Source organism: Canis lupus, chromosome 36, assembly GCF_003254725.2.
Source record: "Canis lupus dingo isolate Sandy chromosome 36, ASM325472v2, whole genome shotgun sequence".
Lineage (NCBI taxonomy): Eukaryota > Metazoa > Chordata > Mammalia > Carnivora > Canidae > Canis > Canis lupus.
The window spans coordinates 3,784,110-4,072,467 of record NC_064278.1 but is presented as its reverse complement, the minus strand read 5'-3'; the positions used below and the strand labels follow the sequence as shown (position 1 = coordinate 4,072,467).

Below are 288,358 nucleotides of genomic sequence, written 5' to 3'. Positions count from 1 at the left end.
GGAGCCTGATGTTAGACAGCTTGGAGGACTCTCTTTAAGACAGAGAACATAAAACTATGAACAAAATCACATTCAGGGTTTTGGAAAGAACTGAGGGGCTTCGTGATACATGATACATACACCCTCTGACCACAGAGTGTACTGGAAAAGCTGAGCCTTCAAAAGACTTGGGTGGGGACGCCTGGGTGGCTTAGTGGTTGAGTGCCTGCCTTCAGCCCAGGTGCGATCCTGGGGTCCCCAAATCGAATCCTGCATCACGCTCCCTGCAGGGAGCCTGCTTCTCCCTCTGCCTGTGTTTCTGCCTCTCTCTCTCTGTATCTCTCATGAATGAATAAATAAAATCGTTACAAAAAAAAAAAAAAAAAGCTTCGCTCACCCCCTAGAGCCTTAATTGGGCAATCTGTAAAACAGGACCCTCTAGTCCTTCTTAGAAATTCTATAAAGTAAAGATGCATGAAAGAAAGAAAGGACGTGTTACTTGATAGGAAGTGCTCAATAAAACTGTCACTCTGGAGACCTCCTCTTTAGGAAATTATAGATCCACTCTGGGTTACTTTCTTCTCCATTTCAGTATCTCCTTTAGCTTTATTGAAGTTTTTGCAGGTGTTGCTATCCTCCACCTGGAATAGATAGTAGTACTTGCAGACTTAATGGAAGGTCTCACACCGGTAGCTGAAATCAAGACATTTTGGGGGACACTCCAAGGATCCCTAATAAATCTAATTTGTATTACTTTTAAAAAGCCAGTCCAATTCTCAGTTTAATTTGATGTGTTGTTTAATCTGTGTGTTTGTGTGTGCAAAAGGTAATCCAAAAGTCAGTGTGGTGTGTGGTATGCGGTGTGTGTGTGTGCGCGTGCGCATGTGTGTGCGCCCCTGTAGGCTGAGAATCATATTGTTTCCCATCTCTAACATTTACTGCCCCTCACCAGTTCTACATTTATAATCCTGAAGGCATCTGAGTTTATAATAAATCAAGATCAGCTAGTAAACCATGGAGGAAGGGAATAGGAAGAAGCAAAATAAAAGGACAATGATGTGAACTCATAGCTAGCAAGTAGGTCAATAGTATTGGGGTTAGTGGGGGAGCCTCTGGCCTCGTACTACCTTGTTCAACTCCCAGCTCTACCACTTACCAGTTTTAACCTATAGCTATATTCATTTGAACTTTCTAAATCTCACTTTGCTCATCTCTAAAACTGGGATATTTATAGGACTTTCCTAAGAGGTTTGCTATGAGGATTAAATGAGAAAATCCTCTCACTGTGTTAAGAACAGTAACTGGAATAGGGTAAACCCTCCATAAATGTTAGTTATCATTAAGAGCAACTCCCGTGTAGCCTGTAGTGAGCTTTACATATATGTCACCTCTTTTTCACAACATCGGGGAGTCAAATGACCTTCCCAAGATGGGGAAATACCAGAATTTAGACAAGGATCTAGTTTCAGTGAGTCCCCATTTAGTGCTCTTTACTAAATCAAAGATTCATGGATTTGTAAGATGAATGCTTATTTCTAAGCACTAAGATGTGGGGAAAAATGTGTTTCTCAGAAATGAAATATACTAGTGCTCTTTCCCCTACACTACCTCCTGCATCTCTTCCCTTCACTACAACTGTTAACAGATAAACTCAGGCATATGAACAATTTTAAGAGTTTATTTGGGCAAAAAATAAATTCAAATCAAGCAACATCCAATCTAGCAGACAGGATGGCGCTCCATGGAGCTGTACAAAATGATAACCTTTTACAGGCTGAGGGAAGCAGGTGTTTTTTGCCAGTTTTTACTAGGCAAAAAAAGTGGGTTGGTTATTGCATGTTTACTTTTCTTTAGAGGATGGAGCTCTCTCCGGCACTATACCCTAACTAGTGCTGATCTGGTGACTCCTGATTGACTGGTTTAAGAGTCCATTTCTGGGGAAGCTGAAACTATAATTAAGTCTCAATTTGGTGATGTTGGACTTAGCATAAGTGACTCCACTCTGGGCCCATTGTCTTGTTTTGTTTTGTTCAATGGTGGATGTGCCCATTGCCAGAAATACTTCTGGCTAAAGCTGGATTACATACAGAAACATCAGGGATGCCTGGGTGGCTCAGCAGTTAAGCGTCTGCCTTTGGCTCAGGGCATGATCCCAGAGTCTGGGGATCAAGTCCCACATTGGGCTCCCTACATGGAGCCTGCTTCTCCCTCTGTCTGTGTCTCTCTGCTTCTCTCTCTGGGTCTCTCATAAATAAATAAATAAATAAATAAATAAATAAATAAATAAATAAATAAATAAATAAAATATTTTTAAAAAACCATATAGAAACATCCGTGCGGGGTCCTGTAGAGTTTTCATTGTCTGCTCCATTGTCATCACATCAAGATGTACTCCAAATCTTGGTAGATCAAACTTAGAAGGCCACTCTTTTTCTATCTAAGGAAAACTACTAAGCAACTACATGGTGATGTTCAAAATGATATCTATTTCAAGATTTGAGCTGACATACTCTGTAGGATATTTTAGCTGAGGCTGAGAAGACCTGGATTGGAAATCCCACTGTGGGGAACCGTGTAATGTAGGAAAGATACATGTTGTTTGGTAGGGAGGACCCAAGTCCAGTACAATTTCTTCAGCACAGGTAGCTTTGAGATTTTGCATAAATGACACCAATAATCCCACCCTCTCTATTTTTGCCACTCAGAGTAAGGATCAGAATATAACACTTGGGAAATGTAATGTGTGTGAGCATCCTGCAGAAGTGTAATCTTTATTAATGTAATTGTTGATTGTTATAGGTTGTTATTTTTAGGGGGAATGAGATGATAGAAGTTGGACAAGTCACATGCAGAAAAAGATATAGGTATATATGATTATGTATGTATTCAGAAAAGTCTATAAAGGTATAGGCCAACTTGCTTATTATGATGAGACTTTCATATTTACTTCTATATTTATGGCTAATTTGGATTATTTATTATTATTATTTGGATACAACAAGCATGTATTTTTACAATATTTTTATTTCAATAAATTCCTCTAAAAACAACAAAGAATGCCTGTGCTAAAGAAAGGTTCTTTCAAAAGCTGTAATTTGGTCAAATTGAATCCATTTTAACACATATTAGTCCAGCCCCCCCCCCCAATATGTTAGTAGATCGTGTGAAAACAGACCCTACTAACTCATTTCTCTTTAAATTCTATGGCCTGATCTTTGGTGGTTGTTTTCAGTTAGATACTCTCATGTAAGAATGTAATACCTCTTTTGAAAGGAAAATGACTAATTTTCAAAATTTGTAATCAAAAGGGACCCAATTGAGCAGAGAATTGGCAGTTTACTCAAATCACAAATAGAACATCTCAGATTGGAAGGTTCCCATAAAAGTTTAAAGACATAAAAAAATTTATGTTTTTAGTTTTAGGAAAACTAAAATATGTAAGTTCACCACAGTGGCCAGTCTTTGTCTGGCTCTTTTACTACACTGAATTCCTCCTCTCATCTTAGAAACGAGTAACGTGTGTGTGTGTGTGTGTGTGTGTGCGTTTTAATGTTCATAGCAACTTTATTTGTAACAGCCAAAAACTGGAAACAATTAACATGTCCATCGGTAGGTGTGTTAACATAAATGTATGGTCACACAATGGAATACAACTCAACAATAAAAATGGATGAACTATTTACGAACACCACAGCCTGCAGAAATCTCAAAATACTGAGTGAAAGAAGTCAGACAAAAACAAGAGCACATGCATACTGTATGATTCCATTTATATAAAATTCCAGAAAATGTAATCTAATTGACAATGACCAAAGCAGACTCAGTAGTCACCTGGAACCAAGTGGAGGGTGAAGAGGAATGAGAGGGAGGGAATCACAAAAGGCATGAAGTATTTGAGGGTGACACGGGTGTTCATTATTTCTCTTCTTTGCTCATAAACATTCTCTTTAATAGACAGCTTTACAGGGGATCCCTGGGTGGCTCAGCGGTTTAGTACCTGCCTTTGGCCCAGGGCACGATCCTGGAGTCCCATGATCAAGTCCCACATCAGGCTCCTGGCATGAAGCCTGCTTCTCCCTCCTCCTGTGTCTCTGCCCCTCTCTCTCTATGCCTATCATAAATAAATCTTAAAAAAAAAAAAAAGACAGCTTTACAACTGATGGCAATTTTTTATAGAGTACAAAGCTTTCACTATATATTGTCTATATTTTAAGCTTATCTTTCTGAAGAGAGAATTTCTAAGACTAATGTGTACTCAAACTAAGAAATGAGGTAAATTGCTAGTTATTAATATTGTTTAACTTGGTAGTGGTAGCTTATTAAGCTAAAGTTACATAACTTGGTTTGAGGGTGATTAGTAGTGATAAAGGTTATCCAAAATAATGAGTCATGTGATATTTGGGCTTTAAAATACCATACTCCTAAAAATACCAACTTTTATCTTTTAGGAATTGGTCAAACATAAATACATGTTATACTTTAGATGTTTGCCTATCTAGTTTATTTCTCACAATAGTTTTTGAAAACTATCAGCATAACAGAGTTTCACAGCAGGAATTACATAGTGAACCACAGCCATCAAGCACCCATTCATATAAGACATCGCCGTCGCCAGGGTTTGCTCACACACCTCCTCTCTGTCATCCTATCTGATCGCCATACTCTCCACCTTCAAGAAAACTGTTTTCCTAACCAATTCCCAGACTACCAGGTCTGTCAAACTTCAGCACTCTTCATACTCCACCATCACTCCACACCCCCACCATACATACACACACTTAATTATATATTGGCGCGCACATTCAGCGACCTTAAGGAATTTAAAATCTGTCATTCTAATATCAAGCAGCTCTTTAAAAACTTTAGTAAGCATAAGGTCACACAGAGGGCTTGTGGTTTAATGCTGATTTTGATGCCTACCCTCACAGGTTTTAATATCATACTTTTAAGCGTGGAGTTGGCATTTTTGTTTTGGATCTTTGACATTTTAATTATTATGTGTCATGGTGTGGACCTTGGGTTCATCTTGTTTGGAACTCCCTGTGCTCCCTGAACCTGGATGTCTACTTCCTTCCCCAGGTTAGAGAAGGTTTCAGGTATCATTTCTTCAAATAAGTTTTCTGCCTCCTTATCTTCTCCTTCTGGGATCCCTATAATGCAAGTATTTGTTCACTTGATGTTGTCCAAGATGTCCCTTAACCTATTCTCATTTTTAAAAATTCTTTTTCTTTTTGCTGTTCAGCTTGAGGGCTTTCCATTGCCCCATCCTCCAGATTGCTGGTCTGTTCTTCTGCATCCTCTAATCTACTGTTGATCCCTCTCGTGTAGTTTTCATTTCAGTTATTGCATTCTTCAACTCTCCTTGGTTCTTTTTCATGCTTTCTATCTCTTTATTGAAGTCCTCACTGAGTTCATCCACTTTTCTCTCCAGTCTGATGAGCATCTTCATGGTTTTTACTTTGAACTCCTTATCAGGTAGATTGCTTATTACTATCTCATTTAGTTCTATTTCTGAGGGTCTGTCTTGTTTTTTCATCTGGAGTATATATCTCTGTCTCATCTTGCTCAACTTTCTGTTTGTTTCTGTGAATGGAACAGCTACTTCTCCTAAGAACATGACCTTGTGTATGATCATCCCCTATGTAAACTATGTGTGCCAAATGACTTTGGCTGGCTGGCTGGTGCTGGGGCTGGCTGGCTCAGTATGCTGGGGCACTGTGAGGGGCCTGCCCTGGTGGGATGGCTGGAGCTCAAGTGGGTTCTCTGAGTTGAGGGTACCCTGGGATGACAGCTGAAGCTGAAGTGGGAGCAAGTGGGGACATCCCAGGGTGCTTCCTGCAGGGGTGGCCTGGTAGGGCAGCTGAATCTGAATTACCATTTGGCAGGGCTCTAGGCTTAGTTCTGTGTTCTAGTTGTTCTTTGAAACCACACCTTTTGGGAACCTGGGTGGCTCAGTGGTTGAGCATCTGCCTTTGGCTCAGGTTGTGGCTCCAGGGTCCTGGGATTGAGTCCTGCATCAGGCTCCCTGCCAGGGGCCTGCTTCCCCCTCTGCCTATGCCTCTGCCTCTCTCTGTGTCTCTCATAAATAAATAAATACAATCTTCTAAAAAATAAAAATAAACCACTTCTTTTTTTCCTGTGCCCTAGGGCATTTGAGGCTGATGTGGGTTAGGGGCCTGGGGCCCACTGAATTGGCAGGCTGGCTATGGTGCCTGGAACCTGTCTGCACTATTAATGTAGAGGCCAAATGTAAACCATGGCACTCACCAGCACCTCTGACCTGGAAAGAGTTCCAGCAGTTCTCTGGCTGTTTGGCAGATTTCTAGTGATGGTCCCTTTATATTCCAGTTGCCCTTTTAAACCATAGCTTTTTTTTTTTCTGTGCCCTAGCACAGATGAATCTGCTCACGGTTCTTCAGTACTATCTCTCCCGACTATAGGTCACCATGTGGGCAGGTGGGGTTTCCCTTTGTTTCGCTGTCTCTGTCTCTCTTGCCATTCATTCTCTATTTGTTCTCTTTTTTTCTCTATCTTCTTCTTCAGAAAGAATTGCCCTATAAACTGGTGTAGACTTGGTGTGTCCATGGAGGAAGTGAGTTCAGGGTCTTCCTAAGTCTCCATCTTGGCTGGAACTCTGGTAACATGTTTATAGCTCTAGCCTCAGACCAACATCTTCCCTAACAGACTCTTCTATTCCTTTATTCCCCCTCACATCTGGTATTATCTCTTTGCATATAAATTACAAATAGTTTTCTTTAGCCTCAACTACCCTTTTCATTTCTGTAAGGCTTGACTTGGGTTCATTGCTGGTTTCTCAACCCAAACATGCTCAAAGCCAAATTAACTTTCCTTCCTCCTTTCTTCTTTTATTTTCTTTTTTCTTTTTTTTCATGGTAATTCTCTCCAGCTATCCAGGTCTGGCCAAGACTGTCATTTCATCTTGAACTTCTCCCTTCTCTGTGTGCATCTATCCTTTGCTTAGACTTGTATTACATCGTTTGCTTCCTCCCATGTCAACTTCCACCTCCCTGGTTCAGGCTCTTGCTTTCCAAAAAAATAGCAACATGAGTGAAGTAAGACAAGCAACAGGAGGTCAGAGAAGCCCTCATAATGGGATTAGGATGGGACTCAGAACTTCAGAAATATTCTTCTTAAGTAGAGAAAATTATCCCAAAATAATGGAACATCATCAATAAAGGCACACCAGGCATAAAAATCCCTGACATCATTAAAGAAAGGCAAGGAAGCTGATGCGACTCTTAGGTTGGGTATGTATAGATATTCTCAGTGATTAGGCTGGACAGGTATGTTCATTCCTGGAAGACTGAATTTCATTCTGTAGCCAGTGGAAAAATACAGACTCACGTGACAAGAAAATTTGTTATAAACTGTGTGATTGTTAAGAAAATCACGTGAGCGTTAACTATGGCACTAGGAATTGACATACAACGTATTTTGCTCTTAGATACAATTGTTTTAGTGGCTAGTTGCTTGTGGGAGCTGGTGGGTGGGAAAGAAAGGTGCCAGAGATGACTCTGAGTTTGGCAGCCTGGGTGTTTAAAAGCATAATTAACCCGGAGGAGAAACACAAATTAAAATTTGTGTTTGTGAATGACAGTAGAGCTTAGTCTTAGGCATGCAGAGTGTGATGTATCAGTGGGATATACAGGTGGAGGTGTCCAAAACACATTATTACCTCTGTGAGGATGATCTTCTAGAAAATCTATTCCTAGTTCCCTGTTGGATATATGGTTTTTATTTATATATTCCATCGACACAAATACAACCTTTCTGGCCCTGAACCCATCATGACGCCCTTGCCACAAACCATCTTCACCTTCCCACTGCCACACTTTGGTACATTTTTCATTTCCCAAACTCCTTATCTACCATCCAGGGGTTGTTTTCCATTCTTCCCCCTCCCTCGATGCTCGTATTTACTTTGACATCAAATCTTATTGACTTTTCTTTTACAGGGTCTCTCATATCCACCTGTCTTCTGCCTCTTTTTTTTTTTTTTTTTTAATTTTATGATAGTCACAGAGAGAGAGAGGGAGAGAGAGACAGAGACACAGGCAGAGGGAGAAGCAGGCTCCATGCACCGGGAGACCGACGTGGGATTCGATCCCGGGTCTCCAGGATCGCGCCCTGGGCCAAAGGCAGGTGCTAAACCGCTGCACCACCCAGGGATCCCGTCTTCTGCCTCTTTTAACTCTACTGTCTAACTCTGGTCATTGTTTATTGCTTAATAACCACCTTCTAACATGACCCCTCCTCCAGCCTGTCCCCTAACAATCCATTCTGTCTGCCACATAGGTTTACTCTTCCTAAAACCCACATTGATCTTGTTAGTCCCTTTCTCACACACTTTCACTGAACTTTACTGACTTCCTGTCATCAGTAAGAGAAAGTTCAAATTCCTTAATATTATAATATTCATAATATATCTACTCTAGCATCTTTTCCAGCCAAACTGCCTTATTTTGTATCCGGAAACCTATTTTTCTCTCTCCCAGCCTTGTTCCATCACCTGCAATTTTATTGGAAGTGTTGGAGGTTGAAAGATAAGTTTATAGAAATATTTTGAAATGTTAAGAAAAGAAGGCTTAGTATCCTGGCCAAGTCTCAGATGGGACCCTATGGAATATACCTAACTAACCTGCCATGCTAGTGGGCTCCAATCACAGACCTAACATCTAGAGAAGGGAAGGAAAAGAAAAAGAAGAGGAAATGAAGGAAGGAAGAGGGAATCAAAAAAAAAAAAAAAGAAGAGAGAGAGAGATACATAGGAATTAGGCAGGAATGACACAAATATCAGAGTTTTAAATAACAGTCTTTATAAACTTAGGAGTGATTATCCTCCTGTCTCTGAGCTTCTCAAGGTCAAAAACCACATCTTGATTCTCTCTGTCTCCCAGCACCCAGCACAAAAGCTGGCACATAGATGCTGCTCAGTAAGCAATTTTTAAACGAATTGTCAGCAATGGACTTGCCTTCCTCAACTGAAAGATCTCAGTTTCTTCACTATGCCTTCAGGTTGTGTTTTGTAATTGCAAAGATTTCTTTTGTTTTTTTGTATGCCTTTTCCAAACTGTCCAGAACTATGTTGAGGGAAAAAATACAGAACTCAAAAGAGTGTTTAAAATATGGTATATAATGGTAAATCGATTTACTCCAACAATCTTATTTTTTCGCTGCATTTCCAGAATCATCCTTGACTTCCTCTGTCTCGTTTCCAGCTTGTGAGCTACTTTAACCATTAACTCTTTCCAGCAACAATTCTTCATTGTTAGTCACTGCCCTTGCTATGCCGATATAACGTTTTCCCTCTTAATAAATGTATTACTCTGTGCTAGTTGCTAATGAAGTTCATTCTTTTTGCCTCCACCTCTTCTCCATCTTGCCAGACCATTTGGAATTCTAATCCTGTCCTGGATGCTAGCCCTCCTAACTGACGATGGGTGTCATCTGCTAACAGCATGTATCATCTGTCAGCTTTAGGAGCTTATTTTCTGTTCTATCCATGTAAATCATTGATGAAATATTAAAGAATCAGTCCCAGAATGGAATCCTGTGGGACATGATTTCTAATATCTCTGAGTTTGACATGAATGCCATTGATAACGAACTTGTTGTAAGACTACCTACCACATAGCCTCATTTCTCCAGTGTGTTCGTTGAATGCATTCTTGGAGAAGATAATCAGAAGACTTTCTGGGGCCAAATAGCTATGGAAAAGTTGAGGGAGAAACTTAACATACCGATGGCCTGCTTTTCTGCTAGGCACTTTGGGTACGTTCAACTAACTAGTCCTTCCACAACGCTGCAAGGCAGTACCGTACAGTGGTTAACACCGTGGTTCCTAAGGTTAAACTGCCAGAGGTTGAATTTTTACTCCATCATTTAGAGCTGCCTCATCTTGGCAAGCCATGGAAATTCTCGGTGTTTTCATTTTATCATCTGAAAAATAGAGAATTCACCTCAGAGGACTTTATTGAGGATTCCATTGCATGTAAAGCACTTAACCAGTGTCTGGCACATAGTGAATCTTTTACAAATCTTAGCTATTATTATTATTATAATTTTTATCCCATATTAAAGTTGAGTAAATTAAGGCTGATATGTAGTGGAGTCAAAATTTGAGAACCAGAGGTATCTGATTCTAATTTGTAAGCTCTTTCTACTCTACCGTGTGGATTTTTAAATTTATATCCCATGTATTTTCAAAAGAGACTTCAGATGAAAATGGCCATAGCAATCAGAAATACATTCGATTATATCAAAAACTTTATGGTTTTAGCCAACATTTCTTTGGCGGGAGGGTGTTTATATTTGATTAAAATATTTTTTAAAAAATATTTTATTTATTTAATTGAGAGAGAGAGAGAGAGAGAGACAGAGATAGGGACAGGGATAGTGAGAGAGAGCACCAACTAGTAGATGGAGCATCAACTGGGAGGATCACCCACCGGGAGGAGAGCTCCCTGTTCAGCAGGGAGCCCAGAAGGGGCTCAGATCCCAGGACCCTGGGATCATGACCTGAGCCAAAGGCAGACACTCCTGAGCCATCTAGGGGCCCCCTGATTAAAATCTTTTAGAAAGATAAGTTATTTTATGAGGAAAAACAACCAACTTAAATTTAAAATAAAAATCATAGACTCAAAAAAAAATCATAGACTCTTGGTTTGAAAAACTATAGAGATCATCTAGTTGAAGCTACTAATTAATAAGACACTCTTTGGAGTTTTTTTCTTCTTACTTTTTTTTTTTTTCTAGTTACATAAGTAGTAAGTGCTCAACATAGAAAACCAGGAAAACCCTGAGAAGCCCAGAGGAGAAAAATCACCCATAATTCAAACACTAATGGTAATCACCATTAATGTTTTCACCTATGTACTTTTTAGTGTTATTTGTCCAAACACAAATATTTTTTACAAAATGGCATCACGATATATACGCTACAGTCGCCTGTTTTTTTTTTCCACCTAGTAATAGATTCTAAGCATTTCCCATGTCATCATTTTATTGATTTTTAACATCTGTAAAATCTGTAAAAAATAAAATAAAATAAATCAGATAAGAGTACCATAATAATCTAATCCCCTATTGTTGGACATTTAGGTTGATTCTATTTTCTTTCCTACTATTATAAATAAAACTGTCATGAAGAGCCTTGTATTATGTTGTTGCATAATTCTCTCATTATGTACAAATCCTTTTTATCCTTAACAGATGGTTAGCCAGCCTCTGTTTGATCACTTCCAGTAACAGGGAGCTCACTTCTTTGCCAGACAGCTCATTCCATTTATGGACAACTCTAATTGTTAGAAAGTTCTTTATTTTTAACCAAAATCTGTTCCCTTTAACTTACACTCATTGATTCTAGTTTTGTGGTTTGGAATTACCCAAAGCAATCTTTCCTTTTTGTACTTGGCAGCCCATCAAATACTTGAAAGAGGCCGTAGTGAAACTCCCTAAGTATTCTCTTCCTGAAGATAATTATCCATGCTTATGAATCTTATGATAAAAAAGGATGAGGAACTGGTAGCAGTAGGGGGTTCCTCATGAAAGATATACATTTGGTAACATAATATTTCCCTTTCTGCTTTGGCCTGCTGGAAGCTCGGGGCCTAATTGGTGGCCCCATCTCGGTCTCAGTATAACCTTATTATACGCGTTCATCTGCAGTCTCTTTGCCCTTAGGCCCAGGTCTTTGTTTTTCCGGCTGTCCCGTTGCCTTTAAAAACCCGTCCTGCCCCTGCCGTGTGTCTCGGTAAGCCCTGTACCTCGGTGGTGCAAGGTGCATCATAATGAAAATGTTTCTTTTAGGCATTCTTTGCATGAAATTAGTCCATGTTTTGGTCTCCTCTCAGCAGGTGGTCTGGCCTTTCACTCCCCAAGCTGCCGGAACCATGGGCTCGTTTTCATTCCCTGCCCCTTGTCTCTCGGAGAAGCTTAACGGGAGGGGACACTGGAGAGTCATCTCAGGCCTCCTGAACCCTCCGCTCCGTCGGCTCGTCTCTTCCGTCACCCGGCAGCACCGTTTTCTGCTCTTGAAAGAAATTAGAGAGCGGGTCTTGCCAAGCGCTCGGGTCACTGAGGAGCCCAGGGTGCCACCTGGGATGGGGCATCCTCCCCAGGTGCCTCCGAGGCCCGTGCCCCTGTCCCCTCGCAGCCTCGGGGCAGGGAGGCGCGAGGGGCGGCCTGAGCCCAGCTCCCCGGGGTGGGAGTCCAGGCCCCCGGTGCCCCCGCATGGGCCCTTCCATGCAGGAATCCGGCGCTGCTTCTCCTCTTCCCCCGGGGAGGAGCGTGGCGGCTGCCAGTTGCATATGGCTTGACGGAGACAGGAGAGGACACAAAGGCGGCCCCTCCCCTCGGGCTCCTGGAGGCGAACCAAGCAGATTGTTTCCTGTTTGGAGGAAGTAGATGTGAGAAACCTACGGCAGCAGGCAAACCCCGACGGGGGGGGGGGGGGGGGGGAGGCACGCCCCGACCCCTTGGGAGGCTCCGGGGCCAGGAGCCAGGTGTGAGGCCCGGGGGTTGAGCCGGAGTCCAAGGCCGCCTCCTGCCTCCGTGTCTCCCCAGGAGAGGAGGCCGCGCCCAGGGCTTCCCCCCCCCCCCGGCCACGTGTCCCCCCAGGGCTTCCCCCCGCGTGTCCCCCCAGCAGGCTCCGGGGCAGCTGGGCTGGAGCCCTCCGAGGCGTGCTCTGCCTCGCCCTTGAGAAGCTCTTCATCCCTCGCGGTGAACCGAGAGCAGCTTCCGTGGGAAGGGAGGAGCGGGGGGCGCTCAACAGGGCCCGGCAGTTGCTCCCGGGCGGGCCGCGGGGCCTCGGGGCGGCGCTGTCCCCCTCCACCCCCCCACCCCCGGCCCGGGCGCCCTCCAGGGCCGGCGGCCGAGGGACATTTGGAGCCCGTTAGCCGCGGGGGGAGCGCGGGCCCTGAGAGCAAGGCGGAAGCTCTCAGGCTCGGGCCCACACTCCGGGAGGGCAAGGGCCGGGAGGCGGGGGCGGAGGCCGGGAGGTCGGAGGGGGGAGGCCGCGGCAGAGGCCGGGGACAGAGGTGGAAGCCGGGGCGGAGGCCGGGGGGCCAGGGTGGAGGCCGGGAGGGCAGGGCGGGGTCAGAGGCCAGGAGGCTGGGGCGGAGGAGGCCGGGAGGTCGGAGGGGGGAGGCCGCGGCAGAGGCCAGGGACAGAGGTAGAGGCCGGGGGGCCAGGGTGGAGGAGGCTGGGAGGTCGTAGGGGGGAGGCCGGGGCAGAGGCCAGGGACAGAGGTGGAGGCCGGGGCAGAGGCCGGGGGGCCAGGGTGGAGGAGGCTGGGAGGTCGGAGCGGGGAGGCCGGGAAGTCGGAGGGGGGAGGCCGGGGCAGAGGCCAGGGGGGCCAGGGTGGAGGAGGCTGGGAGGTCGGAGCGGGGAGGCCGGGAGGTCGGAGGGGGGAGGCCGGGGCAGAAGCCAGGGACAGAGGTGGAGGCCGGGGTGGAGGCCGGGGCGGGGGCAGAGGCCAGGAGGCCGGGGCGGAGGCCGGGGCACCCCTGTGTGTCGGGAGGGCCAAGCGCCTGGTGCCCACCTCCTCCAGGACCCGACGGGGCTCCGATGCGGGGTCGGGACGAGAGGCTGAGCCCAGGACGTCGCGCCGTTGCAGGCAGCGCAGTTGGGGAAGCCAGGCGCCCCCGGCCACCGCGCCTCCCGCACCTCGTCCCTTCAGCTCCGAAGCCCGACGTGGCCATCGGGCCGGGAAGCCCGGGGCGGCTGGGCCCCCTCCCCCTCCCCCTCCCCTCCCCCCTCCCGGGCCCTCCCCCCCCCCCCCTCGGCTTCGCAGCCCCTCGCCTCCTGCCTGACTCAGGCGGCACCCAGAGGCGGCCGGGACACCTCGGCTCCGCTTGGCCGGCAGGACCCTGGCGGGGCCGGGGGTGGGCCCGGGTCCCCGGGAAGGAGAGGGCAAATAGACACCGACACAATTTAGCAACCTTTTCCAAAATATCTAATTTTCAGGCCACAGGATTCTGCTGTTCTCCCTGTTCAGTCCACATGGTCCGGCGGCAGCTGCTGGCTTCCAGAATCCACCCCACCCCGGGGGCCCTGCCGCTTCTCCGGGAGCCGGCCCCACGGACACATCAAATCCTACCCCTCCTCTGTCTGGGGACGGCCTCTGTCCTCTCTGACCTCTCTCTAGGACTCCTGGCGTAACCCTTTCAATGTGCTCAGCTTTGCCCAGAAGACAGGAAACAAAGTTATTCTGAAACAGCTTCTGATTCAGCCAACCAATGGCCCAACTACCCTCTTGAAATGAAAGAAGAAAAATACAGAGAGCACAACACAAATCAATATTTCAATAAACCATCATGCCACCAACGTACATGAGTTCACTGGCATTATGAGACATTTGATTCAAGACCATTATAAACTTTTAAACTCAAGAATGCAATCTTTTCTTTAGTTTTTTTTTTTTTTTTACTTCTATCCTAACAATAAGAAACCACTTTTTTAAAGCATCTTTTCCATAAAGACAGAGCAGTTGTAGTCACCACGATGAGTTAGAGCACGTACAGAACACACAGTTGAGATGGGGATGTTGGGCAGATGACTAGGCTGTCACCAGTAGGCAAACCGATGCCACTTACCATTATGAGAGTGGGCCAGAGCCAGATGGCCAGCAAAGTAACAAATTGTTACCGACCATGGATCTCTGAATGTCTCATAGACAGTTGACAACTTAGAGTGACAATTGCTATGGTTTGAATTTTCTCAAGAGACAAGATTTGGTAAGAGTTCATCTGTTTGGTTTTTATGAATTCAAGTCTCTGGACCTTGGGAATTACATTTCCTGGGACTGGAGGAGATCCAAGTGCCATTTGATAGCCACAGAAATCTTAGAGGAATTGTCGTTTATGGGGGTGGCTCCACAAGACAAGATATTTGATTCATACGAAGATAGAGAAGGAACGTCTATCTTTTTGAAGTTGACACTGAACTAGGAAGAATAGCTGACATGACAAATGATGAAACCACAATTAAAAATTATCTCAACTGAGCTGGAATCTCCTGGATATAATTGACGAGCAAGAAGTATCAAGGCCTTTATTTAGGTAAAAATGTTCCAAAGCAAACTCCATACACAATGCAATTGCTCAGATACAGGGTAGAGACGGACAGCTTTGACATCAATTCATATAAAAAATGTTCTAGAGCTTTTAGTTTATCTGAACTTAATATGACAACTATTATGTGTCTGCTGAAAATGTTGATGCAGTCTCCAGGTGCATTTGTTCAATAGGTGATTCCTTAGAGTACATTCTGTGGAAGGTACTGTGATGGGATCTGGGACTTGGCAGCAGCGCAGTGTCTGGAGTAATCTGTCCAGTGAAGGGCATATACTTTAAAAGCAGCATTAATGAATTAAAATAGAGCATTGGCGGGTGGAGACGCAGTCCTATTTCTCTAAGTTTCCGTGAGGCAATGTTCACTAGCTCATGGGAACAATATTTGCATATTTTATTGGGAAGAAACATTTTATCTGGAAATGACAGAAACACTGATATACCTAGCTTAAACAATACGGAAACTTGGGTTTGGGTTTTTTATAATTAAAAAAAAAACAAAAAACAAAAAACAAAGATAGAGCCAACATGCTATGATTGGAGCTGAAGATCTATTTCTCTGCTCTTTGAACTCCTCCAGCCTCCAGGTGGGGGCTTTTTTCTTCAGACTGAGTCTCCTTGTGGTTAGAAGAGACCTACCATTAGTCCTGGAACAAAATACTTCCTCATTAGAAAATCCCCTTTCTGGGACACCTGGGTGGCTCAGCAGTTGAGCGCCTCCCTTCAACTCAGGGCATGATCCTGGAAACCCGGGGTCGAGTCCCGCATGGGGCTCCCTGCCTGGAGCCTGCTTCTCCCTCGGCCTGTGTCGCTGCCTCTGTATGTGTGTGTGTGTGTGTTTCATGAATAAATAAATAAAATCTTAAAAAAAAAAAAGAATCTCTTTTCCAACCATTGCATGAAAGTTCTCGTTCATTCTCATTAGACTAGTTGGAGTCATGTGCCCATCCCTGGTCCTACAGCAGGCTCTAGAACAATGCCGTGAACCAACTGGCTGAAGCTTGAGCTGCGGAACCCATCACTTGCAAGGGGATTAGAGGTACTATGATTGGCTTGAGTTGAGAATGGAGTCAACTTCCAGAGACATTTGGGCACCATGGGAGAGGAGGGCTTTTATAAAGAACGTTGGGAATATGTTTGAAAGGGGGAAAGTAGCGGGAGTGGGTGGCCGATTGGCAACCAGGGAGGAAAGCTGTCTCCTTCGATGGGTGGGTTTGGGGCAAGAGAAGCGATGTAGTTTTCATTTCTCTTTTAGGAAAACCTGTCTTAAAAAAAAAAAGAAGGAAAACCTGTCTTCGAGTGGTGGAGCCTTTCTTCGTGTGGTAATAACTGCCACTCTTACCCTCAGAGCCTTGCAGAGTGGGGTGGGTTCAGTCGTCCCGCTTCTCCGGATCAGACCGTGTCAGATGAATCCCAGTAGGTGGGGGCTGTGAGGAAGGCTGACTGCAGTCGAGGTCCGAGGTCTACTCTCCAACATACATTTGCTGGAAATAAAGCTGACCTTTTGATCTTTATCTGTTCAATTCCAGTGTCTATTTCTAATTTATACTCAGTGGGAGGCGTGATCAGCACCCCTATGCGCCTTAGCAAGCGTGCCGTCGGGAGCAAGCCAGAACCTTGAGGCGCCTGAGAGTTCTGTCAAACGGAGGGAATGTAGACAGGGTAAGGGCTTGAGACATTCAGCTGCCATCAGATATCTAGATATATCTAGATATATCAGATATTTAGAAAGTTCAAAGGGTGTGAATTTTCACAGGAATAGCTGTGGAGAAGGCTGCTCTGCTGGTAATGAGAACCCTGTCATTGGAAGTATTCACACGCAGACTGGATGACGATCTTTCATGTATGCTTTAAAATAGAATCTTGAACACAGTTATTTCTATAGTATAATCCAATTTGTAGTCCCACGTAGTCCCATTTTGTAGATACTTTAGACCTCTGGTCTTCAAAGTGTGGTCCCTGGAGTGACATCAAGGTGACCAGGGAAGTTGTTACAAATGCCATTTATCAGGTCCCATCCCAGAACTCCTGGGATGGATTACATCGAGCACCCCCCCCGCCCCCCACGAAGCTATGTTGAAGTTTTAACCCCTAGGACACCAGAACGTGAAACAAGATCATTACAAATGAAATTAGTTACATAAGAGGACACCATAAGTAGAGTGGGCCCTTAATGCAATATGACTGGTGTCCTTTTAAGAAGAAGAGACAGACCCAGAGCCACAGATCCAAGAGGCAAGCACCATATGCTGGTGGAGGCAGAGGTTGGAGCTATGCAGCCTCAAGCCAAGAATCACCAAAGACTGCCAGCAAACCACCAGAAGCTAGGAAGAGGCAGGAAAGCATTCTTCTTTACCTAAGGAAGTTTTCAGAGGGGCTATGGCCTTGCCAACACCTTGATCTCAGACTTCTGGCCTCCAGAATTGAGAGAGATAATAGACTTTTTTTTTTTTTTTTTTTGTCTTAAGCCAGCCAGCTTGGGGTAATTTGTTACGGCAGGACTCTAGCATACCTACTGAATCAGAAACTCACATATCGATGCCCAGCAATCTGGCTTTAATAATCCCCCTAGACGATTCTGATGCATGCTAAAATCTGAGAGCCACCGATCTCTGTTTTAGCTCTAGACCAATGTGCCTCACTCTGATATGCACGTGAATGAACTAGGAATTTATTAAAATGTGGATTCTGCTGCAGCAGATCTGGGTTAGGGCCTGAGATTCATCACTTCCAATAAGCTCCCGCGTGATGCCATACTGCTGGCCCCAGGACCAGACTTTGAGTGGCAAAGTCTAGATCAGCACTGTCCAATACAACTGTCGGTGATCATAGAAATGGACTGTGTCTGCGCTGACCAACAAGAAAATCACTAGCCATGTGTAGCTATCGGACGCCCGAAACGTGGCTATTCTGAAAATGGAATTTTTCAGTTTTTATTTAATTTTAATTTTAATTAATTTGAATTTATGTAACCACATGTATTAGACTGTACAGGTCATCATTTCCTTGTTCCTAGATTTTTGTGCCACGTTTTATAAACAGGGCTCTCAACTTTTGTTCATCCGAATTATCCAGAATTTAGTAGTTAAGACTGTTGATGGTGTGCCTTGTGCAAGGCTGCGTGTGCTCAACAGTAAATTAGGAGCCACCAGAGACCATCAAGTAGATTAGAGGGTCTTTGCCCTTAAGGAACTTCCTGTTTATAACCAACACTCATTGTATTTCTACCAGTTTCTGCCAAGCCTGAAAGTGTTAGTTCAGTGCTAAGGGGTGGAGGGTGGGGGGAGAATTAAGAAATAATTAGAAGAGATGATGCTTGGCAGGGGCTTTTTTATCTCAAGGCTACCAGATTTTGTTCATGGAATTTGAGAACATGAGTGATTTGCATATGTTGCATAAATTTGCATCTTGTATTCAAGAGCCCTGACTCCAAGTCTATGAAGTACAATTTAATTAATTAGTGGAACCTACTAGCGTTGTATTCAGAACAGGATTCAGGGCATAACACACATGGAATAACTAGCTGTTGACAACGGTTCTGGAGATTCCAGACCAGGTTAACGAGGCACAAGAAAAGGAGGAGAAGGGGGTCACGGCTGAAGGGAAGGAAGAAGCACCAGGAGCTTGGTCAGCCCTGACCCCGCCTTCTCTGCACTTCCAGCCTTTGTGTATTTCTGGTTTATTTTCCACTAACTGCACAAAGTCAGCTGAAGTTTCACAAATGCATGGAGTCATGCCTTTTGTGCCCGCTAGTGTCTGTTTCCTTGTCTTTGGTACGCCCCACCGCCCTTGCCTGGCTTCCTTGCCTACAGCTGGATTCTGCAGGGGTGTTCATGTTCATAGATCATTTTAAAGAGAAAAGAGAGGATGCTAGGCCCTGACGGTAGAAAGTAAAATAACACAGAGTCCTTGCCATGAAGGTGCTCAGTGCTACAGCAGAGGAGGTGGGTAGATGAGCAGTGAGTACCACTCCGAGTGTACAGAGAATGCGGAAGCCGTGTCTTAGGAGGAGGGGTGCCCACAGGAGATAGAGAGAAATGCTGCTCCTGTGGAAGGTGGGGAGGAAAGTCTTCACGCAGGAGCTTAAAGAAAGAGAAGGACTGTGGGGGTGAGAGTGGGGTAGTAGATTCTAGGCAGAGAAAACAGCATGGTGTGTTTAGCAAACTGTTGAGTATGGCTAAATGTGAAGGGGAGGAAAGGAGGTCGGGTAGAGGTCCAAAATCCAGACCAGCCTATTGACTTGCTTGCAAGGGGAAGGGGGCTGTAACTAAAATAGAACACTATAGTCCACCTCACCTAGGAATGAAAATATGCCATAAATCCAAATAGAAAGGCTAAAAGGTCTTTCCCCTAGGAATGGCGTCATCCCCTCCTGGCATCTCCCAACCAGTTTGCTGTAAATCTGCCCTAACATCTCCAAGATATGCCCCTTTCTAGGAGAATCTGAATTCCCTTATGACCCAAGTTGACTAGGAACAAGCACCCATACCAAAAAAAAAAAAAAAATTCTGTTTGTGACACATAATGTGAATATGCTACCCTGTGTGTTAGGCGGCACGTAGGGGTCGGGTTAGCCAGAGTTGAAGGGGCGTCTATCTGGGAATGATCACGCTAGCCTGCTAACCACCTGAAGATTTCCCTCAGATTATCTCACCTCTTCTTGTGCTGGTATTTATTCCCTCTTCGTCTTGGGACTTCAGAATCAAATGTGGCACCTGTGTGCAGCCCCAGAGATACTACAGATTCATCTGGAGCCTCCCCCATGCCCCAGTGGCCAAATCTGAGAGCCACAGATGTCCCATCACTGCTGAACCAGCAGAATGGTGCAAAGACAGAGACCGAGTCTGGTGCCTCCCCCATCGTGCCCGTGTAACACTGCTGCATGAGAAGACTGGCTTCCATATCGCACTGACTTACTAAATGTTTCCAAAAAACCCAAAGTATAAAATATAAATTAACAAACACTCATACACCTGCTCCTCAGTTTAAGAAATAAAACATTTTAAGATCAGTTGAAAAAAAAAAAAGAAAAAGAAAAAAAAAAAGATCAGTTGAAGCCTTTGTGTATCACTCCCCTATCACATCCTGACCCTTCTTCTCAAGAAGTAATCGCTATCTTGAATGTGGTGCTTATCATACCAAATTCTGTCTTTATATGATTACCTTGATATACTGTGCTGTTTTAAATATTTTACTATTTATAAAAATGTTATTTCATTGGTATCCTGGTAAATGCTTAACAACTGGATCTCCAAGGAAGGAGAAAAATTTCAAAATAAATAAAAGACTTGATTAAAGCTCCTGCCAATTACAACAGTGTAAGTATTCCCACCGCAGCCAATTTCAAGCTACCACCTGATGTCAGTGAACAAGGAGTTGGGAAGAGATGAGCCCAATAGGTATGAGCAGGCTCCAACACGCCACTGATTTGTTACACTGCTCTATATGTTGGGCAACTTGATTTTTTTCCCTCATCACCATTATATTTGAGATTTATTCATGTTGATACACATATTTCTAGGATTTTTTACCTTTAGTGCCATATGTGGCTGAAGATTGTATAAATGCACTAAAATTTATTGTCCCTTTTGATGGACATTTAGGAGAGCGGCATGTAGGGGTCGGGTTAGCCAGAGTTTTTTGACCCTTAAAAACAATGCTATAAGAATCATTTCTGAATGTGTTTCATGGTACAAAAGACTCTAAATCTCAGAATAGATTTCTGGGTCTTGGTCATGCATGTTTTCAACATGACTAGATTTTACCTGATTTCTCTCCTTAGATTTACTCTGCCAATGACAGTGTATCAGAGTCTCATTAACCTCATCTTCTCCTAGTCTTAGTTTTGAAAGATGTTATGGACTGAATTCCCCTAAAAATCATATGTGAAGTCTCAACCCCCAATGTGACTGTATTTGGAGAGCGAGTCTGTAAGAAGGAAATCAAGGTCAAATGGGATCATGAGGGTGAGGCCCTGCTCTGATAAAACTGATGTTCTTATAAGAAGGGGAAGAGACACCAGAGTGCTCTCCTTCCAACCACGCCCAGAAGAAAAGCCCTGTGAAAACACAGCAAGAAGATGGCCATCTGCAAGCCAGACACCTCTCACCAGAAACCAGATTCGCTGACACCTTGGTCATGGACGTTGAGCTGACACAACTATGACAAAGGAAATGTCTGTAGTTGAAGCCACTCAGTCTGCATGCAGTAGTTTGTAGTGGCAGCCCAAGGAGACCAATAGAGCAGACTTTAATTTTTGCCTTAAAACAGATTGCAGGAGGGGCACCTGGGTGGCTCAGCGGTTAAGTGCCTGCCTTTGACTCAGGGTGTGATCCCGGGGTCCTGGGATTGATTCCCGCATCAGACTGCCTGCAGGGAGGCTGCTTCTCCCTCTGCCTGTGTCTCTGCCTCTCTCTCTCTCTCCCTGTGTCTCTCATGAATAAATAAATTAAATCTTAAAAAAAAAAAACAGATTGCAGGGTTTTTTGGTTTATTTTTAGGAACGATTTCCTCCCAATCAAACCTCAACTCTTATCTAATTTGCAAAAACTCACAAACTGGCCTCTCCCTTAATAATCCCCCTGTTTATACTCTAGACCCATTTCCTTTGCTCCACCTAGCCTGATTTTCTCAGATTCCCCAAACATACCATGCTCATTCCACATTCACGTGTGGACCTTGCCCAGAACACTCTGCCTCCTTCCCTGACAATATCCAAATCCTATCCATTTTTAAACACATAATTTAAACACAAATCCCACCCTATAAGAGCTGGGACTCTTGGTTCAAATGGAAGAAAATCCAAACCAAACTTCTGTGGGCGCAAGATTGAAGTCTGGCTTCAGAAGAATGGAAGAACTTGTCCCAAGGATGCCAGGAACCCAAGCATTGCTTTGAGGTTCCCTCTTCTCATGCCTGGTTTGCACTGCACTCTGCCTTGGACTTACTCTCTCCTTCTCACCCTATCCGTCTAGACTGAAGGAGCTGCAGAAAACTCCAAAGTTACATCATCCCCTCTTAAGCAAAACCCACAAGAAAGAACTTTCCCCCGTCTCTTTCATTTATAATACCTTGTGGGGGAGGGTAGATTTTTCATTGGCCTGATTTGAATCAAGTGGCATTCTAGCTAGAGGGATGGGATTGGGCAGTAGCCAAGCCTGGGGCATATGCCCATATTTAGCCGGATGGTTGCTCAGAGGGGGTTTGCGTTGCACTATAATCACGTCCTCTTGTGACTGGCAAACCCAGTCAAACCACATGGAGGGTGAAAGATCAAACCCCCTGAAGAAGGGATCTTGATAAAGACAAACAATAGGACCTACCACACCACCTGGGCCGGGAAACCACCTCTTTTTGTCTAGCCTTCGTTCCTTCTCTCCACTTCTAAACTGATCCTGTATTTAAAGTATTTATCACTTAATTATCAGATATTTTGCTTCCTGCTAAATTATATTCTTCTTAAAGTTTAGAATCGCGTCTTCTCTTTCTGTACATCCTTGCTAGCCTCTACAGAGAATTGAGCACCTAGGAGATATCTGATAAACACATATTCATTCTTTGAACTGTGCCCTGCTAGTCCTTTCTTTCTTTCTTTCTTTCTTTCTTTTTAAGATTTTATTTTTGAGTAATCTCTACACCCAACGTGGGGCTCGAACCCACAACTCCAAGATCAAGAGTCACATGCTCCACCAACTAAGCCAGCCAGGCGCCCCTGTGGCCCGCTATTTCTAATAGGAGCAGATCTTCTAAATCCATTCCTATTGGCTTCAACCACAGTTTTAACTCAGATTAGAATTCTGCAGCTATAATGAGATTCTGGAGATAATAACACTGCCAAAAATGTGTATAGTGCATTGCAATTTAGGAAACACTCTTGCATTCTATGATCCTTACAAGTGGATAGAAGGCAGGTGCCATCCCCATTTTATAGACGAAGGTACTGAGGCTAAGTGTAGTGAAGTGTCCTGCCCAAAGTAGACTGGCTGCCAAGTGGCCGAAACGGATTAACCGCATTCTGACCAGGCTTTTGGGGACAAAGCTCTCTCTCAGCCCCTAGAGAGGGCTGAGCGTTGCACGGAGTGTGATGAGGACCCTTCTAGAAACAGTACTCCGGGGGCCTGTCCTCAAGAAGCTCTAACCACCTCTCGTCATTTGAAGGGTCCATGAATGGACTGGCCTATGGAAACTCTACCTACATTTGGGCACCCGCCGCCTGGAACATGTGTTCGAAGCCTGGAACTAAAGCATCTTTGTGGCCCTGGACGTTACTGAGGAGAGATTCAGCCCACATTTAAATGCCAGATGATAGAAGCAAGTGGCCAAGCAGTGCAGGCATTTTTGCCAAGTTGGAATGGGAGCGAGTGTGACTAAGCCAATGGGACTAGAGGTGGCAAACAATTCGTGTCTGGTTGGAACCAAGCACTGTGTTGGCGATAACACTTCCAGAACAAGCAAGGGTGACCATAAACCCGTGTTCCAAGGAGCCCTGTAAAGGAATGAGCTGCACATACTTCTGTTCTTTAACAAAAATTCACCAACTGGACCCATCTTTTAACCTCCGCAAGAACAGAAATGTCGGCCATGTCATCGCCAGCCTCCCCTGCTTCCTGCTGGCCCAGCAGAAGCTTGTAAAGGCAGAACTTTAGGCCCAGACATCTTGTTTCTGTTGCTTTTGCCAGAGACTTGCTCCAGAGGAGGTTTGCATTGTGTTATAATCACATGGTTTGCAAAATGATAGTTAAGAGTCTGTTAGCATTTCCACCCCAAACCTCGTATTTTCAGCTGCTCACAGTGACTCAAATATAAGAATTCTCTTTAGGCTGAAATTTGGCACACAGGGTCTCAGGCCCAGCTGGGGAGCAATTTCAACCTTTTTTGGGACCGGATTTCAATAACATCCATTTGGCTGTTTTTGAATAACAGCAGAAGCACAACAGAAGAGAAGTTAGCATTTTTATAGCAAAATGTTGCCATTATGTGACTCAAAAACTGGTATTGGGGGTGGGGGGGAACCACCCTAGCAACTTTCAATAAACCCTGGCAAGTGATTAGCCTCTGAGTGGACTAAACATGTATACTATTTTCTTAAATATATATATATATATATATATATATATATATATATATATATATATATCTCCCCAACTGCTAGTCTGTTGTTCAGAGCAGAGGAAAGATTTTGTTTAATAACATATTGTGTTTTTGAAAAGCAAAGTTGACTCAGGAACATGACACATAGCAGTGGATATTGAATTTCTACTACACCCACTCCTTGGTACAACTGGGGCAGTGGCAAATTTTAGGAGGCAACTGAGTTTCCAATACGAAGGGAAAAATTGCAAGGGGGCAAGGGACCCGGAGGGAAAAGCAACCCGGTGACTTGCAAAGATGTGAGGAATATTGTGGACAATCTGAAATCAGGAACCCAAGGTCTTGTCCTTCTTTCTGGAAGGAAGAGGACTTCAGAACTCAGATTCTTTTCTCCACCCCTCTCACTAATGACAACTCATGAAATCTCAAATGGCAGATTCCCAAAAAAAACCAGAATGATACCAAATTTATTTTTTAATCTAATATTTCATGTTTTAAAATATTTTTTAATTTAATATTTCAGGGGTACCTGGGAGGCTCAGCGGTTGAGCGTCTGCCTTTGGTTCAGGATGCGATCCTGGGGTTCCAGGATCCAGTCCCGCATCGGGCTCCCCACAGGGAGCCTGCTTCTCCCTCTGCCTGGGTCTCTGTGTCTCTCATGAATAAATATTAAAAAATATTTTTTTCTCAGAAAAAAAGGGAAAGCATAGAGAATAATATAACATGTATCCATGTACCCACCTCTCAGTACCTAAAGTAAAATATTGCAAATACAATTGAACTCTGTTCTGTGTATTAATCAGCATTTCTGATTATTTCCTTATCTCAATAGAAGGCTTATTATTGTTTTCTTTCTATAGGATGTTACATCTCCAGTTTTTATTCATAGAAGTAATTATCTATGATTCCCCTTCCTTCTATATTATTGAAGTTTACCTAAATTCTGTTTAAATACTTGCTTTCCACCCCCCCACCCCCACCCCCCAGAATGCCCTCGTTTCCACCTACACCAATGTTGGGAACTTGAGATGCAGAAGCTCCTCTCTTGGGTAAAGTCAAGTGGTGATAGTTTTCATCAGCCTCTGCCAAAAGGATGCCCTACACACCTTAAGAACTTTCTGGCCATTCTATTGTAGAGACTGATGCCCAGAGCCTCTAAATTCCAGCGTTTGTATGCTTTCTGCCTGTCAAACTGACTATTCTGCAGTTGAGGAAAAGTGCTTGTTGACCAGCCCCCATCTTTCTGTGCTCATCACTGCCTTTGCAAATAGAAAGCTTGACCCACGGGCACCTTGATCCTGCGTGAGCTACCTCAGGTTCTCTCCCACCAACCTGCTAAACTTGACCTTGAGTAAACCTGACTAAAAGTAAAGTGGTCAATCCTGAGACTTAGAGAAGCGTTTGACCCAAGAAGTCTCAATGCAGCAGGCTGTAGAAATCACCCTAGCTCCCCCTCCTGAAGCCATCCACCATCTATTCCTGGAGGTTAGACCCCAATTTTGTACAGGAGTCAGGTAGCCCTGTGCTTCAGGGAGGCTGGGCTCCTCTCCAGGCCTTGGGCAAGGAGCAGCACCACAGGCGGGGTAAGCATCTGGGCTCATCACTCCTTCATTTAGTAGTTGTATGACTTCAGGTGAATTCCAAAAACTTTGTGTTCCTCAGTTTGATTCTTCTTGTCAGAAATGTTTATAGCTGACATGCTGGTTTGATAAGAGGTTTTTTTTTTTTTTTTTTTTTTTAAACAAAAACCCTTGGAAACTTGTCAATACTATTGAGTCACAAAACTAACCAATCGTAGAACATAAGCTCCCTGAAGACAGAGATTTTTGTCTACTTTATTCATTCAAATATCTCCAGCACCTAAAACAGTCCTGGCACATAGTAAGTACTCAAGGAAAACTGGTTGAGTTGAATTGTCTTGGATCTCAGATTCTCCAAATTTTAGACAAGACTTTTTGTAATATGAGATAAGAAATATCCGTTTCCTTATAGCCAAAGCATCTTGATACTCCAATACCTTGTGTCTAAACAGTACCATCCTTTTCTTTTAAAAAGAAAATATTTATTCATGAGAGACACAGAGAGAGAGGCAGAGACACAGGCTGAGGGAGAAGCAGGCTCCCTGCGGGGAGCCCCATGTGACCCTGGTGTCCCAGTACCATCCTTTTCTAGGCACTGTCTCCTTACACCTAAACAAGCATGGATATGAGGGGGGCAAAGTAATACAGTACAACTCTGTGGCCACAGTTATTCAGCAATAACTACCTGACCCAAAGTTAGCTTTTATTCAGGAATTTGGAATTAGACTAAAAGAGTCAAGCTCCATCTTCCTGCTTTTTGAAGTGGAAGAAACGTGAACTTGTGGCCTTTTGGCAGTGTATTTCCTGTGTGTACTCATGAGCACCGCAAACAGGTTAGCAGACAGCACGAAGAGAGAATGAAGCAGATGGATGGAGAAACAAAGACAAAAGATAGAGAATGATCACGGTATTGAAGTGTGGCTCCAGGGGTTTATGAGACCCACCTGGATTCCAGTTCTTGGATCTGGGAAACACATGAATTTTCTTATAATGAAGTCTCCTTTGTCCTTAGGCTATGTTGAATTGGGCTTCTGCTCATCGCAGGAAAAAGATCTTAAGGGTTTTTTTTGTTTGTTTAATTTTGAGCAAATTGTACCTTACTTCCTGTAACTTATATGCACCTATGAAAAGTAAAAATTTTATGTAAAGTAGAAACACCGTGGGAAAATTATGACTCAAAACATAATCATAAACCTTTGAAAACTTACGCCAAGAACAAGCTATGTGAGGCCAGTTGTCTCAAGTCTATTTTTAAGCCATCATTTACAACCCTTCCAATCCAATCCTTTTGTTTGTTCATACAAACATGGTGATCTGTCTGAGTCTCTTCCAGGTTTATAATGCCATGCTTCCTATCACCTCCTGGCTTTTCTGTGTTGCACACCCCTTAGCTAGAAACCCTTTCTATTCTATTTAGTGCTTCAACTGCAGTTCTCTATTTTTTATATTAGCTTCAAATAACTTTACGGTTTTGCTTTTATTTTCTTTGAGACTTCAATGTAAAATTCCAAGAACTGTCTCTACCAACTCAAAACCATTACTGGGTTCCATGTTGATTATTTTTTTTTACGGGACCATAAGGACCATCTGGTCTAAGGCCATGACTCTGCTTGCCATTTGTGCAGCTGCCTGTACATCTGTATGTTCCGATGCACCCTTTTACTATTGTCTGCTTTCCATTGCATGTTGTCAAAGACCTGGGGACTGCATCTGTTTGAATTGTTTGTAGGCTCTGAGCATAGAGCCGTGTGTGGCTTGGAACATAGAAAACATTACTCTAAGCAAACTGGATTCATGGAGTCATGATGAATGGAAATAATGAGAGAGATCTGAGCCCACGAATAGGGACTGGATTCATATTCAACTCCTAGGTTAGAATGCTTAATTTAAATGTTCCCACACTGAGCCACCTTTTCAAAGCATCGAACTGAGACCTACTCATGAGATTATTTCCTTTTAAGTACTTGTTATTTAGTTGTTTGCTGTCTAAGCATTAAGAGTTTTTATATTGGGCCTTTAGAATTGTTCTCCATACATTCTTACTCTTTAACGTGAATTCCCCATCCTCTGCCTCCTTCTACCTCTCTCTCTCTCTCTCTCTCTCTACACACACACACACACACACACACACACAGACGTGTTCATTTGAAAAATCAGGCCTTCGGGCTAGATCTATACTTGGCCAACATCTTCAAGGTCACTGATGTTACTTCTTGCTTCTGCTGTGTGGGAGCCAAAAAGAATGAGTCATCAGGGTGGATAATGCCTCTGTAATACTACCAGATTGTGTTTGTCTCCACTTCGAAGCTCTTAGTTTTAACAGAATAGTATTTCTCCATCCCGCCCACCCAAACAGCAGTCTGGATGGCTGCAAGGTATCAGTTAGATGAACAGAAGCCTGGGAACATAGGATGGACTACGCCCCCCATCCTCCCAAAAAACTTGCAGCATTCTTATGGAAGTTCTCAGGTCAAATGCTACTCAGGTTTTGCTGGCTAGAGATCATAATCCATCACCTGTTTTTCTCTCTTTCTTTTCCTTCCTTCCTTCCTTCCTTCCTTCCTTCCTTCCTTCCTTCCTTTCTCACCTGGGATTATAATTATGCTTTTCTTGATCCATCTTCAGTCACTACTTATCTCATTAGCCTTTTACTTGTTTTAAAAGATTTATTTATTCCAGAGGGGGAGAGAGAGAGAGAGAGAGAGCATGAGGGAAGGGAGGGGCAGAGGGAGAAGGTGAAAGAATCTTAAGCAGACTCCCTCTGAGCGTGAAGCCAGGCGTGGGTCTCGATGCAGGGCTCCATCCCATGACCCTGAGATCATGGTCTGAGAAGAAATCATGAATTGGTCACTTAACCAACTGAGCCACCCAGGTGCCCCTGGCCTTTGACTTTTTTTTTTCCATCCAAAAGAGTGTGACTTTGAGTTTGCCACAAAAAGGAAAGAAAGAAAAATAGAAAGAAGATAGAAAAAGTTTTTATACCCTGGAATCTATTCCCATTTCTACAGCACCTTCACGACTCCTCTTGAAAGGACTTGTTATTTTAGAAGTCCTGTGTCTTTGGTAGAACTGCAACGCCGTGGCCCTGATGGAAAGAATAATGGCAGAACCACTGTCATGGAGCACTACCCACTGAGCCAGTGGCTTTATACACATGTTTTATTAAATCCTCACAACTAAAGTAACCTTTATTATCTTTTTTACACGTGAGTAAAGTGAGGTTCAGGGATTTTGAATAACTTGCCCAGGGTCACAACCAGTAAACAGAAAGGTAGAGAATATCTAACTCTATATGGTGCCAAGATCCATTTCTTGCCCAGCCGCTTGGGTGAGAGGGGAGCTACTAACCAGTCTAGAATCCCTAGTTGCTGCGTACCCTTCTTTTCCCAACGCCAATTTTTGGAATAACTTGAAAAAGTACAGTTTTCTTTGATCCTCCCTAGGTCACTTCAGCCCGATGTACCTCCTCGTTGTTGCCGATGGTATTGAGGTGTGTCTCTCCTCTGCTAGTGAGTCGCATGTGTTACACATTTTGCCAGCCCTCATTCATGTCCTACATGTGCTAATCAAAGTTCCTCTAGACCTCAGGTAATGAATGATATAATTACTCGTACAAACTGGGACACTTTTGATAATGAAAAGAAGTGCTATTAATAACTATGCTGGGCTACTGAGGGCTGCCCCGGGCAAAGTGGGGTGCATGGCCATCCTCTTAGGACAAACTCTAACCAAGCTAATGTTTCCTGTGGATTAAGAGAACATGAAGAGATCAGGATTAACTAAATACTGTGCAAAACAAAAGAACAGAAGCTAGAACTACCCAAACCCCTGCCCCGTGAGCAGTTGCCGCATTTCTGGGCCTGGCTGTGTGTGGTGAGAGAGGGAAGGCAGGTGGAAACGACTCACAATGAGAATGATCATTGTCCCTATGTCTTCAGGAAGGGGGTTCTGGGTTTAAGGGTCCCCATCGTTTTTATTCAAAATGAGGATCCCTGAACTCCATACCTTAAAGATGTTGAAAATAGGGTGTGGGGTGGGCTCAGAGAACTGCATTCGAACACCCTCCCACAGGTACTTTGACCTAGGTAATGGCTGAGCCTCCCTGGGAAGGAAAAGTGTGTTCCATGACATAAAGTTCTTGTGTACTTACTCTGCAAAGACAGGCATGATTTCAGAGGAAATCTCTGCAGGACTTAACACAACTTTTTTACAACATGAAGATTTGTTCACTGATACCATCTGTATGACCCGAATCACCCTTTGAATAACATAATGTAAGCCATGATAATTACTTTCAACATGGATTCTCAGGGCTATGCATTTTCTATGCTAATTTTCTTGATTATCACAGCAGTAATAGTTGTTATATATTGAACAATGCTCCTGTACCAGGAATTTACATACATTACTTCGAACACTGAAACCCTCAAAAGTAAGTCAGGTGATCTCTGTTTCCCAGCTGCAGGCCCCCAGTCTCAGAGAAGCTAGGTGACTTGCCCAAGGTCTCACAGCTAGTCCCTGGCACACCTGCCCCTTGACACCAGACCAGCCGCCTGGCCCTTGAACTGTTCAGTGAACTCGTCAGCACTGTGCGAGTCCTGAAAAATCCTTGTCGGAAGCCACATCGTGCACGTGGGCTCATGTGACCTTTCCAGAAGGGTAATTCCTAGACAGAGAAGAGCTGAGTGGTGACTTTGAGAGCCTCTGAGGCAACTCTTGGCTACAAAAAGGCGGGGATCAAGCCAGTTATGGGTTAACATTCGAGAAACTCAGGGGTACAGCAACCCATTTTCCAGGCTGGCCTTTGGACTGATTTCTGTTTCACTGGCTGTGCCGCTGCTCTGCTCTTTATTCATATTTTCAAGGAAACACAAGTCAAGCGACTGTTCCCTAATTGCGCTCCCTTCCTGCAGCCTGCCTGCGCCTTCTGAGCGCCACGGGCTGGTTCCATACGCGGTGCATCGTGTGGAAGGACTGGTGGCAGCTGCAAGTTGGTGTGTGACACATTGAGTAGTCATATTTCCCTTCTCGGTGGCCCTCCAAAGCCCTTTCCAACATAACTTTTCCCCATCTGTTCTCGTTTGCACTGCATAATAGGGGACAGGTTTTGGAACTTGGGATTCAAAAAAACAACATTAAGAGAAATAAAAATGAGATGGAATTTCAGCAGAAAGAAACTCACTGGCTTTCCCCCCACCTCCTCAGTTACTGGGATCATTACCAGAGTATTAAATCGAGCAAGTTTGTACTCTAGCCTAGTTGGTCCCCTCATGTGGCAGTGGGGAAACGTGAGAGCATTTAAAAATCTCTCTAAACCGGCTGCATAGCAATAGGATAGACAACATGGCCAAGTCATTAGCAGATACAGTATTGCCCAGGACCTGACTTCAAGGTTTTCCACCTTTTGCTTGGAATCTCTAAGAAGGTACGTTAATTGCCTCACGCCTCAGCTTCCTTCTCTATAAAGTGGACTCTGTGTTGTGAATTTTAGAATACTTGGAGACAGGGGTTTCCGAAGTGCCACGAGCCCACCTCTGTGCATGTAGTGAATGCTTTTGGAAAGGATACAAACATTGTTGCATCAGTTTACATTTTAAATGTAATAGATTTCTTCTAATAGACTTTAGGAGAAAAAATCCTGCAAATGGCACAATATACCCACAATTTCCCAGAGTTTTTTTTTCCCCCCATAGGATGAGCCTAAACTAGGCTCTTAAGTTTAAAAGTGAACAAATTTAAGGAAGAATGTTCAGTAATAATACTAAAAGTGAATATGGCAAAACGGAAGCAGAAGTACAAGAATGGTGGCTTAGAAAGCAACGATAGCAGAGCAGTGGCTCTTTTATTCTTTCTTTCTGGTTTTTTTTTTTTTTGGAAAAGCCGTATTGTATGAGCCTCAGGTTACCCATGTTGGATGAATCATACTCCTTGGGTCACAGCACTCTGTCATCATCTGTCTAGTGGGGGCTTGTCATCATTTTGAGATCATAGCCCTCTTTGAGAATCTGGTGAAAGTTATGGATTTCACCAGAAAAATATATATTCTCATATACAAATCAACTCCTGTTTATAATTTGTGGGTTTTGGGGGCCACTTGGAGTTTATCCATGGACTTGGAGATTTCAAGTTCATAAATTCAAGGTTGGGTCCATTTGCTTGGCGACCTCCTTCTTTGCTTTCTGAACTTCTTTGGTCAGCATTTGAGCCTCTAAGCCTTACCTATATTTCTGAGAGGAACACCAGCTTCCATCACTGCCTGCCCAGGGCAAAACCACCCAGGCTGCTGCCTGAACTCACGGAGGTAGTACAGAAAATATCCACTCTCTTTCCTCTCCCTCCACCCCTGCCCCCACCTTTAAAATCAGAAACACTACAAAAACAGCTATCTTGAGAGTTCTTCCTCTTTCCTTGGGATCTGGCCCTTCTCAATCCAACAATGTGGTGGTACTTGGGAGAGCTGACATTTATGGTGTGGCCATCACTGCCTGGCCCAGAGAAAAGCACCTGCCCCAAGGCAGGCAAACAAGTTTATGATGGAACTTGGAAAGAGATGTGCATGGTGGGAAGCTCAGGAGAAGGCCTTTCTTTGTTAGTTGTGCAGAGAAGAATGCCAAATACAGAGAGGTGGTCTACAAATGATTCCTTCGACAGACTCCTTTGGAGCTGAAAATGTTCTGTGTTAGTAATCATTTCCATAATTCCCTTTTGCCCAAATACCCAGAGATTTGGGAGAAAGGTGGCAGTGATGTTAATAGTAGTAGTGGAAACACCTGGCACTTATGGAACATGTCCCGGGGAACTGTACCACCTCTACCCCTCGCTTTGTGTGTGTCCCTGTTTACTCTCTTCAGCTCCCTCCTGAGACAGGTAGTATTATTCTCTCTACTTTCTGCTAAGGAACCCGAGTTTATAGTTAGAAAGTGCTAGAACCCCTACGTGGAACTAGGACTGCCTCACTCTAGACCTAGCAATTTTTTCATCAAAACTTTCCACTTTTTCCTGTTCAAAGTAGTGAAATATCTTCCCCTGCCTTTCTGTTGTTTCCATTCTCACTCACCCCCCACTGTCTTCGAGAATCTTTGTCCAATTACATTAGCCAATTTAGATGTATATTTCTCCTTTTTAACTCAAATGATAGCTTATAATTCAATTTCCCCAACTTTGCTTTTTTCCCCTCACTTACCACCCTATTGAGGAGCTCAATCATATCAATATATGAAGAACTTTGTTATTTTGTTAAAGAAAAGCTGCTTAGTGTCGCATTGTACGAATATACCATAATTGAGGGACTCAGTATCCTACAGATGACATTTAGGTTGTTTTCAACCCTTTACTTTTGCTGCAATGAAAATTTTGTACATACATCATTTCACAGTTGGGTGAGGAAGTATTCCTAGATTGGAATTGCAAGGTCATAGGGTGTCCGCATTTGTAATTTTGCAATAAAAGGTCAAATGCCCTCCTTGTACCAACTTCCAATGTGACCCTAATATATGAGAGTAACGTGCAGCATTCTCCCTATTTTGAGGGTTTTTTCAATTTCCACACCTGTAAGTTTCATCTTCTCTAAAATGTCTCAAATTGTTTAATTAATAAAATGAAAAACGTAAAATTTACACTCAGTTTCTGCAACCTGGTCACATACATACACATAGGGAATTTTTTCTGTTGCCTACTTTCACCTACGTTGCTTAGAGCTCCCCCTAACTTCCAGGGAAAGCTCAGAGGATGCACGGTTAAAAGCTGGGCTCCTCTTCAGTCCGTTAGCGCCGTGTCACCACTCAACCAGCAGATGGTCCATCTCTAGGCCATTCGCCCCTGCAGCTTTCTGTAAGATTTCCAACAACAGCGTCCTCTTCCCTCTCCCCCAGCCCTCCCTCCCCTCAGTGGGCTGTCAGGAGGGCCCCCTACAGGGCGCCCTGCCTCCACCTTCCCAAGAGTTGGCACCATCCCATTCTATTTATTCTTCGCATTCTTCAGGAGGTTAATGACTTTGTGGAAATCTAAAACAGCCCCTCCTCAAGAAGTGGGAAGTCTCTTGGAATAACAGGAACAAGGTCTTGAAAGAGCCCTTGAATTCATCAGCATTTGCCATTGATTAAAAACCCCAAAGAAATAATGATACCCACAAAGATTCAAGAGGCTATAATGAGCAGTGACCAAAACTTGATAATATGGATACTGTTAAGTATGAGCAACTCAAAATATCTAAAGGGGGAACAGAAGTGCCCTCTTCATCGCTCTTTTTTGCGACTTCGGACCCCTTCCCCTTGTAAGTCATTTTTGGATAACCCATTATTTAGCAAAGAAGATGAACCAGAAGCATTATAGCCTCTTTGTAGTAAGAAGGCTTTGTCTTCACGGGAACCCAAGTTCAGTTCAGAAACTTTCAGACATGGTTTTAAAGGCTTTTATGAGTCAACTGTTAGTGAATCACACAAAAGGGGCCTTTATTAATACGCATATTCTGTTCATTATAGAGAAATGAAAGCCTCAGAATAATTCACCAAATGTTTAAAGAGAAAACAAAAAACAATGTGGTAAACATATCAGGACTTGATGAGCTGTCTAGGTAATTGGTTGTTTCTGTGCACCTGGTTCCAAAGACAATATTTAATGTGTAATCTGTTTCATTTTGCTTGGGGAAGTAAGTGTAACTCTACCCCCTGGATCACATCTGCATTAAAATTAGGGGAGGCAGAGTCTTGTTTCAGTGAGTGGAAATTTATGCACATGAGTTGTCTTTTACATGGAGACAGCAATTATACCCCTAGAAATGCAGTCTGTGGGAGAAAATGACATATTCAAGGCTGGGGAACAAAAGCCTAATGCTAAGGGGACATTAACAAGGTTGGGAACCCCCTCCCAACAATTAACATGATCATTTACAAAATCTGCAATCTATAAAATTATTTTAAAAACATGTTTTTTCAAAACAATGTGGTTTTTTCTCCTTTCTAAAAAAAAAAAAAAGGAAAGAAAAAGAAAAGAAAAGACTCAGCAGCAACCATGCAGAATCCGTTCCACTGTAACAAGTAATATTTTAAAATCTCTGTTCAGATACATTTAAGGGCTGAAATAAACAGATTTCAGAAAGTAGTAGGTGCCCCCTAGTTTTAGCAGGCTAAAAGGGACTGAGGAGAACATGTAGCCACGAGTTTTTCATTTTTATGTGAGGAAGTTGTGGTGTTGGAAGGCAACAATTCCTAATCAGAATTCTAGAACACAGAAGGAATGCATGGGGCATATGCAACTAAGTCTCTAATAGCTAAAACTGGTTTTAAAGAAATGATCTGTTGGTTGACTTGTTGAAAACGGTGGCGCAGTGGTTTGGCGCCTGCCTTTGGCCCAGGGCACGATCCTGGAGACCGGGGATCGAATCCCACATCAGGCTCCCGGTGCATGGAGCCTGCTTCTCCCTCTGCCTGTGTCTCTGCCTCTCTCTCTCTCTCTCTGTGACTATCATAAATAAAAAAAAAAAAAAAAAAAAAAATTTAAAGAAAACGACAAAGCCAGAGCCACTGAAATAGATTGAAGGTTTTGTTTCTTCTCTCCATCTTCTCTGGAGGCTCTAAGAAATGGATGAGGAAAGATGTGTTCTCTGCCCTGGATTCCCCAGCGTCCTCTCCACCTTCATGCTTCCTGGGAGCATACAAAGTACCAACGACTACACTTCATTCCATGAACTCATTTTATCACTGATAGAAAAATATAAGCCCTGCTTAACTAAAAGAGGTTATGGTAAGTCGGTTTGTCTTGGAGGTTTTCTAAGTTTTCAATGCCTGATTCTAATATCTGGTATATGTGTCTGTACAATCTTGTTGGAGTAGTTTTGCTTCCCATTCTCAGGGAAAGCAGTAGTACTCTTTATCAGTCTGCTAGGAGATGTTTTGTTTTTGGAAACTTGAGTTTCTGAATTCATTTTGGCATATTTTCAGAAAATACCATTTCTGAAGTAACTTTGACAGGCCAGGTATTAGGGAAAAGCAAGCTGCAGATTCTAAATCCTGACTAACTTTTAGAAAATAACTAGGAGTTTTAAATGTAAACAGACATGGAAGAGATTGAGTTTAAAATGTTCCCAATGTAGGGACACCTGGGTGGCTCAGCAGTTGAGCTGCTCCCTTTGGCCCAGAGCGGGATCCTGGGGCCTGGGATCGAGTCCTGCATCGGGCTCCTAGGGGGAACCCTGCTTCTCCCTCTGCCTGTGTCTCTGCTTCTCCCTCTCTCTGTGTCCCTCATTAATAAACAACAACAAAAAAATATTTTTAAAAATGTTCCTAATGTAAATAGAATTTAAAATTTTTTTTTTTTAATTTAAATTTTAAACTCTTCCTAACGTTTTCTGAATCACCAGAACCCTATTATCAGAGATGTTGTAAAACTATGGCACGGCAACAGGACATGGGAAAAGGTGTGATAGAATGGGATTAGGAGATTCTACTCCGTATTGGTTAACTACCTCTTCTGGGGGAATTCCCTCAAGTCATCCAAGCCTGTATTCTTCAACAGTTAGAAAGAAAAATGGAGGTGAAGCCCACTGAGCTGGTTTCACGAAATCAATGGCATCATCACCAGCACCGCCAACAACACTGAGTGGAGTTGGGGGAGGGGGAAGGACTAATATCAGAATTCAAGATTTCACAAAAGGCCAAAGGACCAAATGATCTACATAGTCATTGTCCGGGTTCTGATGTGATAAAAGACTTCTCTGAGAAAATCTATGCAATTAGAATCTGAACTGGGAATTGAATGTACTGAGTAATCATTGATTTTGTTAGGTTTGATAATGCCATTATGGCTGGGTAAGAAAATGTCCTTATGTTTTAGAGCTGCTTGCTGAAATCCGGAGGAATGGAAGGACACAATGGCTCAAGTTTACTTTTAAACAATTTCCAAAAGTCAGGCTGGGGGGCAGGGGGTGGGGTGGGATGGGGTGGGATGGCAACATGTCCAGACTTATCTTGGTCATTGCTCAACGAGCTCATAGGTATGTGGGGGTCCCTTATTCTGTTTCTTTCTCTTTTTGCTTATGTTTGAGACTTTTCATTAAAAAGAAACACAAATATGGGGCACCTGGGTGGCTCATTCGGTTAAACATCTGACTCTTGGATTCTGCTCTGGTCATATCAGGGTCATGAGATGGAGCCTCAAGTTGACTCACACTCCATGCAGAGTCTGCTTGGGTTTCTTTCCCTCTTCTTCTCCCTCCCCCTCTGCCCCTCTGCCAGCTGGTGCATGTGGGCAAGCATTGTCTCTCTCTCTCTCTCTCTCCTTAAAATAAATAAATAAATAAATAAATAAATAAATAAATAAATAAATAAATAAATAAATAAAATCGTCACAGAAAAAAAAGAAACACTAATATCATGAAATCCAAAAAAAAAAAAAAGAAAAAGAAAAAATGGAGGCTGTATTAAATTATTTCTAGATTTTCTTCCAAAAAGAAAACTCCATCATTCTATTTCAAAGGCTGAGTAGTGATGGCTGTAAAAATCTAAAGCCATTTTTGTTTTGATTTTTAAAATCAAATAATATTGAATTAAGGCTGTATTCTGGTTATTAAATTTTACAGATGCCTCATACATAACTGAAAAATCAAGTAGAAGCAGACAATTCACAGTAGAAGTTCTGATGAACAGAACAGATTTGTCAACAAATCTACACTTGATTTGTCAAGAGGGAACCCCAACCTTTAGCCGCAATAGAGTAAGCTTGTCTAAATCAAAAGCTCATCTCTGCTCCATATGAGGTTTCTGTGTGTTCACCAGGAACAATAAATTGCCTTTTTCAGGGCAGCCCTGGTGGCTCAGCGGTTTAGCGCCGCTTTCAGTCCAGGGCCTGACCCTGGAGACCCAAGATCGAGTCCCACGTTGGTCTCCCTGCATGGAGCCTGCTTCTCCCTCTGCCTCTATCTCTCTCTGTGTCTCTCGTGAATAAATAAATAAATAAAATCATTAAAAAAAAAGTTGCCTTTTTCCTCTTTTTAAATGTATTTTATTTTTTAAAACGATTTTATTATCTATCTGAGAGAAAAAGAGAGAGTGAGCACAAGCAGGGAGGAGGGGCACGGGGAGAGGCAGAAGCAGACTTCCCACTGAGCAAGGAGCCCCAGAGCTGGGCTCCATCCCATGACCCTTGGGAACACGACCTCAAAGGACTGAGCCACCCAGGTTCCCCGCCTCTTTTTTTTCTCCCACTTAAATCAAAATCTTAACTGGCTATTTTGTATCTAATAAGCACTGTCATCAACAGTTTTTCCTTGCTGTTTGCGTATTTCTTTTATTTTCCAAGGTCCTTTCCATTATGAAGAGATTCAAACTTTTTCAAAATTCACATTTTGAAATTCCAGTTTCTTAGATATGATCAGTAGAACACCTTTACCTGTTTAGAGAGGGATACATTTACTCCCTTTCTTCCAGATGGGATGTGTGTTAGAAACTCGGGGCTCTGACAACCCTTGGTGCTCTGTGGTGGAACACTAGGAGAACTGAGAGTTAAACTTCAGACTGTTCATGGGCATAAACACTCCTGCTCGTCAGAGAGAAAAGTGAAGAGAGACTTGGGTGCACCTTCCACACCCTGGCACTGTTTTCCCAGCATTGATGTCCTCCTGTATAGGGATGGATGAATTTGGTTGAACACAACCTGTCTGGCTACGTGGGAAAATCAAAGCTTATTAAGGCAGTTTTAATTTTATTGCTGGTAAGTATATTTTTAGGAGCTTTATTTTGTTTTTATTTTTACTTTTTAAAGATTTTAGGGCAGCCTGGATTGCTCAGCGGTTTAGCGCCGCCTTCAGTCCAGGGCGTGATCCTGGAGACCTGGGATCGAGTCCCACGTCGGGCAACCTGCGTGGAGCCTGCTTCTCCCTCTGCCTGTGTCTCTGCCTCTCTCTCTCTCTCTCCCTCTCTCTCTCTCTGTCTCTATGAATAAATAAATAAAATCTTAAAAAAAAAGATTTAAATATTTTACTTATCCATGGGGTGGGGGGGGGCAGCACCTGCACGCAAGTGTGAGAGCACAAGCATTAGCAGGGGGAGGGGCGAGGGTGAGGGAGAAGCAGACTCTCTGCTGATCAGGGAGCCTGATGCAGGGGTCAGGACCCAGACGAAATCAGACGCCCAACTGACTGAGCCAGTCAGATGCCCCTATTTTGGGGAACTTCAGACTGAAATTGGCAAACAACCATTTTATCGAAATATGAGGAACTTCACAGACTGGTCCCTACTGCATCCCCAGCACTTTCTTCAGTGCATGAAAAACGAAGAGTCCCCCTAAAGAAAGGCAGCCAGCTCCACTACAGAGATGTGGGAAACAATGACTAGAAACCAAGTTAATCTTTAAAAGTTGTTTGTAGATTGGAATTTCTACCTTCTTAGTGCTCAGCAGGAAAGAAAAAAAGAAAGCTCTTTATATTCTTATCAATAAATATAACACTAACATTCCAATGGAACAATGGGTAAAGGGCATTAACTGAAGAGAAGATTAGAAAAATACAAACAGTTGATATATTTATGAGCAAGGTACTAATTTAGCAGCAACCACACAAATGCAAATTAAAACAAAAATTTTAAAATTTCCACGTTGGCAAGGATGATAGGGAGGATCCTAACTGAAATGGTAAAGAGTGTGGGGAGCTGGACAAGCCACTGGAAACAGTTCAAAGCACCTAGCAGTTGGAAATATGACCTAGATTCTTACTCTTAGGAATCTATCCTAGGAAACAATGAGATGCTGTCAAAATTTGTGGTATATTCAGGGGTTTAAATCAGTCAAAAAATCATACTCTCAGAGAATATCTAATGACCTAGGAAAATGCTTGTAATATAGCAAGAAGAGTAAAAGAAAATGATGTGTACTTATATAAAATATATGAATATGCATAGAAAAGACCAAGAGAAAATTATCCAAAATATTTTATCTATTTATACTGGAAATAATAAATTAAGTGATTTTACCTTCTTTGAAATACTTTTCTGTATTTCCTCTGTAGGCTTTTATTGTGAATATTGCATTATTTTAATATTTTCTAATTGATTTTTTTATTATAAAAGTAACAGTCGCTGTAAAATGTTTTGGAAATACAACACAAGAATAAAAAGTATAAATATGGGGATGTGTACAGGGTTTCTTTTGGGGATGAGGAAAATGTTTTAAAATTAATTGTAGTGGGATCCCTGGGTGGCGCAGCGGTTTGGCGCCTGCCTTTGGCCCAGGGCGCGATCCTGGAGACCCAGGATCGAATCCCACATCGGGCTCCCGGTGCATGGAGCCTGCTTCTCCCTCTGACTGTGTCTCTGCCTCTCTCTCTCTCTCTCTCTCTCTCTCTCTGACTATCATAAATAAATAAAAAAAAAAATTTAAAAAAAAAAAAAAATAAAAAAATAAAATTAATTGTAGTGATGTTTGCATAGCTCTGTGAATACACTAAAAATCATTGAATTGTACACTTTAAATGGGTGAATTGTATGGTATGTGAATAATTTCTCAATAAAGCTGCTATAAAAACCAAAAAGAGGGACACCTGAGTGGGTCAGTGGTTGAGTGTCTGCCTTCTGCTCAGGGCGTGATCCTGGGCCAGGGATCGAGTCCCGCATCGGGCTCCCTGCGAGGAGCCTGCTTCTCCCTCTGCCTGTGTCCCTGCCTCTCTCTCTGGGTCTCTCATGAATAAATAAATAAATAAAATCTTTAAAACAAACAAAAAGATTACTTGCTACCATCCCAAGATTTCCACTGCCCGTATCTTGGTGCATAGCCTTATTAACTCATTTCTGTGCATCATACATACTTGCTTAAAGAATAAAACTCAGATCACGCCATGTATGTCATTTGAAACATATTGATTTTTTTTTTTTTTTAGAGAGAGAGAGATGGGGAGCAGATGGGAGGGGCACAGGAAGAGAGTGTGGGAGAGACACAATCTTAAGCAGGCTCTACATCCAGCACAGAGTCTGACATGGGGCTGGATCTAGACTTGAGCCAAGATCAAGAGTCGGACACTTAACTGACTGAGCCACCCAGGTGTCCCCATTTGAAAAATATTTTTAATTATAAATGTGTAACTTTGTAATCAGAAAGTATAATCAGGGGCACCTGGGTGGCTCAGTTGGTTAAAGCAGAAGGGAATATGGGTATAATTTCATATGTCTACTGCATTTCTGTAAGGGTACAGAGAAGTTGGCATCAAGGACAGAGAAGTTGGTGAATGGGAAGTGGGTAGTTCTGGAATTTACTTTTTTTTTTTTTTTTAAGATTTTATTTATTCATGAGAGACAAACAGATAGAGGCAGAGACACAGGCAGAGGGAGAAGCAGGCTCCATTCAGGGAGCCCAATGTGAGACTTGATCCCAGGAACCCCGGGATCACGACCTGAGCCAGAGGCCAACTCTCAACCACTGAGCCATCCAGGAGTCCCTGGAATGTATTTTTCATTATACAATATATCTTTTTGCACTTCCATATTTTGCATCTCTCTTTTTTAAACAAAATAATCATCGGGGGAAAGTCTTGTTGATGAAGGAATCTAGATATCTCGGTGTAATGATAGGTGGTGTTAGGCAAACTTGTCACTCACTCCCTTGCTAAACCCCTTTAATCTCCTCCCTTGCACAGTCCTTCTGAGACCTGCATGGTCGGGCCAGGCTCAGTCCTCTCTGTGACATTTCTCCACATGGTCCTTTGATTCCCCTCACCTTGATCATCATTTCCTAGAAGTCTTAAGCTCTCCACCTCCAGAAATGTCAAATGCAGCACCAGCAACTTCAGATAAGCTTCTTTAGGAATTCCAACTCAAGTCGTGGAGTTTCAAAACTAAGAGACCTCCAAAATGCAACCCGCCCCTTACCTTACTACACGTAAGGAGAAGCTAGGCTCTACAATCTGAAGGTACCTGCCTAAGGTCACACAGCTAGTTCTCTGCTATATGTAATTAACCTTAGCAGCTGATCTCTGGAGTTTCATTAAACAAAAGTAGGTTAATAAAAAGGAAGCCTTTAGATTTTAGATATTTGTAGAGTGGAGCTACACTAGGACTTGGAAAATTAATTTGATTTCTTATCCATGAAAATGTCTTCATGATGCCAATGCTCAGAGGGACCAATCAGGCAAAAGAATGTTCCCTAAAAATGAAAAGCCTCTGTGATGTTGGATTCTACCAAGAACTACACAATTATATTTGAAATATATTTGTTTAATTTGAGGAAGAAATTAATTTGATAGTCCTCAGGGCATTCATCCACAGGACCAGCTTTTAAAACCCACATCTCCACAACGCAGCGAAATTAACCATAGTTAAGTAAATTAGAAACTCAAGCAGCTTCAGAATGTGAGCAGGACCACGGACAGTCCTGATGAGCATCTAGCCCTCAAGGTTTCAAGGAAATGGGTCACAGACTGAGATGCAGGCAAAAAGATAAGGCTGTGAGCCCTCTGGGAAACGATTTTCTGAAAGAAATGGACCTACCTGCAAGAGCACAAAAATGATACATTTGAATCCCATTCTCTACACCCTACCTCCCACTTCACAAATATAAATTCATATGCAATCTTCACCGGTTAGGTTTTGTTCTATAATTGTCAGACCTTTTTCAAATATGTGCATTTCTACTTTTATATTAATTCATTAATTAATTTTTAAGTAATTTCTAGGCCCAAGTGGGGCTTGAACTGAGATCAAGAGTCACATGCTCTACTGGTTGAGCCAGGCAGGTGCCTTCTAGCTCTACTTTTATAATGTTTTTTAAAGTTTCTGCTTATAAGAGTAATATGGTATAGAGAAGTTGGAACACATAGACTGGTGTAAAGAAGGAAATATAAGTCAACCATATCCATGATCCAGAGATAATAATGACTGTACCTCTGGGAATATTTTCTTCTAGTTTTTTATCTTAGTGTACATGTGAACATGAGGGATTCATGTGTTTATAAGGGTTACTGAATTAGAATATTAGCTTTATATTCTTTTTTTCAGCTTATGCTTTATTGCTGCCATTTCCAAAATTACTAGATGATTATCATTTTATATACATCTTTGAGTGATTTTTTTTTACATCTTTGAGTGATTGATGATTATTTTCATAGCATAAATTCCTGAAGTGGGATTAAAGTGTCAAAAGGTATACATATTTTTAAGGGGTTTGATACATTGGCATCTAATTATCATCAAGTTGTTTTCCCATTTACACTCTCGACAGCAACGGAGTGTCCTTTATAGTCAGTCTTAACCAAGAATTTGTTCATTTGCTGACACATTACCTGAAATATTTTTTTTTTTAAGATTTTATTTACTTATTCATGAGAGACAGAGAGAGTGAGGCAGAGACACAGGCCAAGGGAGAAGCAGGCTCCTTGCGGGGAGCCCGATGTGGGACTCGATCGCGGATCCTGGGATCATGCCAAAGGCAGACACTCAACCGCTCAGCTACCCAGGTGTCCCTGAAATACTTTATCTGTTTTGTTTGCATGCCCTTTTTTTGAATTTTAAACTTTTTTCATAATGTTCATATATAATTTTATTTTTATTTTTGCCTATTCATAACATCTAACCAACTTTCTGTTAAACAGTACATTTTGTTGATTCATTCAAGTTTTTTATATATTAAAGATTTTAACCCTTTGCATATAGGTTGTAGGTAGCTGGATTCACTACTTTGCTTTTCCCCCCCTTTTTTTTTTTGTTTCCTAAAAAAAAAAAAAAAAAAAAATTAGGGAACAATTTTTATTTTTATTTTTTTTTAATTTTATTATTATTTTTTTTAATGATAGTCACATAGAGGAGAGAGAGGCAGAGACATAGGCAGAGGGAGAAGCAGGCTCCATGCACCGGGAGCCTGACGTGGGATTCGATCCCGGGTCTCCAGGATCGCGCCCTGGGCCAAAGGCAGGCGCCAAACCGCTGCGCCACCCAGGGATCCCCGGGAACAATTTTTACATAGTCAGGTCAGCCAATTGTATTTATTTTTTCCATAGCTTTTACTTAACAGAGTCCTTCTCCCATCCAAAGATAGGTATCTACCTATATTTGCTTCGAGTTAATTTATAATTAAAAAAATATTTAATGCTTGTTCCTTCTGAAAATATTTTCAGGAATGGTGTGAGAGGGAGCACTAACAGGATTTTTTCCCAAGTGCCTCAACACTGTTTAATGAATAATCTTTCCTTTCTGCAATGGTTTTGTAAAGCCTCTTTTATCATATGGTTGGCTGGGAGTCGCACACTGGTTTGCATGTAACCTGCTGTGCTAGGAGTGTCTGGATTAACTTTCCCAGTGGGAAGTAACTGTAGGCAGTTTGAGGACTCCCGGGGCAGCTCCCACAGTTCTCTGAATATGGTAGATGGCCAATAAGGTCTTGTATGAAATGAACAATTAATGAGTCATTCATACACCTGGGAAAGTTTAACTGGAAGATAAACAAATGTCTGTCCTGACTGGTTAAATGTTTACTTTTTGGGGCAAGTGTGCCAGGCCTGATAGGATTTTTAGTGACCCTTACAGGTTATGATTTTCTCTTCCACCTCCTACTATTCTGATCCAGTCACTTCCATCTTTGGAATATAATTATGGCTTCTTATGGCCTCAGGATTAGGAATAAATTCCAGATTATTATCATTCAATAAATTCATCATTCTCCAAGAATAGTTAATGATGCAGCTGGATCAGTATTTCTTACACTTGAGTAATATGTAGACACCTCTAAAGGGAAGACAATTCCCACACACCTTCAGTGATGACTTCAATTATTTTTATTAAGATACCATTTAGATAAACTGCATAGTCCTACAGGTACATAGCAAAACAGGGTAGTGGGATCATGGCTAGGTGATATTCATATGATCCAGAATATGCATCATATTAGTTTAACATGATACTAATTTCTTTTAAAAATATTGTAATTGAAGCAAAAACACAAATTTCATGGATTTCATAGAGAACCTGGGGATCCCTGGAGTATGTGTCCTATTTTCAGTCTAACAGAACAGAAAATTGCTTTCCCATAAACCACATCCAACCCTCAAACTTTGCCCTTTTTCTAAGCAGTTTGGATGCCTACCTCATCTTCAAGGCTCAACGTAAGTGTGAATAATCACTAAACTAGATGTAAACTAATCTCCATATGCTCATAACCATTACACAACTGTAAAGCCCAAACGAAATATGAATAAGACTATAAAAGCAATGTTTCAAATAACTTTATTTAATGAGACAGATGACATTGTCTTGCTGAACAAAAATGTCTGCTCACCTTACAAACACAGTCTTGTTGCCTGCTAGGAGGAGGGTTTGTTTTGGTTGCTTCTACATGCCTGTACTGAAGGAACGGACTTGTCAGAATTAGTTCATTCCTTCAACCATTAATCTTTATTTTTCTTCAAGAAACCTTAAACAATTGAACTGCAGCACATCAACCGTCAGGATTCTCATCAACACCAGCTCTAAAACATCCTAATATTCTTCTAGAACTTGCTTCTGGAAGTTGATACGTATAACTAAGCTGATTTTTGCTTTATAGGTTTTAATAAGCCATGTTCTCTATACTGCTAGGAAAGGGAAACTCTTTCTAAAACCAGAAAGAAATGGCTTCAAGATGAAAGAAAATCACTCAAAGTAGCTCCTTAAATATTTTAAATGCAATAATTTCTAAAAATCACAATTTATATTCTGTATTACTTACAATTTGAGTGCAGAGAGGCGGTGGTAGGTCTAAGAGCTTAATTACAAGTGGGAAGCTTTCTGCAAAATTTTATGGAATGAATTCTCCAAATTTTATAGGAAAATATTATACAGGACCCTTAGGTTGCTCAAGACTCTGTTTCCTAATAGTTGTTGAAAGCTGTTGACTTTTAGAAATGAACATGTTGATCTGGGTGTAAAGGAGGAGGATACGCAGAAAACAGAAGAGATGCCAATTCACAATGCAGCAGGCAATTAATTAACAAGAGTCGTGCTCCTGGAAACATATGATGGAAGAAATCTAAGAATCTTGGAATAACAGAAGATGTATTTCTTTCGAGTTACTTTACATGTATGATTTCTCCACCAGAGTTAAATCAGTGGATTAGACAGTGGGGTAAGGCACTGGTTCTCAGCAGGGGGAGATTTTGCTCCCACAGGACATTTAGCAACCTCTGGAGGCGTTTTTTTTTAAACCTCACAACTGTGGAGAGAAGGCATCCTATTAGCATCTAATGGACAGAGGTCAAGGGTGCTGCAACACACCTTACATTGCACAGGGCACATCTCACAGCAATTATCCAGCCAAAGATGCCAACAGTACCAAGGTTGAATGACCCTGGATCAAGGTGTCCAAGCCAAAGGACTGTATCTGGGCTGTATCCTTGTTTGGACAGGGCTTGTGTGACAGGCTGTATCCATGTGTATCCTCCTGCTTTACACATACATGCATGCATGTGCAATCATCAATTTATATTACAAGGCCACAAGAACTACCTAGAATCCTCCCAGATAGTCTCCTGGAATGCAAGGTAGTCCCAGGGAGGTTGGGTTAGGGGGTTTTGTGTTGACAAAGTCACACAAGGCCACTACTGAAGGTACGGATACAACAGTTAAAAGCATAACAGGATTCATTGGTTCATTTATCCACTTACTCAGCAAACGTCTATTGGGCACCCACGTGTTCCAGTCTGCTGGGCATGATGATACACGTGAACACAGCCAACCTGGTCCCTGCCCTCAGGGAGCTTACGGCCTAGGGAGGACTGGGAAGGTTACCAAGAAGAGGCTGGTAAAATGAGGACTCTGTAAATGTACGGGACTGAGGAACATTCACACAGCACCTTGACGGGCTTTCAAGTAAGGGTCATCTCGTTTGAACCCCACGACGAACCTGGAGACAGGCTTTATTCCCTCCCCAGAGGTTAGAGACATGCCCAAGGTCATACAGTTTCTAAGTGGCGGAGCTTCAGCCAAGTGACACGGAGATCCCCGTTGTACTGTTTTACAGAGCAGGGGTACACGTAGGCATTTTTGCTTGATTGACCTGGAGTTTCCTCTCCCGATTCTCGGCAAGCAAGCGTGCAGGTACGGAGTCCCCTTGCGAAAAAACGCCCCCCCCCCCCCCCCCCGACTTCTCCAACCTATTGCTTATGTAACACCTGGGGGTTATTTCCTAGCTGTCTCACGTATATGTGCCTTACGTTCCTAATTGGATTGTAAACTCCTGACCTGCAGGGACCAGATCTTCCATTTCCTTTGCAACCTTTTGCAGCACTGCAGTCACCCAATAAATGCCTGCTGCATGAATGAACCTGTAGAGATAAAAATACTTTATGGTATCCCCATTTATTGGTTTCAGGCTCTTACTCTGCTTTGTGATAGGACTGTACATTATAAGCTTCTAGAGGGCAGAGGAAATGGCTTGGTGCTTTCCTTGCACTCAGCAGGCACCATGCAAAATTTGATCCCCGCATGCCTTTTTGATGCTCTGGATAATATTAGCACACTGGAGTGTTTTCGCGTTTCCAAGGACCGAGGTTGTCAGCCTCCGTGCGGCGGGGAATGTTCCTTCCTTTCCGCAGTAAGCTGCCCTGGCGCCTAGGACGGGGCCAGATCGCCGCAGAAGCCCCCTCCCCCGTCCCCCGCTCATTTTTATCGCTAAGGAGGCCGACTGCGAGGATGGCAAGCTCTTGCATAACCCCGGACCTCGCGGGGAAGTGAGCAACGTGGAAGGGGATTCGGAGGCGCACGCCGAGCCCCGCCGCCCGCGCCCCCCGCGCCCCGGGAGCCGTCCCGCCGCCCCCCCGCGCCTACCTGCGCGCCCGCCCGCCCGCCCGCCTCTCCGCCCGGCCCCGCTCCGGCCTGGCCGCCGCCGCCCCGCCTCCCAGGACCCCGCGCCCGGCGCTCGCGGCGTCCTCGGCCCGGCGGGGGCGGCGGGGGCGGCGGGGCCGGCGGGGCGGGGGCGGCGGGGCGGGCTCGGCGGGGCGGCCGGGCGGCGGGGCGGGCTCGGCGGGCTCGCCCCCGGCCGGGCGCCTGCAGGGGGCGCGGGCCCGGCCCCGCCCCGCCGCCTCCCTCTCCCTCCCGGCTCCTGGATCCGCGCCGGGAGGAAATGATGTGTTGCTGCCTGGTTAATCACAGCTCCAGACACCCATTGGCCGAGCGCTCCGCAGCCACTTCCTCCTCCTCCTCCTCCCGCCGCTCCCGCTCCTCCCGCTCCGGCTCCTGCTCTTCGCAGCCGCCGCCGCCGCCGCCGCCGCCGCCGCCGCAGCCTCCCCTCCGCGCCCGGGAACTTTCCTACTCCGGGGCCGCCTCCCCGCCTCCCCGCCGCCCGCCGCCCGCCAGCTCCCCGGCCGCGCCCCGCCCGCGCCCCCGCGCCTCGGGAAGTTTATCCCGCCGCCCCCTCCCCTTCCTCCTCCTCCTCCTCCTCCTCCCCCGCCTCCCCTCCCTCCCTCCCCGGCTCTTCCCCGGTGGCCGCCGCCGCCGCCGCCAGGCTGCCCCCAGCCCCAGCCAGCGCGCCGGCCCGAGGGCAGGAGCGCCCCGGCCCCGCCGCCGCCGCCGCCGCCGAGTTCCGGGCTCGCCCGCCGCCCGCACGCCCCGCCCGCCCGCCCGCCCGCGCCGCCCGCCCGCCGCGCCGCCCCGCAGCGCCCGGAGGGCTCGCTCCCCGCCTCCCGGCTCAGCCCGGCCGCGGCGGGACCAGAGGTGAGGGCGGGCGGGGGGCGGGCGGGGCGGGGGCGGCGGGGCCGGGCCGGGGCGGCGGGCGGCGGGCGGCGGGCGGGCGGCGGGGGCCTCGCGGGCGCCCCCGGTGCCTCCTCCCCGCAGCCTCCCCGCCGGCGGGGCCAGCGCCTTGGAGCCCGGCCGTCCTGCCCGGGGCCGCTCCGTCGGGGCCGCGTCTCCGCTCCCGGCCGCGTCGGCCCCGCCGCCGAACGCCGGGCGCTTCCAGGAGGAATTTTCTGCGGAGACGCAGCCAGTAAACTCCGCTGAACTCCCGCCCGCCCCCCGGGCTTCCGAGCTGCAGTTTCAAAAAGCTTCAAAGCCAGGAATGTGGGATTCGTCTCCCGATCCCCAGAAGGCGAATGTGGTTACAGATGTTGCACGAGACTTTGCCAAGTTTAAAGCCCTTCGCTCACCGCCGTAACCCGGCAGCGAGGCTGGAGGCCGGGCGGGGGCGCCGCGCAGGGGCCGGGGCCGGGGCCGCACCGCTCGCCCCGGGCTCTAGGCCGCCGTCGGTCTGTCCGGCCCGCGCCAGACGTGGCTCCCCTCCCCCCGCGCCCGCAGCCCCCTTTCCCCGGAGTTTTGAACGCTCCCTGCCTGGGGGAGAAGCTGCAGAGGAAGCTACCGAGGGAGGAAAACACACTGCGGGAGGAAAGTCATGGTTAAAAAGTTGTGCTTAATTTGGCTTTTGGAAGGTGGTAGCAGAGTAATCAGTGGATTTGTTCGTTTTGTTGGGCTTTCTTTTGTGTGTGTGTGTCTGTTTCAGAGAGATGGAGAGAGAGGAGACTAGGAGTGATGGCAAGTAGGGGATGGGAAAGAGGACTGGCCTCATGCACAGTTTGTATTGTTTTTGAGAAGAGGCCGTCTAATTGAGACTTAGATATAACCCAGTGGTTTTAAAGAATCCTGTCCCAGAGATGCAGACTGCTCTGACAGCCCAAGGGAAGGCGGTGGCAAAAAATAGACACCACCTCCCTTTTCCCCCAAAAAAATTCTTCCTGGAAAGGTGGTGTTAAGAAATTTCAGAGATGGGCTGATCCAAGTGGCAGGCCTTAAATGGAAACACTATAGTATGTCTTGGCACTTGTCTCTGGAGGTGGGTGGCTGGCTGGGGGCCCGGGCTTGGGCAGCCAGCAGACACTAGACTTGTGCTGACCTCAGACACTGGCCTCGCCATCCAGCTTTACAGTATGCTTTGGTATGAAATAGGGGCCTCCCCTGTTTAGCTGGTGGGGACAGAGGGGTCAAGAGGTTGTCCTAGGCCTGGACGGGACTTGGATCACCTGGCTCCTAAGACCTAATCACTTTGTTTTGTGATGCAGTCGTTTCTGTTTTCTGGCCTGGAACTAAACACACAAAACAAAAACCAAAAAGGAAGTCTTTTGAAGCTGCAATGTGTGGGTCTTAAATCGACGGAATTGTGTGGTGGGTTAATAGCATTTCTGCTTCACCCCACATGCACGCAAACACTCAGAAGGTGGTGAATGATGTTGCAGTAAATTCTGGATAAATGGCAAAACTCAAGAGCTGGGAGGGGGACTAGAATGGGTTCATACCCTCCTTTTCTGGAGTTCGGGTGAATTTTTCTTGAAATGGAGAGAGCGGGTTTTAAGTAAAACTCGATTTAGGTAGTGGTGTTACAACTTTTGTACCTTGGAAGAGAGTGATCATTTGAATCCGAGTGAATTTCTTGTTATCTCTGAGTAATTTAAAAGAATATTAAGGATGCTGCTTTGAGATGGAGGAGTTTGCCTTCTTCAGGAATGTAATTAATTTCAGAAGTGGGGACCTTAATGCCATTAATAGCATTGTAATGATTTTTTTCACAGTAGTGATTTACCAAATTTTCTGCCTCTGTCCACCAAACAGCTAACAGTGATTGAAGCAGTGGAGACTATGACTTACCTTAGATTGCACTGAACCAATACTGTGAGAATCATGATAGACTTCTAGGTAGGGTTGTTGGATCAAGTAGTCCAGCCTTATGGGGGAGGAAGGGACAGGGCAGGAGATGCGCTTGAAAAATGATCCTGTTATTCAAGGTCATGAGGTGAAGATTGAATCAATGTGTGTGTGTGTGTGTGTGTGTGTGTGTGTGTGCGCGCGTGCGTGTGCGCAAAAAGTACTTTAGACAAAGAGGAGCTGGGACTGGGAACAGTCCTCTATGCTTGTTCTGCTATTGGATCTCTGCATCTTGATTTATCTTTATGTGAAGGGGTCTAATGTACAACTTGTTAGACACTGGGGAGAAGTACACTGTTAATGGTAGCAAAAACCCTTTGATATGTTTGAATGAATTTGGTGACAGATATGTTGGGGAGCACCGGATATGTGCTAGGCACAGTGCTCAGCTCTTCACATGCATTTTTCATTACATTTTCACAGCAACCACATGTTTTATTATTATTTCACTCTTATGATGAGGAATTGAGGCTTCCTGAAATTGAGTAGTTGCCCTAGTTGTATGTAGAGCTAGTCCTCAGTGGAGTCAGGATTTGAACCAGGAGTTTGTGGGACTCTGGAACGTGTGTCCTCAGCCCCTTTTGGCCAGTGTTTGACAAATTTCATTCACTCATACACTGTCTTCAGGAGTTTGTTATGGCTAAGTTTCAGTCTATTAATTATTTAGTGTTTTTCTTTAAAGTGGTGATTGCCCTTAGAAAAACTTAAAAGATGTCATCTTTTAAGAAGAACCAATATATCATTGCCTTATTTGGAAAGCCAACTCCCTTGTTAGTAATAGGATGTAATCATAAAGATGCATTTGTACTCATAATAAAACCCCAGATTCAGGACAATGATTAAATGATTACCGTGTGTGTGTGTGTGTGTGTGTGTGTGTGTGTGTGTATTTTGCAGGGACCTGGGGAGGTTCAGGGAGGAAGAAGTAGGTAGATGATAGAGCATTGATGACCTTCTGGGGTTTTGGGTTGGGTGGTGGGTTCAAGGGTGCTGATTTTATTTTTAGACTTTCTAACCTACATACATGATACATATTTTTTGGTAAAAAGATAAAGAAAATTAAACACATGACTATTAACATAATGACTACTTGGGGAATATTTCCCTGCACTATGATGACTGTAGACAGCTCGGTGCCTGTGCGAAGTAGGCACGCAAATGCTGTTGGCTGATTGATAAGACCCCAGGTGATAATTTTAAAGCAAGTTGATTGTTGTCATACCTGAAGGAGATTGAGGTATGTCCCCCTTTTCTGTATTCTCCTGCTTCCACTCTCGTTTCAATACTGTGACCAACATCAGAGCGTGGGCTGCAGTGGTTTCTCCTGACTGTGGTTAGGGGAGGCTAGGGCTGAGCGGAAGCTGGCACTTGTCAGCCTCACCTCGTCGCATACATCTAGTACTCAGGATGGGTCAGAAAACGCTGTCATGAAGTGTTACAGTGCTTTCATTTTTACCCAGTGGGCACGTGTGACCATTCAGGCTGGGAAGCTGGGATTTAAGTTAAAGCAAAGCCTGGGTAAGATGTTAACAGCGTTAAACTGGCGAGGCTGAGAAGTGAAGCCATCAGAGATTTTAGTTGGAGTCCACATGGTCTCCTGTTTTACTTTCCCAAGCAAATATTGGGCACTGTGGCTTTATTCCTGGAAATGAGAATTTGAATTCGGTTTCCTGGTACAAAATGCCTTCTTTGATCTCCGGGAGTGAGAACTTTGTGTTTCTTTCTGTGGCCAGTTGCAGCTCTCCGAAGAACCAAGTGGAAGGTTTACCTCTTCTTTTTTAGCAGTTGGTTGGCCCTAGACTGCTCTTGCTTGCCCTGCTAGTTTAAGCAGGATTTGTCTGTTGGGAAGGGCATTCAAATCAAAGACTCCTTTTGAAAGAGCTTCCCGAAGATGGTGTGGTTGGCAAACCGTGGCCTTTGGTTCAGATGGGAGGTGGTTCTGTTTGCATTCACGCTCCCCAAATTAACTAACGACCCCCAGCAGCTTCCTTTTTGAAGTTGAAACAGATACTTCCCTGTCCCCAATATTCAAACCAACTGCCCAGTTGAATAATATTCCTGTGCTCTCAAATGCATTTAGGGAAATCTGAGCTTGTTTATATGTCTAAAGACTCTTCTGTGATCCATGAGAGTTTGTTTTCCAGAGCCACCACTACTCATTTGTTTGATTTTTGGGTTTCAGTCTCTGACCAACATTCCACTTTGCCCATTCGGGTTGCTTCATTGTTTGCTCTGGGTACTTGGCCTTTATTTCTGCGATCAGGAAAGTGACTCTGAATTTTAGTTTTTCCAGATTTTGTGGAGGTTCATGCCATAGGTGGGGTTTGGTCTTTGGACAATGGGGCCAGCTCAGGGGGTCCCCTTCAGCATAGGTATCCTCATGGTTCTTCTCTCAGGTGTCCTCATAGTTTCAGCACTTTCTCATCATGGAGGCCAAGCCTTGGAGTCGGTCTTTTTGCGTTGCCCTTCCCCCCACTTTTGGGGACGGCCAAATCCTCAGGGCTCTGGGTAATCTCGGTGCAGGAATGCGTCCTGGATTTCGCCTTTTGGCATTTTCCTAGCATTTTATCATCTTTACTACTCATTCTGTACTGATTGATCTTTTTGAGGGCAGAGACTTCAAGTTATTCACCCCTCCGTCTATTTGTTTGACACCATTCATTCTCCTTCACCAACTTCAGACCTTTCAGAATTCTCTCACTGGGCTCTTTGAGGGCAAGGACTGTGTCTTATTCTTTGGTCTATGTTTTGTACCTAACCCAGTGCCTGGCCCCGACTACACAGTCAGTAGGTGGTTTTTTAATTGTCGAGAGAATGACTGTATGATTGCGTATTAGAGAAGCAGACAAGCCCAGTACTCTAGGGAGTCAGGGAGGCAGCCTGAAAACAGAGGATACCAGACACAGAAGTCCTTAAGCATAAGTTTGGGAAGAAGGGATGAAAGACCTAAGAGCTTGGTGTTGTAACATAGTGGATTCAACAAGCATTTATTGAATTCTTTTAAACTTAATGCTTCCTATTGTTTTTGGGTCTAAGGGCAAAACCTTTTTTGGGGAGGAATATCTCAACTCATATTTAATATCCTACAGAGCATGGAATCCTGTGATACTGAGTGCATGGCTGGGACTCTTGGTGAGTTGACTCCTTCACACTGACTTTGTCCTGTTGCATATGTTCACAAACAGTTGACAGTGAAAACAGTATGGTAGGCAACACTCCCGTGGAGGTGGAATATGGATGACCTCTTTGGAAAATGGAGAGATTCCAGAGTGAACTTCTCTTTTGATAGGTTTTTAAGGGCCGATTTGAGTGGGCATGCCATGTCGACCTTTTCTGCTTGAATGCTTGGTAGCTGGGTGCCTTGCTCGTCTGTGAAAGCTAGGATGGGTCCTCGCTAGCCTCCACTCAGCATGGATGACATTGAAAATAAGATCGCTCTGGGGTGCCTGGCTAGCTGAATTGGTAGAGCATGCTGCTCTTGATCCTTGGGGTCATGAGTTCAAGTCCCACATTGGATGTAGAGCTTACTTAAAAAAAATTGTAACACAGAGAAAACAAGATTGCTCCAGTTTTTCTTTTTTCTTTTTAAAGCAATCATGGAAGAATTATTGATTGAACTTCTAAAAATAACCTTGAGTTTGATGGGAAATGTACAGAGGAGATAAAGGAACATAGGAGTGGTCTGAGACAAAGCTGGATATTAGATGTGTGGGATGGTACTTGGAATTTGAAGAGACTGGATACTGAGAAAGATGTGCAATAAAAAGAACTTGAGAAAAGGCATTCTGGTGTAGAGGGGATGAGTTGAGATATTTTAAGCCAAACTTCCTCTATTGTAGCTACTGGTGAGTGGTGGGGTACTCTTCGTGAAAACATAATGTGCCTGATGGATCACTCTCCTTAAGTTATAGGTTAATACTTATAAGTTATACTTTAATACTCACTTATAAGTGAGTACCACTAAGGAAGCTGAAGCTTTTGGACTCGTAACTTGATGTCAGGGACTTAACACAAGATAGAAATATATACATAGGACAACCAGTAGGAGGGAAAAGTGTAGGTGGTTATCTGGAGTGACCTTTATCTTCCTTTTGAGAATAAGGAAAATGGTAAGGGACAAGTGTGCCAAGTGATATATTTTTTTTAGATGTTTTTGAACTTGAGGAACTGAACTGTTGTGCACAACAGGTGGCAAGAACAAATATTCTCTTACTTTATGAGTGTGGCCCTAGTAAAAAATGGAAAATCTCAGTCCCTGGAGATTATATAAACATAAATGTTCTATTTCAGTGTTTTAAAAACATTTTTTACTCGCAGCAATACATTTTACATCATGACTGAGTACACACACATACACACATGCATATTGAAAATAAAGCTGAATTACAATTTTTACAACACAATATAGCAATGCTTCCTAATTTCTAGTCTTTTTTTTTTTTTAATTCTGGTTTCTGTTTACTAAATTGATTTCACAACTTGCTAATAGGTTCTAACTAGCAGTTTGGAAAAAAAAAAAAAACCCACAACTATTCGAGATATTGTGGAAATCAGCCTTAATTTGTTTATTGGACATTTGCTAATCTGGATGAGAATTTTGTTTTTCTTTTTGTTGAGTCTCAATTATTCTACAGATGGTCCGTGCCCTTCTGCTCTCCCACCATTCCCCCACCCATTGTTTTTTCTTCTCTGTGTAGGGGGTCTTTGCTTGTTTCTGTATATCAGATTAAAGTGACTAATATGTGCTTTGGATCAGCTCCAAAAGTACATGCTCGTCTTGATCCTAATCGGCATCGGAGGTGGGCCTAATTAATTTAAACTGGGGGCAGGAGCCACTTAGATCCCTGTTTATTTAGATTATACTTGAAATGGGATGGTGGCCGTCAGTAATGAGGGGATAGCAGGAGTCCCTTTTTAGGTCACCTGCACCGAAAGGAGAATGGGCAAGAAGTAGGCGAGGTGACCCGATACAGTTATTGTTCCAAAACACAAAACAAGGCTAGTAGGGGCCAGCTCTTTGCATCCAAAGATGTAAGAGCTGAATTGGTGACTGCAGTCCTCGTAGCTGTCATTGTCCTTATCATTAAAATCCCTTCCTGCCTTGCTGCTGCTCCTCCATCGTTTCCCCTTTTCTTCTTCCTTCATTTGTTGAGCATTTATCAAGGCCTCCCGGACTTGGGGCTGGGCATGGAAAGGACAGCAAAATTAAGTTGATCTTAGGCTGCACTGGAGTAAGAGGCCACTAAGAGGAAGACTGAAGAATCGGACATCTAACTATAAATGGCAGGAGGCCGAGTATCTTGGTCGGGAGACACAGAGGGATAAGGAGCAAATAACACTTGTGGAAGTGACAGGCTGGCCTTGGAAGAAGGTACCACTTTGATGGTACCGTTTTGAGCATCGTACAGATGTGGACTAGGCACCCTGCCCAAGCAGGGAACGGGCGAGTGCCTATGAGGTGGCTGGCTTTCGTTTAAGGGCCAAGTTGTATAAACGCATTTGCACGTATTTGTTGCCCCTGGAATTGGGCTGCGTGCCTTGAGGTGCAGCTCCTCGGGGAGGCAGCGGGACCTGGGCCGGCTGGAAGGCAGAGCTGACTCAGGCTCTGGAGCGGAGCTGGGTAGGACGGTCGGTGCGGCGCCGCCTTCTGTTGCACACGCTGGCCCGTCCTGTCACGTTTTGCTGGGCTATGTGGCAGCGCCTGGAGCGACCAGCCGGGTGACATGGTGTGACCGTGTAGAGTACGGTGGGGTTTGCGCCGTGGAAGAACGTGGAAACGGAGGCTGAGAGCCAAATTTTGGTTTACTTTGAGTGCCGGGCTCAAAATTTTAGACTTGGTTCTAAAAGAGCGTCCGTGAGCCCGTGGCCGTGGGGAGGCCTGCTCGGGCGCCCTCCCTGTGTGCTCTCCCCTGAGGCTCACCCCTGCTGACCGACCTACTCTCCTACCCCCATTTTACAGCAGGAGAAACCGAGGCTTCAGAGGGGTGATGGAAGATGTCGGAGGTGACCCGACACAGTTATTGTTCCAAAACTTGCCTGAACTTGCACCCACGCTGTCCACCCCAAAGGCACTTGCTCGAACGCAGACTTTGAAAACCGGTGGCCCCAGGCCCAGCACCCCTCAGAGTTCTGTCCCGTGTGATCCCGAACGTAAGACAGTTTTTCCTTCTCATTGTTGAAGTAGTTGCTGTCGTTTAAACTTGGGGGTATTTCCCGTAAAATGTTCAACTCTGCACGTTCTTCTGCGAACCTGCAGGCCTGGCAGCTCGGGGCCCAGGCCTCTGCGGGGACCTGACCTCCCAGGCCCGAGGCCGGCATCGCGCTGTCCCTGTGGGCCTCTGGGTGGGTCCCCTGGTGGGTAGGCTTCTCTGTCGCCGCCCTGAGGGGTGAGGGTGGGTGCCCAGGAGCTGAGGGAAACGAGTGGATGGAATCCGGGTTTGGGCCTCTTGCCGGAGAAGCTGTAAGGTGCACAAATCATTTTTGTGAAGAAGGGAAGGAGCAAGTGAGAGGCAGAAGCATCTGACCTGGGGAACTTGGATGGCCCAGAGCATGGTGTTGATCTTAAAACGAAAGGTTAAGAGCTGGTCTGGAGCAGGGCATGGTATTGGGTTTCCGCTTCTGGAGTTAGCATAGAGAAGAGGGCTTCCTGGAGGCTTGTGAGGAGTTGGAAACACGGCCCTAGACCCAGCAGATAAGGGTTTGGAGCTCTGGGGATTCGATCTGTGTCACAGAATGCCATCTGAGGGCACTTGGATCTGGGGGAGAAAGGTCCCTTTTGGAACTAGGAAGAAATGGGCTGAGGTCTGAATGATAAAATGAACCAGCTACACAAACAGCTCAAAGTCTCTTATTGACTTTTTTGGGTCAAGCACCTTATCTTGCAAATAAATCAAATGTTTATCCTAATAAAGGAATACCGTTACAGTCTTCAACTTTTGACCATGGGGCCTGATAAACATCTGCTCATAGAATCAAAGGCACATATACTGTTTGATGGCTGACACCTGCAATTTAGGTTTATGCCCTATTGCACTGAGCCTAAATTAAGTGAAAGGAACCCTAACGATTTCTCTTTCTTTCTTTCTTTCTTTCTTTCTTTCTTTCTTTCTTTCTTTCTTTCTTTCTTTCTTTCTCTTTCTTCCTTTCTTTCCTTTCTTTCCTTTCTTTTTCTTTCTTTTCTCTCTCTTTCTCTCTCTTTCTCTCTTTTCTTTTCTTTTCTTTTCTTTTCTTTTCTTTTCTTTTCTTTTCTTTTCTTTTCTTTTCTTTTCTTTTTTCCCTTTTTTTCTTTCTTCTTTCATCACAGGTGACAGAAAAAGTGGTTACTCTAGCCCTGTGAGATGGGGAAAACAGTGCCAGGAGCGAATGATTTGTTTTGAGATTTATTCTTTTAGCCAGTTTAGAATGGAATGTCCTTTTTAAATTACAGATGAGTTTTTTTTTCTTCGTCTTATCTTGGCTTGTTTGTTTAGGATTCCCTCCAACACATTGTTACTTAATCAGCTAGCTGTTCTCCTTCTCCCACTTGGTTCCCCTTGTGATCCCTGAAGGTCTTATTGTTTTAGGACATTCTAGGCACAGGTGGAGTGAATCTTTCCCAGATGTGGCCTTTGAGCATGAAAATCTTCCAGGAGGGAATTTCTTTTGTTCTCATACTTTTTTTTTTTTTTTAATTAAGTTTTTGATTTTAATTCCAGTATAGTTAACTTACAGTGTTCTATCGTTTTCATGCTTTTGTCTCAGACATTACAGTCTCCTTTTTGGGCCACATGACTTAAACAAAAACAAACCCAAATTGGTGTTTTTATTTCTAATTCATAGCTTTATTTCATTACGTGAGTACATTGATGTGGATTCCCATAATTTTTTTCTTTTTTTCTTAATAACCAGATATTTTTATTTTTTACGATAGTTTATGTTTTAAAGACAATATGTGGTGTTACATGTGCTCAGTAGAAGATTTGAAGTATAGGAAGGGTGTATAGGGAAGGTAACTTTTGTCTTCCAGCTTTTTCTTTACCTTCCTAGAGAAAAACCATCATTAAAACTGATTGTGTATCCTTCCAGGGATCATTTTTATATTTACAAACACATACTAATGTGTTTTTCTTATAAATATAGTATATCGTACAATTTGGGTTCTTTACCTGACTTTTTTCACTGAATTTTTCTTGGAAATCTTTTCCTATTGGTATGAACAATTCTCTTATTCTTTTGAAAGGTAATTCCTTCGTGTAGGTGTATTATAATTTATGTAAGTAGTCTTTTACTTATTTTAGGTGACATTATGTGTTACAGTGTGGCAGTGACTCTTTACATATGCTACTATGTAGATCTGTCTGTCTCCTGTAGCTGGCTGTAAATATCAAGGACTGGAATTACTGAATCTAAGGATATTTACTTTTTTCTTTTTTTTTTTTTTTTTAAGATTTTACTTATTCATGAGAGAGAAAGAGAGAGAGAGGCAGAGACACAGGCAGAGGGAGAAGCAGGCGCCATGCAGGGAGCCCGATGTGGGAATCGATCCTGGGTCTCCAGGATCACACCCTGGGCTGAAGGTAGCGCTAAACCACTGAGCCACCCAGGCTGCCCTGGGTATTTACATTTAAAAAAAAAATTTTATTTATTTATTTATTTATGATAGTCACACAGAGAGAGAGAGAGAGAGAGAGAGAAAGAGAGAGGCAGAGACACAGGCAGAGGGAGAAGCAGGCTCCATGCACCAGGAGCCCAACGTGGGATTCGATCCCGGGTCTCCAGGATCACGCCCTGGGCCAAAGGCAGGCGCCAAACCACTGCGCCACCCAGGGATCCCGGTATTTACATTTTAAATTATAGTATAGGTTGTACCAAGAATTCGATTTTTGAGTTGTTGTAATGAAGCAAAGTGACGTGGTGGAAATGACAAAGCAATGCGTGAGACTCAAGCAGGAATCTGTTCTCTGGTGTAAATCAATTTTGTGGCCCAAGAAAGTCACTTTCTTGACTTTTTTCTTCATGGTACTTTCTTCATCTTTGGAAAGAGCATAGATTCAGCTATTTCTGAAGTTTAATAATTTGTTGATTATCTTTCAGTCTGCCTGCTTTTTAGTACTTCCAGTAAATGGAACCTGATGATTTTTTTTTTTTTTTCCTGTGTAAGTTTGAGACTGAAGAACCCTGGGCTTTGGAAGCCTTGCTAACCACAGCTTTACTTTGGTTGTTTTAAAGCACTGTGTCTGGTTTGTGCTTTATGTTAAAAGCAGAGCTTATATGGCTGATTATCTTTAGAAAAAATATGGTGAGTGGTAAGTAGGCATTTAGTGACCAAGAAACTTGTATAGTCAGCTTTTTATTATTGATCAAGAATAGAGGCAATGGATTTTTAGACTTAGGGAAAAAGTTTTATTTTTGTAATAGCTTTTTAAAAAAGCAATAAGCATATGATAGACAGTTTTTAAAAAACAGCAAAATTTTATTTATGATTTTGGAGCCTACCAGAGTGGGCTGCTTTTGATCGTTCAAAGTTTTTATAATATGAAGAAGATATGTTAGGGGATTGTTGCAAATTTTGAGGTATTTAGCTGGTGTAGCTTAATAAAATGGTTGGGTTTCCTGGCGTTACCAAATTAGATGTATTTAAAAATTCAAACTCAAGTAAATAAAATTTAATATAAAATTCATGTTTTTTCCCATGCTGCATTTTTTTCTTTAGAAATTGGCTCCCCCAGAATTAAGCAACATACTTAGATTTTTTATTTCAAAGACTTAAAAATTTTGGGCTGCCAATATAAATGTAATTTTCCTGGAAAAGATTTTGAGCCCTTGGTTACTCATAAAAAAAAAAAAAATTACTTACTAAAGCTCTTTAAATATACAAATGTATTCATCTAGCTGTAGAGTAGCAAAACAAAACAAAACACTTAAATGTTCTTTAATAACCTATACATATAACCTTTACATATGTTAGGTACATAAAAATACATTTTTATTCACGAAATGGAACATTATATAGTCATCAAAATTTTTTATCTCATGAGTCTTCAGGAACAGATCTCACCTTCAAAGTAACCTTCTCAAAAGAGGGTTTTGTTGGCTATTCCATCTAGTTAGATCCTTTCTTCTTTTCTGTATATATCTGTGGGGTAAGTACCAAGAGCCAAGACTGTTTGGTACTCTGAGTGTGCATGTGTGTCCTATGCTTGGTATGCTGCTTTATCCATAGTGGGCATGCAGAAATGTGGGGGATGAATAGGACAGGCTGTTGTATACAAAACAACATTAAGTAGAAAAAGCAGGACACAAAAACTATCCAGTTCCATACCCATAAATTCTATGTAATTCCATAAGTGTAAGTAAACAGAAAATAGTACAATTCCAGACATATATATGTATGTATATACGTATGTGTATATATATATATGTATATACGTGTGTGTGTGTGTATGTGTATATATACACACACACATATGGACATGGAGGGGAAAAAAAGGCTGGTAGGAAATGGGCCTGTTAACAGTTACTGTCTTTGAGCTGTGGGTCATGCATAATTTTGAAGAAAAAGATCTTTAAATACAAACGGGTGAAGTAAATATTGGAAGATTATGTCACCTCAGGAATGTATTTTACCCTTTCAGCATTAAAGGTGGTCACCTTACCTAAAATGATGTATTACAACACCGTGGCCTTTTCTCCTCTTGAGTAAAATGTACTGTATCTCTGTAGTGTGACAGGTTTTATATCTACTTTAGAATTAAATTATGATCTGAGAGTTGCACTTTTAAGAAACTGGTTTTAATTTTACATCAGATGAAGTTAAAGGGTAGTGAAAGTATATTAGATCTGGTACAAGTGTCTAATTATAATTATTGACACATTTTCAAATGCTCTCTTAAGTATGATACATTGCCCATGATTTTGACAGCTGTGACTACATTAAACCTGCTGGAGCACTCTGCACAAAGGTTTGTTTAAACTTAGAATTGTCAGAAGGAATCTTTGTGAAGTAGATGAACACAGATTTAGAGGTCAAATGGTGTTTTATTTCCCACTGTGCCTGGTGATTTTTGTCTGTTAAATGTTAATCAGAAGATTATCTGGATTTAGTTTTCATTTCAGGAAAACTGAGAATTTAATTTTTTTGTATAGTATAAAGAATAGGTGATGCTCTTCATTTATGATTTGATTCTCTGCAGCGTTAGCTTAGATTCTGCTTCTTTCTCTTGCCTAAGGTCTCCAACCACGAAACTCCGAACCGACAAACTTGATTCTGCATGACAACCTTACTTTCTAAAGGTCTCCCTAGACCAAGTTCATATATTATCTCCTCTGTTTGGCTATTCCTTCTCTCCCTATAGATTTGTTGAGTAGCTACTATGTGCCAGGCACTGAACGTATATAGACAGAATGGCTGTCAGAGGGCTCAGCTTGGGAGAGGCAGAAAAATAAATAGCCAGATTACAACAGAGCAAACACCAGAATGGGACTCTGAACCTGAAGACGGGGTGTGCAGTTTTATTCGAGGGGGCATCTGAAGTCCTCTTTTCAGAAGGATATTCTTGAGCATCTTGAAGGTTGAGGAAGAAGGTAGCAGGTGAGAAAGGGGCCTTTGAGGCACAGAGGCTTTTAGGAAAGACAGCATCCTTCAGAACCAAGTGTTACCAGAGCTCTGCTCCTCAAAAGTTTGGTGCTTGGTTCAGCAGGAGTGGCACCACTGGGGCACTGGCCTCTCCAGAAATGGGGAGTGTCAGGGCCACCCAGTTCTGAACTAGAATCAGTGTTGCAACAGGATCCCCAGGTGACTTGAATGCTTCTAGAAGTTAGAGAAACAAGCACGAGAGCTGGGGAAGGAGACTGCCTGCTAAGGAGCCTGGACTTTTGTTTTCAAACATGGGATTGATAATGAAAAATAACTTTAACAGATTTATCTTTTCCCCAAGTTATCTGGAAGTGAGGCAGGATGTTCGAAGAAGTTTCTTGAAACTGAAATCAAAAAGTGCACCACAAAAGAAGTCCTTAAGTAAGTTTGAAAAATGCAGGACATTACACTCTTCTCTCTGCCAGTATAAATTTTCATAGTAAATTGAAAGTTCTGAGAATTGGCTTTGAGGGACCCCTTATCACTTACCCTGGGATAGCCCGGATATCCCTAGTCTTTGAGGTTATTACACCGTGGACCCCTTTGTTAACACCCTGGGGAGGGTGGATAGCATTTTGCAGAACACATTTTGGGAAATGCTAGCACTTATTCCCACACTTGAGACATTGCCTTACTCAGGGTGACCAACTCTCTGGGGTTGCCAGAGAATGAGGGCCATTGTAGGGTTGCTAGACGTTCCGTGCTGAAGTTGTGGGCAGACAAGGTGAGTTGGGTACCCTTCCTATTCGTGTTCTGTGCCTGTGACTAATTACTTCATTTTCTTTAGATGGGCTCAATCTTTGACCTTAAATACCTATTTTAGGCTCATTCTAATGGGATAATACCCAAATTTACTTGCACATTTGAAGCACCAGAGGGATTTCCAAACCCAGCGCTCATTCCCACCCTACCGGGTTGTGATTTAATTGGTCTGGATATACCCTGGCGTGGGATTTTTTTATAGCCCCCTAGATTAGGGGCGTGAAAGCTCGTTCAAAACAACTATCACTGAAAATGCAGTATTGATATGCACCTTAAGAGTTGATTTTAATTTCATTGAATTAATTTAATTTCTATTCTAGAAGAGAAGCATTAATCATCAAAGAAAAAAAGGTTCTAGAACTTGATCTAGCATCATGTTGGGGGACCACCAGTAGTACGTGTTCCACACTTTGGGAAACACTTGTGTGGAGGCTGGGGATCCCAGACTGGCCAAGCAGTGGTGACAAATGTGGCTGGAGAAGATGGTGGAGGTTTCAGAGCCGTCGAGGGGAGTGAGGTGTTGAGATGTGGAAAACTGATCTGATCCTGATCGGTGTGGTTTGGTAGCAGGAGGAGAGTCTCTGGCTACATTGGTTATAGATGTGATCCCGTAACAGGATAGGGAGGGGTAAAGAATGCAGGAAGGTGAAGGGCTGAATTTACAAGCCCTGTTTGAAAGGCCTTGGGACATCCTGGGGGAGTTGACCAATGGCCTGTTAGAAGAAAAGAGCAGTTAGAAAGGGCTGGGCTGGAAACAAATGAGAGCCTGTCCAGGTCCTTATGGCAGTGAAGTCCCAGGTGGGGAATCAGCTTGCCTGGGGACAGGGTTGAGGGTGGTCTGCAGCCAGGGCCCAGGATGGGTGCGGGGAGAAGGCCCTGGGGTGGGGGGGAGAGTCTGGGAACGGCCCCAGGAGTAGGAGGGATGCTCGGGAGAGTGTGTCTTCCTGCACTCACCCTAAAGAAGGTAGTCCTGTGAACCAGATAGATAAGAGCTCCAGAGGGCAGTTTGTTTCAGTTATTCAGGACGTCATTAGTCATGTTTGTGTAAATTTGGCATGAGGGAGGACACAAGATTACAGCGGGTCCAGAGGGAAGAGACTTGCTAGAGCTAGTTTTAACTGAAGAAAAAGCCTGGGATCGTATGGGACCTTAGGGAATAAATCTGGGTTTGTTTGGGAAGTAGTCATCCTCTGGTTACTCATGGAAGTTATTTCAACAAGGCACAAAGATCATAACGAATATTCAGATATTCACAGACAAATTGCCAGAGCTCTCTGGGGTTCCATAAAATCGCTTTAACTTTCAAATCGTACCATTCACATTTTCTCTCCTTCTTTTACTATTCCCTGGACACAACAATGTCAAATTCTGAATTTATATGTTTATAAATGTCATTAGACTTTTTTTTTTTTTAATGTTGATGATACGGCCACATGTGATTGAGCATGCCACCTTTGTTCCTTTGTAGTTCACGTTTGTGGAGGGTTTGCAGTTTCCCAAAGCAACACCCCATCTTATGTGAGCTGCAGTAACCTTTGTACAGAAGGCAGGGCTGAGAAAAGAATTCTTCCATTTTACAGGGAAGAAGAATAAGAGCTCTGAGGTTTAATATATTGAGGAGGACTTGCCCACGATTGATGACTTAGTGATCGGGCGGGGTTGGAATCCTGGTGTCCTGGCACCATGCTTCTTCCATCACATTCTGGAATGAGTGGGGATGGAGAGTGTCACCCCCCCCCCCCTTTTCCTCCAATTAGTCTGTAAGTTCTTTGAGGGCAGAACTTGCTGCCCTCAGTGGCTCCTGCTGTTTATCGACTCCTTCACCCATTACTGTAAAGAGGGCTGGGAGGTGGTAGTGGGCAGGAGGCCTGTTGGCCCAAACTTCCCACTCACGAGGTACCTCACACTGGTCTTGACATTACTTTTGAATGACAGGGCCTCAGAAACATAACAACAGGATTGAACGAAGGCATCATGGGTCATGTTACTTTGAACTTGTGTCTCATTACTGAACCATGTAATTATCTTGAGACCAGCCCAATAATACTGCCTGGCATGGCTTGTAAACATTGAATACATACACGGTTTTTGTCACTCTGTTTTGGCATTTCTTCATATTTTAATACCAGAAGTCCTCTTAGTGGAAGAGGCCCAAAGCTTTCTGGACTTCAGAGAGGCTTTCCTTTATGTCTGAGGTTCCCTGATGGGCTGTGAAGAGTGGTGTGAAGGTGGGTCAGCCTCTCTAACCACGTTCGCAGTTCAGGAGAGCTGGTCTTGTTTTGTAGTCCTTACAGGGCACGTAGTGGGCACTCAATAAATACTGTTTTGAATAAGGGAGATGCTGTTTTGTATCACACTTTCTCCATTTTATCACAAGGGACCATTATCAATGTTTTTTTTTTTTTTTAAGATTTTATTTATTTATTCATGAGAGACACAGGGAGAGAGAGAGCGAGGCAGAGACACAGGCAGAGGGAGACGCAGGCTCCATGCAGGGAGCCCCATGTGGGACTGGATCCCGGGACTCCAGGATCACACGCTGGGCTGAAGGCGACGCTAAACCGCTGAGCCCCCCCACCCCGGGCTGCCCATCAATGTTTTTAAAATGACTTTTTTTTTTCCTTGTGAGTCGTTAAAGATACGATGTTAGGTTTTGGGGAAAGGGAATGATGAAAGAGAATGAAGAAATGGAATCAGCAAGTTTTAGGACAAGAGAGGAGAGGTTTTGAGTGAGCTGTGAAAAGTTGAAAGCAGGGAGTCGCTTGGGGGAACTGGAAGGATGTCAGACACTTTTGAAGGAGCCCATGGAGGCGAGGTGAGGACGAGACAGGAGTGATTCTAATCTGATGATGTCTTAGAGGAGAAACTGAAGAAGGTCTTTTTCAAGCTTAATTATAGCCACGGGCCAAAAGCACGTTATAGCACTTTGTTTCTACTTCTGCGAAGAGATGGTAGGGTGTAAGCTCTTTTGTAGGGTCCCGTCCAAGCAGTTGCACTTCAGACCACATTAAAATGTCTTCTATTTAATTTTTTGATTTTTTACTTTTTAAAAAAGATTTTATTTATTTCTTTGAGAGAGGGATAGAGAGAGAATGAATGATCTGGGGGAGGGGCAGTGGAAGAGGGAGAAGCAGACTCCCCGCTGAGCAGGGGGCCTGATGGGGGATGCGGGGCTCCATCCCAGCACCCTGCGATCATGGGCCAACGCCCAACCACTGAGCCACCGCGACGCCCCCAGATACATTATTTTTTAAGACTGCAGCGGATTGAGGAAGAGGCATAAAATTTTGAGTCCCTTTTTTGTATTTATGTTAAAATTTCAAGCTACCGGTTCAGCGTGAAGCGAGGGACTCTTTAGTCACTGAGGAAATTTAGGCAGATGAGTTGCTGTTTGGTCATCAGAAAATGCGCCGTTAGGAGCTTGTTTCTCTTGAGAGGAGAGAGAGGCCGACTGTGAGAGCGGAAGGTCGTGCCCGCCACTGGCTGTCGCCTCCCTCCTGCTGGAGCACAGACCCACAGGGCTCCTCCGTCAGACCGCAGGGCCTGCTGGCGCGGGCACCCGCCGTACTTGGGGCCGCCTCCCCAGGGCCGCCTGCGGGCTTGCGTGTGTGCGCGCGTGTGTGTGTGTGTGCGTGTGTGTGTGTCCCTGCTGCTCAGTGAGTGAGGTGCACGTGAGTTGTCCTCTTAGGGAAGGGGCTTTAGCCAGTTCAGCCCTGAGAGGGCCATGTGCCCGCCTGAATGGATGGGCCGGGCCTTGCTTTGGTGAGGGGCCTGTCAGTTGTGCGGCGGCTTTCACCGGAAGGACCAAAAGGCGGGAAACCCAAGGGAGGAGCGTCAAGTTTGTTTTACGGAGAAGCAGCCTCTGCTGTGCGTTGTGCGCCGCTCCTGTGCCAAGCGCCGTCGTTCTTTCCCGCTGGCTTTGCTCTTGGCCTTCCGGTGGTTTCTGTGCCGTGTTCCAGTTCGCTGGTGATCGAGATCATCACCGAAGCTTTGTGTGAGTTTCTGAGTAGAGCCATGTCTGTGGAAGGTGGATGCGAACTGTTAGGAATAACAACAAAAAGGGCTTCCGTCATCTTTCTTCTTTCAAACTTTTATGATCCATTGATGGTCTATTTTGATTCATGTTTTTATCTGTTCTTTTTAAAAAAAATATTTACTTACTCGGTACAGGTGCGTGGTAGGCCCCGTGCTGATCCCAGAGCGCTGCTCCCCGCCTCAGGAGTATTCGCGGCCTAGGAGCGCGACCCCTGCGTGGGCGGCCACAGTCCGGAGGGGCCCGCGCAGCCCGCACAGAAGCGTGCAGGAGCCGTAGCGGCGGGTCCGGAGGAGGAGCGCCCGACCCGCCGCGGGGGAAGGATGTGGGGAAGTCTCTGGCCCAAGGAGGTACTAAGTGCACACTTGAAAAATAAGTACAAATGGCCTGGCCGGCAGGGCAGCCTATCCTAACCTGGCGAACGGCCGCAGGCAGCTACGAGGCAGGAGCAGAGCGTGGTGCCCGCGCGACCCCAGCGCGTGTGGCTTATGGCGTAGGGTTCCTGAGGGGATTGATGTGGCCTGAGGCCCGAGAGGCGGCTGGAGGCCACGCTGTGAGGACTCCTTATTCTGTGCTGCACAAGTCAGAGCTACTCCCAAACCTGTTAGGGAACTTTGGGTAGGAAAGGGGTCCGAGGCCACTTAGATTTCGGAGCATTCACTGGCAGCAGTTTTGAAGATAATCTTTAATAATTTTATTTGTTCATTTAGGCAATGGACTGAAATGTGGGTGTCCCCCCAAATTCGTGTGTTGAAACTCTGACCCCCCAGTGTGATGGTACAGAGCTTCCTTTTTTTTTTTTTTTTTTTAAGATTTTATTTATTTATTCATGAGAGAGACGGACGGAGAGAGAGAGGCAGAGACACAGGCGGAGGGAGAAGCAGGCTCCGTGCAGGGAGCGCGAGGCGGGACTCGATCCCGGACCCCAGGACCAGGCCCGGGCCGAAGGCGGCGCTCAGCCGCTGGGCCCCCGGGGACCCCGGTACAGGCCCCCCGAGCTTAGGGTAGGGCAGGTCCTGAGGAACGCACTGTGAGTTGACAATGCCCTAAGTGGGGAAGTATCTACCACACCCGCCCCGCCTGCCCGGGGCTGCCACGACGCCGTGACCCAGAGCCCCGTGATGGTAAGTTGTCGGCGGTCGGTGCGTGCGGCCCGGAGAGGGGCCCCGGGCCGGGGGCAGGGTCTCCCCGACGCAATCTGAGGTCCGGTTGGCGCGCTCGCTCCGCCCTCACGGCAGGAGCTCGCAAGGTGCAAGGTCTGCGTGAGGCGGAGGCCGCCGGTACCTGACGTGGCGTCCGGGCCCCAGGGGAGTAGCGCGAGGCGGGGAGGGCGAGGCCCCGGGTGTTGGCCCCGTCCTGAGGCGCCGCCCGCCTGGCCCCGTGCCCCGCGAGGACGCGTGAGGGCGGCCGTGTGGCCCCGGGACGGGCCCTCAGGGACCGGGCGGCGGTGCTTGAGCCTCCAAGAGCGGCGCGGCCTGCGGCGCTTCGGTCCGGCCTCCTGAGGGGCCCCCAGGCTCTCCTGGTTATTTGGGCGATGAGGAAACTGGGCTCGCGGGGAACCACTGCGCTCAGAGGCTCAGGGTGCGCTGCGCCGGCCACGTGCGACGGTGACCTCAGGACAGTGTGTGTTCGTGTGAAGCGGCTTAGCCGTGCCCGCGGCGCCTCCGCTGCCCCAGAGGCTTCCCGGCCGGGCCTGGTCTCCCTCCCAAGGCCTTGCTTTGTGTCTTCTTCTGCCCTTTCCCTCCCTCCTCCGCTTCCTCCTCTGTTGGCATTTGCCTTGGGCTCAGACGTAGGCTGAGGCCGCCCCGGCCCGAGTGCGTTTTGAGCGCTGTAGCTTCCATGGGCTGCTTTCTGAGGAAGCGTTTCCAAAAAAGAGGAGTCTGCGTTCATTGCTGCCGCTTAAGCCCCTTGTCATGGTCTTTGAGACAGAACATTCCCTTTCTCCCCATTCCTCCGAGTTGCTCCCGCTCACTGCTTCTGAAGCGCCAGGCGGGCCCTCAGGGCCGACTGTGGCCTCCTCAGGGGCCCCTGCGTGGGGGAGGCGCGGGGGGCTCTGTCCAGCGCCCCGGGCCGCCCTGCCTTGTACCCTCTGCGAGCCCTCGGCCGCGGCGCCTCTGCAGGGTTAGGACCTCTGCAGGGTTAGGGATGCAGCGCCGGGAGGTGCCCATTCTACCTGTAGACACTGTGTCTTTTCACGGATTGTTTGTTTTCACCTATAATAAAGTGCAGCTTCTGTTGATCCTTCGGCCATAGTTCTCTTTTTAGCTATAAGAAATCGGGAAGAATACTGTAGTTACGTGATTAGAACTGTCCTTCCCCCCCATACTCTTAAATTTTTTTTTTTTTTTTTTTAATTTATGATAGGCACGCAGTGAGAGAGAGAGAGAGAGGCAGAGACACAGGCAGAGGGAGAAGCAGGCTCCACGCAGGGAGCCCGACGTGGGACTCGATCCCCGGTCCCCAGGATCGCGCCCTGGGCCAAGGCAGGCGCCAAACCGCTGCGCCACCCAGGGGCCGCCCCCCCCCCGCCCCCACTCTTATCTGAGCGCGATGTTTCTGGAGCTTCTGTGGTCTTGCCCGCCTGTTGCGCGTGTCTTTGCCTGCTTGAAAGTCTTTAAAGGTCGGTGTTTAGAGTGGATTGCATTGCGGTACATCTGACTGGATTTTCTGTCTTCCGATTTTTTTGACTTCCATGCTTGCGCGGTGCAGCCCAAACTGCCGTAATTCCGACAGCCACGTAGTCCTACTTAGGTGAGGTGACTACCAACAGGAATCTCAAAAAGTATCCTGTTCTGTCATAGCTGCCTCATATCTAGGTGCTGCTGCTACATCCTGGTTCCCTCCAATTCCACGTGTCCACTTGTGCTGTTTTTTTTTTTTTTTTTTTTTATTCCCTTCACTAAATAGAAGACCTTACCTTTACCTGGAGTAATTTTCAGTTTGTCATTTCTTACATGTGGCAATAACCTTGAACATTTTGGATTCCCTAATGCATCCTTTGAGTGCACTAACCTACAGATACATCTGCTTATCTTTTTGTCCATCTTGACCACAGGTATTTCGTAAGAGCCTTTGTCAGACAGATGCCTTGCCAAAATCTAGAAGTGTGTGTTTCCTTGAACTCACAGTTTCAGAGTCTTATTGAAACAGGAAATTAGGTTAATCTTATATGACCTGCTCTTAGTATTGGGGTCCCCAGGGATTATCATCTGCTAAATGTTTAAAATCCATTCTCAAATCTTGCCCAGGACTTTGGTCTGTGTCTCTATAGTCTGTTAACATTTTCCCCTTGTTTAAATTTTTTAGAGCTTTTATTGATTATTTAATCCTTTCTGACTTAGTTTTTTACTGGCTTCTTTGTACCTTTTCCACCAAATTCTGGAATTTTCTGAGATAGATTGTTTCTCTCTCTTTTAATTTCCATCCTCTTAAGATTCTTTTTTAAACAGTTTTTTCATTTTATTTATTTATTTATTTATTTATTTATTTATTTATAAAATAATTTTTATTGGTGTTCAATTTACCAACATACAGAATAACACCCAGTGCTCATCCCGTCAAGTGTCCCCCTCAGTGCCCATCCCCAACTCACTCCCACCCCCGCCCTCCTCCCCTTCCACCACCCCCAGTTCGTTTCCCAGAGTTAGGAGTCTTTATGTTCTGTCTCCCTTTCTGATATTTCCCACACATTTCTTCTCCCAGTTTTTTCATTTTAATTCCAGTTAGTTAACATACCATGTTACAGTGGTTTCAGGTGTACCATATAGTGATTCAGCACTTCTTTACATCACCCAGTGCTCATCACAAGTGTGCTCCTTACTCCCCATCACTTATTTCACCCATTCCCCGCCCCCCACCTCCGTTCTGGAAACCAGCAGGGTGTTCTCTATAATTAACCAATTTCTTGGTTTCTCTCTCTCTTTCCCTTTGCTCATTTGTTCTCTAAAGTTCTGAATACTTTCATTATCCAATAAGGTGGCCACTAGCCACAGTCTACAGAAGTTCTCGGGTGTATGGAATTGACTGACTTCAAGTTGAAAGCCAGAGCAGGAAACACTGACACATGGAGTAGAAGGTTAAGTTTGACTATTCTGGGAATCAGAAGAAGAGCACCAAGGAGAGAAGTAGCCAAGATTTAACCAGTCAGACTTGCCTGTTGCTATTGCCAGATTATCCATGTATGGTATATTCGTTGCCCTGTCTGTTGCTAACAATGAGTCATTTTGCAAATAAATATTAATAAATTTTTATGTAGAGTATTTTTTAAATAAAAACCCTGTGGGTAGTGATAATAAGTTTTGGAAGCAAAATAAATCCTTAAATTGGTAATTTTGACATGTGATTCTGCATAGTGCTACTAACCTATTCAAATGCTACATATTTGTTGTCATTTTCTAGTGTTTGCTTACTCTTATATGCTTCAGTTTTGTAAGTACTACCAAGCTTAACATTCCTTATTAAACATTTAAAAATATATTCGTAATAGTAAAGAGTGAAGAATATTGGGAATGTTTTAAAATAGCTTGTGATTTCAAGAATTCCCAGGAATCCCAATTGCTGCTTCTCAGATCCCAAAGGTTGATGTCCGTAGGGAATAATCCATAGTGCTTGTTCCCAAAACTACTTGATCCTGATCTAAAATGTGGTAGGTTCAGAAATTATGATTAAGAGTTTAGAAACTGTTAAGGCAATTTGATGTTGCCGCGATTGACATGTGATCAGTGGACTCAACTCACTGGACAGGATTTCTTACATCAGTTTTGATCCATTCTAGATGGTAAATTCAGTTGGATCAGCACTGGTCTAAATGAGAGAGTGATGGCTTCAACCAGGCTTGGAAGCATGAGAAGAGGTTGATTGGAATCAGGAAATGCTTTGAAGATTGAGCCAATGGGATTCATTACTGGATTAGATGCTGGAGTGTTCTAGATTATCTTTCCCTCAAGTACTTCATTTGTAAAATGGGGAATGTTATGAGAGCTACACTCAGGATTGTTATATCTACCTCAAGTGTTTCTCTGAGCTTGCTGGAAATCCCTTGCATGTGGTGCTGCTAATGTAATCTTCCTAATCCAGTTATATAATTTCCTTGACCCTTAACCCATCAACTACTCACTGTTGCATTTAGAAGAAGTTTTAAACTGTGTAGGTTGACTTTTAAGATGTGTGGCATCTTCCTTTAGACTCTTTCCCATGGTTGTCTTATACCACGACCTCTCATACTCTTGGCTGTGCTGTTTCATTCAGTCTGTTGCTGCACAATAAATCATCCCAAATGTGGTGGTATAAAATTCCAAGCATTTTGTTATGATCATAGTTTAGCGAATCTGGATTTGAACAGTGCACAGCAAGGACAGTGTGTCTCTATTTTACTGTGTCTGGTGTCTTAGTTGAGAATGTTTGAAGTTTGGGGGCTGTAATCACCTGAAGTCTCATTCACTCACATGTCTGGTGGGTGATGCTGTCTGTCAGCTAAAACGCCTACATGTGGTCTCTCTGAGCTTCCTCAGAGCATGGCGGCGGAGTTCCAAGAGCAGGTGTCACAGGAAACAGGAAATGGAAGCTTCTAGTTTCCTGAGGATTGTTCCTGGCAACTGTTACAGTGTCACTTCCACCATATTCTATCGCTCACACAGTCACATAGCCCAGATTCAAGGGGAGGGGATGTAGTGCCTGCGCCTTGGTGGGAAGAGGGCCAGTGAATCTTGGGGCCATGTTTTAAATCTACCACAGCCTACTGTTAGCCGCCTTCCTCTGTACTGTGTCTAATTTTCTCTGTCAGCTGCTGTCCCCCCATCTCTCCCTCCCCCCCTCCACTCTCTCTTCCCACCCCAGTTCAAATGCCATTTCTTTTACCATGCGCCTTTGCCATATCCCATTCTCTGGTGAAAATCAGTGTCTCCGTCCTTTAAGTGCTTCATTATTTTTTTTCTTTATTCGTAGATTATAAACTCTTTGAAGGTAAGGACCATATCTTGTTTACCTTTGCGTAATCTAAGCAGATACAGTCCTTGATTGTACATTCAGTATCGAACTGAGTCTCAAATTTGGGACCCAGATGGGTTGGGACTTGGCAGTGGTTAAGTAGAAAATTTTAATGAGAAAATTAAAAACTTTCCTTTTAATACAGATTGTTTCAAAGATTTTTTTTTAAACTGGCTTTCTGTTGAAAAGTAAGACTTATGAACTTTTCTCCCCATAGCATAACATTAGAGGAGAGTAGCTTTTTGATACTATCTTCTTCCTGTCCAGTTTAATCCCTGCTACCCATGCCTTACTGTTTTTACAAACTGTGAGTTTTAATCTATTACTAGATCAATTTAGTGAGTCACACCCAACATTAGAAATAAAAGGGAATAGAATTTCGAATAAAAACTCATGTATTGCAAGAGTAAGAATTGCCTCATGAGATTTTTGTTTTGGTTTTACATATGTATGTATGTAATGGGTTGAAATGTAAGATATTTTTTACTACATTTGGGGTCAAAAAGCTTGAAAGACTGTTCAACTGCCTTCTAAACTCTTGGTATTCTAATTCCATCCTTCCCTCCCTTCCTGCCTTCTTTCCTTCCCTTTTTAGATTTATTGCTTTTGATATTTTTAATAATCTTTTCTGAAAAAGATTATTTTAGAGGGAGAGAGAGTGAGCGTGTGCGTGTGTGCACATATGTGAGCACACATACTGGGGGAGGGGCAGAGGGAGAGAGAATATCAAGCAGACCCCCTGTTGGGTGCAGAGCCTGAGGCGGGGCTCTATCTCAGGACCCTGAGATCAAAACCTGAGCTGAAATCAAGAGTTGCTTAACTGACTGAGCCACTCAAGTGCCCCTGATGGTTTTTTTTCTAAAGGCTAATCTGCAGATCTCTTCTGAGGACCTTGTATACTCCATCGTTTATGCTCAAGCTTTTCTTCACTTATCTAGCCTCTTTTTATAATAAACCTCACTGTTCCAATGTGACCTATTGCTTTCTCTTCTCTTTTGGAGACTTTAAGCCTAGTCTTCTGTCCTCAAGAGGAGAAGAGGTGAAATTAGATAATTCCTTTTCCTCTTTTATGTTTTTATGGAGGTATAGCACACATATTGTAAAATGCACACATCCCTAGCAAACAGCTCAGTGAATGTTGACATCTGATTTCATCCATGTAAGGCATCATGCAGATGAAGATAGAAAACATTTCTATCATCCCAGAGCTTATTCTTTTTTTTTAAATAACGATTTATTTATTTATTCCAGAGAGAGAGAGAGAGAGAGAATGAGAAAGCATGTGCACGCACGGGGTCAGGGAGAGGCAAAGGGAGAGAATCTCAAGCGGACTCTGCGCTGAGCACAGAGCCCTAACTTGGGGCTCCATCCCACAATTTTGAGATCATGACCTGAGCCAAGATCAGCGTCAGATGGCCAACTGACTATGCTACCCAGATGTCCCAGAAAGAGATTTATTCTTAAATCCTTTCTGGAACAAGGTGGGTGAGTGGGTGAGTAAATTAGTAGATTCTATCTTCTGAATCCTATGGCATATATAGGTAATAATGTTGAATTTTAAAGTGTATGAAGGTCTAAAGCAATTGAGTTAGGAAGTGTTAAGATGGAGAATGTTGAATATGAATTTTTGAAGAATAAGACAGGACCAGCATAGGTGAGCCAAGGGGAAGAACAATGAAGAATCACTTCCAGAGGAATTCAGAAGTTTTATCTGAATTTCAGAGGAGAAAGCATAAAACTTAGTTTGGGATTGCCACTGTAAAAAGTCATGACAAACTTAGTATCTTGAAACAACACAAATGGTGTTCTCTTAGAGTTCTGGAGGCTCTGAGAGAAGAGTCTCTTTCCTTTGGCTTGTGTCTCCTTTCCTCTGTCTTCACAGCATATTCCTTCAGTCTTTCTGTTGTCACACCACTTTCTCACTGTAGTTGAGCCTCCCTCTGCCTTCCTCTTAACAGGACACTTGTGATTACATTTAAGGCCAGCCGGATAATCCAGGATGATCTCCCCATCTCAAGATCTTTAGTTTAATCACATCTGCTGAGTTCCTTTGTCATAGAAGGTAACGTCCACAGATTCTGGGGATTAGGACGTGGACACTTGGTTTCTGTTCCTCAAAGAATCCTTCTTCACAACAAGAAAGTCTGTTGGATAGTTGCTTTTAGTTCATTCTCCTTTTTCACATTAAGTTACTTTTCCTTGAACACTCCATTGCACATTTTATTCCCTGGCTCAGATGTCTTTGGTGACTCCCCTATTAACTAATAAAATTAACATGACCTAGATCGACATTCCACTTGCTTTCTCCAGCATGTTCTACATTCAGGCTTCTCTCTCTGGTCTCTAGTGCAGCAGCATGCATTTCCTCATTGTGCTTCCACTACCACTGGCTCTCTGCTTTCAGTGCCCATGGTGCCCTGGGCCATCCTCCTCCTCCTGCCCAGGGTGTCCTGTACCATTCCTGCAAGGCCTCTTCCCTGAGCAGCATTTTCCTCACCTTCTGTGTTCATTTCCTAGGCTTCCAGAACAAATTGCCACGGTCTTGATGGTTTCAAACTCCAGAATTTTATTCCTACACAGTTGAGGAGACCAGAAGTCTGAAATCAGGATGTCGGGCCTGGCTATGCTTCTCTGATGTCCCTATGTGGGGATCCTTCCCTGCTCTGCTTTCTGGTGCTCCAAGCGATTCTTAGTTTGTGGCTACATATCTCCAGCCTCTGCTCCATCTGCACATGGCCTTCCCTTCTCTCCATGACTCTCTGTGCCTCTTAGAAGGACACTTGTTGGAGTTAGGCCCCACCTGAGTAATCCAGGACATTCTCATCTCAAGATGCTTAATTTAATGATATCTGCAAAGACCCTTTTTCCAAATAAAGTCACATTCACAAGTTCTAGGAATTAGGATGTGGATACACCTTTTGGGAGGTGTATCTCCCCATTCAACCCATGACATATCTCAGCCAGCAGTTGTGGTTTATTTCCTTGACCTCTTGACATTAGTGACATAACTTTAGACTTGGAACCCCCCATCTTTGTCCTGTTATTTTGTGCTTTAATGGATAATTCCTGCCCTTGGAGGCAAGAAGGTTTCTTTTGCCAAGCAACCCTTAGCTCCTGGCAGGGAGCTTAAGAAATGATAAAGAGGAGTTTTTTTTGCTTTTTTTTTTTTTTGAATAAAACAGAAGCATGTAAGCATCCTGGCATGGTGATTGTCAGGGTGCTATTTTGAAATATAGCAAGTCATCTTTCTCAGTGTTTTTGGTTTATTAATTTCTGGTACGTTGTGTGGGGAGCTTTTTACATCTCAGAAATGTCCAGTGAGTAGTCGGGAGGGGGGCAGCTCTGAAACAACGGAGGAATCCGCGGGGCAGGGCAGGCCCGGTGGGGATGGTGCGTTCGGAGCCCTGCCAGGTGAAGCTCCGAGGCCACTTGGCTGGCAGATCCATCACTGTCTGGAATTTGTCTTACCTGGTCTCTTGGAAATCTTAGGCTTCACCGGAACCCTTTCCAGTGGATTCTTCCCAGACCGAGGTGCCGCCCCTCGGTCTCCCTGAGCACAGTGGAGTGCACCGACTCCGCCTGGCTGCCCCCAAAGGCCAGCCTCGCCATGTCATCCAGGCTACAGGCTCGGTCTCCTTGGCCTGCCCCACAAACACAGCTGCCTTCCCCACTATTTTCTTCATTGGGCGTAATTTCAAGGTTATCTGATAATACCTTTTTTTCTTCAGTCTCAGTCTTACTTTGAATGGATGCTGGCTGTACAACCCTATTAAACTTTAAGCTGATTTTTTTTTTGTCCTAAGCATTTGAAGGTGACTGATTTTCAGCCTTTTTTGGTGTTTTCAAGGTGGTTATATCTTCACTTGGAGTTTTATTATATCTGTGAATCCTGATATATCTGCTCGAGGCTGTGAAATGTAGCCATTGCTTGTGGTGGCCGTGTCTGTGGCAAGGGTGCTCCCTAAGGTGCTTGCTGATCCTCCCCTGTGATGCAGAGACTTTTTAAAAAAAACAGATTTTAGGAATCCCTGGGTGGCGCAGCAGTTTAGCGCCTGCCTTTGGCCCAGGGCGCGATCCTGGAGACCTGGGATCGAATCCCATGTCGGGCTCCCGGTGCATGGAGCCTGCTTCTCCCTCTGCCTGTGACTCTGCCTCTCACTTTCTCTCTCTCTGTGTGTGACTATCATAAATAAATAAAAATTAAAAAAAACAGATTTTATTTATTTATTTGAAAGAGAAACAGAGGCAGAGAGTGCATGCATGCATGGACAGTGGGGGTGGGAAGGGGATGGATGTGTAGAGGGAGAGCGACAAGCAGACTCTGCGCTAAACACGGAGCACAGATCCTGACCAGGTTCCATCTCCCAACCCTGAGATCGTGACCTGGCCAGAGATGAAGAGTCTGTTGCTTAACCGACTGAGCCACCCAGGTGCCCCCCCAATGACGCAGAGACTTTAATGGGATGGGTAAGAATGCCTGATGCTTTCAGGCAAGTGTGGATCTGAATTTCATTCTGTCACTTTCCAGCTGTGACATTACTTATAGCTTCCTTGAGTTTTGTCGTCTGTAAAATGGAGATCATAATTCCTGTTGCGTCTTTATCCATGTTGGGGGGATCAAGTGATAATGTACATGCAAATCTGGCACTATCTGGGTACCCTGAGAAATGTTCAAAAACTTGTGGCTGCTATTGTTATTCACCTTGCAGGGGAAAACCGGGATTCTAGTGGTATCGAGCAATGTTTCCAAGTCCCCTGCAGTAAGATCCTAACTTGCAGGATTTACGACACAGACCAGTGTGTGTTGGGTAATGCTGTGTTGAATATGTCAGTCCTTATAATCTGGCCGTATGGTTCTTTATTTGCCCAGGTTCTTTATTTGGTTTGTTTGTAGAAAGATAGAAAAATGGCAGGGATAAAAATACGCTTACTATTACTGAATGGAGGCATGTATCATGCTAGCTTTGTAAAGTTATACTTTTCTTTAGTCCAAGGCCTCTGCCTCCAAAGTCAGTGGGAGGGTAGACTACAGAATATGGTTCAATGAGTGTTAAATTCATATTTTTAGGAGTAATCTTGTGACTGTTAAAGTCTGAGAGCTTTATTCTGTATCACTTGGTTTATATAATAGAGATGTGATTAAATACGTTGTTTTTTGTACTAGGAAAGCTTCAGTTCATACACTGCCTCACTGATTTTCAGGGCGAAAAAAGAAACCATAGTAGATGAGCCTTGGAACAGACCCTTGCCGAGAGGCAACATTTTTGGATTAAAATGATTTTCCTTATAAGTCCCTCTGTGTATCAGATCATTTCAGGGAGAAAAAGAAGGAAGGGGCATAAAGTGGTAGAAATTGGGTAAATTGGGCCATCATCTGATGCTGAACTTTGTTTTTGTGAGTGGCTAAGACTTTTTCCAGAGTTATTTGGTTCATGAGATGAAGAATTCCTTATATAAAGGGGCATGTGTTCTTCTAATGGAGGGAAACTCTCAGATTTAGGTCCTTAAGCAGAAGACATGTGGTTAGATGCGTGAAGGTCCTTCCATGTGGAGTTTTCTGCCTGAATGGAAACTGCATGAGGGTAGGAACTTGGTCACATTTGCTCGTATGTGTCCAGAGTTGAACACAGTCCCTGGCTGCTTGTAGGCGCTCAGGACAGATTGGTCAAGTGCATGGGGCAAGGCAGTGAACTTGGTGTAGGGTTCAGAATACCCTCCGTACTTTGTGCTGGCTTTTTCCTGGACTGGCCTTTCCTTCGGGTCAAGAAGTTGTTTGGAAGAGAGAGCCATGCATCCTAGGGGCATGGCATGTTGAGATGCCAGCTCTATGGGTCGTGCCAGGTATGGACGATGAAATGGTACAAAAGATCTTATCCAGGGTCTTCCTCAGCATTTGGATCATTGTGGTTTCTGTGCTTCCATGGGGGCTGTAACAGAAGATATTTCCCTAGAATGATCCCTCGTAAAGTACAAGGGAGAGCTCTGATTTAGGTTTTGGGTGGATCTTCAACCATCAAGCCTAAATCAGTCTTGAGAATTTTGGATTTTTTTTTTTTTATTGTCCTTGAGAAACAGCAAGACAAGTGCGTCATTCATTTACATGATTTCCCTGTCTAAGCAGTTTTAGTGGGCTTCCTGTGCTGCGTTCTGCACCAGAGAGGGAAGAGTCAGGGCACCCTGCTCCTTCATATCTTCCAATAAAAGAATGACTCTTGGGGCCTGGGATTCAAACCTAATGATCATCATGATGCAAAGGGGATGAGAGTGGGCTGATCTTGTTCCTTCCTGCCTCTCTCCCATCTTTCGTGATTTTGACCCTTTTCCCACAGTATTTTCTAAGCGCCAAACTGAGATCTTAATCATATGAGTTTCAACTTTAAAGTCTCATTTTAATCTTTGGGGCCCAGGAGTCAGGTACAGATGAGAGGAGGGTGGGGAAACAAGGCTTGCCTGGGGATTGAGTAAGCTCATGCACACATTTCATAATTTTTGCTGCTGCTGGTTGTGCTGAATTTCTGGCGGGGGGTGGGGGGGGATGGAGGTGGAGAAGGCCTGCAGTGCTATTACCAACAAGGGAGCAGGAATTGTGGTTGCTGTCAGGCCGGCAGCCAGGAGGATATTTATAGTTGTAGTGAGTGGCTGTGAGCCCACCATGGTTCTGGATCTGCCTCCTGCCTTAAAGTTCCCGGTGTTCTTGAACCGAACCCTGCCCTTGTTGGCCAGACAGTAGTTAATGATAAAGCGGGTGGCTGCAGGATGTGGCGCGCGTGATGGCCTTGGCGGCTTGCAGCCTGCAGGTGCTTGTGCTTTGGCTGACCTGAACCCCTACGGAAGAGCAGGTGTCCCCCTCCATCCTCTGGTCAGGGCTCCGATGATTTCCTGGCCTTTCTCTGAGATGGCATCGTCGATACAGTGCTGGTGGACCCTTGCTAGCCAGGCTCCGCTTCCTCTGTGCCACATGGGCCAGGTCATGTTTAGATCTAAGACACCAAAAAGAAAGTGCAGGTCATGCATTTAGTTTTCTCCACTCTCCTTGAATTCAGGTTGCAGATTTATACTCACTGTGCCGAAGGGGCAAAATCAGGGTGATGCTTTGCATATTTTGGCTCCCGTTAGGGTATAAGAACTAGAAGGGAAAAGTGAAAGAGTAAGTTCTCACAGGAAACAACCAAAAATACAAAAACTTTTTCTTGCTTACATGGTAAGGTATAACATATGTGTTTGTGCTAACCGGTGGGTGTTCTTAGGATGGAATGATGGTTCATCTGTTAATTTGCATTTGCAAGTGACAGAAAGCCCAGACTGGCCTTAGTAAGATGAGAATACGAGGGTTGCCATCCTCAGGAGCCTAGAGTAGGGCAGGTTTTAGATCTGGGTTGACCCAGGATTCAAGCAGGTGTCCCTGGGACCCTGTTATTTTCCCTCTAATTCTTTCTTTGCCGCCTCCAATCTTAGTCAGATTCTCCATCCATGGTAGTAAAATGGCTGTGGCATATTCTCTCAGGTTCGAGTATAATGAGAAAATCAGACTTTCTCTTCTAGCAGTTCCGGCAGAATTCCAGGAGTCACTCTGACTGGACCAGCCAAGGTCACATCCCCCAATGGAATGCAGTGTGTCGATTGGTCTAGTCCCTCTACCCCCAGCACTCAGGAAAGAAAGGGGCGTAGCTCCAACCCAGGTCAAGGGGTTGTTGCTGGAAGTGGGGGTGGTGTTGGGGAGGCAGACAGTTCCTCCAAAAGAATTCCGTGCATCACTACGAGGAGCCTTTGTTACCATGAGAGAGTACTGTTACGGAACCTCCTGGGTTGTTGCTTGATGGTTACGACGTTGGTTTTCAGGAAGCCATAAGTTCTTGGTATGGTTTCTAGGTAAGTCTGACATCCCTTAGAAGCAGAGGGCCAGTGATTTTGCTGATGCCCCAGGGATGCTCACTGCAGGGTGTCAAATTACAGGAGGTCTTAATGGATGCCATGCTAGGTGGCTCTACAGTGTGACATTAGCTCAATTAGCTTTCACTGTATGCCATTAAATCGAAGATCGTAGCTGGACAGCTCTTCTTGACATATGTTTTGTTTGTCCCTGAAAGCACGTGTTCGGTTTCTCTCTGGCCATTCAGATTCATTTTGAGTGACTGTCTCGTCAGCTAGGGGCTGGGGAGATGGGAGGAAAGGCTGCATTTTGGCAGGACTTCAAGCCTGGAGCAGCATCCTGCAGCCAGCACCATAAGCTGTATAATTTGTCCACGGAGGCCTATGCATTATAGAAATGAAAATTCCTTCTCTGACAGCATTCATTGCTTAGCACGCAGCAATTTGGCTGTCAGAAACAGCTGGCCCTGCGGGGTGGGACAATGGAAAGGCGAGAGCAGAGAGAGGCCAGTGCTTACTCAAGTCTCCCACTGTGGGAGGATCAGGTTACTGAGACCGTCATTAACAACAGACTGCAAGGGGCTCTAAGGCAAAGCTTCCAGTGAGCAGGAGCCTGTGGCGCAGACAGCCAGTGATTTCCCCCTCTTTTTTGCTGAATGAAACAAAAAGATAAATTAAAAATAAACTATTAATCTTTGCTGACTCTCACATCTTGGCTTTTCCAAAACGTTCTGATTGTGCCTTCTGTTTGGTGATGGGCATTTCTGGGGAAGTAAATCCCTTCTAAGTATAGTTGTTATTGGTGCATTCTAGAAAACTTGGAAAGGACAGGGGCGCAGAGCAAGAGGGATTGCCTGACAACTGCGTTTTTGAGGTCTGTAACTTTTAGTTTCTACTTATGTAGAAGGAATTGGATGAAAAGATCAGCATTGGGGACCCCCTGAGGCATGTTGAGGCATGGAGTAGGGTGAACCCCTGGCCCCCGACCCCGCACCCCCACCGGTGCAGATGCCAGAGGCAGGACCGGGACAGCGGAGCCCTGTGGCTTGAACCTGCTCTGCCGCGTGAATCTGCAGTGTGGCTGGCTCTGTGCATTTTCCTGTATTGATTCCATGACTCACGGAGTGATCTAAGCAAAAAGCACATTTAAACTACAGAGGAGACAGCTGTCTGTTACAAGGGGACATATTTTCTGGGTTTAATGGCGCCAGTTTTTTCCTATTAGTTTGTACACTAGAGATGTACTTGCTTGGTATGTGTCATGAAGGGTCTTTTTTTTTTTTCATTTTTGAAAAAGAAATACAGTGTTCTAAAAATCCTCTTTTAAATATTATTCCTTTTTTTTTTTTTTTGAAGATTTTATTTATTTACTCATGAGAGACACAGAGAGAAAGAGAGGCAGAGACACAGGCAGAAGGAGAAGCAGGTTCCATGCGTCAGGAGCCCGACGTGGGACTCGATCCTGGGCCTCCAGGATCACGCCCTGGACTGAAGGCAGCCGTTCAACCGCTGAGCCACCCAGGCATTCCCTAAATATTATTCCTGACTTTGGTTTCACAATGGAACTTGCTCCCCAAGGAAGCAGCAATAAACTCCCCCTCACCCCCCCCCTTTTTTTTTTTTTTACAAAAGCTACATGTCAAAATGATATTATTTTCATGTAGCAAAGGTCCAGAGGGCGTTTAAAACAATGCAGTGGGAAATACCTTTGCCTTTTTGAAGTGAAGAGCACTTTGGAGATACTGAGTGGCTCCAGAGAAGTTTGGCTGTTGGAATTTGGTTGTTGTTCAGTGTGGATGCAACTGTCTCACCCCCCCACCCCCACCTCTAAATCTGTTTCCCTTTTATATGATAGAGGCTGAAGTTCCCAGATGTTGTTTGGATTAAAGATGTGTGTGGGGAGGGGGGGAGAAAAAAAGCTTTCTTAATGATAATAACAGAGTCAGACTGGCTGGTTCTGTACTGACAGGAAAATGGAGAGATAAAAACTCCATTAATGGTGTGTGCACTGCCTAAGTAGCCAATAAAACAATGCTGTCCTCACTGGAAGCCGGTCCCAGACTGGCAGCGCTTCATGCCAACTGCAGGAGACAACAGCTGCAGAGAGGGGCAGAAGTATTCAGTCAAGAGTCTGCCTTACATGACTGGCTTGGGGGGCGGTTCTTTTGTTCTCCTCCTTCCTCCTCCCGTCTGCTCCTTGTCCTCCTCCTCCTCCTCCTCCTCCTGGTCCTCATCCTCCTCCCTTTCCTCCTGCCTCCACTTTTGCCCATTTTCCTTGATGATCCCTTCTTCATGCTCGCTGTTCCAGAAATTGGACCACATCTGATTAAAACTTAATGGTTACTCACAGAACGAAGTTGGCTGGTAGTTTCCAAGCCTATTTGTCTGGCTTAGTTTGAGTTTTTGACAATAGAAATTGTTAATTTATATAAAGTGTATCCAAGGGTTACTAGCCTTAAAGTTTGATAGACCTGCTTAGGAAGCAGGAGAATAGTCACTTGTCACTGAGGTAATGCTGTAGTCCTCCCCCCCCCAAAAAATTCAAACATCTTTGAATTTCCATGTCCAAAATTAGTAGCAAAAAAAAAAAAAAATTGTTTTCCCCCAAGGTACCTTGTTTTGGAGAGTGGCGAAGGTTGGTTTAGTCCCAATCATGCTCTCTGTGCCTTCTGAGCCCATTCTCTGAGTAAAGCCTCTCCTCCGACCCTAGGCCATGCAGGCAAGGCTGTATGCAGGAGACCTCACTTTAGGAACTTACTGTTTCAGGACTCAAGACAAGGTGAGCTCTGACCGTCTCCAGAGAAGAGAAAGAAAAGAAATGCTATTTGAGTGGTGTAGAAAAGCAGTTCAGGGAATTCAAAAGAGAGGTGATCCAGTGCCCTAGTATGGTCTGTTTCCTGTAAGTTTATAATCTAAGTTACTTTGACTTTTTGATATCTGGTACGTGACGGGAAGAGAACAGATATTTGAGCGTGGGGAGCTCTGTATCTAGACCCAGCAGAATGCTGGTGGTGGGGCGTGGGGGCACCTGGAAGGCTCTGTGGCAGAGGAGAGACAGTCCCACTCCCTTGTGTGCAAGCCCTGTGTCAGGCACCATGCCAGGGTTAGGAGATGCAGATCTGATTTTAGGTGCAATCTGGTTTCCTTCCCTTTTGGAAGCTCCATGCGGATTATAGTGGTCTCACGGATTCTGGCTACAGACTTCTCCCTCCCAGGCCACTTCCAGGCCATGGCAAGGGGCCAGTGGCCATAGCATCTCAAGCATGGTCTCTTTTCTCTTGCGACTAAGGATGGCAAAATGAGGTTCATGGACAAACTGTGTCCTTTATGTAAAACTTCTATGATAGGCATTTTTTAAAAAAAGGTATGTGGCCTTTCCTAGTATAATTTTTATTTAGATGGCAAACTAGAGATACTGTTCTGAGGAAATAGGATTCCTCAATGATTAATATTCAATTAATATTGATTGAATGGCCCTTAAAATAGGACATTTACACTATTGTGCCACCTTGTCTTTTTCTAAATATCAGGCCACAACCATGTTAACTTTATATCTTTGAAGGACTTGAGTGGGGTGCCTGGATGGCTCAGTCCATTAAGTGTCTACTTTTGGCTCAGGTCATGATCTCAGAGTCTTGGAATCGAGCCCCGCCTTGGGCTCCCTGCTCAGCGGGGGGGCATGCTCTTTTTCTGTCAAATAAATACATGAAATCTTAAAAAAAAAAAAAAAAAAAAAGGACTTGGGTGAGTTCCAGATGTGAACTCTTTGGTTTTCATTTTTAGATATTATTGTATAAATGGCTCCATAGTGTTTTTGATAAACACTTTTTATTATTATTTTTTATTTGTTTTTATTTTATTTAAGATTTTTAATTTATTTATTCATGAGAGACAGAGAGAGAGAGAGAGAGAGGCAGAGACACAGGCAGAGGGAGAAGCAGGCTCCATGCAGGGAGCCCATGTGGGACTCGATCCCGGGATCCCAGGATCATGCCCTGAACGCTCAACGGCTGAACCACCCAGACATCCCTAGCACTGTATATTAAGTTAAAGGTGTCATTGGCTGGTTGGTTGGTGGTGATTTGCGTTCAGTTTTCTCCTCCCTAGATAACCCTTGAAGGATAGAATCTGCAAAGTCGTTATCAGTGTGAAGTTTTTTCTTGAGTCTGTCAATAAGCCCTACTGGTTAAGGGATCTTTGCATTTACCATTGATTTTCAGTTCTGCCGTGGGCAGAGCTAGATGGCAGTCCATTGTGAGTATCACAGGTCGTTTATTATTTATTTGAGGTAAAGGAGTTTTGACATACTTTAGAGCAGATTCAGCACCACACTCCCCTACGGCTTCTGTTATGTCTTCTAGAGTGAGAAAAGAAGGGAATTCAAAGACAAGCCAAAGTAACTATAGTTTTTAGTTGTTAAAAGGTAAGAACTATTAAGAAAAGGAAGGAGAGAAAAAAAAAAAAAAAGAAAAGAAAAGGAAGGAGACAGATTCGGTGGCGCAGCGGTTTAGCGCCGCCTGCGGCCCAGGGTGTGATCCTGGAGACCCTGGATCGAGTCCCACGTCGGGCTCTCTGCATGGAGCCTGCTTCTCCCTCTGCCTGTGTTTCTGCTACTCTCTCTCTCTCTGCATCTCTATGAATGAATAAATAAATAAAATCTTAAAAAAAAAAAAGAAAAGGAAGGAAATGAGTATCACAAAAGTTAAAATAATGGTTGTAGTAGTAACAACAGCATCAGCAATAGTGGCTTACTCTTTAATGGTACATGTATGTCAGGTTCTGTTCTCAGTGCTTTACATATTTTCACTCTTCTAGTCCTTCTAATAACTCTGAGGCAGGCACAACTTTTTTTTTTTTTTAATCTTAATTATATAGTTTGAGGAAATGTGGCCCACTAAATTAATGCCCCTAAGGCTATAAGATAGCGAATTGCCGGGCCTCGGTTCTAACGTAGGCCCCTTGTCTTAATTCTAAGTTTTAGCTACAAGTAGGGGAAGAAGAAGGTATGACTGGGGTAGGGTATGGAGTGCTGGTCATTTCCTATGAAACATAATAGGACCTGCATTAAAGGTTGCAGTCGCATTTTAAATCTGGATTAAATGTATGTTCATACAATATGTATCCATAAATCATACTGTATTTGAGAAATGACACATGTGGGTGTGAGATACTTACATTCTTGATGTTTGATGTACCAAAAAACCCTATAGTTGCAAACCACTCTCTCCCTTTAGAAAGAGAACATATTCATATACAGAAGTTTTGGAAGCTTTTTCCAAACCTGGCATACTACTTCTGTGGAATATTCATATTTATTTGCCTTTTTTTCCCCTTAATTACCTTACATATTGGATCTTGCCTTTGCCAAAGGCATTAGAAGTTGAGTATAACTCTGAAGTAGAAGTGAAAGCATTTTGTGTGTGTGCGCGCGTGCAAGCTAGAGAACTTCCTACAAAATTATATTTAAAAGAGTTTCTAAACATGTATTTGATCTATTCTTCCTACATCTGAAGTGAAAAATGATGGAAGGACATCTCAGTGTTTTGCTAAACAGTTTAAATTTTGGTCGTGAGTTCTCGGAGACTCTGTCGAGTTTATGCTAGAGCGTGTTGTCTTAAACCTGACTGCACCGCAATGCTGGTAGAACCAACAAAAACGCTGCTCATGAAACAACTAAAATTTTATTAAAAAAATGATTACCTAGGAGTTTCCTCCCTCAATACTTATTGCTTTCAGAATTAGAGCTAGCAGAAGCCAGCCTTTTCCTTCCTGCCGATTTTACAAAATAAGCCATCCTAAAACTTCTAGGACATTGTCATTTCCCTCTGGGATCTAAAAAAGTAAAAAAAAATCCAAATCAGGGAGACAAATATTTATAAAATGGATGAGGGTTTAGTGACCTGAAGCTCAAGCACGAGTTTTCTCAGAATTGTTGACAGTGCGGATGGTAAACAGGCGGTCGCTCGTGTTTTATTTCCTGTGAATCCCGGGTTGGGCTTTCCTGGTCCCATCGTCTTCCTGAAGGAATTCTCCACGCCGTGGTATTCAGCTCACTGTGCGGCGCCTGCAGACAGCAGTCGCCACTCAGTGCTTCTGTGCGTGGCGGGGAGACTACTTTGTGACCCTGTGGGTCCCTCCGGGGTCTTGGAGTGTGACAATTTAGTTTGCTCTGAAGCTTCTACTGCCTGGGTGAGGGCAGAGCTGACGACTGTCGCTAGTCCTCCTTAGCTCTTGTTTTTCCAGGGTAGAAACCTGTGCAGCATAATGTTGGTATGTTTTAAAATGTGTGTGTGTGTGTGTGTGTGCGCGCCCACGCGCGCACATGTGTACATACACATGTACCCAAATAGATACACAGTATATATGTTGAAGGGGTCAGTTACTTGATCACATAGAGCCCCTTTTAAGTGAGAATGGTGTTATTAAAACCACTATGAGGAATGAATTTCACATTACAAATTCTGGCCCAGTTGGGAATTTGGGTTATTGATGGTAAATATAGATTGTTTGTATTCATTGTCGGGTAAGTTGTTTCTTAAGAGTTGCGATATCACAAATGATCGAAAAGCTGATGTTTCAACTTGTGCTGATGTAAATTAAATCACAGGTGTGGAATCTTGAGGCTTGCGATGAAAAGTCTGCTGCTAACACAATCAACTTCAGGCATGTTTTATTATATAGAATTAATCTACAAAAAATGAATCCTGGTGCAAAACTATGTGTTCTAATTAATGGCAGTCCAAATAATTCCATTAGTGGACTGAATGCTTAATGACTCTTGAGGTGATTAAAAGTATAGAAAATCTGTTTTGTGGTTCCTCAAATAAAAATTACTTGGGTAAGGGATCCAGAAATTTAGGTGTCATACGTAATGTAGTCTGATAATAATAGCAGCACATGCTTCTGGGAGCAGACCTCTCTTACCCTCCTACCCCATATCGGTCTGACCCCAAAGCATCCTTGGAACCCAAAAGAGGAATCCAGAGGGATTTGCCTTAATCGAGGTAGGCTGGCCTCAGTCTCTACTCTTCGCTTGCCATATCTTTTCTGCTTCTGTGTCTTCCCTTTAGTTTTCTCTGTACAGCTGGCATGGCCTTTCTGAGAGCCCCTTCTGTTTTAATTTTCTGCCAGTTAGCATCAGTTTGAGCAGATTTGGTCTGCTCATCTGTTAGGTAGGTGAGGACTACGACTCAGACAGTAACATGCTCAAGATTCCGGAGCCTAGGAAATGACAGACTTAGGTTCAGTTCCCAAACTGAACGGTGGGATTCCAGAGCTTCAGCTCTGTCCATAAAAATGAGTTGGGAGACACAATATGTCTACATTGTAAATAGCACAGGATACACTTACTCAGGTTCTTAAGCTTTATAGAAAAGTCCTAAGAGTTTTCAGACTAATTTTTTTTTTTTTCAAAATGGTTTTGTTGAGTTAGTTCATATACTGTAACATCCCTCCCTTTCATGGTGTGCAATTCAGTGGCTTTGAATAAATCCACAGAGTGGTATACCTGTCACCTATCCAATGTTAGGCCATTTTCATCACCCCAAAAAGAAACCATCAGCATATAAGACTGATTTTACAGCTAAGATCATTGAGGTAGAAGCTGAAGGTCGGGCTCCCAGTCATCCAGTGCACTGGGTGAGGGTAGAAGCTGAGCTCTTGGACCAGCCCCCCAGTGGGCACCAGTGTTTGTTGACTGTGTCACAGAAGCCTTTGGAATAGTACATTCTAAACTTGTTATTTTTTTTAAAACCTGTGTTCAATTTTGATAAATTATCTCACCTTCTCGACAGGATTTAAATTTTTTCCAGGGGCACCTGGGTGGCTCAGTCAGTTCAGCATCTACCTTTATGTGTGGTCATCAGGTCCAGGGGTCCTGCTCAGTGGGGAGCCTGCTTCTTCCTCTCCCTCTGCTCTCCCATGCTCATGTTCTCACTCAGACTTTCTCTTTCTTTCTTTCTCTCATAAAGAAAAAAAAAATCTTAAAAAAAATTTTCTTTTCCAAACACATACTTTATTATGTCTTTGGTTTTTCTAGAATATATATGCCACACCCATTCTTTGGATTGGAGAATCATCTGCATCTCCCGACTTCTAGGTCTTCTACATTGCAGGTTTGCTTGAACATATTAAATGAATCAATACAGTCTTGATTTAAAATGACTCATGCATTAAGCAATTTCATGCGTAAACTTAAAGTAAGCCCAGCCAGTGAGTACTACTAATAGGCAAGTATTCCTTGGATCTTCCTTCTCTTTTCTTTAATATTCAACTTTGACCATTTCCTCCTTTCTGTTGCCTTCTTTCTGTCATTAAATTAAGCTCAGTTACATTATATAGCAGTTTATGTATGTTTTTTTCTTCCTGCTCTGTGGTATAAAAAGATTGGGGCTGAGGGGGTAGGGAATGAGCAGTGAGATGTGGAATAACCATTAAGAAGATAGCACTGTCATGGTAAGAAGAACTCCTCTTTTGCCAACTCTGGCCCCCAGCTCCTTGACTGGAGACATCTGAAAGGAGGCCAGGGAGTGAAAGGCTAGCTTTGGGAATTGTACAGGGGCTTGGCTCTAAGGGACCACCTTGGGAAGAATTTTCGGGGATAAAAAATGCATGTTTTTCTTATAAGATGAAGCGTCTTCTTACATTTTACTGACCGCATCTCAGTTTCTGATAGTATTACAGTGTTATCATAGTATTCAACTGCAATTTTCAAGTTACTTTTTTATATATATAATTTAGAAAATATGATGTTCTAAAGTGTTGGAGTAGGGAATAGTTCCCTGTGTATGTACATAAGTCAGTGGGAAACTATGGCTTGGTGTATATGTTTAGCTTACCCATTGTCTTTTTTTTTTTTTTCTTTTTTTAAAGATTTTATTTATTTATTCATGAGAGACACACAGAAAGGCAGCAACACAGGCAGAGGGAGAAGCAGGCTCCATGCAGGGAGCCTGACATGGGACTTGATCCCAGGACTCCAGGATCACACCCTGGGCCGAAGGCAGGCGTTAAACCACTACTGAGCCACCCAGGGATCGTCCCATTATCTTTTTGTATGAAATAAGAAACACTGTAGTTCTCTCTTAGTTTCTATAATTTAGAATTTGAGGAGGGTTTTTTTTTTTTTTTTTTTTTTTTTGCCTTGAATTAAAAGCCATGACAACACTAAAAGTGGATTCTGGTAGGCCTACCTCTTTTTTTCCATTAGCATAATTATTTCTCAATTTTTATTGTTCGTTTTTCCTTTGGAGAATCCATCTTATGCTTTGCATCCATTATCAGGGTTCACCCATTCATCCATCAACATTTATTAAGGACCTATTGTTTATAAGACTGTCCTTGATGTTTTAGAGATGAAAAAAAATGCTCCTTATCTTTAAGGAATCACAGACTCACTAAGCATTGAAATTAAAAAAAAAATGTACTTTTTAGGTGCCATGGAAATTAAGTTTTGGAACAACAGATGGTGCATTTACTCCAGACAGGGTGTAGGCATGGGGGCTTCAGGGAAGGCTTCTATCAGGGGTGATTGGTGACCTGATCCTGAACCATAGGGATTTGACAGATGGAAAAAAGACATTTCGTGGGGACAAGGGTAAAGGCAGGAGGTGAATAAGATTGTGGTGTCTTCAGGGTGCTATATGGCACAGTTAGGGTCAGAGTACTTGTAGGGTGATGACTGAATGAGGTTGGAGAGGACACAGGCCAGGTCATGGAAATCAAGAATCTGCTCATGCTTAGGAGAGCCATTGATGGTTAAGCAGAGGAAAGAGCTCAGTGGTATTGATTGAACTGTTGGCAGGTACCCAGAGGAGATCACCAAAGAAGCGGTTGGAAATATTGCTGGTTGGAGATCATCGGAGCTGAGACAAAGGCAATGGTGGGGTTTTTAAGGTGAACCTCTCAGTTTCCAACTGTGTCATCAGGGTTCATTGGTGGTTCGATTGCATGAGATACGACATAAAGGAAGACTGGCAGGTTTGGAGTGGTGGGTGAAGAGGACTTGATGACTTTAGTTTTGTTTATCTTGATTCCTTGTCCTGGGAACAGGGAATATTCTCATGCCTCTTGAGAAACTTCTTGATAGATACCCCCCCTACTGTTCTACTTCTTTTTGTGCATTTTCTTACTCAATTATCCTTCAGTTGGCAAACATATTATTGGTAAGCAAATTAAATTAAAAGCAAACGTGTATGAGTTAAGAACCAATTGGCTAAATTAAATGAAAAATGTTATTTTTACTTTTTTTTTTTTTTAATGAGTGGGTTGTGTGCCATCTCAGTACAGGGGTAGATTGGAAAACCATTTTTTTTTTTTTTTTTTTTATTTATTTGTGATAGTCACAGAGAGAGAGAGAGAATGAGGCAGAGACACAGGCAGAGGGAGAAGCAGGCTCCATGCACCGGGAGCCCGATGTGGGATTCGATCCCGGGTCTCCAGGATCGCGCCCCGGGCCAAAGGCAGGCGCCAAACCGCTGCGCCACCCAGGGATCCCTGGAAAACCATTTTTAATTAAAGACATAGCCTTTCTCTTTGGCATAATTCTTGAGGAATCCTGCTAGCGATTGTAAAAGAAATATCTAAACAGAATTTTTGAGCTGGAGGGAAACATAGCAACTTGGGCCACCATTCTCAATGTATTATTAGGGAGAATGGATGCTAGAGAGGATAAGTGACTTGCCAGTGCCACACAGCTGTGGCATAGGGATGTCTAGCTCCTCACTTCAGTGTTTTCTCCACCATACATTGATGACTGCAATAATCCCATCAGCATGATGGAACAGAGTTGGAAGAAGTATAATGTTCAAGGCTGCTCAGTCTCTGGTAGACCGAGGTACCTGGATTCTTGATTTTCATCTTCAAATTAATCTCACTGTTCATCAGTCAGCAAGTATTTGTTGACTAGTATGGAAGGGATGTTCCCAATTATTATAAAACTAGAAGATAATTAAGTGGCTGGCTGTGTTTCTCTTTAAGAAGTTGCAGGTTAGTTTTTCAGATGACTCATTATAGGACTGGCAACTGCTTATAAAGTGCATAGCTCGCCTGACGTAATTATGACTATGTGGTATACGTACACGTATGCATACAGTCACAACAAAAAAAGAAAGCCATAAAAATGTTGCTCACTTTAATTTTTTAAAACTTTACTGGGTCTTTTTTTTTTTTGTTACTTTGTTCTTTCTGCGCACGGGGCAAACATTTTCCCCCTCCTAGCCTCAGAAATGCCAGTATGCCTATGGGCAAATAATCTATTAAGCCAAACAGACAAAGAATGTTGGTTGCTTTTTATTCCGTTTATTCTTGGTAAACCTTAATTAGGGAGAGTGATCTGGTAAAAATTTTATTTAGGTTGGTAGTTGACATAAATATTTTCAAGAGGGCTTTGGAAGAATGGTTTTTAAAAGCTTTAGTTCTCTCTTCATTTATTTTGGTACCCTGGTTTTGTAGTCCTATCAGTGTTTCTGGAAATTTCTGTAGATACAATTTTGAAAAACTTAACCTTAAGTTTGGAGCTGTTTAGTTAATAAATGTATTAAGAAAACTTACTACCATTCTAAAGTTAAGACTGCTTTTATGAAACAGTAGTTTTTCTACAATATTTTATATGTTTATTTTGTGTGTGTGTGTTGGTCTGTCCCACTCAAGAGTATTTAGCGCATTTTGTACTGTTTTAAATTAAAGTCTAGGGTAGACACTTAACCATTTAGTGAGAGAGAAGTTTTCTTTAGTAAGTTTATGAGCTTGAAATTATCAATGCTTTAGATGTTTTCTAGTTTTAAGCTTCATTCATTCCACAAACATTTAAATCGGTCTGGTGTGATGCTAGACCAGGTTGTGGAGATCCAGCAGGATATTGGACACACAGAGTCCCTGCTTCCAAGAAGCTTCCCTGTTGAAGCTTTGCTAATGTCAATCTAGTGAGCATATAACACAGGAACTCCAGAGTGAAGTTCAGGAGAAACAAAATGCCAGACACCCCATTAGAAAACCAGAAAATCTGGTTCTGGCCCACGTGGGAGGCATCCCTGCGAACTCGAACTCTTGTAAAAGTGCTTTGAGATCATCAGCTGATGAAAGCCTCCATAGTTTTCTGTGTGAAGGTAATCATCAAGGATTGCCACATTGCTTTGAGACAACAGATGAAACATGGGGATGGGGATTGCCGATGTCCTGCAGGAATTGGATTTACCTTCATGAAAGCTGACCCAACAGACTTGAGAAAGGCAATCTAATTACCTGGGAAGTCTAATTCTGTTTTGGGAGGGTGGAAGAAATGACATGTTCCTCCATTCTTACCTCTTTCTGTTATTCATCCCTCTGTACACTAGGTGTTCTGATTTCTCACCTAGAACCCTTTGGAGATTTAGAGATAGCTGGAATAGAGCTACTTGGGTTTGGGCGAGTGGGGTGGCTTGAAACTCGGATCTCATCCAGGAACTGACATGATGACATTGATCAACCACAGACTCATTAGCTGGGTGAGGGTTAACAGGACTTGAAAAAATTAACACCTGTGGTTAATTAGGGAAGATATTAAAAATAACAGGGAAAATGCAACAGATCCATTGGATTTCTTTTTTCTTTCTTTCTTTTTTTTTTTTTTTTTTTGTAGGCTCCACATCCAGCATGGGCTCAATCTCTCGACTGTGAGATCAAGACCTGAGCTGAAATCAAGAGTCGGCTATTTAACTGACTGAGCCAGCCAGGCACCCCAAATCCATTGGATTTCTTTATTGAGCTACCAGCTGCCCTACAAGGCCTACCAAAGGCTTGCTGTGTAATTGGTAACATCAGCTGAGCAGAAATGCCATTTCCTTCCCAAACTAGTTAATAAGACACCACTGGGCTTTGCCTCGGGACAGCAGTAATGAAAGGAAAGGACAGGGCAGAAACGGCGAAGGAAAGAGAGAAGCAGAGAGTTACGTGGGCTACCTAGGAGTGAGGTGTGTGTGTTTGTCTGTCTTTTGTTGACTCTTCTCTTCCCTGAAGTCACACCTCCTCTCTAGTGAGGAGTTGACTAAGGGGTATTCTATTTTAGTCTGCAGCCTTCCCATCTGGTGTCTGGATTTCTTCTAAGCTGCCACCAGTTGGGGAATGAGGATGGGGTATTAGTCTTTCATGCTGTCTCCTTTCAGGCTTCCTTACAGAGCCCTTTATAATATTTATTTAAAAATTGCTATTTTTATGAGTAAAAATGGTCAAATTATAACATTTTCAAATGACTCGACATAATGTCAACCCGTGTGATTCTCTGTCTTCATCACTGTCTCCTCTTCTTATACCTGCTCCATTAATATTGTTTATGATAATAGCTACCATTTATTAGCACCCACCATATGCTGTGGACTTCACATGTGGCAACTCTGCAAGGAAGTCATGATGGCCATTTTGCCTGTGAGAGACTGAGGCTCAGACAGTTGGCCCAAGATTACATGATTGGCAGGGCTGGGATTCGACCCAGGACCCTTTGATTTAAGCCTGGAACCCTTTTGGTGCTGCTGCATACCACGGCTTTTGTTCCCTTGCGTTTTACCCTTGGTCCTTATGCTTTGTATTCGTGGCACAAATAAATGAATCTTTGGCTGGACAGATGGATAAATGGGATTTTGGTGGGCCATCCAGGCACTTCAGATGAGGGTGTTTGAGACTATAAACTATAAGCAGGTTATATTCAGGAATAGTTTGGTGCTTCATTACACTCACTCCTGTCATAATTCACAGTGAATATCTCTCATCTCAGCCAAATTAGCACTTAAATTCTGGAAGGAGAAAGGTGCTTTGATATTTGGGCCTTAAACCTATCACTGAGGCCATAGCATTAGGAATTTTCATCCTCATCTTATCTCCACTTTGGTTGCTTTTCTCTCCAGACTTTGAGACAGACCTTAATCTTTGCCTGAAAACATCCTGAAGACTTTGTTTTTCCCACTTTCTGCCTCCTGTCCTCAACTCTTTTTCTTCTGTTCCTTACAAGGCCAGGGGGGTTGATCTCTACTCAGTGTCTGTCTATACACTTGAAGAGAATAGTTATTTCCATGGCAGGGTTCCTGCCCAGGATTTCTTGGGAAATTTGTGTCTTTCCAGATCCCCAAAGCAATCGGTCAAGAAATCAGGTAAATGGGAAAATGTGTGGACTTCTCCTGTGAGAATGAAACCATGAACACTGGGTAGATAGAAGGAATCCGCGGATGTCAAGTTGCACCCTAGCCTGTGGAGTGGAGGCTAAGAATGACATTTCCCAGAGCCAGGACTGGGTCGGCGTACAGAGGAAAGAATTGGTTGTGATTGCGTGTAGCTGTTGCTATGTTATAAATATGTGTTTGTGGCCCTGTCTGCTGCTACTGGTGAGTCATCCTTGCAAATAAAATAAGTTTATATACATAGCATATTGTATACAAAGCCTGCGCGTGGTATTCCAAGAAATACGTTTCTGAAGCAGGAGAAGTCTATAAAATGGCAATTTCAACATGTGATTTTATGCAGTGCTGTTAAAACCCTCCTCATAAGATTCAAATGCAAGTTATTGCAAGGGTCAACAAACTTTTTCTCTGAAGGGCCAGATAGTAAATATTTTAGGCTTTGCAAGGCATATGGACTCTGACAAAGCCATCGGCTCTGCTGTTTTAGCGTGAAAGCAGCCATGGACTATACGTAAAATGAACAAGTGGGGCTGTGTTCCAATAAAACATTTATTTACCAAAACAGACTGCGGGCTGGATTTGGCCAGCTCTTGGCATACTACCCAATAATGTTCACTGGCATTTTCTAGCGTTTGAGTATTTGTTATAGGCTACAATTCTTTGTAAATACCATTATTTCTTACTTATGTGACATTTTAAAAAAGATATCCTCATAAGAGGGAGTAAAGAATATTTGGAAGTATTTTAAGAATAGCTATAATTGGGAGAATTCTGGAGAAATTCCTGGAAATTCACATCTCTCATCCCTAAATCCAAAGATTAATATCTGTTTGAGAACTTGGAAACCCCCCAGAGAAGGGGATCTGCTGTATCTCCATGCTCCTCCCTACTTCTCGGTTTTGTCACCATTTATCTTTTTCTCAGCTTTGTATGGCTTTCCCTGTTTTTTCTGCTCCACGGTGTCCCCCGAGTTTATCAGTTGTCTGGGGCGTGTGGCCTAGTTTTGTTCCACTGGGAGATTGGGGATCTTGGGAACCAGCTGATATCCCCATTGCCTTTCTCCAGAATTACTAAACTATCATACCTGCCTTTCTCACATATTCGAGTGTCTGGAATAGGTTATTCTTCAAGGATACTCGACATTTATTTGCTTGTCATAGCGAATATTATTTTAGAGCCAGAACAAGAGGACATTTGTAGTGTGATTTGTAGATGATTTGTGTTATTGTTTGGGATTGGCGTGCTTTATGCTTTTCCTCCCACAGTGCTTTTGCACTCCTATTATTCTGAGAAGTAGAAAACAGGAAAGGGAACTAAGAATATTTACTATGAGCGTTGAGTTCAGTTCTTACAAACTGTCAAGATGCAATTTTACTTATTGGCAATTAAGAACATAGATTTTGGAGTCAGCAAAACTTGAATTGATTCTTGTTTTTTCCGCTTATTAAAAAAGTGTGATCTTGGGCAGTGTTACGTCATCTCTCTAACATTGTTTTCTTATCTTTCAAATGGGAATAATTGTACCTTCCTCTCAATTTTTGTGCTCTTAGGATTGAATCAAATGATGCAAGTTTGTGGTTAGCACAGTTCAGGAACTAAAGGCTCACTGAATGATAGCTGGCATTGTTAGTAACCATCAAAGGTGGAAGGCACTTATACCCTAATTCATGGGAAAGGAAACAGACTCACAGAGGTTCAGTGATATGTGGAAGATCATATTAAGTAGGTTGAAAAACTGGGTTTGGCTCTTTCCTAAGTCCATGTTCTTGCAACCATATGCTGCTTCTTAAAGTAATTGCAGTAATTTTACAGCAAGATTCACCATGGTTTATTTGGGTTATGCGGCTGGGTGGATAAACAGGGAAGATATGGGATGAGGTTTTTTTCTTTTTTTCTTGAAGTATAATCAGCATATAACGATATCTTAGTTTCAGGTATACAACACAATGATTCCATATTTGTGTATCTTGTAAAATGATGGCTACAATAAGTGTAATGAACATCCATCCGTCTCCATACAAAGGGTGCTGTCTTGAAGTTTGCAGTAGTTGGAAGCTACAATTTCTAGAGGCCAAGGATGCAGTTATAATTAAATAGTTGAGAAAACTTGCCCTGAATTTTTTTTTTCTTCCTGTTGCTTAGCTGCTATGTTGACTGCCAAGAACTTGTTTGATTTTAAGTACCTTTTATGCTTGCCTGGTACTCAGGTCCCATCATATTACAATAGCTTTTAAGAAACTATGCACGTTCTTTTAAATTGGATTAAAGAAAACCATACTGCCATGTTAAACCTACACTTGGAGTAAGAACTATTTTTTTTTCCTCTTTTTCGCTCTTCCTTACCCTTACTCTCCACCACTTCAGAGGAATGTGCCTGTAACCTTTATGAAGGGTCAGATTTTTGTACAGCGTGATTTGCTGCCAATAATCAAACCTCAATACAATAAGCCAAACAAAGGAGTCGGCTAAGATTTTAGAAAAAAACTCAGCTCAATGAAAGTTTTGTGACTAAATGCTGGAGTTTGCTACATAGATATTTATTTTACAGCACTGATTTTAATTGGCACACGTCTCTTTTGTTTTGGTTTGTTTTTTAATTTTTTTAACCATTCTTGGGGTTTTGAACATAACCGCTTTCCACTACCTTTCAGGATCTGCCAAGCTTGGCTATTGGCATGAAGTGTATTTGTGGGGAGATGGGTGTCCTGTGTAGAACATTTGAAGAGTTAAGTATCTGGAATTCGCTTTCCACTTTGGCTCCTTTTTTGCCAACCTGTTCTTCCTCGTAGTACACCACAGTTTTGACTTCAATCCATGGGTTATTTGAGAACCTGATGAATTCCAAAACAAATATTAAATTATGTCTAATTTGAAGACTTGAGTTTTATCCAGTAACTCGAGAGCACCAGCTATATGTTAGGTACTGGGAAGAAATGATACAGCAGAAGGATAGTATGTGATTCTTTCCTAGTTTTAAATTGGTTTTGAGACAAACCAATTTTGTCTAGTTCAAGACAGAGGATTAAGTGCCAGGTTGAGTCATATAGAATATAAATACCAGAGGAGTCAGAATGGAAAGATCTGGAAAATATAAGGATCGTTAGAGAGAAGGCTAAACAGAGAGGCAGGAGAGCATGGGTTGAAGGAATTCCACGCAGTGAAGGTAATAGGTAGGGCTGGAAGTTGGAAAGGAAATACAAGCACCTTTGTAATTAAGTAGTCAAACTCTGACAGTTTTTCTGATGATTCTTTTTTTTTGAAAGAATCAGAAAAATATGCACCAGTGTTTCCTTATTTCCATACGATCTAAAGCTCCCTCCCAACGAGTACCTGTAACTTAAAGACATGGTAAGCCCGAGGCAGGACAGCTTCACAGTGGTCCCCTGATAAAACATGGTTTGTGGCAAAGGGGAAGGCAGCTTCAGTGTGAAGCCACCCAGTGGGTCTGGCCCCAGCATCTCAGAGAATACCAGGATTCCAGCAGTCCATTCTGAAACTCAAGGTCGTAGATGCTGCGTATTAGTTAACGAGTTTGTTTTTAAGGATGTCCACTCTAGAAGTGGATTATTCCTCTCTAATTTCACTAAACAATTGCTGCAAATGTGAAATTTCTGGTTGACCTTTTTTGTAGGAGGAGGGATAGGGATATTATTGTCTTATTTTTAGTGTACCTTTTACATGTCTAGACTGTCTTTTCAAATTGATTACGAGCCTTCATTTAAACTGAAGCAAGGAAAGGTTTAATATTATTTATGAAGCATTACCCTTGAATGTCAGGGTTGTGATTTTTCTTCCAAATAATTATTTAGGGATGTTGTTGTTGGGTTTGTTTTCTGCTTAAATGTATTTACATGAACGTTTTCTTGGCAAAATGTTCCTCGAGGTTAAAAAAAGTGCTGCTTTTTGAACGGAGTAAGTTCTTCAGTGTTTCGTTGATTTATTTGAGTGGAAAAGTTTGATTCTAATAAAAATTTCCTCTTCCTTTGGCAAATGTCGGTGTTTTTAAAGTCTTCCTAAAGGAAAGGGGAGCTGGGGTGGCTTTTTGTTTTTTTGTTAGTTATCTAGGGCCCCTTCCCTTCCGCTTGGTGCTCCTTCCCCACCATTGTTTTATGAGCCTTTGAACTAGTTCTATCTACAACTGAGAATGATGGTTGAAAGTGGACCTAAACCAGATCATTTCTGGGTGGGATACACAAGAAACTGGTTCCTCTGGTACAAGGGGTTGTCTCTAGGAGGAGGAGGGGTGGGGGAGGTTCTGGAGAGAGACTTTCGTTCTATACTTGTGTACTGTTGGACTATTCTGTTTTTAACCAAGTATATATAATTAATATATGCAAAGCCTGTTTTGGGGTTGTTTTTGTAATTGGCTGGAGTCCGTGGTATATAGCTTTGAAGGAACTTGCTTTTGAAATTTACCAACTGCAGAGCTTACTGAGTTGTGTGTCATTTAGAAAAAAAATATTTTAAAGATTTTATTTATTTATTTATTCATGAGAAACACACAGAGAGAGGCAGAGACACAGGCAGAGGGAGAAGCAGGCTCCCTGCGGGGAGCCCCATGTGTGACTCCATCCTGGGACTCCAGGATCCTGCCCTGGGCCAAAGGCAGGCACTCAACTGCTGAGCCACCCAGGTGCCCCATAGAAAAGTATTTGAAGGCCAGCATGGATCTGTGACCTCAATGTACCACATGTCATTGTTTGTCAACCCTTCCATATTCGCTTCAGTGGCAGATTGGCATCAGTTTTGTGGCCCCAGTTGTCCAGTGGCTCCAGCCCATTCACACCTGCAGAATTTTCTTCTTAGCTGGTTTTCCTCCTTCTTCCCCTCTGCAGCCCTGAGCCGCCTGCGAGCAGAACTGCTGGAGAGCTTCTCCTGGTTCCCGGAGCGCCTGCCAGCCTCCCAGCCCCCCGTCTCCGTGCCCGGGACCCGTGACCTCGGCCTGCGGGAGCCGGGACCCGCCGTGGGAAGGCATGATGCGGCGCCAGGCCCAAGGGAGCTGAGTCAGCCTGCCCGCGCCCGAGCAGCTGCCACTGCGGCCCCAGAGCCGTTGCAACAAATCACCTCTTTTAATGCTCTTTGGCAGAGATCAAATCTACACGGTAAATTCTTAGCCACAGTGATGATTTTGTTGGTTTATACGAATCCAGTATGAGAAGGGTAGGACCCTGGCCTGAGTGTTTTTAGGTCTTGCATTGCCTTGGAGGTGGGCTTCTCTCTCTCCCTCTCTCTCTCCCTCCCTCTCTCTCTCCCTCCCTCTCTCTCTCTTCCCCCTCTTCTTTCACTCACTCTCTCTCTCTCTCTCTCTCTTTTTTTTTTTTTTTGGGTGGAGCTGCTTAGTTATTCTTTACCATTGACCAGTTTATTCAAATACTATAAATATTTCCCTAAGTGTAAAATACTTTTGCTATTCTTTTCCCCCCTATAGAGCCACTTTTCTTTTTTCTTTTTTTCCTTCAAAGATTTTATTTATTTCTGAAAGAGAGAGAACGAGCTAGAGAGAGCGAACAAGCTGGAGCAGGGGCAGGGGCAGAGGGAGAGAAGCAGAGTCCAGACTGAGCGTGAAGCAGGCTTGATGGCAGGACCCTGAGATCACAACCCCAGGCTATAGGGGTTAACGGGCTGAGCCACCCAGGTGCCCCTTGATTATTTAATTTCAAATAGTACAAAACAGTATAAAGTACAGACATAAACGGTATTTCCTCCCTGCCTTTGGTCTTTGACACACAACTAATAATTTGGAACACATACTTTCCACCTACAAATCTTACCGTATTGCAAATAAAATATATATATTCATTATGTTTAAAAATTGAAGACCGTGAGTACACATTTTGTTTTATGGCTTACTTTTTCCTTCCATTTGATAAGTTGCGGACATTTTCCCTTTTAAGCAGAATCTCAGTCTGAATAATGACTGCTTAGTGTTCTTTATAAGGCTGTAACATAATAACCAGTCCTCAAGTGAGGGGTTAGCCTATAATTTAAAGGGGGATTCAAGGGGGGAGACCTTTCCCATTAGGGAGAAAACAAAAGCCACGACTGTTGACGTTGGAACTTTTTAGCTTAATGATGTGAGTTTCTATTTCCAAGGCAGATGATGCACAGCTTTGGGCTCTTGCCGAGGTGTCAGTTATGTCAAATTTTCATCTTCTGGGTGTCTGGAAGGAACTTCTTTGGCACTAGGCTGTGTTAATATATTAGTATAGTTGTTGGTTCTGGCTTACCATCCCTGGAGAATTTTGAGAGATTTTCATGCCCATTTAAGGTGGCATGAGGTTGAATTAGCTTTAAGAGGAAGTAATGAATAACAGGGATGGAGTTAAGAGACTGACTTTTTTTGCATATGTATTTGTTTGATGGAGGAGGAGATGATGGGGTTTGTTAATTGCTAACCCTGCAATTCTTAATTATGAAACAGGGTTAAAATTGTTCAGTCAGTGGTTCCCTAGTGTGTGTGACAGTGAGAATCGCCAGAGAAGTTTTCAGATATCTGGGATTGGGGATGAATATTTGTATTGTTGTTCCTTTATAAAATATTTATTTTTAGGAAGGTGATATAAGCAGTGTTTGTAAGATTAAAAAGCTACGAAAGAGCGAAAAAATAAGTTTTAGTCCTTCCCATCTCCCAAGTGCCCAGTTGTTTTTCCTAGAGGCAACTGTTGTTACTAATTTTTTGTGTATTCTTTCAGAGGTTTCAGGGCATATATATTATATCAGCACATAACCTATAGATTATTGCAGTTTCGTGTGTGTGTGTGTGTGTGGATGTGTGTGTTATAACCCAGATGATAACAATTTATACTGTTTTGTACCTTTTTTTCACTGAGAAAATATTTCTTGGAAGATCTTCCATATTAATACTGCATTCTTTTTTAGTGGATGCCTATTATCCCACGGTGGACATTTGCTGTAATTTATTTAACCCAGTGCCATGTTGGTGGCGGTCTAGATCACTTCTAGTCTATTGTTTATTATTATGAACAAGGCTCTAGGGAATATAAACTTGTACAAATAGTGTTTCAAACATGTTCATGAGCATATTTGTAGGATCCTTTTCTAATAGTAGAATTGCTGTATATCAAAAGGTGCACACATTTTAAATTTGGTAGAAATTTATTGACAACTTACTCAGTTCATTGAGTTTGTGAAGTTTTAGATTTCAACAGCAGTGGATGAGAACGCTGCTTCTTCATACCCTTGCTGATCACAGGGTGATTGTCAAGGTGTTTTTCTTTGCCAAATCGATAGGTGAGAAATGACGGTTTAATGTAGCTTTAGTTTGCGTTTTTATTTTCATTGACATTGAGAATCTTTTCATAGTTTTATTTTATTTTAAAGATTTATTTATTTATTCATGAGAGAGAGAGGAAGTCAGAGAGAGAGGCAGGCTCCTTGCAGGGAGCCCGATTTGGGACTCGATCCTGGACCCAGGATCACACCCTGGGCTGAAGGCAGACGCTCAACCGCAGAGCCACCTAGGCGTCCCTCTTTTCATAATTTTAAAGACCATTTGTATTTCCTGTTGTGTTCCCCCTGTGTTTGTGTCCTTTGGCTCTTTTCCCATTGGGTTATTGATCTTTCTATTATCAGTTCAAAGGAGGCTCCTATGCATTAATAAAATTGAATATGATAAGTGATATTTATATGTTATCATTTGTACAAAAATATTATTTTGCTGTGCAGATTATTTTAAAATTTATATACTTAAATTTACCAGTTCATTCAATAGATACTTACTGAATGCCTCTTACGTATTAGGCACTTGTTCTAGGTAGCAGTATATTTAACAGTGAAGAAAACCCATCCTAATTCTTGTTCCATGGAGCTTACATTGTAGTGGAAGAGACAGTCAATAACAGATGTTCAAAAGGATTTGTAGAGCTAAATAGATAAACTTTCTGTGGCTTCAGGATTTTGTATCACAGTTAAAAGACCTTTTCCATTTCTAAGCTAAAAAACCTATCTCACGGTTCCTTGTATGTCGTGTGGTTTGGTTTTTAGGTTTAAATCTTTGATCCATCCGGAATGTTAGGTATGAATCCAACTTAATTTTTCTCTAGGTGCTCTGTTAATTAGGATAATGCTGAGTGGCTGTAACCAAGGGATATGCTGTGGTTCAAAGAACATAGAAGTTGATTTTTTTCTCACTTAACTGTCCCCATGTGAGCAAACCAGGTCAGCAGAACCTCCCATTTCCACTAGGCATTGAGACTCATGTTCCTTCTGTTCGCTTGTCACTGTAGTTATCTGCATGGTCATAGATGGTTTGCAACATATCTGGGCTCCCTCAGTGGGAAGGACAAAGGAGAAAGTCCAGGGTAGGTGATCAGAAGTTGCACACACACCACTTCTACTTCCACTGGTGGGAACTTAGTCTTGGGGGCACATCTAGCTGCAAGGGAGAGTGGGGAGTGCAATCTCTGCAGGTCAGCATGCACCCAAGAAGCAGCCAAGAAGGAATATTTAGTGGAAAATTAGTGGTCTCTGTCACATTGGCTAGTTATTCCAATTTTACTGAGTAGTCCCAGCTTTTCTCCTTTGATTTCTTTTGTATTATATATACATTCTTGTAGACACTTTGGTCTATTTCTGGGATATCCATTTAGTTTCATTGATCTCTCTGCCCAAGTGTGTGCCAGGATCACAGTTTTTTTTAACCCTTGGAGCTTATTTGTGTTTTTCCTTGTGATGGGGATAGTTCCATTTTGCAAAATTTTCATATTTTGTTTCCTTTAACAGAATTTTAAAGTTCCATTTTAAAGAATACTCAGGTCTGTTTTCATGTGTGAGGTTTTTAAAAAACATATGAACTTTAAAATACTCCTATCTAGTCACCACCCCCTCTTCTCTAAGAAGAAAGCCTGCTAATATTATGATTGGGGTTGTGTTATACGTATAGATACTTTTCGAGTGCTCACATCTTTGTGATGTTAATTTTTCTTGTTTGATGATAATGTTATGCAGTGTTTGGGAAACATTATCTGGACTCTACAATCTTTCTATATTCTTGACCCATCAAACTTATGTATTTGAAGTAAGAGAAAAAGCACCAACTTATGAGATATTGTGTTAATTTTATTTAATACTTGATTTCCAATTATGACTAGGTAACTGATGCCTATTTCTCTATTAAAAATGGATAAACTTGGAACTTGAAAAAACAGTTCTCCTTTGGAGATAAAAAATAGTCGATATTTCAGAAGTTTATTACAAAAACTTATTTGTGACATAAATCTGGGCAGATTTTTGCGTATATACATTATATGCAGTGCTGTTGTTACTTCCTGTGTGTGTGTGTGTGTGTGTGTGTGAGCGAATGTTAGTCTGCACCTTTTTTTTTAACAGCACACATTCTGTTTTTATCTTCTTTTTATCTTTATATTGTAAAATAAGACACAGACACAGATGTCCATACAAAGCATACATAATTTAATTATTATAGGATGAATATTTTTTGTGACTACCCCACAGATCAGGAGACAGAGTATTAGCAGTCTCCCTCGAGCCGCTGGCATGTCCCATGCCAGACATAGCCTCTCTCCCCCTCCAGAAGTCACTGCTTTCTTGATTTTCGTCGTAATTGCTCTGTTGCCTTTCTTTATGGTTTTATCACCCATGTGTGCATACCTAGCCACTGTACTTTAGTCTTGCACATCTTTTTATGTTTTTTTAAGCCTCTTAAACCTCAGGTTCCCCCTGCAACCCCTTTCCTTTCCTTAAGGTTTATCTGTTGAAGAACCCATCCATGTGACCTCTAATTTCCTACTGGCTGGACTTGGTGATTGCAACCTCATAGTTCAATTCAGCTTATTCTTTTTCTTTTAGTGAGAAGCAGTGTTTTAACACCACTCTCTGGGCACCAAGAATACTTGTTCCTGGGTAGGTCATTGTTTCTAGGCCTTTTAGTGGACAGAGGATAACTACATATAAAATACTTCATGAATTCATACTGATACTTCCAATTCAAATTCTGTTGCTAAGGTTCTTACTTAACCTTTTCTATATTACCTTTATTTCACATGGAACATTGTGGTTCTCCGGAACAGCAGGAGATGATAGAATTTGAATGTACCACAGTAACTCGTTTGCTTTCTGCCACATTATACACAGAGTATTCTCAATACTGCCACAATCCTAACACTGAACCACTCGTTATAATAACTGAAAAGCAATGAAAACAACTTCTTATTGGTATGCTGTTCCCATTCTCCCTGCAATTTTTTTTGGGCGGGTGTTGGGGGGGGGTGCGGGGGATGTTTATAGTTGAAAATTGGGCAAATTTAAACACTGATTAGCTTTTAGATGATATTTGGAGGAGGAATACTTTTAATTTTGTTAGGTGAGATGTTGATTTTATAGTTGTATTTAGAAAAAGTCTTTATTCGTGAGAGAATTTTGTGGGTGAAATGATGTGACATCTGGGATTCTCATTAAAATACCTCAGGAAGAAAATGGGCAGACTAGAGGAAATAAGATGGCTTATTTTTGAAACTGGGTAGTGGGATGGTGCTTATAATTAAAACTGGGAGGTCAAAAATAGGGTTTTTAATAGTTTTCAGTTTCTATGTAATTTGAAATATACATAATACAGTTTTTTTTAAATTAATTTTTTAAACAGTGAAAAGACAAGGACATACGGTTGGAGACTGTCATCAGGATTCAGTGGCGTGGAGGAGGGGTCGATATGAGTAAAGAACAGGTGATTCCATTCTCCACGTGATAATTCAAGTCTCTGCTCAGCGGCCTTGAAGCTAAGGAGTTGGGTACCATCTTGAATGAGAAGAGGGAGCTGAGATGTGAGGCCCTGAGGAAAACTAAGATTTAAGGGATGGGTGGCAGAAGGGGAAAACCCCATCTAAGGAAACTGAGAAAGTCCAAACCATAAAAGTAAAGATCCAGAGAGAGGAGAGCCTCTGCATCCTAGCCAGGGAGGAGCCTGGGAACAGAAGGGCTCCTGCACACCACGCTGCAGAATGGGCAAGTGAGCCCGCCCTCGGCATCCTCAGCACCACCTGAATTGCTGTGGGCTCGGGGGTTCCTAGGCCTCCTCTCAGGTCAACCGAATCAAAATCTCTGGGGTTGAAGCTTGAGAATCCATATTTTGAAGAAGCTCCCTTATAGACCCGAAGGATAAGGTGGGGTTACAAAGAGGTATTTGGTGATGGACTGGATGGAGGAGAGGGAGGATGTGGAAGGAGCTCTCTAGATTGCTCTTTCCAGAACGTTTTCTGGAAGGAGGGTAGCTGTGGGAGGACTAGGGGCTGAGGCAGGAGGCAGGGCGGTTGTTGTAATAGCTGTCGCTTATAGAATATGAGAGGGGTTTGCCTGTAAATATGGAGACCGTGAATGGTTCTCCGGCAAGATGACTGAGTAGTCAGGCTAAGCATGGGCCCCCCACTCCCGGAGAGATTATTTTTTGGCAAGAACTTGATTTTTGATAGTTCAGGGAAAGCTTGGAAATCATCATCATGGATTATTAGATACTCATTTGTTGTTATCTTGAATTACGTATTAAAAGAGGAGAGGCACCCATGTCTTTTCAATGCCTTTGCTTCTCAAGTTCTGATGGGCCTTTGGGACCCATCCCTGAGGAACAAGGAAGGAAAAAGGTCTTCAGGGCCCCCGAGGCACTTTTTTCTCTTTATCAGTGCTCCCTTGGCTCCTCTTCACATCCTCTGTTTTCCTCCTCTTGGTTTCCTTTCCCTTGTGTTCAGGGGGCCCCCTCATGTACACAGAGCCTCTCAAAAATGTTGCCTGGTCTGGGGCAGTATTTTTCAGTTACTTGCTTTGGGACTATTGGAGGGATTCCCACATTGCAGGATTTCATAATCAGTCTTTGGAGGTTGTGGAGAGAGGACTGAGGTGAGAATCCTGTTCCTCCTGTTTTCCTCGGCCTTAACGCCTTTGTTTTTTTTTTTTTTTTTTTTTTTTTAATTTTTATTTATTTATGATAGTCACACAGAGAGAGAGAGAGGCGCAGAGACACAGGCAGAGGGAGAAGCAGGCTCCATGCACCAGGAGCCCGACGTGGGATTCGATCCCGGGTCTCCAGGATCGCGCCCTGGGCCAAAGGCAGGCGCCAAACCGCTGCGCCACCCAGGGATCCCTGTTTTGTTTTTAATACCAGATTGGGTTCTTCATTTCTGCCTTGTAGGCTCTCCTAGATTCCATTTCTTTCTCCCCGCAGAGTAGAGCACACTTATTTTTACTTTTAATTTGCCATTAATTTCTTATTTAGGCCAGTGAGTGTTTGGGTTGGGTGAGTGGTTTTTCAGTTACATTGGTTTTTCTGGTCTTTTTCTAGCCAGTTTGTGGAGTCCTTCCTAGCTCCGTCTCCCCTTCCCCGTGTTTTCTCTTGTGGTTACTTCGGTGCTAACTCTTTCAACTTGTACACTGACCCTGTGTACACAGTTCATTTTCTTTCTCATGATCATATTTATACTTTTGATGGATATATTTAAATGAACAGCTGTGCATTTGTTGAGTCATACCACAATTATCTGATTCTGCTCTAGCTGCTCGACTGGCAAAAGCATATTTCAAGCGAAATTGTGAGAGAATTCCATTAATCACTTCCATTAATCTAGTCGGGAAGGAGGGAGGAGAAAGACCGACCACCGAGAAAAGTCTTTGGAAAGAGTTAATTCGTTACTCCGTTATTTTAGAGGAGATTGATATCGGGGCTCCTTGAGGTGTCACCTGAAGAAACTTTATAAAGGGGTAAATAAATAACTATAGAGGTTTAATGATACCCACCTTGTAGGCAAAATTCCCTGGGATCACTGATGTGTAGATAAAGTTAGTAGCTGGTGCTGGTCTATTTAAATAGATAAAGGGGCCTCTTAAAAGTGTTCCTCTCTGTAAAGACCAGTGTTCTTGGTTGAACGTTTCTTGAATTCATTGGCGAAATGTTTTGTTTTAAGCCTCCTGGACAGATAACATATGATACAGAAGATGTTACAACTTTCTTTTTGTTCAAATATATTAATTGCTAATTGTAACTCTGATTGAATCTTTGGCTTCCACCAGCCAGATCTGTTTTTCTCTTGACACTTCCTTGGGGTTCTTTCTGAAGGTTATTAATAGGCATGGAAGCATGGCTTTCCAAATAGCATCAATAACTGTTAGAAGACTGGGGGTTGGAGGAGGAGATAATATGTCAATTTCTGACTTGTAGAAGATGTATTTTCAAGCTACAGAAGCTGTCTCAGAGGTCACTGGGGATGGCTCTGGGCATATCAGCTGGTGTCTGCAACTAGAGATCCAAGCAGTCCTTTCCAAATGGGATATTGTCCACCAGGGAGTTGTCTGGTATACCCGGAGTCTGCCAGCCGTCTTTTGGTTTGGCGGCTTCTCTTGGATGACACCCTTGAAAACTGAAATCCAAGTTACAAATGATATCTTTTAATTTATCTCAAATACCTGGTTGCTACTATATTAAGTTGATGATGAGGAGCACTCCCCTTCCCCAGTCATTTCCTTGCCAGCCTGTATACAGTTCCTTAAACCTCACCTCCTTCTCCCTACCTAAACCCAAGGGGAGCATAGACTAAGAAGTTAATGTGTTTTAGTTTATGTGGAGAGCCTAGTATGTGCCAGACATGGCGAGGTAGCCACGAGCTAGGAAGAATTTTTACTTTCGTGCTGCTTATATTTTGATGTGTGGGGATGGAGGAGTGGGAGAGGGGGAAACAATAAAAATCAATGAACTAATAAATCAGCAACAAATTTTATGGCGTTAAGTGCTATGAGGAAGATACGTCAGGGTAATATAATGCAGGGTAGGGATGGGGAAGTCTGAGACAGGAATGGGCTTGAGTGTGTAGGTAGTGTGGATGCGAAGGAAGGCTTTGGTCAAGCTAGTGTACAAAGGGTGGGCTTTTTTTTTTTTTTTAATACTTCCACAGAAGTATGCTCTACTTTCTCCCATTAACAAAATTAACAAACAAAAAAGAGAGAAGGAGAGAGAGAGATACCTTCCTGGTGCTGACATCTTTTTTATTTTACATCCCCCTGCCCCCACTGCCTCCCACCTTTTAATTACTATAGGTTAATCATACTGGTCTTAGAATTGAGACCGTTGTGTCCGATGTAGGAGCCTGAAACATCATTCGTCTGGTAACGGGAGGGGTAGGAAGTTCTGCACTATAAGTGAAAGGGGAAACCTCGGGCATAGTTAGAAAGGAGAAGACAGGGCCAAGGCTGCCATTGCCTGAAGACTTAGGGAGGCAGTGGGATCTTAGATGGACTCCGTAGTTAGGCATCCATGAGTTATGGGGGTGGGGAATACCAGGGTCCTTCCTATCACTAGGCTAAAACAAAAATACTGTTCCAGCCACACTTTGTGAACTGGAGGGAGAGGCATGAGCCCTGAGTTTCTGAGGAGAATATAACAAAACAGCTGGGAGATGATGGGGTCCTATCAGTTGAAACAAAGCAGGAGAGGCATGGCTATTTGATACAGAGGGAAAGAAGTGGAAAATGAGGGACAGTTTCCATCTAGTCAAGCATGTTGAAATAAAACCTAGTCTTTAGATAGTAAAGCATGCAATGCAGTGGGTGATCAAAACATCAGAATCTCAGAAGCTTTGCTTAGTTGTTATCCATAGGGGTGCGGTAAAGTCAGTTTTGTCCTGTATACAACAATTAAAATAAATGTACCGGGGGTTCTTTGGTTCTTACATACTAGCCTAAATTAAACCTTTCACTTGTTTTCATTCAATTAAGCCTCATGTCCCCTCTACCCCCACCCCTTACAGATTATATTGTTCTTTTCCCCTCCTTTCCAGGCCTTATCTTGGGTCCATCTGTCACAGCTGGAATGTTTGTAGTGTAACTCTTTCAGTCAAAACCCTTTCTTTCCTGAAATAATCTGTAATTATTTCCTCTAACTACAGGATGAACTGATCCAGGGGCTGGGTTTCAGTTCTATAGGACTTGTCCAAGAAGCTATTTGTATTCATCTATCGCGGAAGATCAAATTACATGCTAATATTCTGAAAGTAACACCCCTCCAGAAACCCTCCAGCAGCAGTGAAGTCTATATAAAACCAAGTCCTGGCAACTTACACATTGCCAGTTCAGACACAGTGTGGTGTTAAAAATATTTCACAGGTCATTTGTGAACTGGAGAAAAGACCCTGACTTATATGGTATGATGGCTTTGGTTTAGCCTTTTCTTCCCCCAAGCTGTAACTGACAGCTCCTGTCTCTTTTCACCCATGCCACAGGCCCAGGTAGCTGGAGTTTGGAGCAAGCTGCCCTGGGGTTCTCTCTCTGCTTGTTGAGCATAGAAGGAAGAGAATTGTTGATATATAATGGATGATTTTTGTCCTCCTTGGGGGTGGTTGTTTTAAGGATACCTTCCCTCAAAGTTTTATATCTTAGAATTTGTCTTATAGATCTTTTCCCCAAATGTACCCAACTTACACTAATTCCTCTTTTTATTTTGAGATATGAGCTACAAGAGGACCACGGAGTGGGATGAGGGATGGGAGGTAGAAACCACTTGATGAACAATATCAGAGTGGCTTGGTTTTCCTTCCGCACCCCCCCCCCCTTTTCTTAAAGATCTAATTTATTTATTCATGAGAGACACACAGAGAGAGGCAGAGATATAGGCGGAGGGAGAAGCAGGCTCCTCGCAGGGAGCCTGATGTGGGACTTGATCCAGGGACCAGGATCACCTCTGGACCAAAGGCAGATGCTCGGGGATCCCTGGGTGGTTCAGCGGTTTAGCGCCTGCCTTTGGCCCAGGGCGCGATCCTGGAGTCCCGGGATTGAGTCCCACATCGGGCTTCTGGCATGGAGCCTGCTTCTCTCTCCTGTGTCTCTGCACCTCTCTCTCTCTCTCTCTCTCTCTCATAAATAAATAAATAAATAAATCTTAAAAAAAAAAAAAAAAGGCAGATGCTCAACCGCTGAGCCACCCAGGTGTCTCTTGGTTTTCCTGTCCTATCAAGATCGTTTTTTTCAGGGATCAGGTTGCAGAACATATGAAATTAATTTTGAGGTTAGAGGGATGGAAAGAGGGCATGATTGAAAGGTGGCCCAAATAATCATGAGTAAAGATTATTTTCTAAGAGGAAAATCAAAATGGTTAAAGCACAGAATGTGTTGAAGTTTGGATAAAATATTAAGTATGGTAAAAGCAGGTTGCTAGTCTGTGGCTGGCTGGTTTAACGAAGGTTAGGGATGGTGGTTGAATAAGACCTGAACTCTGATCAGATGGTCTTGAGCTTAACCTTGTGTCCTTGAGCAAGTTCCTTTGACCCACCCATTTTCTTATGTGAAAAATGGGATAAATGTGAGTATTATTTTAGAGTATTTTGTGGGGAGACGGAATGAGATAATGCATGTGATCTCTAAGCACAGTATCTGGCTGGTTAGTATGTACCACTGCTGCTGGGTGATAATGATGTAATGTTGACGGATAATTAACAGAATTGCTCTCAGTCCTTTTCCTGCTTTGCCTTTACCTTTTATATTAAAGAGAATGAATTTGTTTTCCTTATGGAAGGCATAGCATAGACCATATGGAAATATAAAGAAGAAAACCGGAAAAGTACTGACAGCCCTCACCAATGATGAGCAGGCAACTTCATGTAGATGGTGTAAAAGTCATTCAAAATTGGGAGGGGGTGGCTATACAACTTGGCCTATTTATTTATTTATTGTGCGTGAGCAGAGGGAGGGGCAGAGGGAGAGAGAACCCTCAAGCAGACTCCCCACTGAGTGTGGAACCTGATATGGGGCTAATCCCAGGACACTGAGATCATGACCTGAGCCAAAATCAAGAGCTGGACACCCAACTGACTGAGATACCAGGGTTCTCTAACCTGGTCTTTTAAGATTCTTTCTAACTTAGATATCGTTAGAAGTTGAATTGAAGAGAGTATCAAGAAAGTCTCTATTGAATAAGTACTCAGTAGATTATGTGTTGAACAAATGGACAAGCTAAATGAATTTAGGCTGTCCAGACAATGAACACTTTGTAGAATTTTCTGATGGGAAAGAATCTTAATTCATCTTACAATTTTTCCTTCATCTTCAACATTGTAGTCTAGGTTTTAGAAATCTCTTTTATTCAAATAGTGGATTATCAACTAGATTGCTTAATATGAGTTCCAAAAATTGAATACAGAAGTATATTATACTCTTGATTATTCTGTGACCAATACCGAAATATTTTCTGATTTCTTAGCAGTAGGGGTAATGTGTTGCAATGTATCTGTGGTTTTTATCCAGCTGTAAAATTGTGATGAGCAAAAGAAGTGCCAAACTTGGTCTCAAGCCCACACATGTTAGAAACTGAGCTAAATTGTGGCTCTTTAACTGGATATCAGTCTGGTCTATAAAAGGAGTTAAAAAGTACCATGGGATTTGGAAAGCGGTTCTGTTCTGCCCTGATGATACACCTTTTTGTAGTAGAATATCATGGGACTGTTCTATCTCCCAAGGGAGTAGTCCTGAAACATTGCAAGAGATGGTGCTGACTTAAAGAGGGTGCCTTAGTTAAGATGGGAGGTCTTTAACCTTTTTTCTGAATAGCTATTTTCCTTGTGTCTGAAGAAAAAACAGATCAATTACTAGGGTTAGAAGGCTTTATCCAAGAACAGAAAGGAGATGGTGTATACTGGAGGCAAGAATTTATTATACTCTGACCCCTTCAGATAAGAGACTGTAATCCCTGTAGCCTATGGTTTTTCAGTTAGGCATTTTGACTGTAGAACATTGCATAAAGATTTTGGTTCAACCTAAAGTAGTTGAACAGTTGAGAACCTTTTTATCATAGGGTTAAGTCTTATTTAAGAAATACTTGGTTGTGTACATAAAGTATTATTCCTACATTAAAAAAATGTCTAATGCCTTCTTCCTTGTCTATTAGACTTGTTGACTTCTTTGATGTTAGAGAAGTTAATAAGATTTCTAAACCTGTAGAACAGTAGTATTTTTGTCATGTATCAGGTAAATGTGCAACCTAAAATATCAGGTGCCATCTGATTATCTGGTATGGTAGGAGGAACGGTCATATAAAGAGTAAGGCAATAGTTTTCAGAATGTCCAGAATCCCATGGAATTTCCATGATTTTCTCAGTAGTTCCGTGAGGTCCTTCTTCTAATGACATATATCTGTGAGGCTGTATTTTCTATACACACTTCGACCAGATGTAATGCAGCTTCTCATATATGAGAATCCAGTTGCTCGGGGATCCCTGGGTGGCTCAGTGGTTTAGTGCCTGTCTTCGGCCCAAGGAGCGATCCTGGAGTCCCGGGATCGAGTCCCACGTCGGGCTCCCTGCATGGAGCCTGCTTCTCCCTCTGCCTGTATCTCTGCTTCTCTCCCTCTCTCTCCATGTCTCTCATGAATAAATAAAATCTTAAAAAAAAAAAAAAAGAATCCAGTTGCTCTCTACTAAGCTAAACATATAGAGATTTGCAGAAATGGAAAATGATGGCACTTTTCTAAAATACTACTTTTTTGGGGGAGAAAATAATAGTTTTTAAATCTATAAAACAGGGTAATATGTTTATTGTTTTAAAACAAATGCAATATTAAACATTTCTCCAGTTTATTTTTTATTTTTTATTTATTTATGATAGTCACACACACACACACACACACAGAGAGAGGTAGAGACATAGGCAGATGGAGAAGCAGGCTCCATGCACCAGGAGCCCGATGTGGGATTCAATCCTGGGTCTCCAGGATCGCGCCCTGGGCCAAAGGCAGGCGCTAAACCACTGCGCCACCCAGGGATCCCTTTCTCCAGTTTTAATTTCTAATAGAGTAAATATTGATAGGTGTGGCTCACATTGAGAAGCTGCTTAGGGTCCTCAATATTTTATAAGACTAAAAGTTATTTTGAGACCAAAAAGTGGGAAAACTACTGGTGTAAGTCATTCCCCGAACTATTGATTTATTGCTACTCTTTTTTCCACCACCAGTCCCTCTTTTTTGCCAACCTATATCTGAAACTTTTAACCAAAAATACTTCAGAGCAAGATAGTTGAAAATTAACGTTTATTTAAAAAATATTTAATTTAAATTCAGTCTGCCAACATATAGTATAATATCCAGTGCTTATCACATCAAGTGCCCTCCTTTGTGCCCGTCACTTAGTCACCCTATCCCCCTACTCTCCTCCTCTTCTGCAACTCTTTGTTTGTTTCCTAGAGTTAGGAGTCTTTCATGGTTTGTCTTCCTCTCTAATTTTTCCCCATGAAAATTTACCTTTAAAAACAACATTTTCTTTATAGTGTATTTTAAAATTGGGAATAGACCCTTGGAGCTTCAATTGGGACTTTATTAGCATTAGTTTTTTTTTTTTTTCATAATTAAAATATGACCAGGAAATTTGTTCCAGAACATTCTCCTTTCTACATTCTTTTTTCCCTTTCCTTTGGAGATAGTATTTTTAATAGCTGAATTACCTCATCAGCAGAGACACTGCAGACACTGAACAAAATGGCAACTAGTAGTGATGCTGATACACTTTTCCAAAGATTTTTTTTGACAGATTTGAGTTATCTTATGAACAGACTGGTTTGGGGGACTGAATTTATAACTTCTTTTTCCTGTTTTCCATTTATGAGCCTACATCAATGTTTTAATTTTGCTTGCATGATAATAATCTGTTAAAATATCTTTTGGGGCATGGGCTTTTGTTGGCTTTATGACAGGAAAAAATGCCGCTGGTGACTGTCTTTCAGTTTTTTTTTCTTTTTTTTTTTTTCCTTTTCCCCAATAGTGAAAGGATTCTTGATCTTGAAGCTTGAAGCTTATTAACTGCTGACTTTTATTAGTACTTGAGCTAAATTGTAGAGATTAAAGTCCCAGAGATGATAAATATTTTAATCCTACAATTTCTTTGCAGGTGTGTATGTGCTTGTGTGTTGGAACATGGGAGCGATTGCTAATTCTTTAGAATTTAAACTTGAGCTGATTAATTCAGGGAAATTTTGAATTTAACAATATTAAATGTGCATCTACTTGGTAGTGATTAATAAAATAAACTATAGAATTGGCTACCATGGAATCTACAGTCTAGTGAGGAGACAGATGTTCAAAAGCACAGACAGGTATGAATACATAATTATTAATTATGATAAGTGCTGTGAATGAAAATTAACAGTGGTATGTGAGCGTGTAATGAGGGCATATGAAGGTTTAGGCAAGGACAGTCTAGAAGGAAGTAATATCAGAGACTTGAAGGATGAATAGGAATTAGCCAGGTTGGACTGTGAAAAAAGGGCCCAATCTTGAGGAGCATTATGTATGCAAAGCTAGGAAGCTGGCTGGTCAGAGTGCCTGGGAAAATGCACCGTTAGGGAACAGCTGTGAGAACCCAGCGAAAGGTGATTGGTTGGCAGGGAGTGGCGAGAGGTGAGCAGAAGGCTTGCCTGGGCTTATTGTAGCTTACTGGGGTTCTGCCCCTGGCCTACTCCTCCAGTCTTTTTAGGTCTCTCCACCCTCTTTACCTCCTCTGTCTAGGCTGTCTGTGACCTGTCCTTGCTTTTTTCTTTACTTCTGAAATATGTCATAAATCCACAGGACATCAGGCTTCCCTGGGTCGCAGGGCCTTTGTGGAAGCTAAGAAGCTGTGCCTTTTTCCTTAAATGCCACCCTCTGCCACAGGGTGCTACCCACCCCAACACACACAAACACGGATGCACACATGCATGCACGCTCACACACTCTTACCCTTTTTCTGGTACCTTCTACTCCTCTTGTTTCTCCCTATTTAGGTATAACCTTCCCAGGGAAGTTCTTCTGTCCTCCAGAAAATCTCAAGTTATTTTGTTACTGGTCTTATTTAACATGTTTCTTTATAACTGATACTTAATTTGTTTTTTAATTATCTAATCGTTTGGATGATTATTTGATTACCACCATAGATCTTGTAAGGTTTGTGATAGTAAGGACCGTGTTTGTGTTATCTTTATCATTTTAAGTTTCTTTTTTTTTTTTTTTTTAATTTATGATAGTCACAGAGAGAGAGAGAGAGAGAGAGGCAGAGACATAAGCAGGCTCCATGCACCGGGAGCCCGACGTGGGATTCGATCCCGGGTCTCCAGAATCGCGCCCTGGGACAAAGGCAGGCGCCAAACCGCTGCGCCACCCAGGGTTCCCCATTTTAAGTTTCTAACATCTACTACATAGTAAACCCTTAATAGGGGTTGAAGGAAGGAAGGAGAGAAGAACTGGGAATTCAATGATAAGAACAATATAGTCCAGTGATTTTCAAAGGCTTTTGATGACATATCCCATCATTAAAAAGCTTTTTAAGCATGCACTCTTAGTATGTATGTTGGTTACAAGTTTCATCTAAAATAAAAATCATGTATGATAAGACATACATAAAACGGAAATATAAAAAAGATTGAAGATGAAATATTTAAGGTATTGTAAATGGTGATGACACCATTATTATTGTATTATTATTAATGAGAATCTCAAGTCATTTAGGATAATGTTAATTGTTTATGATACTGGATGCACATCATTTTTCAAATATTTTAAAGAGGATTTTATTTACTTATGAGAGAGAGAGAGCATGAGCAGGGGGAGCAGTAGAGGGATAAGGAGACTACATGCTGAGTGCAGAGCCCAACATGGGGCTTGATTTCAGGACCCTGAGATCCTGATCTGAGCTGAAATCAAGAGTCAGACTCTGACTGAGCCACCCAGGCACCCCGATATATTTATTGAGAGAGAGTGAGGAGGGGGATAGGGAAAATCTCTAGCAGACTCCATGCTGAGCATGGAGCACATTGGTCAAGAGGCTTGTCCCATGACCCATGAGATTATGACCAGAGCTGAAATCATGAGTTGGTTACCCAACCAACCCAGCCATCCAGGTGCCCCTGAAGTATTTTTTAATTTTGAATTTGGGGATCGTGCTTCCTGTCAGATTGAAGTGAATGTTAATTGCTTTTTTTCCCCCTTAATGAAGTGATCAACAAAGAACCACTAGGAACAGAGATAACCAGCTCCACCATTTTCTTATTCTTTCAGGTGCTTTCATTAATAATATATCCAATCTGTAGTTTCTTTAATGGCTTTAGAACACTTGCAATTTGGGAAGGGCTTGTTTCATAACATTTTATTTTATTTCATTTTTTATTTTTTAAAGAATTTATTCATTCATTCATTCATAAGAGACACACAGAGAAAGCCAGAGACAAAGAGGGAGAAGCAGGCTCTCTGTGGGGAGCTTGATGTGAGACTCGATCTCAGGACCTTGGAATCACGCCCAGAGCCAAAGGCAGACGCTCAGCCACTGAGCCACCCAGGTGCCCCTCATAACATTTTTAAATCGACCCTCAAAAGTATAGTACATGGCTGTACTCTAAGCAAACCATGTCCACCTTTTTAGTAACTCCTACTCTTTCTAGAAGACACTTCCTGAACTAGACAGTCTTAGGAACTGAGAACACACCAAACAAAGGCTCAAGTTATTTATTGCTCTATTCGATTAAAACATTTTTTATCAGATGCAACTTGCAGTACATACAGCCGCTGACTTACGGTGGTTTGGTTTAATGATTTTTTTTTTATCAAAACATTTGGTGTGAAAGTGATAAAGAATTCAATAGAAACCATACTTCAGATTTTGATCTTTGACCTTCGGATCCTTTCCTGGGTTAGCGATGTGTGGTACAACCCTCCCTCTTGACACTGGGAGTGGCAGCCAGCTGTGGCTCCCAGTCAGCCATGGGATCACAAGGGTGAACAACCGATACACTGACTGCCATTCTGTACCCAGATAACCATTCTGTGTTTCACTTTTTGTAGGTGTTTTTGTTTTTTGGGTTTTTTTTTTTTTTTTTTTTGGTTGTCCTTGTTATTCCCATTTTGGGCTGTGTGATGATACTCCACTTCTAGTTCTTTTAAAGGAGAAGTAAGGTTCAAACGCAGTAATTTGGCTTGAATTATTCAGTCACTTAATCTTTAACATGATGCTACAACAGTTTATTCATGCTTCTCAGAGTTTTTAAATTTAGTGCCAATTTTGCATTTCATAGGCTCAGATAAAATTCCAAACTTAAAATTCTTTGAGAATGCTTAGCCTTATAGCTGAGAATTTTCCACGTCCCTATTGAGTTCTCTGTGAAAGGGTCATCACCTTAGAGTGGCCACCAGTAGGAGATAAATCTGATTGACTCCTTAAGATCGTTTGCTTAGATCTATGTAAAGGGTATATGTTTAAATTTAGCAAGAAATAAGGCGACATATGTGAGGGGGATTTGTAAGAAAGGCCTTGAATGGCAGTTTGAAGATAGTATGCTTAATTTAATTTGTCATCCTGCAGTTAAGTTTTTTGTTGTACTTATAGTTCTTATTTTTCCTCCACAGTCGTACAATGGTAGATGGAGTGATGATGCTTCCTGTGCTAATGATGATCGCCTTCCCTTCCCCTAGTATGGAAGGTAAGTGGCTCCCAGCTATATGGAGTAGGCTAAGTTCCTGCGGATTGACTGGCTGTCTGTAAACAAGTTTGTTCTTAATCTTATCACATTCAGTACTCCTCCGTTCTCCCCCTTTGTGAAGACTTTATTTATTTAATTTTATTTTTTTAAAGGTTTTATTTATTTGAAAGGGAGAGACAGAAACAGCGAGACAGCATGAACAGGAAGTCAGAGGGAGAAGCAGGTGCCCCGCTGAGCAGGGAGCCCAGTGCAGCGTTCCATCCCAGGACCCTGGGATCATGACCTGAGCTGAAGGCAGATGCTCAACCAACTGAGCCCCCCAGGTGCCCCAAGACTCCTTTTTTAAAGTCATGTTTTTGGTTCACAGCAAAATTGAGAGGAAGGTACAGAGAGTTTTCATACCCTTTGCCCCCACACATGTAGAACCTCTCCCGTTACCAACATCCCCCACCAAAGTGGTACATTTATTATAATTGATGGACCTACATTGACACATCATTATCACCCAAGTCCGTAGTTTGCATTAGGGTTCACTCTGGGTGTTGTGTATTCTGTGGGTTTGGACAGGTGTATGATGACATGTATCCACCGTTATAGTATCATTCAGAGTATCTTATTGTCCTAAAAATTCTCTGTGCTCCACGTGTTCATCCCTTCCCTCCACCCTCCTTACCATAGCAACCACTGATCTTTCTACTGCCTCTATAGTTTTGTGTTTCCTAGAAAGTCAGATAGTTGGAATCATGAAGTATGTAGTCTTTTTAGATTGGCTTTCATTTATTAATAGGCATTTAAGTTTTCTCCATGTCTTTTCATGCATTGATGGCTCAGTTCTTTTAGCACTGAATAATATTTCATTGTCTGGATGTACCACAATTTATCCATTGACCTATTGAAGGAACATATTGGATGCTTCCAGGTTTTGGCAATTATGAATAAAGTTGCTATAAACATCCATGTGCAGGTTGTCTGTGGACTTCAGTTTTCATCTCCTTTGGGTAAACACTAAGGCTTGTGATTACTGGCTGTTATAGTACAGTATGTTTAGTTTTGTAAGAAACTTCTAAATTATCTTCCTAAGGGGCTGGACCATTTGCATTTCCACCAACAATGAATGAGAGCTCCTGTTGCTTCACAATCTCACCAGCACGTGATGTTGTCAGTGTTTTGGGTTTTAGCCACTCTGATAGGTGTGTAGTGGTGTCTCATTGCTGTTTTAGTTTACATTTTCCTGATGACATCTGATATATGGAGCATTTTTTCATATGCTTATTTGCATATTCATATGCTTATCTATATGTCTTTTTTGGTGAGGTGTCTATTAAGATCTTTGACCCTTTTGTTAATCAGGTTGTGCGTTTCCTTATTTTTGAGCTTTAAGGGTTCTTCGTATATTTTGAATAAACATGTGTCTTTTGCACATACTTTCTCCCATTGTGACTCGCCCTCTTACTCTCTTTCGTTGTCTTTCACAGAGCAGAAGTTTTTAATTTTAAGAAAGTCCAGCTTATTAATTATTTCTTTCATGGATTGTGCCTCTAGAAAGTTATTGCTGTACCCAAGGTCATCTGGGTTTTCTATTATGCTATCTAATAATATTACATGACGTAATATTACGTAATTGGCTTTACACTGAGTTTCTATTGGATAGTGCTATTATAACCAATTTAGGTATCCACAGTCTAGATTTTGCTCTAAGCAGTTTTGTTAAAAAACATTTCAATAATGCTGTAATCTTTTAGTGCCAAGAAGATATAAAATAAAGATCCCTAAAAGAATTAGAGGTGTTTAAACCAGAGGAGGGATTGGGTCTAAGTTGTAGGAATTAATAAGAATTGAGTTGGAAAAATTTGATGGGTTAATAGTGGTTCTCACCTGGGGTTTATTTTACTCCCCAAGGAACATTTGACATTATCTGGAGATAAAACAGACAGGTTTCTAGGATTTTTCCTTCTCTGTGTAATCGATAAGCACTATGATAAGTAGAAAAAAATCTACAGAATGTGGCGGAATAAAGTCTCTCCAAATTCCATTCCCTTCCCTAGGTAGGGTACCAGTTCTGTGTGATATTAAGCAGTTCCATTTGGTTTCATTTGATATCGTGGGTGGAGCTGTGGTTGTGGGCATGATTGAAAAGAAAGAGAATGGATGACAAATTGAGGTGGAAATGTGGTACAAATAGAGATGGAGAAGTTGAGAAAGAATGGAGAGGAGAGAAGGGGAAAAGGACATTTATGAATCAATATTAACAACCATGCCATTGGTTGTTTTTTCCTGCTTTTAGCTCTTAAGCTGCGCAAAGAATCCAGCAAATGACCCTCTAATGTCACAGTGAAGATTATGTAATGAAGCAAGTCAGTCTGGCTGAAGTGGAAATGGATTGCCACTAAAGTTTTGCTGTTTAATATACCACCACCACTAGCATGTTTACAAGGAAGGAAAAGGACACATCATCCTCTACTTGCAATAACTATTTTTTTCCCCCTTAAACCAGAATATCCAGAGTGCTACAGCCTAGAGTACTCTAATCATAATAACAGTTGCCGTAGTCCCGTCTTCCCTCCATGACTCAACTCCTTGGTAACTGTCAATAGCATATTCTATGAAAAGACTCTTTGTTTTTGTATATTTACTAGGAATTAAAAAAAAAAAAAACACTGAGAATCCCTAATTGTAATACACTCTAATATATTCAACATTAGTCATAGAGCAAATGTGAAATACTTAAACAAAAGAGGTAAATAATAGGGTAGACAACTAAAATCTTTATACTAGCCCCAAAGATGGTCTAGTGCAGACCTTTAGACTACCAAGTTTAAAAGAAAGTAGCCCATGTTTGATGTTTGCAGGGTAGTTATGGCACCTTATTGATTATGCTTCAGTGAAGCTAAGTGGTATTATCGGGGCACAAATAAGAAAGTCACAGAGATTTTGTTCCAGTATATTTTGTTGAGTAATGCACTCTTTTTAGTTAGTTGGAAAAAATAAAAAATAAAAGCAAGCAAGACTTCTTCCCCTTTGTCTCCTAAATCATATGCATCATTTCCTGAAATCCTCATGATTACCCTAATGAGATAGGCTTTTGGGAGATGAGCCTTTGAATTGTTTAAAACTCCTGCTTGAGGTTACACAGCCAACAAAAGGTACCACATACTTTAAGAGATGGTGTTCAAGAGTTTCAATCATTATCCATCCTCTTCAAAATTTGGCTTCTTTTGGCAGGGGGTACCTTAAATTAGCTATATCCACATCCACATTATGTCTGGTGCATCTAGAATCCAGCTCAGTCCAGTCTGAGAGCTGAGATGAGAGCTTGTAATAGCAAATGATCAGGCTCCTTCACCTGGGTTTGTGTTTTTTTATTTCTCCTCTTTCACACCAATATTCATTTTTCATGTTCATTATATATACACAATTCTAGCTGCAGCAAGAGTTTTATTTGCTCTTACTGAGAAGAGCACTTGAGTCCTAATTATCCGTATATCCTTCCTTTCCCTTCCCATTAATAAAACTAATCATGCTCTAATATTGCTGTTACGCCACTGGGGAGAAGTCCATTTTTGTTTCAGAACGTCCATGTTTGGCTTCCCCTTTGTCCCTGAGAGCATTTGCAGGTGACGTCCATGACACAAATACTTAAAATGGAATATAGCTTCAGAAATATTTCTAAGCTAAGATGACCCACATTTTATCAAATTTACGAGCCATAGTTTGATTTGATTGTAGCAATGAGGGCTGGCCTTGTGCAGAGTTTTGTTGTAAGAGATTTTGGCCTGTCCTAGAGAAGATGGCCAAGTTCTAAATTATTTTGTGGGCTGACTTGATTTTACTCTTTCCAAAACCACCACCACTCAGACTTTCCACCCCAATTACCCAATGAGGGAAGGAAGGGGCTAACTTCAATAGACTTTTTGTTAGGGTCCACAAAGGTGCCCCTCTTTGCCACTGTGGGAGAAGAATAGAATAAGCCTTTCTTTGAATTTCTCATTATTGAAGATTCAGGAAGTTCTTGAAGGGGTTGAATGAATGAATGTAAGAGAAATGTCTCTATTAAATTTGTTGCTCTCATTTCTCATTCCTATAATTTGTCCCTTTTGTTCAGAATAAAATCTTTTTACCAACACATCATCAAATGAGAGACTCTTTGGGGAGAGAGATGAGAAATACCGAGCTATTGGCTGCTCACTACTAGGACCTAAACTGTAAATATCTGATGGAGCTGCACCCTTTGAAGATACTGCTTCTTTGTTGTCAGATTTTCTTATCTAACAGGATGGTGGTGTATTAGTTGATGTAAGGTGAACTATGACAAAGCTTCCATTTAGCTTTTACTTCTTGGGGAACGTTTGTTTTGGCAGTGGTTAGTTAAACTAAAGCCACACCAGCCCCCCCCCCCCCCCAGTGGACATTTTAAAACATTCACATTCAGTGCATTTATATGAGAGATGGGTAGTGTCAGTAGGGTGTGGAGAATCTAAAAATTCAATCTAAGTCAAATATTGAACAGATATGAAAAATCTAAGACCTACGCTCGATAAATGATTTCCTTGTGGTCAGCAGTGAGAGGGCAGTGCAGTTGCTTCTAGGCTTCTCTTTCATGAAGATGGGTCTCAAGAAGGAGAAGATGGATCCCATCTTCTCTTTATGGAACGACTAGTGAAGCAGGAGATTTGTAGGTGTGTCATATATGCAACTTTTGCTCTTGGGAAGAAATAACCACCACGAAAAACAAGACACAATAAAAAATGACTTTGCAATTCCCCGAACGCTGTTAAGCGGCCTCGCACTTCCTTCTGCAGCCCAGCGTGACCTCAGGCGAGCTTCCATGGATAATGATTATACGCAGTCGTCATAATTACTCAGAACTCCTGTCAGTTCCAAGATCATGTAAGACCCAGGGCGGGGTGACTTTCAAACTTTTCACTGTGACTCACAGTGAGAAAAATTTTAGAGTCGGACCCACACGCATCTGAAACAAAAAAAGTCATGAAAAACACAGTAGTCACTCTTAAGGTGTTTAATGTACTCCCATGTTACTCCCCCCCCCCCCCCCCATTCTATTTGGCTTTATTTTGTTTAAAAAGAAAGCGAGAGACCTGGTCTGGTCTTGAACCACTAAATCGATTTCCTGACCCAGGAATGGGTGGTGGCCCAGCGGTTCAGAGAAGGCGTCCACAGTGTGTCCCCGAGCTCGGGTAGTGGCCCAGTGGTTAGAGAAGGTGCCCGTGCTGTGTTCCCGAGCTCGCGGCCCGGTGACCTCTGCCACCCTGGGTGAGTGCCCCGGCCGCTGCCGGTTGGGGCCTGCAGCAGCGCTGGCTCGGACCTCGTGTGTTTTCCACAAGGTCATGAAGCCTACCCCCACTGGTCCCCGGTGGTCTGACGGGGAGACTGAGGTGCAGGTGTGTGCCCCGCAACCGGGCGCTGAGGCCGCAGCGCTGCTCCCTGCTTGGCGGCCTCCGGGCTCCGCGAGCGGGACATGCGGGGACATGGGTGTGAGCCTGGGGCGGGGAGGGAGACGGGGGTAGGAGGTGCAGGGAAATTGCTCTTGGGAAGGAGGAGGTGACGATCCCCCCAAACAGGACAGAGTGAACACCCCCCTGTAACCGGTGGTGACCCTGTGTAGGCCTCTGCGGCCCTTGCCCCCCACTGAGCCCCCGCTGAGCCACCCCAGGGCACCTTGAGGCCACCCCCAGAGACTGGGGTTCCGTGGCGGTGTGGTGCCAGGTGCCGTGTGGGGTCAGGCAGTCGTGGCTTCTCTGGGGCTTGGCCCTGGCCCTGGGGCCTCACAGTGTCAGTCGTGCAGAGCACGGTGACGTTTGGCGGGCAGATGGGGTTGCTGGTCGAGGGGTGTCCTCTGAAGGGGGCAGGCCCCAGCCTTTCTCAGGACACACGCCGGGCATCTCCCCACTCCGCCCGGTGTCAGTGTGTGTGGGTCACCTGGCCGGCCGGGCTGTGCCCGCAGTGGCGATGGAGACCGCGGGCGGCCGGTGGCGGTGGCGGGTGGCTGGCCGTGGGGGGCCTGCCCTGGGCAGCGTCACTCCTGCGGCAGGCCTGGCCGTGGGTGCTCCAGGGGCACTTGGCAGTGAGCGGCTTGTCCCGTGGGCCGCGGGCACAGCCAGTGTGATGCAGTCCCTGGGACGACTGGCCTGGCCTGAGGGGATGGCAGCAGCGCGTCTTTCAAAGACTTTTTTTTTTTTTTTTTAAATTTTTTTTTAAATTTATTTATGATAGTTGCAGAGAGAGAGAGAGAGAGAGAGAGAGAGAGAGGCAGAGGGAGAAGCAGGCTCCATGCACCGGGAGCCCGACGTGGGATTCGATCCCAGGTCTCCAGGATCGCGCCCTGGGCCAAAGGCAGGCGCCAAACCGCTGCGCCACCCAGGGATCCCCCTTTCAAAGACTTTATTGTGGGTTTGGGAGGAGAAACCGCTGTAGCCCCGCGGTACCCCTGGGTGAGCAGGGGGAGCTGGTGGGCGCTGTGGTGTCGGCGGGGCGGGAGCGTCGCGTTGTCAGGGAGCCCCGTCTAGCTGCCCAACGCCAGGGTTTTGCCGGTGCCAGGGCGCAACAGGAAGGGCCTCCTATCCTCCTGGGCTGGGATTGGGGACCACGGGCCAGGGAGCCAGAGCCCAGCAGGATCGACACATAATGCAGCGGAGGAAGCACTGGGAAAGACTTGGTGCGTGGGGAAGGGCCTCCCCCAGAGAAGCGGTGGCTGGGGTTGGAGGACACCACCTGGGCCGTCCCAGTCTGGCCAGGGCAGCCGTAAGAAGGGGGATGGGTTAGGACTAAAGGTCCTGCTGGTCTGGCCGTCCTGCCGTCCTGAGCTGGTTGCCTCCTATCCTGGGGGCAGTGAGGGCTACCAAAAGGTGAAAGAGGGGCAGTTGGTGTGTTTTCAGAGTTGTATGGTGGACATGGACCACAGGGTATGGCAAGCGGTAAGCGGATGAGGCAAACCAGCCGTGCCGGGCTGCTGGGGTGGTGCACAGGCCCGCCGGTTGTATTTTTGGAGCTGTCCCAACTATAGCAACGTAAGGGTGGCAACAAAACGAAAACAAAACCGTAGCTCCGAGAGGGGACCTTGGTGATTATTGTTCACAAATAACAATAACTGGAGAGCCAAATAATAATCTAATAATAATTCAGCAGCTACTCTTATTATTATGAAAACAGAAGCCTGAGCTGCTGACTTTTCTAGCAACTTTTGCAGGACATTTAAATCCCTCTTGCTGGCCCTTTGTTCCTGTGTTGCCATGGAGTGTCAATAAGCCCGGCTCAGAATAACCCAGGCAGTGACATGCGAGGTAGGGCTTGCTCGCTGGCATGTCGGCTGGCCAGGTTACACTGTCTTCATTGCTCCCGTCTTGGGAGGAGCACCGGGCAGCTGGCTCCCTGGCAGCTGGGCAAGGTGTGTGTCTCTTGGCTGCCTGGAGTTTGAAATGCAACCCAGACTGGCCTGCATACGGAGCATGTGCGGCTCCCGATTGAGCCGATAGCAACTGAAAATAGCCCACGGAGCACCTGTCCCTTGTACACCAGCCCCTGGCCGACTGCCATTTAGGACAGTGAGGACTCACTTTGGTGGGTCGGTGGGGGGCTGAGTGGACTTCAGTGGTTCCTAGGAAGGTCTTGGGACCCGTGACCTTGGCTTAAGAGGACGAAAAGAGGTAGCAGCCTCTTCTGAGCAGTTCCCTTTGGCACTTCTGACCAGCTGGTGGCTGGTCACAGGGGCTGTAGGACGTACAGTACGAGCTGAAGACTCCTTACGGTGCTCTTTGCCCAGCCACGCTGTGGTCCAGGAGACTGAGAGGTAGATGTTTTCTCGTGGAGGTAATAGCTTTCCTGAAAAACTCCTGGAAGGTAGATATCCGTGGTTTGTACTGGCTCAGTTTTAGGATGGGGAGACCTTGAGTTAAACTGTTTGGTTTGGTTTTCTATCTGCCCTTTAATCGCCCATGACTGTCACTAGATCACTTCTACCCAGTGTCTCTTTGCTAAATGATTCTTGCTCAGTGGTCCAAATGTGGGCATGGAATAGAATCACAGCATGTTACAGGGCTCTCTTCCCCCTTGGGACTCCTTCCATTTCCTTCTGGGCTTTCATCTCTTCAGCGGGCTTGCCGTTGTTGGGCACAGTTGGCATGTCAGTGTGGATGGAAGCGGGCTCTGGAAGGAAATACTTCTGAAATGACTGGTGGTATTACAGCTACTATTTAAAAGTGACCCTTCGTAGATACTTGGGTTATCTTTAGGCTGTCAGTGCTCTGCAGCTACAGGAGCCAGTGGGAGTCTGTGGAAACTCTGGCCTGTTGCTTTCACCTTAGTGTGTGTTTAGATATTCTTGCTCCCCAGCCAGTGGCCTCGTGACACATCTCAGATTTAGCTGCCTTTCTTCTGCCAAGGTCCGAGATGATTGTGGAAGTAGGATCAGTGTGCTGTGCCATAGAGATTGGGGGGTGGGATGGGGGAGGGAACGAGTGTTTGCAAAACCAGCTCTGGGTCACAGCACTCTCAAAAAATGCTTGGTTTCTACCTTGAGTGTAGGTACCTGGAGCCTTTTCTGCAGGCTCAGGGGTAAAAAAGAATAAGCTCACAATGACCCAGACTCAACTATGTCATGGTGACAGTAGGATCCTTTAGTCTATGACTAATAAGCCAATCTTCTTAAGTGTTGAATTTGGGAATTAGTGCATTCTTATGGACCATATTAATTAGATTGATAGGAGAAAGAAGATATACAAAGCAAAGATCAAGTTAAAGGTTGGAATTCAGTCCCAATTCATGGGATTGAAGGCATGGGATTCCTCTCGTAATGAACCTTGCATAGCCTTCTGGACCTGGTAGGGCCTTAGGGCATGAATTGGGAAATCCGGGGATAGAGAAGTAGCAGTATCAGAGGCCTGATCATTGCCCCAGTTTTCTACCCTTGGATATCCAGATCTCTTGGGCTCCATCCAGGCTGGACAGAAAATAGTCTAGAGAGCACCTTGATCCCTCTGTGGTTTTCCTGGGGTGGGGTACGGTAGGGAGCTAGAGGGGAGGAATTTAACTAATTCTGGACATTTTTACCTTTGGCTTTGGGTGCTGCGATGCCTGGAGGCTGGCATTCTAAGACTGTTGTTCAACAAATTGTAGCCCTGCCCATCTTCTGAGGGATTTATCTCTGTGGTTTGAAAGCTTCCAGAAAGGCTGTGGGGTGTGGTGGTGGTTTGCTGCTGGTACGTAGAGCCAAGATTGGCAACCTTGAAGGCCCAGTCACTGGTAGGGCACAGAAGGGCAAATAGAGGTGGGAGCTTGGTGCCGAAGCCGCCCTGTAGTTCTTTCTCCACTGTCCTATCCCACGTAGAGCCCTTGGTTGAGGTTTCCTACCACCAGAATTTTCAATACAGAGCCTGGCTAGGAAACCTTCACTGGAGTAAGCCACGTGCTCCCCAGTTAGCCGGTGGAGCGTTGAGAGACAACCACATGAGTCAGGCACACGTCTTCCCACACTGTGAACAGACCTTCCAGTCTCAACATTGGCTAGATGGGACTATATCGCTGGTTCTCTTCAAGTCTAAACAAGGAATGGCTTCTCTGAATTGGTTATTTTAAAAAAAGATTTTATTTATTTATTTGTCAGAGAGAGAGCGAGAGAGAGTGAGAGTGAGCGCGAGAGTCTAAGCAGAAGGAGTGACAGGCTCCCTGCTGTGAAAAGAGCCCGCTGCAGGACTCGATCCCAGGACCCCTGGCATCATGATCTGAGCCGAAGGCAGACACTTAACCTACTGAGCCACACAGGCGTCCCTCCTGAAATGCACCCGGTCTTTTTCTCTTCACCCCCAGACTGTGGTACTGTTACTCTTCCTGTAAGTGGAACTTTGCTCAGACCCGGGCACTGTCCGTATATGGGGTGGGGATGTTTTCTGGTCTTTAAAAGAATTCCTTAGTAGGTAATTCCCATTAGGCCTTGTAATCATTTCTTTCTCTGAAGCAGAGATTCAAGAAGTTTGAAGACACGATGAAGAAAGGGGTCATTATTTTCCCCCTATTAAAGAGTTGCTTCATAGACATGGTGCAAGTGTGAAAGCCGTGTCTTTGCTACGTTCTGGGAATCATAAAAAGCATGGAAAAGACAGACCGATATTGTCTTAGGTCAATACCCGACAATGTTCTTTCACTTGTTAGTCACTTAAACACAGACCAAGTTTTTGGCTTTGAAATGGAAGGTGTGGTTGCTGCAATAGGGCTTAATTTACAGGGATTATTTCAGAGACAAGGAGTCAGCCCAGACACAAAATAAACAGATGGCACTTTTTTTTTCCCCTCTCAGCTTCAGCAGTTCAAATGCAGGATGACTTGGGAATCCTTATCACCTTGAGCAAAGCAAGGAAGGGAAAATGATGTAATTCACTCTTCCCCACTCCCTGCTGAAAACGCCATTACTTTCACCGAGAGGAGAAAAGTGGCAGCAAAAACCAGGGGCATCTTTTTCACTGCCGAGCAGGCAAGTCCTGCATGACCCCCCTCACGTGGCTGGAGTCAAGGCGCTTACTTTGTATTGATCGTTCTGGTCACCTGAGCATCGTAGTAGCCCAGAGTCCTCACATCAACCATCTAAGGAAGGACCATCCCTGAAAGCCCTGCTGTTCTATTAATGTATTAAATAATGTCTTGTTTTTAGGGACTTTTGTATTTTTACCTCTTTCTTGCAACAGACAAACAGGCAAACAGAACACCTACTGCACCACAACAAGTATTAATTTTCTACACTTGTAAGCCGGAGTAGGTGAACAGATGTGACGCCATGGTGAGCTCCTCTACGAAAAAGTGGTTTGCACAGACATGCTGGCTCAGTGACTAAGCCTTGCCTTAAGATCTCTGCTGACATTTAAAGACTTTATAGGCTCAGTCTGCTCTGAAAACCAGTATCATGTCTCTTCCCACCTCTAAATCCTTTCTGTGAATTCATTCTGAAGCAAATATTCATCAGGCTGGTACTCCTGTCAATTACTGAGGCAGGTGGGGGGGGGGGGGGCAGGTATATACCAGTGGGCGGAATAGGCTTAGTTCCTACCCTCATGGTGCTCCTAGTCGAGAGGAAAGACATGCTCATTCAGTAGCCAGACAGATACACGCATGTGAGTATATGCAGGTGGGTCTTACTTGAAATTTGAGGGTATTAACAAAGGTTTCTCCAAGGGGGAAGTGAGTGTGAATACATAAATGGGGAGTCGGCAGGGAGGGAGCTAATAAGCTTTACCTGTGGGGGAAATTCTGTACCTAAAGGACCTGACATCCTGGAGCAAGAGAGGCCTTCTGACAACGGAGGCGTGGTGAGGGCAGCCTAAAGAGGTGGGGATCAGCTCTACCAGGACTTGTGGCCACATTAACCCATTTCAACAATCATGGAAGGCAGAGAGGACTACATCTCAATGGGGATGCCATCTACTCAGTTCCAGAATGCTGGAGGATAGGACATATTTGTAGCTATTGTCATTTTCGAAATCTTGGGAATCATGAAATCATGTTCTGTTGTTGTTATTCTAATGTATATGTGATCCTATTCGATCTTTCTTAACTCCTGGAATATGTTTTCTTCTTGGCTTTACAACTTTGCAGGGTATGGGTTTCTCTGATCAGAAAACAAACAAACAAACCCAAAAAAGCAGTGATTTGGGTTCCCTGTCTGGGTGTTTTATGAGAGCATTTAGACTCTTGGGGTATTGTCTTCCCAAGCATATAGCTTGCCTTCTTGTCAGACCATCAAATGCCCTTCCCTGGGCGTTCCAGACTGACCTTTGTGTTTCTGTCTTAGGAGCAGGCTTCTGGCAGTGATACCTGGCATTGCAAAATCCATCCCTGAGCCTTTGTTTAATGCCAGAGATCTCAAATGCTTTCTGATTCTGGAGAAGTGCCAAGCTGCACTCATGGATTAGGAGGCCATGGAAGGACTCCCCCCTGCCCCCCCCCCCCCCCCCATCTAATAAGCCTAATAGAAGCTGTCATTTCAAATGAATGAATCATTTATACTGTTGGAAGGAGTCCAGGGATGTTTGGGGTTCCCTTTTTAGCCTATCAGGTTCTGAGCTATATGACTTTTGTAAGAATAGTGTAGTAGTGTAGTCACCACATTGTTACTTGTGCTGCTTTGCGGTGAGTTTCTGAGAAATTCAAGTCTGTTCCTTTTGCTGATCTCTGGGGTCATGGCTGCAGGCTGGTTTACTTGTGGCATTTTCTCATTTGTCTTTTGTGTCAGACTTTAGTGGGAAATATGAGGTTTTGTGCACCATTTAGATTGATAATCAGCTTAAATGCTTTCAAGTGTTCTGGAGTACATGACTAAGAATGTGGATGATGAGCCCATAGTGTTGTGCTGAGATTTCTCAAGTCCCCCCTAAAACCTTGATGTGAATACTTTTACTCTGAGCTACAGGGTGATGTGAAACTGTGGACATTCTTAAAAAGTCCACAGTGCTCTTTGCTCTGCCTTTTCTTGTGACGGTCTATGGTTAGGTGATGAGAGCAGTTGTGTCCAGAAGTGAGCAGAGCATCGCCCAGAACAAGAAAGATCTTTTAAAAGATTTGAGATTCTGAGCCCGTGCCTCTGGTTGTAGCGCCAGCCCCCAGTCCTCCCAGGACTGGCTGGGAGTGGAGGACTCCCCGCTCCTCCCAGTCTGTTCACAGGGACTTGGTTCTGGTGATACAGAGGGCACACGGTGCCAGCCATAACACTGAGTAATACTGGGAGGTGCCTCTTAGAACAAACAATGTGGGTGAGCTTCACAGAGAGGGAATACCTCTGGCTTGACATTTAAATTACTGAATTATTTAAATGAGTGTCAATTAGGTGGAGTAGACTTGCTGCTTTCTGCCAGGGCACTTCCTAGTTATTTGCACAGGCAAGTGTAAAATACTTCATGTCAGATACGGCGCTTCCTGTTTGTGTTGTCGAAAGTCACAGAAGGTGACTGTCCAGGCCTCGGTGTACCTCAGTACGTACTGAATTCACATCACTGTCTGAGAGATTACACTCCTACTCCGGGCCCTACAAGGGATTTTGTGATAATTCTTGCATCCTGTGTACCCCCCAGCCCCACTCCAAATAAAGTATCACAGGCCCACACATGTTATGGTTATTCCTAAATTTTTGATCAGACTAAAAGAGTGAGTCACAGCCATTTTGGGGCCTGCTGTGTGCTCTTAGAATTGTGGATATTAAGATCTGAAAATGTTACCACCTTGCTTTTAACCTTCTTGGTTGACTTAGTAATCCCAGCTCAGAAATCTTTCTGGCATCTCTTCGACTAATCCACACATGTCGAATGAAACTGCCAAAGTGGCAGTTCATGAGTGTGTGTGTGCCTGCAGGCATGTGTGTGCTGCGTGTGGTCATTCTGATATACTTAGAATTGGGGGTCTTCATTCAACTTTGGTGGTATATAAAAAAATCGATTCATGAAGGGCTCTGCTAATTAGTTATATGGAAATGTACAAATTAGGAAGGTTGAATGTTGGTGAGAAGCAAAATTGGAAGTGAAGCTGGTGAAGGTTTTGTATTTTTCCCATTAGCTAACCCCTGGACTGAGCTCATGGGCCCTCAGAGCAGAGATTAATTTAATATCACATATCATTAATAACCATCTTTCTCCTCCTTTTTTCTTTTTCTGGATTGTGGAGGTGAGGATATGAAAACTCTAGTTTTTGACACCTTAAAAAGAATGACCTATTTAAAAGTAGTCAACTCGTGGCCATCTGTATACAACTAGGGGAAGAATATAAAGATTCAAGGAGAGTGTTTAATAAATGAATGAATCCCTTTGACTTAGTTTATGATCCCCCCAGGATAAGCTCTGATTACAGTTTATGACCCGCGATGCCGGTGTGTGCTGCATAGTTGGGTGTGGTGAGTTGACTTTTACTGAAGATGGTATTTACTTGAAGGTGCTCAGTGCTGGCAAAATTCTTTCAGTTACATTCCAAACATCTGTCAGACTGTCCCCACATCCTGTCAAAAGATAGGGACCTAGGAAGGGCAGTCCACACCTTCTATCTGTGGAGCAGGGGTTCAGTTTGGACTCTGGCTAGCTATTTATTTATTTATTTATTTATTTATTTATTTATTTATTTATTTATTTTTAAGGGGGCTCTACCCCCTACTTGGGGCTTGAACTCGTGACCCCAAGATCAAGAGTTGCACGTTCCACCACTGAGCCAGCCAGGCACCCCAAGGGCTCTAATTTTAAAAAGCAATGTTCAGTCGGAGAGCACGTGAATTATCGTTATCTTATTTTTTAATTTAAATTTGACATTTTAAATTATAACCACAAGGTGTCCTCAATTCTTTTGTAACTGGACTATTTCCATAGGATCAGTGATGAGCGAGGTCTCTGTTGTCTGGCGTTACCAGTTTGTTGTTGCTCCTGCTGGACCGTAGGCACAGCCAGTTAAGGGATCCACACTCGTTGGTCCATTATCAGTCCACAAACAGCTACTCTCTTACCTTATTTTCATTTTACCCCTTCATCCTTACACTGACTGGTCAGCCCCAACCCAGTGTCAGGAGACACAACCTCTTTAATAATAAGGTGTTAGTGTGTGTCTTTGGATATCTATGACCTTTGAAAATATTTAGGATTTTAAAATATATGTTCGTGTTTCAAATTTTCACACATGCATTCTTGCACAGTTTTAAAATACGGTATTTTAAATTCCCTGCTGTAGATCACAAACAAATCAACATGACACCATTAACTCTCTCTCCCTTTTACCCTGCCTATCCATTTTCCTCCAAAGAATCATCACCTGTTGGGCAGCATAGTTGGCAACCCTCAGCCCAATTTTGTGCCATTCAAGAGTGGCGAAGAGTCTAGACTCCCTAGAAATATTATCTTTCAACTCACTTTTGGCAAGTGTAAACTTTTTGCGGGATTATGTCAACAGATATATATGTTTCTCATCCTCATAGAAATAGATTGGTGCTGGAGTTTCTCTAGGCAGGGAAAATAAAGACTATCTTTTGGCTCATTAAAATTTTTACTCATTAAAAATGTCTGAGGCTCTTGATTCTCGGGGGTGAGACTGGTGACATACATATACTGTCAGCGGCTATTTTGGATTTTCTGCTTTCAGGCATGTCTTTGCTCTTGGATGAGCCCCTTGTGGTTTTCAAAAGAACTAGCAAGTCAATTATAAATAGAAGGCTTGTGTCTGTGTGTCTGCGTGCACTTACTCTGTGGGATGAGGCACCCACATTACAGTGGGTAGTGAACTATTTTTCACTTCTTTGAAGAGGGAAGAAGAAAGATTAAGAACACTTTTCTCTTTTTGAGATAACCCACGTCTCTACACACACCCACACAAATCTGTGTAAATGAACTTGACATTTTCAAAGACCTTACCTTAAGGTCTCCTCTTGAAAGCACAGCCACCCAACCTGTTATTTTAAGAAAGAAGCAGTTATCTCACAGACCTGCTACAGGGGGTTCAAGAATTAGAAGGCAGTCAGTCTGTGCCATAGACCTTCGGAGGGAGCTTCTAAAAGCTGAATTTTTTTTAATGTGAGCGTTGCTTCAGAACCTCTAGGACTTGGCTGTTTACATTCTATCTTCACTTTCCTTCCCTACTAGTGCAAACTGTTGGGACCAGCAAGTATGAACTGATCATCCTCACAAGGGAAGGGAAAAGAAAGAGCAGAGCAGTTTGAAAAATTAGATCACAAATAAGTGTTTCCTGAAGAAGTTAATTAGGCGGTCTGATTAGGCTTCACTGATGGATGATACGTTTCTGCCTCTTTCTCTCATACCTTGGACCTACTAGGTGTGGACTGTTCCCGTGGTCCTACCTGTTACCTTACTGTTAAAACATTGTTCTGTTCTCTTTGTCTTCTTGTACCCTCGTCTTTAATGATCGGTGCCAATTTTTTTTGCCATTAAAAAATGTGTAAGCCGCCAAGAATTTCCATTGTACTCAACATGAGAACTTCAGTGTTACTCCTATTGAAAAATTAGGCATCTAGCTGCAAATATTGGTAAGAGATATTTGTAATTATAGGCTGTATCCTTGGGAACCCTTGATTATACTGATATATTATAGACAATGGCAGGAACACCAGCATCCCTTGTATTACTAGTTGATGGATTAGTATGGAGTTAGCAGGGACTGGTATTAACAATTGCCATGTATTTAGGAGCCTTTAAAAAAATCCTATAAAATAAAGGTGATGAACATTATGTTCTGGAATAATATTTTATTTTGATGCAAGAAAATTGGGATGAGAGCCCATCAGGCTGAAGATAATGTGAAAACCACAGTGGGGGAAGTTCAATGTCAGAAGCCTTGAGGGTATATGATAACCATTCTTTGGCCTGGTATGATCTAAAAGAGTACACAGCTTGTATAAATGTACTCATATATTGAAAGGTGATGGTTATTTGGTGGTTGGTTGATCAAGTGAAAGGTATGAGATAACAAAATGTGCACCTCACGGCTAGTGATGATGCTTGGCCTGACTTTCTATTTGGTAAATGTGTTGAAATGGTCTTGGAGAAACTGTCTTGTTCCCCTAATGAGAGTAAAACCTACAGAGTGATATTTTTTTTTGCTTCGTCTTGCTCCTTTGCAGATGAGAAGCCCAAGGTAAACCCCAAACTTTACATGTGTGTGTGTGAAGGCCTCTCCTGTGGGAACGAGGACCATTGTGAAGGCCAGCAGTGCTTTTCCTCATTGAGCATAAACGATGGCTTCCATGTCTACCAGAAAGGCTGCTTCCAGGTCTACGAGCAGGGGAAGATGACCTGTAAGACCCCGCCATCACCTGGCCAAGCTGTGGAGTGCTGCCAAGGGGACTGGTGTAACAGGAACATCACGGCCCAGCTGCCCACTAAAGGTTCCCGTTGACTTTTCTATTGCTAGATCAAGGGTTTCTGTTGGTGCTGTTCTTATTCTCTGGGGGTTAAAGATGGAAGTAGTCACAAGGCTTTCTTCCTACTTTTTGAACTAGAGGCCATGGGTGACAGAGAAAGGTAGCTCTAGGTGAGGAAGGAAAAGGCATGGCCTTTTGGAGTCTAAAAGGAGGATAAATACCTTTGGGTAAGTGAGCAAGGTAATGGCCATCTGGGAGAGACGGCTTGCTTGGCTGACTAGATCATGAGCATGTGAATAGCTCCTTTTTCCATCAAGGAACCATGATGTCATAACTTCTGAAACAGTTCTGCTTGGTAAATACTCATCTCTATATTGGGTGTGTGGGAAGGAAAATGGGACGGAAGACTCTGGTGGCTGAGTGGAATATGTTTCCTTCCTCATGAGGAAAGAAACAAAGCCTCGCTGACCTTTGTTCCCATATCTGATTTCCCAGTGAACCATCACTGAAGCTTGAAGCTGGGTAAGATTTCACATGAACCTTGTAGTTTATGTGGAATCTGTGTTGTATTAGATGGATTCCATATCTATGGAAATCAGTCTTCCTCTAAAACCATTTCCCCATAAAATGAGCCCTAATTTGCTGCCTCAAAGTCACTACAAATATTAATGTTCCTTGGTGTTTGTAGACCCACTCCAAGCCAAAGTTAATTCTCTTAACCTATAGAACATTTTAATAGGCATAATTACTTAATTTTGGCCTCGCAAAAGAATAAACAGACCAAAAAAGTGGAGTGAAAAGGCTACTAGGATTGTCCACTGCCAGAAATGTCAACTAGGCAGAAGAGACAGAAAAATGAAAAAAAGAAAAAGGAAAAAAACTGATACAAGATTATGCTTTGCAGTGTTTCAGTTATGGTGATGACCTTAAGGCATATGTTAATTCTGATATGCAAATATCATTGAATAATAAAAGAAGGTATTTAAAAGAGAGATTAAGTATTTAAATGGCTAAAACTAAAAGAGTCCCAGATGGAATAAACTTTACTCTTAACCTTTGTGAATTAAATTGTAATTATTGGAGGGGATGGACATGAAGAAATATCTGCACTCACGCAAAAGTAAGACCTATAGTGCGGAAAGTTCCTAATCTGCAGCACAATCTGCAAGACTGAGTTGTAATAGAAAATTTATTTTCTTTACTTAAGGAATTTCTAATTCAATTAGGGAGACACCATATTTATAATTTAATGTTGTATATAATTAGTTTTACACTTTTTTGTACAAATGACACGTACCGTGGAGTATTATGTGCCAAGTCGTTGATTAATTTGGATTTGGAAAGTTAAAAGAAATGTAAAAAGGATGTCAGGCTTGTGCTTGGATTGTGGAAGGAGGCAGGGATGTGGAAAAGGCCTATGTGGGGAAAAACAGGGCTTGGTGACACCATGTCGTTAGAGGTTAGACATTCAGAGATGATTATTGTTTGGAGACCTTTCAGTTATGAACTATTACTATCCAACCAAGGAATTTTTTTTATTTAGATCGCTAGGCAAGTAGCAAGTCTTTGTATTTGCCAGAGTGGTATGCAAGTGTTGAAGTGAATGCAGGGATGTTTGAATGGGTAATGTGATAATGCCGAGCGAGGGGGTGAATGAGTGATTAGGCGAGTGAGTGAATCAGTGAATGCGGGTTTCAAGTGAGTGAATATTGAATAAGTGAGTAAAAGAACAGATGAATGAATGGGTTCCTAGGCAGAAATCGTGATGTGAAAAGATCAATGAGAATTCAGTGGTAGACATCCAAGATACACTGAGGAGAGAGACCACAGATTGGGTAATTTGTTTTTAACTCAGATAGCACTTTCTCATAGGAATATTACATCATCATCTCTGTCTAGAAGGGCTAAGGATAAAACATTTGTACAGATCAAGTCTGCATTAGTAACAGTAGAGCCAGAGATTTGTGTAGTACTTCATATTTTGAAAGTGCTTATGCATACGTATGTGAATTATATGGTTGGTTCTCAGTGGATTTTTTTCAAACTCTGGTTGTGCCTAAATGAATAATGGTTCAAATGACCAGGCCACTGGCCAGGCATTGGGAAGTATTTCAGTTTTTAACAGTTTGTGACTTGTGAGACCGTGTGGTCAGGCTCAGGAGCTACTTGTCAGGTATTGGTTATGCTAAATAATAAGTAAACCGTGATCCTTACCACCAATTGCCCTTTTCTCCCTCATCTCCAGGGAAATCCTTTCCTGAAACACAGAATTTCCACTTGGAGGTCGGCCTCATTATTCTGTCCGTAGTATTTGCAGTATGCCTTCTAGCTTGCCTACTGGGAGTCGCTCTCCGAAAATTTAAAAGGCGCAATCAAGAACGCCTCAATCCCAGAGATGTGGAGTACGGCACCATCGAAGGGCTCATCACCACCAATGTTGGAGACAGCACTCTAGCAGTGAGTTTGTGACCCCAGGGAATCCCAAGCATGACAAAGATGGCTAAACATGCTTTCTTATTTCCACCCTGAAATGCTAACCAGGAGCTGGTGGCTGGACAACGTGCACACATACCACTGGTCACATGTTGGCACCTGTTTAGTCTCCCCTATGTGAGCACATTTATTTTAGACACATGTTTATGTTCAATGAGGGAGGGGATTTATTTTAATAGATTCTTGGTAGTTATTTTTCTCTTGGGGAGTAAGGGAAAAGGTACAGAGAATGGTTGCCTCTAATTTTGGGGGGAGCTTGGAGTAACTCAGTTACCCTATTTTTAGCAATGAAAGTGCCTTCAAAAAAAGCACCTTTGCTTAATATTAAAATCACTTTCCCTTCTAGATTATTTTAACACCCTGTAATTTAAGACTTTAAAACTTGACATCCAAAAAAGCAGCTATTAAACTTTTCACGCTCCCGTGCTGCCCCCTGGTGGAGGGTAGTCATTTGTTAAATCAGTGCTATCCAATAGAAATACATGTGCCACATATATAATTTTAAATTTCCTAGTGGCCACTCAAAAAAAAAAGTTTAAAAACCTCCCACCATAGGTGATATTAATTTTGACAACATATTTGACCTAATATATATGGTTATTACCCTTTCAACATATAATCATTAACCATAAAGAATCATGAATGTGATGTCTTTCTTAATTTCTTTTTTTTTTTTAAGCTAAGTTTTTAAAATCTGGTGTATATTTTACACTCACAGCATATACCAGTTCAGTGTAACTACATTTAATTTGCTAAAAGTCAACAACATGTGGCCAGTAGCTACCTTCGTGGACAGCTCAGGGTTAGACACCAGTTTTTAAAGTTGTTCTTTTGCATGTTTTTAAATGATGAAATCACATGAACACTTTTTACCTTTAAAAATTGTCCAGTGTTATTTTCAAAGAAACTTTAAGGGAGCCACTTGCTATAAATAGGTTACCATAAAATGCAGAAGAGAGAAGTTCTGAAGTGGTACTATGCTGAGTCTGATGCCTCCTCTGGAAAAGGTGAAGATTAGTGTGTGCTAGGTGTTAAAAACATGCTGATACTAAAGACTTTCCTTGTCATAATTTGATGGAAGACCATCGAGGTTGTACCTTTCTGACATGATCTGGTGTTATTTTATGTCATGGCCATGGCCACGCATCCCTTAAGACCATCTCGTGTTAAGTCTTGTTCTGCTAGACAACAAGCTTCCAAATGTGTGGTAGGTCACAGCTAAGCTTCCTCTGTGCTGGAGGAGACACGCCCTTACCAGTGTTTGTAGCTCAAGGGCAATTCTTGGACCAACCTTGGCGAGTTGTTAAGACATTTGGTGGTGGCTGATTCAGGCTGGGAAATATCCCACCCTCCTGCCTTCCCGGTCATCGGGCCACCAGTCAAAGAAGGGCGGGAGAGTATCTCATTGGCTTCCTTTCACCTACGTATTTGGATTACGGGATAGCAGAACTGGGGAAAAGAGGAGGTGAGGACAGTCTGTTTCCCAAAGTGAAGAAATACAGTTTTTCGTTAGCAATGTGCTCAGAAGTTTGCTTCAAACATCAAGGAAGAGTAACTGAGTTTCTGGAGTCAGTAGCAAGAGATGAAGCTGAATCCTGACAAAGCTTTAGCAAAGCAAGATTCTTAAGTAGTTTAGTCAGCACTTGGCTCCCCAGGACCGTTAACCACGATGGACAAGGACAGGACTATCTAGCGTAAATCACTGTTTATGTAGCTTCTCTGAGTTTGGAAGAGGAATGGGAGCATGTGCTAAAATCGTCTTCTCAACTGCGTGGTGTCTGAGGACAGGGTATCGCGGTAACAGTAGCACAGTGAAGAACACTGTTTACAGCAAGTTGTCGTTATCGGTCTCTATACTTGCTTATTTATGTTCACTTATGTGGTTCAGCAAAGCCTGACTTACTGAACAGCTTCCTAACTTGGAAAATAAGCCTTGGGACCCAGGAGTTGAAGTAGAGGTTGGTTAGTCTTTGGTGGATGCCACTGCCTTGCCTTAAGTCTACGAACTAGATTTAAAATCACGATTATACATTATGAAAAAACGCATTTGTTTAATTTTCAGAATTATTCTCTCAAAAAAATTGAATGAATAAAGAGAAAAAAGAACAGCAAAAGAGATGGTTAGGGAGATGTGAAACTACTTCATCTACATTCAATTTCTTGTTGATTATCCATTTTGTGGTTTTTAAGGATTCTAAATATCTTCCTTTGGATGTTCAGATTTTGGTAATTTTGCTGATCAACAGTACTTCACAGTGGTGCTCAGAGTAAGTAAAAGAAGACGAAATTCAGACAAATCAATGTATTGCTTGAACAGGCCAGCTAACATGTTGGGAAAGAATGAGCTTTGGGGAATGTTAGCTCAACATTGCTGCAAACTTACCTCCATGGGCATAATATGGTGTATTCCAAATAGTCCATTCCATACAAAGAGATGTCTACTCCTCGGCTTGCACTGAGGATAAAAAGGGAAAACTTAGGAATGAACTAATTGAGGATTTTTTTGCACAATATGTTCATTTTCAGAAGTAGGTTTTGGGCATGGTTTTATGTTTTGTATGAAAGTTTTATTTTTTTCCCTCTCTCATTTGTGAATAATTCACATCCGGAAATGACACTGAGGGTTAGCCTTTGTGATCCTTTTGTTCCTCACTTACCTAAAGGGTACCTCCATCCCGGGGCCCCTCTCTGCTTGAGTGTACCAGCTAGATGACCCACGTGGCCATTGGAGTCTTTACAAGAGAAACAACATTAGAGACTTGTTTGTTCCTTGTTCCTAATTTGTTTGTTCCTGTTAGAGTTCCTTAGTTAGCCTGTCAACCAAAGTGAATCCTTTCATAGATACTTAGGAGCAGAGCAGAACATGGTTGGTTATGCCCAGGCCTTGGGTTTGAAGACCCTTCCCTCTTTTTGCCCCGCCGGTCCCTCATTTGGCTGCTTTCCCGTGTGCTCAGCCCTGCTTCTTGGACTTTCTAATTTGCATCTTTGACTTTGTCCACTCAGCTTTTATATATATATATATATTTTTTTTCAATGTATATTTTGTATTCTAAAACTCTAGATGCAAGAAAAGACTACTTATCCCTCAGGAAAACCTATCATATGTTTGGGAAAGGGCTAGCATCTGGTTTTCCTAAGAATACCAGTTCTTCCTCCAGTGGGGCTCTCATACACACAAATGGGCCCCAGGCCCAGGATCGCCGTCTCCATGCAAGTTAAAGTGATATGCATGCTCATACTCTAAACTGGAACTGTTTCTCAGGAGTTTCTTTTTCTCCTTGTTTTGAACCACAGGATTTATTGGATCATTCGTGTACATCAGGAAGTGGCTCTGGTCTCCCTTTTCTGGTACAAAGAACAGTGGCTCGTCAGATCACACTGTTGGAGTGTGTCGGTAATTTTTTTTTTTTCCTCCTCTTTGTGGGTTGTATGCAATGTTAGCTAAGTGGCTCTAGAAGCAGGACAGAACTTGGAAAATCTGCCTTGCATTGCCTGTTGCTTGTGAAATAACAGGAGATGCTGTGGCCATGTATCTGTTCTCTGTGACTTGAGTTGGAGCACCTCAAGTTGTTGGAATTCTTGTCAAAGGAGTCCATCGCTAGTTAGTCTGAAGAATGGCTAGTCAAAAGCTTTTAGTTGCAAGTAGACCCTTTGGGATGATGGGAAGGCATGAGAAATGAATTAGCATGGCTGCTCCTGGCTGCAGGCATTGAGTGATGTGAGGTGAGTGGGCGTTTGGACAATACACTTGCTTATGGCAATCCTCCAAGCCCGCTCACTCTCCCACTGTCTTTAAAAATAATGAGATAAATTTATCAAAGCTACCTTTATAATTGCTTTGTTTAAACAAGAGCAATCTCTCTCTGTGGTCTCATATTTTCCCCATCTAGGAACATGTTTATATATAGATGCAATTAGAATGTGTATACAATTTGTGTTGCTTCTTTCAGTTTTAAGCTCGTACACATTTCCACATATCTATACACATCACAAATATTTTAAAAGATAGTGTAACTATGGTCCCTTGAATGACTGTTTCATTTTAACGCTACCACTCAAGAAAGCTTCTGCACGTATTGCATCTTTCTTTTGAGTGCTCAGAAAAAATTCCCAGGAGTTGGAGTATCCTGGGTCAAAATTTGTGACATTTTTATGGCTTGTTTGTAAATTGCTGATTTGCCCTCTACGAAGATGGTGCAAAATGCCTTTTTTGGTGGGGGGGAGTCCTGAGTTTTATTAGTTTTACTTGTATTTGGTAGGTATTTATGAGTCATGTGGTAGGTGTCAGTAATTTTTGGGAACCACACTTCATGCTTCTCTTGCACAGTGGACTGTGAGCAGGGAAGATACAAATAGAAAAGCCCCAAATACGCTCATCACACACAACCAGGGCTGTCCTCTTGTGCTGCCTAACATGCAGTTTGATTATGAACGGGGGTATTTGGGTAGGAGTGAGAAGGCGGTGACAGGCGACATTTACCTGTCTTGCTTACCCCTACCCCCCTGTCCCGTGGCCACTCACCATTCACAGAGCAGCCAATGTCAGTATCAGTTTTCAGAGACCGACCCCAGAGTCCAAAGGGCAAAACAGTATTGCACCGTTTAAAAACACATACTGTTTCTGCTAGTGTAGATATTCTTGAGCATTTTCGGAAATAGTATAAATTCAGTTATAGCATTTTGTTGGTTTAGTGCTAAAGACTTTCATAAAAGCAATGCCATTTCAGTAGCTTATAAAGTTAGTGTTCACGCATGCAGCCTTGAATAAAAATGTATGTGAAGAACTGCTTGGATAGTATGTTGCCATTTTGGGTTCAAAATGGGAAGTTGGACTAGATCAGTTGTTACCAGATAGTGATTTGTGAACCCCCCAAATTTCAGATACCTTAGCGATTCCTGTGGGGGGCTCCATGGCCTGTACTTTTGGGCAGTTCTGCTTCTGTTTTTAGGAACTTTTGAATAAGGTTGCATTTCTAAAAAGCACTTGACAACTTAAAAGCATTTGAAAGCCACTGAAGTAGGTTTCTATTTTAAATGTCTGCTTACCCTGACATCCATCTCTGTTTTCTTTCTTTCTTTCTTTCTTTCTTTCTTTCTTTCTTTCTTTCTTTCTTTCTTTCTTTCTTTCTTTCTTTCTTTCTTTCTTTCTTTCTTTCTTTCTTTCTTTCTTTCTTTCTTTCTTTCTTTCTTTCTTTCTTTTAAAAGGATTTAAGGCTACTTTATAGTAATGTATACAATTCTCTGGGACATTTTTTTCTCTCCTTCCCAATAAGACTATGAGGACAAATGACAAATAAAGAATTTCACCAAAGGCAGGAAAAGATCAGCATACTGTTTTTTAGCAGCCTGTTTTGTAGTACCTTAGCACTAGCCTTCGTCTTGAACTCCAAATGCTGGGCAATTGCTGTGACTGTATTAAAATGAGTCCTGCTCTAAATACCATTTTTGCGACCTGACGGCAGCCCACAGTGATGACTTACTGGCCACATTTACCATCCTTTTGGATTAGTCATTGGTATTTCACAAGGACATTGTTTATCACGAGGGAGTGTTGATTGTGTCATTTTCATTCTATGTCAGGACATAACCCCCTGGATAAGCATGCTTTCTTTCTCCACGTTTGGGTTCTTGGGTTCTCGTGGCTTCGTTTTTCAGCAAAGAGCTGTATTCCCGTGTGCGCAGGTGGTGCTGCAGCTGCTTGTTACGAGCTGTGACTCCCAGCAACCCTTGCCTGGTAGAAAGCCCTGTGTGGGAAATATCAGAAAGGGAGACAGAACGTAAAGACTGCTAACTCTGGGAAACGAACTAGGGGCGGTAGAAGGGGAGGAGGGCGGGGGGTGGGAGTGAATGGGTGACGGGCACTGGGTGTTATTCTGTATGTTAGTAAATTGAACACCAATAAAAAAAAATGAAAGTAAAAAAAAAAAAAAAAAAAAAAAAAAAAAAAAAAAAGAAAGCCCTGCAAGGTCTGTCTCCCGCTGCAGCCTTCTCTAGGTGCCGTGTGTGTCTTTACCCTGATTATAGCCCCCGAGTTGATCCTCACGGTCTCATGGTAATTACCTCCTCCTCCCCCCAGCCTCCCTGATCACCCCTACCTGTAATTAAGGAGAAGAATGGAAGAGGGAGCATGTTGTTGACAGGCTGAGAGTTGTGTTGCTGCTGCAGGACGGGGCTTGTGCCCCAAAGAGCCAGGTCACAAACCAGTCACATTTTGGGAAATGCTTTCTCCAAGCGGCCCTTTCAATGTGGCCCACTTCTGGCATCACAGGGGCTAACAAGCAAATTCCCATGACCAATGTCAGGAATCAGAACTGTGCTGGGATTATGTCTTAAGACTCTGCAAATCCTCTTTTGAAATATATCCTCTGCCCAGAAATCCTTTAGGGAAGGTAGTGGCTGCTTGTCGGTCTCCTCCACAGCACTGTTGTGTGTGTGTGTGTGTGTGTACTTGTGTATTTGTGTGTATTTTGGGGGATTCTTCAGAATGCAGATCTCAAACCTAATAGTCTCCCTTATGAAAAACATAAATGCATATGTAAATTCACAAATTTGGACTCCTCAAGAAAATGTCCGCTTTGATCTTGTGCGAAGGGAAGGGATCCAGTAAGCTATTCAATGTAGCCACATGTGCTTTTTCTTTCCTTTTTTCTTTTGGCTTTCAGCACATTGTAACCTAATACTCTGTATTATTTTCTTCGTTTTACTAACTTTTATGTCCTTTTAAAAATCATATGTTTCATGACCTTTGATAGAAGAATTTAACTGTAAGCCTCGTAATTAGCAGCTAATTGTACAGTGTAGATACTGGGGGTGTTGGATTTGTTATGACAGTGGGTGGTTGGGAGGGGCAGGTTCCACACCTTTCTGTATGTCTTCACAGGTAAGCTGTGATATTTAGATCCCCAGATTAAGTTTTTTCCCCTGAGTAAACAATGGGGGGGTGGGGGGGAAGAGCTGCAGGCTATGTCCTGGCTATGTCTCCTGTCCTGCCGTTCCATGTCACCTCTGTGTTGCTTCCCCCAGGGAAAGGCAGGTATGGTGAGGTGTGGAGGGGCAGCTGGCAAGGGGAGAACGTTGCTGTGAAGATCTTCTCCTCCCGGGATGAGAAGTCGTGGTTCAGGGAAACAGAATTGTACAACACTGTGATGCTGAGGCATGAAAATATTTTAGGTAAGTACAAAGATAATCCCACTCATTAATTTTATCTAGAAAGAAATAATTGCCTACCTTTGCCCTCTCAGATTTGGTGTATGAGAATCTGCAAGTCTCCCCCTGAAAAGCGATAATAGGAATCATCAGCATTTATATCATGTTTAATTTTCTTTTAACACTAATTTCTTGTTTAAATCTGCAAAGAAGCTAAGTTTGAAGATTCTCTGGATGATGAAAATGAAATCATTATTGCTAATTCTTATTCTGTAGGTTGTTATTTAAGCAACAAAAATTTACCCCATATTGTTCACTTCAAGGCTTCATCCGTTGTTCTACTTACCGCACCCTTTTTGAATATTTATTGAATCAAACTAAGAAAGCTCTTTGGACGATTTCCTAGAGATTCACAGCTCCCAGGGACATCGTAATTAAATGCACGTTCCCTCAAACTAGGCATGGTTTTTAAAGCCCAGATTTACAGAGGGATTTAGCATCCATTTTAATTTGGAAACTAAAGCTTAGAACCATTTGTGAAATATGTGAAGAGCCCATCGAAATACTGCTAAGGAGGTATAAGGGATGAGAATATTCCTTGACTTCTCTGTTTTTGGAAAGTTTCTCTCAGTGTGTTTATACCAATACATGTATGCTGAGTGCTGCTCAGAGTGCTTTTTAAATAGGGGATATAAAGTTTATAGAGAAATTGACTCCCTAGGATAGTGCTGGCCTCTTCATGGCTATTGGATGAGATTTGGCTTATCAGAAGGCCCTGGCCATGACTTATTTCGATTCCATTATTGCCAATTTAGTATGAAACCCGAGTCAGGTTGTCTACCAGGAACGCTTTGACAGTTGTCTCAAGTTTTGCCTTAACAGTGTGGCGGTGTGTTCCATCTTAGACTTGTGTGTTTCTGCTGTTGTCTCCTCCCCTTGCCTTACTGTGGGGCCCCAGCTGTCACCCAGCCCCCCTTACTCATATCATTGCTGTTGGTCTCCCATTTCCAGTCCATCTTGCTACACTGAGTTATCTTTCACTGGGTAGCTGGGTACTCCTCAAAGTATCTTTGATGACTCCTCCATTGCTTGTCACATTTGTGCCTTCTGGGCCTGGCATTCCAGACTCCTTATATGTTGGGGTCCCAAGGAGGCTCAGACTTTCTCTACAAATATCCCTAGATGGCAGCCACTTCTGATATTTACCATTACTTGGGATCGCTGTGAGCATTCCAGTGTCTGTGCCTTTGTTCACAGTCTTGATCACCCACGATCCACACCCTATACTCCAACCACCCTTCCTTCCATCAAAATGTCGCAGTTCCCGTCTAGTCTCTCCCAGTGGGTTTACCTGTGCTTTTCTGCACTCCCTACTTTGCAGCTGTGCTGTAACTCTGATCACACACTACCGTGTGTCACAGTTAGATGCACATGTGTAACAACAATGACTCGTTACTGTGCAGCAAGCGCTGCTTTAAGTGCTTCATGTGCATTTTCTCATTTTGGCTTCCCCACAATCATAAGTGGGTAGGTACTCTTGTTTTTCTAGTTTTAACTGATGAGGTAACCAGGGTGGGGAGGTTAGCATCACCCATCAGGTTAAATCGCAAAGCTGAGAATCCTACTGGGCAGTGTGTCTCTTAACCACAGTTCTGTACTCTGTGTTGTGGTTAGCTAGTGGAATTGCTTCTGTGATTCTGTAATAAGAGGATGAGGTAAAGATTCATCCACAGTCAAAATTATCCTTAAATGTCCCACTTTTGCCTCTGACACTGGAATAGAGAGGGGAGTAACGGATAGAGTGTCAGTTGTGTTAGAAGCCATGATGTATCAGGAGTACTCTTTAGACAGTGGAATTACTCTTTAAAAAGAAAAAAATATTTTATTTATTTATTTATTCATGAGAGACACAGAGAGAGGCAGAGACATAGGAGAGGGAGAAGCAGGCTCTCTATGGGGAGCCTGATGCGGGACTTGATCCCAGGACCTCGGGATCACGTCCTGAGCTGAAGGCAGACGCTCAACCACTGAGCCACCCAGGCGTCCCTAGGCAGTGGAATTACTCTTACTGGGCAGGTGCACATACTGTTAAGAAGTATGCGGGGTCTGAGTACATGAATAGAAGGGCATGTTCAGGCACCCCTCTTATGGGCTCACAGGTTCATTGAACAAAATGGGCTAGATATTGCTGGGCTATGCAAATAGTCACTTTATCAGTGCCCTTGAGTTAAATGAATTGTGATATCATTCCCTTGTATGCCAAGGACAAGGATCACTTCCATTGGTTTTGCTCTCACGTGCTAAGGACAGTACCCTGCACATGCTAGGTGCTTAGTACATATCTGTTAAACTGGATGTAATCATAAGAGGAATTTGAAAGTCACCTTTGCGATATGATTCATGTGAGAGGTGAGGTTCCTTTAGTGTGACCACATAGAGCAAAACATTGTTCATTTCTTATTACTTGGTGATCCAGGGAAATTCTGTACTCATGAGGTCTTTCCACCGTCATCATACTTAGAGCTATATGGACTGATTTTACTGTGTAGTTCTTTTAACTTTAAGAAAGCTTACAGAAATGCACCACACTTTTTTTGGGGGGGGGGCTAAATTTGGTTAAAGTCCTTTCCTTGCTTTACCAGTTTTCTGGATATAGAGACCTCAAGATTTTCTGTGATCTTTTCTTTTTCTATCAAAGGAGCATATTGTATCGAGTGTTGGATGATGATGTCCCTTCCACCGTTGAGAATTGCTAACTCTGGCCCCTCAGAATGAATCAGTCACACACGCATACATACAAAACTCTGCACACTCACTCTTTATCTCCTTTGCAGCAATATCTTTCCAGGGACTAGGTTGGCTTTTGACTCTTCCTTCTGCTCTGGTATAGAATTCAGCAGACAAGGGGGTAATGGGTGGCTGTGCTGTGTGGTGGCAGGAAGAGTGGTCGGAGGATTTGAGAAACTGGTTTCTACTCTCAGCGCCTCGAACAGGCCCACTCTGTGACTCTGGGCCAAAGTTACATGTTTTGGAGTATTCTTGTCCTCATTACTAAGACCAAGGGAGTTGAGTTAGTGTGAGAATTTTATTCCAAAGTCTCATCTTAGGCTCTTTTAAAAAAATTACACTAAGATACAAAGTTTAGTGTTTAATCATGTTAAGTGGACAGTGCAGTGACACATGTGCATTCACATCGTGCAGCCATTACCGCCTTCCATCTCTAGAACTGCCCCGGGCTCTTCAGAGGTAATGCCTAACCGTTTAATCAGACTTTCTTGAGACCACGTGGAAGTAAAGGAAGTTACCCACAGAAGATATGATGTTGCAGAATTGTTGTGGTTTTAATTGAACCCTGAGCTCTTCTGAATGTAATAGTAGTCGGCTATTCTTGATACTTCCTGGGTTGGGCAAGGTGGGAAGCACTGTACCTATAATTACTCTTCTGTTCTCACAGTACCCCTTTGAGATTGCTCATGACGTTATCCTTATCTTACAAACGAGGAAGCCAAGGAGGACCTTTCATAGGACTTGTGTGAGATCACCCAGCTGGGCAATGGGAGAGCTCATGTGGGTCCCCAGGGTTGGACCCCCGTGCCCCACTGTGAGGTGGCCTCAGTCCTCAGCTGCTGTAGCTGCCTGGTTCCTGGAGGAGAAGGTTCGCTGGAAGAGGCTCGCAAGGGCCATTGATGACCTTGCTTAAGATTTTGGGGTTTGTTTTCTTTCCTGAGGAGGCTGGGAGGATGACCTTGGCTGTTAAATAAGAAGCCTTTGCTCTAATCACCTTCCCTCCCCGTTATGAACACGTCCAGTGGTCATGCCAGCATCCCAGCTTCTAAGGACCTGTTCAGCGTTCACTACCAGTACAGTGCTTTGACTGAAAATGGAGAAATTTCATAAAAATGCCCTAGCATTTTGAAACAAATGTAGTTCTGTAATTCATGCTTGGGAGATAAACAGTTAAAAAAAAAAATCCTGCCTTTTTAAAAGTCCTTTTTCTGGAAGATCTAGAGCATAATTAACGGGACAGACAAAAATCCTTCTCTGAGACTTTAAGAGGCTTAGGGAAGGTGAGAGAATAAATATTTATTTGTTATTTATTTATCTATTTATTTAATCAGAGGCTGCTTTCCCTTGGGCAGAGAAATCAGTAGAGGTGACATTAAATACACAACAGTAATTTGATTCCTTTCGAGTGGTACTTATAGTTTAGGATATTTATTTTTGAAAGTCATTAATGATTAATAGCCTTTGGTTTAAAATAATAAAGCAGAAACATTTTCTTTAGTAACAGTAAATATCTAAATACACAGTTTGATTATTCATATTGTGGCCAGTGAAGGGCTCCAGGAGAAATCACTGCGGGGCCACAGAGACAGACTGGAGAGAGGGAAGGAGTGAGAGATGGAGACTGCCCAGGGGAAGGGGCGCAGAGGGCAAGGAGAGAGAGGTAGGGATCAAAGTGTGGAAACATCACTTTGTTCACTTTACAGATGTGCAGTAGATTCAGTGTCAAATTGTCTTTCTCCTAGAAGTCAGCTTGTTTGGGGGCAGTCTGGCATAGTGGGTAAGAGTATGGGTGCTAGAGCAGACTGTTGGGGACCATTACTAGCCTTTGTGCCAGCGATATCCTCTGCCTCCTTCCAGTGAGTGTTGGACAATTACATGTGGAGTGTGCAGAACTCTGCCTGGCACCGTGTTAGTCCCAGTAATTACTAGCTGCTTCTATTGTTGATGATGATGACGATCAAATAGGGGACCTTTCTTTGTTCCCAGAATTTCCTGTACAAGGTATGGTGTGCCCAGGTAGCTGGCACCAAACTTGAGGTCAGCAACAACTTAATAGATATGTAATTTGACATCTCTTAGCAGCAATTTTATTTTATTTTATTTTATTTTATTTTATTTTATTTTATTTTATTTTATTTTATTTTATTATTTTATTTTATTTTATTTTATTTTATTTTATTTTATTTTATTTTATTCTTAGCAGCAATTTTATTATTTATAAACTGAGTATAATGAGATCTGTGTTACTGGTGTATTGAGAAAAATCCTAGGAGAAAATATGTGTGAAAGTGGCACAAATTGTGTATCCGGCTCTGCAAGTGTGAGGCATGTTCTGCATATTTCTGTTTTTTTTTTTTTTTTTTTTTTTTTTTTACAGAAAAGTCCTTTAATCCTGCCCAAGCCACATCTGTCTTTTTAAAAAAATATTCTTTAATTTATAAAGACCAGAGGTCACCACCTGTGTGCCCATTAGGGGTGTGTGTGTGTGTGTGTGTGTGTGTGTATTTATATACACACAAATGGAGAGCGAATGTGCAAGCAAGGGTCTGGAGAGCACATCTATGGCAGGAAAGGCAAGCACACACATCATAATTTATTTTGTAGGTTAGGAAGTTCTAGAATTCATTCAGTTTGCTCTAGGGTCCCCTTAGAATGTCTAGAAAAATCTCTTCCTACCTCTTTACTGGTATCTCTCAAGTCTCACTTCTTTGCAAGACCGCTTCAGTTTTATCACTTCTCAATGGAAACCTGTTGTAACATCTAGTCTGAATCATTAGGATTCCCTGTTCTGGACTCACACTGCCTTTTGCGGATCTAACAGTACTTTTCATTATATTCATTACGTTATACTATAATTTTCCCTTCCTATATCAGTCTTTTGTTCTAGCCGACAGACGCTATCCCCTTGGTTTTCCTGTGTGATGACAAAGAGCATCACAGATTCTTACTGTATTTGGCTTCTTTTTTATTTGATGAGTAGTCAGTCATTTAATAAAACTTATCCTTTATCTTATATTTGAGCACAGATAATCCAGAGAACCTAAATGCTTGCTCAGGATTACACAGCAAATCACAGGCAGAGTCAATACTAGAACATAGGTGTTTAGGTTCTTTTTTTTTATTCTTTTTGAGTGGTTGATGAATAATCTGTGCTTGGAATAGGAGCATGATAAAGAGTTTGATACTATTATTATGGATGAACACAAAGATATTATTCCTATCCAAATTGTAATGCAAAGTAAACTCTTTTTAAAAGGATTATTTATAATGAAAATGAATATGGAACTTTCCTATTCATTGGCAGTACCTTTTATGGTAGTATTAATAGTATTATGTTTTTCTGTTGACACCTCTGTAAACCTCCTTTCATGGTAGTTGGTTAGTTTGATTGTTTTTGGTTATAGGTGGTATCTATTGTGTGGGTCACTATTTCTGTATACTATAAGTTATAACGTGAAATTCTTACATGTCTGCTCCTTTTGTTCTTGCTCTCTCCAGGTTTTATTGCTTCAGACATGACATCAAGACACTCCAGTACCCAGTTGTGGTTAATCACACATTATCATGAAATGGGATCGTTGTACGACTATCTTCAGCTTACTACTCTGGATACTGTTAGCTGCCTGCGAATAGTGCTGTCCATAGCTAGTGGTCTTGCACATTTACACATAGAGATATTTGGGACCCAAGGAAAGCCAGCCATTGCTCATCGAGATTTAAAGAGCAAAAACATCCTGGTTAAGAAGAATGGACAGTGTTGCATAGCAGATTTGGGTAAATTTTTAAAAAAATATTTTTTTATTTAGTTTTTAACTTTTGTTGGATTCCATTGTTTAGCTAGGTTACATCTATGCCCCCTCCCCGAACATCTTGTGAAGAATTTCAAGCATGCAGGCAAATTGAAAGAACTTCCCAGTGAATAGCTGGGTACCCACTGCCTAGATTCTCCCATCAACAGTTTACTGTTCTTAAGCTCTGTCACATACCCATCCATTTCCACTCATCCGTCCATCTTTAATCATTGATATGTTCCCAAGTAAACTGCAGACAAGAGAGCTCTTCTAAAGACTTCAGCATCTGTATATTGTGTCACTCACTAGAGTGAGTCTATTATTTGTTTACTTCTCTCTCTCCAGGTGAAATTTCAATTTCACGAGAAATGAACAAATCTAAGTAATACGTTCTCACAGTTTTGACAAATGCTGTAAAATCTAAATCTCCATCGAAATTCAGACCTTCACATTACCTTGGAAAGTCACTCCCAAGTGAACTGCTCATTTAGTCAGTTCCTGGCCAGCCTCACCCTTAGAGGCAACCAATAGTCTGTAGCATTCTGGTTTCACAAACCTTTACACAGAATAGGTACACAGATAAATAACTTATGGAATGAGGGTCTCCTGGGCAGCTTGGTCAGTTAAGTGTCTGACTCTTGGTTTCAGCTTAGGTCATGAGCTCAGACTTGTGAGGTCGAACCCTGCATCAGGCTCTGCATGCAGTGTGGAGTCTGCTTCAAATTCTCTCTCCTTCTACCTCCTGTTCACTCTCTCTCTCAAATAAGTAGATAAAATCTTTTAAAAAAAGTAACCTATGGAATGAGTTCATCTTAAAAATGGTTTCTAAAGTTGTTTTTCTGTAATCATGGTAAAATTATCAGTCAAGAAAGAGGAAAATAATTCCTAAACCAATTTATAATTTCCCCTGTTGAGATATCTCATTCCTGCGGTGTTAGGGTAATGCTCAGTGTAACTTTAATTGCATTATAAATAAGATTCTTTTCATTTATAGTGACATTGTATATAAAACCATATTCAACTTGGGTATTGGCTGAATAATTATGCTAATGAGAACTGAATTGTAATATTGGTTATTCATTTCAGTGGACTATTGAGAGTCCTCACTCAATTTGATTAAAAAATGGTTTATATTATATTGATATCATTGTAGTTATTGTTAGGCTGATAAAGGTTTGAACAGTATTAGCTCTTTCATATAAATGATAAAATTCAATTCTTATTTTAAACACAAAAGAGTTTACATGTCAGAAAAATTTATTTCTTTTGAATTTCCTTAAAGTCTTTGCATTCATGCTGAGTATTATTTTTACACAGTTTTGCAAGTGTGAGAAGAGAAATATTTGGGATGGCATTGAAAGGGTATGGCTCCAAAGCTCTTCGTGGGCAGTTTTAGTTGTGGTTAGGGGACTTTTATGGCCATGCCATGGCTGTGGAGCAGGGTGATTTGGACTTGAATCCTGGCTTTCCCCTTTATCTTCCCCATATATCTATGTAGATATTTTATCTATTTACCTGCCTAAAGTACAACACTGCTTATAACTTGATGTAAGGATGGGGAGCTAAGCAAGGAACACTTTAGCGTTTCACACTGTGCACTGTACTTCTGTATTGTTTCAAATGTTTGTAACGCTGTGTTGAAGTATTGTTCATGTTACTAAAAAATCAATTATTATGTACCTCACATGGTTCTTACAAAATTCAGAAATTATTATACTTGCTTGGCAAATAATAAACATTCAGATGGTAGCTGCTGTTATAGTCCAGTGGTCTAGGGGAGATGGAAAATTAGGAAGCTGTTAAATTTGGTTATGGCACTTGATAGGGAGTCAGAGGTGTTTTTCATTAACTCCAACTAATTATTTATTCATTTATCTTTCTTTTAGCCTGTAGCCTTCCAATTAGATACATGGATTTGTACAAAAATCTTTGTTAAGGTGTTATTATTCAGGGAGTGGTTCTTGGTATAGAAGACAGCTCCTATAAGAGCATCATTTGTGTGTAATTTTTCACTTCACACCCAGAAATTAAGGATCACTCATTAGAAATCATGTTCTATTTATTTTTATTTATTTTTAAAGATTTTATTTATTCATGAGAGAGAGAGAGAGAGGCAAAGACACAGAAAAGGAGGCTCCCTGCGGGGAGCCCAACATGGGACTTGATCCCACTACTCCAGGATCACACCCTGGGCCAAAGGCAGGTGCCAAACCGCTGAGCCATCCAGGCGTCCCAGAAATCATGTTCTGTTATTGATACTGCAAAAATACCAGTATTCTATTTATTTTTCTGTTTATTATTAAAAAAAAATCAAACATACGGAAAGGCTTAAAGAATACTAAGCATAATGATCATTCATATTCACAACACCTAGATTCAACAGTTGTTAAAATTTTGCCATATTTGCTTCATCTATATGTAGCTGTGCATCTGTCTTTGCTCATACATTTGAAACAAGTTGCAGACATCACACCATGTTACTCCTAAATACTTCAAAATGTATCTCCTGCATAATCACAGTTTCTCTCACCTAAAATAATTGATAATTCTTTAATATCGTTGGACATCCATTTTCATATTTTTCTAGTTTTCTCAAACAAGAACTCAGCCAAGGTTTATACATTGCATTTGGATGTTTTGTGTCTTTAGATAGTGGGATAATTATCAATTACTGGGTGACACATTGTTCCTAAAACTTAGCAGCTTAAAATAACACAAGTTTGTTATCTCATGTAATCATCTGAGGGTCATCAGTCTTGGAATGACTTAGCTCTCTGGTTCTGGCTCAGGATCTTGTGGGGGTTACAGTCAAGCTGTCGATTAGGGCTGCAAGTGTCTGAGGGCTTTGTCAGGGATGGCTCCACTCACATGGTTATTGGCAGGCGCTTCGGTTCTTTGTCAGGGGGACCTCTCCACGGGGCTGCATGAGTGTCCTCATAACACAAGAGAACTGAGAGAACGGAGAGGAAGCCATGATGTCGTTGGTGTCCTAATTTTGAAGATCTGCCGTGTTCTGTTTGATAGTTCAGCCCACACTCAAGTCAAGGGGAATTGAGCTTCACCTCCTGAAGGGAGAAGTTTCAAAGAACTTGTGGACATATTTTTAAACCACCACAGCTAGTATTGCCATGATCTATTTAAGCTGCACCTTTTCATATTCTGTTATTTTTGACTTCTTTGGTTCTGGAAAGGGTAGAGAGGTGTATGTGTTTCAGGAGATGTTCACAGTGGCCATAGAATCTTGGAGTTGATGATAAAAATCAGGGAAAGAGGAACCAGACTGATTCAGTGAATGCAGTTGCTGATTTCGCTGCTAATTATTAAGGGTGTGATACCATGTGCCATCTCCCTGGCATGATAAGGAGTCCTCTTCCCACACATTTAAAGCCATGGAGTGGGAGGAGAAGCATTCTCCATAGAAGGCTTGAGGGAGCCTCAAAGGATCATTGGGTTGCAAAGGTTTACAGAGGCTGCTTGTTCCACTTTGGCGCTTTTCATTATTCTGAGTGTTAACGGAATCGTTTTGAGTTGGTCAGCATATACATCACAAAGTAATTTCATTCTCAAATGAATCACGCGTCTATCTGCCTAACCCTCCCGGTCTGCGAGGAATGCCAGGTCTCTCTAACTGAGGAATTCTGATATGAGTCATGGTTTCAGAAAGTGCTTCAGAGCTGTTTAGCATGAGAGTTGTGCTTTGAATCTCGTTTAATGCTGTCCGCCCGCCTGACTGCAGAGAAAGGCCTGTGGGTCTGGTCAGAGTTGGTTTCTCAGGTGCGCAGCTCGTCCTGAAGGGATTGGAGCGGTACCTGTGGCAGTCTGCCGCCGAAGTAGTGGTGTATTACCTCAAATTCCGGGCCTCGCAGCGTGAGGAATTTGAGTTTGTGCACTGTTGGGAGCTGTGGTAGACCGTGAGAGCTTCACTTCTCAAGGAGACCCTTGGGGGTCCCGCTGTGAGTCTATTATCCTGTGGACTTGAAATGCTGGCCTCATACCAGTTTGGTGCGGTGCCTTGGCTTATTATTCATCCAGATCTTATTGTTTCAGAGGCTCATGTGTTCACCTGATGGCATCAGAATGTTTCTGGCATTAGATCTTTTTGCTGTTGTCACAGACATCACCCCTACAAGAGACCAATGACTTGGGGGCAGTGGCACAGTGACCACGAATACCACAAGAGGGCGCCTCTGACTGGGGTCAGTGTAGACATTCTTCAGCAACCCTCTGTGAGAAAGCAAGTGACCTGACCCACCCTGTTGTCTTCTTCCCTGTAGGCCTGGCAGTCATGCATTCCCAGAGTACCAATCAGCTCGATGTGGGGAACAACCCCCGTGTGGGCACCAAACGCTACATGGCTCCTGAAGTTCTAGATGAAACCATCCAGGTGGACTGTTTCGATTCTTACAAGAGAGTTGATATTTGGGCCTTTGGTCTTGTTTTGTGGGAAGTGGCCAGGCGTATGGTAAGCAACGGTAAGTATCTGATCTAACGTAGTAGATCCTCTCCGAGTCCTCCTGATTCTGCTGTCTTTAAAAGGGCAAGGGAAATATTTAAATCTACATTGTTCCATGAATCATACTTATTCCTTGAATCATACATCAAGCTATCAGCATCTATATTTGATTTATGGCTAGTAGGTGGAATGTAATGGCATTATATTTTAGCTACACAAGAGGAAATGATGGTTGAAAAAGAAGAATATTTTGGGCTGGGACATCTGCTCCTGGCGCCGCCTCCCTGGTGCTTGAGTATAAGCCCCCAATAAACACTTAAAAAAAAAAGGGTATTTTTGGAAAAGACTAGTTATTCTTTGGCTTTTCTTTTGATTGGTCCATATTTCGTTCCCTCATTTCTTCATCTTCCTCTCCTGCCCTTCCTCCCACCCTCGCTCCTCCTTTGTTCTTCTCACAAGTGAGATTTAAGATGAGAAGAATGCTCAAGTAAATCTAAGGGTGAATTTTGTTATTTTAGATATTTTTACTTCTTAAATTTAGGTTATTGAGAAAAGAATCAGGTTGCCCACTCAGAATTCACCTCTTTGTAAGAAGCAGGCTGTACCTTCTGAATTAGTCAAGTTTAAATTCGGGAAGCCCAGAGTAGGCTAATGCGGGTCCTCTTATAAGCAAGTTTTATGAAATAGTGTTATCTTAGCAGTTAGAGAAGCATAGGTCAGTCATTGTTAACCTGTGACCCCTACGGTAAACTCTTACTCTTGACTTTCATATATTCACGTCAGCCACAAACACATTGTTGAACTTTACTGGAAGCACACTGTATTGTGAAAGCATTGAGGATACTGTTGTTTTAAATTGAACATGCCCGCATCTACCCACAAAGTGGATGTTACAGCAGACCCTCTCCCATCACCTAAATAAACTTCTGTCTTCTCAACCGGAAGTCTCCTTTCAGAGGACATGTCTGAAATTGTTCCAGAAAAATAAGAAAATGCCATATATTTAGATGAATATATTATTTTCAAAAGATCTTTTCCACTCCTAGGACTCGTTGGAATCCTGGACTTGAAGTATGAAAGAAATAACGTGTGAATTCTCAAGGATTGAGATTCTTGGGGCAATCATAATTTTCCTGAACAACATAGCCAGAGAATAGGAAGTTCTTTGAGGAAAGTGGGTAATTTACCATAGCTTTCGTGTGCAGTAATTCAAATTGGCATGCCTTCGTGGTAGCTCATGTTGTTTTTCCCTTTCTTTTTCTCTGACAGCAGAGTGCATCTGGCTCCCATACCCTTAGAGAGTTCGTTAAAAGCAATGTTTTAGATTAAATGTCAACATACATGCGTTGTTACCTGACCGTTCTTTTAATTTTCTTTTTCTTTTCCTTCTTCTGATGGAGTCATGAACATTTTCTTGGTAATTGTTTCTCAATCATTGGGAGCTTACTGACTAGCACTTTGTGCCATCAAGTGCCTTGAGAATTATCTGCAACAGGGAGATTGTTTTGCTGATTTATGAATTTCTGAACTTTGCCTGGAATTGCACATTGGCTTCCATTTACTCACCCCCTCCCCAATAATCCTTGAGCATCTTGGAACTGAAAATCTGATTTTAATTTGTTCATTTTAACAAACAATTTAGAGGAGGATTGGCGTCATAATGAACCATGCAACACAGAACTTGCCCCAAATGAAGAGGAAACTAATACCCCGAGGCCAGGATGGTAGTAGTCCAGCGGCGGCTGTGCTGGAGCAGCTCCAAGCAAGCCTGCATGATGAAAGCCGAGCTTGGCACAAACGTGGGATTTGGGCTTTGTAAGAATTCGTGTTGCAGGCACATTCACTGTGTCACAGGCATAAACCCAAGTGGCTCTGAAAGATCAGTTGCACTTAATAGAGGAGTCCATTTGAAATTAGAGTCCTCAGTTTAAAATTGAGCTCAACAAATGGTAGTTTGTATCACCTGTCCCATGTTTAATGTTATTTCGCCGAAAAATATCATAAAGAGTAGAGGAAGAGAGACTACTTTTGGCTGTTTGATTGGTTGATTGACTTCCTGTTACGTCATCATTGAGGTGGCTGTGGTTTCTAAAATTCTGTGGGTTGAACTTCTCTTCCGTGGTGTGGTTTGAGTTTTAGTGGGAGGTAACGGTATGTTGTGTCTCATTTTAAGTCAGTTACTGTCCCTTGGCAGTGACTAATTTGATATTTTCCCCTTCTCCCCGTGGTCCTCCTCCTTGCATGAATGGTCACAGGCATGCGCACGCGCACAAATGGAAATCACTTTATCTGGACTCAGAATAGGTTTGAACCCTTCAGGGTTATTATTAATATTTCAGTCATCACTACACCAAAACAGAAATGAGTAGAGAGAAGAGAAATTTTGCCCTTATGTTCTAACTTCCGCGAGCCTTCCCACTTCTCCTGGGTGCACCCCTGCATATGTTTTTGCCTCAGTTGTAATCACAGTAGAGATACTCTTCTGTATCATCTTCTACTTTCAAGTGTGTCTTTTAACGTTACATAGTCTGTTTTTATTTTACGTAGTCACATGATGTTTTTATTAGCCATCCTCATATTTCAGACATCCCATCTCTTCCATTTGGGGCCTGTAGTAGGTACCTTTGTTCACATAACTTTTTCATTGGGGGAATTAATTCTTAATCTGAAAACAAGTAGACCTGATAGGTCAAAGAGTGTGGAGGTTTTTATGGCTTGACACATATTGCCAAATTGCTTTTCATAAGAGTTGTACTAATTTACAATATCCTGCTCACCCCAGGGTGTGATGTACCTATTTCCCTTTCTTACCAGCTTTAGGAACTGTCATTAAAAGAATATATATTTTTGAAATTATTGCATATAAAATGTACCTCATTTAAATATATGAATATCTTATCTTAGGAAGGTCATTATAATTATGCGTCCTTTGAGTTTCTGAGTCCATGATAAAAATTGATGACCAGATAGTTCTGGAGCAATATGATCCTCAAGTGAACCATGAGTATAAAAATATGTTGCATTTAGTATTTTCATTGGAATGGAACATTTATTTGCTGCTAATAATGAACTTCATGCTGTTTCTGTACAGGAAATGAGAATTAAGTCCATTTGCACATCTGAAAACTTCTCAGTAGTGTCTTCCGGAATTTACTTCTTAGGTTTAGGTTGACACTGAATTTGGAATTGGTGAGAAGGAAAATGGTTTTCTCAACTTACCTGTGTGAATTCTGTGTCAACCAAAGGAAGAGGTTTGTCTGGATCAATAGTTCTTCACCTGAGTATATGTCAGATTAGTCCAGAAATACAGAATGCTTGGCCCGCTGCCCCAGAATTTCTGATTTAGGAGGTCAGAATGGAGAACCTCCTTTTCTAACGGGGCCGCAGGTGATTGCCACACTCCTCTCGGGTCAGGGACTATACTCTTGAGATTTCACATTGAAATGGCATCAGTGAGTCCTCCCAGGCGGGGAAATCGGCTGCCTCCAGGATGCTGACAGTCTGTCCAAACAGGATGCCATGATTTGTTTCCGATGATTTGCTTTAGGTGACGTTCCCTCCTGCAAGCTTAAGAGGGGTTCATTTCTTAAAGAGTCTTGTATCTAGTCCCTGGCCTTTCTTTTTAGATTTTTGCTACTTCTCTGGCAGTATTCTTTTCCTCTTTTGATAGTTCTGTGGACATATTTGTGTCTGGTCTTCATTGTGGTGTGAGGAGAGAACTTACATGGGTGGACCTTGCACTGTTTAGCCTTGGTCTGATAGAAGACCTCTAGTCGCCCCTCCCAAGCGTCTCCCATAGTATGTCCCCTCTCCAGGATAGAAGTCCTTTCTCTGGAGCCTCAGCTGTCAGTGTTATACCTTGTTAGGATGTCTATATGCAGAAACTGTAGCTGTGTTGTTCTCAGACTGTGGTCATCTGCTCATGGATTTAAAAACCAGCGCTTCTTGGACCTATATTGCATCACCTAAGCAGCATGAGCCCTGTTCACCTTCATGAAGCTCACAGTCTACCTATGTTTCATTGCAACTTAGTGTCAGTTTGTCATTTATGTGACAGGTACACTTCACTATCATCAGTACTCTAGAAATTTTGAAAAAGGCAGCATACTCAGATTGTATAGGCAAATACATTTAGAAGTTAGGGTAGATACTGTTCCTTTGTTATGTTTGGTTGCTAAAAAAAATACCTTGTTGGGACATGTTTTTCTCCGTCCTTGCTGTGGCTTTCCTCGGGGCCGGAGCACTGCGCACAGAAGCTGATGTGAATTAGCCCTCTGTGCAGCTGTGTGCTGCTGCTCATGGGCCCTTCCAGGCAGTACAGTGTACTCCTTCACGTCTCAGGCTCTGTGATCGTACTCCCTGATTTGATCACTTCCATCAATTCCATCATTAAAAAAATATTGGCGGTAATAGTATTTTACTTTAGAGTTCTGATGATGAAGTGAGATAGCGTGTGTTGGGCACCTCGTGTGACTGGCGTGTAGTAAGTGTTCAGTAACAGAGCCACGGGTATTTACTGTTCATTGGCAATGAGTGCTGGAGGCCGCTCGTGTGCTTCTCAGTTGGCCTTCCTTCACCTCTCCTTATGCTGATCCTTCATTCAGATACTAACATTTGTTTCCCTCTTCACTTCCCACCGGAGGACTGGGTGGACACACTCTTGTTTCGCTGTTTCTAGCTTTGCTTATTTTGTGATGGCTTCCAGTGTTAAAACATAATCATAGAAAAATCCTTGCTGGCTTAGCTGCATCTTTTACGGGGTGAGGACTAGGAAATATTTGTTAGAGTAGGTTTTCCAAAGGATGTGTGTCAAACATAAACTTCTTCTAAGTAATCCTTGGGCTTACCAGGGAACTGCATACACTTCAATTCCTAAGCACAATGGCCTTGTGTATGGAAACCTGACAACTTTTATTTCCTGGAGCAACTTAATATCCACCGTTTCATGATTTTATGTCACTAGTGTGTATTATATTAAGGTTTGAACAAAGGGAAGAGTCATAACATTAGGGAAATTTTCTTTCATATTCATTAATTTCTTTCAGGTGTTTTTTTGTTTTGTTTTGTTTTGTTTTATTAGCCTTTAGTTAAGTGGCTGGGGACAGGAATATGGAGGTGGAGGGGGAAAGAAGGATATTTTCCTACTGATTTCCAGAATTTAGAGATCCAGACTAGAGGAGGGTAGTCAACTGACTTCATGACAAAATAACCTGAATCTGGCTGACCATTATTGGGTGCTGTTCAAGTATTAGGGTCTTTTTTTTTTTCTTTTTATGATAGTCACACACAGAGAGAGAGAAAGAGGCAGAGACAGGCAGAGGGAGAAGCAGGCTCCATGCACTGGGAGCCCGACATGGGATTCGATCCCGGGTCTCCAGGATCGTGCCCTGGGCCAAAGGCAGGCGCCAAACCGCTGCGCCACCCAGGGATCCCCAAGTATTAGGGTCTTAAACCTTGTAACAGCCCAGCATTCAGTGAGCAAGACCTTCTTCCTCCCATATGAGACCCATGTAGCTGTCAGCTGTTTCAAACTCTAGTAGAACCTCTCTCTCCAGGTGTTGGCACTATGCCAGACCAGAGACCTCTTGTTCAGAGCTCAGTTTAGAGGATGGCTGTGTATCTCTCCTAGGCTTTTTGTCCTTCCCTCTGACAACTGTGGTATTAATGTATTTTTTTTTTTTTAGTGGGGCCTGACTACATAATAATATATAAACCGTTTGCTATGTTACGTTAGTGAGAATCTCAATAATAGAAATTATGTTTATAATTTTAACACAGATCTCTGAGAATAGAGTCAGTCTTGGCTTGAGTGAGGTGCATGGTTCCATATGCATTGCAGTAGGAGTGGAGGGATGAGGACATGCTACACATGTATCCTACCTAGCAGGGAATAGAGCTGTGCTTCCAATTCCCTTACTATGTCAGAAAGGAGTACTTGCCTGGGGTAAGTCTGTTGTGTTAGATTATAGAAGTGACTGAGATACCTGTTCTCTGAAACCTCCAGCAGTGAGACAGGACCCAGGGGGACCAGAACTTCCTGCACTGTTGTCACCTCTGCCATGAGCAGCTGCATCCATTTATCTATCAGTAATGTCTGATGTGGGCCATGGCACAAAAATGTTTAAAGTCTTCCTGTTACGAATGTTAAGTGAAGTTACACAAATATCGGATATACCTTTTTGAATTTTGAAGAACAGAGTTCACAGAAAGGCATTCTTTCTGCTGAGACTAAATTCATTTATACACATACTACCTTCATGATTTTTTCCATATCCAAGTGGTACTAGCACCATTATTAATGTTTTCTTTAACTTGGGTTTTTTCCAACTTAGTTTATCGAGGCCTAGTTGACACACCATGTTACATTAGTTTCATATGTACAACATAGTGATTCGAGAAGTCTCTACATTATGCTGTGCCCACACAGTTGTAGTGACCGTCACCATACAACACTATTACAATACCACTGACCATATTCCCTGTGCTGTACCTTTCATTCCCCTGACTTACTCATTCCATAATTGGAAGCTTATACCTCTTCTTCACCCATTTTGCCCATCTCCCCAGCTGCCCCTCCCCTCTCGTCCATTTCTTTTTGTTCATTTGTTTTTGTTTGTTTGTTTTTTTTTAAGATTCCATAGTAAGTAAATTCATATGGTATTTCTCTTTCTCTGACTTATTTCACTTAGCATGATACCCTCTTCGTCCATCCATGTTGTTGCAAATGGTGAAGTCTCTTTCATTTTTATGGCCAAGTGATAGTCCATTGCATGTGTACATAATATGCATGTGCATGTGTGTGTAACACACACATTATCTTTATTCATTCATCTGTTGATGGGCATGTGGACTGCTTCAGTATCTTGACTACTGTAAATAATGCTGCAATAACTATACGTGTGCATATATCTTTTTGAATTAGTATTTTCATTGTCTTTGGGTAAATACCCAGTAGTGGAATTACTGTATTGGATGGCATTTCTCTTTTAACTTTTCTTGAGGAACATCCATTCTGTTTTCCACAGTGGTTGTACCAATTTACATTCCTACCAATAGTATGTGAGGGTTTTTCTCTACATTCTCACCAGCACCTGTTATTTCTTGTCTTTTTGATACTAGCCATTCTGACATGTATCAGGTGATGCCTCATTGTGGTTTTGATTTGCATTTCCCTGATGATTAGTGATGTTGAGCATCCTGTCATGTGTCTGTTGGCCATTTGTATGTCATCTATGGAAAAATGTCTATTCATGTCTTCTGCCCATTTTTAGTTAGATTGTTTTTACTTTTTGGTGTTGAGTTACCTAAATTCTTTATGTTTTGGGTATTAACTCCTTATTGGGCATAAAATTTGCAAATATCTTCTCCCATTCACTGGATTCCCTTTTCATTTTGTTGTGGTTTCCTTCACTGTGCAAAACTTATTTTGGACTAGTCCCAAAGGTTCATTTTCCTTTTGTTTTTAGTGCCTAATGACATATCTAGAAAAATGTTGTTATGGCTGATGTCCAGGAGATTACTACCAGTGTTACCTTCTAGGAGGTTCTGTGGTTTCAGGTCTCACATTTAGGTCTTGAGTTTGTTTTGCATTTATTTTTGTCTGTGGTATGAGAAAGTGGCCCAGTTTTCCCAGAACCATTTATTGAAGTCTTTTTCCCATGGTATAGTTTTGCCTCCTTTGTTTTTGATTAATAATCATATAAGTATGTGTGTTTCTTTCTGGCTCTCTATTCTGTTTCATTTATCTATGTGTCTGTTTTTACTCTGATATCATACTGTTTTGATTATTATAGCTTTGTAGTAGGTCTTAAAATCTGGGATTGTGATACCTCCAGCTTCTTCTTTCTCAAGATTGCTTTGGCTCTTCAGAGTCTTCTGTGGCTCAACATGAATTTTAGGATTATGTATTCTGGTTCTGTGAAAAATGCCATTGTTATTTTGATGAAGATTGTATTGAATCTGTAGATTGATTTGATAGTGTGGACATTTTCACAGTATCCTTCCGGTTATGATAGATCTTTTCATTTGTTTGTGCCATCTTCAATTCCTTTCTGCAGTGCTTTATAGTTCTCAGAGTACAAGTCTATTACCTCCTTGGGGAAGTTTATTCCTAGGTATTTTATTCATTTTGGTGTAACTGTAAATGGGATTGTTTTCTTAATTTCTGTTACTTCATTATTAGTACAGAGAAATACAACACATTTCTGTGTATTAATTCTGTGTTTTATCATTGTACTGAATTCATTCGTTCTAATAATTTTTTGGAGGAGTCTAGGACTTTCTATGTATAGTAGTTTGTCATCTAAAAATAGTGACAGTTTTACTACTTTCTTACCAGTTTGGATGCCATTTATTTCTTTTCTAATTTTTTTTTGTCTGATTGCTGTGGCTAGAACTTTCAGTATCATACTGAGTAAAAGTGGCGAGAGTGCACATCCTGGTCTTTTTTCAGATCTTAGAGGAAAAGCTCTCAGCTTTTCACCATTGAATAGGATATTGGCTGTGAAGATGAAAAAGTTTTGTCCATGAACTACTTCAAATTTTCTCACATGCCACTCTTGAAGGAAACAGTGTATTATCTTAAAGTTCTCTCAGAAGCCAAACATAAACCATTCTTTCTCTTACTAAAATGACTTCAGTTGTAAAGGTCTAACCTCTAAAAGATTTCAGAATTTCTGTAGGCGTTAACTGGTAACAGTAGCTCTCTATATGGCTGTAGGTGTGAGGGACTGTATTCTCCGTCCCTGAGAGCTGACTATCACGGGGACTACCCATGTTGAGGATGTGAAGAAAGACCATGAAATTAACATGTTGTGACATGAGATTAATGCAGAGTGGAGCATATTTCATTGTGTCTTGTTGGGAAGAATTCTAGAACATAAACAGGGCAATCGGATGTTGTTATTAGCTTTGTCATTAATTACCTGTGAATTTGGACAAGTAAGTTTTCCTCTGTGGTCCTCAGTGTTTCTCTTGTGAAGGAAAACAGGACTGTGATGTAATCTATGTGGTTCCAACATCCCATGATCTCTCTTCTCCTTACCTTCAGATTATTCAAAGTATAGGCAGGTCTATGATCCCTGATCTGTGACTGAGAAATCCCCAAACTTGAGAATCCAAACCGTTCTTCACTTACTTGACAGAACACCTGAACTCATTTAGCAGTCAGACTTGACTTGAATTGGGTCTATTTATAGCTTTTATTTATCCCATTATTCATGTGTTTCACTACAGAAGTGTGTTTAGTTGTGGGGTATCCTTCAGACTCCGCTAGGGTGTCACATAAATAGGGTGTAGGCCTCTTACTGCCTTTGTAAAGTATAAAAAATTTCAAATTCTGCAAACACATCCAACTCAAAGGACTTTGGATAAAGGATTGTGGACATACAATCAACATTCACTCAAATAGTATGTATACAGATACTAGGTATTCCTTTAGGCTCTGGGAAGCAGTGGAACAAAGACATTGTCATTTATCTCCTCAATGTTTCTTTAGTAGCAACTCTGGTTGAGGTTTATAGGGAGGTATAGGGAAGACACTGAACTCCATCTAGGGGCTTGGAATTGTGGCAGTGAGATGGGAGGGTCTTCTCAGAAGATAGAAAGCATGAACGGAGTCATAAATGAGATGAAAGGACCTAGTCGGTTGGACTAGCCTGGGTGGATGTTTATTTGGGAATGAGAAATAAAATCCGGCGATGATGACAGGTGGTACCCTGTGCAAGCGGAAGCACTGTGGGGAATGGTACAGGTGCCCTCTGGCTAGACTGCAAGGCACACAGTTGGCTGATGCCCAGGAGGGCCATGAGGGGAATGAGCACAAGCTCGTGGAGACATAATGAGCTTTTCCCTTGGTTTTCTCCTAAAGATTTAGCAAGGGGCCATGGGCTATGGTAGATGGCTAGCAGGGGAGGATTCGAAGTAGACATACATGTATGACCCAGATAAAGCTGTCAAAGGGGGAAGAGATGGTACCCCGGTCTAAGGCTTTGGTGGGGAGGACCACAGAGAAGGCTTTCTCTCCAGAGAGTGGTCTGAAATGCAGCTCTGGCATTTCATGTTTTTTGGAGCTCTGTCTTTTTGATCTGTGCGTCAGCTTTGTGTGTTGTGTACTTGGAGGTGTTGGAACTAAGGCACGGTAATTAAGGGGTTGACTCAGGACCATGCAGCAAACTAATGGTACGGATATTGGTTGGTAAAGCTATATTTGCACCAGAGAATAGAAAAGTTCCAAATAGACATATGCCCAGGGGGAAAAATTATTGTATAAATCAGATACATATGCCAAGAGTTGTGGGGGAGTAGGTTATGAATAATATCTGATTCCTTTCTCGTGGCCTTTTGAGTCACGCTGGCCACCTTTCATGGGAAAGCCGGGCCTGGCTCATGTCGTCCTTCCCTGACTACTGTGAAGAGCTCCTCTTCCCCTGTGCTCCTGCACCCTTTGTCGTGTGCACCACTCAGCTGGCACTCAGAGTCCTGCGCATTTTTAGTCACTTTTCCTGCTGTCCTCTCTGCTGGCTCATAATTTGGCAGTTGTTCATTGAGTGCTGTCTTTAAAGAACCTAAGCGTTCACTTTTTTGCCTGGATCCCCAGCTTTCTGGCACAAATAGGAACAGTTCAAAGTAACTTCCTGCCTTGACGACATATCATCATTTCAGTGCCCTTGCCCTCTCTGTCTGCTGACCCTTGACCCTCGACCCTCGACCGACCCTCGTGAGCACCTGATTTCAGCCCCAGGGAGTTCCCCTCCCTCTTTACAAGTGAGGATCATTTGTAACCCCTCCTCCCCCTCCCCCTGCTGGTGTTTCTCATCCCTGTCCTCTTCTTGGCCTTGCGAACTCCTTATCTTTCTAAGTCAGCTCAAGCCCTAGCTCCGAGAAAGCTTACTTCTACTTCTAGGAAACCCGGATGTGTCTGGTACTTAAACCACCCAGCTGTTTGTTTGTTTCTCTTTAAGACTTGCTGAGCACCACATCCCTGCACCTTCTCGCTGTTCTTACCTCGAATGCCTAGTTTGTAATTTGTCATATTCTCTGTTTGCTCTTCTGGGACTTATTACCAGCACTGCATCTTTTTTATTTTTTGCATCCCCAGTGCCAAGCACGACCTCTGACTCAGTAGCCATCCTGATCCTTAAACTGTACGTGCTGGTTTAGGAACTCGCACACAAAAATATATTTTGAAAGGCAAATATAGTAGTGGGGTAAAAAGCACTTCTGAGGTTCTTTTTTTATACGATTTCCATTATCTGAGGAAAGAAGGGCTTGTCCCTGTCTTCCACGGATTTTGAGTTCCTTGACAAGAGCACGTCTTACGCTTCTGTTATCCTCAACATTTGATACGGTGCTCCGCACATAGTAGGTACCTAATGTACTTTATATTGATTGAAATAAGTGCTTTCTTTGACTAGAGCAGGTTCCACATGACTGCTAAACTTTAATCTCAGATTTATCTGGCACTGGTCATGCTTCTCCAGAGTAAGATGGAAATCATTAGCAATTGACCAGAGATTGAAGAAAGAGAGGTGTGACTAAATCCCAAGCATAATCAATTAGATGGTCTTTCTTTTTGAATTTGATTCCTTTTGTTAAAACATGGGGGCAGTTAATGAGATTAAAGGATGGGAAATACAAACAGGAGGGAGAACGTCAGCTTCGTACAGTGAAATTTGTTGCTGGTGATCACTAGATCTCGTGTTTTAAAAATCCACCCTTAAAAAAAAAAAAAAAAAAATCCACCCTTGCCTTTTTCTTTTGCATTTCTAGAGATAATGCCCACTTAGCCCTTCCCAAGCTAGCCAGGCCAATGATCCCAAATAACTGGCTAAGTGAATGTGAACAGGGAACGTCATTATATTAAATTCTAAGAAATTAAAGGAGGCTACTAAATATTATATATCCTGTAAGTTCATGTGGTCCTTGAAAAAGGTATACATGATCTTATACATCCATGTCCAGTTGTATTTTGTGTGGTATGTCTTAGTATTAGAAGGAAGTATTTTTGTTTAAAAGTTTCTTTGGATCCTCATGAAAGCAGATAAGGCCTTTGAGATGAGGTGTCACATATCTCCTAAAAGCAGTGGTTTGTGTTTTACCAGGAAAGGTTTTAATCCATTCACTAATATACTTTATGATTACAGTTATGCAATGTGGGTAAGTTATTTAAACTTAAACACAACTAGAAATTTACTTTTACATTACTGAACATGGAATATAGTATAAATCAACTTAGTCAAATCAATGAAGTTTCAGAAGATCCATGCAGTTTCTTTAACATGTTGCTTTTCATGGCTAATCTTTTCATAAATGGTGTGTATTTATCTGGGATTTGTGAAATGGATTCTTGCAGTTAAGTAACTTAATTTCTTTGATCAGTGACAAGGGGATTGAAGTTTTTCAGGTGATCCAGAGGAATTAGAAGGCTGTGAGAAAAGTTATAATTCAATTTTTTTTTCTTTTCCCCAAACAACCTATTAAGTATTTGGGAATAAAAGAAAGTTACATGGAGAAAGGAAGATGGCAATAAACCAAACAGTCCCCCCAGTGTCATTGTTGAAGCCTTTGATGATAGAAGAAAAATGGATTTCTTAGTTTCTTCTCTTTAAGGAGAAGAATCAATTTTCTAATTCTAAGTGATGAAGTTTAAAATTTCTCTATTTGTAGAATTACATCAATTTCTTTCACAAGGAAGAGTAATTTTTCTGGGGAAAAAGAGTTTCTCAGACATTGGAAGCCACGCTAAGCCAAAATTAACTGCTTTCATCTTTGCCTGGGGGTAAGAAGAGAGTTCATGCTTATCAGCCATTCTTCTGTCTTCCCAAATGACTGTCTTTCTCTACATTTTCTTTTGCGCCTTCAATCTGAGGGTAAATAATAGAGCCATCAAGCAGGCAACTGTCTGGCAGTCTGAGATTGCTCATTGCCCACAGAATGAAGAAATGAATATTTCGTATTGTTTGCATTCTACCAATGGGAGGGATTATTTCTGTGTTCTGTTTTTACTTTTCTTCTTTCACTTCTAATTTTTTTATTTGGGCCCTCTCTTTTTCTTGGTGAGTCTGACTCAAGGGTTATTAATATTCTTGATATTTCAGAGAACCAGCTCTTGGTTTCATTGATATTTTCTGTTCGTTTCTTTCCCTGTTTTTAATTTTTCTGCTTCTGCCTTGATCATCACTGTTTTCTTCTTTCCACTAACTTTGGGTTTATTCTTTTTCTAGTTCCTTTTGGTATATGGTTAGATTGCGATTTTTCTAGTTTCTTGAGGTAGGCCTGTATTGCTATAAACTTCCCTCTAGAATAGTTTTTGCTGTGTCCCAAAGATTTGGGACCATTGCGTTTTCATTTTCGTTTCTCTCCATGTGTTTTTGTATCTCCTCTTTGATGTCTTTGTTGGTCCATTCATTCTTTAGTAGTATGTTGCTTGGCCTCCACATGTTTTTGTTTTTTCCAGATTTTTTTTTTTTAGAATTGGTTTTTAGTTTAATACTGTTGTGTTCGGAAAAGATGCTTGGTAGGATTTCATTCTACTTAAATTTATTGAGATCTGTAGGCTGACATTTTATCTGTCCTAGAAAATGTTTCATGTGCACTTGAAAAGAATGTGTGTATTCCATTGCGTTTGGATGGAATATTTTATATATACCTGTTAAGTCCGTGTGTTTGAATGTGTCATTCAAAGTCATTGTGCCCTTGTTGATTTCTGCTTGGATGGTCTACCCTTTGATGTAAGTGGGGTGGTAAGGTCCTGTACTATTGGCATATTACTGTCAATTTCTCCCTTTTGGCTGTTAATATTTGCTTTATGTATTTAGATGCTCCAGTGTTGGGTGTATAGATATTTACGATTGCTATATGCTCTTGTTGGATTGAACCTTCTATCATTATGAAATGCTTTTCTTTGTCTGTTGTTACAGTCTTTGTTTTAATCTATTTAGTCTGATAACTATTGCTTCCCTGGTTTTTGTGGGTTTTTTTGGCTTCTATTTGCATGGAATCTCTTTCTATCCCTTCACTTTCAGTGGGTCAGAAGTGAGTCTCTTACAGGCAACTCCTGTAGGTGGGACTTGCTTTTTTGATCCATTCTGTCACTCTAAGTTTTTGGATTGGCACATTTAGATTAACATTTACATTTGAAATAGTTGTGATAGGTATGTACCCTGTGGTGCCATTTTGCTCATTGCTTTCTGGTTTCTGTAGTTCTTCTTTTTGGTCTTCCCTTATCACTGATGACTTTTATTTATTTATTTTTTTTAAGATTTGATTTATTCATGAGAGACACAGAGAGAGAGAGAGAGAGAGAGAGGCAGAGACACAGGCAGAGGGAAAAGCAGGCTCCATACAGGGAGCCCGACGTGGGACTTGATCCTGGGACCCCAGTGTCACGCCCTGGGCCAAAGGCAGGCGCCAAACCGCTGAGCCACCCAGGGATCCCGACTGATGACTTTTTTAAGAGTCATTACCTGGCTTTCTCTTTTTTGTGTATCTATTATAGGGTTTTATTTTGTGTTTACCATAAGATTTATATATAACATCTTAAGTATACAGCAGTCTGTATTAAGTTGATGGCCATTTAAATTTGAACACATTCTTAAAGAGCTTTATTCTCCTCATTTTGTATGTTGTCAGATTTTACATTTTTATTTTATGATGCCCTGTAACCTAGTTTTTAGGTATAGATGATTTTACTACTGTTGTCTTTTAACCTTCATATTAGCTTTTAAGTGTTTACTTTTAATTCATGAATTTTTTTTTTCCTAATTTTCTTCTACTTTTGGAGTCTTTTCCTTTTCCACTTTAAAGAAGTCCTATTAACATTTCTTAGTGGTGATGAACTCCTTTAACTTTTGTTTGGGGAACTCTTTACCCAGAAAGATTATCATCTAGAATTTAAGGAGAGATATTCTTGGCTTTAGGTTTTTTTCCTTTCAGCATTTTGCAGGCGAGAAAGGAGTGACATGTTATATACAAAGTTCCTGCTGTATAATCAGCTGACAGCCTTTTGGGGTTTTCTCTGTATGTGACTATTTGCTTCTGTCCTTACCTTTATTCTTTGACGCTTTAATTATTATTTGTCATGGTGTGGGCTACCTTGGTTTCCATTTTGTTCAGGACTTTTGGTGCTTCTGGACATAAAAGTCTATTTTTTTTTCCTAGATTAGGAAAGTTTTCAGCTATTATTTCTTCAAGTAAATTTTCTGCCCCTTTTCTGTTTCCTTCTGGGACCCATATAATGCAGATTTTTTTTTTTTTTGATGTTGTCTAAGAGATGCCTTAGTTTATCCTTATATTTAAATTTTTTCTTCTGTTTTCCTGTTCAGCTTGGATGCTTTCCATTACCTTGGATTGCTCTCCAGTAGATCATTGATTCTTCTGCATCCTCTAATCTACAATTGATTCCCTCCAGTGTATATTTCATTTCAGTTATTGTGTCTTCAATTCTGATTGCTTATGTTTTTTTATTTCTTTATTGAAATTATTTCTGAGTTTATCTACTCTCCTCTCCAGTCTGGTAGCATCTTTATGACTGTCCCTTTGAACTCTTTAGTAGAAGTAGATTGCTTATTTCTATTTCATTTACTTCTTTTTCTATTATCTTATTCCTTCTTTTGGAGCATATTCCTTCATCTCTTCACTTTGCGTGGCTTTCAGTGTTTCTGTGAATTAGGCAGAGAAGCTCATTCTAAACTTGAAGGGATGGTCTTTTTTTGTGGTTTTCCCAACTGTGAGACTATGCCTGGTGACTTTGGTTAGCTGGCTGGAGCTATGGCTGATGTGAGCTGGGGGTGCTGGGGCTGCCTTGACTGGATGGCCAGAGCTGAATTGGGCACTGAGAAGTCTGGGGCTCTCCTGTCAGAGAGTGCCAGCTGTGGGACCCTCTCCTACGTAGAGGGTATCCTTTCAGGACAGCTGAAATAGCTGTCAGCTAGGTTATCCCAGGGTGCTCTGTGCAGAGGGAATCCTGGCAGGGCAAATGGAGCTGAAGTGTTGCACAGGCCAGGTTATGTGGAGGTGCTACATGAAGGAGAAACCTGTTGGGTTAGGTGCAGGCTGTGGGTCCCAGGGCCCTACAAACTGGTGGTACCCTGGCAAGTTGTTTGGAGCTGAAGTGATGTGGGTCTGGAGTGTTCCTGGGTAGTTTGTATCTCTGTCACCTTGACAAGGTGACTGGAGCCATAGTGAGCACTGACAGGGAGTGTCTTAGTGTGTGCTGCAAGTGGCTGCCTTGGTGGATGGCTGGGGCTGGTTGGGACATGGACCTGGGGCTCACTGAGGCAGTAGGCCAGCTGTGGTGCTCAGACCCTGCTCTTGTCTGCACTATCAAGGCTACCTAGCAGTGGTGTTCACCAGCCCCTGACTGAGAGACTCGTAGCAGTTCCCCTGCCATTCGGTGGCAGTTGTAAGGGCTAATCTTTTATACTAGTTGGTCTTTTGAACTGCAGCATTTTTTCTGTGCCCCAGGTAGACAAACCTGTTCACGGCCCCTCAGTGAACTACTGCAGTTCCACAGTGTTGAGGGTGGGGGTTCCCATCATTACCATGTCTCTATGTTTTTGCCATTCTCTCTATGGTCTTTTGTTGTACAGAAGCTGTTCATTCAGCCGCCCGTTCTTCTTCAGGAGGAACTGCTTTATAAATAGATATAGATCTGGTGTATCCATGAAGGAGGAGTTCAGGGTCTTCCTGGGTCGCCATCTTGTACCAGAATGTTGTCACTTTTTGATCATCAAAGGAATTTTGCCCTCAATTACATTTTGGGTATTACGGAGCATTTGTCAGTAAGTGTAATTACGTGAGTAGTAGCCACATTTTCTTCTAACGTAATTCCTGCAGAGATTTGGAGGAAGAATAATTATTACTGTGTTCTCCACTTACTGTGTTGCTTTCAGAATTACCTTGAAGTGAGGAAGATGTTCAGTCCTTCTCCTGTCACATTATAATCTGTGATAACAATAAAGGCCTGGGGAAAACCTCCGCGCTCTTGCTAACCAACCTAATTCTTGTCCGTGTGTGCAGGTATTGTGGAGGATTACAAGCCACCATTTTACGATGTGGTCCCCAATGACCCAAGTTTTGAAGATATGAGAAAGGTGGTCTGTGTGGATCAACAGAGGCCAAACATACCCAATAGGTGGTTCTCAGACCCGGTAAGCACACCGGTTTCCTAGTTTCCGAGCTGTCTTCCCCTTTTTACTAGGGTGAAACTCAAGGGTGAGCAGATAACGTTGCTTCTGAGTGATCTGCCCTGCCCGTTGCTTCCTGCCCTATGTAGAGGGGCCCTGGACCTAGTTAAGTAGGTTCACAAAATGGTCTCCCTTACAAAATAGTCTCATCGAAAGAGTGAAGTTCTCCGATCTTGCTAATAAATGACAATATTCACAAGAATTTCTACTGTTGACTAGCTCTAGGAGTCAGGAGACTCAAGACTATGCCACTAGACCTAGGGCTGCAGTTTCACAGGTAAAACAAAAGACTAACCTCTTTCCATCTCTGCATATCTCCAATTCCCATCAGAAGTTGTTCAACTGAAGGCTCTTCTTGCTTCTCTTTAGTAGCAGCAAACCTGAAATACCAGGATATGACACCATCTGCAGAAGTCATGGACTGTGGGGTAGCATTATCTCTTTTAGCACCCAAAAGACCTCAGGAGGTCCATCCTGTGTAATTTACCTCATAAAGTCAGCTGGTAGCATTACGAGTCCAAAGGCCAGAGTGACTCCTTTTCAGTGGTCAAGGCCTTGATTATTTGTTTAAAGAACATGACAGTAAGTAACCTTACTGACTTCCCAATACCTGCAGAGTTCTGCAAAATCTGTTGATGCAACATCTGCCAAGTTTCTGGGGCCCCTAAAAAGCCACTTTTTTCACTGTGGTCTTTGTTCTTTCTCTCCTCAGACATTAACCTCTCTGGCTAAGCTGATGAAAGAATGCTGGTATCAGAATCCATCTGCAAGACTCACAGCTCTGCGTATCAAAAAGACTTTGACCAAAATTGATAATTCCCTAGACAAATTGAAAACTGACTGTTGACATTTTCATGGAGTCAAGAAGGAAGATTTGACGTTGTCATTGTCCAGCTGGGACCTAATGCTGGCCTGACTGGTTGTCAGAACAGAATCCATCTGTCTCCCTCCGCAAATGGCTGCTTTGCCAAGGCAGACATCCCACCCAGCCGTGTGTTGGGGAGACACCAAAACCACCCTAACCTCGCTCAATGACTGTGACCTGGGCATTTCACAAACTGTTCACACTGCAGAGACTAATGTCGGACAGACACTGTTGCAAAGGTAGGGGAACTGGAGGAACACAGAGAAATCCTAAAAGAGATCTGGGCATTAAGACAGTGGCTTTGCATATCTTTCACAGGTCTCCTAGACTCTCCCCATGGGAAACTCAAGGAGGTGGTGAATTTTTATCAGCAATATTGCCTGTGCTTCTCTTCTTTATTGCACTAGGAATTCTTTGCATTCCTTACTTGCACTGTTACTCTTAATTTTAAAGACCCAACTTGCCAAAACGTTGGCTGCGTACTCCACTGGTCTGTCTTTGGATAATAGGAATTCAATTTGGCAAAACAAAATGTAATGTCAGACTTTGCTGCATTTTACACATGTGCTGATGTTTACAATGATGCTGAAACATTAGGAATTGTTTATACACAACTTTGCAAATTATTTATTACTTGTGCACTTAGCAGTTTTTACAAAACTGCTTCGCGCATATGTTAAAGCTTATTTTTATGTGGTCTTATGATTTTATTACTGAAATGTTTTTAACACTATACTCTGAAATGGACATTTTTCTTTTATTATCAGTTAAATTCACATTTTAAGTGCTTCACATTTGTATGTGTGTAGACTGTAACTTTTTTCAGTTCATATGCAGAAATGTATTTAGCCATTACCCATGTGACACCACCGAATATATTACTGATTTAGAAGCAAAGATTTCAGTAGAATTTTAGTCCTGAACGCTGTGGGGAAAATGCATTTTCTTCGGAATTATCCATTATGTGCATTTAAACTCTGCCAGAAAAAAAATAACTATTTTGTTTTAATCTACTTTTTGTATTTAGTAGTTATTTGTATAAATTAAATAAAAGGTTTTCAAGTCAAAGTGAATTTTTTTTATCATATTAAAAAAATCTATATTCTAGAATGCATATTATTATGGAAACAATAGGAGCATAATGTGAATTTGTAAATCAAATTTGCTTTTCACATCTACTAACAATCTTTTGAGGGTCCTATGAGGATGATATCCAGCTCGAAAATGGAATCCAAAAATTTGAATTTTTTTTTTGGTTGTGATTATTTTTTCTTGGTCCATGCCCCCACTGTGAAGTGAGGGTGATAGACCTGTTTGATCCGTTTTCCTTTCATGAGGGTTTTGAGTATAAAGAAGGAATGATATCCAAGCAATTTTTAGTATGTGGTCCTGCATAAGTGGAAATCGATATGTCTCACCTTACTCCTTGGCAAGGGTCTGCTGTTGGCCTTTTTACTTCTTGTGTTCAACAGATTTGAAAGGTAAGATTTAAAATAGCCCAGTTAAGAGAAGAGGGGTGAATTTTTGGAATGTTCATCAGAGGTAAGTTGATAACATCATTAAGATATGTTTACTTAAAGGGTGTATATTAACTCAAAAACTCAAAAAACACTGGTAAAATGTGTTAATACCATTGGATTGTCCATTTAAAGGTGGTTAAGTACATTTACACTTTTGCTGCCATTTCTACTATTCCATCCACAGAACTTGTTTCATCTTGCAAAACTGAAACATTCTACCTGTTAAGCAATAGTTCCCCATTCCTCACTGCTCACAGTCCCTGGCAACCATCATTCTACTTTCCTTCTCTACAATTTGACTACTTGAATGAGGTATCATAGGAGTGGAATTATACAGTATTTGTGAGACTGGCTTATTTCACTTAGTTTAATGTCCTTAAGGTTCACCCTTGGTATAGCATGTACCAGAATTTCCTTCTTTTTATGGCTCATTATATTCCAGTGTTACATTTATGCAGCATTTTGTTTATCTTTTCATGGAGAATTGGGTTGCTTCCACCTTATTCTTGTGAATAATACTGCAATTAACATAGGTGTGTATCTCGGATTTCTTGCTTTCATTTCTTTTGGTTGTATACCCTAAAGTAGAATAGAATCACATTTAACTTTTATTGAAGTCCTGCATATATAAGTATACCTATGTCCAACTGTAGAGCTTGATGCATGTTTAAATTTTTTGTTGTTTATAAAAATTTGTAAATTTGTTACTTTCATGGAAACAGCACTCAGATCAAGAAGCACAACCTTGATTTCTCTAGAATGAAGTCAGCATCAGCATTATGGTGGTATGAATCCTTTTTATTCTTACCTTTGGTTATTGATGTCCAGTTAGATGTAAATCAAACAAAAGTGCCTCTGCACATTATACCAGGACACCTGGGAAATTTCTATACACCCATGCATCTGAAAGTAGGTGGATAGGATCTTGGAAGAGACTGTGGACCCAAGGGCGTCAGTGAGCCTATCCCTCTCCCCTTGCTATGATTGGGGGGGAAAGGGGAACCTGGAGAGTACACAACTGGGTGGACACTCACAGGAGACAGAGAATTTGTAGCGGTCTAAGCCAGCCTGATGGAAGATCCCAGCATGTCCTCCAGTGGGACAAGGAGGAGGTTGGAGGCAGAGGAGAAAGAGGAACTATACATGCTAGATGGCTGGTTTATATAAGCACATCCTGATTGCCCCTGTTAATCACTATCTTGAGAATATACAGATCCCATTCTCCTTCTATATTCCCATTAAGCAGAAGATACAGAAGAACGTGTTGTTTAGCATTCAAAGTCAGGGGCTCTGGGAATGGCCAACCCGGAGCATCTTCTTTGTAACAAAGAATGTCTGGGTGGCAGACCTTGATCTTAGAATGCTGGCCTGCTAGGAGGAGAAGAGCTACAGATAGTTGCTAGGCTGGTTGCTTCACGCAGATTCTAGCGGTGGATGCTTTTCCAGTCAGCCAGTCCTGGACTCCCTTTAAGTTTCCCCAGTAAATCTGTGTTTCACTCACTATCTCCTGGTCATTTCTTTGGTCTTACAGGACCATCATCCATATTTGACTGTTGGGGTACAGTTATATAGGAACCCAGGTGCCCCTCTCTCCAGGGCAACATGGCAATATACTGGTTTTTGTCAGCAGCATTGGCTACCTTGCTGCTAGAAGAAATGGAAAGCAAAAATGGCTGCCCTCCTGTAGGGGTTGCAGCTGAAGTGACCAATTTCTTTCCAGTAGGACCCTGATCTTTGGAGGAGAGATCTCCATGACTGAGATGAAAGAAAGAAAAGGAAAAGAGGCCAACAAAGATACCAAAGAGTGTTGAAGAAATGTTTCCTGCTGTCCACTTCTGGCTTTTGGCAGGAGGTCCACCTATGGACCTCTTGGAGTCCCACACTGGAGAATGCCTCTATCAGTCGTGGGCACCTGCAAAGCCCCAGATGCTAAACCCACGCCTCCCTGATCCTTCTTTCAGCTCCCTTTGGGTGCTGCTGAGTGCAGTCTCTAGCCCCCAGGGGAGAACCAAACACATGAGCTCTAGGATCACCTCGGAGACACAAAAGAAACGCTTTTAATTGTCAGCATTTTGAATTATAACAGCTGAAGTGAACAAATTCTTTACTAAAGAAAGGATATGCACCTCTGCTTTTGCATTTGAAGTAGCAAACACACACACAAAAAAAATCAAGGAAATACGGTATTACTAAAAAATGATAATTCTTCAACCAAATTCAAAGGCACAGAATATAGTGATCTGACATAGAATTGAGAATAGCCATTATGAAGAAATTCAAGCTACAAGAAAACTCAGGCAGTTCAATGAACTCAGAAATAAATAGTTCTTTACCAAAGACATTAGTTCTTTTTAAAAAAAATTTCAAACAAGTTACGGAGATGAAGAATTCAATGAATGAGATAAAGATGGCATTAGAGAGCATAGGTAACAGGATAGACCAGATGAAAGAAAATAGGTGGCTTGAAACAAGAACTAAGATTTTTTTAAAAGTGAAGAAATCCTATGGTTGCTATTAGATTCAATGAGAAAAATCAAATAGACTTAACATATTTTTAGAACATTTCATCCTAAAACAGAATACATATTCTTTTCAAGTGCATATGGAACACTCTCCAGAATAGATCACATATTAGGTCACAACTCAGGCCTCAACCAATTAAAATATATCCTACCATGCACCTTTTCTAACCACAATGCTATGAAACTAGAAGTCAGCCACAAGGAAAAATTTGGAAAGAGCATATATGGAGGTTAAACAACATGCTACTAAGAAATGAATAGGTCAACCAGATAATAAAATTACAAAAATACATGGAAACAAATGAAAATGAAAACACAGTATCACTCATCTATGACCGCAACGGCACTTGCGGTCAAACACTTTTGGGATGTAGCAAAAGTGGTCCTAAGAGGGAAGCATATAGCAAGAAGCAAGGACAATCTCAAATAAATGAACAAATGAAGTCTACAGCTGACAGAAGGAAGGAAATAATAAATATTAAAGCCAAAATAAATGACAAAGAAACTAAAAGATACACAATAGAACAGATCAATGAGACCAAGAGCCGGTTTTTTGAAAAAAATTAATAAAATCGATAAACCTCCAGGCAGGAGGCAGGTTTCTACCAGAAAGAAAAGAGAAAGTATCCAAATAAATAAAATCACAAATGAGAGAGGAGACATAACAACCAACACCACAGAAATAAAGTTATAAGAGAATATTGTGAAAAGCTATATGCCAACTAATTGGATAACCTAGAAGAATGGATAGATTCCTAGAAAGATACAATCTTCTAAAACTGAAACAGGAAGAAATAGAAAACTTGAACAGACTACTAACCAGCAAAGAAATTAAATAACTAATAATAAAAAAAAAATCCCAGCAAACAAAAGTCTAGGGCCAGACAGCTTCATAGGTGAATTCTACCAAACATTTAAAGAAGAGTTAATACCTAATTTTTCTCAAATTACTCCAAAAAATAGAAAAGGAAGGAAAAACTTCCAAATGCATTCATGAGGCCAGCATTACCCTGACACCAAATCCAGATAAAGACCACTAAAAAAGAAAACTCCGGGCTAATACCCTGATGAACATGGATGCAAAAATTATTAATAAACTAGCAGCAATACTTTAAGAGAATCATTCACCATAATCAAAGGGATTTATTCCTGAGTTGTCAGGATTTATGAATATTGAAACACGGTGTTTCAATATTCATAAATCAATCAGTGTGATACACCACATTACTAAAAGGATAAGAACCATATCATTTCAGTAGATGCAGAAAAAGCATCTGACAAAGTAGAACATCCATTTATGTTTATCATAAAAACAGTGAAATTGCAGGATACAAAATCAACATACAGAAATCTGTTGCATTTCTATACATCAATAATGAAGCAGCAGAAAGAGAAATTAAGGACTCAATCCCATTTACAATTGCACCAAAAACAAGATACTTAGAAATAAATTTAACCAAAGAGGTGAAAGACCTATGGTGTGGAAACTATAAAACACTGATGAAAGAAACAGAAGATGATACAAAGAAATGGAAAATATTTTATACTCATGGATTGGAAGAACAAATATTGTTAAAATGTCTATACTATCCAAAGCAATCTTCACATTTAATGTAATCCCAATCAAAATATCAATAGCACTTTTCATGGAGCTAGAACAAATAATCCTAAAATTTGTATGGAACCCTGATGACTCTGAATAGCCAAAGCAACCTTGCAAAAGAAAAGCAAAACTATAGACACCACTACTCCAGACTTCAAGTTATATTACAAAGCTGTAGTGAGGGCAGCCCTGGTGGCTCAGCAGTTTAGCACCACCCTCAGCCCAGGTCCTGGTCCTGGAGACCTCAGATCGAGTCCCATGTCGGGCTCCCTGTGTGGAGCCTGCTTCTCCCTCTGCCTGTGTCTCAGCCACACACACACACCCCTCCCCGTATCTTTCATTAATAAAAAAAAAAAAAAAAACCCACAAAGCTACAGTGATCAAAACATATAGCACTATGGTACTGACACAAAAAAAACAGGTAGATCAATGGAACAAAAAAGAAAATGCAGAAATAAACCCGTAATTAAATGCTTAGTTAAGTTTTGACAAAACAGGAAAGAATATCCAATGGGAAAAAGACAGTCTCTTCAAGAAATGGTATTGGGAAAACTGGACAACAACATGCAAAAGAATTAAACTGGACCATTTTCTTACACCATACACAAAAATAGACTCAAAATGGATTAAAGACCTAAATGTGAGACCTGAAACGATAAAAATTCTAGAAGAAAGCACAGGCAGTAATTTCACTGACATCAGCCCTAGCAATGTCTTTCTGGATAGGTCTTCTGAGGCAAGGGCAACAAAAGCAAAAATAAATTATTGGAACTTCATAAAAAAAGCATCTGCACAATGAAAGACAATAAAACTAAAAAGCAACCTATGGAATTGGAGATTACATATCTGCTAATGACACATCTCATAGCAGGTTAGTATCCAAAAATATATGAAGGACTTATAAAACTCAACACTCCTTCCCAAATGAATAATCCAATTAAAAATGGGCAGACATGAACAGACATTTTTCCAAAGAAGACCTAGAGATGGGCAACAGACCCATGAAAAGATGCTCAACATCACTCATCATCAGGGAAATACAAATCAAAACTACGGAGATACCCTCTTACACCTGTCAGAATGGCTAAAATCAATAACACAAGGAACAGTATGTGTTGGTGAGGATGTGGGGAAAGCGGAATCAACTGTCTCACACTATTAGGAATGCAACTTGTGCAGCTCCTATGGAAAATGGTACGGCGGTTCCTCAAAAAATTAAAAAATAGAACTACTGACAATTCAGAAGTTGCACCACTACATATTTATCCGAAGAATACAAAAGTACTAATTCAAAGTGATATATCCCCTGCCATGTTTATCGCAGCATTATCTACAACACCCAAACTATGGAAACAGCCCAAGTATCCATCAACTGGTGATAAAGAAGATGTGCTATATACATATTCAGCGTAATATTCGTCATAAAAAAGAATGAAATATTGCCATTTCCAACAACATGAGTGGAGCTAGAGATTATTATACTAAGCAAAATAAGTCAGAGAATGACAAATACCATATGATTTCACTCACTTGTGGAATTTAAGAAACAACAAATAAGTAAAGGGAAGCAAACCAGAAACAGATGCTTAACTGTAGAGAACAAACTGATGGTTCCAGGAGGGGATGGGTGAAATTGGTGATGATGGTTAAGGAGTGCATTTTTTGTAATGGTGATATATGGAAGTGTTAAATTACTATATTGCATACCTAAAATCAATTTAACACTGTATATTAACCAATTGGAATTTAAAAACTTAAAAGATATAAAAAGTAAAATTACGATCTAAAGAATGTCAATCAGTCTGGTAAAAGACTGAATTATTCTTTACATTCTATAGGGGAAATATTGTAAAATTGTTACCATATGAAAAGATGGTCAGAGAATACACAGCCAAAAAGTAGAAGGAAATAAAACTGTTGTAGAAGTTCAGAAGGTTAATTGAACTAAAGAGTTGTAAACAAAAATGCCATTTTTCAAAAAAGAAGAGGAAGAGAAAAAGGAAGAGGAGGACAAGAGGGGCAGATTTTAAGGAAATAATATCTGAGAACTTCTTAAACCTGGGGAAGGAATTGGACATACAGGTGGACAACACTAGTGGAATACTCTATTATCTCCATGCAAAGAGACCTTCTGGGGGCAGGGGGAAGGAAGTAGACTTTTTCAGCAGAAACTCTACAGGCCAGGAGAGAGTAAAATGAAATATTCAAAGTGTCGAAAGATATAAAATGCCAGCAAAGAACACTTTGGGAAACTCCCTTCATATCTCAAGGGTGTCTTTGCCAGATAAATAAAAGCTGGGGGAGTTCACCACCACTAGACTTGCCTTGCAAGAAAAAAATGAGAAGATTCTAATTAGCAACAAAAAGCATGAAATACAGAAAATTCTGGTGAAGGTAAACATTAGAAAACTATATTAATGGTGTTAAACAATTCTTTTTATGCTGTGAATTTGTTAATCCTCCTTATTTTAACCTTTATATTCTAATTGTAGCATCAAAAATATAAAGGGAGAAGTAAAAGTGGAAAATTTACAGGTGAATGAAGATAGGTTGCTATCGGCATAAAAGCCATTTTATATGCAAGATGTTTTATGTAAGCCTCACGGTAACCACAAAGCAAAAATCTAGAAAAGAATCACAAATCATAAGGGGGAAATTGTAAATTGGTGGTTTTCCCTGTGATGTGCTCAAAGGCAAGCAGAAACAGAAGGGGGAGGGAAAAGGAGCTACAAAATAACCAGAAGGAAAAAAATAATGTGTCAATAATAATTCCTTACATATTGATAATCACTCCAAATGTAAATGGATTGAATTCACCAATCAAAAGGCACAAAGTCACTAGAGGGATTTTTTTTTTTTAAGATTTTATTTATTTATTTATTTATGACAGAACAAGAAAGAGAGAGACAGAGACACAGGCAGAGGGAGAAGCAGGCTCTCTGCGAGGAGCCTGATGCAGGACTTGATCCCAGGACTCCAGGATCCTGCCCTAGCGGAAGGCAGAAGCTCAACCACTGAGCCACCCAGGTGTGCCAGATTTCTTTCTTAAGAAAAAAGCCCAACCCTGCCTACAGGGTAACTGATTTTATCTCTAAAGACACACATATGCTCAAAATGAAGAGACGGAAGGGTGTATTCCACGCAAGTGAAAACAAAAAGAAAGCAAGAATAGCCATACTTTTATCAGACAAAGTAAACTTCAAGCCAAAACCAAAAAACAGTTACAAGAGATAAAGTCATTATATAATGATAAAAGGGTCAATACATGAAGAATATATAGCAACCATAAATATATACACACCCAACACTGGAGCACCAAAATATATTAAGCAAATTAGGATTTAAAAGGAGGAATTGATCAACCATACAATAATGTAGGGGACTCAAGTTCATTTGTTTTGAAGTGTGGCTCAATACCCCACTTTTGGCAATAGATAGGTCACCCAATCAATAAGGTAATGTTAGAACTTAGCAGACATTTATAGAACATTCTGTCCATTAGTAACCAAAATATACTTTCTTTTCAAATGTGCACAGAATATTCTCTATGGCGGATCATATGACAAAAGACAAAACAAATCTCAGCACATCTAAGAAGATCGTGGTCAGAGAAGGTAGTTGGTTTGATTTCAATGGTATAAACTAGCAATAATCAAGAGGAAAGCTAGAAAATACACAAATATGTGGGAAATATATTTGTAAACACCACATACTGAACAACCAATGGGTCAAAAAGAAATCAAAAGGGAGACAAATTATTCAAAACAAATGAAAATGGATATACAACATATCAAAACTTATGTAATGCAGCAAAAACAGTTCTGAGCAGAAAGTTTATGGTGACAAGTGCATATATGAAGAAATTAGAAATATCTCAAACAACCAAACTTTAAACTTCAAGCAACTAGAGAAAGAGGGACAAATTAGGCCCAGTTAGAAGGAAGGAAATAAGGATTACAGCAAAAATAAATGAAACAGACCAAAAAAATAATAAAGAATGAAATTGAGAGCTAGTTCTTCAAAAGGATAAAATTGACTAAGAATAAAAGGTAAGATGAATAAAATTAGAAGTGAAAGAGGAGACATTACAGCAGATACCACAGAAATACTTAGAATCACAAGAGACATTTGCAAAATTATATGCCAACAAAGATAATCTAGAAGAAATTGATACATTTCTAGAGCCACACAACCTAACAAGACTGAACCATGAAGAAATAGAAAATCTGAACAGCTCATTAACAAGTGAAGAGATTGAATAAGTAATCAAAAAGCTCCCAAAAGAAAAAAAGCCCAGACCTGACAGCTTTTGCTGGTGATTTCTACCAGACATTTAAAGAAGAATTAACACTAATCAGTCTCAAGCCCTCCAAAAATTTGAGGAGAAGGAAATACTTCTAAACTCCTTCTACAAGGCCAGCGTTACCCTGATACCAAAACCAAATAAAGACGCCATAAGAAAACTGTAGACCGATATCCCTGATGAATATAGATGCAAAAGTTTCAACAAAATATTAGCAAACCAAATTCAAGAACACATCAAAAGGATTATACATCATGACCAAGTGGGATTTATCCTTTAGACACAAGGATGGTTCAACATATGCAAATCAATAAATTTAAGACATGTTAATTAAATGAAAACTAAAAAATACACGATCATCTGAATAGAGGCAGAAAATGCATACAACAAAATACTGTCATGATATCAACCTTCAACAGAAGGAACATCTTTCACCATAGAAAAGTCCTTACAAGAAGCCCACAACTGCATCATACTCCATGGGAAAAAAATTGAAAGTTTTTCAAAGGTGCCCAGTCTCACCACTTCTATTCAATATAGCACTGGAAGTCTTTGCTACAGAAATTAGGCAAGACCAAGAAATAAAAGGCATTCAAATCAGAAGGAAAAAGTTAAGCTGATGCTATTTCCAGATGATGTAATTTTAAATACAGAAAATCTGAAGACTCAACCAAAAGACTGTTGGAACTAATTAACAATTTCAGTAAAGCTGCAGGAAACAAAATCAACATACAGAAATCAGTTGCATTTCTATACACTATTTCTTTTTCAGATGTTTCCTCATTAAATGAAACGATCCCATTTACAATAGCATCAAAAACAATGAGGTATTTAGGAATAGATTTAACCAAGAAAGCTAAAGATGCGTGCAATAAAAACTACAAGACTTTGCTGAAGGGAATCAAACATGACTCAAATGTTTGAGTCCATTCCCATGGACTCAAAAAGTCCATGTTACTGGACTGGAAGAATTATTATTGTTAAAGTGTCCATACTCCTAAAAGCCATCTATGGATTTAATAAAATACCCACCAAATATCAATGGCACTCTTTACAGAAATTTTTTTTTTTAAAATTCTAAAATTTGTAAGGAACAACAAAAGACCCTGATAGTCAAAGCAATTCTGAAGAAAGAGTAAAGGTGGAAGAATCACATTTAATTACTTCAAACTATACTACAAAGCTATAATCATAAGAACAGTATGATACTGGCATAAAAGTAGACACCTAGACCAACAGAAGAGAGTAGCTCAGAATTAAACCTCTGCATATCTGGTCAACTCAGATGAGAACGGAGCCAAGAATATTCAGTGGGGAATGGATAGTTATTTCAACAGATAGTGTTGGAAAAATATGCAGAACAATGACATAAGACCCCTATGTTACACTACTCACTAAAATCAACTCTAAGTGGATCAAAGACTTAATCTTATAAAATTCCTAAAAAGAAACATAGAGAAGAAAGTCCTTGACATTAGTCTTGGCAATGATTTTTTGGATATGACACAAAAAGCAGAAACAAAAAAAGCATAAATCAAGTGGGACTCCATCAAACAAGTTTCTGCACAGGTTGAACAGTTAACAAAATGAAAAGGGAGCATACAGAATGAGAAGACATTTTTGCAAGTCATATATTGGACAAGGGGTTAATACTGATCCAAAATATATTTTAAAAAATCATACAAATCAGTATCAACAAAAAGTCCAAATATAAAATGGGCAGATCTAAATAGATATTTTTCCAAAGAATGTAGCCAAATGGCCAACAGGTACATGAAAAGATACTCAACATTTCTAATCATCAAGGAAATTCAATCGAAAGCACAGTGAGATACTCCCACCTATTAGAATGACTATTCTCAAGAAGACAAGTGGTAACAAGTGCTGGCCAGAATGTGGAAGGAAAGGGAACCCTATAAAGCTGTAGGTGGGAATACAAATCGGCTCAACCTCTATGGGAAACAATATGGGGCTTCCTCAAATATTTAAAGATAGATCTACCATATGGATCTAGTAGTTTCACTTCCAGGTAAATGTTTAAAGCAAATGGAAACAGGATTTTGAAGAGCTACTCCCATGCTTATTACAGCATTATTCACAATAGCCAAGATATAAAAATGACCTAAGTGCCCATCAATAGATGAATTAATAAAGAAAATTAGGTATATAAATTCCTGAATACATACATGAATAAATTTCATCCATGAGAAAGGAGGATATTTTGCCATTTGCAACATGAATTATCCTTGAGTAAAATATGCTAAGTGAGATAAGTTAGAGAAAAACAAGTATTGCATGATATCACTTATATGCGCAAACTAAAAAAAATGAAACTTGTAACAACAGAGTGAAATGGTCGTTACCAAGGAATGGAGGGATAAGACAGATGTTTAAGTGTGAAAACTTAGTAGTAGTAAATAAGCCCTAGAAATGTGATGCACAGTATAATGAATATAGACAACAATATTGCATTATAAGCAACAAACTTGCTAAGAGACTAGAATTTAATTATTCCAACCACTAAAAAGATAATTATGTAATGTGATAGAAGTGGCAATCATTTTACAGTATACAATGTAACAAAATAACATGCTGTACACATTAAATTTATGCAATGTATATGTCAAATGTATTTCAATTAAAAAAGCAAAACATTAGCAGCACCCTAGAAGCCTCCCTTCTGCTCCTGTCTCCCTCATCAATCCCTCAGAGTAACTACTATCCTGACTCCTAACAGCATAGATTATATTCACTTATTGAACTTATAGAATTATACAGTATGAATGCTGGTAGGTATGTATGCAAGGGGGAATCACTAGATTATAAGATTTGGCACAGATTTAGGTTTAGTAAACATTACCAAACCATTTTCCAAAAGGGATTGTTCAATATAAATTCCTACCAGCCATGTAGGAGAGTACTGGTTGTCCTATAACACCAATAGTACTTTTTTTTTTTTTTTTCATTTTAGTCATTCTGGTGGGTGTTGTACACATATTTCAAAAAAAAAAAACAAAAAAACAAAGAAAGGGTGGAGTAAATGCTACTGTTTAAATAGCTCTTGCCATTCTCAGGGACTGTAGAACACATGTGAGAACAAGTTCTAAGATGTATATATAGATTTCAGTTCCCATGTGCTGGCTGAGTTGGAGTCTAGCATTTTGTGATCCATGTTATTTTTTATACAACATGAGCCTTTAACAATCTAACAACTTCATCTGGTACTCATCTTTTGAGAAAGTTGTTCCAACTCTGGAGGATAATCTGGCTGCGTTGATGATAGGTTATATGTAGGTTTCGAAATGGCATATTTTTAAAAAGATTTTATTTATTTGAGAGAAAGAGAATGAATGGGGGCAAGAGCAGAGGGAGAAGCAGACTCCCCACTGAATAGGGAGCCCAAGTCAGAACTTGATTCCAAGACCCTTTGATCATGACTTGAGACAAAGGCAGATGCTTAACAGACTGAGCCATCCAGGCACCCCCAAATGGCATATTTCAAGGCAGGTTTGACCACATATGACATCCCCCCCCCCCCTTATTTGCTGATCTTGAAACCTAATCACAATTTAAGATTTATGTTTATAAAGAGGCCAGGGAATGGGTAAGAAGACAACAAAACACACTAGCCCCTCTAAAAAGCCAAGTTTACATAGAATCACACTACCTTGGTATCTAGTAAGGAAACTGAGGTCCAAAGAGTTTTGCTGGTGAGTCAGGACTAGACCTTTTGACTCTAAGACCACCGTAAACTGTTTCAGGCTACACTGCAGTCCTCCAAAGCAAACTCTTCTACCTTCTTTTGCGTGGAGTCACATTCTCCAAGCTGCGCAGATACTATTGAAAGCTCTGGATGAGGGCATATTTGACTTGCTCACCTCCTTAGGTCCCCTACCCAGCTGTCTTCTAGTATAATGGAGATGTCCTATTTCAAAGGACCTGTAAGAAAAGACAGGCAGGCAGGCTGTTTTCTCTCTCTCTTGTGGGCATTGTACTGGGTGTGAAGCAGTTCTCTTCCAGTTGAAAGCCTATCCTTTTATTTATTTTTATTTTTTAAAGATTTTATTTATTTACTCATGAGAGACACAGAGAGACAGAGACATAGGCAGAGGGAGAAGCTGGCTCCCCGTGAAGTGGGACTCGATCTTGGGACCCTGGGATCACGGCCTAAACTGAAGGCAGATGTTCAACCACTGAGCCACCCAGGTGCCCCCAAACCTATCCTTTATATAGCACCTTGTGATGGTGGGGCTGGGAGCACGCAGCGTGGCTCTGCCGTGGGAGGGAGAGGCATGAAAGGGAAACTGAAAGGCCAGAGGAGAAAGAGGGGACTTGCCCCTTCCAGCATGCTTCCTATTCTGTCCACATGGTTCCAGCAGGGGCAGGCCCTTCTAGTATAGTAAGCAGGTGAATCCAGTTTGCGGTTGTTCTAATATTTGCAGAAGTTGTTTTATTGTGCCCCCACCTCAAGATATGAACTAACCCTCAAGCATTCACTTGTCAGGGTGTAGAGTCTTCGCTGCATTGGGGCCCACCTCTAAATACAGCACCACCTCTTCTGAGAGCTGAATGTCAGCTCTGTGGTCCTCCCTCTTAAACCTTTAAATTCTAACAATTCTGCTCTCTTCCCTTTATTGCTCTACCCTTTGGGGTGGAGGTGCTCTGATAGTTGTTTCCTTGGCCATACTTTAATGTGTATTCTTGGCCTCTTTAGTTATACCCTATTAATAATTTTTATACCTAGTTGATTAGTCTCTCTACTGAAAAACAGAAGTCTGGTGTGGTCTCTATGCCCTGACTAAACTGACATTTTTTGAGGTTGTTACAACCCCGATTTACAGATCAGAAACTTGAGGCAATAAAGTGTGACTGTCTAGCTAATCAGTAGCAGAACTAAGATTGGATTCTTAAATTTTGAGGCCAGAGCTCTGTTACCCTGGTGATTCCTTGATGCCTACCCCGGCCCCCCACCAGTTTATATATCTCCCTAGAAGAAAGACCAAGAAGAGGAAAGTCATTTGGCCTGTGTTTACGGATTTCTTACCGTGTTTGTATTCCACAGGAAGATCAAATAACACACGTCTTGAACTAATCTTTTCCCCCTGGAATATTCACTTCTATACAGAGGAGCTGTTCTGGTTTTTTTCCACCCCGATTCCAAAATAAATGACAATATCTCCCCTTAAATTGGAATGCCTTTAAGGATTCTCTCAATTACAAGAGATCTGTATTATCATTGAACACTTCTATCGCTCCCAAGCTTTCTTTTCAAAGCTTCCTGCTTTATCTTCTCCCTCTCTCAGACACCCAATACAGTTTTTCAAAACCTTATTAATTCACATATTTCAGGAGGCGTGGTGCCACGCAAGACTTCTATTCTGAGTTTATTCCTGCACGCTGATTTTGATAGTTTCCACCTGCTGAATCACCCTCAAATAGCTGTTATCCTACCCAGACAACCTTTTCTTAATCCCAAAGTCATAATATCACCAAGCCACTCCAGAAGTGCTAAGATTTGCCATTAAAGTGTGTCCACAATTCATTATTTAACAAACATTGAGTGTCTACTAAGCCTCTCCAGAGAGTAGAGGCTTCCCTCCTGTCCTTCCTCTCACACCGATAACCTGTTGTGTAAGGTTTTATAAGAGCCCTTTGTTTATCCTGTCTGGTATATTTTTTTGTAGTGTGAGTTTCATGCTCTGGATGGTTATTAGTCATAATAACTTAAGTAATAATAATCAACATTTACTGAGCATTCACTACTGAGTGCTTGGTACTGTGCTGTTTTATATGTACTTATAGCAAGAGTAGTGGGTAGACATTATCATAATTTTTATTTGACAGAGAAACTGAAGTTTAGAGCAGTTGTGACTGTGTCTATTCCACAACCAGGAAGCAGTAAAGCAGGATTTAAACCCAGGTAGACTGATTCCAGTACTTTGCTCTTAATATACCATGCACGGCTGCTTCTTAAAAGAAATTACTCATTTTTTCTACTTTTTTGCATGAAAATGATGTCATTGACTTTCTTTTCAGTTGAGTATACATACTGAATTGCCACATTATGAGTAGTGAGAGGTTGACTTTTTTTTTTCTTCCCAAATGATTTTTTCCTCCTGTTTAGTTCTAATATTTTTAGAAATGAACATGAGGCACAAATTACCACGGTGGGTTATGAACTAAGTTGTTAGAAAAAAATACCTAGAAAAAAAATCAGATTATACAAAAATTTTTAATGATGTTACCTTGAGTAGTGCTCAAGTGCTCATTATTTTCTGTATTTAACATCTTTTTATTGAGGATGTATTACAGACTGTTAAAGAAATGACAATTTTGTGCTGGTTTGAGAAACTTGGTTTGTCAGCTAATTAATGAGACTTAGTGGATGACTAATAATTATTTTAGTGAACTTATACTTTTATTTTTTTCCTAAGCTATGCATGTCATTATATAAAAAAGTTGATGATTCTACAAGGTTTATAATAAAAAGTAGCAATTGGGGATGACATCACCAAGATGATGGCATAGGTGTTCCTGATATTCTAAAAACAACTAAAAGCTGTTCATGGACTGGACACGACTCAGAGAATTCTAGAAGACAAAGTGAGGCTGGAGTACTTACTGCACCACAGATACGAAGACAAAGTACATTGGAAGGGTAAGAGAAATGGCTACGTGATGACTATACCACCCCCACCTCCAGGCTGGCACAGCACACAGACAGGTCTTTACCAAACTTATGGTTTCTTGGGGAAAAGAGGGCTCAGGGTAGGAATCTAGCTTCCTCAGCATTATGGATCACTTTATTTTTTTGGAGTCCCCACTTTGGTTCACCTTAGGGATTGCAGGAGGATCTATGGGTTGATCACTGGGAATCTGAATGCTGGAAGCATGGTGACAATAAACATTCAGATCTAGCAGACTGAGTTCCTTCATGCAATGCCCAAGCAGTCGTCCCTACCTGTGGTTTGCCATCTGCAGGATGAAGCTGGTGACACAGTCTAACCAGAGAATGTGGTGGTGTATGGGTCTGCATGATTCAGGTTCTCCAACAAAGAGGATAGCTGGCAGGTAGCTGGAGCCCAGTCTGACTCGGTCAGGCAGGAGAGTGGAGTCAAACCCAGTCCATTGCTGAATGTAGCTTTTGGGCATTGCTGACCAAAGAGGTGAACTAGAACACCTAGAAGTTGTATAGCCTATATTCTCAAGCAGAGGGCATGCAGGCTGAGCTAATAGTCTAAAGAATAATGCAAGGAGGTCTGTTTGGCCAGGAGCTTGGGTTTGGGAGAAGTGTTGTCTTGAGTCAAGACCACAAATAAAGAGACTTACTGGCCTTGGAGCTTGTCCACCCACTACACCCAAGTATGGAAACTCATTCACAGCCCTGCCCATTGCTGAATACATCTTTCAGCCAGGAACCTAAAGAAAATCCCAGAAAGCTGATATCCCATCCAACAGTCCTGCTTACAATGGCACTTGAATGGAACACTGCCTGTGGCTTTTCCCATCTGTACAGTAAATTAGTGGCCCTGTTTGGCCAATGAATTCAATGCATAGTCTTGCCTAATTTAAGTCCCCAAACAATGAGCTATGCAGACCCCGGGGTGCATCCTGCTGCTCTGCCAAGATGGAGGAGCTTATTCATAGCCCACCTACTACAGATGGTACCTAGTCATGACTGTCTGTTAAGCCTAACCAGAGAACCCAGGCAAACACGAGTCCATCGTACAGTCTCACTTATGCAGGTGGCCAAGCCAGCAGTTATCTACCTGTTAATATCTACTCCCACCCTCAGCCTAGAATAAGGGCAGTGGCTTCATCCAAAGGTGGGCCCCACCTGCCCCAAAATTACTGGCAGACACATCCAGAAACCCAAACTGAGCTGAATTGTGAAGAACCATCTCTGCCAAAATGAACCTATAAAGTGTGGAAGAGGAGACCACTTATTAAAATGTACAGGTACCAATCTGAAGAATCAAGGATCATGAAACATTAGGTAAAATGACACCACTAAAGGAAACGAATCAATTTCCCAAAACTTACCCTACAAGAAATGGAGGCATATGAGCTGTTAGATAAAGAATTCAGAATAATTCTCTTAAAGAAGTTTAGTAACTTGTCAAAACAAACAGACAGCTAAACAAAATTAAACCTATGCATGAACAAAAAGAAAAATTCAACAAAGAAATAGAAAACATAAAAAGAAACAAACCCTAGAGCTGAAAAATACAGTGACCAAAGGGAAGAACTCAATAGATCTCTAAAAGCAGACTAGAACATGCAGAAGAAAGAACCAGTAACCTAGAATACAGGACATTGAAAATTGTCCAGAGGAGAAAAAACAAATGCAAACCAAAACCAACCAAACAAAAAACAGTGAAGAAAGCCTCTGGTACTCAAGTGAAATAACAGCTATATAATGAAAATTCCAGAGAGGAAAGTGTTAGAAAATATATTTAAAGCAACAATGGCTAAAAACTTACCCCGGGAAGAGAAATGAATATCTAGATACATGAAGCACAAAGGATACCAAATAGGTAGAACCTGAATATGGCTACACAGAGACATAATTAAGTTGTAAAAAGTCAAAGAATTTGGAAAGCAACAAAAGAAAAGAGGTAAGTTACATACAAGGGAACCTTAATAACAATCAACAGTTTTCTCAATGGGAACTTTTCAGGCCCTCCAAGAATGAGATGACATAGCCATAATATTGAATGGGAGGGGGAAACCCTGTTAACTGAGAGTCCTATACTCAGCAAAGCTGTCCTTCAGAAATGGATAAATACTTTCTGAATCACCAAAAGCAGAGGAAGTTCATCACCACTAGACTTACATTATAAGAAATGCTAAGGGAGGTTCTGTGCATAAAAGTAAAAAGATGCTAATTAACATCATTAAAAACATAAAAAGTTAGCATAAACTGACAAGAAAATTATGAAAGGAAAAAAAATTATGAGGAAAAGCAAGCACACAGTAAAGGTAGAATAATCAATAAAACTAGTATGAATATAGATACACAAAAATAGTAAAATCAGTTATATCTAAAAGATTGGTGATGGGTGCTCACAAAATGAACATGTAAAATATGACAACCTACACAGAAAATGTGAAGGAGAAGAGTAAAAATGAAGTTCTTTTAGAATGTATTTGAATTTAAGTGACCATCAACTTAATATAGACTACTGTATACTTAGGAGGCTGGATATGAACCTCATGCTAACCACAAACCAAGCACCTATAATAGGCACATCCAAAATAAAAAGGAAGCCAAGTATAACACTAAAAGTCATCAATCATAAGGAAAGAGAGCAAGAAAAAAAGAAAGGAACAGAGAAGAATTACAAAAAAAAAAAAAAAAAAAAAAAAAAAAAACAGAAAGCAATGAATAAAATGGCAAGGGAGGACACATCTGTCAACAATCATTTTAAATGTAAATGATCTAAATGCTTCAATCAAAAGACATAGGGTGACCAAATGGATGAAAAAGCAAGTCCTGTATATATGTTGACTACAGGGGACTCGTTTCCAAACTAAAGACACACATAGAAAGTGAAGGGGTAGAAAAGATATTCCATGCAAACAGAAGCTGAAAATAAGCTGGGGGAGCGATACTTCTACCACACAAAACAGACTTTAAAACAAAGAGTAGCAGGAGACAAAGAAGGGTGCTACATAATATAATGAGAAAGGATCAATCCAACAGGAGGATATAACAATATCTATGCATCCAGTATTGGAGCATCTCATTACATAAAGCAAATATTAACAGACATAAGGGGAAAAATTGACAGTAATACAATGTCAGGTAACTTAAGCACCCCACTTACACTGATGGATAGATCATCCAGGTAGGAAATCAACATGGAAACAACGGCTTTGGGCAATGTATTAGGCCAGATGGACCTAACCTATATGCAGAACATTCCAGGCCAAAACAATAGAGTACACATTCTTTTCAAGATGCACCTGAAACATTCTCCAGGATAAGTCACGTGTTAGGCCACAAAACAAGTCTCAAGAAAGTTAAGAAAATTGAAATCATATTAAGCAACTTTTGTTCAAGCACAATGGTATGAAATGACATTTCAATTACAAGAATAGATCTGATAAGAACACAAATAACATGGAGGCTAAACAACATGCTCCCAAAGAACCAATGGGCCAACTAAGAAATTAAAGAGGAAATGCAAAAATACATGGAGACAAGTGAAAATGAAAAGACAATGGCCTCCAATCTTTGGGAAGAAAAAAGCAGCTATAAAAGGGAAATTTATAGCAATACAGGCCTACCTCAAAAACAAGAAAAATCTCAACTATACATGCTAACTTTACATAAAGGAGCTAGAAAAAGAACAAGCAAAGCCCAAGCCAGAAGAAGGAAGAAAATAATAAAGATTATAGAGCAGAAACAAATGAAATTGAGACTAAAAATACAAAACAAACAAACAAAAAAAATCAGTGAAACTAAGAGCTAGTTCTTTGAAAAAATAACCAAAATTGATAAAAACTTTAGCAGACTCATCAAAGAAAAAAGAAGCAAAGGAAGGGAAAGAGGAGTAGTGGTGGGAGGGGAGAGAACTAAAATAAAATCAAGGATACAGAAGAAATAACTACTGACACCACAGAAACACAAAGGATTATCAGAGAACATTATGAAATGTTTTATGCCAACCAATTGGACAACTTAGAAGAAATGAACACATTCCCAGAAACCTGCCATCTTCTGCAACTGAACCAGGTAGAAATAGAAAATCTGAACAGAGCAATTGCTAACAATGAGATTGAATCAGTAATCAAAAAATTCCCAACAAACCAAAGTCCAGGACCAGATGGCTTCACAGGTTAGATCTACCAATTATTTTAAAAAGATTTAATACCTCTTCTTCTCAGATGAGTCCAAAAAACAGAAGGGAAATTCCCATATTTATTCTATGAGGCCAGAGTTACCCTGATACAAAAACTCGACAGTACAAAAAAGGAGAACTACAGGCCAATATATCTGATGAACATAGATGCAAAAATCCCTAACTAAATATTAGCAAACTGAATTCAACAGTATTTTAAAAAAATCATTCATGGTAATCAAGTAAAATTTATTCCAGGGGTACAAGGATGATCCAATATTTGCTAGTCAATCAATGTGATATATCACATCAACAAGGGAAAGGATAAAAGCCATATGGCTATCTCAATAGATGCAGAAGTGTTTGACAAAATTCAACATCCATGATAAAAACTCTCAATGACGTGGGTTTAGTGGGAACATACCTGAAGATAATGAAGGCCATATATGGAAACCCCACAGCTACCATCATCTTTACTGGTGAAAAAATGACATCTACTCCTCTATACAAGACAAGGATGTCCACTCTCAGCACCATCACTATTTGCGGATAGCATGATATTATACCTAGGAAATCCTAAAGACACCACAAAAAATGATTAGAATAGATAGATGAATTTAGTTAGGTTGCAGGATTCAAAATTAATATACAGAAACCAGTTGCATTTCTGTACACTAATAATGAAATAATAGAGAAGTTAAGCAAAGAACTCCATTTACAATAGTACCACAAAAGAATAAAATATCTAGGAATAAACTTAACCAAAGAAGTGAAAGAACTATATTCTGAAAACTATAAAACGTTGATGAGAGATGTTGAGGACTACCGAAAGCAAATGGAAAAGTATGCTATGCTCATGGATTGGAAGAATTAGTATTGTTAAGATGGCTACTCCACAAAGCAATCTACAGAATCAGTGCAATCCATATCAAAGTACCAATAGCACTTTTCACAGAACTAGATCATATCCTCCCCAAATTTGAATGGAATCACAAATGAGCACAAATAGCCAAAGCAATCTTCAGAAAGAACAAAGCTGGAGGTACTGTAATCCCAAATTTCATGATATACTACAAAGCTGTAGAAATCAAACAGTATGCTACTGGCACAAAAACAGACACATAGATCAGTGGAACAGAAGAGCGAGCCCAGAAATCAACCTTCTCCTAAATGGTCAGTTAATCTATGACAAATGAGGCAAGAATATACAAAAGTAAAATGGCTTTTTCCCTCCAATAAATGCTTCAGGGAAAACCAGTCAGCTACATGCAAAAGAAACACAACTGAATCCCTTTGTTACACCATACCCAAAAATAAACTCAAGGTGGATTAAAGACCTCAATGTGACATCTGAAACCATAAAACTCCTAAAAGGAGTAGAGGCAGTAATCTCTTGGCCATTGTCCTTAGCAGCATATTTATGGATATGCTCCTTCAGGCAAGGGGATTAGAAACAAAAACAAACTTAATGTGGCTACACCAAAATTAAAAGTTTTTGCATGGTAAAGGCAACCATCAACCAAACACACCAACCCAGTGAATGGTGGACAATATTTGCAAATGAAGTATCTGATAAAGGGTTAATATCTAAAACAGATAAAGAGCTTGCTAAAAGAACTCAATGGTAAAAGAACAATCCAGGTAAAAAAAGGGGAGGGGACCGGAAGAGAAGTTTTTCCCAAAAAGACATCCAGAGGACTGTTAGACACATGAAAATATGCTCAATTTCACTAATTCTCAGGGAAATGTAAATCAAAACCACAGTGAGTTATCACTTCACACAGAATTGCTAATATCAAAAAGACAAGAGCTAACGAGTGTTGGAAAGGATGTGGAGAAAAAAGAGTGGTCATGTACTATTGGTGGGAATGTAAATTGGTGCAACCACAGTAGAAAACAGTATGGAGTTTCTTCAAAAAATTAAAAATAGAAATAATATATAATAATATATGATCTGGTAATTCCACCACTCGGTCATACCCAAAGAAAACAAATACACCAATTCCAAAAGATATGTAAACATCATCCCATGCTTATTGCATTATTTATAAGAGCCAAGGTATGGAAGGAACCCAAATATCCATTAATAGATGAACGGATAAGAAAATGTGATACACACACACACACACACACACACACAAATGGATTATTTCTCAGCCATAAAATGAAGGATGAAATCTTGCCGTTTGCAAGAAAATGGATGGATAGATAGGGTATTATGCTAAGTGAAAGGAGCTAGAAGGGAAATATCCAGTATCATATAATTCATTTATATGCAGAATTTCACAATCAAATGAATAAACTAAAAACAAAAAGCTGCCCAGCTCCATAAATACAGAGAATGAGTTGATATTGGCCTGCATGGAGGGTCTAGTTGATGGGCACGAGGAGTGCTGGAGAGTGAGAGACAGAGGCTTTCAGTCATGTCATGGGCTTGAAAGGTACAACATAGGTAATGTAGCCAATGGTGTTTAAATAGTGTTGTCTTGTACCAGATTGTAGCTCCACTTTAGGTGAGCATAACTTGGTAGTTTTCATCTCACTACGCAAATACACCTAAAAGTAAAATTTATATATATATATAAATAAAAATAAAAATTTATATATATATATATATAGTTTAATTTTAAAATTATGCAATAGGCCCTGGATATATACTTCTATAAAGGAGATATATGAATGGCCAATAGGTACATGAGATGATGCTCAGCACTACTAATCACTAGGGGTATGCAAATCAAAACCACAATGAAATATAACCTCATATCTGTTAGAATTGATAGTGTTAAAGAGAGAAGAGGTAACATACAGCGCAGCTTTGGAAAGAAGAGATCCCTTATGCACTGTTAGTGGAAACAAAGTTGTACAGCCACTTTAAAAAGCAGTATTGAGAAAAAAAAAAAGCAGTATTGAGGTTCCTCCAAAAATTAAAAGTAGAACTACCATATAATTTTTCAATTCCTCTTCTGCGAATATATCTAAATATAAGCGTCCTGTCAAAGAGCTAGTGGCGCTGCCTTTTTCATAAGAGCACTGTTTACAATAGCCACGAGATAAAAACCACCTACACGTCCCTTTAATGCCTCTACATACATATGTATATATGTACACACACATACACACCAATATTATGCAGTCACTAAAAGGAAATCCTTCCATTTGCAACAACCTAGAGGGACCCTGATCGTTCTACACTAAGTAAAATGTGTAAGGCAGAGAAATACAAAGTATTATCTCACTTACATGTTCAATCTTACACATGCACAAAGCAACCTCATTGAAAAAGATTTTGATTTCCCTAGGCTGGGTTTGGGAGAGCGCAAATTGGATGAAAGTGATTAAAAGGTACAAACTTCCAGTTATAAGATAAAGTAATAGGAACAAAGAACAGGATGACTGCAGTGAACACTTCCATCTGGTATCTTTAAAGGTGGTTGAGAGACTAAATCCTAGTTCTCATCACAAGGCTTATTTTCCTTTTTGGTTTTTTCCCTTTTGTATCCATTTGAGATGATGCATGTTGACTTATGTGGTAATCACTATCAATATGTATAATTCAATCACTTTGCTGTACAACTGAAATGTCTCCAGTGCTGTGTTCGGTCTCAATAAAACTAGAATAGTAGCAATCTTTTGTTATTTCCCATTTTCCCATCCCACAACAGCAACCATTACTTCTAAAACCGTCTCTTCTGATTTTTGCCTTGTTCTAAATATAATTTTCCTTCCATTTTTTTAGTTGTATATATTATCAGCTTCTATGGAAGATGAGCATTTCTCTTACCAGCTTTTCCCTCACCCTCATCCCACCTCTGACTGCCAAGAAAAAAAGCAGTGATGAACAAAACAGGCAAAACTCCTTTCCTCAGATTTGTACAGCATATAATTTTGTGTCGACTCAATGTCCACTGTTTATTTTGTCATCAACAAAATATTATTCACCAATGATTACATTTCCTTTCCTATAGGAGTCTTCGGTTTCTTTGAGGTGATTTTCTTTTCACATCTGTTTAGTTTTTAATGTACTATATAACTCCTGACCAAACAGGCTACCTCTGTGTTAATATCCTCCCAGTTCATTCACCTAAAATATTTTCTCCCAAACATAAACCCCTGGAGTCTCTGTCCCTCTGTACCAGTCTGAACTGGCTGCTGTCTAAACCTGTTACAGCTATCCACTGGGGTCTCCCATACAATTATCTATGAATTTCCGCAGGCTCATTCTTGTGTAGGAATCTTGGTTCTTAGTATCTTTAGCATTTATTCCTTTGTTCTGTTGAAGCGCATCTTTCAATAAATTTCTGAGTGTGTTTAGTAAATGTTTGGAGAGCTTTCAGGTCTGAAAGCATCTATTCTACTGTATCACCTAATTAAGAGTTTGCCTGGGTGTAGAATTCAATGTTTTAATTTTTTTCTTTAAGTTTTAAGGGTGTTATGATATCATCCAGCTTTTTCTATTGATGTTGCAAGTATCATGTATTGATTACCAGTCTTTGTGGTAATCAGATTATTTTTCTCAGAATTTCTAGAATATGATCTTTGTCCCCACATTTCTATCTGAAGCTATTTGAATGTTGGACCTACTTAGCTAGTTTGCTCGTTAAAAAAACTTCTGTTTTCCAGATTGTTGTACTTGCCTTAGCATGAAGATCTGAAAATAGACTCTACACAAATCCACTTCAATCTTAATCCTACTTAGTCCTATTATTTAGTAGCTGTCCAATTTTGACCAAGTCACTTTACTTCTTGATGCTTTATTTTCTTCCTCTATAAAATGGAGATAGTAGTACCCATCTTATAGGCTTGTTGTGACGATTAAGTTAGTACCTAGATAGTACTTAGAATAGCACCTGGTATATGGTAAACTCTCAAATAATAGCAATTAGTATTTCTTAATATTTTAGCACTATCAGTTTTGGCTTCCAATATTTATTACAGTTTTCCATTTTTAATATTTTTATTATAGATTTCATAAGGTATGTTTCATATTTCTTTTGTTCACAATCTTTTAATATCCTGAAGTTGTGAAAGCACCTTTTTAAAGACTCTTCTTCATGCAGGAAGTAGAATTCTCCTATCCTTTGGAGAATGTTATAGATTAAGTTTTCTCTAACTCCTTCATTTCTGTTTTTTCCTAATTCTTATTCAAGTTTATGTGTTTTCCACTAGAACAATCCCTTAATTGTCTGAAGGTCCTTGACTGTCTATTCATATTTAAGAGTAAGATACTAGAAAGCCAACTAAGAAAGTTTATTATTTTAGTTATATCAATTTCTATAATTGTTTTATTATTGTTCATTAACAATAGTATGTGTGAATCCATATTTGAGTCTTAAGATTAAAAAAGTTAGCCAAAACATTATTTGATAATCATGTTTTTACCTGATAGTAAAAGTTATGCACCAGCTACATTAAGAACTGGATAAGAAAAAAAAAAAAAAAGAACTGGATAAGAGTTATCTTTGCTAATATTTTTTATTTGTTTGCTTTTGGTTTCATTATAACATTTAACCTGAAGTTTCCTTGTACAATTCCCTTTAAATTGTCATTTCCTAGGAATTAGTTTGGCTTAAAGTAGATACGTAATTCACAAATACACCTAACATTAAGAATAAATCATTTCAAAGACATCTCTTCAACAACTGGTGCTGGGAAAACTGGACTGCTTTCTTATACCATACACAAAAACAAATTCAAAATGGATGAAAGACCTAAATGTAAAACAGGAAACCATCAAAATCCTAGAGAAGAAAAGAGGCAGCAACCTCCTTGACCTGGGCCACAGCAACTTTCTACTAGACGTGTCTCTGAAGGCATGGGAAACAAAAGCAAACATGAATTATTGGGACTTCATTAAGATAAAACTTTTTCTGCACAGTGAAGGAAACAATTAAAAAACCAAAAGACAACTGACAGAAAGGCAGAAGATACTTGCAAATGACATATTGGGTAAAGGGCTAGTATACAGAATCTATAAAGAAATCCTCAAAATCAAAAGCCCCAAAATAAATAATCTATTAAGAAATAGGCAGAAGACATGAACAGATATTTCTCCAAAGACGACATACAAATGGCCAACAGACACATGAAAAAATGCTCAATATCACTCGTTGTCAGGGAAATACAAATCAAAGTCAAAATGAAATACCACCTCACACCTCTTAGAATGGTTAAAATCAACAACTCCGAAAACAATAGATGTTGGAAAGAATGTGGAGAAAGGTTGGTGGGAATGCAAGCTGAGGCAGCCACTCTGAAAAAAAGTATGGAGGTTCCTCAAAGGGTTAAAAATAGAGCTACCCTATAATCCAGCAACTGTACTGCTATGTATTTATCCAAAGGATACAAAAGTGCTGATTTGAAGGGGCACAGCACCCCGATGTTTATACACTGTCAGCAATAGCCAAATGATGGAAAGAGCCAATGCCCAACAACTGATGAATGGGTAAAGAAGTAGTGGTATATACGTACAATGGAATATTATTTGGCCGTCAAAGAGAATGAAATCTTGCCATTTGCAACAACGTGGATAGAACTGGAGTGTATTATGCTAACTGAAGTAAGTCAGAGAAAGACAAATATATTATCCCACTTACATGTAGAATTTAAGAAACAAAACAGATGAACATAGTGGAAAGAAAGGAAAAATAAGGCAAAAACCAACCATAGGAGACTCTATAGTTAGAACAAACTGAGGGTTGCTGCAGGGGAGGTGGTGGTGGGGATGGGCTGAGTGATGGTATTAAGGTGGGCACTTATTGCGATGAGCACTGGGTGTTACATGTAAGTGATGATCACTACATTCTACTCCTGAAACCAATACTACACTAGATGTTAACTAGATGAATTAAAAAAAAAAATTCATTTTAATACATTGAAAGCAAACAAATGCTTGGCAGAGAGGGGAGCGGTGGTGCTCTGTTGGCTTATCTACATGGGCTTTCTCCACGCTTTTTGGTTGTTGTTGAGAGAGAGAAAGAGAGGGTAAGAGCACAAGCAGATGGAGAGGGAGAAGCAGACTCGCTGCCGAGCTGGGAGCCTGACACGGGGCTCGATCCCAGGACCCCCAAGATCATGACTGAAGCCCAAGGCAGATGCTTGAGCAACTGAACCACACAGGTGCCTCTCCACTCTTCTGATTTGTAACCCATGTGATGCTGCCAGTACCACCCTTGAGCTACTATTCATAACACTTACAATATCTTCTCTAGATATCGTGGAGCATATACATATACACAGAGATTTCTTCCCGCACCCAGCGTATCATGTGAGACACCCCTGGGATGTATGGATCCTGGAGTCTCATCTTTTGGAGATTCATTTTCTCATTGTCATCACTGGGCTCACTAACTCAGATCCCAGGCAGCTAGGAGGAGGCGGTAATTAAAAACTTAGCTCCATAGCAGGGTTCTTTGGTGGTAAGGAGCCAAAACATGGATTCTCTGATGGTAAGTTTGTAATTTTTCACATTGTCTTAGTGATTCAGGGACTTGTTGCCATTCATACTCATTTTGGAACGACTGGCAGGAAAGTAGCCCTGGGCAGTGAATCAGGAGGTCCAAGCTCAGGTACCTCACTGCCAGATTGCACTTGACTTCTCTTCAAGTCTTCCGTTCAGTAAATGAAAAGGTTAGAGGAGAAACGATCTACTTAAAAGACTTTCTCAGTGTTAACATTTCATTAATCACTCACATGGCAAGAAGGGTCTTTTTTTACCCCCCTAAATGGGTTGAAAACTCTTCAGAAACTGACATTAACATTGCCATCCTCTCAGGTGTTTGAAGCAGCAGGTGATCTCTATCCTTATAGAAACTTAGAATTGAGGTTTGGAGAAAATAATCCTTAAGCGTTCACCAATCTAGTCAGGAACTGAGCCCAGACTGAAATTACTGACATCAATCTTTCATCACCCAATGGTAGATTTTTAAAAATTTCCATCAACTCGTGTTTTATTTACCTCAATACAACAGCACACACTGACAATGACAGGTCAAGAAGTGCCTTTTGAGCAGTGCCCTGAATGAACCACCGCATGGAGCAACCTAAAGAACAAAGAGGTCAAAACAAATACACATAGAGACTCAGAGGCTTATTAGAGGGACGGAAATGTGAGGACAGGTACAGGGAGTTTAAACATGCCCATGAGATGCAGTTAGCAAGAACCCCATCATCAATGGCTCATGCTTAATGACTTGAAATGAGCTAGAGAACTTCAGGGGAAAATCCCACATAACTGGGTATTGATAGAGTACCTTCTGAGTTCAGTTTGGGGCCTGATGTTGCAGAAGAGGCAGCCAGACTCCACAGATAGTACTTTGAGGCTCTTGTGACAGAGGGGCCTATAAAATACAGAAATCTAACATATGGACATTTTCAGTCTAAGGAACCCTTAACTACTGCCATGCCTCTCACGCATAGCATAAAAAAACTCAGGCCATCATAAAGCCAGATCTACTACATAATTGTAGCCAATCCATTTGATTTGATAAGATGCTCTTTATTAACCCACTGTGAAGGGAAAAATGCACTCTTTGAAGACTATTAGAATTCATGAAATCACGTTTTTTTATACCTGTTGGGGGGGTACCTCCTTTTTTTCTTAGTAGTATAGCAGTTTTCAGAGTTTTTGTTTTGTTCTTATAAGAACTATGATTGCACTTAGACCTGTGGAGGACTCAGTGGTACTTGATCTGGTGGTCAGGGTCATGAAGCATCCAGAAGATCTTTGTGTAGGCAACTGCCTTCAGGAAAGCAATTGCCTTCTTGGGGTTTGCTAATTGTATTTATCGTTAAAAAATTCTTTCCCCTCAGACTTCAGTTTCCAGCTGTTATAGCCACAGATGACAAATATATCATTAAAAGGAAAAGAATACACTTGGCTCTCACATTCTTGCTCAAACTTTAATGGAAAGTGCTTATTCTCTCAAGCCTTTGTTGGCAAAGCATCTTACATCTTAAAGCTTCCTTCCTATGATATTCTTCTGCCCTTGTATCTATCTATAAACACTGTAGCAACAAGTTGTATAATCTCAAGCTAATCATATGCAAAGGTAGGCACATCTTAGGAACAAGCCCCAAATGTGTTTTGGAGCTGTAATTTAAAAAGGAGGAAATGCTAATAGGTGCAACTTATCATCTACCTCCTGAGGAAGGGAAAAATTGGCATTGGGGATAAGAATTTAATAAATTTAAAACGTGAACCCTGTGTACAAATCAACATGTGAAATTAAGAATCAGTGTATATAAAATATGTAACACTTAAGTGTTTTCTATTATAAGCTCCATTTTTATTAAAAAAGGGAAAATTTCAGATCACATGCTTTCCTTTTTATTGTGATACAATGTATACAACATAAAACAACATTTTTACTCTTTTAAAATGTATAATTCAGCAGCATAAAGCACATTCATAGTGCTGGGAAGCTACCATTATCCATTTCTAGAATTATTCCAAACTCTCTACCCATTAAATAATAATTCTTCTGGGATCCCTGGGTGGCTCAGTGGTTTAGTGCCTGCCTTCGGCCCAGGGCATGATCCTGGAGTTCCAGGATCAAGTCCCGCATTAGGCTCCCTGCATGGAGCCTGCTTCTCCCTCTGCCTGTATCTCTGCCTCTCTCTCTCTCTGTGTCTCTCATGAATAAATAAATAAAATCTTAAAAACAATTCTTCTCATTCTACCCTTTTTCCAGTCCCTGGTAACCCTTAGCTGTTATTCTTTCTTTCTGTATGAGTCTGACTATACTATGTATCACATAGAGATTATGTGATATTTGTCTTATTAGGGCTAGCTTATTTCATTTAGTGTGTTCTCAAGGTTCATCCCTGTTATTCCATGTATCAGAATTTCATTCTTTTTTAAAAGTTGTGGCAAAATGTTCATAACATAAAATTTACCCTCTTCACCATATTTAAGTGTAAAGTGCAGTAGTGTTAAGTACAGTTGTTGTACAACTGATTTTCTAGGAATCTTCTTGTCTTGTTAAGCTGAAACCATACCTATTAGACAACCTCCCACTTTCCCGTAGTCCCTGGCCACCACCACTGATAGGTCTCTATGAATTTGACTCCTCTAGGTACATCATACATGGAATCATCCAGTATGCTTTAACTGGCTTATTTAACTTAGCACAATAGCCTTAAGGTCAATTCATGTTGTAGCATATGTCAGAATTTCCTTTATTTTCTTTTTGCATTGCAATTTTTCAGTTTACATTAATTTTGCTATTTCTAATTATGATAACACATTTAAAAATGGATATAGTTGAGATATAATACTGTTTAGAGTTAAGATGTATAATGTGGGGATCCCTGGGTGGTGCAGCGGTTTAGCGCCTGCCTTTGGCCCAGGGCGTGATCCTGGAGACCCAGGATCGAATCCCACACATCGGGCTCCCGGTGCATGGAGCCTGCTTCTCCCTCTGCCTGTGTCTCTGCCTCTCTCTCTGTGTGTGACTATCATAAATAAATAAAAATTTAAAAAAATAAAAAATAAAATGTTAAAAAAAAGATGTATAATGTGTTACTTTGATATATTTATATATTGTAATATGATTGTTGCTGTAGTGCTATTTACATTATATAATTACAGTACAATATTGTCATCGTACCTACCACACAGTAGATTTGCTGCGGCTTACTTGCAAGTTTATACTTTAAAACAACATCAACTTTATTACCATACCCCCATCTTTTAGGAACCACCATTTTACTGGGTTTGTTTTTGAGTTGACGCTCTTAAATTCCGTGTAAGTGATATCCTACAGTACCTGTCTTTCTCTGACTTATTTCGCTTAGTGTAATCCACTCCATTTCTATCCACATTGTTGTAAATGGCAAGATTTCATTCTTTTTGATGGCTGAGTAATATTCCATTGTATGTATACACCACTGCTTCTTTATCCATTCACCAGCTGATGGACATTTGTGTTCTTTCCATCATTTGGCTATTTCTTTTAATGGTGCTATAAACATTGGGGTGCTTGTGCCCCTTTGAATCAGCAATTTTGTATCCTTTGGGTAAAGACCTAATTGTGCAATTGCTTGGCTATAGTTAGTTCTGTTTTTAATTACTTGGGGGAAACATCACATTATTTTCCTACTGGTTGGAATGAATTATATTCCCATTGACAGTGTATAGGGGTTTCCTTTCCACCACATTCTCAGCAGCACCTACTGTCTGTCTTCTGGCTACCAGCTGTGAGGTGATAGCTCGTTGCAGTTTTGATTTGCATTTCCTGATGATTAGTGATGTTGAGCATCCTTTCAGATGTCCTTTGGCCATTTTGATGTCCTCCCTAAATTAGGCAGACTTTTATCTACATACAGCATTTTCCCAGATTTCTTGATTTTTAAGTATATTTTGTATATTAACCCCTTATCCAAAATATGGTTTGCAGTTTTTTTCGTTTTGTCAGTTGTTTCACTTGCTGTTCAGGAGATTTTGAGTTTGAGGTAGTCACAGCTATGATTTTTGCTTGTGTTGTTTATGCTTTTTGTGTCATGTCCAAAAAAATCATTGTTGAGGAGCTTGGTTCTTATGTTTTCTTTTAGTTTTATGGTGCCAGGTTGTATGTTTAAGCCCTTGATCTATTTCAGGTTAATTTTTATAAGTGGTGTGAGGTAGGAGTCCAATTTCATTGCATGCATTTCTCCAGTTTTCCCAGCACCTTTTGTTGAAGAGTCTAGCCATTCTCCATTTAGTGTTTTTAACTCCCTTGTCAAATATGAATTAACTATATGTGCTAACAGTTAGTTCTGGAATCCTGGACACATAGACCTATAGGGGTTCTTTTGATAGTACCATACTGTTTTTATTATTATGGCTTTGTAGTATAGTTTGAAACCAGGAAGTATAATACCTCTGGCTTTTTTTCCCCTTCTACATGGATAAAAATAAGACCCAACTATATGTTGCCTACAGAAGACTCATTTCAGCTCGCAGGACACACATAGGCACAAAGTGAAGGGATGAAGTAGAAACCAAGAGTATAACATAACCAAAGTAGCAAATCTACTTGAAAATAGACTTTGAGCCAAAATGGTACAAAGAGACAATGAAGGACATAATACAATGATAAATGGGCCAAATCATCAAGGTCATCTAATAAATGTAAATATATATGCTCCCAACACACTAGTACTGACGTACATTAAGCAAATACTAACATCTTAAAGGAGAAATAGACAACACTACAGCGATAATTCAGACAAAAATCAATTAGAATGTTAAAATTGAACCATACCTTAGAACAAATGAAGTTAACAGACATACACAGGATATTTACCAGCAGCAGAATACACATTCTTCAAGTGGATATACATCCTTCTGTGGAACAGGTCATATGATATGACAAAAACACCAATCTTAGCAAACTTAAGAACATTGAAATCATACCAACTATCTTTTTTGACCACAATGATATGAAGCTAGAAATCAACAAGATCTACAAAGTACACCTCCAAACCATGTATAAGGCAAGGAAGAAGTCAAAGCAAAATATTATCTTAAAACAAATAAAAATGAAAATACAACATACCAAATCTTGTGGCTTGCAGCAAAAGCAGTTTTAAGAAAGATTATATCAATAAATGCATGTATTTGAGATCTAATTTCTTAACTTTCTTCATTTTTAATACAATAATATTTAATGTGTGTACCACATTTAAATATTTTTAAAAATGTTTTTAGGATATTAATCCTAGTGTAGTAACATAGTGCTATATTGGTTTTAGACGTACAGTATAATGATCCAATAGCGTATTACTCAATGCTCAGCAACACAAGTGCATTCCTTAATTCCCTTCACCTATTTCATCCATCCTCCCACTAACCTTCTGTCTGGTGACTATCTGTTTGTTCTGTGTAGTTAAGAGTCTGTTTCTTGGTGTATCTTTTTTTCTCCCCTTTGTTCATTTGTTTTGTTTCTTAAGTTCCACATATGCATGAAGTCATATGGTATTTGTCTTTCTTAGACTTATTTTGCATAGCATTTTACTCTCTAGATCCATCCTTATTGTTGAATATGGCAAGATTTCATTCTTTTTTATGGCTGAATACTCCACTGTGTACACACACACACACACACCGTATCTTCTTTATTTATCTATTGATGGATACTTGGATGCTTCCATAGTGTCGCTATTATAAATAGTGCTGCAATAAACATAAGGGTGAGTATATCCCTTTGAATTAGGGATATAGGGATCATATTCTTTGGGTAAATAGTAGTGTAATTACTGGGTTGTAGGGTCATTCTATTTTTAATATTTTGAGGAACCTCCATGCTGTTTTCCACAGTGGTTGCACCAGTTTGCAATCCCATGAACAGTGCAAGAGGGTTTTCCTTTCTCCATATCTCACCAACATCTGTTGTTTCTTGTGTTGTTGATTTTAGCCATTCTTACAGGTGTCAGGTAATAATAGCTCATTGTAGTTTTGATTTCCATTTCTCTAAGGAGTGATGCTGAGCATCTTTTCATGTATTTGTTGGCTATCTGTATGTCTTCTTTGGACAAATGTCTGTTTATGTCTTCTGCCTATTTTTTAACTGGATTATTTGAATTTTTGGTGTTCAGTTTTATCAGTTCTTTATATATTTTGGATACTAACCCTTTTTTAGATATATTATTTGCAAATATCTTCTCCCATTCAGTAGGTTGTCTTTTAGTTTTGTTGCCTGTTCCCTTTGCTATGCAGAAGCTTTTTATTTTGAGGTAGTCCCAATAGTTTATTTTTGCTTTTGTTTCCCTTGCCTCGGGAGACATATCTAGAAGAATGTTGCTATGACCACTGTCAGAGATATTGCTGCCTGTGCTTTCCAGGATTTTTATGATTTCAGGTATCATACTTAGGTCTTTAATTCATTTTGAATTTATTTTTGTTTTTTTTTTTTAAGAAGAATTTATTTATTTATTTCAGAGAGAGAGAGGGTGCCGGGGGGAGAGAGAGGCAGAGACACAGGCAGAGGGAGAAGCAGGCTCCATGTAAGGTGCCTGATGCAGGACTTGATCCTGGGACCCCAGGATCATGCCCTGAGCCAAAGACAGATGCTTAACTGCTGAGCTACCCAGGCGTCCCACAACATCTATTCATGATAAAAGTTCTCAATAAAGTAGGTTTGGAGGGAACATACCTTAACATTTATAAAGGTTTATATGAAAAACACCACGGCAGACATCACATTCAATGGAAAAAAATAGAATTTTTTCCCGAAGGTCAGGAATAAGACAAAGATGTCTACTTTTACCACTTTTACTCAACATGGTACTGGAAGTCCTATCCACAGCAATAGACAACAAAAGAAATAAAAGGCATCCAATTGGTAAGGAAGAAGTAAAACTCTATTTGCACATGATACAACACTATATATAGAAACCCTAAAGGCTCCATCAAAAACTATTAGAACTAAACTCAGTAAGGTTAGAGGATACAAAAAAAAAAAAAAACCCCACCAATATACAGAAATCTGTTGCACTTCTATAGATTAATAATCAAGCGGCAGAAAGAGAAGTTAAAATGATCCCATTTACAGTTGCACCAAAAATAAAATACATAGGATTAAGCTCAACCAAGGAGGTTAAAGACGTGTACTCTCTAAACTATAAAACACTGATGAAAGAAACTGGAGATGAACAAAGAATTGGAAAGACATTTCATACTCACAGATTGGAAGAACAAACATTGTTAAAATGTGTATACTACCCAAAGCAATCTACACATTTAACGCAATCCGAATCAAAATACTAACAGCATTTTTCACAGAACTAGAACAAACAATCCTAAAATTTGTACGGAACCAAAAAGAGACCCTGAAGAGTCAAAGCAATCTTGAAAAAGAAAAATGAAACTGGAATTATCACAATTCCTGACTTCAAGTTCTACTACACAGCTGTAGTCATCAATACACCACATTCATCAATCTATCTGTTGATGTGCACTTGGGTTGCTTCTACATTTTGGCATTATAATCAATGCTTACTATGTATTTTTAGAATATACACATATACTATTTAGCTCACTGTACTTCAAAATTTTTTTCCTAAGGTTTTCTTCATGGTGCATATTATCAGTGTCACGATGTATAATATAGAAGTATTTAAATTATGGCTGGCCAGATATGATCAAGTATGGCCTTAGTTAAGCCCAAAATAAAGAACACATGGCAGCCCGGGTGGCCCAGCAGTTTAGCGCTGCCTTCCACCCAGGGTGTGATCCAGGAGACCTAGAATCGAGTCCCACGTCCGGCTCCCTGCATGGAGCCTGCCTCTCTCTCTCTCTCTCTCTCTCTCTCTCTCTCGCTCTCTCTTCTCTCTCAGTGTCTTTAATGAATAAAATAAATTTTTTTTAAAAAACCCACATATATACTAAAACTGTTTTCCTGCCCTTCTCATTGCTTTTAATAGATCTTTACTAATTGTTTTTGAGCATTTGATTATGATGTGCCTTAGTGGTTTTTTCTTTTTTTCATTTTTCTTCTTGGCATTTGTTGAGCTCCTCGAATCTGAATATATCATTTATTAAGTTTGGAAAAAATAGGGATGCCTGAGTGGCTCAGCAGTAGAGCATCTGCCTTTGGCTCAGGCCTGGTCCCAGGTGTGAGGGTAAGGGATTGAGTCCCACATTGAGTCCCACATTGGATTCCCTCAGGGAAGCCTGCTTCTCCCTCTGCCTGTGTCTCTGCCTCACTCTCACTGTGTCTCTCATGAGTAAAAATCTTAAAAAAAAAAAAAAGGTTTGGAAAAAACAGCTCTTCAACTAAAATTTTTTTTCAGTTCCGTATCCTCTTCTCCTTCCCTTTGGGGATTTTAATTATGTATTAGGCCACCTAAAATTGCTCCATAGTTCACTGATGCTATTTTTTAGTAGTTTTCTTTCTAGGGTTTATTTTAGAAAGTTTCTATTACACTAAATTCACCAATCTTTTCTTCTGCAATGTCCAATTTGATATTAATCTCATGTAAATGTTTTTCATTTCACTTATTGTAGTTTTTTACTTCTAGAATTCTTGTTCATTCTGAGTTTTTTTTTTTAATCTGAGTGTTTTAAAAATATTTTCATGTCACTCAAGTTTTGCCTATATGGGATACAGTTCTAATGACTGCTTCATGTGCATGTCTTCTAATTTTAACATCCATGTCAACTCGGACAGTTTCCATTCATTGGTTTTTTTCTATAGGTCATATTTTGTTTCTTCTTTACAACCCTGCTAATCTTTTATTAGGTGCCAGACATTGTGAATTTTATATAAATTTTATAATTCTATAAAATTACTGGGTGCCAGATATTTTTCTATTCTTCTAAATATTTCTAAATTTTGTTCTTAGTTCAAGTTACTTTAAAGCAATTCAGGCGTTTTGGTTCTTGCTTTCAAGATTTATTAGGTGGGCCTGGAGCTGTACTCCACCTAGGGAAAGTCATTCCTGCTACTGAGGCAAGACTCTTCTATGTACTTTGCCCAATGCCCCCCTAAAGCATAAATTTTTCAACCTCAGTAGAAATAGGCATTTTATTTTTTTTTAAAAAAATGTGTGAAAACCAAGGACAATTGCCTCTGATCAAAGGATCAGCCTGTTCTTTCTCTAGCTTTGTGTACTTTCCTTATGCACAATCGGTACCCAGCTGAATATTCTTCATACAGTATAGGCCTTCACTTCCAGAAGACCTTATCTGAAATCTTGTTACTGTTTTACACATATAATACACAGCATGAATTTTCTCTAGTGCTTGAAAATTAAGTTTGGATTTTGAGTTGATACCTTAGGACGGTGGCAAAGTGTGGTTCTTAGATCAGTGGTATTAGCATCACCTGACCACTTATTAGAACTCCAAATTAGGCAGTACCTCAGACTTACAGAATTGGAAACTGAATGGGGAGGCATTAGGTAGAGCCAGCAATCTGTGTTTTAATAAGCCCTGCAGATAATTCTGATAGGTGCTAATGTTTGGGATACAAGTTCTTAGAATTCAGTTTAAGTAGAGGAGGAGGCCTAGGGAACATTTCCATTGCCCTTGAGTCCTCAGTATCAGGCAGCTGCCAATCTCATTTGCATACAGGTTGGTTCTAATCAGATAGAGAATTGAGTACACAGGGATTACTCAAGCTGTAGAGAATATAGGAAGTAGAAAACAGTCTTTCTTCTTGGAAAGCTTCTTGATTAGGAATACTATTTCCAAATTTTCTCTTCCCTCATAGCAGAAAGAGTTTGGGAAATGAGAGGGTTGTACAGAGTTGGGAACTGGTGGTAACTAATCCTATTATGCACATAAGGCTTTCAAGGGAAATGAGCTAAGGGACCACACTTAGGGACCATAGCCCCAGCTTTTGGGATCTCTTGATCCCTAATGCCATGTTGGGTAAACAGGCTATTGGCTCCAGAGAGGAAGTTGGCAGCATTTAAAGAAAGGGGAGAGTTCATGCCACAGGGCAGCATGCATTGAAAAAGAGTTGCAACACTGTTGGGCAAAAGCATTTATCTTGAGAAAAAATAGGCTTTCAACAGCAGTGGGCCAGATGCCCAGGCAGGCAGATTTGTTTGTCCTGAAGGCCTCACTCTAGCCTCTTACTGTCTCTCTTAGGCACATAATGGCCCCTGCCTCTCCTCTCTGCCAATCAAGAATGGGACAAGGACAAAAGAGAAGACAAAAGTGGCTGCTCTCTTGGTTTCTGTAAGTGGTTTATCTCCTCCTTGCCCAAGGGAAAATTTATTCATATTTAAATAATCAGGCTCTTCCTAAACAGACCCTAATTTGAGAAAAGATTGTTAGCCTGAGGAACACATTGGGTAGTGTGAAAAAGTGATATAAAGAAATTTATTTTGCTAATGGCTGGACAATATACACAGTTGATACAATCACCCACAAATTTTTCAGTACTTAGGAGTTGTTGAAATTGGCATCACATTCTTAGCCCATAGAGGTACTCAGTTTCTCAGATGGGGCTCCTTTACTCTCATCTCTAGCCTCAGCCCTGCAGTTCCTAAAGCTCTGGTAACAACCGAGGACTTAAAATTGGATTGCTAATATACTTCTTTCATACCCTTGTTTCGATAAACTTTTATTGGTGATCTACTAAGAGGCAAGCTTGTAGCAGGTGCTAGGAAACAAGAAGTTCCATCTTGCTTTCAAAGAAGAAAGGTGTGCAAAAATGCAATGTGTATTCTCACTGAAGCAAGAATCTTAGGAAAAAAAAAAGGGGGAAACAGGAATCTTGAACCACGAGCTTTTTAGTGCTGCAAGGTCTTTATAGTCTCTTTTTGTTTAGGTGCAGTCTCTGAGCTCTCCACCTGTTCTCATAATCGAGTCTGTCCTGGTTTCCTGTCCCTACACTCCCTCACCTCACCACTATCTCCATATCAAATTCCAAGCTTAGAACCCTGTCTTAAAAGTTATTATAAAAGTTTTGTTAAAATTAATATTTTGAAATTAATTCGTTCCAAGGCACTCTAAGGACTTAACGTCAGCTCATCTACTGTTTCAACTCCTTTAATTCCCACAATCTAAAGAGAGTATTATTTAGAGAAGAGAAAAATGATGTATGAAGAATTTAGATAATTCCCATTCCTGCCTCGCATTGACCATCTCCTTCAGTTTTTGGAGTTGTGTCCTAAATGCAGGTTCCCACGCCCGAGTCTGTAGTCGCCGCTGAAATCACGCTGTCAGCTGGCGTCGAAAAATGCTGATCACAAACAAGAAAGAAGTTCTTCCTGGGTCTTAGTACGTGTCTTGTTGTACCTGGACAGTTTATTTGGGCTTCTCTCCTAATACAATATAAGCTATTTAATAGCAGGGATCACTTGGCACTACTTGATACATAAGATTTTTCCCTTCCCTTTATTGCAGAAACTGGAGGTGTCCTAAATGTCGCTGTGCCTTCCTGTAGAGCCTGTGTTACTTGGCGATACTATCTAGTCTAGGGCTCTTATATTTAAATCCATCGGGCGGGCTAAGGGTAATAGAAGAGGCAGTGGTAAGGACCGAGACAAACTAGAAAGTATGGGTTCGGTCAGTGGAGGCAACTGTAATTTACTTTCAGCCAATTTCTGCCATGTAAGAATGATGACCTCTCATGTTGCCAGATCTCCCAGTTTTCCGAGATAAGTCAGAAATTTGTATTGTTATATAAAATTTTCCATTAAAGTATAAAGCTGCCACACCAAGAAAATCTGAGGTTCAAATTTTTAAGTGAGTTCTGTTTTAGTTAAAAAAAAAAAAATTTCAGCTTTTTTTTTACAATGATTTGGTTAGCACGCAGACACAGACACACATATAAGCACCCCAAATGGTAGTTTATAAGGATATCCATAACAGAGCCCAACCAGATGAAGCCATCATTAAGCTAATAGAGGAGGCAAGGATTTTAAAAGGAGACAGAACAAAGGTGAAGAGAAATAGCGATGAGAACAACTCCAGGATAAAGGGGAAGTGTAGAAAATCTAATCACTGGACTAAATTTTCACTAAACCTGTTCTCTGAGGGAAGTGGTAGTTCATAGGACATCACTAAGAAGTTGTGATGCTTTGTTATTGTGGCATCCATGTGACAGGATGGAACTTGGAGTTTTTTTCTGGAATTTAAGGTAATGTTTTTGCTGGGTTGCTTGTTGGGGAACCTGCTGATGTGTGGAAATGTTTTCTAGAAACTCCCTTTGCCTGCAGTCATACTCATAATCATTGTTTTGAGCAAGACCCATAACACAAGCAATGTCTGAAAGGATTTTTTTTTTCCACAGAAAAAAAACATGATTTTGAGAATACCACAAGCTCATATGGAATGTGTCAAGAATTTCCTGGAAGATGGCACCATCTTCAGGAGAGTGAGAAGCATTTGCTAATTTTTAGGAATGTTTCTTCCACACCTTTTGTGCACCAGGTGTGGTCATAAACAACATTCATTGAGGAAAAAATAGCTAACATGAAATAAAGGCTGTCATGTCTATGTTTTCAGAAACATATAATTGGCTTGGGAAGAAAACTGAGCCAGCCCCACAGGAGTATTTATGAGGAAGTTGCAAAATATGAAGAAGGAGGGGAGAGAAATCAGAGATGGGAACAAGCATCCTGACTTTTGGCTGAGAGTTTCTCTGCCAAGATCTCCTCACACAAAAAGGCTTATTTTTTTTCATACTCTTGCAATCTAATATTGCAAAAACAAAGTCAGATTTTTTTCTTCTTTAAAAGAAAAGCTCAACAAGGTCCCAAGGCCTTAGTAGCTTCTTCCAATTAATGCAAAAACTTAATATAGCCTCCAGATAACATAAACCTCAGAATGTATTCTGAACTGCAAATATTGCATTTAAGATAAGATTAGAAGTGGACATACATAAAAAACAATTATAAATAACCAAGTGAAAGCCAGGGTGACATCAACAAGATGGTGGCATAGTTCATCCCTGTTTTTTCTCCCCTTGCAACAAGAACAACAACTATTTATAGTTGAGACACCATTGAGAAAATCCTAGAACACAGAGGTGAGGCTGAAGTGCCCCTTTGTACTACAGAGACCAGGATAGGCTAAGAAAGATGGCTATATGCTGACTGCATTGCCCCCCTCCAGGCAAGGGTAGTACCACAGCTAGAGGTCTCCAATGAGCCCATGGTTCCTCCAGTGGGAAAAGAACACAGGGTAAACATTCAGCTCTCAGAGCGTTGTGGGTTACTTCTTTGGAACCCTACTCTGGTCTCACTCCATAGGAATTGCAGGGAAATCTATGGGCTGCATCACTGGGGATCTGATTGTGGTGTAGAAGGGAGAGAGACTTGCAATAACCATCACTCAAATTTTGGCAGACCAAATTCCTATTGGCAATGACCAAGTAAGTATTAGTCTCGGCCAGTGGCTTTGCTCATCTGCAGAACCAAGTTGTGGTATAGTCTAATCAGGGAATTTGGTAGGATGTAGGTCTCCCTGATTTGAGTCTTCAAACAAAGAGTCTTGCCATCCCTGCAGCCTACTCTGCCCCTACTCTTGGGCATAAGTCCACCCCACTGCTGGGTGTAACTCTTTGCCCCACCTAATGAGAAAGGCGGACCAGAATACCTAAGCTGCACAGGCCCCAGTGCATGAGCTGATTAGAGCAGGCAGAGCTGATCATCCACAGAGTAGATGGTTGCCCTGTTTGTCCAGGGAATGCTAGTCAGCTCAAGGCAGAACAACGAAGAAGAAAAAAAAGAAGAAGAAAGAAGGAAGAAGAAGGAGGGGGAAGGGGAAAGACGACGATGACTAGTCAGACTTGGGGCTGGTTCTCTTGCTCCACTCAGGCAAGGCAATGAACTTATAGTTGTACTCATTACTGAATGGCCACCCTCAGCTTGTCTGTCCAGGCAACCTAATGAAAAGGACCAGCCACTGGCCCTACTTACAGTGGCTACTGAGCAGAAAGCATAGACTGTGGTTTTCCCCATCTGTAGAGCAAAAACTTCATAGCTTGTCTAGCCAGGGAATTCAGTGCACAGTGTTGCTTAAATTCATTTCCCCAAACATGAGCCCCAAACTTGTTCCACCAGGGCAAGGAAGCTAATTCACAGCCCCACCTACTACTGAGTATCACACCTGGTCCTGGCCATCTAGTAAGCCTTGGTAGAAAGCCCAGGAAACCATGGAGCTCATCCTATGGCCTCACCTGGGACTGAAACCAAGCCAATACAATTCTCAGCTAGTGGCACTTCTCCCAAGTTCAGAGCTCAGGCGGTGGCTTTGCCCAAAATAGACCCTAATAGCAAACTGCATCAGCCCAGGAATTTTACCAGTGGACATGTTTACAAGGCTAAACTGAACAGTCTCTGAAAAGAACAGTCTCTGAAAAGTAAATAACAGTCTCTGAAAAGTAAAACTAAATTCTGGAAGAGGGGATCATGCAATTAAATGTGTAAATATCAGTGTAAGAAATCAAAGATCATGAAAGTAAATCAGGGGAGCATGACACCAAAGGAAATAAACCTGCAATGACTAACCCTAAAGAAATGGAGATCTATGAGCTTTAAAGAGTTCAGAATAATTCTCTTAAGTTCAGTGAACAAGAACACACAGACAACTAAAAGAAATCAGAGCAATGTATGAAAAAAATGAGAAATTCAAAGAAATAGAGACCATTAAAAAAAACAAATGGAACTCCTTGAACTGAAAAAGATAATAACCAAGCTGAAGAACATTCAAGAGCTTCAAAAGTGAATTCACCAAGCAAGAAAAGATGGGGGTGGGGTCGGGGTGGAGTAGTACTGAGAGGGGTGAAATCAATGAACTAAAAGGAGGAAATCTGAAATTATCCAGGCAGTGCAGTACAAAGAAAAACAATGAAAGAGTAAGTAAAGCCTACAGGACTTATAAGACACAATTGAAAGAAACAGTATATGTATTATGGAAATTCTGGAAGAAGAGAATGACAGAGATAGAAGGTATATTTAAGCAATAATGGCTAAACTTAATGGCTAATAATGGCCAACCCTGGAGAATGGGATAGCTGGATCCATGAGGCCCCAAAGGACTCCATATAGGTTGAAACCAAATAGGGCTACACAGACACATTATAATTAAATTGTCAACAGTCAAGACAAAAAAATTAATATACCAAGAATGCAGAGAGAAATTCTATAAAAGAAACCCACCATAAAACTATCAGTGTATTTCTCAACAAACATTTCAGGCCAGGAGAGAATGGGAGGACACATTCAAAATATGGGAAGAAGAAATTGTCAACCAAGAAGCCTATGCCAAGCAAAGTTGTCCTTCATAATTAGTGAAGTAAACACTTTCCTGAATAAATGCTGAGAGAGTTCATCACCATTAGATTTCCCTTACAAAAAAGTTCTAAAAGGAAGTTCTTTGAATGGAAATAAAAGGATATGAACTATCATAAAAACATAAGAAATTAGTATAAAACTCACTGATAACAGTAAATATATAGTCAAAATTGACGTATTTTGGTAATCATTTCACAATATGAGTCAAATCATTAACTCCTATCACCTTAAACTTATAAACACAGTATATCAGTTGTATCTGAATATAACTGGAGGAAAAAAAAACCTCAAAGATCCCATACCTTAGAAAAGGAGCTGTGTATTCATATAAGTACATGGCTTTATAGTAAAATTTGCAACAACCATAAATGAGATGTACCTTAGTATCTCCATGTCTACATCTATTTATGATTTGTACGGGTTATAACTTATAAGAAAAAAGTACCCATTTAGAAATCTATAAATCAGAATTTTTCATTTTCTCATTTACATTCTAGTTTACGAAAATATAAATGGAAATTAACTTTATGCTTTTGAAAGCCTGTTGCCAATGGTATTCTTAAGACTGTAAACAGTAGGGTTTAATGTTATATAAGAAATTACTTTTTTAGATTTAGGTCTTAAGCCAAATCCAGTATCAAAATTGGAAGATGATACGATGGATTGTGTATTTGTCCTTTGCTGTAAGTAGTTAATAGCACTCTGAGGATGCTCTTCTCCTAGTCCCCAGAACTGTAAATAGGATACATGGAAAAGGGGAATTAAGGATATAGTGGAATTAAGTTTACTAACTAGCTGAGCTTAAAAGAAGGAGATTGTTCTGGATCATTCAAGTGAACTCAGTATAATCACAGAGGTTTTAAAAAAATTATTTATTTATTTACTCATGAGAAACACACAGAGAGAGGCAGAGACAAAGGCAGAGGGAGAAGCAGACTCATTCTGGGGAGCCTGATGTGGGACTAGATCCCAGGACCCCAAGATCATGACCTGAGCCAAAGGCAGATGCTCAACCACTGAGCCACCCAGGTGTCCTCACAGAGGTTTTTTAAAAATGGAAGAGGTTGGAAGAAGAGAGGAGTTATAGGGAAATGGGACTATGGAAAAAAGGTGTAACAGATGCAGTGCTTCTGGCTTTGAAGATGGAGGAAGGGGGCCACTAGATACTAGATGCTGTAAGCAAGAAAAGATTAGTCTTTGTCTCTTGACATATAGGACTGTAAGATAATACATTGTGTTGTTTTGAGCCAATAAATTTGTAGCAATTTGTTATGGCAGGACATAGGAAACTAACAATTCTTAAAATGAGTGACTTATAAGTTTAAAATTACAGATTTAAAATTAAATTTAAAAAATGTTTAAGTCATCTCTACTCCCAATGTGGGGCTCTAACTCACACCCCTGAGATCAAGTCGCATACTTTTCCAACTGAGCCAGCCAGGCATTGTTTTTAAATGTTAATAAAATTTACTTAAGATCCAGACTTCCGCTTCTGACCTGAGTGCAAGAAAGTGCAGTATTACCTACTTACAATAAATAATTAGAAAACTGGATGAAATATATGAAATATTTTTCATGAGGCAGCACAATGGGCAAAACTGGAGTGTGACACCCAGGAGGTGGGAGACAAATGAGATAAGCTTTATAATGATACTTGCTTTCTGCTATAAAGAGCTGAAAGCCAAATGAGGTAAGTCTTAAAAATGAGGTAGGAATGATGTAGAGGTGGGGAACAACAATGAACAATCCCTGCAATATTGCCAGGATGAGCAGATTGGAGAAACCAAGGCAGCTGGAATTTGCATAATTTCTTCCTCCCCACAACTCTGTCCCAAAGAATATTATAAATATTTATGGGAGTGTGCTCAAATCTCTGGTTGAATAACAGTTTGCATATGCTTAAAATTTATTGTGTAGCCTCATGAACTTTTCCCTAAGGAATAAATAACCATAGGGGAGCTATGGAGTTAAAAATTCCCCATGCTCAAACAGGAATAGAACATATTCACAATAGCTAGGGTAAAGAATCCTTGTTGAATACATAAAAAATTCTATGTAGACCATCAGAAGGGTTATGCCTTAGTAGCAGGATTAAATTAGCCTTAGAAGAAGGTCTCTCACAGGCCTATTCTAAAAACAAAACAACTCACACACACACACACACACACACACACACACACACACACACACACAAAAACCAATAAGACCCAAACGACAAGAAACTCCACCAACTAGAATTTTCAAACTCATTCACAAATAATTTAAATACTCTTGAGATCAAAGTTCAAAACTCCTGTAAGAAATCTAACAAAACCCTTTGCTCAACAATGAAAATGCCCAAAATTATAGTGCAGAGAAGCAGGAAAATGTAATACATAAACAATCAAACAAACAACAAAAGACAATACAGTTCTAGGTGATAGAAATAGGAGGCAAAGATTCTAAGACAGCTAAAAATATGGTTAATATGTTCATAGACTTAAAATATGAACATAATGAGAGAAATGAAAGATAAAAAATCAAACTGAACTACTAGATGTGAAAATGACAATGTACAAAATGGAAATATTACTTACTAGGATGCCAATGGGTTAGACAAAAAAGATAAAGTCAGTAAACTTATTGTAATGAGCACAGGGAGTTCTAGGCCACTGTTGAATCATGAAATTCTTTCTCTGAAACTAATACTACACTATACATTAACTAACTTGAATTTAAATAAAATGTTGAAAGAAAAAAATGATTAAATTTTGAAGACAGCAATAAAAATTAAAGGGCAAAAGGACAAAGTATGAAAGAAAAAAAGAATACGTCAGTTATTTGGGCCCAACATCAAGAGGTCTCACATCTGTGTAGTTGAAGGTCCCAGAAAGTGAGGGGAAAGAAAATATTTGACAGAATGAGGTCTAAAGATTTGCCAGACATGGTGAACACAGATCAAAGGAGATGAAAGAAATGCTGTAAAACCTAAGCAACCAAATAAACACAAAACCCAATAAAAACTAAGAAAATTACACCAAGATGAGATAGAATCAAATTGCTAAAAATCAGTGAAAAATATATTGTCGATTTTAAGAAAGCCCACAATATGTACAACAGTCTGCAACTTTTCATTTAAACTATGCAAGTAGGAAGTCATTGGAATGGCAATTTTAGTGTTGAAAGAAAAACTGTGTAAATCTAGAATAAGATAGCTGGTGAAAATGTCCTTCAAAAATGAAGTTGAATAAAGCTCTTTTTTAAGACAAACAAAAGCTGACAGCTTTTTTTAAAATATAATTCAGGAAACTTTATTTTTTATATTTTATTTATATTCAATTTAGTCAATATATAGTGTATTATTTGTTTCAGGGGTAGAATTCAGTGATTCATTAGTTGCATATAACAGCCAGTGCTCATTATATCAAGTGTCCTTCTTAGTGCCCATCACCTAATTGCCCCATCTCCCCCCCCAGCAACTCAGTTCATTTACAATAGTTCCCTCTACCCCTAAGTGTTGGAAGGTTTCTATCAGGAGAGAGTGCTGTATTTTGTCAAATGCCTTTTCTGCATCTATTGAGGACCATAGGGGTCTTTTCCTTTCATTAAGTAACATATTGCACTGATCAATTTGTGGATAATGAACCACCCCTGCAGCCCAAGAATAAATCCCACTTGATCATGGTAAATACTCATGTTCATGTACTGTTGGATTTGATTAGCTAGTATCTTATTGAGAAGTTTTTGCATCTATGTTCATCAGGGATATTGGTCAGTTATTCTCCTTTTTAGTGTGGTGTTTTGGGATCAAGGTAATGCTGGCCTCATAGAATGAGTTTGGAAGTTTTCCTTTTGTTTATATTTCCTGGAACACATTCAGAAGAGTAGGTGTTAATTCTTGAAATGTTTGGTAGAATTCCTCTGGGAAGCCATCTGGCCCTGGACTCTTATTTGTTGGGAGATTTTTGATTACTGCCTCAATTTCCTTGCTGGTTATGGATCTGTTCAGGTTTTCTCTTGCTTCTTGTTTCAGTTTTTGTAGTTTATATGTTTTTAGGAATTTATCCACTTCTTCCAGATTGCCTAATTTATTGGCATATAGTTGCATATAATATTCTCTTATGATTGTATTTCTGCAGTGTTGGTTTTGATTTCTCCTTCATTCATGATTTTATTTGGGTCCTTTCTCTTTTCGTTTTGATAAGTCTGGCTAGGGATTTATCGATCTTAGTAATTCTTTCAAAGAACCAGTTCTTAGTTTCGTTGATCTGTTCTACTGGTTTTTTGACTTATATATCATTGATTGCTGCTCTAGTCTTTATTACCCAATCCTACACTGCTTATAAGAAACTCACTAAGATCAGATTAAGTAAAAATAGAAGCGTAGAAATTATTCAAATCCCAATTAGAAGATCCCTGGTATAATTTTAGCAATATCAAAGTGATCAGGAGAAGGACAATATCCAGAGTTACAAAGGAACAGGAGATCAATTTAGCAACAAGACAGAAAAGTATTTTAAAAAGGGAAATATCATAAATATGTATGGACCTAATGACAGATGCTGAAAAACTAAAAAAAAAAAAATCACAAATTTATAATTATAGTTGGAGAGTTCAATATTCTTAGTAATTATAAAAAAGTAGAGATTTACGTGATTTAAATAATCAACAAATTTGACCCAACTTTTATAACTCTTCACTCATCAATAAGATATGCATTCCTTTGAAGTGCAGATGGAACATTCATCAAGAGAGCCTATGCTGCCTCGCAAAAGTCTCAGTAGATTAAAAAATAATTGAAGGGACTATAGATTACGTTTTTTATTTCCCCATTCACAGAATTAAAAAGAAAATTAGAGTATTTCCCAAATTAGGAATTAGACACTGAAGTAACCAATGGATCAAAGAAGAAATCACAAGATAATTAGAAAATATTTTGAAGAGAATACAAACAAAATATCAAGATTTGTGAGATGCAAATGAAATAATGGTTAGGGAAAAATTCATAGCATTAAAAGCTTATGTTAGGAAAAATAGCTGAAATGATCTAAACTTCCTCAAGAAGTTAGGAAAAGAAAAGCAATTAAGTCTATAATAGGAAATATAAAAGCAGAAATACATAAAAGTGAACCAAAAAAGTTAAAATCTGCCTTTTAAAAGGTAAGTAAAAAGTAAATAATTGGTTAAAAGGTCAAAACATAAATGACTCAAATTATCAGTATCAGGAGCATAAAAGGGTTAACACTAGAGATTCTCCAGACATTCAAAAGGATATGAAAAATGAATACATTCATGCCAAGAAATTTGGCAACCAAGGTAAGCAAATTTCTTGAAATAAGTTATGAATTGGTTTAAGTAATATAAAACCTAATAAACCTTATATGAATTAAATAAATTGAATGTGCATTTTAAATCATTACTGTTAAGAAAATTCATGCTCAAATGTTATCACTGATGAATTTATCAAATATTTGAAGAAATAATACCAATCCTATGCAAACTCTTTAAAAAATAAAGACTGTCCATACATTTAATGTGCCAAATATTTGGCCATAATAAAAAACTTTAACCACAAAGACCAAAATTTCTCATGGAAATAGATTCAAGAATTCATAAAAAGATAATAGAAATTAAATCTGGCAATATAGAATTTGAGTCCAGACATATATAAAAAATGGGGTGCTATCCAGGAATGCAAGTTTGGGTTATGACTAACATCTAAATTGGAGAGGAAGAAGTAAAACGGTCACCATTTGCAAATGATAGGATATTACATGTAGGAAATTCTAAAGACTACACACACACACACACACACACACAAAACATTGAGAACTAATCAATGAATTCAGTTAAGATGTGGAATACAAGAATTAACGTACAAAAAATAAGTTGCATTTTTGTATACTAACAATGACACTATCAGAAATTAAGGAGACAATCTCATTTACAATTGCATCAAAAATACTTATGAATAATACTTATGAATAATACTTATGAATAATACTTAGGAATTTAGCAAAGGAGATTAATCCATGGATTTAAAGAATATTATTAAAATGTCCATGCTCCCAAAGCAATCTACAGATTTAACAAAATCCCATCAGATTATTAGAGTAATTATATATCACAGAAATAGAACAAAGAATTCTAAAATTTGTATGGAACCATAGAAGATCCTGAATAGCCAAAGCACTCTTGAAAAAGGAAAAAGCTGGCGACATCATACTTCCTGATTTCAAACTGTATCACAAAGCTTAATTTGAACTGTATGGTGTTGTCATAAAAACAGGCACAAAGAGCGTGGAACAGAATAGAGAATCCAGAAATAAACCCATGCACTGATATTCAATTAATTTACAACAAAGATGCCAAGAATATACAGTGGAGAAAGGAAAGTCCTTAATAAATGGTGTTGACAAAACTGGTCAGACTCATGCAAAAAGAAAGACCAGACCCTTATTTTACACTATACACAAAAATAAACTCAAAATGGATTCAAGACTTGTATGCAAGAATGAAACCATAAAACTCCTAGAAAGAAACACAGGCAGTAAGTTTCTTGGTATGTGTCTTGCCAGTGATTTTTTTTTAGATTTGATACCAAAAGCAAAAGTAAACAAACGAGACCACATTAAACTAAAAAGCTTCTGCACAGCAAAGGAAACTATCAATAAAGTGAAAAGACACTCTACCTAATGGGAGAAAATATTTGTCCATCACATACCTGTTAAGGAGTTACTATCCAAAATATTTAAGAAACATAAAACTCAATAGGAAAAAATGATTAAAGAATGGGCAGAGGAACTGAATAGACATTTTATAAAGACAAATGGCTCAGTGATCCATGAAAAAAAGGTGTTCAACATCATTCATCACAAGGGAAATGCAAATCAAAACCGCAATGAGATATCCTCTCACATTTGTCAGGATGGCTGTCATTGAAAAGACAAGATATACGTGAAAAGGAACCTTGTGCACTATTGGGGGAAAGATCAAAAGGTCAATACATTTGTAATGAGCACAGGGTGTTATATGCTAGTCATGAAACACTAAATTCTATCCCTGAAACTAATACTACTCTATACATTAATTAACTGGAATTTAAATAAAATCCTGAAAGAAAAAAAGTGATTAAACTCAGAAGACATAGCAACAAAAATTAACAAAAGGAAAAAATGAAAAAATATGAAAAGATTCCTTCAGTTATTTGGGGTCAACATCAAGAGGTCTAACATAGGTGTAGTCAAAGGCTCCAGAAAGTGAGGGGAAAGAAGAAAATATTTGAAGGAGTGGGACCTAAAAATTTACCAAATATGATGAATGCTATCTACATAGAGATCAAAAGAGGTGGGTGAAATCCTATAAAACTTAATCAACCAAATATACACAAAACCCAATAAAAACTAAGAAAAAAAATCCCCCAAGGTATGGCTAAATCAAATTGCTAAAAATAAAAAAAAAATTGCTAAAAATCAGTTATGTCACACACACACACACACACACACACACACACACAGAGGAATACTATTTGGCTGTTAAAAAAGGGGGGGAATCTTGTCATTTATGACAACAGACCTTGAGGGCATTGTGGTAAGTGAAATATGTCAAAAAAGATAGCACCATATGATCTCACTTATATGTGAAATTTATTATAAATAAACTCATAGAAACAGACTTTAATCTGTGTTGGTCATAGGTGAGGTTGGAGGAATTGGGTGAAGGCGCTGAAAAGGCAACCAGTTAAATTAGTTTACAACCAGTTAAATTAGTAAGTTCTAGGAGAGTAATATACAGCATGGTTACTGCAGTTAGTAACTTCCAAATATACAATATTCTATTAAGAGTAGCTCTAGAAAATTCTGATCACAAGAGAAAAAAAAAAATCAGTAAGAATGTGAGGTGATGGATGTTAACTAAATTTATTGTGGTAATCATTTCATGATACATACCTGTATCAAATAATTATCTTGTATACCTTTACTATTATATGTCAATTATATCTAAGTAAAATAGAGGAGAGAATAAAATATTAAATTAATACAGCAATATATATTTTGAATCCAGTCATATATCAAAAGTGGAGTATATTCTAGGAATACAAATTTGGCTTATTACAAAAATCAATCAATTTCAGATCTAAATAAAGATAGCAGAGCAGGAGAATTCTGAGCCAACTTCCTTCCATAGATGCACCAAGTTGACCACTGAACAATATGGGAGTTATAGGTACCTACCCACCATATAGTCAAAAATCTGTGTATGACTTTTGACTCGCCCCCAAATGTTACTAATAGCCTACTGTTGACCAGAAGCTTTATTGATGACAGTTGATTAATATATTTTGTATTCAGATTATATACTGCATTCTTATAATAAAGCTAAAGAAATGCTTACTAAGAAAATCATAAGTGGGATGAGCACTGGGTGATATGCTATATGTCGGCAAATTGAACTCCAATAGAAAATAGAAAACCATAAAAAATACATTTATAGTCCTGTATATTTTGAAAAAAAAATCTTCTAAGTGAATCTATGTAGTTCAATCCCATGTTGTTCAAAAGGTCAAGTGTACATATAGAGCAATTCTGAGAATGACCTGGAGATAAGCATAACAGCTATCCCACAGGTAAAGATGTGAAGAAAAAGTCACGTGGAGAATGGTAGCAGGGTGTTGGGATCCACACCTGCAGTAGTGACCCACAAGTAGGAGAGATACCATAAGCATAGAGGTTCTCCCTGAGGAGCAAGAAGTTGAAACTCCACATTGGGCATTCCCCACCCTGGGAAAATGTACTGAAATTAGCTCCCACATCTGGGACTTTGAAAAATCAGTGAGACTTAACTCCAGGAGAGCAGGGGGTCTGAAGGAAATAGAATCCACTCTTAAAGGACACATACAAAACTCCCTCACTAAGGAACCCAGTACAGAGGCAGTTTGAAAAGCACCTGGGCCATATGTAAAGGAGATTTTTGAACAAATTTTAAGGCATGTGACAGAGGGGCAGGAATCTGTAGGAACTTTCTCCAGAAGCAGAAGTGTTGGAAAACTCCATTTTTCTTGCCATACTACTACCTAGCTGGCTCCATGCTAGCAGGTGCCAGTGCTGACATAACTGGCCTACCATAGCAGATACTCCTCCCACCCCTTCAGGCCTACCAGGCAGCGTTGGCCCAGACCAGTGCCCTCCAAAGTGGCTCTTGCCCTGCCAACCTGCAGGGTGGCATCAGCTGGCAATGGTGCACTCCCCCCAAAGCAACTTCCACCCTGCCACATCTGGCAGACAGCTGTGCCTGGGAACAGCTCTCCACAAAGTAGCTTCTGCTGGGGTGGGGTGGGGGGGGGCAGGCCTGCTGATCAGCATGCCCACATTTGTGGGTGGGCTTTATAGTCAGCCACAATGGGGGCTAGACCTTCCAACCAGTACACCCATAGCAGCCACAGCTAGACTTTTCATCAGGCCAAGCCAGGTCACAGTCTAGTCATGATAGGAGAGTGCATGCAGCCACACAAGGGGTACCCTGGAGTATCTGGTTGTAATGGTCAGGAGGGATTGTGCTTCTGAACTCCACAGGATTCCTTCTATGTAAGGCCACTCCTTCAAGACTGGGAGACATAGCTGATCTACTTAACACATAGAAACAAATAGAGTCAAGCAAAATGAGGAGACAGAGGAACATGTTACCAACAAAAGAACAAGGCCAAACCTCCAAAAAAACTAAATACAATGGAAATAAGAAATCTACCTGATGAGTACAAACTAATGGTCCTGAAGATGCTCCACAAACTCAGGAGTAGAATGGATGAATACAGCAAGAACTTCAACAGTGAAATAGAAAACAAAAGAACTGATCAGAATTAAATAATATGATAACTGAAATGAAAAACACAATAGAGAAAATCAATAGCAGAAGGAGGATGAAGAAGAATGGATCAGTGATCTGAAAGACAGGTTAGTAGAAACCACCCAAGTCAAACAACAAAAACAAAGAAGAATTTTTATTTATTTTATTTATTTTTTAAAAAGATTTTATTTATTTATTCATGATAAACAAAGAGAGAGAGGCAGAGACACAGGCAGGGGGAGAAGCAGGCTCCACGCTGGAAGCCCTACGTGGGACCTGATCTCGGGACTCCAGGATCACGCCCCGGGCCAAAGGCAGGTGCTGAACTGCTGAGCCACCCAGGGATCCGCAAAAAGAAGAATTTTTAAATGAAGAAGTTTTAAGGGACCTCTGGGACTACAAATATACTAACATCTACATTATAGGGGTCCCAGAACGAAAAGAGTGAAGGGGGAGAAAATATATTTGAAGAAACAGGTAAACTTCCCTCACAGGGAGAAGAAAATAGACATCTAGGTCCAGGAGTCACAGAGAGGCCCAAATAAGAGGAACCCAAATAAGTGTATACTAAGATACATAATCAAAATATAAAAGGTTAAAAATGAGAATTTTAAAACCAGGAGGGGAAAGGCAACTAGACAGATACAACAGAACACCCATAAGGCTAACAGCTTATTTTTCAGCAGAAATTTTGAATATATCATGCCATCTCTCTGGCATGCAAAGTGTTAAAAGGAAAATTTCACTGGCAAAAGAAAACATACTGAAGCCACTTATACAGCTAGTATAAAAGTTAAAAGGTAAAAGTAGTAAAATCAATTATGTCTACAATAATTAGTTAAGGGATACAGACACCAAAAAAAAAAAAAGATGCAAAATAGGACATCAAATACACAAATGTGGATGCGTGGTGTGCCTATGTGTGAAATAAGACAGTGCTCTTAGAAGGTGTTAAATTTAAGTGACCATCAACTTAGAAGAGTGCTACAAACCTAGGGTGTTATGTATAACCACAAACCAAAACCTATAATAGATATGCAAAAGGAAAAAGGATTCCAAATATGACACAAAGAAAGTTATGGAATCATAAGGGAAGAGAGCAAAGAGAAGAAAGGAACAGGGGAGAACTATAAAAAACAACCAGAAAGCAATTAACAAAATGGCAATTGATAGGCAATACCTGTCAATTACCCTAAATGTAAATGGTCTAAATGCTCCAATCAAAAGACATAGGGTGACTGGATGGATAAAAAAACCAAGACCCATCTATATGCTGCCTTCAAGAGACTCACTCTTGACATAAAGGCAGATACATACTGAAAGTAAAGGGTTGTGATAAAATATTCCATGTGAATGGAAACGAGAAGAAAGCCAAAGTAGCAATACTTATATGAAAAAAAAAATAGATGTTAAAACAAAGACCATAACAAGAGACAATGAAGAGCATTACATAATGATAAAGGGATTAATCCAACAAGATATAGCAATTATAGATGATGTGTATCCAACAAAGGAGCACCTTATAAATATGTAAGGCAAATGTTAACCAACATAAAGGAGAAATTGAAATACAACAGAAGGGGACTTGAATCCCCTGCTCACATCAATGGATAGACATCCAGGCGGTGGGGGCGGGGGGGCGGGGATCAGTAGGCCTTAAACATTAGATTGGACAAACTTGGCAGATATTTATAGAACATTCCATCCAAAACAGCAGAATATATGTAATTTAAGTGTACATGGAACATTCTTCAGGATGAATCGCTTAATAGGCCACAGAACAATTTAAATTTAAGAAAACTGAAAGCATATTAAGCATTGTTTTCTAATGACAACAGTATGACACTAGAAATCAATTATGAGAAAAAAAACTAGGATCGAAATACACATTCAGGCTAAACAACATGCAACTAAGCAGTCACTGGGACAAACTTAAAACATTTCAGTGGTTTTCCACTGAAATAAAGATCAGAGTGGAAATAAATGAAAAAGAGACTAAAAACAATGGAAAAGATCAATGACACTAAGGGTTGGTTCCTTGAAGAGAGAAAGGAAATGCATAAGCCTTTACCGGGCTCATCAAGAAAAAGAGGACTCAAAAATCATAAATTAAAGAAATTATAGCCAACACCAGAGAAATACAAAGGATTATAGGAGACTACTATGAACAATTATATACCAACACATTGGACAGCCTACGAGAAATAGAAATATTCCTAGAAACACACAGTCTTCCAGGAGTGGATCAGGGAAAAAAAAAAAAAAAAAAGGAAATCTGAACAGACTCATTACTAGTGAAATTGACTCAATAATAAAAATCTTCCCATACTAAAGTCCAGAATGAGGTAGCTTCACTGGTGAATTATGCCAAACATTTAAGGAAAAATTAATACCTATTATTTTCAAACTATTCCAAAAACTTGCAAGGAATAAACACTTTAATTCTGACTCTATGAGGCCAACATTATCCTGACACTAAAACAGACAAAAACATTCCAAAAAGAAAATTATATGCCAGTATCCTTGATAAAGATAGATTAAAAAAATCTGTAAAGCATGAGTAAGGAAGAGTCAATAGTATATCAAAAGGTATATAAACTACCATAACATGGGATTTATTCCATGGGTGTAAGGATGATTTTATAACTACAATTAATCCTTGTGGTATACTACATTAGCAAAATAAAAGAGAAATGATATGATCATCTCAATAGATGCAGAGAAAGCATTGGAAAAATTCAAAATCCATTAATGATAAACACATTCAACAAAGTAGATATAGAGGGAATATAACTCAACATAATAGCGTTTTAGAAGCTCACAGCCAACATTTTACTCAAAGGTGAAAACCTGAAAGCTTTCCTCTAAGATCAGGAATGGGAAAATGTTCTGATACCATCTCTTTTAGAAATACCAGACCCAATTCAGCGTGGGGTGGGGGTGCCCTCACCCACAACACCAAGCAATTCTCAGACACCAGCAAAGTGTCTGAGAATGTCAACCAAATTCTGACACTATTTACCCCCAAACCACATCAGATTCCACAAGATAAGGCTTCGGTGCGACCTGGCTGTGTCCCATCCCCTACTTTAGGCATCAGTCACAGGCTCCAAGTTGTAGCCTATGCTTCTGACCAACTGGTTAGATCAGAGGTTCTCAAGACTTCCAACTTAGGTTCTTTTAATTTATTATAGTGGCTCAAAGAACTCGAGGAAACACTTATGTTTACTAAAGGATGTGATAAAGTATATGAATCACTGGCCAGATGAAGAAATGCATAGGGCAAATTATGAGGAAAGGGCACAAAACTTCCATGCCTTTGCCATTTCTCTTACTCTCCTCATACCTCCAATGTATTCACCAACTCGGAAAGCTCTCTGAGCTTTTGGGTTTTTATGGAGACTTCATCATCCAACACTCCTTGACTGAGTCAGCCTCCAGCCTTTCTCCCTCTCCTGGAGGTCAAGAGTAGGGCTGAAAGTCCCAGTCCTCTAATTCTGTGGTTGGTTCTCCTGGCAACCAACTCCTACCCTAAGTGGGGTCCAAAAGCTACCTTCATTATTATTAAGACACCCATCACCTAAATGGATCTGAAGGGTTTTTAGGAAATGTGGATGAAAACAATAAATCTGATAAATCTATTTTGGTCATTGGAATAACCAAACATGATTTTCTTATAATTTTTTACATCACAGTCCAACCCCTGGTTTTCAAACACAGACAGGAATACAGCCATAAATTAAAAGATACTAGCCCGTGACTAAAATCTCACAGAGTCACCATTAACTATCTAGCCCAGCACTGTATCATATGAAAAGTTACCCAGGGTAAGGCCCTTCAGATTTGATCTCTTTGGTTTCCAAAAGCGGGAATGGTCCCAGTAATAGCTCGATTATACCAGATGCCTGAAAGGGAGAAACCGTCTAAGAGACAAGATCCTCTCATGCTTCAGGTCTCCTCCCAGGTGTTAATGCAATATTGGAACGCATCTTTTCATTCCCTCACCCTCAGCTACTATTTTTCTTTCTTTCAATTTACATCCCAAATTTTCCATCTCTGGAAGGGACGTTGGCCACCACGCTGGTGTGGATTGCAAGGAGCAATCCTAGTCTAGAAAGTGCTGCCCCCTCAGTCCACTCCTATCCCGCAGAGTGGGGCTGCACAGAGCCAGCAGGTTATCTGGCAATATAACTGCATTCACTGTGAATCCCAATTTTGCCGGGTGGGGCGAAGGCCCATCCTGCCCTCAGGCCCTTAGGAATTCTGACAAAAAAAGTTAAAAGTGTTGTTGCAGTTTCTTGCTTAGGAATCATGCCTGTTTATGGTCCATGTAGTTGCAGTCCTGGTCTCATGACCACTGCATCAGGTAGGTAGGGGAAAAGAAGGCGAGGTGACGTGGGGGAAAGAAGAATACCAGCACCTGCAGATCTGCCCCCCCCCCAAAAAAAGAAAGAAATTATCCAGGGGGCCACCCCTGTGAGCCCACTCATGTTCCTGTGCAGCGTGCTCACATGTCACGAACGCATGTAAACCTTCAGCCCTTCTTCTCCCCCGCATCACCCACACATCGTAGAAGGCCAGTATTTTAATTGCCGTATCCATTTCTCTATCAAACAGGACTCGGAGGAGACCAGCTCTCTTCCCGTTGTTGGACATCATGGGCTAGGAAGGGAATCCCATGGTCTGAAGAAATAACTGTACCGATTGGACAGCAGACCATCACCTATCGTTCTGGTGCTTTCAAACCCTCAGTATTTGCATCTACCATGGAGAAAGCAAAGCCCGGTCTAGAGTCAGGGTCTACTCCTGTCAGGACTCCTGTAGCCCGGTGAAGGCTGCCAGCCTCCATTTGACTCACCAGCTATGTGCAGGGCCTTTCCGCAAGGGAATCTGCCCCATGGCCATGTGCAACCTATCTGCCAACAAATGAGACAGAGAACATTCTTATTGGCATTTTATGCCTCAGAGGGTTCAAGAGGACTATGCCCACATTCAGCCCATTTCTGCAATGCTGTAGCATCCCCATGTCCACTCATTTCATGGACCCAGATGGCCATCTCGAGAGGGCCCCCAGGAACATCTACTTATTTGTTCTACTCACCTTCCAAACCTGGAAGGGTTTCTTCTGATGGGCATCAGCATATTCTTTATATGCTCCTTAGATTCCTGGAATGTTTTCCTTAGGGCCATGCCCCACAAGGGAATCCTTTTAATAGCCCAGTTTTCCATTGCACATCCACCTGACATATGGCCAAGCCATTGGCCACATCCCATAAGCCAGTAAAAACTCAAGCATAGGGGCTTTTACCACAGTTCAGTTCTCCAGTAACTTTTTAAAACAGCATGTGGTTTGGCCCACCAAGCTTGTTTTTACCTTCTTCAATGACAGTGGTAGCCTTCCAAATAGAATGTTGTCCATTCACCTTGAAACTACCATCCATAAGCCAAGCAGCTCTTTGTTGTTCAGTGGAGAGCTGTTCATAGGGTGCTGTTCATGTGGCAGTTAGTTCTGGCAGCTTCTCGGGGGGCTCCAAAATTGGTCCTAAAGGAAAAGAAGCTCTCTGCTTTGGGGTATCCCCTCCTTTCATTTTCCAGGCAGCATGATTTTGTATAAGCCATTTCTATATTATGGAACTCTTCTGGGCACTGCTGTCCGTATTAGGGTGTTCCTCCAGCGCCATTTATTTTTTTAATTTATTTTTTAGTTTTTTTTTATTTGACCGAGAGAGAGCATCCAAGTCAGTAGGGTGGCAGGCAGAGGGAGAGGGAGAAGCAGATCCCCACTGAGCAGAGAGCCCGACGGAGGCTCAATCTCAGGATCCTGGGATCATGACCAGAGCCAAGCGCAGATGCTTAAGCAATTGAGCCACCCAGGCACCCTCCAACACCATTTTAGGCATTGGTCCTGAAACACAGAGTACCCGTATCTCATGTCTTTAAGTAATAGTGGTAGCTTCAGTTGATGATATTCAATACCAAGGCAGTAATGCCCCTCAAAGGGCACTTCTCTCATCCGATGTCCCAGTAGTCATTGTTGAAAAGCACTTACAGGCCTGGCGCCAGACTAGGTTCCACACAGGGCTATTATGTAGAAAATTTGTCCCTTCAGTGCTCCAGCTTCTACTCTACACTCTGTGGGCTCAGGCAGTCCTATTGGTTCCCATTAATATGTTCAATTAATATTGCTTGAAGGGTAGATTTACATGCCTCCTGTTTTACAGTACTAGGTAGGAGAAAGGTTTCCCAGGGAAATACAATGTCCATCCCCATAATACAATCTGATAAGAGATACAACCATTTCATACAGAGCCTTTTAAAAACATAATTCTTCTATAAGCTTTTAACATAATTCCATCAACTCTTACATTCCTAACTGTAGCCTCAATTAGAACGTCACTACAAGACTTGGTTTTACAAATACTATGTAGGGGAAGTGTTTGCTGGCCAGAGTACTTTTGCCAATTAACCATTCAGGTGGGAGAGATACATCTTTATGTAATATTTGCTTAAACACTCCAACTTCATAATCCTTAGCAACCATTATATTTATCTTAATCTAATTGTAGACCATGTCAGAACCTTGCCAATGGATTTTAGTACAATGGTCCATGGAAATCCCATATCAAAGACTCCGGGAATCTTTTCTTCCTCTTCATTCCCCTACCCCCATATCACCTTCTACCTCCCAACCCTTGGCCATTTTACCTACTCATTTGCAAAAGACTTTGGGTTCCCAGTGAGGGGTTGAGCCAAGGGACTCTGGCCCTTTTGTTGACCTTTACTTGATTAGCCTGCCCAAACACTGCCCCAAGAGGTTGCTGGTGAGGTAGCTCATTGTCATCTTTGCCTTCTGGCTTTTTCAATTCCTCCAAACAGTGATTAATAGAACAGACTTTTTTGGGGCCCTCTAATGTTGGGGCAACAGAGGTCCCACTGGTCTATTCAATCTCTATTAGTGTTCCATCAATGCCTGCTTTACTCATCCCTATTTTTCAATAACAATCTGAAGACTTTCACTTTGCTAGCTTCAGTCCTTTGACTGTCCCCCTTTGTCCATCCCCACCCCCAATTTTCTTACTGTAATGTTTATAGGTTTATGATATCAGTAAAAAATCATACAGGGAAGCAGAGATAGCAAATGTGATACTACTCAAACCGTTTTCAATTTCGTAGCAGGAAAGTTACATGGTATGCTACTGCAACATGGGTCTCCTTAATCACACCATTTGCCATAACCTGGTTCATTGGCATATCTAACAGATAAATACCCCTTCATTATAAAGCCAATCCTACATGGTTAGCATATGGAACATAGCTGCTTCATCTGGGGTATTCCATTTGGTATTTACTGGGCATGTTGGACAGCCCCTCTTAGGATAAAAATATTTAATCATGGCTTTTGTCTAGCCCAACAGGCTGGCTGTTCCCTCCAGAACAACTTCCTATGTGTCCATAAAACATACAGTCATCTGGGACTGCTCCTTCATGAGATGTAGGTCCTGTATCAACCTATCAACCATATCATCAAATATGTTCTTGTACTTTGCAGCATTTAAAACAAAGACACAGCCCCCAAACTGGTTGTGCTCATAATTCATTTCAATAAAGGTTTCTCAGGAAGCCTGTGATATTAACTGACAAAATGAAACCACTCCTTCACACTAAACCCTCTGCTTTCAATAGTTTCTTGGTTTTGCCCTTCTTCCACATCAAGTGTCTTGTTGACAAAAGGCCTTGGTGTACTTTCGGTTGTCCCTGTACGATTTTTCATTTTTAGGGGGATTTGATGCTAATGGCCTAAGCTCAGACTCCCTGAAATCTGAGCTTGGTCTCATCAAGGTCTGATCCAGCACACTTACTTTTTAGGTTAGCTGTTACAGATAATCATGGGGAAGAATATTTTGTCTTTTTCTTATTAGGTTGCATTTCCTTATACATCAAATGAATCAACTCCCCAAGAGTTGGATCTACTCTTCACTCTTTTACTTCATGTTCCCCAAACCAGAAGCTCACTGAACCCAGTCCTTTTGGGTTCTTATGGAGGTTTCATTGTGTTGTCATGATTGACTTCGTCAATGGCTATTGGTTGATTTAAACACCAGCTCTTCACCCTTCCCTGGAGGTGGGGGGGAAGGGGAGGACTGAAAGTTCTAACCTTATATTCACATTATTATTCCTCCTGGAAACAAGCCTCTGCCTTTGAATGGGGTCCAAAAGCCACCTTCATTACTATCAAGACACCCACCTCACCTTCATGACTCAAATATTTTCAGAACATGTGGATGACAACCAAATGTATCATTTAGATGACCAAAATATATTTATCAGCTATACAGCAACAAGGATGCCCACTCTCTCTAGCTTTTATTCTATATAGTACTAGAAGTCCTACCCTTAGTGAAAAGAAATAGAAAAATGAGTCATCCAAATGGTAGGTAAGAAGTAGATGGCAGAAAAAAAAAAAACCCTCTCAAAGTGGGTTTAGAAGGAACATGCCTCAACATATAATGGCTGTATTTTTACTCAATGGTGAAAAACTGAAAACTTTTCTAAGATCAGGAACAAGATAGGGATATCTACTCTTGCCAATCTTATTCAACATAGTCCTAGAAGCCCTAGCCACAGTGTTCAGACAAGAACTAAAAGACGTCCAAATTGGTAAGTAATACTGTCACTACTTGCAGATGATACATATAGGAAACCTTAAAAACTCCACCAAAAAATTGAGAACAAATGAATTCAGTAAAGTTATAGGATATAAATACAGAAACTTGCTGCATTTCTATATGCTAATAATGAAGTGGCAGAAAGAAATAAAACGATTCATCTACAATTGCACCAAAAGAGAATATAATACCTAGGAATAAACTTGAGGTAAAAGACACATACCCTAAAAATTCAGGGAGTTCACTTCCAGATGAGCTTCATTTATAAATATCCTGCAATTCATGCTTCTGTCCAGCTCCAGTCTGACGGCTTATATGATCACTACAACAGTGAAACCAAGTGAGAGAAAACTCAATATTGGTTCATAAGAAAAAGTGGATATTTCTGGATGAATGGGAGATACTTGCTCTATCCTGAGATCACATGACTTGTGAGACGGTACTAACATGATTCACATTTATGTAGTGTATGCTTGTAAAACACCATCGCCCAAATCATAATCTCTCCAGTCTCCACGTGAGATCGTGTGTAATACCCGACACGTCCACACTGGCTAGCAATGTAAAGCAAGTGATGGAAACCTCACAGGAACCCACACGCCTCGTGCGTGCGCGCAGCATCTGGCGGCATGTACAGCTTGACCTAGATCTCAAGCAGCATTGTTGTGTCACCTCTGACTTCTTCCCTGAGAACTTGTGTCCCCACAAAAACCTGTACATGGGCGTTTGTGGCAGCTGTATTATAACAGCCAGACACTGGAGTAATCAGGCAGGATGTCCTTCAAAGGGTGAGCGGTAAACGGACCGGTGCACACCACGGAGTGCAGCCCGCACTGACATGGAAAAGAACAAGGAATCGCACTCTGAGAAAATGACTTCTGAGAAGGCATGACTCCATTGACACATTTTGAAATGACGTTTTGGAGACCGAGGCCTCGTTAAGTAATAGCTGCAGGGTTAGCAGTGGGGGTAAGTTTGCAGGAATGAGAGTAAGGTGGTGCACTTACAAAAGACCAGCATGAGGAATCCACGTGGTGTTGGGCAGTTGGGTGTCTTGAGGGTGGTGGTGGTGGTGGTGGTGGAGGTGGTGGACCCAAAACTTACACAGATGAAAACGTTTTGTAAAACTTAGGACACACACAGTGACGCAGACACAAATAAGCACAGGAAACGCGGCAAGTCTGAAGGAGGTGAGTGGACGGTCAGCATCCACGTCCCGGTGGTGACACTACTGTAGTTACACGAATGTTATCTTTGGGAGAAATTGGGCGAAGTTTACAAAGGATCTCTGTGTTACTTCTTATAACTGCGTGTGAATCTACCTTACTTCAGTAAAGTTTTTAATTACAGAAGCCGCCAGTAGTTATATGGGGCTTCTCTGGTCTGTCCCATCAAAATAAATAAATAAATAAATAAATAAATAAATAAATAAATAAATAAAAAATAAAATAAAATAAAATAAAATAAAATAAATAAAAAAATAAAATAAAATAAAAACTTTGAAACTGATGAAAAAAAATTTGGTATGACATAAATGGTAAAATGTACAATGCTCATGGATTAGAAGAATATTGTTAAAATGCCCATATTACCCAAAGCAATCTACAAATTCAACGCAATCCTTATCAAAGTACCAACAGCTTCCCCCCTCCCACCCACTGCTCCCTACTGCCCACAGGACTAGAATAATCCTGATTTGTATGGAACCACAGAAGATCTCAAATACTCAAAGCAATCTTAAGAACAAAACTATAGGTATCACAATCCCAGATTTCAAGATAAATTACAAAGCTATAATAAAACCGTATGCTGCTGACACAAGAAGACAGAGGTCAATGGAACACAACAAGGTACCCAGAAGTAAACCCACAGTTACTAATGTGGTCACTAATCTACAACAAAAAGAGGCAAGAATATACAATGGGGAAAAGATCTTCTGTTCAGTAAGTGGTGCTGGGAAAATGGACAGTTACATGCAAATGAATGAAACTGGATCACTCCCCCACATCATATGCAAAAATAAACTTAAAATGAATTAAGGACCTAAATGTGACATCTGAAATACTACTACTACTAGAAGAAAACCTAAGTAGTAATTCCTTGGACTTCAACTTTGGCAACATTTTTCTAGATAGGTCCCCTCAAACAAGGAAAACTAAAGTGAAAACAAACTTATGGGACTACACCCAAATTAAAAACTTTTGTACATTGAAGGAAACCATCAACCAAATGAGAAGGCAACCTACTGAATTGGGGAAGAGATTTGCAAAGGATATATCCCAATAAGGGGTTATATTAACATATTACATAAAATATGTAAAGAATTTCTACAACTTTATATACACAAAACAAAAAAATGAAACAACCCCACACAATCTGATTAAAAATGTGCAGAGAACCTGAAAAGATATTTTTCCAAAGAAGACATACAGATGGACAATGGACCCATCAAAAGATGTTCAGCATCACTAATCTTTAAGAAAACACAAATCAAAATCACGAGATATCGCCACACCTGTCAGAATGGCTAGTATCAAAAGGACAAGAACTAACAAGTATTGGTAAGGATGTGTAGAAAAGGGAACCCTCATGGAAAACAGTATAGAGGTTCCTAAAAAACCTAAAAACATAACTACCATATGATCCAATAATTCACTTCTGGATATTTTCCTAAAGAAACTGACAATATTAATTTGGAAAGATATAGGAGCCCCTATGTTTATTGCAATGATATTTATAATAGCCAAGATATGGAAACGATCTATGTCCTTTGATGGGCATAACATTATAGAATAGGTGGTATATATACACACAATGGAATATTGCTCAGCCATAGGAAAAAAAAAACAGAAATCTTGCCATTTGTAATAACATGGATGTACCTATAGGGTATTATGCTATGTGAAATAAATCAGACTGGGAAAGGCAAATACTGGATGATTTCACCTTATGTAGAATCTCATTTGAGAAAAAAATGAAACAAAGACTCAAATACAGAAAAGATATTAGTGGTTGCCAGGGTGAAGGAGGGTGGAGCCTTAGCAATAGGTGAAGGAGATAAGAGGTAAAAACTTCCAGTTATAAAATAAGTAAGTCACAGGGATATACAGCAGAACACAGAGAATGTAGTCAATAATACTGTAACAGATGGTAACTAGACTCACTGTGGTGATCATTTTGTGTTGTATATAAATGTCAAATAAGTGTCGTACACCTGAAACTATAGAATTTTGTGTCAACTGTACTTCAAAAAACCCCTATGTATTTCATCATATTAAATGGGTAAAAGAAGTATATACATGATCATTTTAGGAGAAATAGAAAAAGTGCTTGACAAATTTAATACACGTTTGTGATAAAAGCCCTCGGTAAACTAGTAGTAGCAGGGGATTTTCTCAATCTAACACATGGGATCTATAAAGAATCTACAGCTTGATGGCGAAATACTAAGTTGCTTTTCCCTTAAGATTCTGAACAAGAAGAAAAAAGAAGATTCTGAACAAGACAAGAGCATACATACCTTTTATCCCTTTTAACACTATATAAAAGATCCCAGCCAGGTCTCAATGCAAGAAAAATTAAAAAGTAAAGATTGGAAGTAATAAAACTACACAATCATATTTAATGCAACCCTTATCAAAATTGCAACAGCATTTTTCACAGAGCTAGAACAAACAATCCTAAGATTTGTATGGAACCACAAGAGACTGCAAATAATCAAAGTAACCTTGAAAAAGGAAAGCAGAGCTGGAGGCATCACAATTCCAGACCGTAAGTTATATTACCAAGTTGTAGTGATCAGAACAGTATGGTACAGGCCCAAAAATAGACACACAGATCAGTGGAACAGAATAGAAAACCCAGAAGTGTACCTACAACTATATAGTCAATTAATCTTTGACAAAACAGGAAAGAATATTCAATGGGAAAAGACAGTCTCTTCAACAAATGATATTGGGAAAACTGGACAGTAACATGCAAAAGAAAAATGTACCATTTTCTTACACCAAATACAAAGATAGATTAAAAATAGACTTAAATTAAATCTGAGACCTGAAACCATAAAAATTCTAGAGGAGAACATAGGCAGTAACCTTTTGGATATCAACCATAGCAGCTTCTTTCTAGAGAGGTCTCCTGAGGCAAGGGAAACAAAAGCAAGAATAAACTGTTGGTACTTCATCAAAATAAAAAGCTTCTGCACAGTGAAGGAAGCAACAAAACTAAAAGGCAACCTAAGGAATGGGGGGAGATTTGCAAAGATCTGTCCAATAAAGGGTTGGTATCCAAAATATATAAAGAACTTCTAAAAACTCAACATCCCCAAAAGGAATAATCCAATTAAAAATGCGCACAATAGGCGTTTTCCCAACGAAGACAAAAAGGAGGCCAACAGACACATGAAAAGTTGCTCAACATCACTCATCAAGGGAAAACAAATCAAAACTACAGCGAGATATCCCCTCATGCCTGTCAAAAATGGCTAAAATCAGCACCACAAGAAACAAGTGTTGGCAAGGATGTGGAATAAGGGGAGCCCTCTTGCACTGTTAGTGGGAATGCAAACTGGTGCAGCCACTCTGAAGAACAGTATGGAGGTTCTTCAAAAAGTTAAAAATAGAGCTACCTGCAATCCAGCAATTGCACTGCTAGGTATATACCAAAGAATACAAAGATGCTAATTCAAAGGGATGCATGTTCCCTGATATTTATAGCAGTGTTGTCTACAGCAGTAAATCTATGGAGACAGCCCAAGTGTCCACTGACTGATGAGTGGATAAAGAACATGTGGTACAGGGCAGCCCGGGTGGCCTAGCGGTTTAGCGCCGCCTTCAGCCCAGGGTATGGAGTCCCATGTCGGGCTCCCTGCATGGAGCCTGCTTCTCCCTCTGCCTGTGTCTCTGCCTCTCTCTCATGAATAAATAAATAAAATCCTAAAAAAAAAAAAAAAAAAAAAGAACACGTGGTACGTATATCCAATGGAATATTACTCAACCATAAAAAGAATGAAGTCTTATCATTTGTAAGGACACGGTGGGAGGTAGGGAATATTATGCTAAGCAGAATAAGTCAGGTCAGAGTCAGACAAACAATATACGATTTCATGTATATGTGGAATTTAAGAAACAAAACAAATGGGCAAAAGGGGAAAAAGTAAGGCAAACCAAGAAGCCAACTCTTGACCACAGAGAACACACTGATGGTTACCAGGGGGGAGGTGGGTGAGGGATGAATGAAATAGGTGAAGGGGATTAAGGGGTGTACTTGTCGTGAGCACTGGGTGTTGTATGGAAACGTTGAATTACTGTGTTGTACACCTGAAACCAATATTATCCTGTAACTTTTTATTTAAATTCTAGTTAACATAATGCATTTTAAAATGTTTGCCTTAAAAAAACTACATGATCATGTGTTGTCTAGAAATAAATGTAGATAGGAAATTCCAAGAAATGTGACTACACAGCAACTAAAACAAATTTACCAAGATCAATTTACAATAATCAGTTGTACTTCTACATAGCAGCAGGAAACAGCTAGAAATAGAAATAAAAAAATACCATTAACAATAACATCAAATGCCATCAAACTTAATTATTGCTGATGGGATTGTATCAACCAATCGATTTCACTCTTATGGATTTTCCCAAAAGAGATGAAAACCTATGTCCACACACAAATAGGGTAAAAGACTTTTACATTAATCTTTGTAGTAGAAAATTAAAAATAAAACCTAAAGGGTATAGAAGTATATAAACTAGAAAGTGAAAATCTTGCTTCCTTCTCCAATCCTATTCTCTTGATATATTCACTGTTAGTAGTTTGTCATATCATTCTGGACTTTTCAGTGCATAAGTAAGCACTATGTAAAATTATAAAAACTGTTATGCAACCTCCTTTATCACAGCATAATGTAATATGGATATCTTATCTTTTCAAACAGCTGATGATGCCACTATAGTCTACTTAAGAGATTTTCTATTAATGGACAGTTAGGCTATTCATGTTTTACAATTACAAAGTTTAGAACACATCTGTATATTTTTATATACTTGTATAAGTCATTATTTTTAGAAATGGAATTTTAAATTCTAATGGTTATCAGCAAACAACCCTTCAATATCTTGCCAAGTATACACCTATCAATAACATTCCTAAAACTTTATTTTTTTTAATTTATAATAAATTTTTTATTGGTGTTCAACTTACCAACATACAGAATAACACCCAGTGCTCATCCCGCCAAGTGCTCCCCTCAGTGCCCATCACCCAGTCACCCCAACCCCCTGCCCACCACCCCTTCCACCACCCCTTGTTTGTTTCCCAGAGTTAGGAGTCTCTCATGTTTTGTCACCCTCACTGATATTTTCACTCATTTTTCTCTCCTTTCTCTTTATTCCCTTTCATTAATTTTTATATTCCCCAAATGAATGAGACCGTGTAATGTTTGTCCTTCTCCGATTGATTTATTTCACTCAGCATCATACCCTCCAGTTCCATCCACGTCAAAGCAAATGGTGGGTATTTATCGTTTCTAATGGCTAATATTCCATTGCAGCCACTCTGGAAAACTGTGTGGAAGTTCCTCAAAGAGTTAAAAATAGATCTTCCCTACGACCCAGCAGTTGCACTGCTGGGGATTTACCCCAAAGATACAGATGCAATGAAACGCCGGGACACCTGCACCCCGATGTTTCTAGCAGCAATGTCCACAATAGCCAAACTGTGGAGGGAGCCTCGGTGTCCATCGAAAGATGAATGGATAAAAGAGTTACTTTAAAATGGAATGATATCTAAGCAAATGAGTTCATTTTTTTCTCCTTCCATTGCTCAACTAACTTACTTTGAGAAAGCCACACCACATCAGCTTCTTTGTAGCTTCAAGTTCAAGATCCCAGTCTTAAAGCACTGAATAAATCATTTATCGGTTTATTGATCATTTCTTGTTCTAAGTACTTAGAAACATCTGGCAGTCCATTTTTTAAGTGGTGGAATTAACTCAAGTGTAAGTGAGACTATTAACAAATGTTTTTGATTTTAATTTTATCTATTTGGTTTCTTCTATAAACATAAAACATATCTTTATACCTTTATCTATTGATTAACTTCATACTAGTGCAATGTTCCCTCCATGCGCTTAATTCATTAACAATGAAATTCTCTTTTCTGTGTCTAACCATTGCTAAGAGTTAAAGCAGCATTCAAAATATCTTGGCTAGAAGAGTAAATTTTTCAACCCAGGTAGGAATGGTAAAACACAAAGAAAAAAAACTGTAGTTATCATATTAATGGATACTAAGAGAAACATAAGACATTGGTTAAAAATCACTCTCCATCATCTAGTAAAACCCCACTATGTGTAGAACACTGACAGGCTGTTAAGAGACTGTGTACTTTATCACCCTATTAAACATTTACTAAATGACATCAGAATCTTTAGTAAACTAAAGCCTTGGAAACCACTTACATGAATCTTTTCACCTTAAGAGAAGGTAGCTACTTAAAGCTATACACAGTTGGTTGCTCATACAGGGGTCCCATCTAGATCCCTGTGAGTGTGCAAGACCTTTATGGGGTAGGCCAATTATTTGCTTTTTGCTTGATCAAAACCAGAGGCCTCAGAGATATAGGTTGGGATACTTAAGCACAGTTTTTATTATATGTTCTAAATCCCTTGAGCCCATATTCATGCATCTATTAGATTATAATATTAAATGATGGAAATACACAAATTGTAAAAGTAAAGTAAGTCTTTGGGATTGATCATCTTTCTTCCTCCGGACCTCAGCTCTGATACCTAGTTTCATCAAGGAAAAGTGTTGTATTTTAATTTGAAAAACACTTACCATTAAGGGGAACCTAAGGCCACATAAACACAGCTGATGTTGACTGTGGGAAGGTTGGAGTTCCTTGACAGAATGCAGTGTGACCGAAGAGACCTGATGGTTAACTAAGAGTTGGTGTCCTTGCAGTAGAATTTCCCTGTAACGCCTCAAGACATCATATGTCATGCTCGGCACCATGATAAGCTTCTGAAAGAAAAGACTCCGGGTAAGTGGTGTGTAGGCACACATTTGACAACTGGCGATGGTGGGGGGTGGACAGAGAGAAGAAGGGGAAAGATCAAGAGAGCCTCAATTTAAAGCACTTGCTCATTTCTGTGGGGTAAATAAAGGCTGTCACCAAGGCAGATTTCAAGCTACCAAAGTAAAATGACTGAACACAAAATTTGGAAGATATAGATTCTAGCATATTACTGACTCCATGGACCAACTCTAGAAGGAAATGTTGATTAAAGGACCTTAACCGATTTGGAGAGTCATTTAGCAGCCCCTTAACAGACATATATTAAGTCTCATTAAATATGTGCAGTAGCTCAGTGAAGAGGATTCTAAATTGGGGTCAGTTACTAAAATGTAAAAACAATACTGTGTACTACAGAGACTTGCAAAATTCTTTTTTTAAAATTGTTTTTCTAACACATAATTCTTTATGAGTTAGAGGCTCAAATCACTAAGGCATTTTCTCTTTTATACATGTTCTTTATACTTTTTATTCAACAAATATTTTTCATTCAACACAAAAGCTACTGGGTCCCCACCTTATGCCAGGTACTGGAATACACAGTGGACATGGCCTCTGCTCTCCTAGAGCTAGAAGCTAGTGTTGGAAGGAGAACTTTTTATATTTACAAATGCAAGTGAGTGCTATAAAAGAAAGTGCTATAAAAGAAATCTGTTAAGCAAAGAAGGATGAGCTCCCCACAGGAAGTAATGCCTGAGAGAGATCTGAAGGAAGAAATGGAAGTTAACCAAATACAGAGGAGCTGGAAAGGGAGGCGAGAGATTCAAACATGAAAAAAGCTGACAGAGCTGGAAGTGCTGGAGGCAAGGCTAGGCCAAAGGGCAGAGGTCTGGCATGCAGCCCTTGTAGTCCTGTCAAGGGCTTAAGGATAATGGAAAACCACTGACACGCTTTAGGTAGGGAAAGCATGAGAGGAGACTTAGCTGTAACGTAGGAGAATGAGTTACTAGCTCATTCACTCATTTCTTCTCCAAACAACCTTCTGGTTAGGCTCTGTAGTCAGTCAAAATACAGAGAGGATATAGTCATGCCCTTGAAATTCTCACAGTCTAAGGGGAGAACGGCATTTGCGCTAGTTTCCTATTGCTTCTGTAACAAATTGTCACCAATCTAGGACTTGAAACAACACAAATTTGGTACCTTATAGTTCTGGAGATCAGAAGTCTAAACTGAGTTTCACTGCGCTGAAATCGAGGTGTTGGCAGGAGCACGTTCCTTTTGGAGGTTGTAGGAAGGAATTGCTTTACCATTTTTCAGCTTCCAGGACAAGTTCTTGGTCTGCGGTTCTGCAACGCTCCTTCGGCTGCTTCTATGGTCACATCTCTGACTCTCCTGGCTCTGTCTCTCTCTTTTAAGAAGCTTGTGATTCCATCAGGCACACCTGGAGATTCTCCGCATCTCAAAATTCTCAATTAATTCCATCTGTAAAGTATCTTCTGCCATTTGAAGTTACATACTCACAGGTTTTGGGGATTAGAATGGGGCCATCTTGGGGGAGGGGCTCTATTCTTCTATCAGAGCTGTCATTTAATGACAGACATAAGGCTGAAGAGGAAGGTTGGAACCAAGACAAGAACATCTTTTTAATTTGCCTTATTTTTGGTAGTTACCTAAGAGTACACTGTTATGATTCTGCAAAGGGCAGTTTGCTTTCATGTTTTAAATAAGACTAATTTTGGAATATATTTATATCTGAGTGAAAAAATGTTCATACAGAATCTTTCAAATCATCACTGCAAAAGGGCAAGACTGAGTATTTGTTTTTGTGGCATGATAAATAGCAAATTTCATCAAGGTTTTTATCTATCCCCTGGGTGTAAATTGAATGGGGCAGGGAGCAGCATTTTCCAAACTTTGCATAAACAAATCTGGTTAAAATGCAAATTTTGATTCATTAGGAGTGCAATCTGAAATTCTGCTTTCTAATATACTTACAGGTAAGGTGGTGCTGCTTATCTGAGGACTGTACGTTAAATAGCAACAAGTGACATTTCTGTCAAAAATTATCCTAACACCTACAAAGGAACATATGGTGTACATAATTAGGGGAGAAAATAGCCATTAGTTCATGAAGAGAATACTAAGGGGTGTGTGTGTCTGTGTAAATGAAATAGCTTATTAATTAGTTACGCTGTTTCATTTAGAGGAAGAGCTTATTATCTATACATTGTCTTGAGATCAAGATATGGAGAAAATTCTTTGCCTCTGAACTAATCTGGTCTGGGTCAGAAAATTGGGGGGGGGGGGAGCTTTCATTCCTCTAGGGACTATTAGAGCTAAACTGTTTTATCTAAACTGCTCAATAGTTAAGTCATGGAGTCAGGGATGTACCAGAGCTGCCAGGAACAAGTAACGGTGAAATATTCGGCAATTTTGTGGAGCTGGTTCTTAAATCACTGGTAGCTCGATACCATCTGTGGTGGGAGTATTTACATCATAGAAGTTGATTAAATGCTACAAACAGGGCTGGCTTGCTTGCTTGCTTTCCCAGTTGACCAGCATAACGCTGCCATGAATCCACTCTTTCTTTTAATTTGTTCATTTCGGCAACTGGCAGGTGGTATGCCGGGTCCAGACTCAGCACACCTAGCCCACCTGCCTTTGCACACTGCCAGTGGCTTCTACTCGGCAAATGCAACTCTGTGTGCAAGGAGCTTCACAGGCATCCTCCAAGCCTGAACTTCTAGTTTCCTAGAGCTGGGTTGCTGTTTTGGGCAATAAGTGAGTTTCTCAGAAGTAATTTAATGTACTCTACAAAGAATCACACACTCCACTTGAATTTCTAGACTTTTCTTGTGAGATGCTCTAAGGGCATCTCGGAACAAGCCATTTATCCATAAATCATTCATTTGAGAAAGCATGTTGGCTCAGTCATGGGCTGAAAGGGAGCATGCAAAAATCAAGCCTGGGGGTATGGGTGGGAAAAAGGGGCTCTAGGGTACAGTCGGAACAGGTAGGAATATAGTTCTAGGCATGTGGTATGTGTGTGTATGTATGTGTGTGAGAGTGTGTGTGTGCGTGTGTGTAAGAGGAACTGTGAACAGCAATAAATAGGTAGGGAACTGGAAGGAGAGATGGAAGAAAACAAAAGGTGGTAGTTTGTCAGGAAGCCCAATATTAGTTGGGTAAGCCTCAATGTTTGTGAATTAGTTATTAAACAATCTGTTATTAGGCAGTTTATAAGGTGATTTTATGTCAATTATCTAATTTGGTTCTTCCTTTTCATATTTTCAAGTTAGTTGAAATAGTAGCAATATCCTCATATTTATGGATGAAGAAAGCAGGGTTAATAATGTTTAAGTGATCCCCCCATCCGCATCATGGCAACAGAGCTGGTATGAGGCCAAACTTAGATAAGGGGGGGGCAAATTACGGACTTCAGGCCAAATATGTCTATAAAATTTCATTGGAATATAGCTACTCCCAATTTTATACTCTTGTGTGTGGTTACCATTGCCTTAAAACAGAAATTGATTAGTTATGACAGAAAAATTTTGACAGGGACTGTATGGCCCACAAAGCCAAAAAAAAAAAAAAAAAAAAAAAGCTCCTCCCTTCATAAAAAAATATGGTCCTTTGCAGAAAAAAAATATCTGCGGACCCCACCTCTAGATTCCATGTTCCATCTATCAACTGAGTAATTCTGATGCCAGTAGTGTATATGACCACAAACTTGGCATGACTTTAGAAGTGTTACAGATGCAAACACAATGCCATAGTAATGACTAAAATTCCTTTCATTGATCACTTTTGGAAATTAAGGCATGAAAAATCTTATTAAAACATTATTTAGGGGAAAAATAATAACTTAACAATTAGTTTGTAACATTCTACCAAATAAACCTAATTGGTTTGTTTATTACCCAAAGGGCAAGTTTATCCTAAGTGAATGGGCCACAAGGTGGAAAATTTTAGTTGGACAGTAGATGTTACCTAAAGTAGCATGGTATAAAGTTTCCAATGATCTTGTATTTACTAATTACTAACTATAATATGTATTCATCAATTAGATTCTGATGTGTGAGATTTTTCTCCACCACCAACCTAACTCTCCAACAAGAGCTGGGTGTCCTATAATTCAACTCATTTTTGACACTGACTGCCTGGAGATAGCATCAGATCCCACAGGTTAAGGGCTCCATCCTATAAGTGCCCTCCACTTCCTGCAGATCCAATCCCAAGTCCAGGTCACCACCTGTGCTTCTGACCCACCGACCATAGATAGGTGGTTCCAACAAACCCCTCTTTGGGTTGATTAATTTGCTAGAGCGGCTCACAGGACAGAGAAACATTTTACTTCCTAGATTACTTGTTTATTATAAAATAATATAAAACAGAACATCCAGAGGAATAGAAGCATAGGGCAAGGTATGGGCAAAGGTGCAGAGCTTCCACACCTCATCTGAGCTGCCATTCTTTCTGCATCTCCATGTCTTCTCTAACCCAGAAGCTCTCTGAATCCATACTTCTGAGTTTTTATGGAGACTTTCATTACATAGGCACAACTGACCAAATTATTGGTCATTAGTGATCAAATTTTCCAGGCCCCTCTCACCTCCCTGGAGGTGTATGTGTGAGGGTGGCAGTTCTGAGACAGGGACTGAGAGTTCTAACCCTTTAGTCACATGGTTGGCTTTTCTGTCAATAATCTCTGTCCTTACATGCTTTCCAAAAGCCACCTGTATTGCTCTTATTATAGGAAATTCCAAGGATTTTAGAAGCACTGTTCCAGGAAAGACCAAATACATATTTCTTATTATAAATCAGTATCACACTGATTGTGATATCAAGAAAGTTGATTAATTTAATTGAGTTGTATGTAAAATAAGTTAGCACCCATCTTGTAGGATGGTTGTAAACATTAGAAACATTAGAAATTCTTCATATAAAGTGCTTCACACAAAATAAAGACACAATACATGATGGGAACAGTTTTATTGGTGTAGTTGTACGTGTAGTGGTACTTGAAGTGTAATGTGGTGAACTTGTAGGGTGGTGTAGTTGCTGCTACTACTGCGACCCCTATTACTACTAGTCTTTCTACTATTACTCTACTACCATTTCTACTAGGAGGAGGAAAAGAAGAAGAAGAGGAGGAGGAGGAGGAAGAAGAAGAAGAAGAAGAAGAAGAAGAAGAAGAAGAAGAAGAAGAAGAAGAAGAAGAAGAAGAAGAAGAAGAAAGAAGAAGAAGAAGAAGAAGAAGAAGAAGAAGAAGAAGAAGAAGAAGAAGAAGAAGAAGAAGAAGAAGGAGGAGGAGGAGGAGGAGGAGGAGGAGGAGGAGGAGGAGGAGGAGGAGGAGGAGAAGAAGAGGAGCATTAGGAGAGGAGCACCTGAGTAAGAGAATGCTGGAATATTCTGTTTAATATTGTTCTCTAATTTCTATTGTTTCATCTTATTAAACAAACAAAAGAAAATAAACTGTTTTACCTACAGTCTAGAAACAGATCACGGTGTTTTACCTTTCGCAACCTGTGGGCAGTTTCCTATACTCTGGTGGGCTCTTATAATATTTCTGTCAGTTACACATTTTTTTCCCTCTGAGATTTGTAGGGTAGAGGAGAGAAAACCACCATGGATAAGGGGAATAGGTGGCATCAGGGATGAGGTGAAGGAATCTAATACCCTATGCTTATAGTTTTTTTTTTAAGTAAAAACATCAAAACACTGCTTCCTGTGAAAACAGTCTCCCCAATTTGATGTGATGTCCCATGCTTTCATACAATGCAGGAATTCAAATAGTGATGGTTATGTGAAGTTTTCTGATTTTTAAATTAATTTTACAACATACTTTGATCAAATTTCTCACTTGAAGTAATTCTTCAGCACTGATGTCTTTCTAGGGCTCTCTCATTCTTTCTTCTTCCTAAATGGGACTATTGTTGTGTCTTCTGTTAATTTTTCTCTCAACCGGTGTTGGCTTCCCTTCATCCATTAGAACCCCTCTTTTTACTGCTTCTACAAGTCTAGAGCCATATGAATCCTCTAGCCCCCAACTAGACAACTTAGAACTTTCTTTTGTTGGAGTGATGTTTGGATATAGAAAATTTAAAAGTCCCACAGGTAGTCATAAACAAAAATACAGCTTTTAATACACTGTTTCTTAAGTGTGAAAATAACCATTAGGTGTGACCCTTTTTTAGCAAGTAAGAAAAACTATTGAGAGAGCTAAATTAAAAAGTTGTGTTAATTGTCACTGTAGAAGACTGCCTTCAGATCCAATGCAGAAAGGCCGCTGGGCCTCGGGAAGGAACCAGAACTAGAGGCTGAAAATCTGTCAGTTGTCTGTCTTATCCTGGCACCTCTCCCTGTATCTGCTTCCTTCTGCTTCTTACTGCAGCCAGCTTCCCCTGTTTCTCCATATCACAGAACAAATGATGACCACCCCCAGGTCCTGAGCTTACGGGCTATCATTCAATCCATTCACAGAAGCTAGTTGGCTGTCACTGTCCTAAGTCGGCACTCCAGAAGACAGTGTCTGTTCCTGCCTGGTCCCATCGCCATACTCAGTGGCTAGGTCACATCAGACTGACACAGCTGCAGTTCAAGTAAAGGAAATTTCCCAGAGCATTGTGGGATAATTTAGCTCGTGGACTGAGTGTATATCTCAAGGTAGGATTCGCTCAAAGGATCTCACTTAATCAATAAGGCTTTAAACAGGCAGTGTGATAGAGTATCTTCTTCAAACTGTAGTATCTACATATCATGATCACAAATTTGCCTGCATTTCTGAGTCCCAACTATCTCATTATTTACTAAATATATTTCTTACATCAAATTTAAGGTACCATATTACCCTGTTTCCTAAGCGATTTCCTGAAGTCACAGGGTTGGTGTGTTTTATTTATTCTAATATTCCTCCATATAAACATATAAGTATTAAGTGAAGCTGTTAAAATAGGAAAAAAGAGTTTGTGGATGGTCCACTAATGGGTCTCTTGTCTAGACTACCTGCTTAGTTTCCTGACTAGACACCTGACACCTACCTCCAACCTGTTCTCTACATGACACACAGAATGCTCCTTTGGACCAACGAACGTGATCATACTGGCCCCTCCTTGTCAGCTTAAACTACTCTAGTGGCCTCTTCTTGTTCAGTGAATGGCAACTTCATTCAACCCGTGGTTCAGGTCAGGGCCTTGGAGTCATCCTTGTCTCTTTCTCTTTCTCTAACCCCCTTCATCCAATTCAACTACGCATCATGCAGTCTCTAGCTTAGAAATGTATTCAGAATCTGACCACTTCTTGCCAGTTCACTACCACTGTCAACCAACCAACCGTCACTTTTTCCCTGGATTATCATTATAGATCCCCAACTGTTTTCTCTCTTTCCACCCCTGCCCTCTTAACTTAGTCTATGTCCACAGAGCAGCCAGAGTGATCCTTCTAAAACTTAAGTCACATCATCTTAATTTTTTTTTACATCATCTTAATATTATGCTCCAAGGACTTCCCATCCCATTCAGAGTCAAAGTCAAAGTCTTTACTTTAGCTCCAAAACCTTATAACCTGCTCCCTCTAAGGTCTAATCCCAGATTCTACTCTTTCCCTTGCTGACTCCAGGCACATTGGTTTCTCTGCTGTTCCATAAATATGCCAAGCATATTCTCATCTCAAGATCTTTGTTTGTTCTGTTCCCTCTGCTTGGAACACTCTTCCTCTTTATAGCTAACTAGCTCCTTCTTTACCTCTGTCTCTGTTCAAAATTCATCTTAACAAAGAATCTTTCCTAGTTGCTGTTTCTAAAATAGTACTTTATGCCACCATTCTCGGCTCCCCTTTCCCTGCTTCATTTATCCTTATGGCACCTATTATAACCTGATACGTTAAATTTTTTGTTTATTTGGAGTTGCAGAATTAGCTACTAAGGGACCTTACAATCCAAGCTCCAAAGTCTATGGGTGAAGGAACCTGAAGCCCAGAGAAACTGGGTGAATTGTCTAATGTTAGTGAACTAGTTAAATACAGAACTTGGAATAAAATCCTAGTCTGATTCCTAGTCTAATGTGTTCCTAGGAACACTTAGGTTCCTAGGAAACTCTGGGGACCTAACATCAGTTATCTAAGTTGATGAGGTGGGCATGACTAAGTTAATGCAAATCAGCACTCCCACCACCGAATTCAGCACTGAATTTCAAGGCCCCACATTACAGCGTGGGGTGTTCAATTATCTCTATTTTTAAGTATTCAAGAGTCAGATTGTGTTACAGACCAATCTGGGCTTCGTGGAGGCAGGGTATTAGCACCCAAAAACCCTTTATTTCAAATTCAAAGGAAATTCACTCTAGTTTCCCTCAAGGTGGCTCTTTGCTTTAACTAAAACTTTTTTCCCTCATAGCTTTGAGCTACTGTAGAAGGCTTCAAGGCCAAGTGTATCAGAACCAGTTGCCTGAGGAGAAAGAGTATCCAACAGAAGGTTCTTGTTTTAAATGGAAGAGCAACCTGGAGACTTCAGTGGGTAGCTTTTTTTGAGGAGGAGCTATATGACTCCAGGTGGCACTGGATCAAGTATATCTACAGGATGCCACTCACAAGGGCTAGCTGTCTTTTTGAGGCTGGGTAAACAGAGTCTGGAGTCAGACTGTGGGATCCTGTGCTAGCATTTGCAGTTAGTGGCTATGTGGCCTAGGCCAGAAGTTATATTGATATCTGCCTCAGTTTCCATGATATCAAGTACAGATTAGAAAACGGCATCTACCTCAAAGGGTTGTTATGAGTTCTAAATGAAGTTAAAACATGTATGGTGCACATATGTTTTATGTACTAGCAACTGGTTTTGTACTATAGTTACTGGATATCCTTCCTTCTCCCGTCCTTTCTTGTCTTGAAATCACTTCAGTGAAAGGCGGGTGACTTGCATGACACTCTGGTCCCCATCCCCCGCCCAGCAGTGGTGGAGGCATTGTGGGGCCCCGCACTCTAGTTTGACTTCGCTTTTTGCCTAATCCTACTTCTTTCTGCCTCCCACAGGACTTGATCCCTAATAAATACTCTGCACGCAAACCAACTCGGCAGCTGGAGAGCTGACCCTATGAAAATTGATTTCCCAAGGATGTTAGTAATGTGATAGGAAGAGTTTGGGAGCATTGACAGAACACGAAAATTTGGAAAAGCATATGAGTTCTCAGGGTCTCAATTTCCATATCAAAAAAAACCCACAAAAAACAAAAAACAAAAAACGAAGGTGATCATCTATACCTTACAGAATTTTGTGAGAATTCAAGGAAATAGTAAAGTACCAAGCCCATAGCCGTGAGTCCTGTAAGAGCTAATTTGAAACTCCCTCCATTTTAATCTCTTGTTTTCTTCAATTTTCTTTTTCTAACTTGGCCATAATTTTCCTCTTACTTCCCAAGTTCCTTTCCCTCTTCCTTTTCTGTCTCTCCACTTGTCACCGTTTTGAAATTTTTAGTCCTTTAATCAATGTTGTTGAGGTATAAATCACATGCAATAAAATACAGACATTTTAACTGTGCTGAGTGATTAGTTTTGAAAAATGTATATACATTTGAATCTACACCACATTCAAGATAGCATTTCTATCACCACAAAAGATTGCTTTGTACCTCTTCCTAGTCAATCCTCACCTGCAATCCAAGCATAAATAACTATTGATCTGTTCTCTATCCCCATAGATTGGATTTGATTTTTCTAAAGTTTCATGTGAATGTAATCCTACTGAATGTATTATTTTCTCTCTGCCTTATTTTCTCTCAAAATATTATTTCTGAGATTGTCCGTGTTGTTGTGTGCACCAATAAGTTGCTCTTTTTTTATTGCTATGCACTATTTTATAGTATGAATGTATTATAATTTCTTTATACTTTTACCAGATGTTAGACATCTGATTGTTTCCAAATTTTGGCTATTATGAATAGATCTGCTATGAACATTTATGTACAAGTCTTTGTGTGGATAAACGTCTTCATTTCTTCTGCAGTGAATTGTTCAGTCAAATGTTAAGTTTATGTTTAACTTCATAAGAACATGCCAATATCACATTGTATTCCCTCTAAAAAGTATGCAAGTTTCAGTTGCCCACATTCTTTCCAACACTCGGCATTGTCAGTCTTTTATTTTAGCTATCCTAGTAGGTGTGAAGTGAAAGTATTTCATTGTGGTTTAATTTGCATTTCCTTGATGACTAATGATGTTAAGCATTGTCTCATACTTTAAGGACCTTTTGTGTATTTTTTTTCCCTAAGGGTTTTGTTAAAATGTTTTGTCCATTTTGTTTGTTTTCTTAAACATGTATAAGTTTGGCATTTTTTTTGGGGGGGGGTGATGTCTACCTTTTGTAGACATGTGAATTTTCTCCCACTTTGTGGTTTGCCTTATTATTTTCTTTAGTTCATTTTTCAAAGAGAAGTTTTAAATATTTATGAAGGTTAATTCATTACTTTTTCTTTTATCATGCTCTTTGTGTCCTAAGAAATCCTTGCCTACTCCAACATTACAAAGATGCTCATATATTTTTCCTTAGAAGTAGTACACTTTTAGGTTTCACATTTAGGCCTATAGTCCATTTCAAATTAATTTTTTCATGTGATGTGCGATACAAGTCTCATTTTTATCCATAGATATCCCAGTTCTAGTACCATCTGTCGAAAAGTCTTTCTTTTTCTCCACTGAATTACTTTAGCACCTTGGTCAAAAATCATCTGACCATATATACGTGTTCTATCTGTTTCATTATCTATATGTTCACCCATACACCAGTAGCAAACTCTCTTTGATTATTTTGGTCTTATAGTAAGTCTTAAAATCAGGTGCATATCAGCCTTCAAACTTTGTGGGTTTTTTCCCCCAATATAGTCTTTTGGCTACTTTAGGTCCATTGCATTTCCATATGAATTTTAGAATCTGCTTGCCAATTTCTAAAAACAAAAATGCCTGCTGTGATTTTCATTGGGATTACATTGAATATATTTGGGAAAAATTGGCATCATAAAAATATTGAGTCTTCCTATCTAAGCATGATATATCTTTTCATTTATCTGGATCCTATTAATTTTTCTTAGTGATATAATTTGGGTTTTAGTGTAGATATCATGCATATGTCTTGAAAAAATTACTACTAAATGCTTTAGAAGTTACACTATTTTTTTTTAAATTTCACATGCTAATTGTTTATTGCTGGAATATAGAAATATAATTGACTTGTGTGTTAATGTTTGTTGACATATTGCTAAATTTATTTATTACTTGCAGGAGTTTTAAAAATTACATTTCTTAGTATGTATAAATAGATAATAATATCATCTGGAAATAAAGACAACATTACTTTTTCTTTTTTAATACATATGCTTTTATTTATTTTTCTTGCCTTACTGCACTGGCTAGGGCCTCTAGCACAATAATTGAACAGAACTAGTTAGAATGATATTTTGTCTTATTCCTGATCTTAGAGGGAAAGCATTCAATCTCTTGCCATTAAGTTAGCTGTAGGTTGGGACACGTGGGTGTCTCAGTGGTTGAGCACCTGCCTTTGGCTCAGGGCGTGATCCTGGGGTCCCAGGATCGAGTCCCACATCGGGCTCCCTGCAGGGAGCCTGCTTCTCTCTCTCTGCCTGTCTGCCTTTCTCTCTGTGTCTCTCATGAATAAATAAATAAAATCTTTAAAAAAAGTTAGCTGTAGGTTGTTTACAGCTGCCTTTTATTTAGCTCAAAAACTTTCTATTTTAGATTGCCGAATTTTTATTGTGAATGGTTATTAACATTTATCAAATGTTTGTTTTTATATCTTTTGACATGGTTGTATGTTTGTTTCTTTTATTCTGTTATTGGGTATTTATGTCAATTGATATTTAAAATGTTATGCATTTCTGAAATGAATTTGTGCAATAATGCCACTTAGTTACAGTGTTTAGATACCACATTTGCTGTTTAGATATTGCTTGATTAAATTTAATAATATTTTCTGTTTGGAGAGGTTTTAAATTGGAATTCATTTTAAAAAATTTCTTCTTGAGTTATTTTGATAATTTGTGTCTTTCAAGGAAGTTTAAACAGATTTTTAAAAACATTTTATTATTTCATTATTTATTTATTTATTTGAGAGGGAAGGGGAAGGATAGAGGGAGAAGGAGAGAGAGAATCTTTAGCAAGCTCCATACGCAGCACAGAGCTCTATGCAGAGCTTGATCTCACCACCCTGAGATCATGACCTGAGCTGAAATCAAGAGTCAGAGGATTAATGAACTGATACACCCAGGGGACCCTCAAGGAATTTTTTCCCCACCAGTTTATCAAATCTAGTGACATAAATTGTTCGTAATATTCCCTTATTATTCTTTTAATGTCTGTATAATCTATAGTAAAATCCCCTTTCATTTCTGATATTGGTAAGTTGTGTCTGCTCTTTTTTTACTTGTTTGGTTTATCTAGGGGTTTATCAATTTACTTGATTATTTTAAATTACCAGCTTTTGATTTCATTGACTTTTCTTTGTTTCCTATTTCATTGATTTCCACTCTTAATCTTTATTATTTCCTTCTTTCTACTTTGAGTTAAATTTGCTGGAGTTTTATTTTGTTTCTAGTTTCTTAAAGACTACATTTAGATAATTGTTTTTGGACATTTTATCCTCCAAAATAATTATCTAATGATTGATCATTTCCTCTAAGACAATGCTGGCAAATAGATCTTTTTGTGATGGCAGAAATGTTCTATGATTTGTTCAGTAAGGTGGATATTAGCCTCAAAAGCTTATTGAATGCTTAAAATATGGCTACTATAACTGAGGAAATGAATTTTTATTTGTCAATTCTAAATAATTAAAAGTGAAATGTAAATAGCTACCTGTGACTGGTGGCTGCTACCCTATTGGGTAGCACATCTCTACGTATCACCACATCTCACAAATGTTGATGTGTATTTTCATTCTCATTTAGTTCAAAATACTTTCTAATTTCTCTGTAATTTCTTCTTAAGTTCATAGGTTACTTATAAATTTATTGTATAATTTTTAAACATTTGGGAATTTTTATTATTGATTTCTAATTTAGTGACATTTAACCTAGTGATGTCTTGATGTTTAGGGTAAATTTGCTGAAGATAGCTTATTGTTGAATCTTGCATTTTTATCCTGTCCAACAATCTCTGACTTATAATTGTAGAGTTTAAAATACTTATATTTAGTGTACTTAATGATACATTTGAGGTTAAATCTAACAACTTGCAACTTGCTTTTTATCTGTCCTATTCCTTGCTTATTTCTTTTCCTGTCTTATTTTTTTAAGAATAATTTATTATTCTTGTTCTTCCATTTTATTTTCACTAATGACTTATTAGGTATATTTCTGTTTTACCACTTAGAGTGTTTTCTAAGCTTTACAATATACATTTTAAAATTAATACAGCCTATCTCCAAATTATGCAAAATTTCACATATGATGTGGGATGCCTGGGTGGCTTGGTCAGTTGAGCAATGAGCTCTTGATTTCAGCTCAGATCATGATCTCAGAGTACTGGAATCAAGCACAAGTTGGGCTCTGTGCTCAGTGGGGAGTCTGCTCAAGGATTCTCTCTCTCCCTCTGCCCCTCCCACTGCTCATGTGTGTGCTCTCTCTCTTTCTGTAAAATAAATAAATTAATCTTTTTTAAAAGCCTTCACATATAATGAATGACTTCACAACTGTATAACCTATTTCCTTTCTTCTCTCATCTGTGGCATCATTGTCATACATTTTACTTCTACATGTATTATGAGACTCCAAATACATTATTTTCACTATTATTTTCAACAGCTATTTAAAATATTCTTGAAATGAGAAAATAATATATTTTCTATTTATCTACTCATTTACCATTTCTGGTCCTATTTATTTAAGTTGTCATCTGGTGCAATTTTTTGTTCTGTTGGCTATGCATTCACACAGCTTTTATTTATATGTAAGTGCTTTCATTTTTGAAAGGTTTTTTTTTTCTGGGTATAAAAGCTTAGATTGAAATTTTCTTCCAGAACTTAAATATATTATTATATTGACTTCTGGCTTTCATAGTTTCTGATGAAAAACTTGCTGTAGTTTTTTCTTTGTTCCACTTTTTATTATTGCCTTTTCTTTTCCCTCTGGCTGCCTGTAATATTTTCATTTTTACTACTACTTTTTTTAACACTCTGATTATGATGTGTTGTGGTTTTCCTTATTCTTGTCCTGCATAAGGATCATTAAGCTTCTTCAGTCTTGATTTAGAGTCTTTTCTTTTTTCTTTTTTTTTTTTGAGAGAGAGAGAGAGAGTGAAAGTGAGTGGGGAGTGGGAGAAACAGAGGGGGAGAGAGAGAATCTTAAGCAGACTCTACACCCAGTGCAGAGCCTGATGACACAGGGCTCAATTTCATGACCCTGAGATCATGACCTCAGTGTGAATCAAGAGTCAGAAGCTTAACTGACTGAGCCATCCAGGCACTTGATTTATAGTCTTTTTAATTCTGGAAAAATTGTTGGCCATGATATTTTCAAGAGTCTCCCCTCCCCCATTTTGTTTCTTAACTCTTCTTGGGATTCCAGTCCCACGTATTTTATGTTAGATTTTTTGATACTGTTTCGCATGCCATTGAGGATCTTCCTCCTTCTTTAATTTTCATCCTCTTCATGCTTCATTTTGGTGAATTTGTATTGCATTATCTGTAAGTCCACTATCTTTTTCTTTTCAATTTCTATTGTTAATTCAAAATATTCCCAGTCGTGTAAACTCTGGAGTTGTTTGCAGTTCTTTGGCAATTGTTCTCCTCTTAGAAGTTGTTCTTTGTACAGCCTTATGCTTGTGCAGATTGATATTTAGCCAAACATTAAAAAGGACTCCATGATTATTTCTGATGCACTTTATTTTTTCTCTTCATTACTCTTCTCTGCACAAATAATTCCTCAGCCTCCTTGAACTCCGAAGTCTGTCTCCTTTACCCAATGAAACTGATAGGTTCCTTCTTTTGCACTGACTTTTGGAAATTACTTCCAGGCATAGATCCTAGGCATTCACAGAGTTCTCCTTATTAACTTCCCATCTCTTATCCATCACAGTCCTGTGCTACCTGTTGTTCAAAGTCTGAGAATTATTGTTTTATATATTTTGTACAGTTTTCTAGTTGATTGTGGGCTGACAGTAAGTCTAAACTTTGTTCCTTCCTTATGGATAAAAAGTCCAAATTTTAATTTTTACTCACATTTGTACATGCACAGTTTAAAGAGTCAAATAGTTTTCCTTTGTTTTTATAAAGCAAACAAAACAATGGCACTTACCTGTTCATGACCCCATTGCTCACTCCCAAATGCAATTACTTTCAATCCTCTTGTTGATTGTTCATGTTAACTTCCATTTTGCTTAGGTTGCTATTTCCTTAGTCTTATTTTAAACATTGACTTTCCATGAGAGAGTACAGAAATTTGGCTTTTTATTTATTCTCCACCCTTACTCCATACATAAAACTTTCCCATTCTCCATCTTCCCAATATCATCACACCATAATTTTGATTGTGTAAATATTTGATTATATTATAGTATGTATTTTTAGCTGGACCACATAATATGCTATTTTTATTTATTACATACAATAAATAAAGTTAGTTTTCCTGGAGTTCATAACTATCTTGCTTTTTTCATCTCCAAAATTTCCTCTAGTTAAGTATTTATCCTTTTATTATGTTTGAACCTTTGAGATATTCTATCTCTACCATCTTATTGAAGGAGTTTCTAGAACCTAGAGGATCTAAGCTGGTTTTGTTATCATCTGAGCTCTGTGTGCAACCTTCTTCCTGATATCTCTTTTTATGATCATCTTAGGGTTACCTTTTCCTGTCTCTTAGATTAGGTTCCCTGTTTCTGGTATCCCAGGGTTTCTTTCTTCTTAGTTTACCCCCTGATTTTTGGTGGAGCAAATCCTCTGGTAATTACCTGTGAATAGATACATGAGAGATATTCTTGTTTTATTTTATTATTTGTTTGCTTTTTGTGAAGTTGTTTGCCTTTATTTTACCTGATTTTTGGTTGATAATTTGCAAATTACATTTTTATAAATATATTTTTAAAGATTTTATTTATTTGTTTGATAAAGAGTGAGAGAGAGAGCAAGCATGAACATGGGTAGAGCTAGAGAGAGAAGCAGACTCACCACAGAGCAGGAAGCCCAACATGGGGCTTGATTTCAGGATACCGGGATCATGACCTGAGCCAAAGGTAGATGCTTGACCAACTAACCCACCCAGGTGCCCCTATTTTTATAAACATTTTTATTTGATTAATAATATTTCCTCTTTTCCTTGTTTGCTAAAATTTTTTTCATAAATGAATGTTAAATTTTATCAAATGGCTTTTTTGGCCTCTGTTTATAGATACAAATATTGGAACATCGTTTTCTCAGAACTTGGAAAGTTTTGCCTCACTCTCTTCAAGCTTTCTTTTATTGTTGTTGTAATATTTGGTCCTCTGCATGTGACCTACTTTTTTTCTTTCCAAAAGCCTTTAGGACATTTTTCTTTATTTCTAGAGTTCAAAAATTTCATTATGATGTATCTTAGTATGTTTTATATTGGTTTCCCAGAAAGTGAACTTGAAGCAAAAGCTTATTTGCAATTATTTTACTGGTACTACAAGTCCAGAAGTCACGGTGAGAAACAAGAAGAGTGAAGGAGAAAAGAAATAGAGCCAATATGAAGATGAATTGCTAATGGCTTAATATCATGGAGCTGTCCTCTTGGATTGAATGCATCTCAGGATCATCCATTTTAGGTAAAGGAAAGGAAAGAAGTTTATCCATTAGTTTCCATTTCTTACTGGTGAAAGGTTTGCTCTGAGCTTCAGGGTAGGTACATGTGTGCATGTCAAATAGAGTTTTGGGGCATCTCACTCTTTAGTGCCAATGGAAAAGCCTCAGGGCAGGAGTCAAGAGGCATGCAGTGCTGGCTGGAGGTGAGACATATGTGAAGCTTGTGGGAGCCTGGCAGATCTGGTTGTTATAACAGTGACTGAAACAAGGGACAAGGGAGACCAGGAGGATTTGATGTATTACATAAGAGATGTCTGATACAGTGTATGTCCTTTTGCTTTCATCATGCTGAGTTTTTCATGAGCCCATTTAGTATGGAAACTTAGGTTGTTCAGTTTTGGAAAAGTTCTTAAAATTATTTTTTGATAATTATCTCTTTTCTCTCTCTTTCTCTCTCTTTTCGTTTGTTTGGCTGTTTTGTATTCCCTTTCTGGAACACCTGTTAATCAGATTTTGGACCATCTGGTTTCTTCCTGAAATCTTGTTTGCTTCCTATTTCCATACTGTGTCATATTGCTTGATTTTTGGAGAAATTTTCTCTACTCTACCTTTTGATTCTTTGGGCTTTTTAATTTCTACTGTCATTTAAATTTCCAAAGAACCTTTATTGTTGTTGTTTCTGAATATATGTAAGTATGGATATATGTACACACACACGTGTGCACACACATACATGTTCCTGTTCAATATCAATGGTTACAGCATATGTCTTTTAATTCTCTGGATATTAATTATAGCTCATGTGTAGTTTTCTTCTTCATGAGAATGAATTCTTTGTTTCCTCTATGTTTTATTTTTTTCTTGTTAGTTTTGACCTCTGCATTCATGTTAGAGTTGTTTTCCAGGTGTTTGCTGATTATATGTAAGAGTGGAGATCTGAGAAATCAGTTGAAAGCTCTCTGTGTATGGGGTGAGCCATTTAATTAAAGAGCTTCCACTGTCATTGTCTTTTTTTTTTTTTTGTCATTGTCTTTTTTAAAAAAGATTTTGTTTATTTATTCATGAGAGACACAGAGAGACAGAGACACAGGCAGAGGGAGAAGCAGGCTCCTTGTAGGGAGCCTGATGCTGGACTCCATCCCTAGGCCCCCAGATCACATCCTGAGCTGAAGGCAGACGCTCAACCACTGAGCCACCCACGTGTCCCCCAATATCATTATCTTGATGACTTTTCTTTTTGGCTGGTCAGATTCCTTGGAGAAAACTCTTATAATCTTTGACCTGGAGGGTATATGACAGGCTGCCAATGCTCCAGAATCCAAATGGAGCAAAAGGCTAAGAGTCACAACATTTATTTTTTTTAAATATTTTTAAAAAGATTTTATTTATTTATTCATGAGAAACACAGAAAAAGATTTTATTTATTTATTCATGAGAAACATAGAGAAAGAGAGGGGCAGAGACACATGCAGAGGGAGAAGCAGGATCCTCACAGAAGCAGGCTCCTCACAGGGAGCTCGATGTGGGACTCAATCGCTGAGACTCAGGATCATGCCCCGAGCCGAAGGCAGATGCTCAACCGCTGAGCCACCCAGGTGTCCCAGTCACAACATTTAATATGCAATCTTTTACACATCTGTTTTTTAATCAGGTTAGGACACCCACTGTCAGCTGAGTCCAGAGTCCCCCAGTGAGACTCTATTTTACCTTCTCCAGAGAATAAACTCTTCTCTTCTGCCAAGAGAGAGGGGATCTTGGAAGTAAACTGTTTCTTAAACAGAATTAGAACCAACCAGCCTGATTTCAACCTCTCCTTCATACCATCTCTAGAGGTACCTAGTGTGTACTTCCTGAGTCTTTGGGGGTTCTGTAGTGTTAATTAAGTTGCTTTTCTGCTCTCCTCACTACCAGCTTAAGACAGCTTCTTGGGTCTGCTATGTCATCCTTCCATTTTCCAGCTTCCAAAATTTGTGGGTGGACTCTCCTCTCCATTCTCTTTGTGGTATTCTTTTCCAAATCTCTTTCTCATGGAAAGTAAATGTACTCCTGAAAGTCTAACTCTTCCTCCCACCATAACAAATAGAAACTTTGACCACATTAAGTCTAGAGGCAATTCTACTGTTTCTTGTGTCTTCAAAAATTTACATCCACAGTGTGTTTGTAGCATAATAACAGATTTGTGTTTCATGTGTTAACTCTGGCTTACTGAGGTGTTATAAGAGATTGTACACTTAATACAGTACATAAAATAAGACCTCATTCATGAATTTTAACTCCATTCAAACAGAGTATGATAGATATGCAAATCCTTCAATTGATTTGATTGTTTTTCTCTGCACTCAACTTCTAGGTGAAACAAATCCCAACATAATAAACCTATCAGGAATTTAGATAAAACAAAATAAACATTCTGATAGAGATGTGAGCCCACAGTCTACATTTTCTATTTCTAAATGACAAAGAGAATTGCAGTTCCAAAGGATAACCTTAAGACACTGTAGTAATTTTTATTAGATAAAAATTATGTTCTATCTTTAAAAGGTGGAACTTTAGAAATTTCAGAAAATGTTTTAATGATAATGGAGCATGAAGAGATTTCAGGTTAACTGTAAGTCATTCATCAGAATGTTTGATTCTGCAAAGTTATTCTAGCTTCCTGGCACAAAAGTAAATAAATGGACAATTGCCTAGAATATTTAACTAGGGAGTGTGCTTAGTTGGAAGAAGCTGAGTCTACAGAATTGTAAGCTTGAGCCCACATCAATAGTAGCAACTATTTTTCACTCAGAATCTGTTTTAGTAATCACTTTGCAGTTGCTGCCTCTAATGAAACTTCCAGAATCACAATAAATAACTAAAGCAATATTCTATGGAAAATTAATACTTTGCGTAGCAATTTAAAAAATCCCAAGAAAACAAATTTGAGGCAGACCTTCATCTCTGAGCTTTGGGGGACTCAAAGTAGTGTGAAACAATGTTTTTCTCTCCTTAAAAATCTTATAATTTAGTCAAGGAGAAAAACATTATATATAAATATAAAGTAGGAGGCTACATACCATGTAGTGGTAGGGATGTTAGTAGCTTTAGGAATAATATGACTGAGGTAGGAAGACAAGTGGAGGCAGGTGGAGACACCAGGCCAGAGGAGGAATCAATTAAGATGGTTCTTGCTTTTTCCTTCTTATCTTATACTTAGGTCTTGGGTGCTAGGAACTCAGGAGAGTAGTTTAGATACAGCAAGTTGGAATATAATGGCAGCTCCAATGAGCATATTTACAATGTATAGTTTGAGTTTCTCAAATTTTAAGCATATCATAGGTCCTATAAATAATACACATTTCATATATGTATATATTTTAGTCAGATTTCTTCTGGTGACCAAAACCCAAACCCAACTGAAACTGTTTTAAGAAAAAAAAAATTCTATTGACCAATGTGATTGACAAAGTCAGGGATAGAATGGATCAGGAATGTCATTAGGAATTTATCTCTTTCTGTGGGAATTATAGTCATCAACTTGGGTCTTCTGTGGCTAGTACAGCTTTCCACTTCACATTAGAGAAACTTCATTCTTAGTGCCCATATATAGGATATGTCTGGGAAGGACTCTTAGTGACTGCTTTGTGGACCAGTCATGATGAACAGAGGATGACGGCTGAGGCTTAATAACATGGGGAGCAGAGCTTGAGTCTGGTGCCTTAGGACCACTTGGCCATTTTGACACTTTCAGTCTTTATCACACGGGATAAGGAAAGAACAGTTTCTCAGTGAAAAGGTGCCCCGGGGGGATGCCTGGGTGGTTTAGTGGTTGAGCGGCTGCCTTCGGCTCAGGGCGTGATCCTAGAGTTCTGGGATGGAGTCCCACATGGGGCTCCCTGCAGGGAGCCTGCTTCTCCCTCAGCCTGTGTCTCTGCCTCTCTCTCTGTCTCTCTCATAAATAAACAAATAAATAAATAAATAAATAAATAAATAAATAAATAAATAAGTAAATAAGTAAATAAGTAAATAAATCTTTTTAAAAAGAAAGGAAAAGGTGCCCTGCGAAGGAAGAGTCAAGAAAGTTACAGAAAGTCAAGGAAGTTACAGATCTGAAAAGACTCATTTCACATTAATTTATGCCAATAAGCAAATGTGACTGTTTCTTGAATTTCAGGTCGTATTTAGTAAGTTGGATTTGCAGTACTTGGACATGAGTGAAAGAATGGAGAGTTGCAATCAGGAAAATTATATGTCTTAGATATGAATTATCATACCTTTTAGATATTTCCCATCAACAAAGAACCCACCCTTGAGAATACGTTACTCCTTAGGGACCCAGCCTATATGATGGCCATTAACAATTTGGCACCCACAATGATAATGTGGTAATGAAAAAGCTATATTCAGCAAGACTTGAGAATTCTTTCCTGAACTTTTTGTTCACATTTCATGGGAATCTTCTGAGCTTTTTTTCTTTCTTTCTTTCTTTCTTTCTTTCTTTCTTTCTTTCTTTCTTTCTTTCTTTCTTTCTTTCTTTTTTTTTTTTTTTCCTAAAGATTCACAAGCACAAGAAATTGTGCTTATTGAAGTCCAGGGTGTAAGACCTTGGTAGCTTGAATTGAAGAACCAAATATTCTGAATGCCATGTCATAAGAAAAAATACTCATGAAGAGAGAATGCAAGTGGCTCAGAGTTCAGGCTAGAGACCAAGGTCTTGAGAGGTACAAGAACTCAAAGGGTGGGGAAACTTCAAAGCCTGGGACCAAGGAAGATCTTGATAACTGCTTAGGTTTTCAGATTCAGATTCATTAGGTGGTTCGGGTATGTATGAAACAGTGAGTGGGGCAATGATTGGGAAAACATGGCTTGGAAAGCAGACCAGTGGTATGGGAGAATGACTCTTGGTCATTAGAAATACTGCTTAGGCTTATTCGGTTATTTAGTAATGACTGTCTTGAGAATGTGTTGAGGTTTCAGAAGGTGCAGGAAATAGGGTTATAATTGGTTCAAATATCAGCCAGGGGCTGAGAATGGTAGCAGACGTACAGCCTCAGTAATTCTCTGAGAGGCATTTGGTAGAATGGTCTAAGGAAATATCCAGAACTCAAATTGCAACATTATTTACAATAGACAAGATATGGAGTTAGCCCAAGTGTCCATCCATACATGAGTGGGTAAAGAAAATGTGGCATATATACAATGGAATCCTAGTCATAAGAGAATGAAATATTGCTATTTGCAACAACATGGATGGACCTACAGGGTATAAATGTTAAGTGAAATAAGTCAGTTAGTGAAAGACAAATACCATATGATTTCCCTCATATGTGGAATTTAAGAAACAAAACAAATGAACAAAGAAAAAACAGAAACAAACGAACAAACGAAAACCCCAGATTCTTACAAGGAAGACTGGTGGTTGCCAGAGAGGAAGTGGGTGGGAGGATGGGTGCAATAGGTAGAGGGGATTAAGAGTACCCTTGTCATGATGGGCATGGAGTAATATACAGAATTGTTGAATTACTGAGTTTTACACCTGAAACTAATATGACACTGTATGTTAATTATACTGGAATTTAAAAAAAAATAAGCTTTTAAAAAGAACTAACCACAAATATTTGGATTGCTGTATGCAAAAGGAAATCTGAATTATAAAATGCTTTAATCTGTCAAGCACTGTAGATATTGAAATGAGAAATATATTAACAGATTCCTCAAGATAATTGGTGGAGGTAGAGTTTGCAAGAACTTATGGAGGAATGTATTGGAAAAATTACGTCAATGACTTCAAAAATCACTTGTTTTTCAGAGAGAATTTCTGCTTATAACCAAACAAATGCAAGGGCTATTACAGCAGACTGCTAATTAATAACTAACCATTGCCTAATCTTAATGTATTGTCAATTTCAGTTTCTATACAATCAACTTATGGATGCTACTTTATATACTAAATAACACAAAGTTTCCAAGCACTTCTAAAAGTGTTTTCATTTCTTCAGCAATCAAATATGTATTGGGCACCCACTGTATGCCATATATGCTAAGTTCTGGGATAGAAGGCTGGTTATGATTCATTTCCTCTTAGACTTAGAAATGTAATATTTTACCATGGCAAATGTTAATGTAGCTCAAAGCCACAGAACTTTAAGAACAGAGAGGAAGGAGAGATTCATCTGGCTTTGGGATTTGGGGAAAACTTTGCAGAGGAAGTGACATTTGAGACAGGCTTTTAAGGATTGACTAAATACTGTTGGTTTCATACTTTCTCCTGATTCACCGTGGGCTTTAACTTTTTTTCTTCTTTATTGTTTTTATTCTGAGCTTCTTTATAGATAAGTAGTTAAACAAAGGAAGAATGAGATAAAAAAAGAGAATTTGTCTACTGTAGTTTAGCAGATTATTGAACATTGAAGGACGAGACATAAAGCTTTGAGTAAATGGAATGAATCTAATTATATGTTGTGTAATGACGGCTTCCCTTTCTTTTTTTATTATTGTAGTAAGAATACTGAACATGAAATCCGTTCTCTTAATACATTTTTAAGAGTACAATACAATGGTGTAATCTATAAACACTATGTTGTACAGCAGATCTCTAGAACTTACTCATTTCGCATAACTAAATCTTTATACCCTTTGTACAGAATCTCTTCCTTTTCCTTTCCCCACAGATATTGGCAACTATCATTCTACTGTTTCTATGAGTTTAACTATTTTAGATACCCCATATAAACATGCACTGTGCGTCTTTCGGTGACTGGCTTACTTCACTTAGCACAATGTCCTCCAGGTTCATCCAGGCTGGTGCGTGTGATAGCATTGTCTTCCTTTTTAGGGCTGAATAGTATTCCACTCTATGTGTAGACCACATTTTCTTTATCCACTCCTATATCAATAAACATTTAAGTTGTTCCCATAGCTTAGATATTGTGAATAATGGTTCAATGAACATGGAAGTGCAGAATTCAAATTCTTTTGAATATATATGCAGAAATGGAATTGCTGAATCATATAATAGTTCTATTTTTAACTTCTTGAGAAATCTCCACACTGTTTCCTGAAGTGGCTGGACTACTTTGCTTTCCCACCAACAGGATGCAAGGATTTCAATTTCTCCACATCATCACCAATACTTTTCTTCTTCTTCTTCTTCTTCTTCTTCTTCTTCTTCTTCTTCTTCTTCTTCTTCTTCTTCTTCTTCTTCTTTTTTATAATAGCCATCCTATTGTGATGCGATATCTTATTGTGGTTTTTATTTGCGTTTCCCCATTAATTAGTAATGCTGAGTATCTTTTCATATTCTCATTAGCCATATGTATGTCTCCTTTGGAGAAATATCTGTTCAAATCCTTTGCCTATTTTTTGATTGGATTATTAATTTTGTTGTTGCTGTTGTTCTTTTGCTATTGAGTTTTAGGAGTGCCTTATGTCCTTTGATATTAATTCCTTATCTAATATATGGTTTGCAAATATTTCCCCCCATTCTGTAAGTTGCCTTTCACTCTGCTGATTATTTCTTTTGCTGTACAGAAGGTTTTTAGCTTGATATAGTCCCACTTGCCTATTTTTGCTTTTGTTGCTAGTGTTTTTGGTGTCATGTCCTGTGTGTGCCTTAGTTTAACTGCCAAATACTGTGTATTTAGGAGGTACAAACCAGAGGCCAATGAAGACCTGAGTGTGGAAGAAGCAAACCCATGTTTCTCAATAAAAAGACGATGTTATAGTCCTTATGTAAATGTGGATTTCAGTGAAAATGGCCATCTTTGTTGAGAGACTATATAGTATAGTGGTAAAAGGTTCAGTGCTAGAGCCAATCTGCCTAGATTGAATATAACTTAGAAAATGTACTATGTCTCAGGTTTTAAAAAAATCTATAATATGAAAAAATAGTACCTATATTTCAGGGTATTGTAAATATTAAATGAGTTAATGCATGCTGAGTCCTATATTCCTCAGCACACAGTGAGCACTCAATAAATGTTAACTACATTATTATTTTTTGAAGACCAAGAACTAAACTGTATTAATATCATTATTCAGACGCTATTTTATTTTATCAGGTGTGATAAATTTCCAGACCCTTATAACTTTAGCTTTCTTGTTAATCAGGTGTGAATCATGAATGAAGGTGGGAGGAGCATATGGGATATCACAGGTGATGAGATTTGCTTATTTCATCAATAAAATATAATTTAAATGTTTTCTTACCCACCAAATGCTTTCTGATAACCAAGGACAATTTTTTTTTTCTAAAAAAGTTTGAGGTCTAATTAACATATAGCAAAATGCACAGCTTTTAAATATGCAGCTTGTTGATATTTTTTATTTTGTTATTTTAATTTTTTACTTAAATTCTAGTTAATTAATATAGAGTGTAAATTGGTTTCAGGTGTAGAATTTAATGATTCATCACATATGTGTAACACCCAGTGCTCATCACAAGTGTCCTTCTTAATGTCCATTACTCATGTAGCCCATTCCTCACCTTCCTTCCTCCATCAACCCTCAGTTTGTTCTCATCTCTTGTGGTTTGCTTCTCTCTCTCTCTCTTTCTCCCTCTTTCTCCCCTTCCTTCATTTTACAATTAAGGAAATTGAAGCACTGACATCTTATCCAACTTGTGAAGATCACAAGCTAGAAATGTGTTTGTGAGTCCCTGTTATGAGATCCTATACCAAAGGAGTAGTTTTGTTGTTTGAGGTGCTTCTTTCTCAGGGCCATTTAATATTTAGTGTCCACTGGGTTTCTCTTCTACATAGTTGTTTTTTTTCCCAATTCATAGGTTTCCGACATCCTGATACCATATGCTATGACATATACAGGGGATAGGCACCACACTCTGAATCCAAAGGCTTCTTTAATTAGCAAAATTATTCTTTCTTACAAGGAACAAAGGAAAAGGTTAATAAAAACATACCAACAAGAACAGTGGGGAAGAAGATATAAACATCTTTCTTTTTGCCCATTCTCTCTTAATTCAGCAAATATTTAAGGAATCTTATTACCCATCAGGCACTATGTTGGGCCTTGGGCCATAACATCAAACAAAATATAGTTCCTATCATCAAAGACTTCCAGTTCATGGGGAAAATGACAAGGAAGCAGATGATACAGTACAGAGAGGCAAGGGCTCGGATGGAATTACATTTGTGTTGCTCTGGAAATAGATAAAGAGGGATCTCCAATACAGACTGTTAGGAGGGAGAAAACCTCCTGTTTGTCTGGACAGTCTGAGAGGCCCCATTCTTGGCCTCACTTCTGTAAGAATGACCATTTTAGATCACTATCTCTGTTAACAGAGGTTCTAGATTGAGCAAGGCTAGGTCCATTGCTAAGAATCAGACATGGTTTTCTCCCCCTCACTTTAAAAACAGAGGTGTCTTTGGTCCTAAAATGAGACTCTTGCTGACAGCATATCAATGGGTCTCACTGTTTTATCCAACCTGTTACCCTGTGTCTTTTTATTGGAGCACTTAGCCCATTTACATTCTGAGTAACTATTGAGAGATATGAAATTAGTGCCATTGTATTACCTGTAAAGTGAGTGTTTCTATACATAAGTGAGGAGGTGGAAAACCATTTATCATGCTAATGGACATCAAAAGAAAGCTGGAGTGGCAAACCTTATATCAGACATTAGATTTTAAACTAAAGACTATAAGAGATAAGGAAGGACACTATATCATAATTAAAGTGTCTATCCAACAAGAATTTCTAACAGTTGTAAATATTTATGCCTCTAACATGGAAGCAAACAATTATATAAGTCAATCAATAACAAAATTAAAGAAACACATTGATAATAATACAATAATAGTAGAGGACTTTAACACCCCACTTATTGCAATGGACAGATCATCTAAGTAAAAGATCAACAAGGAAACAAGAGCTTTGAATGACACATTGGACCAGATGGACTTCACAGATGTATTCAGAACATTCCATCCTAAAGCAACAGAATACACTTTCTTCTTGAGTGCACATGGAACATTCTCCAGAATAGATCACATCCTGGGTCACAAATTAGGTCTCAACTGGTACCAAAAGATTAGGATAATTTCCTGCGTATTTTCAGACCACAATGCTCTGAAACTGGAACTCAATCACAAGAGGAAGTTTGGAAATAACTCATATACATGGAGACTAAAGAGCATCCTTCCAAAGAATGAATGGACCAACCACGAAATAAAATAATTTTTAAAATTCATGGAAACAAATGAAAATGAAAAGTTAACTGTTCAAAATCTTTGGGATGCAGCAAAGGCAGTTTTAAGAGGGAAGGATATAGCAATACAAGCCTTTCTGAACAAATAAGAAAGGTCCAAATACACAACCTAACCTTACACCTGAAGGAACAACAAGTAAAGCTTAAACCCAGCAGGAGAAGAGAAATGATAAAGATTAGAACAGAAATCAATGAAATAGAAACAAAAAGAACAGTAGAACAGATCAATGAGACTAAGAGCTGGTTCTTTGAAAGAATTAATAAGATTGATAAATCCTTGGCCGTACTTATCAAAAAGAAAAGAGAAAGGACCCAAATAAATAAAATCACGAATGAAAGAGAAATCACAACCATCACTGAAGAAATACAAATAATTATAAGAATATATTATGAGCAACAATATGCCAACAAAGTAGGCAGCCTGGAAGAAATAGATGCATTCCTGGAAACTACCAAAACTGAAATGTATAGATTACCAAAGGAAGAAATGGAAAACCTGAACATATTCATAACCAGCAAGGAAATTGAAGGAGTAATCAAAACAAGAGTCCAGTGCCAGATAGCTTCCCAGATGGATTCTACCAAACATTTCAAGAAGAATGAGTACCTATACTTCTAAAGCTATTTCAAAAAATAGAAATGGAGAGACAACTTCCAAACTCTTTCTAAATGCTGAAGCCAGCATTACCATGAGCCTAAAACTAGACAAAGACCCCACTAAAAAGGAGCATTACAGACCAATATCACACTGATGAACATAGATACCAAAATTCTCACCAAAATACTAGCCGATAAAATCCAACAGTACATTAAAATTTCACCACAACCAAGTGGAATTTATTCCTGGACTGCAAGAGTGGTTCAACATCCACAAATCAATCAATGTGATACACTACATTAATAAAAGAAAACAAGAGGCATACGATCCTCTCGATAGATGCAGAAAAAGCATTTGACAAAGTACAGCAGCATCCTTTCTTGGTTGAAACTCTTCACAGTGTAGAGACAGAGGGAACATACCACAATATCATAAAAGCCATATATGAAAAGCCCACAGCAAGTATCCTTCTCAATGGGGAAAAACTGAGAGCTTTTCCCCTCAAGTCAGGAACATGACAGGGATGTCCACTATCACCACTGTTGTTCAACATAGTACTAGAAGTCCTAGCCTCAGCAGTCAACAAAAAGAAATGAAAGCCATCCAAATCAGCAAGGAGGTCAAACTCCCACTCTTTGCAGATAACATGATACTGTATTTGGAAAATTCAAACAACTCCATCCCGAAATTGCTAGAACTCATACTGGAATTCAGCAAAGTGTCGGGGTATAAAGTCAATGCACAGAAATCAGTTGCATTTCTATACACTGGCAATGAGACAGAAGAAAGTGTTTTTAAGGAGCTGATCCCATTTACAATTGTACCCCAAACCATAAGATACCTAGGAGTAAACCTAACCATAGAGGCAAAAGATCTGTACTCAGAAAACTATAGAACACTCACAAAAGAAATTGAGGAAGACACAAAGAAATAGAAAAACATTCCATGCTCGTGGATTGGAAGAACAAATATTATTAAAATGTCTATGCTACTTAGAGCAATCTATACATTCAACGCAATCCCTATCAAAATACTATCAACTTATTTCACAGAATCGGAACCAAAAATCCTTCAGTTTGTACAGAACCAGAAAAGCCCCCAAATAGTCAAAGGAATGCTTTTTTTTAATCAAAATTTTTTTTTTTAGTCAAAGGAATGTTGAAAAGAAAATCCAAAGCTGGAGGCATCACAACTCCTGACGTCAAACTATTTTACAAAGCTGTAATCATCAAGACTGAGTGGTACTGGCATAACTAGATCAATGGAACAGAATAGAGAATCCAGATGGAACTAGGGGATATTATGCCAAGCGAAAGAAGTCAATCCGAGAACGAGAATTATCATGTGACCTCATCCATCTGTGGAATTTAAGAAACAAAATGGAGGATCATAGGGGAAGAAAGGAAAACATAAAACAAGACGAAATCAGAGAGGGAGATAAACCATAAGAGACTCTTAATCATAGGAAACAAACTGAGAGTCACTGGAGATGAGGGGTCTGGGGGGGTTGGGGTAACTGAGTGACAGACATTAAGGAGGGCACTTGATATACTGGGTATTACATAAGAATGATGAATCACTGACCTCTACCTCTGAAACCAGGGATACATTATATGTTAATTAATCAAATTAAAATTAAAAAAAAGAGTAATACATGGTCTGGGTGTCAGCATCAGAGATACAATAAGAAGACTACTAGGTGCCAGGCTATGCCAATGCCTTTTGTAGAACATGCACTTAATAAATGGCAACTGATTATAAAGGAATTCACTCAACCAAGGATGCTTATCTAAGAGGGGGTAAAATGTAATGCAATATTTCCCAAAATAAAGGAAGTTAGTGTTTTTTTGCATGCCTTGGTTTGGGGCCTGTGAAATTCATATCTGTTAAGTCTGAGGCCACATTCTCTTCTCTTACTACACATTCTACATGGACAATTTATGATTTCAATTACTACCTATAAGGTGATGATCATCAAATCATATCTCCACCCTGATCTTTTCTCATGTGTTTCATGTCCACATATGTAGCCAGTTGCCTGCTGGACATTTCCATTGGGATGGTCCACAACCTCTCAAGCTTAGAATATACAAAAACTTCATTCATACTTATCTATAATCAGATCTATAATGACTTCTATGCTTACTAATATTGAATGTCACCACTATGAATTCATTTGCTCAGAGTGGAGACCAAGAATTCATCCTTGACGCCCTCTTCTCTCTTTCTCCTTACCACCTCCCCCCAGTGACCAACCTAATCATTTCTAAGTGCTACAGATTCTAAGTCCCAAGTAGCTCTTGGCTCTATTAACTTCTTTCCTGCCTAATGTCATGTCTCTGGTTGAGATTACCATATCTCCCACATGGATATTGTAGTAATTGCCTCATGATTGTCCTGCCTCCATTTTCGGTATAATGTGGCCAGAATAATTCTTTTAAGACACAAATACGGTCATATCACCACTTGCCCTAAATATTTAACAGCTTCCCATTGCACTTATAGACCTATCTCCTTCATATCATTTATTTATGTTTATTTTTTCCTTCATATGGTTTATAAGTAAGCTGACCATATATCCACTTTCCTGGAATAGTGTCAGTTTATGCTTGTTATTTCAGCATAATTAACAGTCCCTCCTTTCACTCACAAATGTATTCTGCTTTGGTTGATAGATTATAGGGTTGTGCTATATATAAGACTTTTTATTATTTGGGTTTTGCATACCTTTTCATCTTATTTCTCACTATCTCCTACTTATACTCTGTTTTTCCAAAGGCCTTTCAGTTCTGACATATGTGATTCTTTTGCTCCCATACACTTCTTTCCTCCTGAGCCTCTTTGCATCCTTTTTCAATCCTGGGTAACAGCCGCTCATTCTGCAGTCACAGTGGAGCTATATGTTTGTCCTGTTACTGCTCAAAGCTCCAGAATTCCTGCCCTCATGGTTCTTCTCACAGCAAAGCCACCACTACACCATCAACTCTGAGGGCAGGGGTTAGATCTCTTAGACAAAAGGGAGGGCCATCTCTGTGTTGCTTGTACAGTGAACCTCACGGTACATCAGGAATACCTTTTCTCCTCTTGGCTGCCAACAATCTTTTTTTATGTGATTTTACCTGTATTAACAAAAGGCTGGTGGTAGGGGTATGAGCTCACAGGGTATAAACTTGCCTTGCCTCTTTCTTAGTCCTAGATCCCTTATTCTGCTAGGAACAACCCAAAATGAGCACAAGGCAAGTTACACATAAACTTGTGAAGTGGTAGGTGGTTTGGTACTCTTGAATGTCCATTTCTCATGTCCTATTGGTTTAGAGCATAAGGCTAGGCTTCTCAAGGTAACTCCAAATTTTCTATGAGGATAGTGAAACACACAGTTTTGCTTCCTGGTTGCTCTTTTGTTTGCATTGTTTTTCTTTGCCTTGATTAGGCATGGCTAGAGCAGAGGTCCACAAACCATAGCCTGTGAGCCAGATTTGTCCTGCTGCCTGGTTTTGTAAATAAAGTTTTGTTCAAATACTTTATTAATAGCCACGCCTACTCACTTACATATAGTCTATGGATACTTTCTTGCTATAACTGCCAAGTTGAATGGTTGCAGCGAAGACCCTATAGCACACAAAACCTAAAATATTTACTATCTGTCCCTTTACAGTAAAGTCCTGCTGACCCCTGGTCTTGTGTCCCAGCCTAGGGGACCTTGGGAAAAGTCTAGGAGCTTGCTACTCCAAGTGTGGTCTACAGATCAGTAGCAGCTGCATCAAGGAATGTATTATAAATATAGAAAATCTTGGGCTCAACCCTAGACCTACTGAATCAGAAACCGTATTCTAATAAGATGGCCAGATAATTTGTATATATGTCAAAGTTGGAGAGTACTCATCTAGTTGCCTTTGGGAGACTCAGGAGAAGCCCAAAGGAAGTCATTCTTCAGAAGGCATTGCCTCTAATGGATACGGAGAGTTTGGATCAAGGCCTACTGTTTATGGATTTCAGGAATATTACTATGCTAACAAGCCATGGGGCTTAACCCTAATGAATAAAACCTTAATATAGAGTCTTAGAACTCTAGAAACTAACAAGGTGGACATTTATCAGTCAGAGAGACTTGAAGTACTCCTCAAATGATACCGTTAGGCAGCCACATACTTTGACTATCAAGGAAGAGGCCAACCCTGAGCAGTTTTCGAATCTGAGAGTGGCTATGGGTGATTAGTGGTTGTAGTCAAAAGCAGTTACTGTTTTATTACATGCCTCAGTACTCCATTTGGTTGATGACAAAATACCCAGTCTCTGTTTGTCCACCTCACTGTTTCTGATTTATATCCCCCCATGGCTGCGGTTAGTACTAATAGCTTTGATGGAGAGAGGTTTGGTAAATAAAAAATAAAAAAGTTATTTGCTATCCATAATTTGTTATGGTGGCTCTAAAATGAAAAAAAAAAGTCATGCAAAACAAAGCTATTTTTCTATTGCTCTTGAGACATCACACTGGGCATAATTCCTGGAACCCTGTGAGAATCATAGTGAACAGTGGGACAGCATGATAGCATTTGTTCCAACACAAGAAATAAGTTGATTACCATTAAATAATGCTTCTGCATGAATTCCAGTAAGACTTGTGGAATATTCTGTAAGTTATTTAGGTAGTAAGACCAGGAATGTCTCCAACAGCACATGGTGTTCCTCTTTAGAGCAGGAGATGTGTTTACCTTCCCCAACAATCCAAAATAAAATCTGGAGGACATAGAGTGCTCTCTTGTTATGGTGAGTGGCTCCAGTGTGTCAACCTGGGAAATTTAACCAATCTAATCAGTTCCATCACTGTAACCTTTTGTCACAGTGAGGAATATATAAAAAGTTGGTTTCTCTGTTTTTGTTGCTATTGCTTTGCTAAGATGTTTATTTCACTAACCTTGGGCTTAGATTCCTTTATAAAAGAGGAACACTCTATACACTCTAAATTTATTAGTTTATTAATTGGATAAAAGCATACTTTGGATTTTGTGAAACCTGAATAGAGTAGTCCTAGCCACTTTCAATTCATCACCATAATAGGGGACAGGGTTGGTTTAGAAACCATGGTTTTGATGTCACCTTTTTCTGCCCACACTAAACCCATTTCTATAGCTATTAAATAATAAATGTGAATGATTTTGATATGGTTTTCTTTACCTAAGCTTACCATTTTCTTGATGCAGTGGCAAATGAGTCTGTTAAAATCAAAATTGTGGGATGCCTGGGTGGCTCAGTGGTTGAGCATCTGCCTTCAGGCCGTGATCCTGGTCCTGGGATTGAGTCCCACAGCAGGGTCCCCACAAGGAGCCTGCTTCTCCCTCTGCCTCTGCCTCTCTCTCTCTCTCTCTGTCTCTCATGAATAAATAAATAAATAAAATCTTAAAAAAAATCAAATCAAAATTGTGTCTAAGAGAAAAAAAAAAGATAAACAAGAGAGACTTGGATGTTCCAAAATGGATATTTAAGCCCTTAAATATGAAACTGGTCTTATAGATTCATTAAAGTAGTCAGTCTCTTAACTGAGTAGGGTTGGGGTTGCTGGCCCAAGAGGGTTTACAGACCCAAATTTCAATTGTGCCCATCGTGTTTCTGAATGACGCAGTGCCCAATAGCTCAGCCAGCAATTACACAGATGTAAGATTCTGGTCTGTTGCAAGTTGTTCTTAGCAAATCCCTTGCTGTTGATAAATACAATCTCCATAACTAGGGAACGGAGACTACCTATAAATGTTCCCCATGTTGAGGGAAAGTCCACCTCCTCTTTTGCAGCAAGCTGTTCTGATCTAAACAAACTCTGTGAACGGATGGCATGCATGTTCTCTCTTTGCCTATTAACTTATTTTAAAGTATCTAAGATTCCAGTTCAGCAAACAGTACCTGCTTTGGGCCGGGTCCTGTGTCAGCATAGGTCCTACAATTACCCTCCTGAGTATTATATTATCATACTCAATTTACAGATGAGAAAAAAAACTCACGATGGGTAAATAGTCTAGCCATTACACTGGGCTGCCTTGTGTTAGGAGTCAGTTAAAAAGACCTCCTTTATTTATTCATTATCAACAAGTAATGATTAAGGCAACTACTATAGAATATGCCAGACACTGTATTCAGTGTTGGGATAAAAAGGTAAATGAGTCACTATTTTAGCCCTCAGGGGGCTGTATGCCAAGCTGGAAGATATGGATTTTGTTTTTCATTACAAATTTGAGTCGTTGTTGTTTTTTAAATCTCTTTTACTGCTTTTACTTGGCATTAGGACTCTACTAACTGTATGGCCCATGTGTAAGACCTGTGTGAAGTGGCTTTGGCAGAGCCTTTGCTCCTTCAATGTTTCTATTTCATGATGGAAATAATAGACATGGAGATGACTAAGCGACTCTAAAGCAATGATAAATGTGCTCATTAGCAACACTAGCTCACTAATTCAAGAATCTCAAATTTTGAAAAATAACATCTATCCAATAAGTAAAAATGAACCTCTAAGTATCCGAAATAGAAGTCACTAAGTCTATTTACCAAGCTCATATACTTTATTTGCAGGAAAACAATCCAGGCCCTCACTTTGAGCCAATTTCCTCTAATCTCACACAAAATTTTAACATGATTGGATATCTGTTTGCAGTTTACAGTAAATTTAAAAAGGAACTTGTTTATCCTTGGGCATTGGATGGACAAAAGAAGAGATTAGATTACTTCCCCCAAAACTTATTATAATTCTGCTGAGGGCTGATTTTGTCCCCCTGAACTGGGAGACAGTATAGAAAATTTGTTTAACAACACAAACACATTTGATTAGACTTTCCCAGGAAGAGCGTGATTGAGTTTAACAGTCTGTTTTTAAAACCACCATCCTTTTTATTGAAAATAACTGCATCCTTCACGGTGTTGCTCGATCATCGCTCGCTGATTGGTGGGCCCTGACATGGCTCTAGTGCATCGATAATGGCTCCAGTCAGTCACTAACTACAGTTTCTGTAAACCAAAGGGGAGTGGTTTTCAGTCATACACCCCCCTTCTGCTCCCGCCCCGCCCCCTGCCAGTTTCACAGGGACATGGATGTGAGGCGGAAAACATCAAGCAAGAGTTTCACCATCTTTTGGCAAAGCAGTACTTCCTGGAGGCTTGCCTAAGTGGCTGCATGTGGTCAGTCGCTGGACTGGGCTCCTCCAGGGAACGCCTCCACTAATGAGAAAGGAGGCCCCATGAATCAGAGGGAACCGATGGGCCAGCTACATTCAGGGGTGAAACTGCTAGCCATCTGGGCAGAAGGATTATGATCTAGGTGTTAAGAATTTCCATTTCCAGGTGGTACAGGGATTAGTTGATTCATTTGTGAAGAGTCTTTTTGTGTAGGAATATGGGACTCAATGTTTCTGAGAGTGGCTTTATAAAGGAATATTATCGAACGGTGGCTCTGTTCTTGAGAGACTAAAAAGGGAAATGAGTTTCTCAACTGAATTTCTTCTTTGACTAATATATATAATCATATTTTGTATTGTTTAGGATTTTGTACAGCTTGTAGCTGATCCAAATATTTGTACTTTACCTTCTCTCATAATGTTCAGTCCATAAAATCATAGTCATCACTAACAGCATCACCACCATTATCATTTTCATCTTTGCCATCGTGATTTTTGGGAGCAGATTAGATTCTACACACATATTAACTCATGGACAACTACCAATAATCCAACGTAGTATACGTTATTATTATCCTGATTTTCCCGATAAGGAATTGAAGCACAAAAAGTTAATGATCCTGCCCAAATTTGCACAAGCAGTACATATCACTGAAGACAATCTCTTAAAGATTTTTATTTATTTATTTATTTATTTATTTATTTATTTATTTATTTATTTATGAGAGAGAGACACAGAGAGAGAGAGAGAGAGAGGCAGAGACACAGGAGGAGGGAGGGACCCCAGGATCTCGCCCTGGGCCAAAGGCAGGCTCCAAACCGCTGAGCCACCCAGGGATCCCCCTGAGGATAATCTCTTAAACATGATTCTATATTGCCTTATAGACCTGGTGAGACCCAAGGGAAATTTTAATGTTAGCCCTTTATTTATATATAAAGTGAGGGAACTAAGGACTGTAGAAAACTGACTTTCCTTTATAGTTCAGCCTGTTCTTGACAGAATTTTGGCTAGAACTTACATTCCTTAATTCCAGTACTGTACTCTTTCTAATATTATAATTTGTCCCTGTTTTCTAGGTAATGCAAGCTTCACCAGAACGTCCATTTCATAGAGGATGAAAAGAAAGAAACCAAAGCTTTCCATAAACAAAGTGTTTGGTAGGGGCGGTGACTTAGCCTGTTGATCAAAATAGAGCCCTGGGAATATTTTTACATTCATTGCTTACCGTGAAGCCCTGTTAACCTGGATATTTCATGGATGGCATAGGATATCATCGATAGTTAGCCTTTAGGAAAGCCATTTTATTGCCAATGTACTTAATCATGAAGGGTTATAGTCCAGTATTTTTAAACTCATTCTCTCTCTTTTTTTAACCAAGAGTTGAGATCACTTACCCTATTGAGTCACCAGGTATCCCTACCTACACCCATTCTCTTTAATGTCATTTGTAAATGAGTCATGTTGAGTTATGTTGCAAAAACATAGAGTATGCATCCTTCCTATCTAAAACAATAAAGTTAAATATCCACATCCCTGACACCAAGTGGAACAGTACTCGAGTAACTGAACAGAACTTGATTTACCCGGTTGAGTCCTTGGAGGGTTTCATTCCCATCCAGGACTAGTTCTTTAGGCACATGCAAGGTAAGTGACTTTTTTTGAAAATGGAAAACTCATTGTTGGTTAATATCTGTTAAGTACAACCAAAGATTCAAGTACACTAAAGAACATGTGGAAAACATGCTTTCTGCGCATTAGTAGCTGGCATTCTAAAAAATCTGAAAGTGAAGGTCCGCTAGCATTTTAGAGTGCCCGTGGTTTTAACTGTGAAACTCTGTTGAACGTGGGCCTTTGTATAAACTTTGTTAATTACAGAACAGAATTTCTGTATGAAATTGAAGTCATTTTAATCCTTCTTTGTGGTGGAGAATTTAGATTATAAAGTACCCAAAGGACTTCATTAGGAAGCAGCTTCAGTTATAAGCAGGGCATCAATCTACCCATTTTACTTTTGAGCAAGATTCAAACTTATGGGTAAAATGTTCCCTTGAGGCAAGGCAGATGCCTTGAGAAGTTGCATTAATAACTATTTAGAGTAACTGCTTATGATTCATGAGCTAAGTGGGGTTATTTTCCTGTGGCTTACCAGACCATCTGTAAATTGGCCTGACATAGGGCTTCAAAAGAATAAATACATAAGAAATTCAGAGTTAAAATTGAGGCTGTTTTCTTAACTTAATTTGAAACCTCACTTTTTTTTTTTAACCCAATCAAGTACCTTTATAGCTCCTTATCAAACACTTCTTTTTTATTGAGGTCGAGGTGTAGACTGTAGGTTAATTTTAGCATATAAACTTTGGCATATTGTAAACAAGTACATATTTCTCATTTAAATGTATTTCCTAATGTTTGAGTATATCGAGTAGATGAAGCAGAAACTATGCCTGTTTGGGTAACTCAGAGAAAAATAATAAAATAGCTTGGTGTTACATAACCACCAGGTCCTTGACTTCTCTATCCTCCACTTACAAATAAGGTCTCAATGACTTGATTTGTAAGACTATACGTACTTAACAATAAATGTAACACATGGCCTTATACAATTCAAACAACACAGAAGTGAATAAAAATTGGAGTGATTACACACTGCCATCTCCTATTTTTCAGGTATCCATAGAGTATAAAAGCCTAAGGCCCTCTTTCATGAACACACCTAGATATGTGCATTTGCATACATATACACAGTTTTTGTTTTATAAACCTTGGGATCAGATTACACTGATTGTATGTGTTTTTTAATCTTAAAAGTGAACATTTATAAAGACTAAATTAATGTTTTCACAACTGCAGACCACTCCATGTACCACTTAAAAAATCGTTTCCTTGTTGATAAATATTGAGGTCATCTTCAATATCTTTTTTCTATAAAAATACTTCCTGCTGAAGATATCCTTGTAAATTTCCCAATAACATTCATCATTAAAATCTTAATAGGTATTATTTCTATTTGATTCAAAATTCAAAACATGCATACGAGTATATGGTGAAAAATAATTGCACCCTGACTCCTATTTCCCAACCATTCAGTTTCCTTCCTGTTCTTGTGACTACTTCCCGAGATTTTCTCTGTATGTGTTTATGTGTGTGTGTGGCAGGGAAGGGGGGATGTATACAAAATTTCCCCCCACAAATATTGCCATAATCTATATACTCCTTTGTATTTTGCTTTTTAAGTTAATAAAAATGTAGTCTGTTTAAGCTGCTTATTTCTTTTTACCGATTCTGAAGTATTTCTTTATATGGATATATTGAAATTTACTCATCCTTTTAAATATTATATGATCCCTTATTAAGCTGTTTTCCATCTTTGCTATTGTAATGCGATGAATATCTTTATATTAATACCATTTTCACAAGTGATCATTTATTTGTAGCATCATACTTAAGTGTGGAATTGTTGGATCAAAGAGTATGTGCAATTTTATTTTTAAAAAATTAAAAATTGTAAGCTTCCTATGTAGAGTGGATATACCAATATAGTTTTCAACCAACAATGTATAAGAAATACACGTATTCATAATGCATTTTCCCTTCAGCTCTGCCCAGCATAAGTTTTCTCTCTCTCCTTCTCTCTCTCTTATCATGGCCAACCTGGTAGATGAAAATATAACCTCATTTTATTATTTTTAAAAATTATCAGTGAGGCTGAGGAATATTTCATGTGTCTAAGAACCAATTTTTAAAAAAGATTTTCTATTAATATTTGACTTCTGTTTTTTCTCAGTTTGGTTATTGGACTCTTCCTACTGAGTTATATAAGTTTAAGGCTTTTGGTCTTTTATTAGTGACATTGGTTGCAAATTCCTAGCCCATTCTTTCCCCGAAGTTACCATTTGTCATTTGGCTTTTGGTCATTTTTGCAATGCAGAAAGTTCTTATTTTTACAAAAAATTTTTAGTGGTTTCTGAATTTTGTTTGACATTTAGAAAGTTTATTTCCTCTTCCAAGTTATTTGAAAAATCACCTGATCTTTTTAGTACTTCTATGGATTATTTTTTTAATCACGTTTGATCTTATATGCTTCTGGAGATCATTCTATTTTTTTCTCTATCAATTTTTCATTCTACTTCTATAGGTTGAACACTCAACTTACAAGACACATACCCCTATTTACTAGTTTTGAGGACCTTAGCCACTTTATTAGTCTCCCTCAATTGTTTTTTGCATATTCTCAAGGGATAATTTCATGAATCATCTAAGTTTGAGACAGGATAATTCCTTGGCAATAATCATAGCTTCTGGAGTCAAACAGACTTTGATTTAAATTCTGACTCTGCTATTTACTAGCTGTGGCACTTTCAGAAAACATGAGTCGATGCTAATGGTCATAGTAGCAGTGATGCTTACATCATAAGGTTTCGGAGAGTATGAGATGAGATGATACATGTCATCCCTGTTACACTGAAAGTTCTTGGCAATGTTAAGCATGATAATCATTATCATCATTATTAACATAGTTATTAAAAATTAATGATATTATTATCATTATGACCATTAAAATCAGTTTGTTAGGTACAGTCCCATTGAAAAGGCTGCCTTTGCTGGTCTGGAAAGGAGCCTGAGTGATGACAAAGGTACATAGAGTGGGCATCTTGTCTCAGATGCTGTCTCCGGACAAGCCACACTCCCAAAGCCACAGTATTTTAGAGCAGGATTATGTTAGAAGATAGAGAAAGGGCCTGTTTCTGATTGCACATTGCCACCTGGACCCTGAAGAGCCTTGCTTATGCTCAGTGTCCACTACATTTACCTAATTATGAGATTCAAACCCAAATCAGTAGGCCTGGTGAGTAACACATATAGAATCTGAAGGAGAGTATATTTATAACCCTGAAGAGTATATTAAAAATCTTCCTGGGGATTCACAAAATTCATATATTAGAGAGGAAAGCATAAACTGATTTTAATTTTTAAAAGTGGAGAATTTCTGTTCAATAGACGTCAAAAGCAGAGTTAAAAGGCAACTGTCAACCTGACAAAAAATCTTGCCACATATATACATAAAAAGATATCAGCCTGAATATTTAAGGTTTCATGAAAATTAAGAAGGAAAAAGCATCCTAGTAGAAATCTTAACAATTACAAATGGTTAATAAACATGTTAAAAATGTTCAAATGCAAAATCAGAGACATATTTTTGCCCTTCAGATAGATAAACACTCAAAATACTTACAAGGCAAGAGGATGGGTACGTCACAGGTAGACTGTAATTTGGAAGTACCAAAAAATTATGCAATACACATACTTTGAACCGGCAAATGCCACTTCTGGATATCTTTTCTACACACATAGGGGCACTGAGACATATGCTTAAGGGAATTAATTGCCACATCAGAAAGGAAAAGTGGAAATAATCTAAATATCTAGCAATAGAAAAAGAATAGTTGATATGGAACATTATAAAATGGTTAAAAATCATGTGGTTAAAGTACTGACGAGGAAAGATTTCCCAACATTTATTACATAAATAAGCAAGTTGCAGAACAAAATGTGTAGTGTGATTCCATAAATGATAAATCCTTCAGACAAAAGTAGGTATCATATATATAATTATGTAGAAAAATGTTTGGAAAAAGGCACACCTAAACGTTCATGGGGTGCTTTTGGTAATGAGAGTGGGATCCATGGGGGAGGGGGCATTGGGGAAGTAAAGGAGAGTTACGCTTTTTATTCTCTATGCCTTTCTGTTTATCTATTTATTTTTTAAGATTTACCTATTCATTTGAGAGAGAGAGAGCTGCGTGAGTGGGGGGAGCGGCAGGGGGAGAGAGTCCTGCAGCAGCTTCCCGCTGAGCCCCATGGGTGGCTTGATCCCACCTCCCATGAGATCAGGACCCCAGCAGAAACCAAGATTCTGGGGCTCAACCAACTCAGCCCCTCAGGTGCCCCCTGGTCGAGGTTATGACTAGAATGTATTCACAGGTACTCGTGTAACTAAAACTTGAAAACCCAACCACCCCGTATCAATGTCATCCTTAGTCTTGCTTGCTTTGAAGTTTACCAGCATGATTACTTCCAAAATTTCACCCGAGATGATTCATATTTTCAGGATACAATCGGAAATTCAAATATGAGATCACAAATAATCAGGAAGTGTCTCAGGACTGCTCATCGACAACTAAATTCAGGACTGGCTTCCCCACCGCACATATTCTAAGATCACGCCGAGGCCCTCGATGGAGCTGGAGCTGGAGCCGGAGCCGGAGCCGGAGCCGGAGCCGGCGTGGGGAGGCGGTGGGCGGCCCGCGGCATGCAGGCCCCACCGCCCGCCGGAGCGCGTTCTGCGCCGCCCTCTGCTCAACTCTTGCTCTTTTTTTTTTTTAAATAAAGATTTGTTTGTTTATAAAGATTTTATGTATTTATTCATGAGAGACACAGAGAGAGAGGCAGAGACACAGGCAGAGGGAGAGGCAGGCCCTAGGCAGGGAGCCCGGCGTGGGGCTCGATCCCGGGACCCCAGGCTCACGCCCTGGGCGCAAGGCAGGTGCTCAACCGCTGAGCCACCCCGGCTGCCCTTTTGCTCTTTAACATATAAGAAAAGCTGGCGGAATGAAACTCCCGTGGTCGTATTAACATTGTGAAACTGACTTAAAGCAGTTGTTTGGCAAAGCCATTGCACAAGGATGTCGTCAATCTTTCCTGAAATTTCGTGGGAAGGACACTGACGCCCTAACATCCCTGCATGTTCTGCCTCCAAGACTGGCCCCTTCGGTGTGTGCTTTGTTTTCCAGCTTCTGACAAAGATGAGAGTCCAAAAAGTATTCCACTTGCGTCTTCTCTGTCCACACTCTCTGTCTGAGCAAAGTTAAGGCGAGCCCGGGCGGTGCAGAGCAGTGCTCAGCCGTCGGGGCGGGGCGGGGCGGGAGGGCCGCAGGGGGGCGGGCGGCCGCGGGGGCGTGCGGGGGCGGGCAGGAGGGCGCGCGGGCCAGAGGGGCGGAGGGCCCCAGGGGCGAGCTGGCCGCAGGGGGGGCCGCAGGGGGGGCCGCAGGGGGGCCGCAGGGGGGGGCCGCAGGGGGGCGCGCACGCGGGGCAGGGAGGCCGCGGGTCAGAGCTGCAGATTTTCTAACTGCCAGAGAGAAGTCAAAAGCCCTGATTATATGCGACCTTTTCCAATGTTTAGACACTGGGAAGTAAAAAATATACATACATACACAATATAGTGCGTGAAAATCAGTGCCGTAAGCTCCGGGCGGCAGACTGGGCTTCCGGGCCTCCCCGGGACGAGGGAGGGGCGCGGCTCCCCGCCCTGAGCCCGGGCACCCTCGCCGCCCCGCCCCTCCAGGGGCCCGCGTGGAGCCCGCCTCGGGCCGACCGGCGCCCCGAGACCCGGCGGGGGCAGGAGGGCGCCCCCGGCCGTGGGTGGGCGTGGAGAACGCGCGCGGCCTCTCGGCTGACCGTGCCCCCCGGGGGGGATCTGTAGTTTTTAATTTTTTTTTTTTTTTTTTTTTTTTTTTTTTATGATAGTCACGCACAGAGAGAGAGAGAGAGGCAGAGACACAGGCAGAGGGAGAAGCAGGCTCCATGCACCAGGAGCCCGACGTGGGATTCAATCCTGGGTCCCCAGGATCGCGCCCTGGGCCAAAGGCAGGCGCCAAACCGAGGCGCCACCCAGGGTTCCCGGATCTGTAGTTTTTAAAATGATACTTCGATTCCTCATGGTGTGACCCACCTTCTGCTCCAGCCTCCTCCTCCACTGCATCCTGCCTCTGACGCGAGGTGCCAGCGACCCCAGCGGGGTCCGCGCTGCTCCCGGTGCGTCCCGGCGGCCCGGCCTGCGGCCTTCCTTCTGCAGCCTCCCTCGCCCACGCCGCCCCCCGTGGCCGACTCCGGCTTTCTGCTTAGGCCCAGCTTGGACATCTGCCTCCCAGAGGAGGACTTTTCCCGCCTCCTCTTTCATTTCAGAATGGATGAAGTGCCTTGTGCTTCCTCATAGAAGCATCCTAAGGATACCCCCATCATAGCACGTGCTTCATATTATTGAAATGATCAGTTGACACTTGCCATTTGCTTCCAAGACTGGAAGCTTTCCCATCTTGAATATTTTATTCATATATGTGTAACTGTGCAGTGTATTATCGATTATATATCTAAACAACATATGGTACAACTGCAGTGCTGAATTAATATTTATTAAATTGAGCTATTCCATTTTTATTATGTATAGCCTTGTAGTATTGTATTTGCATTGAAGACTTTTCTTGATGAATTAAAAAGATGTTAAAGCATAAAAGTGCCTTAGGAATTCTCTTATCAATATATTTTTCACGTAATTATAACTAAGAGGTTTCTGGTATCAGACTGTCTGGGTTCAAATTCTGACTCCAACACTTCCTAGCTTTGTGAAATTAGACGTAAATTCTGAGTTTCAGATTCTGATGTGAAAATGAGGTCAAGAATACTGGGTCCTTAATAGGGATAATAGGTTGGTTCAATGAGAAAACCTACTTTAAGTGCTTGGTAAAATTCTTATCATGTTCCAAACACTAAATAAATGTTAGTTGTCATAATAAATTAAGTTGTTTGCCCCTAAAATAATAGTACTTAGTGGAAGAGCCAGAAGGAGAACTCAATTTGTTATCTCAACAATTTGATTGATTCTCTTCTATGGCAGACTAGATGTTTCCTAGTTCTCGCATTGGCCTACCCACAAGCACCTAATACCTAGTGTGTTTTCTCAGATGAGGGCTTTTTGCTAGAGCTTTTAAAAGTAAATGCTAGGTAATGGGAAAGTTCTCTAGCAAAAACAAAATGAGAACAACAACAAAACAGTCTGGACTGAGTGAATCGACAAATTCTTTTTCTCACATGTAATATATAATGTAAAACATGTACATAAGCTACTAGATACATTCGAATCAAGCTTGCCTACAGTCTTTAAAAAAAAGTCATCCAAGGTGAAGTGTTGAGAAACGTGTCCAGCTATGTCCTCTTAATGACACTGTGTTTATAAAATGGCCAGCATTGCAAATCCTTGCTAAAATCATGACAAGTATTTGAGTCATAATCATTGTGAATAGTGAGAATAAATTACTCTTCTAAACATTATCTGTAGCATTTCACATTGTTGAAGTTCTTGTTTTTAAACCAACTGTTCAGGATTCTTAAGTGTCTGAAGAAACCAAAGAATATTGTACCATTGCAGTGGGGCAACCAATTGTGTATCTCTTCAGCTTTATATAGAATGTTCTGTTTGGTGAAGTGTCTGGCATCAATTTCCTTGTCTTGCCTATGGTATTTCCTATCTAGGCGTTAAGACATTATTTCATATTAGCCATACTCTTTGGAAACTGATTAATTTGATCATATATGTACAAATTGATATAGACTATATATCATATATGATAAATTAATCATTTTTAAATAATTATTTTAAAATTAGTTTTAATAGATATCTATTAAATGTCTTGGGATAATTCCAGCTTTGAGGCTGACAGAAATCGTTTTGTTTTTACTGAAAACAATAATGCTAAATTAGAGCTAGCTCAATGTATGGCAGGAACCTAAATCTTTTTTTTTTTTTTTTTGAGTTCATAAGTTATTTGTGCAGCTTTGAAAATGGCATAGAACCTTGGTTCTTGATGACAGGCTGATTTATGAAATGAACACTGAGACTGCCTGCATTTAATTTCCTTGCTAATGAAAAGAAGTGTGTTATATGTCTACCACTAGACTAATCATTGGCAAAGGAGAGTGACTTGGGCCAATGATAATTCATCCTATGGGTATCAACACCGAAGCAAACAAATCAGAAGGAAAGGGATAATGA

At 40.6% G+C, this 288,358-nt stretch overlaps 2 protein-coding genes and 1 long non-coding RNA gene across 6 annotated transcripts; 1 reads left to right on the top strand and 2 right to left on the bottom strand.

Annotated features, from left to right (window-relative positions):
* Window positions 1-10,722: 10,722 nt before the first annotated feature.
* On the bottom strand, window positions 10,723-19,973 carry LOC112674625 (uncharacterized). Its single transcript, XM_025470984.3, has 5 exons — window positions 19,726-19,973; window positions 19,039-19,153; window positions 16,470-16,706; window positions 13,541-13,672; window positions 10,723-12,388 (listed from the first exon to the last, which is right to left on the bottom strand). Exons 1-5 carry the CDS (start codon window positions 19,971-19,973, stop codon window positions 11,849-11,851), a joined length of 1,272 nt encoding a protein of 423 aa, XP_025326769.1. The 3' UTR covers window positions 10,723-11,848.
* A 28,340-nt stretch (window positions 19,974-48,313) lies between these two features.
* ACVR1 (activin A receptor type 1) lies at window positions 48,314-174,839 on the top strand. 4 transcript variants are annotated; one of them, XM_025471145.3, is made up of 13 exons: window positions 48,328-48,396; window positions 93,250-93,580; window positions 99,613-99,879; window positions 105,399-105,479; window positions 118,140-118,213; window positions 134,811-135,074; window positions 137,296-137,507; window positions 140,838-140,937; window positions 144,567-144,713; window positions 150,975-151,250; window positions 155,542-155,739; window positions 172,740-172,870; window positions 173,619-174,839. In XM_025471145.3, exons 5-13 carry the CDS (start codon window positions 118,147-118,149, stop codon window positions 173,751-173,753), a joined length of 1,530 nt encoding a protein of 509 aa, XP_025326930.1. In that variant the 5' UTR covers window positions 48,328-48,396; window positions 93,250-93,580; window positions 99,613-99,879; window positions 105,399-105,479; window positions 118,140-118,146; the 3' UTR covers window positions 173,754-174,839. The 4 variants fall into 4 exon arrangements, with proteins under 4 accessions (XP_025326929.1, XP_025326930.1, XP_048962026.1 ...); XM_049106069.1 differs by lacking the exon at window positions 105,399-105,479 and having other exon boundaries at window positions 93,250-93,421; XM_049106068.1 differs by lacking the exon at window positions 105,399-105,479.
* LOC112674725 (uncharacterized) lies at window positions 170,006-286,441 on the bottom strand. The gene is made up of 4 exons (XR_003145540.3): window positions 286,262-286,441; window positions 243,636-243,821; window positions 173,202-173,286; window positions 170,006-172,550 (listed from the first exon to the last, which is right to left on the bottom strand). It is a non-coding gene; the product is annotated as an uncharacterized LOC112674725 (long non-coding RNA).
* Window positions 286,442-288,358: the final 1,917 nt, after the last annotated feature.

Coding starts and splice junctions, on each gene's coding strand:
- LOC112674625 (XM_025470984.3), bottom strand. CDS start 19,973: ATGGAAGCCAGTCTTCTCATGCAGCAGTGTTACACGGGCACGATGGGG. Junction 19,154..19,725: donor AAATACCAGCACAAGAAGAG/GTGAGATAATCT, acceptor TCTTTCTTTAAG/CTCCTGCGTGAAGACTTTCC. Junction 12,389..13,540: donor CCCGTCGGGTCCTGGAGGAG/GTGGGCACCAGG, acceptor TCCTCCAAACAG/GAAACAATCTGCTTGGTTCG.
- ACVR1 (XM_025471144.3), top strand. CDS start 118,147: ATGGTAGATGGAGTGATGATGCTTCCTGTGCTAATGATGATCGCCTTC. Junction 155,740..172,739: donor CAGGCGTATGGTAAGCAACG/GTAAGTATCTGA, acceptor CCGTGTGTGCAG/GTATTGTGGAGGATTACAAG. Junction 172,871..173,618: donor ATAGGTGGTTCTCAGACCCG/GTAAGCACACCG, acceptor TTCTCTCCTCAG/ACATTAACCTCTCTGGCTAA.